Source organism: Marmota monax, unplaced genomic scaffold (genome assembly GCF_021218885.2).
Source record: "Marmota monax isolate L192 unplaced genomic scaffold, Marmota_monax_Labrador192_F-V1.1 WCK01_AAM20220418_F8-fsc00115, whole genome shotgun sequence".
NCBI lineage: Eukaryota > Metazoa > Chordata > Mammalia > Rodentia > Sciuridae > Marmota > Marmota monax.
Genome location: NW_026694419.1, coordinates 4,074,650 through 4,334,930, shown reverse-complemented (window position 1 = coordinate 4,334,930; position 260,281 = coordinate 4,074,650). Strand labels below are relative to the sequence as shown.

At 34.7% G+C, this 260,281-nt stretch overlaps 2 protein-coding genes and 2 long non-coding RNA genes across 8 annotated transcripts; 3 read left to right on the top strand and 1 right to left on the bottom strand.

Annotated features, from left to right (window-relative positions):
- Positions 1 to 49,675: 49,675 nt before the first annotated feature.
- On the top strand, positions 49,676 to 95,205 carry Zc2hc1a (zinc finger C2HC-type containing 1A). 2 transcript variants are annotated; one of them, XM_046468205.2, is made up of 10 exons: positions 49,676 to 49,771; positions 62,568 to 62,644; positions 64,826 to 64,942; positions 68,699 to 68,840; positions 70,844 to 70,992; positions 79,613 to 79,712; positions 80,286 to 80,385; positions 86,179 to 86,295; positions 89,154 to 89,261; positions 92,819 to 95,205. In XM_046468205.2, the coding sequence occupies exons 1-10, from the start codon at positions 49,714 to 49,716 to the stop codon at positions 92,982 to 92,984; spliced, it is 1,134 nt and encodes a 377-aa protein (XP_046324161.1). In that variant the 5' UTR covers positions 49,676 to 49,713; the 3' UTR covers positions 92,985 to 95,205. The 2 variants fall into 2 exon arrangements, with proteins under 2 accessions (XP_046324161.1, XP_046324162.1); XM_046468206.2 differs by lacking the exon at positions 86,179 to 86,295.
- Positions 95,206 to 96,531: 1,326 nt separating this feature from the next.
- Positions 96,532 to 179,218, bottom strand: Il7 (interleukin 7). 3 transcript variants are annotated; one of them, XM_046468207.2, is made up of 7 exons: positions 178,572 to 179,218; positions 172,486 to 172,619; positions 112,224 to 112,304; positions 111,054 to 111,185; positions 97,905 to 97,966; positions 96,848 to 96,932; positions 96,540 to 96,578 (listed from the first exon to the last, which is right to left on the bottom strand). In XM_046468207.2, exons 1-7 carry the CDS (start codon positions 178,579 to 178,581, stop codon positions 96,561 to 96,563), a joined length of 522 nt encoding a protein of 173 aa, XP_046324163.1. In that variant the 5' UTR covers positions 178,582 to 179,218; the 3' UTR covers positions 96,540 to 96,560. The 3 variants fall into 3 exon arrangements, with proteins under 3 accessions (XP_058426700.1, XP_046324163.1, XP_046324165.1); XM_058570717.1 differs by lacking the exon at positions 178,572 to 179,218 and having other exon boundaries at positions 96,532 to 96,578; positions 172,530 to 172,619; XM_046468209.2 differs by lacking the exons at positions 96,540 to 96,578; positions 96,848 to 96,932; positions 97,905 to 97,966 and adding an exon at positions 106,707 to 107,893 and having other exon boundaries at positions 178,572 to 179,145.
- LOC124109548 (uncharacterized) lies at positions 172,044 to 210,771 on the top strand. Of its 2 annotated transcripts, XR_006857005.2 has the most exons (3): positions 172,044 to 178,136; positions 179,336 to 179,379; positions 208,491 to 210,771. It is a non-coding gene; the product is annotated as an uncharacterized LOC124109548 (long non-coding RNA). The 2 variants fall into 2 exon arrangements; XR_006857007.2 differs by lacking the exon at positions 172,044 to 178,136 and having other exon boundaries at positions 179,184 to 179,383.
- An 18,210-nt stretch (positions 210,772 to 228,981) lies between these two features.
- LOC131423173 (uncharacterized) lies at positions 228,982 to 241,819 on the top strand. Its single transcript, XR_009224251.1, has 2 exons — positions 228,982 to 229,582; positions 241,000 to 241,819. It is a non-coding gene; the product is annotated as an uncharacterized LOC131423173 (long non-coding RNA).
- Positions 241,820 to 260,281: the final 18,462 nt, after the last annotated feature.

The following is a 260,281-nucleotide window of genomic DNA, read 5'->3' as shown; positions in this document are numbered from 1 at the left end:
AAAATCAAGATATTTAACAATAATTAAACCAGTCTTTCATATATCTCAAGTAAAAAATTTAAAAAGTATGCCTTGAAGCCCAGCGGCCAAGATCCACCCACACCAACTTGCACAGGAACCAGATCAGTATGCAGTAGCATTCGTTGAGGGACACCAGCAGGGTCTGGAAGCCCAACACCAAGGTGAGGTACAGACAGTCTGCATGGGTATTACAAATGAAGGATACAATAAATCAAATAAAAAACTCAATAGAAAGCATAACCAACAGACTAGATTACTTGGAAGAAAGAACATCACATAATGAAGACAAAGTATACAATCTGGAAAATAAAGTTGATCACACAGTGAAGAAAGTTAGAAACCATGAACAGAACATCCAAGAATTATGGAACAGCATCAAAAGACCAAGTCTAAGAGTTATTGGGATAGAGGAAGGCACACAGTTTCAAACCAAAGGAATGCACAATCTCTTCAATGAGATAATATCAGAAAATTTCCCAAGCATAAAGAATGAAATGGAGAACCAAATACAAGAGGCTTACAGGACACCAAATGTACAAAATTACCACAGATCTACACCAAGTCACATTATAATAAAAATGCCTAGCATACAGAATAAGGATAGAATCTTAAAAGCCACAAGAGATATCAATCAGATCACATATAGGGGGAGACCAATTCATATCTCAGCAGATTTTTCAATCCAGACACTCAAATCAAGGAGATCATGGAACAACATATACTAAGCTCTGAAAGAAAATGGATGCCAACCAAAAATCTTATATCCAGCAAAACTAAGCTTTAGATTTAATGATGAAATGAAAACCTTCCACGATAAACAAAAGTTAAAAGAATTTACAACTAGAAAGCCTGTGATACAGACATCCTCAGCAAAATATTCCAAGAAGAGGAAATGAAAAACAATGATGAAAATCAGCAGAGGGAGGGATTACACTAAAGGAAAATCTAATCAGAGGAGAAACCAAGTTACGTTAAATATCAAAAATAAACAAAAATGCCTGGGAATACAAATCAGGTCTCAATAATAACCCTGAATGTTAATGGCTTAAACTCACCAATCAAAAGATGGGGTGGGGAAAGACCCAACAATATGCTGCCTCCAAGAGACTCTTCTCATAGAAAAAGACATTCACAGATTGAAGGTGAAGGGTTGGGAAAAATCATACCACTCACATAGGCTGCGGAAGCAAGCAGGGGTTTCCATCCTCATATCAAATAAAGTAGACTTCAAACTAAAGCCAATCAAAAAGGATAAAGAAGGATACTACATACTGCTCAAGGGAGCCATACACCAACAAGACCAAACAATTATAAATATATATGCCCCAAACAACTAAGCTATGTTCATCACACAAACTCTTATCAAGTTCAAGAGTCAAATACACCACAACACAATAATTTTGGATGACTTTAACACAACTCTTTCATCACTAGATAGATCTTTCCAACAAAAGCTGAACAAAGAAACTATAGAACTCCTTAATACAATCAATAACAGACTTAACTGACATATATAGAATATGCCATCCTTCAACGAGCAAATACACTTTCTTCTCAGTAGCACACAGATCCTTCTCTAAAACAGACTGTGCCACAAAGCAACTCTTAGCAAATATAAAAAATTAGAGATACTACCCTGCATTCTATCAGATCATAATGGAATGAAATTAGAAACCAATGATAAAGTAAGAGATAAAATCCACTGCAACACCTGCAGACTAATTAATATGCTACTGAATGAACAATGGATTGCAGAAGACATCAAGGAGGAGATTAAAACATTTTAGAGGTGAATAAGAAACACAGATACAACATATGGAAATCTCTGGAACACTATGAAAGCAGTTCTAAGAGGAAAATTCATTGCATGGTGTTCATTCCTTCAAAGAAGAAAAAGTCAACAAATAAATGAGTTAACACTATATCTCAAAACCCTAGAAAAAGGAGAACAAATCAACACCCAAAGCAGCAGAAGATAGGAAATAATTAAAATCAGAGCTGAAATCAATGAAACTGAACCAAAAGAAACAATTGAAAAAATTAACAAAATAAAAAGTTGGTTCTTTTTCTTATTGTTGGTTGTTCAAAACATTACAAATTTCTTGATACATCATATTTCACACTTTGATTCAAGTGGGTTATGAACTCCCATTTTTACCCCATATACAGATTGCAGAATTACACCAGTTACACATCCATTGATTTACATATTGCCATACTAGTGTCTGTTGTGTTCTGTTGCCTTTCCTATCCTCTACTATCCCCCCTCCCCTCCACTCCCCTCCCCTCTTCTCTCTCTACCCCCTCTACTGTCCTTCATTTCTCCCCCTTGTATTATTTTTCCCTTTCCCCTCACTTCCTCTTGTATGTACTTTTGTATAACCCTGGGGGTCTCCTTCCATTTCCATGCAATTTCCCTTTTCTCTCCCTTTCCCTCCCACCTCTCATCCCTGTTTAATGTTAATCTTCTTCTCCTGCTCTTCGTCCCTACTCTGTTCTTAGTTACTCTCCTTATATCAAAGAAGATATTTGGCATTTGTTTTTTAGGGATTGGCTAGCTTCACTTAGCATAATCTGCTCTAGTGCCATCCATTTCCCTGCAAATTCTATGATTTTGTCATTTTTTAATGCAGAGTAATACTCCATTGTGTATAAATGCCACATTTTTTTTATCCATTCGTCTATTGAAGGGCATCTAGTTTGGTTCCACAGTCTTGCTATTGTGAATTGTGCTGCTATGAACATCAATGTAGCAGTGTCCCTGTAGCATGCTCTTTTTAGGTCTTTAGGGAATAGACTGAGAAGGGGAATAGCTGGGTCAAATGGTGGCTCCATTCCCAGCTTTCCAAGAAATCTCCATACTGCTTTCCAAATTGGCTGCACCAATTTGCAGTCCCACCAGCAATGTACAAGTGTACCCTTTTCCCCACATCCTCACAGCACTTCTTGTTGTTTGACTTCATAATGGCTGCCAATCTTACTGGAGTGAGATGGTATCTTAGGGTGGTTTTGATTTGTATTTCTCTGACTGCTAGAGATGGTGAGCATCTTTTCATGTACTTGTTAATTGACTGTATGTCCTCCTCTGAGAAGTGTCTGTTCAGGTCCTTGGCCCATTTGTTGATTGGGTTGTTTGTTTTCTTATTGTCTAATTTTTTGAGTTCTTTGTATACTCTGGATATTAGGGCTCTTTCTGAAGTGTGAGGAATAAAGATTTGTTCCCAGGGTGTAGGCTCCCTATTTACCTCTCTTATTGTCTCTTTTGCTGAGAAAAAACTTTTTAGTTTGAGTAAGTCCCATTTGTTGATTCTAGTTATTAACTTTTGTGCTATGGGTGTCCTATTGAGGAATTTGGAGCCCGACCCCACCGTATGTAGATCGTAGCCAACTTTTTCTTCTATCAGACGGCGTGTCTCTGATTTGATATCAAGCTCCTTGATCCATTTTGAATTAACTTTTGTGCATGGGGAGAGAAAGGGATTCAGTTTCACTTGGTTGCATATGGATTTCCAGTTTTCCCAGCACCATTTGTTGAAGATGCTATCCTTCCTCCATTGCATGCTTTAAGCCCCTTTATCAAATATAAGATAGTTGTAGTTTTGTGGATTGGTTTCTGTGTCCTCTATTCTGTACCATTGGTCCACCCGCCTGTTTTGGTACCAGTACCATGCTGTTTTTGTTACTATTGCTCTGTAGTATAGTTTGAAGTCTGGTATCGCTATACCGCCTGATTCACACTTCCTGCTTAGCATTGTTTCTGCTATTCTGGGTCGTTTATTTTTCCATATGAATTTCATGATTGCTTTCTCTATTTCTACAAGAAATGCCGTTGGGATTTTGATTGGCATTGCATTAAACCTATAGAGAACTTTTGGTAATATCGCCATTTTGATGATGTTAGTTCTGCCTATCCATGAACAGGGTATATTTTTCCATCTTCTAAGATCTTCTTCTATTTCTCTCTTTAGGGTTCTGTAGTTTTCATTGTATAAGTCTTTCACCTCTTTTGTTAGGTTGATTCCCAAGTATTTTATTTTTTGTGAAGATATTGTGAATGGAGTGGTTGTCCTCATTTCCATTTCAGAGGATTTGTCGCTGATATACAGGAATGCTTTTGATTTATGCGTGTTGATTTTATATCCTGCCACTTTGCTGAATTCATTTATTAGCTCTAATAGTTCTTTGTAGACCCTTTTGGGTCTGCTAGGTATAGAATCATGTCACCTGCAAATAGTGATAATTTAAGTTCTTCTTTCCCTATTTTTATGCCTTTAATTTCTTTCGTCTGTCTAAATTGCTCTGGCCAGTGTTTCGAGAACTATGTTGAACAGAAGTGGAGAGAGAGGGCATCCCTGTCTTGTTCCAGATTTTAGAGGGAATGCCTTCAGTTTTTCTCCATTCAGAATGATGCTAGCCTGAGGCTTAGCATAAATTGCTTTTACAATATTGAGGTATGTTCCTGTTATCCCTAGTTTTTCTAGAGTTTTGAACATAAAGGGATGCTATACTTTGTTGAATGCTTTTTCCGCATCTATCGAGATGATCATATGGTTCTTATTTTTAAGTCTATTGATGTGGTGAATAACATTTATTAATTTCCGTATATTGAACCAGCCTTGCATCCCAGGGATGAATCCTACTTGATCATGGTGCACAATTTTTTTTGATATGTTTTTGTTCCAATTCGCCAGAATTTTATTGAGGATTTTTGCATCTAGGTTCATTAGAGACATTGGTCTGTAGTTTTCTTTCTTTGAAGTGTCTTTGTCTGGTTTAGGTATCAGGGTGATGTTGGCCTCGTAGAATGAATTTGGAAGTTCTCCCTCTTTTTCTATTTCCTGAAGTAGCTTGAAAAGTATTGGTATTAGTTCCTCTTTAAAGGTTTTGTAAAACTCTGCTGTATACCCGTCTGGTCCTGGGCTTTTCTTAGTTGGTAGTCTTTTGATGGTTTCTTCTATTTCCACAATTGATATTCGTCTGTTTAGGTTGTCTATATCCTCCTGACTCAATCTGGGCAGATCATATGACTTAAGAAATTTATCTATGCCTTCACTATCTTCTAATGTATTGGAGTATAAGGATTCAAAATAATTTTTGATTATCTTCTGTATTTCTGAAGTGTCTGTTGTGATATTGCCTTTTTCATCCCGTGTTTTAGTAATTTGAGTTCTCTCTCTTCTTCTCTTTGCTAGCATGGCTAAGGGTCTGTCGATTTTGTTTATTTTTTCAAAGAACCAACTTTTAGTTTTGTCAATTTTTTCAATTGTTTCTTTTGTTTCGATTTCATTAATTTCAGCTCTGATTTTAATTATTTCTTGCCTTCTACTTCTTTTGCTGTTGTTTTGCTCTTCTTTTTCTAGGATTTTGAGATGAAGTATGAGATCATTTATTTGTTGGTTTTTTTCTTTTTTTAAGGAATGAACTCCAAGCAATGAATTTTCCTCTTAGAACTGCTTTCAATGTGTCCCATAGATTCCGATATGTTGTGTCTGTGTTTTCATTTATCTCTAAGAATTTTTTAATTTCTTCGTTGATGTCTTCTATAACCCATTGATCATCCAGTAACCTATTGTTCATTCTCCAAGTGATGTATGCTTTTTCCTTCCTTCTTTTATCGTTGATTTTCAGTTTCATTCCATTATGATCAGATAAGATGCATGGTATTATCTCTACTCCTTTATATTGTCTAAGAGTTGCCCTGTGACATAATATATGATCTATTTTTGAGAAGGATCCATGTGCTGCTGAGAAAAAAGTGTAACTGCTTGATGTTGGGTGGTATATTCTATATATGTCAATTAAGTCTAGGTTATTAATTATGTTATTGAGTTCTATAGTTTCCTTATTCAACTTTTGTTTGGAAGATCTGTCCAGTGGCGAGAGAGGTGTGTTGAAGTCTCCCATGATTATTGTATGGTGGTCTATTAGACTCTTGAACTTGAGAAGAGTTTGTTTGATGAACATAGCTGCACCATTGTTTGGGGCATATATATTTATGATTGTTATGTCTTGTTGGTGTATGGTTCCCTTGAGCAGTATGTAGTGTCCCTCTTTATCCCTTTTGATTAACTTTGGCTTGAAATCTATTTTATTTGATATGAGTATGGACACTCCTGCTTGTTTCCGAAGTCCATATGAGTGATATGATTTTTCCCAACCTTTCACCTTCAGCCTATGTATGTCTTTTCCTATCAAATGTGTCTCCTGTAGGCAGCATATTGTTGGGTCTTGTTTTGTGATCCATTCTACTAGCCTGTGTCTCTTAATTGGTGAGTTTAAGCCATTAACATTTAGGGTTATTATTGAGATATGGGTTGTTCTTCCAGCCATATTTGTTTATTTCTGTTACTAAACATGGTTTGTTTTCCTCTTTGATTATTTTTGCCCCCTTTACTGTCCTACCTCCCACTGTTGGTTTTCATTGTTATTTTCCATTTCCTCTTCCTGTAATGTTTTGCTGAGGATGTTTTGAAGAGATGGTTTTCTAGCTGCAAATTCTTTTAACTTTTGTTTATCGTGGAAGGTTTTAATTTCATCTTCCATCCTGAAGCTTAATTTCGCTGGATACACAATTCTTGGTTGGAACCCATTTTCTTTCAGTGTTTGAAATATGTTATTCCAGGATCTTCTAGCTTTCAGAGTCTGTGTTGAAAGATCAGCTGTTATCCTGATTGGCTTACCCCTAAATGTAATCTGCTTCCTTTCTCTTGTAGCTTTTAAAATTCTCTCCTTATTCTGTATGTTGGGCATCTTCATTATAATGTGTCTAGGTGTGGATCTCTTATGATTTTGCACATTCAGCGTCCTGTAGGCTTCTAGGATTTGGGATTCTGTCTCATTCTTCAAGTCTGGGAAGTTTTCTCATATTATTTCATTGAATAGATTGCTCATTCCTTTGGTTTGGAGTTCTGTACCTTCCTGTATCCCAATGACTCTTAAGTTTGGTCTCTTAATGTTATCCCATATTTCTTGGATGTTCTGCTCATGGTTTCTTAACAGTCTTGCTGAGCTGTCTATGTTCTTTTCCAGTTGAAATACTTTGTCTTCATTGTCTGATGTTCTATCTTCTAAGTGTTCGACTCTGCTGGTAGTATTCTCCATTGAGTTTTTAAGTTGGTTTATTGCTTCCTGCATTTCTAGGATTTCTGTTTGTTTGTTTTTTATAACCTCTATCTCCCTGTATAGTTGATCCTTTGCTTCCTGGATTTGTTTGTGTGATTCATTGTCGAAGTGATCTTTCATTGTCTGATTTTGCTGTCTAATGTCTTCCTTGATACTCCAGATCATCTGAAGCATGTATATCCTGAATTCTTTATGTGACATTCCATCTGCTGCAGCTGTTACCTCTTCTAAAGTTGAGTTGACCTGCATTTCTTGTGGTCCTTTCTTTCCTTGTCTTTTCATACTGCTTGCGTTTCTTTCTGCTTGGTGAAACTGTTGTGTTTTTGAAATGTTTTTTTCCCCTATATATTTATATTTGCTCTTGTATAGTTGAAAAGTCTCCCTTGCAGGGTCGGGCGGCGGTCTGCCTACCTTGAATGCGCGGGCGGCGGCTCTGCTCTCTCCTTACTCCAATTGGAGTGTCGTGACTACCACGCCGGCAGGTCACTGTGCCTGTTCCGGGCGCAGGCGGCGGCTCTGTTCTGCCCCTACTCCAATTGGGGTGACGAGTGTACCACGCCGACAGGCCACCGGGCCTGATCCGCTGGTCGGTTGCAGGTCTGCCTACCCTGCAGGCGCGGACGGCGGCTCTGCTCTGCCCCCCCTCCAATTGGTGTGACTTGTCTACCACACCCGCGGACCGCTGAGCCTGTTCCGCGCGCGGGTGAAGGCTCTGTTCTGTTCCTACTCCAATTGGGGTGACATGCCTACCACCCCTGCCGGCCGCTGGGTCTGTTCCACCGGTCGATCGCAGGTCTGCCTACCTTGCAGGCGCGGGCGGTGGCTCTGCCCTGTCCCTCCTATCACGCCTGTGGACCGCTGGGCCTGATCTGCAGGTTGGTCGCAGGTCTGCTCACCCTGCGGGCATGGGTTGCGGTTCCGCTCCGCCCCCACTCCAATTGGGGTCATGTGACCACCACACCGGCGGGGCCTGATCCAGGCGCGGGCGAAGGCTCTGCTCTGCCCCTACTCCAGTTGGGGTGATGTGTGTACCACGCTGGCAGGCCTCTGGGCCTGACCCGCCAGTCTGTCGCAGGTCTGCTTACCTTGCAGGCACGGGCGGCGGCTCTGCCCTGCCCCTCCTACCACGCCCGTGTACCACTGGGTCGCGGGTCTGCCCACCTTGTGGGCGTGGGTGGCGGCTCCACTCCGCCCCCTCTACAATTGGGGTCCCGCGACCACCACGCCAGCGAGCTGCTGGGCCTGCTCCGGGCACGGGCGGCGGCCCGGCTCCTCCCCTCTGGCTCGACGACAAATCGAGAGAGACTCGGGTGTCTGTGCCTCACCCTCCCTACCAGGAGACCAACTGTTTCTGTTGCCGCTGGTATTGATGAAGTTCTCTCCTCCGCCACTTTCTGATGACATCAGATCTCTGCCATGTTGTTATCCTATGCGAATGGCAGCATTTCGTTCCCTTTGCGGGGTAACCAAAGCAACGGGTGATTCCTGACCGGTCCTCAGCAGGACCCGGACCAAGAAGCAGTTTCTGCGGGCTCCTTAGCCCTGGGCCAGGGCAGCTCCAGGAGCCGGAACTCGGCCGCTCCGTGCTCGGTGTATGCTCTGATAAGAGCAGGCTCCAAGAAGCACTCAGGCACTGATCCTGAGTAATCTGTCTGCAAGAAGCAGGCGAATGGCAGCCTGAAATTACCTGTTCTATGGCTGAATGAGCTGCGGTCAGTCGAATACAGGGATGGTGACGTCAGCTCTCCAATATGGTGGCCGCTGGCCTCCTCTGTGGTCTGACCGGTGTGGAGAACCGAATTGGACCGCTTCCTTCCCCCATCTCGAACCCAGAATTCAGCACTGAGTATGGCGCTTGCACGGCTGGCAGAAACTGCAGCGCTGTATCCCTGCGCCGGTGTCTCCTCGTTTCCCAGCGCGCGCTGCAGACTCTAGCCGTGGGGCGATTTGCTGAATAAGCAGTGTTACCCTCCGTGCAACGAATCTCTCGTGTTTGAGTCCCCGTGGCCGATCCTCGTGCAATGGAAATCCTTCCTCCAGGTTCCGGAGCACCCCACTATTGCTGGAAATTCCTAACAAGATAGCCTTTAGCAGTCCTGACTCGTCATACTCCCACACAGTGACGCGGCACACGGGGACAATGCACTCCCCTCGCCGCCATCTTCCGGGTCCTCAAAAAGTTGGTTCTTTGAAAAAATAAATAAAATTGACAGACCATTAGCCATGCTCGTGAAGAGAAGGCAAGAAAAAAAAAACCTCAAATCACTAACATATGTGATAAAAAATGGAAATATCACGCAGACACTACAGAAATACAGAAGATAATTTGAAATTACTTCGAAAACCTGTACTCCAATAAAACAGAAAATATCGAAGACATCGACAAATTTCCAGAGTCATATAATTTGCCCAAATTGATTCAGGATGATGTACACAATTTAAACAGATCAATTTAAAGTGATGAAATAGCAGACACCATCAAAAGTTTACCAACCAAGAAAAGCCCAGGTCTGAAGGCATACACAGCAGAGTTCTACAAGACCTTTAAGGAAGAACTAATACCAATACTCTTCAATTTATTTCAGAAAATAGAAAAAGAGGCAGCACTTCCAAACTCATTCTATGATTCTCAAACCAGGCAAAGACACATCAAAAAAAGAAAACTTCAGACCAATATTCTAATGAACATGGATGCAAAAATTTTCAAGAAAATTCTGTCAAATTGAATACAAATCACATCAAAAAGATAGTGCACCACAATCAAGTGGGATTCATCTCAAGGATGCAAGGTTGATTCAAAACACAGAAATCAACAAATCTAATTCATCATATCAATAGACTTAAAGATAAGAATCATATAATCATCTTAATAGATGTAGAAAAAACATTTGACAAAATACAGAACCCCTTTATGTCCAAAAAAACTAGAAAAGTTAGGGATAATAGGAACATATCTCAACATCATAAAGGCTATCTATGCAAAGCCCCAGGCCAGCATCATTGTAAATGGAGAAAAATTGAAGGCATTCCCTGTAAAAACTGGAATGAGACAGGGATGCCCTCTTTCACCACTTCTATTTAACATAGTTCTTGAAAAACTGGTCAAGCAATTAGACAGACAAAATAAATTAAAGTGATATGTATAGGAAAAGAACTTAAATTAGCACTATTTGTTGACAATATGATTCTATACCTAGAAGACCCAAAAAGCTCCACCAGAAAACTTCTAGAACTAGTAAATAAATTCAGCAAAGTGGCAGGATATAAAATGAACACCCATAAATCAAAGGCATTTCTGTATATCAGGGACAAATCCTCTAAGAAGGAAATAAGGGAAGCTACCCCATTTACATTAACCTCAAAAAAAAAAAGATACTTGGGAATCAACGAAATAGGTGAAAGATCTATACAATGAAAACTACAGAACCCTAAAGAAAGAATTCAAAGAAGACCTTAGAAGATGGAAAGATCTGCCTTGCTCTTGGAGAGGCAGAATTAATATTATCAAAATGACCATACTACCAAAAGCAATATACAGATTTAATGCACTTCCGATCAAAATCCCAATGGCATTCCTCATAGAAATAGAAAAAGCAATCATGAAATTCAGCTGGAAAAATAAGAGACCCAGAATAGCTAAAGCAATCCTTAGCAGGAAGAGTGAAGCAATTGGCATCACTATATCAGACCTTAAACTATACTACAGAGCTATAACTATACTGTTATGGTATTGGCACCAAAACAGACTGGTAGATCAATGGTACAGAATAGAGGATACAGAGACTAACCCACAAAATTACAATTAGACAAAGGTGCCAAAAACATGCATTGGAGAAAAGACAGCCTCTTTAACAAATGGTGCTAGGAAAACTGGAAATCCATATGCAACAAAATGAAATTAAGCCCCTATCTCTCAACATGCACAAAACTCAACTCAAAATGGATCAAGGACTTAGGAATAAAACCTAATTTCTTTCTAATCGAAGAAAAAGTAGGCCCTAATCTCTACCATGTGGGATTAAGCCCTAACTTCCTTAATAAGATTCCTGTGGCACAAAAATTAAAATCAAGAATCAAGAAATGGGATGGACTCAAACTAAAATGTTTCTTCTCAGCAAAAGAAACAATCTGTGAGGCAAATAGAGAGCCTACATCTTGGAAGCAAATCTTTACCCCTCACATATCAGAGCACTAATCTCTAGGGTATATAAAGAACTCAAAAATCTAGACATCAAAACAACGTATAACCCAATCAATGGGCCAAGGACCTGAAGAGACACTTCTCAGAAAATTGTGTACAATTAATCAACAAATACATGGAAAAATGTTCATCATCTATAGCAATTAGAGAGATGCAAATCAAAACCACTCTAAGATTTCATCTCACTCCAGACAGAATGGCAGGTATTATGCACACAAACAACAATAAGTATTGGCAAGGATGTGGGGGAAAAGGCACACTCATACACTGTTGGTGGGACTGTAAATTGGTACAGTATAGAGATTTCTTGGAAAATTGGGAATGGAACCACCATTTGACCCAGCTATCCCACTCCTTGGTCTATACTCAAAGGACTTAAAAACAGCATACTACACGGATACAGCCACATCAATGTTTATAGCAGCACAATTCACAATGGCCAAAATATGGAACCAACCTAGATGCCCTTCAATGGATGAAAGGATAAAAAAAATGTGGCATATATATAAAATGGAATATTACTCAGCAATAAAAGAGAATAAAATCATGGCATTTGCAGCTAAATGGATAGAGTTAGATAAGATAATGCTACTTGAAGTTAGACAATCCCAAAAAACCAAATGCCGAATGTTTTCTTTTATATAGGGAGGTATATCCATAGTGGGATAGGGAGGGGGAGCATAGGAGGAATAGATGAACTCTAGATACGACAGAGGGGTTGGTGGGGAAGGGAGAGGGCATGGGATTATAAATGATGGTGGAATGTGAAGATCATTATTATCCAAAGTACATGTATGAAGACACAAATTGGTGTGAATATACTTTGTATACAACCAGAGATATGAAAAACTGTGCTCTATATGTGTAATAAGAATTGTAATGCATTCCACTGTCATATATAAATAAAAAATAAAAAGACCTTTAATTTTTTCTATATTTCTATATTTTTCCATACTTCTATTTTCTAATTGGTATTTTTGCAAATGTTGATAAATAATATGTAATAGATATCTGCCTCCTGGTGGCCATATGCAGTTTCTAAGAGAAAAATGTATATATACTTTGTATCTCCCAGAACACAATGAAAGAATTTTATTTTAGAAAACTGCTTACTCTGAAAAGCAACAGAAGGTTGGCTTAGTACCGGTAAGGGAAAAAGTCAACAGTGGAAGCCAACAAAATTGGCTTCCAAGGACACTGTAGAGCACAAACGGTTTCCTTGTCACTTAACTACTTTTAAGCCATAAATATACACATATACATTACAAAGAGTTCTCAGGAAAACCAGTTGGGCATAAAAATGTTTGCCTGGGAATTCTAATATATTTATTATAACTAGCTTCCCTTAAGACCCAAAGTCCTAAGGCCATGGTGCAATCTGACTGTATTACCTAAAGGTCACTTTAGTCAATCAGATACAGCCAAAGAAACATATGCTTCTTGGTTTGGCTAAACATCTTTACTTACCAATAGAAGAGACCTTTTGGAAAGTATTAAGTTCCTTTTTGACAGGAATATAGCATTTCTATAAAAACAACAACAACTGTGTGTTAGAAATGAGGATTTGCTATAATAATAATTTGGTGAGGTGATTTTTAGAAAGTATGAATTATCAAAAACTGAATTTATTTTTGAAGTGTTCCCCAGTAGGAAAAAAACAGTAAAATGTTCTGCATGCCATGTAACTAATAAATATGTAAAATATTTATTAGTTTTATGATACAGAAAGAATAAAATAAAAGAAGCACATTTCACTAGACAGTAAAACAGCTAAGATTAATTCATAATTTTTAAATGGTCATATTAATCATCTCAAGATTAACTACTCAAATCACTTTTGACTAGGATATGAGGATTGCATTGCCATGTAGAAAAAATACTTACATTTTATTCCAAACACCTCACAAAATTTTTTTGATTGATGATGGTTTGCAAATGGGAGAAGGTTGTTTTGATATAATTTTAACAAAAATAATAAACATGACAACCAAGTTTACAGAATACAAATCAAAGAACACACTGGTATAAAGATATTAAGTTAGACTATGTCATAATTGTTTCTTCTTTTTTTTGCTATTGTTTTTAGAAGACAGCACAGTTCATTATCATAGAATATCTGCTTTAACAGCTGAAGAAACAATTCACCAGAAAAAATATATTTGATTACCAAGGGTAAATATTTATTCACTCATGACAGCACTCAGTTTGAATTTTAAGTTCCATTTTATCCCTGATTTCCTAATGTTGGTTTTATTTAAATTTTTGCTATGTTTTCATTAGTGCATTATCATTATCTATAATAGTGTGTGTATTGAGAGATATTAATTTATGTTCATAATTTACTCTAATTCATTCTCTGTACTTTCTCTTTCCCTCCCAGTCTCCCCATTCCTGTTCCCCTTCTTCTGGACTTCTGTTTATTGACATGTATACTTTTTGTTCACTGATGCATTAAAATGGACCAAATATACTTTTTGTTCACTGATGCAATAAAATGGACCAAATAATGCTATATGCATATATGAATATATCACAATGAATCCCAAAGGGATTCATATATGCATATAGCATTATTTGGTCCATTTTATTCCCCAGTTTTTCCTTCCTTCACTTATTCTATCCTCCTTGATCCCCTACTTCTTCTCTACCAATATTCCTTATGTTTTTATGAGACTACCCATATTTTTAATTCCCATTTTTCTCTCTAGCTTCCATGTGTGGAAGAAAATGTGATCCGAATTTTCTGAGTCTGGCTTATTTCACTCAGCATGATATTCTCCAGTTCCATTTATTTACCAAGAAATTGCAAATTTCATTCTTCTTTATGACCAAGTAAAACTTTATTATGTATATGTATCATATTTCCTTTATTCATTCATATGTTGATAGGCACTTGGTCTAGTTCCATAATTTAGCTATTGTGAATTATGCTGTTACACACATTGATTTGCCTATATCACTATAGTTGCTGATTTTAGTTCTTTTGGATAAATATCAAGGAGTGGTATAACTGGGTCATATGCTGGTTCCATTCTGAGTCTTTTGAAGAATTCACACCTATTTTCCAAGGTGGTCATACTAATTTGCAGTCCAACCAACTATGTATAAGTGTACCTTTGTCCCCACATGCTCACTTACATTTATTATTATTATTTATATACTTGAAGGTTATCATTCTAATTGGAGCAAGATGAAATATCAGTATAGTTTAGATTTGCATTTCCCTGAATCCTAATGATATAAACATTTTTTACATATATTTCATATATTTGAGAACAATTTACATTTCTTCTTGTGAGAATTGTCTGTTTCATTCATTTTCCAATTTATTGATTGACATGTTTGTTATTTTGTTATTCATTAATTTTTTGGTAAATTTTTTGAGCTCTTTTATATCTTTATGTCTTCTGGATATTAATCCTCTATCAGAAAAGTAACTGGCAAAGATTTTCTTCCATTATCTAGGCTCTCTTTTCAGGCTCTTAATTGTTTCCTTTGCTGTGCAGAATTTTTTTTTTTAATTTTATGGCATCCCACTTATTCTTTGCTGTGTTTCTTATACTCTAGGGATCTTATTAAGAAGTCAGGCCACATGCAGTGGTGAATGCCTGTAATCCAGGGGCTCAGGAGGCCGAGGCAGGAGGATCTCAAGCTCAAAGCCATATTTTATCTCTAAATAAAATACAAAATATAAAACATAAAAAGGGCTGGGATGTCGCTCAGTGGTTAACTGTCCCTGGGTTCCATGCCCAGTAACCCCACAAATAAAGGAAGTCAGTATCTCTGCACCTATATATTAGAGTGTTGATCCCATGTTTTCTTCTAGCAGTTGCAATTTGTGTTCTAATTTCTATGTTCTTCATCCATTTAAGTTGATTTTTGTGCAGGATAACATAGTTTCATTCTTCTACAAAGGGTTATCCAAATTTTCTCAGCATTACTTTGCTAAAAAGGCTATCTTTTATCCATCTCATATTTTTGGACCTTTGTCAAAGATGAGATAACCATAATTATGAGGATTTGTCTCTGTGTTTTCTATTCTATTCCATTGATCTTCATGTCTGTTTTTAGCCAGTACCATGTTGTTTTTATTACTATACCTCTGTAGTATAATTTGATACCTCCAGCCTTGTTCTTTTTTCTCAGGATTGCTTTGGCTATTTTGGATCTTTTATTATTTCATACAAAATTTTGGACTTTATTTTTATTTCTATGAAGAAAGTCATTGTAATATTGATGGTGATTGCATTGTATCTGAAGATTGCTTTTGGTGTTTGGTAATATAGTCATTTTAACAATATTTATTCTGCCTATTTAGTAAGATGGGAAATCTTTCCACCTTCTAATGTCTTCCTCAATTTCTTTCTTCGGTGTTCCATAATTTTCATTGTGGAGGTCTTTCACCTCTTTGGTTAGATTTATTCCCAGGGTTTACTTTATTTTTTCATTGTAGATGGAATTGTTTTCCTGATTTTTTTTAATGAGGTTTATTGCTGATGTACAGAAAATCTATTTTTTTTCCAGTGCTAGAATTGAATCCAGAGTGTCAAACATGCCTGGCAAATGCTTTACCACTGAGTCACATCCTTAGCCCACTATGGATCCTTTCATGCTGCTCTTGTATCCTGCTACTTTACTGAACTTATCAACACTAGAAGTCTTCTGTTGTTTTGGGGACCTTCTAAGTATAGGATTATATCATCTGTAAGCAGCAACAACTTGACTTTTTCATTTTCTACTTGTTATCCCTTTAATTTCCTTCTCTTGCCTAAATTCTCTGGCTAAAATTTCAAGAACTATATTGAATAGGAGTAGTGAAAGCGAACATCCTTGCCTTGTTCCTGATTCCAGAGGAAATGCTTTCAGCTTTTACCTATTCAGTACAATGTTGGTTTTGAGTTTGTCATATATAGCCTTTATAATGTTGAGGTAAATTTCTTGTATCCCTAGTGTCTTCATTTTTTTTTAATAAGAATCATGTTGAATTCTGTTAAAGTTTTTTTCTGCATATTTTGGAATGACTATGTGATTTCTTTCTTTGATTATACGAATACAATGAATTACATTACTGATTTGTGAACAAACCTTGCATCCCTGAAATGAACCCAACTTACTCATTATGTACAATCTTCTTCATGTATTTTGGAATGTGGGTTACTAAAGTTTTATCAAGAATTTTTTCATTTATGTTCATCAGGGATATCAGTCTATAATTTTCTTTCCTTTATGTATTCTTATCTGGCTTTGGTATCAGGATGATAATGGTTTTGTAGGATGAATTTGTAAGTACCCTCCATTTCTCTTTTACAGAATAATTTGAAGATCATTGACATTAATTATTCTTTAAAAGCTAAGAATCCATCTGATCCTGGGCTTTTCTTTGTTGGAAAGTTTTTTATTACTGCTTCAATAGTAACTTGTTATTGGTCAGTTTAGGTTTTCTACATCCTCTTGGTTCAATTTGGGTAAATCATGTTTAGAAGTTTGTTAGTATCTTCTAGGTTTTATTTTCACTATTGTTTTGAGACTATATCAAGGTTCAATTAATAACTGAAAAAACAATGCAGCAGAAGAAATAATATGTTTGACTACCAAAGGTAAATATTTATTTACTTATGACAGCTCTCATAGTATGAATTTTAATTTTTAAAAATATTAATAGAAAATTAATTAAATATACCAAGTAAAAAGTAGTAGAACGAATTAGGCTATTACTCAGTTCCAACACTATCAATCTCCAACATTCTAGGAGGATCTTTTTTTTCAACTATATTTTCATAATTCCTAGCCCAACTGGATTACTTTGAGGAAGGCCCAGACTTAACATCAAATACATATTAAACACTCCAGTAACAGATTCAAATATAAAAATTTTAAAACACAAAAATTACTATATACATAATCTTATCACACCTAAAGAAAATTAGCAATGTCTTATTGTTAAATAGTCATTGGTCAAGTTATTGATTCCCTCACAACTAACGTATAGTTGGTTTGAATCTCCATTCATAATATGTCCACATATTGTAATCATTGATAATTTTGTGACTAATAGAGTGTTTTTTATACAGTTTTATATTTTTTGATTAATAGTCAGAGAGTTCCCATGTACACTTTGAACACAGTTTCCCCTATTATTAATATCTTACATTAGTATGGTAAATTTATTAGAACTGATAAAACCAATAGTGATACATAGTTATTAACTGAAATCCACACATTATTCAGATTTCCTTGTTCTTACCTAATGTCCTTTCTCTGATCTCAGATCTTATTAATGGTGCCATACTACACATAGTCCAGGTTTCCTTAGGCTAACCTTGTGTGTGACAATTTTTCAGACTTTTTTTATTTTTCATGATTTCATTATTTTAATGAAAATGGTCAGGTATTTTCTAATGTCCCTCAACTGAAATTTGTCTGATGTTTTTTTCCTCAAGATTTAACTTGTATTATAGGCTTGGGGGAAGACTCAAAAGTAAAGTGCCATTTTTATGATATTGAGGATGTATGCTATCACCATGACAATCACAATTGATGTTGACCTTGATTACCTGGCAGAAGTCATTTTTGTCAAGTTTTTCCTGTAAAGTTATTCTTTTTATTGTCTCCTTTCCATACTGTAACCATTAGAAAGAAGACATGACCTTCAGCCTACATTGGGTATGGGGGAGTTATGCAACCTTTCTTTTGGGATAGAGTTTCTACATAACTAAATTGAAATTTCTTTACACAAAACCTTTGTCTTTTCAGTTCAATTTATTTATATATTCAGTCATTTTTAGAATTGTAGATAGATAGATATTATGCTTTATGTTATAATGCAGTACTGCTTTATTTATTTATTTTACTCAAATTGCTCCAGTTTTGGTAGTTAGGAACTACTTCAGTTGGATTCTGAGATATTTGACACATCTCAAACCAGTGTAAGATTTTTATTTTTAGTGCTTTCCTACTTTCTGGCACTACTAGATGATTCAGTCCTTTCTTAAAAAGTCCCTGCCCAGTCACAGAACCAGCTATGACTCCCTTATAAAATAATAAGAAGTCCTTATTTTTTAATTGTAGAATGGTGTTAGAAACCAAGATTTGAATATTAGTAGAGCTCATTGTAACTGTGGTCTTATTTCTTTCATGCTCTCTCAGTTGACACAGCTAAGAAATATATGTATGTGTGCTTAGTTATATATAATACATTTCTATGAATGTCTGTTATCATCTATATTTATATTACATTAAATGTAAATTCATATTGTTCTCTAATCCTAATCAATTACTATATGAATCATTCTATTCTCCTTACCAGGTTTAAGTATAAAATTCCATTCCAGCAATGAGAAACCTGGCTTCCACCATCTGCCTCAATTTATTTAATTGTCCCATTCCAATTTCCATGCATAGTTGCATTAGAACTGTTAACCTGCACCTACATGGTACACAAATTTATCAACTAGAGCATAGAGCCTATGTATGCAGTTCCTTTTGCTTTTAGGCTTATAGACTCCATACATTTACAAAGTAACATTTATATCCCTGAAATATTTAAAATTCATCAAATTAACTAAGGAATTGACATCAGTTTAATGCTGTTTTTATTTTCAAGAATGCAATTTATTTTCCTTTATTTAATTCTATGCTTGCACCTTACAGGAGTATTCTACAGTTTTTATCAAATAGGTTTAGGGTATTTATTTTCAAGTTTATGACAAATTCTTAGATTTATTTTTCTACTTTTGTTAGGCTAGTGTTTGTTTTTTTTTTATTTTTGCTTGTATTTTATAGTAAGTAGAATCTTTACTTTGATTAAATTTCCTAACTGGTTTTCTTTACATGTCTAAACCCTACTGAATGAGACACAGTAACTAATAATTGTACTTTTTTTGCATTGATACTTTTCTAATAAATGGTTATACAAAATTCAAGTAAAGAGTTTTAATTCTTCTTTTAAAATTGCTATAAATAAATATTTTCTAATCCTCCATTTTGGGGGTGTTAATTGCAATTTAATGTGAACTACTAATGAAGATAACAGGTTTCTTTGTCTAGCTTATTTTGTTAAAAAAAAATCCTCCACTACCTTGCCATTAAATAAGATATTAGCTTCTCAACCAATGTGTATGTAAAATATCATATAAATGAAGTATCCATCAATTTCTATGTATTTGAGTATTTTTAACATAAATTAGCATTTCATGACTTTCTCTAAGAAGATACCAGTTATACTTTCTTCCATTGGTATTTTTACCTGATAGGTCAATTTACAGTTTTCTAATATTGACTCTTTATTAGTGTCCCATAGTAAATCATGCTTTGTTATAATTTTTAATGTGATGATGTATTCTGTTTGATAAAATTTTATTTAGTGTTTTTATTAATACATACAAATGAGATTGGTATGTTGCAAACTTTTCTTGTATTTCCGTCTAGCCTTGCAAGGATTTTACCAAGTTTTAGAAAATTGAAATTTACCTATGAGTTGGATTTGACAAGTTATTGGGTCTCTTTCAGAGAAACCTGGAGCATCTCTCATTGGAAAAGTGAAAAGTTCCTCCACTGAATTTGAAAAAGCACAGACTGTGTTCCTGGTGTGTGTGTGTGTGGTGGGGGGAGTCCTCATTTTAAAAGACTATAACTCTCATTTACAAATCAAAAGAATAATGGTGTTTCTCATTTTGTAAAATATAAATAAGAATCAAATTGTGATTTAATATTCCATAAAGGTTTCTTTAAAATAAGTTATTTGAGGGCTGGGATTGTGGCTCAGTGGTAGAGCACTCTCCTAGCACGTGCGGGACCGGGTTCGATTCTCAGCACCACATAAAAATAAAGGCATTAGTGCCATCCATTTCTCTGCAAATTCCATGATTTTGTCATTTTTTAGTGCCCTAAAAAACAAATGCCAAATGTCTTCTTTGATATAATGAGAGCAACTAAGAACAGAGCAGGGAGAAAGAGCAGGAGGAAAAGATTAACATTAAACAGAGACATGAGGTGGGAGGGAAAGGGAGAGAAAAGGGATATTGCATGGAAATGGAAGGAGACCCTCATTGTTATACAAAATTACATATAAGAGGTTGTGAGGGGAATGGGAAAATAAACAAGGAGAGAAATGAATTACAGTAGATGGGGTAGAGAGAGAAGATGGGAGGGGAGGGGAGTGGGGATAGTTGAGGATAGGAAAGGTAGCAGAATACAAGAGTCACTAATATGGCATTATGTAAAAATGTGGATGTGTAACCGATGTGATTCTGCAATCTGTATTTGGGGTAAAATGGGAGTTCATAACCCACTTGAATCTAATGTATGAAATATGATATTGTCAAGAGCTTTGTAATGTTTTAAACAACCTATAAAAAAATAAAAAATAAAGACATTGTGGTGTGTCCATCTACAAAAAAAAAAATCTCTCTTTCTCTCTCTCTCTCTCTCTCTCTCTCAAAAAAAAAAGTTATTTGAAAGAGGCAGTCTTACGGGGTCACTGAAATAGTCATCCCTTGTGACCTAAAAGCTTGTCTCTTTGTGAAATTAAATGTTCAAAATGCAACACACTTGAACCACATTACTCAATCTTGCATTAAAAGAAAATATGCCTTCTCAGAGTTAGGATTATCTTTCGACTGCCAGCATTAAGAAGAGAACAGTTTCTGTATTTTTATCTAACATTACAGTTGAAAACAATGGGCAGCGTGCCTTACATATAGACTTATAGAATAAATTCCTCCTGAAATAAATGTGAAGTCAAAAAGAATGCATTTTTGAAGACATTAAATATAGTATTTCTTAGAAAATCTAACCTGAAAAATAATTGAGATATATAAAATTTGAATAAACAAACTATAGTGACAAGCAGCAAGACATTCAGAACCAAGGAGAATTATGGAACTATCAATAGCCCCACCTCTCCATGAATCCAACATTCAAACAACTAAATTCCCTAATTAAAATTTAGAGAACACACTTCTAATTATTGACTACCATTAACCCTAACCCTAGCCCAAATGAATGGAAAGTGTCATATCTCCTAGTTGTTCAATAAGTTTTTATTATTAATCATCAATTATACCACTGTGTTCTACTTGATCTTTTACTGGGCTGCATTTGTGCTCATGGTAGCCAAGGAAAATATAGCCCCAAAGCACTTGATGGCCAAACCACAGTTTCCAAATTCATGGAGAACTAGTGATATGCAGGAACAATTTTAACCTAAGATTTACAAATAATCTATGTTCCAGAGTTTTAATACATATCTCTTGATTGTTCTCAATCATCATGCCTTCCAAGTTGAAGAAAAATAACAGGTAAGCATTATTTCTCTTCTGTTCACCTACCATACTGTACTTATGTCACATAGAAAGGCAGAGAACTAGTAAATCTCACATTTCTGAATACTATTAAGTGCCTTTTGATACCTTGAAATGGACACTATTGTAGTATTGAAATGGCTCTTCTTTTCTAGTGCCAAGGCAAACTCTGATTGATTCCAATAAAATGATCTGAATTTTCAAGCATAGCATGTGTCAGCATTCCAGTCAAGAACAAGCCCAGAAGGGAGTTGTTTCCATTCACCAAAAAAATCCACAGGCTTGAGCTGACTTGTCTTGTATGCTTAAGGAAACCACAAGTGGTGCTATGTTGCTGAGAACCAAAATACTTCCTGCTATTCATAACAGAACTTAAATTTGTCTGCTGGCTGCCCTGCAGTTGTCTTTGCCCATTAAACAGTACACCACATGACCCATTTACATTCCTGTTTGTCTATTAGGACAGTGTATTTGTTTTGGGGATAGAAAGCAGTTTATCTGAAGGCAAAACAGAATTATTATTCTTTCCTAACTTTGGTTGAGAATGACAACATTTATTTCATAAAAATAACAAAAAACAAATGACTGAGAATAGCATAGGGTTTAGTAATGAAACTTTTGTTACAAATGATATAGAGGACATTTCCTCTAGGAAATAAACTATTGTCTATGGTTGCCTTAAAAGGTTTACTATCCAGAGGATAGAGGATAAAATAATATTAAAGTTCTCTGGCAATTAATTTGGCTTCAGTTGTGGTACCCTGTCAAATGTTCTGAAACTGTCATAGGCTAAATATTTTGTAAGTTTTATAGACTAAAATTTGAGTACGTGAATAGCCATCCCCTGAGTTTTGCTGGAAGAACTATGGTTTATGTTCTCCTATTTAGCCCCTAAAACTGTAGAGATAAAATTAGGCTAAAATGAAATATCAGTGATAACTTAAAGAAAATAAGTGTATTACTAGTCAAAAATTTAGAAAATCAGGAACAGGGAAAGAGTCAATATATGTTAGTCTTCTCTGCATCTGGTCTTAGAGCAGCCTTGAGTGTAGATTTTCTTATCCCTTTCATATAGGAGGAGGTAAATATGAAAGAAATTAGTTCATTCTTCCGATGCTATCAACCATGAAAAGCCTATTGTATTTTCAGCCTATTCTTGCAGAAATATTTTTAACCTGCTCAAAAGAAAGTAATTAAACTGTTCCCCTTCTGTTGTGTGAAATAGTTATATGTAAGAATGAGATCATAGATATTCAGTAGCAACTGTTACCACAAGTTCTTCTACTCAATTCCACCACTGTGCCTCCACAACAGACTTGGCTTCATAACAAAGGATCCAAGAAGGACCTCGAAACATGTTCTAACACAACCTCAATAATTTTGCCAACAGAGATTACTATATTTAATTTATGACCTATTTCTCATTCATGAAGTATTCAGATTTTGACAGTCTGAAGCATTTTAGGAGCTTTCTGCTTCCCACTGTCAGCCTGTGTGTTTATTTCTTTGTCCATCTGTGTAAACATCTGTCTTCCAAATTTCAAGTTGCTTTGAAGGAAATAAATGTAATGTCTAATTTTGTGTATATTTTGCTAGGAAATCAATCTCTTTTAACATATTTCTTGGTATGTATTATGTGTATGTAAGTGTGGACATTTAGGTTGTTTCCATATCTTGGATGTTTTGAATAGTACATCAAAAGATGTCTCTTCAACATAATTATTTCATTTTCTTTGTATATACACCCTGTAGTAGGACTGCTGGATCATATAGTAGCTCTATTTTTAACTTTTTGAAGGAACTCCAAGAGTTTTTCCTAACATCCTATAAGTTTATAGTCCCATTAATCATTTATAAGGGTCCCTTTTCTCTATTCTAGCAAGCCCTTGGTAATGTTTTGTTTTTTAATATATATATACTAGTCATTCTAACTGGAGTGAAGTGATATGTCATTGTGGTTTGAATGTACATTTCCATGTTGATTAGTGATGCTAAGCACTTTTTTATTTTTTATTTTTATTTTTTAGGTGTAGATGGACACAACACAATATCTTTATTTTTTTAATGTGGTGCTGAGGATCGAACCTGGACCCCGCCCTTGCTAGGCAAGTGCTCTACTGCTGAGCTACAATCCCAGCCCATGCTTAGCATTTTTTATATGCCATTTTTCATTAGCCCTTTATGTCTTCTTATAGGTCTAATGCCCAATCTTTGTTGGTTTGATTTTTAAATTACTTAACTATTTAAGTTTCTTATATATTCTGGATATCAACCCCTTTTATCAGATGTATAATTTGCAAATACTTTCTCCCATTCTGTAGATTGTCACTTTACTCTGTTGATTGTTTCCTTCACTGTACAAAAGTATTTTAGTCTGATGCCATTCCATTTGTGAATGTTTGTACTGTACTTTTGGACTAATATAAAAAAAAAAACCTGCCCATTCCATCGTGAAGCATTTCCTCTGTTTTCTTCTAGAAGTTTCATTTTTCAAGTCATTTATTTAGGTCTTTAATCCATTTTTTAGTTGATTTTTAAACATGGTGAGAGACAGTAGTTCACTTTTATTCTTCTGCCTGTTAAGTATCCAATTTTCTCTGTACCAGCTATTGAACAGACTGTCCATTCCCCAATATGTGTCCTTACCACCTTTGTCCAATATCAATTGGATATAGATGTGTGAATGTATTTCTAGGCTCTCTGTTCTGTTCTATAGGTCTATGTGTCTGTTTTTATGAAAACCCAGAGAATAGGGATAAAACAATTTTAAAGCTCTTTGGCAACTATTTTGGTTTCAATTCTTGTTCAATGTAACCTGTCAAATATTCTGAAACTGTTATAGACCAAATGTTTTTTCAAGTTTTATGAACTATAAAATTTGAGTTTAAAAAGATCCATACACTGAGTTTTGCTGAAATAACTATGGTTTATATTTGTCCAGCATAAAGTTAGACTAAAATAAAATATCAGTGATAATATTAAGAGAATAAATGTGTTACAAATGGAAAATATGGACACTTAACAATATTGATTCTTCCAATCCATGAACAAAGGACATCTTTCCATTTGTGTGTGTGTGTATATATGTATGTCCCCTTAAATTTCTTTCATTAGTATTTTATATTTTTTATTATGGAGAACTTTCATTTCTTTGGCTAAGTTTTTTCCTAGACATTTTAAAATCATCATCTTCATCATCATCATCATCATCATCATCATCATTACAATAAATAAGACTGTTTTTATTTCAGATAATTCATTACTGGCATACTGGTTATTGATGCTTGTCCACTGATTTAGTATCCAGCATTTTGTTGAATTTGTTTATTTTTTCTAAAAATTTTCTGGCACTCTTTGGAGGTTTATATATTTATAATATCATAAATAGTGACAATTTGACTTCCTCCTTTCCAGTTTGAATGTATTTTCTTTCTTTCTTTTTTTCAGTTCATATTGAAAAATAGCTATCCATTTCGATAAACAGCTTTCTTCTCCTACTATATTACTTTTAGTTACAGTATTTCTCTTTTTTTTTATTGTTTTGTAGTTGTAGATGGACACAATGCCCTCATTTTATGTATGCTTTATGTGGTGCTGAGGATCAAACCCAGTGTCCCACAGGGTCCAGGCAAGCGCTCTATCACTGAGCCACAACCCCAACCCCTACAGTGGTTCTTAATAATTCAAATTGACTTGTCTTAAAAACTTGAGTTTCCTAAAAGTCACCTCATACATAGCATTAACTATAACACTTTTTTTAAATAAAATGAACTTCTTGTTATAAATTTGTTTGTCGAGAGGGAATTTAAATTTTGAATTTAAAAATACAAAATAAAATCCCTTAAGAGATTCAAAAAATTGGGTTTTCAAAGTAATCTAACCACAAGGAAGAAAAAAAGTAGATTTAAGTGGTTTTTTTTTGTTTCTAGCCTTGAAGAGTTGTACTAATCACAGACAGAAATTGGGGAGTCTCAGAAAGGAGACTGTGGAAAATATGATGCATTTAATTTTGTGTATACTACGGTTCACCCAAAATGAGGATGCCTAGAATTCTGTTAACTCAGCAACTATGCTGGCTTTACGATTACACTAATAATCCTGAGAACTGGGCATGTGTCACTGTGAAAACTTTAAAGATTACACTTCTTAAAAGCCTCTGGTACCATAAATTATCAACAGTGGATTTCTACACTAATAATAATGTACAGAAATGTACTTCTAGGATCAATGAACATTTTTATTAATCCCAGGTTCCAGTGTTCTTACTCTAAATGAATAGTAAAACAATACTGACCAGCCCAATGCTGTAACTAATATCTACAAACTTTCCTATCCTTTTTAAAAATTACAGTTGTTAGCAGAATCACACACTATTTCCAACATCTCCCAGATGTCCCCAATATTCTACTCTTCCTTCAAACACCTTTTAAAACAAATCTCTGTTTTATAGAAAGTTCCCATATTTTAGAAAAAAAATATTTTTACTAACCATGAAAATTCTAAATGATGGCAAAGAGAACCAAAATTATCTACTTTTTACCTATCTTTTATAACTAATTTTAGTCATAGATTAAATAGCACAGGGTTAAAAAATCAAGATAAAAATTAAAAAATTTTAAGGAACAGAGCAAATTGTTAAAAACAAAACTATGTTCATAATAATATGAAAATAAATGCATTCTGAAAAATATAAATGCAAATATTATCCTTTGAACACATGGATAAATATTTATTATATTTGCTCCTCAGGAGATACACTTTTTTAAATCTTACATATGAGGACATAAACAGAGAGAGATATATTATTACTATTATTTGCCTCAAATCACATTAGTAAGCAGCCCAAACAGGATTCAAAACCAGATTTTTACTTCATTTCCAAATCCTAAACAGTTATTTCAACCATGTTTGATATCTTTATCAGAATCATGAAAAATTTAAGACACATGAAATTTAAATATATATATAAAATGACACTGAAAATTAATTCATTCATAAAAAACACAAGAAATGGACAAATCCAGAAAATACCAACTCTGATTACATTATTAGAATATAAAGATAACTCCTAAATACGTTGTTAATGAGAAAAATGAAATAAAATAAACATATTTTCACAATCATAAATTTAGAATGAGATTATTACTTTTTTCATGAGTAGGTATTAAATTTTATCTCCTTTATTTAAAGGCAATTTTAAATTAAAAGTTCTGAAAAACCTCTTTTTTAACTCTTCATATCTATTTACTGTGACTTAGTTACATCTTATAATGAGATACAGACTTAAGTGTAATTACTAACAATTACTAACAAAGTTTTTCATATAGGTTATCTTTTGTGTGATTCTCATACTGTTTCTACACTTAATTCTTTATGAAGAACCACTAGGGGGTGATCAAGCATCATTTCCTGTTCTTGTTTTGGTTACTAATATTATGAAGATTATATTAACATTGTGTGTATATTTTAATATAAATTAATTCAATGGTATTCTTAAAAAGTTTCCATTACTAGAATCATTTTAGCAAAACTGAATTCAATACAAATTAATCACAGAAGTATTCTTAAATCCACTTCTTATTTAGCTTTTAAAAAGCATTTAATTAAACATCTTCAATCCTTTTAAAATTTGAATAAATGTCAAATGTGAATTGTAAATTGTTTACTCCACTAGAAGTGTATCCATCAGCACTCTCCATAGAAACAGAACCAAAAGAAGATGTATTTTGGAAGTGTGTAGTTATGCAGACTTAAAATTCTGCACTCTGCCCTCTGCAAACTGGAGACCCAGGAGCATCAGTAGTATAATTCAAGTTCAAAGGCTCAAGAACTAGGGGCACCAGTGCAGAATTCAGAATACAGATGTCTCAGCTCATGCAGTCAGGCAAGAAGGGAAGATTGAAGAATTCCTCCTTTTCGTTCTTCCTTTGCTTTTAAATTTTATTATTTCATTTTTAATTCTACTCAGGCCTTCAATGTGCTGGATGATGCTCACTAACATTGGAGAGGGCAATCTACTGTGTCTACCTACTTAAATGGCAGTAAGAACCTCACTTGTAAACACTTTCACATACATGCCAGAAATAATGCTTAATCTGGCACCCCTTGGCATAGTCAATTTAACACAAAATTAACCACAAGAAATTAACTTTCATTCCCTCTGGCATTATGTATTATAGAAATTAATCACAATTTTAAAAATACAGATTTTCTGAAAACAATGAGTTATCATTTGGCATTTGAATATTATGTGATAATTTAAAAAGTAACTATAATAAGCAAGAGGTCTATTTTGAGAAAATTGATTAGCATTCAGGAAATTTTTGTGTTACTCTTTTTTCCTGAAGTTTATATGATAAATCTTAATAATCACAACTAAACATTATAGTAGTATAATATTATAGTATAATCATAATAAGCATTTTAAAGGAAGTATTTTTAACTCTCAAAGGTCTAAGGCTTATTAAGAAATTTGGGAAACTACAAATTAAATTATCAACTGACATTTCTAAAACAATGACAAGTATATTATAGAGGAAGATTTTATTTTAAAAATGGAATTAATTTTAGTTTTGAAACCAATGACAAAAGAAACAGGAATAATTTTTAAAAACTAACTTGTCAATTCACCCAGCTTTTGGATTGTGAAACAGGCTACTTTAGAAGCAAGTCAGTATCTCCTTATTTCCTTATTTTTTTCAGACACATGTGCTTCTTCTGCAGTCAAGCTACAGAGTTTTGTATCTGAGCTTTATCACTTGCTAATCACTTGACCTTGAGAAAACTAATGTACCTAAGTCACAGTATTCTGGGAGAATTCATAGTTTTGAACTCTATAGATTGCTCAGTGGATTAGGTGAGTTACTACGTATGGTGCACTATGTAGCATACCTGACCAAAAGCTTCTACTCAATGAATATAGAACTATTATTACAGGAAGAGCCTGCATCTTGATGAGTGGGTTGGACAAAATGGATTGTCTTCATAATATTCTACCATTGTCTCACAGGTAGATTAGTTCTACCAATATATATCACTCCCTCTACTGTTAACTTTCAAATTGTCTCTCACAGGTTACTCAGATTATATCACTTCAAGAATTCTGATTGTTTAATTTAATTAAAAAAATATTTGTGGAACCATAAATAATAATTACAATGATTCCAAAGCAATCCTTATGGCATGGCACTCTGCTGGATTCAATGAGGGATTTAAATAAAATATAAAAACAATGGTATCTATCCTCAAGGTGAAAGTAGAGTGAGATTGAATAATCAATTGAAAGGAAAGAAGGGAAAGGGAAAAGGAGAGGAAAAAGGGAGAAGGGAGGTGAGAGAAAAGATGGGAAGGGAGGGGAGGAGAAGAGAGTTACTTTTCCTCACTCAAGCAATTCAAGGAGGACTTGAGATTACAACCATATGCAATATACTATAGCACTACCCATTGTAGCACTCTTGATCTTTTACTGGTTTGACAGTAAGTATTCACAAACCTATTATACATGCAAATGCTTATGGGATTGGCATTCGTGGTGATTGCCACATAGGGATCTTCATGGAGCATGGGGAAGAGACCAAGCACAAGGAGTAAAGGTGATGATTCTGCAGGATGATGTCTTTGGAGTTAGAGATGCTCAATACAATATGAAATCTGTAAAGGGGCAAAAATATTAGACTTTCTCCAGATGAGAGTGGTCAATTTAAATAAAGTCCCAAAAGACAAAATGACCTCAGATGGGTCTGTTCTGTACTAGAATTATGTAAAAACTGATGATGCTACAATTTTCAGCCAGACTTCACAGAATTATAGGCCAAAGTGCTTCTTATTCAGTTGGAACTCCAAAATAATTTTGTAATTTCTTTCTGTTGTTGCTTCTAAAGAACAACATAAGTGGTTGTTATGAAGATGCTTCATTCTGTATAAAGTAAACAAGCAAAAATTCTAACAGAAGCGTAGAATATTCCTTTCCAGTTTTGCTTTTCTAATGTTCATTTGTATAGGATAAATCATTTAAACTTTATTTTAAATCTGCAAATAAATTTTAATCTAAATTTCTTGGCTACATCGGAACTACTAAAATGTCTTTATAAATAAAAATAATAAAAGGAGTGTTTAAAACTCCTACTATTTAGACCTTAATGTCTATTCTATGTTCCCAAATCCAGATCCAATCATGTTTACTTTTTTAATATCTGGTAATAGCAAATGTAAAAACTAGACTTATTATTTCAACATTTACTGCAAAAATACTTCTAAAGCCAGAATCTGAAATCCTCATTTAGGAATTCAGTGACAAATCTTGAAAGAATGAGAGGCAATTGTCATAGAAGTTTTTGAAAAAACAGAACTTCAAGCTAATATTTTTATTTTGCAAGACAGATAAGGAAGTTTACTGAATAACTACAGACTAAAATGAAAAATTTAGGTTATATCTACTTTATTCTGTATCTTTTTATCACAAAATATAAAGTTTATATGTTTATCTCCTGTGAGAAAGTTAAAGTGCCTTCAGAAGATAGTGAAAAATATTTTTTAGAGTTCTAACCAGTTTTCACATGTAACTTTGAGGCAATAACTATGCTATGGGTAGGTACTTTTGGAAGCCTTCACTTAAAATTGAATTATATGTTGTAAAATGTGACAAAGTTGGCCTACCAATCTTGTAAGAATTAACTCAGCATCATTATCTTTATTCTGTAATTTCCCATATAGAATATTTTTTTGCAGAAAGCATTAAGAACTTAGTTCTTCATATCTTATGACATAAATATCTATAAAACACACGACTTTAACAATTCATTTCTAAAAAACAACATAAATATTAGTTTTTCTTTGTTAAAGACATATACTATTAAATATTTGATATTTAGCTTATTTTTCATCTTCTAAGATTTCTCATGCTTGTAAATTATGAAATATATGTTTTTGTTTCAAATTTTGTGTCATTTTTTTGTTTATCCTAGTAGAATTGCCTTCTTTTGATCATTCAAACTAGAAAATATGAAGTTACCTTACTTTTCTAACTTGTTTTCAATCCACTCCTCATGCTTCCCCATAAATTTCACGCACAATTTAGTTTTAGGAGCAAATATCCTGAAGAGTCAGAATACTTCCAAGTATCTGATAAAGAACTGTGATTCACTGTATTTTTTCCTCATGTGGGACAACCTTAACTACTAGAAAGCATGCAGTTGTGATAAATTCTCCATTATTACAGACTTTTGTCCTTAATTTGATAAAACAGGCAGATAAACATTATTCAAAAAATATTTATTAGGCATGCATTATATATGATTGATTAAAGAGTTTTATTATAATTTTACTTCTATATATGAAGTTTTAATAGTTAAATAATATTTTAATGATGTCATTAAGAGTTGAATAAAATACTTCTGCAAGTAGATAATTGCATAAAGACAACATGAAAAATTGCATCTGACCCACTAACACATCTTATGAATTCTTTCTTTAAAAGATATACTGTGCACCTTTTTATTTCTTAACTATCTTAAAAAAGGGTACACTCTGTCTCAGTCTTTTGCATACACATTGTTTTTGGGTGACACTGGATAGTAAGAGAAGTAATTGTAAATTATAATGCCATGCCTATTATATGTCACTTTTGAATTCTCCGATAATATGTCTAAATAAATGCTGCTACAAACTGAATTGTGGCCACCCTTACTCCAACTTCATATATTGAAGACCTAAACACTAATGGGATTCTATTTGGTAACCGGCTGTTTTAGGAGGTAATTAAGGTTAAATGAAGTCACAGAGGTGAGTCCTAATCTACTTGGTTTGGTGGCCTTATAAAAAAGAAGAAAATCTCTCTCACACACTCTCTGCCACGTACAGTGAAAAGGTGGCCTTCTATAATCTAGCAATAAAGACCTCTTCAGAAATTGACCATACTTACACACTTAGCCTGTGCTTCCAGCTTCTAGAATGTGAGAAAATAAATTTCTGTTGTTTAAGTCACCCAGACTATGGCATTTTGTTATGGTAGCTCAAGCTGATAATATAATGCTATGAGTTCAACCAAGCTTTATTATACTTATGCAATAGAATATTGAAAATTAGCCAAATCAATAATAATTAATTTCAGTCTGTTTCAAATTTTTGGCTACTATTTCTCCTGTATAAACTACTTCAGGTAACCCACTGTTAGTTGGAGCAATTGACAAAGGAATATTTGTATATTTGTGTCCAGGAAAATGTTAATATCAATTATTATAAAACCATACTCCTGGACCTACTAACTCTGTTACCAGCAAAAGGACATATCATCGTGTCAGGCTTGAGTCCTTTTAGTATTCTTTTAAACATGCTCCCTGTCTCTACTAGATACCATTGTCTGAAATCATATTTCTTAAAAAATATTTTACTGTGTTCAAAAATCATCAAGGCAAAGACACTTCATCATGCAATCAATTTTAATCTGGAGATCTACCGCTCATGACTTTCTGTATATTGTGTTTAAATAAAATTTCTCACATGAATATGTGCTCAGTAAATAACTCTGTAATTAATTTTTCATCTTCAACATGCTTTACTATTCTTTGCATTTTCATTATCACGCCTGCTTTTTTGCCTTTGTTCCTCTTATGATCTAATCAAAGTACCAGTCATAATCCTACACATCCTGCAAAAACAAAATATAAAATCCATCTCCTAAAAGAAACTATCCCAATTCCAAACCATATGGATGTTTCTCCCTAAAAATATTCTGCCTCTTTTGACATGAATTTTTCATTCTAGCATTGTATGTATTAAGTACAACAGCATGTATTACTAGTATTTTTCTTATCTTATTGCCCTATCTAGACTTTAAATTTCTCTAGAATTTCCACGCTCACTTTCCCATTTTGTTCATTAATTCTTCCCTGGTAACTTAGACCAAATAATCTAACTTTAATATTTACTATTTATATTCTGTAGTTTTCATTTGACCTTTAATTATATACACTGTGCTGCTTATTTGTCACGTGTTATTGTTGTTGTTGTTGTAATTATTATATTCTTCACATGTTCTTGCTCAGTTAACTACATCTGAAGTTCCTTGAGATGACATTCTTTCATTCTTACAATGCACAGAACTGAATTACATAAACAATTTCTATACAAAAAGACACAAAGGTATAGTCTTAGAATAAAGGACCAGAAGTTAAAAATCCTGAATTCTAATATGTGGGTTAGCCAACCAATCACTCACGTTGAGTGGCATTTTAATAAATCTTTCTAGAGGAAAGTTTGGTAGAAGATTGTTAAGATCCCCTGTATTTATTGATTGAAATTGGGTCATGAATTTGCTTCTTGATGCAATGTTCAAATTGACATACTAAGAAATGAAATATCTATTTTAAAAATAAGAAGCCAATGGTATTTGGGAAAGGACAGAGATCACATAAAAACGACAAGTTCTCTCAGAGAATATTCTTGGTTGTGCTTTGTGCTTTCCAGGCATTGGTTATCTACCTAAAGAACCAATAGGATGTTTATATAAACAGAGAGTAAAAAGTTAACTTTAACAAAATGGCTCTTGTGAATTTGAAGGGTTGTAAATTCCAAAATCTGCAGAGTTAGGCCGTCAGGCTGGAGACCTAGGGAAGAGTTGCTGTTTGAGTTGAAAGGAAGTCTGCTGACAGAATTCCTTCTTGCTTGGGGGAGAAGAGTCCTTATTCTATTAAGGCCTTGAAAAGATTGGATGAAGCCCAGGTACAGTACAGAGGGTAATCAGCTTTATTCACAGAATACCAATTTAAATATTAATATCCTCCAAAAAACACTCAAAAAAAAAAAAAAAAAAAAAAAAACCTAGAGCTTGGGTTGTAGCTCAGTGATAGAGCACTTGCCTAGCATGTGTGAGGCACCAGGTTCAATTCTCAGTGCCACATATAAATAAAATAAAGGTCCATCAAAAATTTTTAAAATAATTTTTAAAAATAAGTAACCTAAACAACATTTGACCAAATATCTAGACACATGGTCCTGCCAAAGTTGACACACAAAATTAACTGTCACACATAGATTTGTTATTGAAGGAAATTAAGGGTAATTCAAATGGCTTGCTGTTACTTCATTCCTTGAACATTATTATAGTTTGGATGTGATGTATCCCCAGAGTTCCTGTGTTAACACAGGAGTGTTTGGAGCTACAATGATTAGATTATGAGAGTTGTGATCTAATCAGTTGATCTTAGTTTGAAATGGAGTACCTGGGAGGTAACTGTAGGGAACTAGGGTGTGGCTGGGGGATGTGGATCACTGGGGGTGTTCCCTGAAAAGGCTCATTTTATTGCTGACCCTTCCCCTTTCTCTCTGCTTCCTCACCACCATGAACTAAGTAGCTTTCCTCTGCTGGCCCTTTGGCCATAATGCTCCACTGCACATTAGGGTCAGACTGAGTGAAGTAGCCAACCATGAACTAAACCTCTGGAACTGTGAGCAAAAATAAACTTTTCCTCCTCTAAGTTGTTCTTGTCAGAGCATTTGGTGGCAGCAATGCAAAGTTTACTAACACAAACACTTTATCAGATATTCCTCCATCATCTGAAACTTAAGAAAGTGTAAAACTTGAGCTGGGTTTGTAGCACAGTGGTAGAGCACTTGCCTAGCATGTGTGAGGCACTGGGTTCAATCCTCAGCACCATGTAAAAATAAATAAAATAAAAGTCCATCAACAATGAAAAAATCTAAAAAAAAAAAAGAAAGAAAAAAAAGAAAGTGTGAAACTTGAGTTTCTTCTCTTTTGTCATTCTCAATAGACTAAGCCTTCTCAGTTATAAAAAGCAGTTATGGTAAAGCATATGGGCTCTCAAGGTTAAAAAATTAATTTTCATAATCAAACTCTGCCACTCACTAACTTTAACTCTGAACAAATTACTTGGTCTTATTGAACCTCAGATTTTTCAACACAGAAATAGGAAAAATAATACCTGCCTCATAGGTACACTATAATGACTACATGAGATTTCATGGGAAATGGTATGCATAATATTATATGAACCCTAATCATTGTGTGTTAAATAAAATCTCTCTTTTAAAAATAAAATCTCTCCTAGCCGGGCATGGTGGTACTTGCCTATAATCCCAGCAACTCGGGAGGCTGAGGCAGGAGGATCACAAGTTCTATGCTAGTCTCAGCAACTTAGTAAGGCCCTGACCAACTTAGTGAGCTATCTTGAAATAAAAAATAAAAAGGACTGGCAATATAGTTCAGTGGTAAAGTATCCCTGGGTTCAATCCCCAGTACCAAATAAATCAATATATCAAAACAAAACAAAAATCTCTCCTAAAAAAACTATTTTGAAGAACACACACAATTTATTCACATTTAATCATTTAGTAAATGATATTACTGAATATAATTCATTTAATCTATAAGCATTTCAAAAATAATAATGTCCTTTGAAAAATGTAGAGAATAATTATCAAAAGTATGGAAAGGATAGTTAATAGTTTATATAGTTCTTACCAACTCTGAAAATAGTGCCCTTTCAAAGGAGGGCAATTCTTTGGAGAAGGAATAAGCTATGAATCATTAGACTACATTGATAGGTACACCTTCCAAAGGCAACAACAGCCTACACTAGTAAGAACCACTAATGTTCATAATAGTAACAGAAGCAGTGCAGAAATATAAGATCTGTCCTACTTCCAGAGAATTTTCAAAGAAAAAACAGCCTGACATCCACTATAGTTTTTTATAGTATTCAGATTTTTCTTGAAAATTAATGTTTCTTAAGTTATAAGTAATTTAAGTTTTGTGAATTCAGTTTCTATGAATAATAATATTTTATTGCCTATAATTTCTGTCTTATGAAGACATAAACCTTATTATGATTTGAAAACAGAGAGGAAAGTCATTTCTGTCTGTTGGCTATCTATGAAGTGTTAAGAAATGTACATGTAGGTAGGCTTAAGAAACTATGTCTTTTAGAAACAGCAAGAAAACAATTGAATTCATGCTATTAAAATCAGATGCATATTATACCAAATGCATACTTTTGATATGTATTCTAAGTCATGAGTAAATAAGTACATACAACAATATATTTTCAATGTAAATAATGCAAACTTTTTATGACATGTTTGCAAATGTATGCATTTGTATAAATAGTAAATGGTAGATACTTAACATAGGCATCCACAATAAAAATTAGAGCTTTATATTTTTACTTTTACTTATTTGTTCTTAAGGCAAAACGAAGTAATTAATTATATTAGCAGTTAGCAAATACTTAAAGGGTGAATTCTCATATAGAAATTTCCACTCAAAGATAGTTTTGGAAAATTAATTGTTTTCCTGAAGAAAATAGGTAAATCCAGGTAAAGCTGATGTTCAAAACTTCTCCAGATCAATTCTGGGCCCTAGTACCTATTCAAATTGCTAAGTTACACAGCAACATAAATTATACTAGGAACAACTATAGTTGTTCTAAGACAAAGAGACATAAGCCTTTTAAAACTATGAAGAAGTGCCAGGATATTCATTAGCAATTTATAATAGAATTTTCCTCTTTTTCTTTGTATAAATACCATGACATCAACATCATTAACATTACTTATTTATGATACTTTACAGCATTTCAAAGCAAGCATTAAGGACCCCAGGAAGTTGTACGATAATAAAACTAAAAAGGAAAGACTCTTGATATTTTTTCTTTCTTCCTCCATTTCGCTTTGTCCTCATAGGAAAAGGAGAATCTGTAAAAACTTGACTTTTTTTTTTTTTAGAGAGAGTGGAGAGAGAGAGAGAGAGAGAGAATTTTTCTTTTAATATTTATTTTTTACTTTTTCGGCGGACACAACATCTTTGTTTGTATGTGGTGCTGAGGATCGAACCTGGGCCGCATGCATGCCAGGCAAGCGCGCTACCGCTTGAGCCACATCCCCAGCCCCAAAACTTGACTTTCTTGAAGATAACAGGCAAAACTGGATAAAGATGAAGTTCTTAACTTCTCCAAATCAGTTCTGGGCATTTGTACCTATTCAAATTGTTGAGTTATTCAGTAACACACAAGATACTAGGATATTGTTTGTGGTTGCTGTCAGATTCCTTCTCCTTCTAAATCTGTCTTTTCTGAGGATTGGATTTAGCTGCAAATGAAAACCAATCCCCCTTACCACCTCCCTCCTCTCAAAAGATGCAAAATAATTTATTTCTCTTTATAAATCTAAAGACCATGGTCCAAATGCAAAGATCTGGTCTTCCTCTGGCTTTTAGCTCTCCTACAATTGCGCTCTATTCCTAAAGTCTCCTTTATGATTCAAGACAGCAGCGATTCCAGATCCAGCTATCATGTACAAATCCTAGCCAACAGGAAAGAACCCAAAGGAAGAAGAATGGGAAGAATGGTACACTCTGTTTTTTTAAAAAATACAATTAAAAATTACCCACATAGAATTTGCCATGATAGTTGGACTACCCAGCTGCAAGAAAGGTTAGAGAACATACTCCTTATTGTTTATCAATATGCTCAGCTAAAATATCAGTGATACTATTATGAAAATAATAGCAGAAGGCTATCACAGAACAGTGAGCAGTCTCTGAACAACCTCCTATATCTGTATGTTTCTGTGTCCCCAACAGTTCAGGCCTCCCATGGTCTCATGTTACATTCTGGTAATCTAAGACTAAGCCATTCTTCTCCCACACAAACCTCTCTACACTCCTTCCTCCAACCTGATTCCAAACAAAAGAGCTAATTCTGTTGCAGACATGGGTTGCACCACAAATCTAGTTATTGGATAAATGTGCTTCAAATCAAGGTACAAAATCCTAAACATGAGAATTTAGTCTTTAAAACCAGAAACACATTTTATCTTTTTCCAACCCACTCCCCATTCCAACTGGTTAGTTTTCCAAACAGAGAACAATAAAATAATAAACTACCATTAGTAAAAATTCTCTAGATATTACATACCCTTTTCAACATCATCCTTCTTCCACCCACCATCATTAATCATACATATACATCTTTGGTGGATTCAGCAATGTAAAGAATAACAAAAATTGGCACAGGAATGTATCTTAAAGATTTCAAATGCTGAAGCTGAATTAATTTACTGTCAATGCTTATGATGGGTTAAAAAAACAGAAGCATAAAATTCATGCTTTATTTTCTATTGCTAAACTATACTTGCATTCCTAAAATAAATAAACCTTATTTAAAAATAATGATTGCTTTTTCTATTTCTATGAAGAATTTCATTGGGATTTAAATAGGAATTGCATTAAACCTGTATAATGATTTTGGTGGTATGGCCATTTTGAAAATATTAATTCTGCCTACCAGGAGCACGGGAGACCTTTCATCTTCTGAGGTTTTCTTCAATTTCTTTCTTTAGTGTTCTGTAGTTTTCAATGTAGAGGCCTTTCACCTCTTTTGCTAGATTAATTCCCAGGGTTTTTTTGTTTGTTTGTTTGTTTGTTTTTTGAGGCTATTGTGAATGGAGTAATTTTCCTAATTTGTCTTTCAGTGGATTCATCCCTGATGTATAGGAATGCGTTTGATTTATAGTTGCTGAATTCGTTTATTAGTTCTAGAAGTTTTCTGGTGAATTTTTTGGATCTTCTAGATATAGAATCATATCATCAGCAAATAGTAATAATTTGAGTTCTTCTTCACCTATTTGTATCCCTCTAATTTCTTTCTTTTGTCTAATTGCTCTGGCTAGAGTTTCAAGGATGATGTTGAATAGAAGTGGTAAAAGAGGACATCCTTGTCTTGTTCCAATTTTTAGCAGAAATGCTTTCAATTTTTCTCCATTTAGAATAATGCTGGCCTTGGGTTTTGCATACATAACTTTTACAATGTTGAGGTATATTCCTACTATCCCTAGTTTTTCTAATGTTTTGAACATGAAGGTGAATTTTATCAAATGCTTTTGCTGCATCTATTGAGATGACCATAAGGTTCTTGTTTTTAAGTCTATTAATATGATGAATTACGTTTATTGATTTCTATATGTTCAACCAATCCTGCATCCCTGGGATGAATCCCACTTGATCATGGCACACTATCTTTTTAATATGTTTTTGTATGCGATTTGCCAGAATTTGATTGAGAATATTTGCATCTATGTTCATCAGGGATATTGTTTTGAAGTTTTCTTACCTTGATGTGTCTTTGGTTTTGGTATCAGGGTGATATTAGCTTCACAGAATAAGTTTGGAAGGGTTCCCTCCTTTTCTATTTCATGGAATACTTTGAAGAGTATTGGTGTTAATTCTTCTTCAAAAGTCTCATAGAACTTGGCTGAGAATCCATCTGGTCCTGGGTTTTCTTGGTTGGTAGGCTTTTGATGGCATTTTCTATTTCATTACTTCAAATTGATCTATTTAAACCACATAAGACCTCCTCATTCAGTTCGAGTAGGTCACATGTCTCTAGAAATTTGTTAATGTCTTCGATATTTTCTATTTTATTAGAGTATAAATTTTCAAAATAATTTCTAATTATCTTCTGTATTTTTGATGTGTCCATTGTGATATTTCCTTCTTCATCTTGTATTTTAGTAATTTGAGTTTTCTCTCTTTTTATCTTTGTTAACATGGCCAGGGGTTTATTTATTTTATTTATTTTTTCAAAGAACCAACTTTTTGTTTTGTCAATTTTTTCAATTGTTTCTTTTGTTTCAATTTCATTGATTTCAGCTCTGATTTTAATTATTTCCTGTCTTCTGCTTTTGGTGTTGATTTGTTCTACTTTCTCTAGGGCATTGAGATGTAGTGTTAGGTCATTTATTTGTTGACTTTTTATTCTTTTAATGAATGCACTCAATGCAATAAACTTTCCTCTTAGTACTGCCTTCATAGTGTCCCAGAGATTTTTCATATATTATATCTTAGAGGTATATTCTCATTTACCTCTAAGAATTATTTTATTTCATCCTTGATTTCTTCTAGTATCCATTCATCATTCAATTGTGTATTATTTAGTCTCCACTTATTACAGTAGCTTCTATTTTTTATTTTATCGTTGATTTCTTTTTTCTCTTTTTTTTAAAGAGAGAGAGAGAGAATGTTAATATTTATTTTTTTAGTTTTCGGTGGACACAACATCTTTATTTGTATGTGATGCTGAGGATCAAACCCAGGCCGCACATATGCCAAGCTCTATGGCTTGAGCCACATCCCCAGCCCTTTATTGTTGATTTCTAGTTTCATTCCACTGTGTTTTGATAGAATACAGGTTATTATCTCCGTTTTTTTTTTTTTGTATTTACTAAGAGTTGCTTTGTGGCATAAGATATGGTCTATTTTAGAGAAGGAACCATGTGTTGATGAAAAGAAAGTATATTTGCTCATTGATGGATGAAATATTATATATATGTCTGTTAAGTCTAAATTATTGATTGTATTATTTAGTTCTATAGTTTCCTTATTTAGTTTTGTTTGAAAGTTCTGTTCAGTAGTGAGAAAGGTGTGTTAAAGTTACCCAAGATTATTGTATTATGGTCTATTTGACTCTTGAAATTGAGAAGATTTTGATTTATGTACATAGATGCTCCGTAGTTTGGGGCATAAATATTTATAATAGTTATCTTGCTTATATATACTTCCCTTAAGAAGTATGAAATGTCCTTCTTTGTCTGTTCTTATTAACTTTGGTTTGAAGTCTACTTTATCTGAAATGAGAATGGAAACCCCTGCTTGTTTATGCAATCCATATGAGTGATAAGTTTTTTCCCATACTTTCACCTTCAGCCTGTGGATGTCTTTGCCCATGAGGTGAGTCTCTTGAAGACAGAATATTGTTGGGTCTTGCTTTTTAATCCAATCTTCCAGTCTGTGTCATTTGATTGATGAGTTTAGTCCCTTAACATTCAAGGTTATTATTGAAATATGATTTGTATTTCCTGTCATTTTGATTTATTTCTAGTTTTTTATTTGTATTAACTTTGATGCTTTTCACTTTTTTTTTCACTTCATCCTCATGGAATATTTTGTTGAGAATGCTCTGTAGTGAAGGCTTTCTAGTTGTAAATTATTTTAATTTTTGTTTGTCATGGAATGTTTTAATTTCATCTTCAAATCTCAAACTTAATTTTGTTGGATATAAAATTCTTTGTTGGCATCCATTTTCTTTCAGAGCTTAAAATATATTATTCCAGGGCCTCCTATCTGGGCTGAGAAATAAGTTGAGATCCAAATTGGTTTCCCCCTACAGGTAATTTGATTTTTTTCTCTCACAGCCTTTAAAATTTTATCTTTATTCTCTGTGTCAGTCATTCTCATTATAATGTGTCTTGGTGTGGGTCTGCTATAATTTGGTACATTTGGGGTCATATAAGTCTCTTGTATTTGATTTTCCATACTACTCTTCAGGTTTGGGAAATTTTCTGCTATTCTGTCATTGAAAAGATTGTGCATTTCTTTGGTTTGTATCTCTGTTCCTTCATCTATTCTGATAATTCTTATATTTGGTCTTTTCATGTTATCCCATAATTCTTGGATATTCTGTCCAGTTTCTTACCGTCTTCTACACATGTTTAACTCTACTTTCAAGGTTATATATTTTGTCTTCATTGTCTGCAGTTCTGTCTTCCAAGTGGTCTAATCTGTTGGTGATGCTGTCTATTGAATTTATAATTTGGCTTACTGATTCCTTCATTTTGAGGATTTCTGCTTGTTTGTTTCAGGATCTTTAACTCTTTATTGAAGTGGTCTTTCACTTCCTGTATTTTTTCTCTGATTTCACTCCTTATACTATCCTTTTCTTCTCATATCAATTTAACTATATACAATCTGAACTCCTCCTTGGACATTTCTTCTACTGCGTTATCAGTGGCTTCTATTGTTGAAGCATCTTGGTTTATTTGGGGTGCTTTATTCCCTTGTTTTTTCATATTGTTAGTGTATTTTTCCATCTAAAAGTATGGATCTAAGGCAGGATAATTTCTACCCTGTAGATCTATAGTGTCCCTGAAAGCTTCCAGCACTTCACCTTTACTGGTAAGACCAATATCAGCAGCACCCAATGAACACAATATATAGCATTATACATATTTAATGCAATTCCTACTAAAATCCCAATGACATTCTTCATAGAAATAGAAAAAACAATCATGAAATTTATTTGGAAAAATAAGAGACCCAGAATAGCTAATGCAATCCTTAGCAGGAAAAGGCATCACAATACCAGAACTTAAACTATACTACAGAGTTATAGTAAGAAAAACAGCATGATATTGGCACCAAAACAGACTGTAGACCAATGGTACAGAATAGCGGACACAGAGACAAACCCACATAAGTATGGTTATGTCATATTAGACAAAAGTGCCAAAAACATTCACTGGAGAAAAGATAGCCTATTCAACAAATGGTGCTGGCAAAACTGGAAATCCATGTGTAGCAAAATAAAATTAAACCTCTCTCTCTCACTCTGCACAAAAATCAACTCAAAGTAGATCAAAGACTTAGTCACTAGAACAGAGACCCTGAGCCTAATAGAAGAAAAAACAGGCTCAAATCTTCACCATGTCAGCCTAGGATCTGACTTCCTTCACAAGACTCATAAAGCACAAGAAGTAAAATCAAGAATTAATAAATAGGATGAATTCAAATTAAAAAGCTTTTTCCCAGCAAAGGAAACAATAAAGTGAGGAGAGAGCCTACAGACTGGGAGAAAATATTCACCACATGCACCTCTGATAAAGCATTAATCTCTAGGATATATAAAGAACTCAAAAAATTAACACCAAAAGAAATCTAAATAACTCAGTCAATAAATGGGCTATGGAACTGAACAGACACTTCATAGAAGAAAAAATACAATTGATCAACAAACATATGAAAAAGTGTTCAATACCTCTAGCAATTGGAGAAATGCAAATTAAAACTAATCTAAGATTTCATCTCACTCCTATCAAAATGGCAATCAAGAATACAAACAACAATAAATGTTGGTGAGGATATGGTAAAAAAGGTACACTTATACATTGCTGGTGGGACTGCAAATTAGTGCAACCACTATGAAAAGTTGTATGGAGATTCCTCAGAAAACTGGGAATAGAACTACCATTTGACTCAACTAACCAAGGAATAGCCTTGGTTTATAGCCAAAGGACTTAAAATCAGCATACTATAGTGACACAGCCAAACCAATGTTTATAGCAGCTCAATTCACAATAGCTAGACTATGGAACCAACCTAGGTGTTTCTCAATAGATGGAATGGATAAAGAAAATGTGATTATATATATATATCCCCCCCCCCAATGGAATGTTACTCAGCTTTAAAGAAGAGTAAAGTTATGGCATTTGCCAGTAAATGGTTGGATTTGGAGAACATCATACTAAGCAAAATAAGACAATCCCATAAAACCAAAGGCGGAATGTTTTCTCTCATACGCAGATGCTAATTCACAATATGGTGGGGGGCACTAGAGAAGAATAGCGTTACCTTAGATTAAGTAGAGGGAAGTGATGGTAGGGAAGGGGAGGCGATCTGGGGACAGGAAAGATAGTAGAATGAAGCAGACATTATTACTATATGTACATATGAGACTACATGACCAGTATGATTCTGCAACATGTACACTCAGAAAAATGAGAAATTACATCCCATCTATGTATGATATATCAAAATGCATAAATGCATTCTACTGTCATGTATAACTAGTTAAAACAAATAAAAAAAGTAATGTGACTGAACTTAGTCAATCCTATTTGGGACTTTTGCATATATTATTAGAAGAGAGATGATCCTATATTTTTCACATATTACCTTTATATTGCTTGAACAATATTGCTTTTATTGGTCTTAGAATATTATTTTGAGCTCTTCCTCTTTTGTAATTTTATAAATAACCTGTATATACATAAAATTACTTTAGCCTTCAAAAGTTTGTAAAACTCAGCTGTACATCCTTCCTCGTTTGGGCATTAAAGCAAAGAGAAATATATCATTTCAATTTCATTAACACTTTTCATTCTACTGAAGTTTCTTTTATCTCAATTTTTTATTATATCCAGTTAAATCCATTTCTCCACGTTTTTACGTTTATAAGAACAAAGCTATTCATAATATCATCTTATTTTTAAATCCAATGTATCTGAATTCATTTCCTCTTTTTAGAGAATGTTTTGAAAAACTGAATTAGTATAAAGAGAAAACTAAGATTGTATTCCTAATACATATCATATGTAAATATGACCTCCTGACAGAATAAGAAAACTGATTAGGGAGAATAGAAAGTATAAAGCAGAAAAAGAGTATAGGGAAATTCCCTCATAAGCCACAGGGGAAGAGAAATTTAATAAAAACAAAAATGAATCAGACATAACTTTCCTGTGTTCATATATGAATACACAACCACATCATGTAACTCCACATCATGTACAACCACAAAAATGGGAAGTTAGACTTCATGTATATATGATATGTCAAAATACATCCTACTGTCATGTATAACTAAAAATAATAATAATAAAACTCATTATGCCCCTCCCAAACAATAAATAATCCACAAGAAAAATATACTATATTCCCATTTTGTCCATGGTTTTACTTCCATAGTTCCAGTTACCTGTGGTCAACTAAGTTCTGAAAATATTAAATGAAATATTCTAGAAATAAACAAAGTATAATTTTAAATTGTGTGCTGTATTATATTGCATGATAAAATTTCATTCTATCCTGCTCTGTCCTGACTGGGATGTGAATCTGCCCTTTGTTCAGCATATTCATGATGCATATGCTTCCCATCTCTTAAATACGATTACCTTAGCCTTCAAAAATAAGACATATTGGTTATGAGATCAACTCCCTTGGTATTGTAGTATTTACACTTAAGTAACATTTATTTTTGTCTTGCCTCAAAGAGAAAAAGTAATGAAGATGACAACTTTATTACATTGTATTGTTACATAATTGATCTATTTATTATTATTGTGTTAATCACTGCCAAATTTATAAGTTAAACTTTATCATAGGTATCTACTTATAGGAAAATAATACAGTTAATATAGGGCTAAGTACTTTATGTACTTTCAGGCATCCATTGAGTATCTTGAAATGTATCTGCCATGGATAAAGAGGACTACTATATTGATGGATTTGACAGAATTAAATTACAGAATGACATCACAAGGAAAATTATCAAGTATTTGACAAACTGGAAGAAAATGTTTCATGTAATTGAAATTAACAAGGGGTTACCATCTAGATTATACAGGAATTTACAAATGCACAAGAAAAAGATGACAAGCACAATTTGAGAATATATAAAACTAAGCAATTTATTAAAAGTCAAATATGAATTTGCAAGTCGATGAAGAAAATCTTTGACTCTTAACTCACCAGAAAATATTATAGGTAAGCCAGCCATTAACAAAATATAGGAAGATGTATACTATGCACAATGCTACTGGGAGTACACACTGGTACTGCCATCATAGAGAGCAATCTGGGCATACTTAGTGAAAATAAATATGATCCGGTAATCTATTCCAGGGAGGTATCCCAGAGGAATTTGAGCACAGGTTCATAGAGGGACAGGCACAAAGATGTTCATTGTAGCAGCAAGTTAGAGGCAGCTGGGCCCACTTTGCTACAGAAATGAATAAGTAAAATGCTGTGAATATATACAGTAAGATATCATCCATTGCTCAGAAGCAATAAATTAGTATCATATATAGCAGCATGGGTCAATCTTTGAATGAATGGTAAGAAAGATAACATTAAATTTAAAAGTTAAATTTAAAAATTAAAATTAGTTAAAATACAACAATTAAAACAGAGTGAAGCCTACAGAAAAATGTCTTTATGTAAATTAAAAACAGATGCATATATAAAACAGCATCATATGTTTCAAGGAATCATATATACTCAAAGTTTTCTGTGAACTTGGAATGTAAATGCAATAAAATGGTGCTTATAGCAAGAGGGATGGTAAACATAGTCAAAATGGATGAATGAAAAATAATCAAATTTTTAAAAATTTGACTTAAAATTCGACTGTACATAGACAGTTGAGGTATACAGTTTGTATTAGGATATATAGCTAATTCGATAAACTGTACCTGAGATTAAAAATATATAAATTATATAGTCATTTTGCCTGTCCTCTGTAACTTGGCCTGGAAAAAAAAAGTGTTATACTGAACAAAAATACTCTCCTTGCTTTTCTCAGAACATGCCAAGCTTGCAATATTTTAAGGAGGATTATGCCATTGTCCCTGGATACTTAGAGATCTCTACCTATCCAAGTACATGCTTCAAGATACAGTTTATGCTCTGCTTCTCTACAAAACCTTTTGAATTGTTTCATTCACATAAATGTCTTTTTGAAACTGTTTTTATAAGTTGCTTCATGACATCTAAGACTTAACTACACATACGCCCTCTATTGCTGTGTTATGTCTTTTCCAGGACTTTCTTTGCTAGATGCTAACATCCTAGAGATGAATTTCTTTGAAGCTCCCTGTAAGGTCTAAAACAGTGTTGTGCACACAGGAAGACCTCAACAAATACCTTAATTAATAGATTTTCAGTTGCAATGGAAAATTTATTTGAAATGTTGGTAGCAGAGGATATATAAGTGGGATCATAATGGAACATTGAAAAACTTTATTGCTTTGCAACTGGAAATTAGTTTTGAAAGTATGAGAGAACTGAGGTTCTGTTGGGAACTATAGTTCTTTGGGGGAACTAAAGAAGAATAGAGAATAATCCCAATCACACTATGAATAGAGTAGCTCTCCAATGGTGGAGGGAAATGAAGTTTGCTTTAGATTCTTCGCTATTTCAAGGTTTTCTTTCCTTTTCTTGGTGTTTTCTTGTCTAGGAAACCTTTCACACAGCATATCTCCAGCACTGACAGGCTATGTACCTTTGCTTTTTGACTGTCCTAGGCAATGATAAATAACACTACCTCTGCCCTGAATATGTAAATAATTTTATTTTACTTTAATCTGAAAACTAAAGCTAATAAAAGGCCACTCAAAATGTACTCCCTTAATCTATAAAACTGTTCTACAGCCCATTTTCCTACTTTTAAGGAAAAATATTTTTTGTTTTTGATGAAAATTATCATTACAATATGATTACTAAATATATTAATTAATTTTTGTATATGAAATTGTGGTAATTCCTTTCATTGCCATGGAAGGAAGAAATAGTCTACACAGCAGAGTTGATAAACTGAGCAGTGTTCTCACTGAGATTCTAAATCTCTTTCAGCTGTGCTCTACAAATAATCTGAATGGGAATCAAAGGTTCTCTTTGAAAGGGAACTTGAACTTTGTGCAAAATCCAACAAAAGACTGTAACTTCCAAATAAGGAGATATGTGTCACTTGCTCAGCCCTCTAGAAGGTAAAGAAAAAATGTGTTCCTTTTGACCACCATTCCAGCTTCAGGGAATGGTGGTCAAAAGGAACACAATGCAAAGTGGAAATCATCATGGAGATGAGGTAATAAAAAGATAAGCGTTCAATATCTACTTCAACTACTTCCTATTTTTGTTGTTTGAGCCAAGTCAGTAAGAAAACATTTCTGAAACTTTGCTTTTGGTATGATAAGAATGTGGGAAGATTTTTTTTATATCAACTCACAAGATCACTTGGTGGCTAAAAATAATATGTACATATAATAGCTGCCTGTTAGGAACATAAGAAACTGAGTTTCATACATTCTAGCAATTGACCAGTGATGAATGGACCTGGAGAATAGAAGGTAATCCATAAATACTTGCTGAATTAATGCAATAGAAAAATGGAATACAACATTGAGGAAGTTAAGTCAGAAAAGAACAAGAACGAGACTCACAGGCCAGGCATGTAAGAAGCAGAGGAAGAAATTCACAAAGGAAGAAAGGAAGATGTCCTCTTGATTCAGGAGTCAGTACCAGAGAAAAACTGCAGGACTCAAGGTAGTTGTAGCATAAAAGTGTTGCAAGCCCAATAGAAAAGAACAGCAAGCATGTTTAAGGAATTAAGATGCACAGTAGCAATGAACTACTTAATATAGATTAAACAACCTATGTAAACACTTTGATTTACACATTTGAGGTAGCTATAAGACAAGAAGTGAAGGAAATTGGTATCCCAATGAATGCATTATAGACTTTACACTTAGAGCAATTTAAATTCAGGTTCTACCATTAACTCTGTGACATCTAGAAAATGAAGAATTCAATTCTGAGAAATAAAGATTGTAGTATCTACTTTGTAGGATTGTCTCTTTGACAAGAATATAAAAGGACCCAAAATATGCCTGACATTTCTGTCATTACCATTATTATTGGCATTACTGTAGATTTTCATGTCCAATTAGGTGTGTATCAGTACTTTAAGGTATATATGTCTTGACTGCAATTCAAGAACTTGTAATTTGTAAAGAAACTTTAATTTGTAACTTGTAAAGTAAATGACTTCTTTATTTTTATATTGTCTTCTATGTGTACTTTTTACTCCTTCACGTCCTTTAAAAGCCACACTTCCAACCAAATAAATAAAAAAAATTCTAAATCTGGCCTAGCACCACTGAAGGAGGAAAAGGCACCATTCCATACTCATTCTAGAGTAGTTAGGTTGCCTGCCTATGTGGCTGCCCTCTGGCCAGCTAGGCCCAGGATCTCAGAAGAACAGAAGAGACTGGGCAGTACCAGGGGAAGGACAAGTGGTAATTCAGGCATAGTTGAAGTTTTCTTTTTCTTTTCTGGTATGAGGATTGAACTCAAGGGCATTCTACCACTGAGCTGCATGATCAACCCTTTTTATTTATTTTTTTTAAATTTTGAGACAAGGTGAAGGAAGCTGTGGCTTCCTGATAAGTTGCTGTGGCTGGTCTCAAACTTGCTATTGTTTTGCCTCAGTCCCCAAGTCACTGGGATTACAAGCATGTGCCACTGTGCCCAGTTATGGTTACAGTTTTCCTTACATGATTCCATACAAGAGATAGACTACAACATTCAAGTGGCTTAGAGCACCTTCCCAATGAGACATTCAGGCCTCAAATTTACTTTTTAAAACAATACCCTCATGTAAGTGGTTAGTAGTGAGAATCTTCCTTCCGAAAAAGGTTTATAAGGTGCATACTTTTAATTGTAGACAAAAGCTAGACAAGATGTCAAGATTTTTCAATTACACAGAATAACGAGAGAAATAATGTAAGATTTGTTATTTACAATACAGGATATTGATGACTTGCCTGTATATATATAAGAGTCAACAAACAAAACTGCTTATCAGTACTAAATCCAGTTTCCAAAGAAACTTAGTTCTGGTGAAATGCATTAAGAATGTTAAGCAAGGCCATTAGAATGATTTACATAATTAGGTAGCTAGCTCCCCAGTTTAAACTCCCTGATCAAGCATAGTTTTGATGTTATCTCATTAGTTAGCAAGCCAGCACACCTTTTGGCTCAAGGAAGAAAAAGCATAGGGGTCAGGGTAGGCCAAGAGTAGAGGAAGATGGGGGAGGGCTAGGTTTCACTTCTAATTTTTGGCCCAAGCTTTCATGAAGCCGAGGAAATTGTTTTTACGGAGTTAAGAGCAATCCCAGTCCCACAATCCCAGAGAGAAAACGTGATTTCTCAAGGATAATGTTGTGTTAACTCATGAAGCTGTGTGTGAACATAAAATCTAGGGGTGACCCTGTGGTAAAGTCGTGTGACCTACGACGGGGAAATGGAGAGAGTGCTGCTTACAAGTGTACAGCACCAGGACGTTGGTACGATTTGCTTTTTGCTTATGGAGTTTGCGCACAGCGATAAGCGACAGGACATACTTGCATTGATTGGTGATGGGGAGCCCGTGAGGCGCTGATATACTCTAAAAAAAGGAGATTAAGGTGAGAGGGCAAACGAAGCTGGAGTTGAACAAAGGCGCTGTTGGATCACAGAATACTGCTTCGGCTTCCCAAGAGGGTGGCGGTGAGAGCCGCGAGCCTGAGTGTGGCGAGCTCAGACAGCTGTAGGCACGTCCCAGCCGTTCCTCGCCGCGTCCACGCCCCTCTGGAGCCCCGCCCCCTTGCGCGGACCAATGGTGGGCCGGGATGTTAGCAGGTGGGAGGCGCGGCCGGGTTGCTACAGCCAAAGCTGGGCGGCGGCGGATGCTGCTGAGAGAGTTGCGGGGAGTCGGAGGCGGTGGCGCAATGGAGGGGCTGGAAGGTGAGGAGGTGAAGGGATGCGGGCCGGGAACGAGCATGGACCCGGAGCACTTGGGGGCCCTGGACACCAATCCCATGAAGGCGAAGGCCGTTCAGGAGTGGGGATCCCCGTCGTGCCTGCGGAGGCCCGGGCGGGTAAAGCTGGACAGCCCCCGGCGTCTTGGAACATAGGACTCCCAGGCTGCCCCGCCTCACAAGGTCTTCAGCTGGACTACCCCACCCCTGCCGGAGCTAGCCTTGGCTCAACCTGCACGTCATCCCCTACCGTTTTCTGGTCTTGGGGAACTCCTGAGTTTACTGTAATCGCTGTAATCACAGGGGCACTGGCCAGATTTTATTTTCCTTGCATACTGGTCTCGGTAAATGTCCACGGCCTCCCCACCGCCAAGTCTTTGCTGGTCCCACGGGATTTATCTTTCACTTCCAGCCAGCTCCTGACACTTTCTTGGCCAGTTTCCCCAGATAACCGTTTTTTCCATTTCTACAGCATCTTCCATCAGAGAGGTGCCAGAGCATTATCCTAAGGCAGTGTCTCTGGCCAGCTCTAGAGCCGGGACAATAGATTACCAGAAGTATTTAATGGTTTAGTCACAAGGGCTGTGTAAGGTAGAACCAGTATTGGTTCCTTATCTTTGGGTTTATCCTTGTGCTGTAACCATGACTCCAGATTTTGCTTTGTTCCCAGTTCTTTCACTTTTTCTGTATTCTCTACCCATTTTATCTTGTGTAAGGACAGCAGTCGCTTAAAAACAAAGGAAGGAAAAAAACAGCATTGGCAACAACGGTTTCAAAATAAAATTTTTTAATTGGTAATCCTTCTGATGAAGAAAAGGCTTTCAGATTGAAAGATTCTGTTGTCTTGATTCAGGTCCTTTTTTCTCCTAATTTGCATGGATTCAGGTGAAATTAAGGATAAGCAAAGGCACTGAACCCTTTGTATTGTTATGTGATAGGAAAATACTTGTGTTATGAAGTGAAAAGTGATAACTAGTAACTTCTTAGTAATCTGAAAGCAAATGCAATAACATGAGTATGAGTTTTTTCATGCTTTTCCTGTAGTCTAAAAATCTTATTGAACACCTTTATGATGATAGATAAAGAATTCTGACAGTTCTCCATTTGTGGGCAGCTATAGCTATGACCTATGAAGATCTTGTTTCCTTTCTGAATTTACTTTATGAATTTTCCATAAAATCAGAAATTGTACTGATAGTACTCTTTTCTTTCAGGATAATCTATTTAGTGGACTTCTCTGGAGGCAGCCTATTTTTAAATTATCTTAAAATATGTAGTGATGTCATGACAAAGTGGCTTGGAGCATGGGTTCTGGAGTTCTTATACGATTATTATAATACACATGAAGTGCTTTAATTTGCATATTTTTATTATTTTATTCAACATCTGCAATGATCTTCATCTAATTTTTTTACTTACGTTTTCTAAGCACTCTTCTGCCCTGAAAATGTACCAGAGAATAAAAATAGTCAAGGTCTAGCCCATATTGTAGAACTTACATTATTACAGTTCTGGTAGTACTATTACATTTAAGATATAATGGAGCCTATTATAATATTAAATTACACGGGTCGAGAAATACATTCTAATGAAGTATGGAATGGACATGTTTTATGGACCTAGCTTATGATATATCATGTTAAAAAGTACTTGATATTTTTAGAACAAAATAGGATGAGGTCCTAAACTATAATGCACTTAAATGTAATTAATTAGGTTGAAATATATGAAAATTGCTTTTTGTCTGGCAAAACAGTTGAATTTTGGGTAAGTGGTTTAGCCTAATAAAGCTCTTTTGAGTTTTCTTTTGAAGGGAGGACAGTGCCTTTCTTGCTTAATTCCCCTAACCCCTCCTCCTTTAAAAAAATTAGTTCTTATTAGATCACATTTGCTGAAACTTTAAATCTTAAGCTTGCCATTAATTAATTCATCCACCTATACCTCCATTTAATAAATATTGATACAGTGATAGATGTCTTTTCCCTATATTGGAAATTTAAGTCTACTACTTTGACAGTGTCTGATAAACATTATATTGAATTGTTGCATTATATTGCAGTATCTAGTGTAAAATCTTCAAGTTTGCATAATGTGTTGTAGTGGTATTTGCATGTAAATCATATACCACTTATATTATTTTTTATCTTCTGGGGCTTTTTAAAAAAATGTCAAAGAGATGAGCTATTACACTCAACACTGTGTTTTGAAACCAAATTTAAGTTAATGCTCATATTTTCTATAATTGATAACTGAGCATTTCTGTAAGGTTTGAACAGTTAAAACTCAGTCTTTATTTTCTTTCACCTTAAGGCTGTGAGGTGTATCTAAGAACAATAAAAATAGGTTTAGATTTAGGAGACTTACAGTCTCTTATGTTATCTTCTGTAAAATTAAGAGCAGATAAAATCTAAGCAGATTTTATATTGCATTGTCATTGCCTTCATAATGTCCTCCTTAGTGATGATAACAATTGTGGCAGAGATCAGACTACCCATTACTCTTAGGTTGCCAAAATTATTACATCTTAGTATTGCCTTCTGAAACTTGATTAGAAATGAAATTGTTGTTCTATAGTATTGCCCTTTTTCTAGTTGAAGGTAGCCATTATGTCCCATTAAAGTTTCTGCTTTGTTTTTCCTTAGGATAAATATATACTAGGTCATTGAATAATTCTTCTGTCTCTATTAATTTTTAGCATTCATTATATTTTGGGAACTGAGTTGGATGCCAGATACTTTAATGGCAAATGTAGAGGCTTATATTTGAATCCTTGCTTTGTTTCCTTTTATTTGTATGATTTGGACATTTATTTAATCAAAACCTCAGTTTCCTTAGCTGTAAAAAACTGTTGTTGAGTACTAGACTACCATATTATTAAATACTTAAAGCATTTAGCTATGTCTAGACTGAAGGCTCTTCAGCACAGTTTACTGGATGGATTAAATCAAAGGAGATGTGTTAGATGCTTAAGGATAGTCCAGTATTTCTTGCCATGCTGTATTTCACCACCCAATTGTCACAGATCTTATGACTTTTTTTTTTTTTTGCAAAAAGTTGGGATACAATATACTCTACTGTCATGTATAACTAAAAAGAACACGTATAACTAAAAAAAAAAAAATTGGAGTACAACCATTATGTGAAACTTTTTTAAAAAAATATGCTGGTTTTACTTAAAAAATCATTAATTATTAACTGTCCTTAGTGCAAGATTAGGATATTCAAAATATTCCTGAAAATATATTAAAATATATTAAAATTGAATTGTCCAAACCTGCACACATCATTTCTTCATGACCGTTTGGCAAACATATTTCCAATCTGAGAAAAAAAAGTTAACACATTAGTTGTTATTGATTTTTGCAATATAGTCAAATTAATATACTTGACAAAATTTACTCCAGGGTTACAAAATATGGACTTAGAAAATTTAATTTGTGTCTGAAGATTTTGCACAGCTATCCCTGGTTCAGTTATCTGAGCACTCTCCTCTGCTCCACTCATATAAGATGTGCTTATCTTTAATGCTGCAGCCTTCTCAACACACCACAAATTGACTTTCAAAAATATACTGACCATGTATGTACACTGAAAATTGTAAGCTCTCCTGGCAGCACGAGAAGACAAATGCACATCCATGTGCTACTGTAAATACATTACTGTTCTGTTTACCTTATCATTGAGGTGATGAACAGAATTATACCATGTGACAATTGTTCAATTTTTGGACTGAAAAACAGGGCACATCGATTATGCAGTGGTACCACTTATGCAGAGAAATATAGCAGGTAAAACATGTCATCTATCTCCCTCGTTAATTATGGTAGTACTGGAGGTAAATTTGGATAGACTGAAAAAGAAAGAGGCTGAAATTCTTAGATGTGATGAGGTTTGGAACTGAGGAATTAGTATAACGAATTAAAAGGGAGGACAGATATTTCTTAGGTAGAAAATTGAGATATCATTGCTAGATGTGTAAGGGAAAAGAAATCAAAGATAAAGCAGCTTTCTAGCTTTAAGTAGAAGAGGGGTAATATCTTTAAGAAGAAGATCTAGTTTGCTGGATGAGCTAATGAGTTTGGCTTTAGAGATGTGTTTGTGCAGTACTTGGGGGTATCCTGTGGAAAAGTCTCATAGTTACTTGGAAATATCTATCTATTTGGAGCTTTTGATTTAGTAGTTACTGGCATATGTGACTCAAACGGGTGCAGTAACCCAAGCAAACCATAATTTAACAAAATGAGGGAAGAAACTTGCAAAAAAACTAATGCTTTAAAACTGAGCAGGTCAGGAAATTAGGGTGGGAGAGTCTTTAAAGAATTTTTAAAAATTGTCATGAAAAGAAAATGGGGAAGAAACTAATATTTATGGAGTAGTGATTGTGTCCTAGAAAAAGCCTATGGCACCTGATATTACTAGGAAGTCTGGATACTAACGAGTCCAAACCCTGCTTAGTTTGTAACATCTGGAAATTTGGGGCTTAGGAGAAAGAAACAGAAGCCAAGAGAGGAAGGAATTTAAAGGTTGAAGGGTTTTTATCAACAGTGCCTCATGCTGCAAAAACAGGATAAGGATGCAAAAGCGGGACTCAAATTTAACAATTAGTAAATTAATAGTGAGTGGTTATCTCTGTTTCTTTAAGTCTTTAATTATCCTCATTAACGAAGCTTTCCCTTATCCTACCCATTTCCCAAAGATAGCTTTATGACTCTCCTGTTTTCCCTTATTCTTTTCTTCCTTCATTGTGTTTATCACCACCTGGCATTTTATATATTTATCTATTTTTACCCCCCATCCCCAACCCCCATTAAAATAGTAGAAGCTCCATGAGATTGGAGTCTTTGTTTTCTTTATTCCTGGATTCCTACATTTTAGAACACTTCTTGTCTTGTGTTAAGTGCTCAACAAATACGTACTAAGTCGAGGAAAGAAACTGTTTTAATATAATGGTTAGGATTAAAAGTCGGCCTGCACTAATGCCATCCATTTCCCTGCAAATTCCATGATTTTGTCATTTTTTAGTGCAGAGTAATACTCCATTGTGTATAAATGCCACATTTTTTTTTTATCCATTCATCTATTGAAGGGCATCTGGGTTGGTTCCACAGTCTAGCTATTGTGAATTGTGCTGCTATGAACATCTATGTGGCAGTATCCCTGTAGTACGCTCTTTTAAGGTCTTCAGGGAATAGTCCGAGAAGGGCAATAGATGGGTCAAATGGTGGTTCCATTCCCAGCTTTCCCAGGAATCTCCATACTGCTTTCCAAATTGGCTGCACCAATTTGCAGTCCCACCAGCAATGTACAAGAGTACCCTTTTCCTCACATCCTCTCCAGCACTTGTTGTTGTTTGACTTCTGGAGTGATATGGTACCTTAGGGTGGTTTTGATTTGCATTTCTCTGACTGCTAGAGATGGTGAGCATTTTTTCATGTACTTGTTGATTGATTGTATGTCCTCCTCTGAGAAGTGTCTGTTCAGGTCCTTGGCCCATTTGTTGATTGGGTTATTTGTTATCTTATTGTTTAATTTTTTGAGTTCTTTGTATACTCCGGATATTAGGGCTCTATCTGAAGTGTGAGGAGTAAAAATTTGTTCCCATGATGTAGGCTCCCTATTTACCTCTCTTATTGTTTCTCTTGCTGAGAAAAAACTTTTTAGTTTAAGTAAATCCCATTTGTTGATTCTTGTTATTAACTCTTGTGCTATGGGTGTCCTATTAAGGAATTTGGAGCCTGACCCCACAATATGTAGATCGGAGCCAACTTTTTCTTCTATCAGACGCAGAGTCTCTGATTTGATATCAAGCTCCTTGATCCATTTTGAGTTAACTTTTGTGCATGGTGAGAGAAGGGGATTCAGTTTCATTTTGTTGCATATGGATTTCCAGTTTTCCCAGCACCATTTGTTGAAGATGCTATCCTTCCTCCATTGCATGCTTTTAGCCCCTTTATCAAATATAAGATAGTTGTAACTTTGTGGATTAGTCTCTGTGTCCTCTATTCTGTACCATTGGTCCACCCGCCTGTTTTGGTACCAGTACCATGCTCTTTTTGTTACTATTGCTCTGTAGTATAGTTTGAAATCTGGAGCAGATTATGCTAAGTGAAGCTAGCCAATCCCTAAAAAACAAATGCCAAATGTCTTTTTTGATTTAATGAGAGCAGCTAAGAACAGAGCAGGGAGGAAGAGCAGGAGGAAAAGATTAACATTAAACAGAGACATGAGGTGGGAGGGAAAGGGAGAGAAAAGGGAAATTGCATGGAAATGGAAGGAGACCCTCATTGCTACACAAAATTATGTATAAGAGGTTGTGAGGGGAATGGGAAAAAAACAAGGAGAGAAATGAATCACAGTAGATGGGGTAGAGAGAGAATATGGGAGGGGAGGGGAGGGGGGATAGTAGAGGATAGGAAAGGTAGCAGAATACAACAGTTACTAATATGGCATTATGTAAAAATGTGGATGTGTAACCAATGTGATTCTGAAATCTGTATTTGGGGTTAAAATGGGAGTTCATAATCCACTTGAATCTAATGTATGAAATATGATATGTCAAGAGCTTTGTAATGTTTTGAACAACCAATAAACAAACAAACAAACAAAAAAACACTTCAGTTTCAACATAAAAAAAATAAAGTCTGCCTGCAATATAGATAGGGAGTGAATGAGAAGTAGGCAGGGACTAAACAGAAAATGTCAGTGTCTCAAAAACTGTGCTACTTAGGATTAGTCCTGAATATCTCTTTTAGGAGGAGGGATTCTGGTTAAGTCAGTCTCCTTTTTTCTTCCCTCCACCCCCGCGCCACCCCCATAGATTGAACCAGGAGTCTTGTTAAGAAAGTTGGGGCCTAATCTCACATGATGAAGATTAGGGCCTACTTTTTCTTCTATTAGAAACAGGGTCTCTGGTTATATTCCTGAGTCCTTGCTCCATTTTGAGTTGAGTTTTGTGCATGGTGAGAGATGGGGGTTTAATTTCATTTTGTTGCATATAGATTTCCAGTTTTGCCAGCACCATTTGTTGAAGAGGCTGTCTTTTCTCCAGTGCATGTTCTTGGTACCTTTGTCTAATATAAGATAATTGTAGTTTTGTGGGTTACTCTCTGTGTCCTCTATTCTGTACCATTGGTCTACCAGTCTGTTTTGGTGCCAATACCAAGCTGTTTTTGTTACTATTGCTCTGTAGTATAGTGTCTGGTATAGTGATGCCACCTGATTCACTCTTCCTGGTAAGGATTGCTTTAGCTATTCTGGGTCTCTTACTTTTCAAGATGAACTTCATGATTGCTTTTTCTATTTCTATGAGGAATGTCATTGGAATTTTGATTGGAATTGCATTATATCTGTATAGTGCTTTTGGAAGTATGGTCATTTTGATAATATTAATTCTGCCTATCCAAGAGCAAGGTAGATCTTTCCATCTTCTTAGGTCTTCTTTGATTTCTTTCTTTAGGGTTCTATAATTTTGATTATATAGATCTTTCACCTCTTGCGTTAAGTTGATTCCCAAGTATTTTATTTTATTTTTTTTGAGGCTATTGAGAATGGGGTAGTTTGCCTCATTTCCCTTTCTGAGGACTTTTTACTGATATACAGAAATGCCTTTGATTTATGGGTGTTAATTTCATATCCTGCTACTTTGCTGAATTAATTTACTAGTTCTAGGAGTTTTCTGGTGGAATTTTTTTTTTTTTTTTTGAGAGAGAGAGAGAGAGAATTTTAATATTTATTTTTTAGTTTTCAGCAGACACAACATCTTTGTTTGTATGTGGTGCTGAGGATCGAACCTGGGCCGCACACGTGCCAGGCGACTGCGCTACCACTTGAGTCACATCCCCAGCCCCTCTGGTGGAATTTTTAGGGTCTTCCAGGTATAGAATTATATCATCAGCAAATAGTGCCAATTTGAGTTCTTCTTTTCCTATGTGTATCCCTTTAATTTCTTTTGTCTGTCTACTTGTCCTAGCCTGTGAACTATGTTAAATAGAAGTGGTGAAAGAGGGCATCCCTGTCTCCTACCAGTTTTTACAGGGAATGCCTTCAATTTTTCTCCATTTACAATGATGTTGGCCTGGGACTTAGCATAGATAGCATTTATGAGATTGAGATATGTTCCTGTTATCTCTAGTTTTTCTAGTGTTTGGAGCATAAAAGGGTGCTGTATTTTGTCAAATGCTTTTTTCTGCATCTATTGAGATGATCATATGATTCTTTAAGTCTATTCATGTGATGAATTACATTTGTTGATTTCCATATGTTGAACCAACCTTGTATCTCTGCGATGAATCCCACTTGATTGTTATATAGGATCTTTTTGATATGTTTTTGTATTCGATTTGCCAGAATTTTCTTGAAAATTTTTGCATCTATGTTCATTGGAGATATTGGTCTGAAGTTTTCTTTTTTTGATGTTTCTTTGTCTGGTTTTGGAATCAGGGTGATATTGGCCTCATAGAATGAGTTTGGAAGTGCTGCCTCTTTTTCTATTTCCTGAAATAAATTGAAGAATATTGGTATTAGTTCTTCCTTAAAGGTCTTGTAGAACTCTGCTGTGTATGCCTTCGGACCTGGGCTTTTCTTGGTTGGTAAACTTTTGATGGTGTCTGCTGTTTTGTCATTAAAATTGATCTGTTTAAGTTGTGTATATCATCCTGAATCAATTTGGGCAAATTATATGACTCTAGAAATTTGTCGATGTCTTTGGTATTTTCTATTTTATTGGAGTACAGGTTTTCAAAATAATTTCTAATTATCTTCTGTATTTCTGTAGTGTCTGTTGTGATATTTCCTTTTTCATTACATATGTTAATGATTTGAGTTTTCTCTCTCCTTCTCTTCATTAGCATGGCTAAGGGTCTGTCAGTTTTATTTATTTTTTCAAAGAACCAACTTTTTATTCTGTCAGTTTTTCGATTGTTTCTGTTGTTTCAATTTCATCAATTACAGCTCTGATTCTAATTATTTCCTGTATTCTGCTGCTTTTGGTGTTGATTTGTTCTTCTTTTTCTAGGGCTTTGAGATGTAGTGTTAAGTCATTTATTTGTTGACTTTTTCTTCTTTGAAGGAATGAACTCCATGCAATGAACTTTCCTCTTAGAACTGTTTTCATAGTGTCCCAGAGATTTCCATGTTTTATCTGTGTTCTCATTCACTTCTAAAAACTTTTTGATCTCCTCCTTGATGTCTTCTGCAATTCATTGTTCATTCAGTAGCATATTATTTAGTCTCCAAGTATTGGAGTAGCTTTTTTTTCTTATTTTATGATTGATTTATAATTTCATTCCATTATGATCTGACAGAATGCAGGGTAGTATCTCTACTTTTTTATATGTGCTAAGAGTTGTAGGTAGGCCAGGCAGAGTGTGTCAGCCTTGGAGTCCCTATGGGCAGCCCCTGGTAGCGAGATACCTGAAGCTTTGAGAAAGAAACCAAAGCTACAGTGTACACCCCTGGATTAAGAGATGCTCATAGTGTGGACTGTCTGCTGAGGAAAGCTGCTGGTTGCCATAGAACCAGGCTAAGACAGAGGCCATGAGCACTACAACTAGCAAGGCCAGAGAGATGGGAATTCCCAAGCCCTTTGGAGAGAACGTCTTGTCATACGTGCCCCATGATGCGGGATATGGCATTACAAGACTTAATATTTGCCTGGATGAGTTTTAGTCCCTTCACTTCTTTTGGAATATGTATGCCATTATATATTGGATATACATATCCTACTTTTCACAGCTAAAAGTTTGCCTTGAGACTCAGAAGAGACTTTACTTGGACCTTTGGGCAATGATGGAACTATTAAGATTATGGGGACTCTTGGAAATGGAATAAGTGTAGTTTGCATTGCAAGCTGAACATAAGCTTTTGGGGGTCAGGGTGGATATGTGGTGTCCCACAAAAGTTCCTGTGTTAATGCAGAAATGTTTGAACATGAAATGATTTGATTGTGAGAGCCATAACCTAATTAGTCCATAGTTTTAAATGGACTAACTGGGTAGTATCTGTAAGTAGATGGTTGTGGCTAGAGGAAGTTTGCATTTGGGGGATATGCCCTGCATGGGTTCATATTCCCTGCAGCCCCTTTCCCTTGCTCTCTTTGTTTCCCAGCTTCCATGGTCTTTGTAACTTTCCTGATTTGCCCTTCAGTCATGATAATCTGCCTCTTCCAGGGGCAAGAGCAATGAAACTGGCCGAAACCTTGAGACAAAATAAACTTTTCTTCTTCTAAGTTGTTTTTGTCAGGTATTTAATCTCAGCTACCAAAAGTTGAATAACACATCTACCCATGTGATTAGTCATACATTTCCTCGTAGTTCACATAGTGTGAAGACTTTTCCAACAAGAAGAAAGACAACATGTGCTTTGCTATAGATCCTTTCAGTTTCTCAGTTTTATATATAGAAAAATAGAAATGATTCATCAACATACTTCTAAAGTATTTATTCCATCATTTGCATTGGTTTAATCATTCTCATATTTGAGGAACTTTTTCAAAATATGACACCAGTAAAAAAGATGCCTTGTCATCCATGTAAATTTCTTGCTAATACAGTCGGAAGGTATAAAATTTTGTTAAATGTATGTTACAGGTAGAAGGGGGCCACATATGTCATTTAAGCTAACTTCTTTATTTTGTAAAAAGGGAATCTGACCTTAAGAGAAGTTAAAATCTTACCCAGGGATTCATAGTTCTTAATGACAGCATTGAGTCTTGAAGTTAGATAATATTAAACAAATTCAAGTGTCTTTCTACCACTATCAATTCCTTTAATGAATAATATTAGAACAAACTGTGGCTTTGGACTCCAAGGCCTAACCTATTTATCATGACCTTTTGAGTATACATTTTGTGTTTTCAGTAGATCTTGACATCAACCCATTTGCAAATTCCATATTTCATGAACCATAAGGGTATGCTTTTTGATCAACTAATACAGCAGGAAATTAGAAATTTGTGTATATACTTGTTTTGAATGAAGAATGATTTTTCATAAAGATTTTTCTTTTACTTGAGATAACTGCTCTTAAATGCATTATTTTTTATGCCTTTTAGTGACAGTGATTTTCTTTTCCTTTATGACATTTTAAACGTGCTTGATGACATGTGGAAATTAATTTCAATAATTGGATTTTATAGTATGGTAATATTATGATTTTTATGTTTTTGTATGAAAAATGGAAAATGATTTGTTTTCAGATATATTGAATAAATAAATAGTATTGTGTTAGCTTTATGAGAACAGTGGTTTTGTCATTGCACCCTATGCTACTATTACTTGGTATATTTGGTAACCAGTAGGTACTCAACTAGATACTCAGATTATTTTAATGTGTTGAATTGATTTTTCTCAGTAGTTAAATTTGGGGGCAGGTGTATACTGTTTAAAAAAGCAAATGAAATATATATTTTTAATATGTGTATTGATAAAATTTTAAATCATTGCTTAGTATATAAAGGAATACATGATAACTGTCAGTAAGCTTATAAACTTTGAACATGCCATGTGACTTTGACCATCATTTTTAATGAACCTAAAGGATAGTCTATCTAGTAACCGTTTCAGCCTTCTGGGTTGTTATTGGAATTAAGGGATCCAGATAAATGAGATTGCTCTCCTTAAATAACCTAGCCCTTGGTATTATAGAAGGACAAATCAGGAGAATCTTAGCTTTACTTTTGTAATGTTCACTGCTGAACTGCAGCTATACAGACATGGAGTCCCTCTGAGGTAACAGTCACTTTTTTACTACTAGAATAAGGCAGAATAATACTAGAAAGATAGAACGAAGAAGTTTTTCTTTTGCTATGTTAGAGTGTTTTCTCACCAGTGCATTATTTCACTAGTTTTATATAATCTCACCAAATGCTGTAGAACATATTAAATGGAGTCAAAATTGACATTTCATGATTTTTTAATGTTACTTTTAGAAGAAAATGTTTTTGTTGTTCATATGGTAAAATAATTTTAACAATCAATAAAATATTCAACAGAAAATATTGGGAAAATTTTACAGGTTTGTAAAAATATCACTTTTAGAAAATTACTGGTATGAAAATAAATTTAGGTTTGAAAATTGGCTAGAAAATAAATGACAAGTGGATTCAGTTATGTAGAATCACAAATAATGTAATTTTTTTTAGTTTAATTTTAATTGAATGAAAATTGTAGCTGCTTTATAATTTAATGAATTGTGCTTATGAGGTCAGAAAACCTCAATTGATTGGTCTAGTGAATCTTAATAAGTATTATATGTGTAAAAAATGAAAAATTTGCCTCATAAATGCAGTTTGCATTCTAATTAAGTGATCTTACCTTTGGAGCCTTATACTTTTTGTTTGCTGTTGGTAATTGGAAGAAAATTCTTTTTATTCTAGTTTCTCTATATTATGTCAGGAAGACACTTAACCAGAAAAAACAATGATAATTCTTCATGCCTTGAATATTAATAAGATTGATTTGATTTTTAAAGTTACTAATTTACAATGAAATCAACTCATAAGTAAGAGATGATAAATTAATTTGGTTAAATAATAACAAGAAAACTAGATATTTCTAATATCAGTTTGGTTATTCTTAATCACTCTCATTTACCATGATATTTTTGATCACTAATAATTCTAAGCCTTATGCCATTTTAATTGGTAATTTTGCTTATTTTTAAATGAAACAAAGCATTTTTCAAAAGAACTAACAATTACCTATGAAACTAAGAGAAAACATTGAAATTTGAAGTTTCACAATATGAGCCACAGAAATTATTTATAAAATTCTTTTCTGTTTTAGAAAACGGAAGTGTTGTCCAAGTTGGAGAGTTGTTGCCTTGCAAAATTTGTGGAAGAACATTCTTTCCAGTAGCATTAGTGAGTAGACTGAATCTGTATCTTTTTCCTTTGGGGTTTAATAGATCTGTAATTGTTCAATACTTAAGAATAACTCACATGGGGAGAATTTATGTAGAATGAATTTTGAAGTTTTGTAAAACTTGTTGAGGTGTTTGGGTTCCATTTGTGTCATTCTTCCAGAATACTCTCTTTCCTTCAGAGTTTGGTCTTCTGACTTCTCTGTTAAAGTGTTAATATTATCAGAAGCAAACAGAACAAACACCCCCCTTTTTTTAGTACCACCCCCCCCCCTTTTTTTTTTCATTTTTATGTTGAGATAGGGTCTTGCTAAGTTGCCCAGGTTGGCCTAGAACTTATGATCCTCCTGCCTCAGCCTCCTGAGTCACTGGGATTCCAGGCATGTTCTACCATGCCGGGCTACCAAACATCTCTTAATGTATACAATAATGTATTTATAGATACAAAATGATATAATGTCTAGGTTTTGCTTTAAAATACTTTAGGGGAAAAAAGCAGGGCTACACAAAACAAAAGTGCTAAAATGCTATTAATTGTCAAAGCAGTGAAGAGTAAATTGGAGTTCATTATACTAATCTCTTAACTCTCCTGTGTTTGAAATATTGCAAAGAAAAAAAAGCATAATTTTTATTTTACAATATACAAGTGTACCTAAAATGCATTTTTCATTTTTTAAATAGTTTTGGTTGCAAAAATAGTTTTGTAATCCATACAAATAGAAATTCTTCTAATTGATCTTAATAAAAATTAGCTAAATAAGAAAAAATAAAAATTATGCCTTATATACTTTAAATATTTTAACTTTGAACATAATTATATATTTATTAAAATTTTGATAAATAATATGTTAAAAATAGGGATCTGCTGGCAAAATATACTGTGCATATCCTTGTTTCCATTAATGAGGGATTAATGATAAAAAAAAGTTCATTTGACAGTGGACACCTAAATAATTTGACTTTTTTGTAATCCTTTAGAAATATCTTTCCCACACATGTAGGGATTTTTTTTTTTTTCTCATCAAATCACTGTTTTTCAAAGTATTTTCAAAGCAGTCAGCTGAATTTTCACAGACAAAAATGCCAATTTTCCCTCAGTTATTTATTTATCTAATATTAAATTAAATGATATAGTTATAATAACTACACTTTGTATAATCAGGTTTGGAAATGAACTCCACAGGCACTTGACACATAACAACTAAATTTGTGAGACTAGACATACACGGGTGTAGTAGAAAATTACATGCAAGCCTGTTTTTATTACTTAAGAACTCTTATTCTAATAGCTATAATTATAGTGCTTATTTGTTGAAATTGAAAACAGATCTGTGAAACAGTTGATCACTAATTGTCTACTGAAAGCATAACAGGCTCCTGACTTCAAATAAGCCAGCTCTCAAATTTGCTTTTTTTTTTTCAGATAAAATTTAATGTTTCCAGCTTCTTCAGAGTTTCTTAGAACACAAATGAAAAAAATGCCTGTATTGTAATGTCATCAGTCAATGTGCTTTGTATAGTGAAGGAAGAAATTGTTTTATCTAATTGATTAATTAAAAGCTAGTTAAGAGAAGTTTACTGGTATTTAAAATGAATGAATTGGTAACTATTTTTTAAAAACCCTATAGGAATAGAACACTAGATATCTTAAAAAAAAATCTTAGTGAAGAAAAGTAGAAAGTGTGAATTCTAGAAGGGAAGAAAGAGATAAAAGACCATTTTGTCTTTATTTTTGTGTTAACATTATATTAACATATAACTAATATGTTACTTTTGTTAATCTACATTATTCCTATTACATTAGCTTTTGTTAATCCTAAAATCAATGCATTCTTCTCTATATAGCATTTCTTTTTCTAGTACCCATGTTTAGGTGTGAAGACCTTTGCTTTTCATTCAAGTAGATTTGATTTTATATTCTTTTCCTTACCAGAAAGGTATTATATAACTCTTAGTAAAATTTTACAAAAGTATTTTTCTATAATTTCTTGCTTTAAGAAAGAAAACTTATGCATTTTACATATACATTTTAAAAATTTATAGTTAAGACAAAGCATTATCATTATATGATCTTCAGTTTTTTAGTTAGGCTCAGATTTTTTAAACCGCTCTCAACTTATGTTTTATAATGTTCTCTTCTGTAGGGAAGAAAATAATATGTTGCATGTTTTCATCTTAACAGAAAAAGCATGGACCCATTTGTCAGAAAACTGCCACTAAAAAACGGAAGACTTTTGATTCAAGCAGGCAAAGAGCTGAAGGAACTGATATTCCAACAGTAAAACCTCTTAAACCTAGGGTAACTTTTTAACAGAATTAATCTTACTGTTATGTATATTAACAATTATAATTATCTGTTATTAACAATTATAATTATCTGTTATGCTATGATTAATAAAATTCTATGTATTTAGCTTAAAAATTTTTATTAACTTACATTGTAATTGAAATTTTAACTGTAAAGGGGACATTAAAGTGTCATCTCAAACTTCATCAAATATAGTGAGAAATTTGTAGCATTTGAGAACCAGTTGCTTAGCTATCAGTGGGAAATAATTAAAACAAATGTGTTCCTACATTCTTTTTAAGTCATTGTTAATACTTAAGATATAACTTAAGTTTTGAACTCTTTCTTACCATTAGTATAACCTCTTAAGTTCATATATGGAAAACAAAGCTTTTCTTACAAACATGTTAGCATAATAGAAGTTGATTACTTTGATGAATTGGTTTATGGCCAGTACTTATAATTTATATTATGCTTTCTGGGGATAAGATTTATCAGTTGTTCAGTTGTCCCACATATATCTGTTACCTTATTTTCTTTCTTGGAACCAAAGCAAAGAACCTCTCATGATAGTCTCTTCTTAATATCTGTCATATGTTACATAGCTAAGAATAAATCATTTAAATGCATTGTCACATATAGTTTTAAATGGTCAGTTCATTGAAATGATCTAGGTGAAGTACCTTATTGAGTGGTTTTTGAAACAACAAAAGCAAAAAAAAAAAAAAAACACTGCTTTCAATGCTAATAACTTCTTCCAGGGTATAAGAGGAACACTTCCCTAAAAGAAATTAATCTTAGAATAAAATTATTTCAATATAGGAAAATCAAGTATTTATCTTCATTTTATAGTCTGTAAATATTTATGGTAAGAATGGTGAAATTTGAATAAGGTACAAAAATCAGTATTTGAAGTTTTTCTTAGTAACCTCCCAGATAATATGATTATATTAGTTTAAGTAGATAAACTAGCCCAATCTTTGGATGCAGTATTACTTCATATGTATGGCCACATATCTGGATTTGACTCTGGCTGTGTAACATCTAATGTTATTTTGGGCAAATTATGTATGCTTCCATTTACTATACAATGGTGATAGAAGTAGTATCTGTATTGGGGGTTATTGTGGAGATTAAATAATATTATCCATAGGGAGTTATATTTAATAGTTTTTTTAAAAAGGAAAGTAAAAAACCATTCTTTTGTATTAATTAATTAATTGCCTTGCTCCCAAAAGTGTGGTCCATAGAGCAGTAATATCAGCCATATTTGAAAACTTGTTGGAAATATGGAATCTTTGGTCCACACAGATACTGAATTAGAATTCACTTTTAACAAAATCCTTGTACCCATTAACAAAATCATATACCCATGCAACTTTGAGGACAGTGTTTTAGAAGATTTGAACATTATAATATGATTCTCAATGTTATTTACCTAGATCAAGGAAATCCTACAAAATGATAAGCAGAGTAGGGGCACAACAACTGTATGAACTCTATTTTTGGTAAAACTAAAGGCACAGACTACCAAATACATATAAGTGCTGCCCAAAGCAGTTGAGATCCAGGTTAAGTTTCTGAAAGTCCCATGGATTAGATAGTGAGAATCTCATGCCTTAGAGGGGAAAGATCTCTTCAACTTGAAGGTGATTCCTCAGAGATGAGAGGTCTTGTTAGAAAGAATATATCCCTTTGTTAACTGCAGCCAAGGCAGGAACCAAGATAAAGTGTAGGAAATTGGATAGCCAGGCCCTAGAATGAGCAGGACTGAAGTTGTTCAAAAGCCAAGAATGAGGAAGAGAGAATTGAGCAGGCCCAGTAGCATAGGTTCTTGGAAACTTATGTGGAGAGGCCCAACTTAAACTCAGGTGTGCTTTTTAGAAGTGGTTGTGGGAACTGAGAGAAGCAGAGCTGGCAGCAGTAGCCTTTTGTATACATACTATTTTTGTTTTACACAAGTAGAAGAGTCAGAAAACTGCCACTAAAAAACAGAAGACTTTTGATTCAAGCAGACAAAGAGCTGAAGGAACTGATATTCCAACATTAAAACCTCTTAAACCTAGGGTAACATGGAAACAAACAGAGAGATCTTATTTGTAGTAAGTAGTCTATATTTGGTCTAACAAAGAAAATGGTTGCTGATATGTAGCCTGGAAGTCTACCCTGGGCCTCTCTTCCCCAAAATCTCTTGCAAGTAGTTGTGCCAGGAAAATCTGATGAATTCAAGGATGAGTAATAAGAAACCTGTTTACATTGATACAAAGATACTATGAGAAGAAAAAATACCAAGGAGCAGTCAAACTTACCAATAGATGAGTAGTACTCTTTATGGAGCAGATGAATTTTATGAGTAGACATTTACCTATAAAATAAGAAAGTTTTTATTTAAGATTTTTTTGGTATCTATATCCATAAAAGATGTAGGTCTTTAATTTTCCCTTATATCAAAGTTTTGTGGCTCTCATAAACTAGTTGGAAAGTTGCTTTCTAGGTATTTAAGTAATATGATAAAATCTTTATTTCATGATACATGAGTCAGCATCCTATTTAGTGTAAAGACATTGGTAGTCCATTAAAATTAGGGATGAGATTAAACTGCAGCCAATAGAGTAAGTGCTAACTGATACTGTTAGATAAGAAAAAGAAATTGGATGTATAGAAATTGGAAAAGAGTTACTAGAAGATACAGTATACTAGAAGGTATAATATTGCTGGTTAAAAGAATAACCAGGAAAATATTGCAAAAGATAATAAAATAGGATTACCCTGTTATATCAATATATGTTATAAAGTCTCAATATTTAAAATACTAGTACTAACTTAAGGATAGTTAGAAAAATGGAATGGAAGAGAAAGTTTTGAAATATGCCCAGATTCAAAAGGGTTTAGTTTGTGATTAATATGTTTTCACAGTTCTGTGGGGAAAAAAGTTAAAGGGTGGTTTGATAGCTGCATTGTCTTCTTAAAAGAAAATAATGAATTGAATTCATATATTTCACCATTTACCAGAATAATTACAACTGAATACAATTTTAAAATTTAAATTTTTAAAATGGAAACCATGCATGTTCCAGAAGGAAATATGGGAACATTTTATTTTGCCTTGGTATGTGTTTGGCCCAGGCAAACTTACTATGTTGGTCTTGGTATGTGTTTGGTCCAGGTACTTACTGTGATTGCAGACTATGAAAGAAAAGATTAGTAAATTAAACTACCTTTTAAAAAGTTCTGCATTTTAAAGGATCCATAGCAAAGTCAAAAGACAGGCCAGTTATTGGAGGGAATAATAGCTAAAGAACTACTAGAAATTGTCACACACAGATCCAAGAACCCAACCAATAAACAGGACAAGGAATATAAAAAGATTATAGGATAAATGATACAGATGGTGTTTAGTGAAGTGAAAGAATGTTCAATCTCGGGGCAAGAAAAATCCAATTAAATCCACATTAGAGAGGACAATATTTCACCTTTTAGTCAGTTGAAATCTCAAAAGTTTGTTAAATTTCATTGGAGAGATTATAGGAAAACAGAAAATTGTACTATTGCTTCGAGCATAAATGCATGTTACACCTATAGAGGATGTCTGTCAATTAGAATTATATTTTAAAAGTTGCATACAGTGCAACTGCATACAAAGTTAATTTGGGAAGGAATCTTTTAAGGATTCCTGTTAAGAGAATATGATATTAAATGATTTGGCATTATCTCAAGTTTTATTTATATTTATTAATAGTTTTGATATTGGGTTTTCTTCATTTATAGCCAGAACCACCAAAGAAACCTTCAAATTGGAGAAGAAAACATGAAGAATTCATTGCCACCATAAGAGCAGCTAAAGGCCTCGATCAGGCACTTAAAGAGGGTGGCAAACTTCCTCCTCCTCCTCCACCTTCTTATGATCCTGGTATATATGGAATACTGTTGATATAAATATTCACATGGACAGAAAATAATGATAGAATATTTATACATTTTTAAGTTGTAACAAAACTTGAACCTAAAGCATAATCTCTAAATACTTTGATATTAAATAATGGTCATATCCCAGCCATCTAGGATTATAAAGATAAATCTGTGTGGAGTGTAGGAGTGCATTATCCTTTTATCACAGTACTTGTATTTAAGCATAAAAATTATAGCATGTTTAAAAATTATATGGTAAATTAAATGTTAGTTTTCTAGGAGATAAATTAATCATGTTCATTGTGGGTTGAGATACAGTCATTGAGTGGAATTCAGATAGTTATGTTGACTGGTTCTTTGGTATCTTCTTATCTAGGAAGAAAAAAAGGCCAATATTTGTAAGGTATATATCTCACATAGGAAAACTATGATATAGACTGATTACCTAAATTATGCTTTTAATTTTATTTTCTTCATTGAATAGCTAAAAGTTGCATTGTTCAGGGTTAACAAAATGTAAAACAAGATTTTGGCAAACCCACATGAGATATTATGATCCTAATAGACAATTAGCTATTGGTTATTAGAACAGCCTAAAGTTTATTTTAATGAATAAGTTAGCCACATTAAAATCGAGTTAGTATTCTAGATTGAGGTTTATTTCTTAGGAAAGAGAATGCTGTTCAGCAAATCTAGACATGATCTTTTTTTTAAATATTTTATTGTAGAGAAGAGGTCTGCAAATAAAAAGCCGTAAAGTAAACTTTTTTAGACTTTGTATGCCATAAGGTACCTGTTGGAACTTTAACTCTTTCATTGTTTCAATAAGTCATAGATAATGTATAAATGAACAGGCATAGCTATGTTGTTCCAATGAAATATTATTTACATAAAGAGGCAACAGGCAGGCTGAATTTGGCCCATAGGCTATACTTTGCCAAATACTACTTTAGAGTATTAGTAATTACTTTTAATTGTTTTGACTATTTCTGAGATGCTCCAACTGGGCTTTGAAACACTTCTGTCTTTATTTTCCCCATGAAGTTGAGTTCTCTACTTTGGAGGTATTTGGATATTGCATACATTTTTTTTTTTTTTCTTTTCATGTCTGCATTAGTGAGTGAGGGAGTGTTCTTTGGAATGGTAATGGGATTTAGAAAATTCTCTTTGGCTTGACAAAAACTACTTCTTTGTAATTAGGGGTTTTAGTGTAATTTTTAAAGATCACACTCCCTATCCAAAAGTAAACATGTTGAAATAAGTGAAGATTTTTTTTTTTTTGGCACTAATTTTTTGTTTATTCCCAGTTTTTCATTCAGATGAGGGTCCTTTGAAATGCTTCAAAATTTGGTTATGGGTTAATTTTGACATTCAATATTAAAAGAAATTTTATTTACAGTTACTACATTTTGGAAGAATATTTTGTCTTAGAAATATCCATTGTCTCCTAAATTTGAATTAATTATATTAATTTTAAGTGTTTTAAAATCACTTCTTCCATCTGTTAGGACCTCTAAAAGAAAGTAAAGTTGTTGGAAGTGAATAAAACTATTTTTCGATGGTTTTCTCTAATGGATGTATAAGATTCTATGGATAAATCTATATTTTAAGTGGTATATTAGTATGGTATATTAGTTTTAACTAGTCTACTATATACAGTATATATACAGAATGAAAGCATACGGTATTATAGAAGTAAAGGAGAAATAATATCTTTTCTTCTACTTATTCATTCTTTTGTCCTGAAGATTTATCTTTTGTTCTTTTTTTCTCTTCAGTTCTCCTCAAATTTGATTCAAAGTTAGAAAAAAATTAGAATGAATTCATTGGACTTTTTCTTTATAGTCTTTACTAAGTTTATCAGGCTGGATGTTATATGGAAATGGGAGTTTTTGCTTATCAGATATTAACTATGTTATGCATCTTTAATTATTGTTCATTAAAAACCAATGATTCTTAATATCCCCTTTCAGGTATTCTCTTATTAATCTGTTTCTGTCTTAGATTATATTCAGTGTCCATATTGCCAAAGGAGATTTAATGAAAATGCAGCTGATAGACATATCAATTTCTGTAAAGAACAGGCAGCACGTATTAGTAACAAAGGCAAGTTTTCTGCTGACACCAAAGGAAAACCAACTTCTCGGACACAGGTGAAATGCTCAATTTTAATAATTTCTATCCATCAATGAGAAAATGACACTTTGAGATTCATAGTTTATGTTTATGCTTTATAGGACATTATACTATAATTTTATCACCTGATAAAATAAATGTCTAAGGGATTAAAATGCTTAATTGAAAATAATTGTTAAAATTAATTGATTTGAGAAGTACTTGAGTTGGTAGGTACTTGAAAATGTATCAATTTAAAGAGTAATAAAGTAATAAAATAAATTAAACATAGGATTACCAAATTCAGAGGAAACATAAAAGGTTTGGAAGACTGAGTTAATGGCAATAAAAGTCAAAGTTTGAAAATCATATCAGTACTGAAAAATGTACATGAGGGAAGTGAAACTTGGATTCACATTCTAATTGTTTCTTTGGAACTTCTAGACAAATAACATGCCATTAAGTGATAACCACCTGATGATTATGAAAAACAAATGAAACAATGTATATGAAAGCACATAAACTACTGATATATAAGGTTTTATAGTAAATTAATTTTTATAACACTATTGTTTTTCTTTAAACACTATTACACAAAAATATTGACAATGTTAGACTTGTGAGCATATTTCTGTTTTCACATAGCTTTTTTTTACGAACAAACTTTTTTCTCTTTTGAGAAGCGGTTGCACTGTATTGCCCAGTCTGACCTTGAACTCCTGTGGCCAAAGGATCTTTGCTTTCTCAACCTCCCAAATAACTGATACTACAGATGAGTACCCCTGTATCTGATCTAGCAGGTTTTATTGAGTGTTGTAAATCTGAACAACAAATGGTTGAGTCCATATCTCTTGTTACTTACAAGTAATATGTTAGATTAAAAGACCCCCAATACAATAGGGGCTTCTTTGAGAGAATCTTTGTACTGAGTTCTTAAAATGTTATTGAAAATAGACCATATCATTAATATCATTGTCATTTTGGGGAAAACACCTTTTGTTAAGCTGAGCACAATGGCACATGCCTGTAATCCCCTAGTCCTTTGGAGACTGAGGCAGGAGGATTGCAAATTCGAGGCTAGGTTGGCAAACATTTGATTTTTGACTGTGCAGTACTATATTAGCTAGCTGTGAGTTTTCGTCTCTGACTTGTGTCAAGCTAAGAATGTTCTCCTGTATTTAATGAGGGTTTATTTGTTTTTGTTCTTTAACTGCAAATGTAATTTGAATTTTGTATAATGCTGTTTATCTATCCAAACACTAATGTGGTTTTTCCTGCATTATGTTATGCTTATGATAAATTACACTGATTTTCAAATGTCAAACTTAATTTTCATTCAGTGAGTAAATTCTACTTAGTCAAGAATTATTATTTTTATGTTTTTTAATTTGATATACTAAAATTTTGTTAAAAATTTTTTCATCTATCCTTATGGGGAAGGATAGATGAAATGATCTATAATTTGGCTGGTATTGATTGAGAGTAATACTTGCCTCATCAGAGGTTTGCAGTTATTTCCTATTTTCTGGAAAAGTTTTTGTTATTTTTTTTTCTTACATTTTTTCTTTTGGAGTTCAATAGTGAAGATTTCTAGGCATACAGTTTCCTTTTTTCTGAGATTTTAAATTATTACATAAATTATTTTATTAATTGTAAGGTTGTTTAATGTGGTAGTTCTTGGTTTTCAGTTAGCATTTTGCTTTTTAAAAGCAATTACCTCTTTTATATGTGTAGTTGAATTTATTGACATAAAATTATTAACTTTTTAATGCCTACAAATAACATGCCATTAAGTGGCATGTTATTTATTCCCCTTTTTCATTCCTGAAACTGATATTTTATATTTTCATTTTTCTCTCCAACAAGTAGTTTTGTTTTGTTTACCTCTTTTTCTAGCCTTGCAAGAGGCTTATGAAATTTTATTACATCTTTACAAAGACTGTTTTTCATTGCATTGTTCGAGTGCATCTTACAATTCTTTTTCTCCACATTTTTTAATAGATGCATTATAGTTGGACATACTGATGGGATTTATCACAATACAGAATATAACAATACAATTGACCAGTTTCACTCCCTAACACTTTTTCCCTTCTTCCCAACCTCCTCTGGTGCCTTTTCCCTTTACTGATCTCCCTTTAATTTTCTTGAGATCTGCCCCCTGCTTTTGTTCTCCTTTTTCCTCTTTAGCTTGTACATATGGAAGAAAAACATATAACTCTTAAATTTCTTAATTTGACTTATTTCACTTAACATATGGTCTCTAGTTCTATCTATTCTCTACAAATAACATCATTTCATTTTTCTTTATGGCTGATTAAAACTCCATTGTGTATATATTACCACATTTTTAAAAATTCGTTTGTCTGTTGGTGGACACCTAGACTGCTTTCACAATTTGTGAATTGTGCTGCTGCAAACATGGGTATGCATGAATCACTGTAGTATGATGACTTTAATTCTTCAGGATAAAAATTGAGGAGTGGTATTGCTGAGTTATATGGTGGTTCCATGTCTAGTCTTTTGCAGAACCTCCATACTGATTTCTATTGTTGTACTAAATAGCAGTCCTATCAATAGTGTAAAAGTATTCTTTTTCTCTCCCCATCCTCTCTAGAATTTATTATTAGTGTTCTTAATGTCAGCCATTCTGACTGGTGTAAGATGAAATCTCAATCTAGTTTTGATTTGCATTTTCCTAATTACTAAGGATGGTGAACATTTTTGCATATATTTGTTGGCCATTTGTATTTCTTCTTTGGAGAAGTGTCTGTTTAATTCATTTGTCCATTTATTAACTGGGTTATTTAATTTTTTTGGTGTAAAGTTTTTTGAGTTCTTTATATATTCTAGATTTTAATCCTCTGTTAGAAGATTAACTAGCTACATTTTCTCCCATTCTGTGGATTCTTTCTTCACACTTTTAATTGATTACTTTGCTGTTCAGAAGCTTTTTAATTTGATACCATCCCATTTATCATATTGTGAATCAACTCTTTTGATATTATTTCCTGAGCTTCATGGGTCCTATTAAGAAAGTTGTTGCCTGTGCCTAAAAGTTGAAGTGTTGGTCCTGTGTTTTCTTCTAGGAGTTGCATAGTTTCTGGTCTAATTTCTATGTCTTTGATCCATTTCAAGTTGATTTTTGTGCAGGGTAAGAGATAAAGGTCTAGTCTCACTCTTCTACATATGGATAACCGTTTTCCCAGCACCATTTGATAAAAAGGCTGTCTTTTTCTCCAGTGTATGTTTTTGGCACCTTTATCAAGAATCAGATGACTGTAGATGTGTGGGTTTATCTTTGTATCTTATATTCTGTACCATTAGTCTTTGTGTTTGTTTTTATGCCACTACCATGCAGTTTTTGTTACTCTAACTGTAGAATAGTTTGAAGTCAGGTATTGTAATGTCTCCAGCATTGCTTATTAACCTCAAAATTGCTTTGGATATTCTGGGTCTTTATTCTTCCAAATGAATTTTAGGACTGTTTTTCTAGTTCTGTGATGCCATTGGTATTTTTATGGGGATCATATTGAATCTGTATATTGCTCTTGGTAGTATCACCATTTTAACAATATTAATTTTTCCTATATATGTATGATCATGGGAAGTCTTTCCATCTTCTGAGGTCTTCTTTAAATTCTTTCTCAGTATTTTCATTGTAGAAGTCTTTCACATCCTTGACTTATTCTAAAGGTGTTTTGTTGTTGTTTTATTTGTTTTCTGTTTTTTGAGCCTATTACAGATGGAATTATTTTCCTGATTTCTTTCACAACATGTTTATTATTGATATATAGGAAAGCTATTGATCTTTGTATGTTGATTTTGTTCACTGCTACTTTGCCACATTTGTTTATTAGCTCTAGAAGTCTCTTGTTGGAGTTTTTTGGATCTTCTGGATATAGGATCATATCATCTGCAGATGGTTTGATTTCTTCATTTTCTGTGTTTATCCTTTTATTTCCTTCTCTTGCCTAATTGCTCTGACTAGAATTTCTAGCACTGTATAAAATAGGAGTAGTGAGAGTGAACAGTCTTGTCTTCTTTCAGATTTTAAAGGAATGCTTTCAGTTTTTCCCCATTTACCATGAAATTGGATTTGGGTTTTTTCATTTATAGCCTTCATAATGTTGAGGTAGATTCCTTCTATCCCTAGATTCTTTGGTGTTTTTATCATGAATGGGTATTAAATTTTGTCAAAGGCCTTCTTCATTGCATATGTTGAGATGACCAAGTAATTTTGTTCTTAAATCTTTTTATGTGATGAATTATATTTATTTTATGTATTAAGCCATCCTTGCCTCTGAAATAAAACCAACTTGACTGTGGTGTACACTCTTCTTCATATATTGTTGAACATGATTTGCTACTGTTCAAGTATTTTTGAATCTAAGTTCATCAGGGATATTGGTCTGTAGTTTTCTTTCCTTAATGTGTTCTGTTCTTGTTTTGGTATGAGTGTAATATTGGCTTGATAGAAGGAAGTATTCCATTCATTTCTTTTTTTTTATTTAATTTTATTTTTTTATTGGTTATTCAAAACATTACAAAGTTCTTGACATATCATATTTCATACATTAGATTCAAATGGGTTATGAACTCCCATTTTAACCCCAAATACAGATTTCAGAATCACATTGGTTACACATCCACATTTTTACATAATGCCATATTAGTGAATGTTGTATTCTGCTACCTTTCCTATCCTCAACTAACCCCCCTCTCCTCCCCTCCCATCTTCTCTCTCTACCCCATCTACTGTAATTCATTTCTCTCCTTGTTTTTTTTCCCATTCCCCTCACAACCTCTTATATGTAATTTTGTATAACAATGAGGGTCTCCTTCCATTTCCATGCAATTTCCCTTTTCTCTCCCTTTCCCTCCCACCTCATGTCTCTGTTTAATGTCAATCTTTTCCTCCTGCTCTTCTTCCCTGCTCTGTTCTTAGTTGCTCTCATTATATCAAAGAAGACATTTGGCATTTGATTTTTAGGGATTGGCTAGCTTCACTTAGCAAAATCTGCTCTAATGCCATCCATTTCCCTGCAAATTCCATGATTTTGTCATTTTTTAGTGCTGCGTAATACTCCATTGTGTGTAAATGCCACATTTTTTTTTATCCATTCATCTATTGAAGGGCATCTGGGTTGGTTCCACAGTCTAGCTATTGTGAATTGTGCTGCTATGAACATCGATATGGCAGTATCCCTGTAGTACGCTCTTTTAAGGTCTTCAGGGAATAGTCCGAGAAGGGCAATAGCTGGGTCAAATGGTGGTTCCATTCTCAGCTTTCCCAGGAATCTCCATACTGCTTTCCAAATTGGCCGCACCAATTTGCAGTCCCACCAGCAATGTACAAGAGTACCCTTTCCCCCACATCCTCTCCAGCACTTGTTGTTGTTTGACTTCATAATGGCTGCCAATCTTACTGGAGTGATAGGGTATCTTAGGGTGGTTTTGATTTGCATTTCTCTGACTGCTAGAGAGATGGTGAGCATTTTTTCATGTACTTGTTGATTCATTTCTATTTCATCGAATAATTTGAAGAGTATTGGCATTACTTTAAGGGTTTGGTAGAATTCAACTAAAAATCCATCTTGTTTTTTCTTTGTTGGAAGGCTTTTTATTACTGCTTTTAGCTCATTGCTATAGTTATAGGTTTGTTTAGGTTTTCTATGTCCTCTTGATTCAGTTTTGGCAGATCTTATTTATCCAGATATGAATACATTTCTAGGCTTTCCAATATATACAAATCTCAATATGCTTCTTATTGTTCAGTTTAAAATATTTTCTAATATGTAATTCTGTTACTCATAGTTTATTTCAGAATGAAGCATTTAGTTATGGATAGTTGGGGCTTTTTCTCAATGTTTTATTTTTGTTTAATTCTGTTGTAGTCTGGTAAAACATTAGGCAAAATTTCCACCTTATTGAGATTTGTTTTATTGATGCACATATTCTTTTTTGGTGGATGTTACATGACATCTGGAAAAAAAAATATGTGCTCTGCTCTTGAGTTTTACAAATAAGTGAATTTCTCTTAATATTTATAATTTGTTATATATGTCCCTTTTACCATATGATGTATCCCTTTTCTGTGGCAGCATTCCTTTTGTTCAAATGTGTTTCATCTGGTAAGAATATAGTCATTTACTTAATTATTCATTTTTTGTTCTTTCTTTTCTTTAAATGTCTTTGCATACTCTGTAGACAAGCCTATAATTCATTCTTCTTTTTGTTTTTTTTTTTAATTTAGCTTAGCAACCATAACCTGTTGGTTGAAGTGTTGAGACATTTCTGTTTAATGTAATTATTCTTGATAGGTTGTGCTGAGGTCTGCCATGTTGCATTCTTCAATTTTTGATTCTTCTTTTACTTCTCTGTCTGTTTTGTCTTAATAAGCAACACTTTTTTTTTTGTTGGCTAACTCTGCTTTTTGTTTTTTTAAATTTTCTATAGGAATAGCATAACTTATTCTTATCTATGAATTTTTCCATTTACCTCCTACCATCTTTAGTGCTAGTGTGTTTATATATACATATACACACATATATAGATATGTATGTGTGTATATATACATATATTTAAAATATATGAAAAAAATAATGACTTTATAGACATGATAAGCCTGTCAGTACTCTTGATGTTGTTGTTATGAAATGTTAGACTCATTGTTTTAAAAGTCATCTGCTTTTAGCCAGGCATATTGGTGCTTGCTTGTGATGCCATTGACTTGGGAGGCTGAAGCAAAAGGATGGCAAGTTAGAGACTAGCCTCAGCAACTTAGCAGACCTTGTCTCAAAATAAAAAATAAAAAGGACTGGGGACATATCTCAGTGGTAAATTGCCCTTTGGTTCAATCCCCAATACTAAAAACAAAACAAAGCCCAATCATCTGCTTGTAAAGTAATTGAAAATGTGTAAATATTATATACATATGTACATAATATGTATATACAAATATATATACACACCTATATTAATTTATACATATACTTTGTGTTTTAATTTATACATATACTTTGTGTTTTATATTACACATGTATTTATCTTCCCCAGACATAATCATTCTTGCTTGCAAATCTAAGCTGCTATCTTTTTTTCATTTCCCATCAGTCTGGAAAGGTTTCTTGAGTCAGTATTGCATATCTGTTGGCAATGAATTCTCCATTTTTGGTTATCTGAAACATCATATTTTCCCTTCCTTCTCGGTTGAGATACCCTACTATTTATTTACTACTTATCATATTCATCATGTTCCCCCTTAATTTTATTTTCAGAAACATTTTGAACATAACTATAATAATTATTTTTAAGTCTTTGATTGCTAAATCTGACACCTCTGCCCATGTGGAATTGATTTCTGTTCACTGTCATTTTTTTGTTGAGTACGAGCCATATATATTTTTTTTAATATTTATTTTTCAGTTTTCGGCAGACACAACATCTTTGTTTGTATGTGGTGCTGAGGATCGAACCCTGGCCACACGCACGCCAGGCAAGCGTGCTACCTCTTGAGTCACATTCCCAGCCCGAGTATGAGCCATATTTCCCTGTTCATTTGCTAGAAATATTTTGCTGAAAACTAATTATTGTAGTTAATATACCAAACTGGTTGTTTTTCATTGTTTTTCTCTTCTTAGAAGTGGGAGAGTATCTTATATCTTAGGCAGTTAAACCCAGAGGACACAGTTTTGGGTCCTCTCAGTCTTGTGTTTTTATGTTTGTTTGTTTGTTTTAAATCCTCTTGTAATTATTATCTACAGGAGAGTTATACAGCTACTTTACCCCTTTACACTGAGATTGTAATTTATTACCACATTTTTAATTTCTTGAAGTTTTTTTAGTTTCCTACATTTTATTGTTTCCAATTTCTCATATCCATCATTTATTTAAGTATAATACACATAATTATTTTGTTGTAATATGTGTCTGATAATTGTAGTATCAGGCAGCCTTAAATGTGTTCCTGTCTTCTCCCCCATATTCATGGCATATACTTATTCCTTGTTATTATGTTATTCCATGGTTATTATTGACTATTTTCAACTTGTTACCATTCAGAAAGTATTTATGATGGTTATTATGCCTTCTTATATCTGCCTTCTCACAGAGAAAATTTGTGTTTGTTCCTTCCAGGTATCTAGGAGTACTATGACCCTGGAAATATTTAAATTAAATTATTAGTGTTATTTTCTTGACTAGTCTAATTTGTAAAGCAAATACATGTGATAGCCAAGCAGGTATTATAAATCTCAAATTGATTGGAGTTAGGTTGGCAATTTCTTTTCCTCCCATCTGACTTTCAGTGCTTTTTAAATTACTTTGTACATACATTGTTATACTTTCATGCTCGTTTTTTAGTTTTTCATTAAAGGGTTAGTCCAAATAGACCATTTTTGAGAAATAAACTTTCTATGATTTCAGCAAAAATCTTTGTAAATATGAATATTTTACTTACACCATAAACATTTGAGTTTATAATCAGTGGGATTAAATACACGTATAATGTTGTGCAGCATCACCATTCATCTCCATAGTTTTTTTTCTTGTAAAGCTAAAATTTTAGACTTGAAGAATGTGAACTTTTGAATTACTAGTTTATAATTCATAATCAGAAAATTATGTTAATAGAATATTTTATTTTTATTATTTTAGTATAAGCCACCTGCACTTAAGAAGTCAAATTCTCCTGGAACCACGTCATCAGGATCTTCACGATTACCACAGCCAAGTGGCATTAGCAAAACTGTTGTAGGTAATGAGATCCCATAAAATCACTTAATTTTTAAAAACTGTTTAGAGAAGGAAGTAAAGATTGTGCTCTATTCTGGATTATTAAAATAGTTTTATAATTAAGAGATGTGCATTAGTAATTATTTATGGATACAAATAAATCACCTTTCAATAGCTTATACTTTAGATATTTTATTGGTTTTTATACTTAATATATGTTCAGAATAACTGGCCAGGTTCTTTTTTTGATTCACTGACCACAAGTATTTTTCTCTCATTTCTACCTTGGTTCCTCAGACTTCTCTGATTTGACAATTTTCCTGATTAAAAGAATAATAATAATGGTTTGAAGAACATATTGGCCACTGAAATGTACCTTTATTTTTATGTATATTGTAATCTAGAAATTAGAAATGAATATGTTATTCCCTGGAAATAACATTTTAAAATATCACTTTTAAGAAGAATTTTTTTTATTAATAACTTGACTTATAGCTGTAAAAAACATTACTAAAGAATTGTTTTCCTTGTCAGATACTGTATTCTATGTTAATTTTTTAGAGAATTCTTTAACGGTTGCCTTTTTTGTCATAAGGTACACCTTCAGGTAAAGTGCCTTCAGTTAGCAGCTCTTTGGGAAGCAAACTTCAGTCCTTATCTCCTTCTCATAAAGCTATAGCAACTCCTCAGGCAGGGTAAGTTTACATTCAATAATTTATTCATGGTATGTCTTTAAATGGTATTAAACTTTTATTTTGATTCTTGTAATCAGCCTTTTCATTAAACTTAATTTTCTAAGTTTTTTTTTTAATGTATTGTTAATTAGGATCATACTCATCCTTGTTGAGAACCTAAACTAGTATTTAGAAAATAATCTGATGGTATTTACCATGAGCCTTAAAATGATCATATTTTTGGTTGAATAATTTTATTTCTAGGAATGTACTCTCATGAAATATTTTAAAATGTTTTTTTGAAGGGTTATTTAATGCTTATAACTTGTTAAGCACTATGTGTCAGGCACTGTGCTAGACATTTTGCATGTATTTTTATTAAAACCTCTCCACACCATGAATAACAAAATCAGAAGCATTTTTTTTAAAGCCACAAGCTGTTAAGTGAAACAAGATACAAGTTGAGATCTACTTTAAATATTTGAATATTTATTTATTTGTTTTTATTATGTTCACAATTATAATGTAAAAAAGTGAAATAAAATCACTAGCTTTGATTGAATAGTATGCTTTGAAAATCTATAAAGGGATATTTTACAGCCAGAAAAATATAAATAAATTTTAATAAGATAATTCTGCTATACCAGAGAAAATTATGTGTAAAAATGTAGACAATATATGCTGAAATATCAAATGGGTAATTCTTTTCCTTTTATTTAATCCTTTTTTATGCATTTTTTACACATTGTTACCTAGATGGCTTTAAACCCATTTTGTCCCATATCCCATTTGTGGAACATCTCTAAAAACTTAAAATTGAAAACAAGTAGGCCATTCTTGGATTTTGAAATAATTGTTATGTTGACAGAATTGAATATTTGGGACTTAAAAGGATTAATGAAGTAGCTTAAATCAACTTTTAATAATCCATTTTAATATGGAAAATTTGTTGGTAATGCCAGAGATTTTAATATCAAGTCACCTGATATAAATTTACTTTCCCTTTCATTTTAATAAATGAGAAAATTAGGCTAATAATATAGCCCTATTGTTATATAAAATATAGCCATATTATTTTCAAATATAAGTTATCTGTGGCTCACATTCATTTTGATTTTCTTGTAGGAAATATATATAAGGGTTTTTATCAAGTGAGATTAACTACCTTTTATTTCCCAATTCATACCATATGCAAAATATAAGACCTAAAAGAGTTTAATATAGTTATTATTGTAGGAAAAGAAAAATTTCAACTTGTTAGAGCTGATGAATTGAATATTTTTCTTACTGTTTGTTATACCTCCAAAAAGAAGAAGCAGGCTATCTTTTTGAAAAGATACATAGTAATAGTAGAAGGAATAGTTGAAAAATAAAATAGTAACATATTAACAGCTGAAAAATAAAAGAATCTCATTTTCCATTGGTAAAAAAAAAATTTTTTTCCCTTCTCTACTGAGTTGACTCATTGGTTGGTTAAATGAAGTATACATTCACAATGAATTTTGCAAAGCCTTTTTATTATATCAAATAGAATTGTCTTTTATGTTAGGTTATAGTGTTTGTAATGTTGCTTATGGTTTCATTTACAGTGATTATGAATTTAAGAGGCAGTATTTTCTAGTATTTCATACTGGTAATTTGATCACTTTGCAATATTAACATACTTAATCACTGTTCTTAAGTAGGACATGTAAAGCTAGATAATATTAAAAAAAAGGAGTGCTGATCTTAGAAAACTAGGCTTTTGCTTTCTACTATGCCACTAATTAGGTAGATGTCTTCGAATATATCATTTAACTTTGACAACATTCTGAGTCTACTTAGATCTTAAGGACGTTTCTTAGAATACATGACCAATATTTTCCTAAAGGAAAATGTTTTTACTATAAAGCAGAGATTTTGAACACAATACTTGTGTTCTTCTTATAATGCCATAAAGATTAAAAATGTTGTTGTCTCATATCTCATTAAACTGTGAATCATATCTGTTCGAATTCTCATTGTCCATTTATCTGTTTCTGGACAATATATGCACTACATTAACTAGAATGTTGCTATATGATTACATTAAGTTAGAATCATTCACAACAGTTTAGTGGAAGATACCATGCCTATTGTAGAACTATTGAGGTGAATGATTTGTTTCCCTTGCTAGATTTTAAGCTCCATAATGACAGAGACCACCTTGTGACACATGAGAGATATACATACAAAGGCTAGCAGCATGCTTGCCATGTAGGTATATATTATACTTTTAGTGAAAAGTTTAGAAAATGAATTAATAAATTAAATCACTCATCTGTATGCCTTTTTATACATCATAGCATTATGGTCCTAGTGGAAGTGGAAGAACTACTTGAAATTTTTATGGCAACCATTTTTTTCCATTTAATCAGTTGATTGAAGTTTGAGTGAAAATGAAATTAATATGTCTGGTTAACTATAACATTCAAGAAATGAAGTATCTGTTCATATTAGTAAATGACATCACTTCAATGGCTTGCAGTTGCTTGAAGTCTGTATGTACTCTTTAGTATGGTTCATTTTAATTAGGTAACTAGGGATAATAGTTAGCATGTATTGGAGTGATGAAACAGAAAAATTAGGCTTTGCACTTGAAAAAATTCTCATGTTTGGTGATTAAATTCTAGACATCCTATGGGTCAACTTCAACAGACTTTTTAAGAAGCAAAACATTCCAATGTAAATTTTTTTCCATATTTTAAAAGATAATTATCTTTAATCCTAGGAAATTTTAGAAGTGTAATGAAGCACTAAACTTTTAAATAAATATTGCCACAGCCACATTTGAACTTTACACATTTGAGTGTTGTACAGTTTTGCATTGAGAACTATGTTTCTTTTAAATATCAGTTTAAATGTATATCTCTACTAATAATTTCCAGTAGCTGAAATATCAACTTTAAGAGATTTACTTCTGTTCAGTTACTATGAAAAATGTAAGACTAAAAAATGTAAGATTACTTTGGAGATTAATAGATGAGGTAAAACTATAAATACATATAAGAAATATTTTAACAAAAAAGTTGAATTTGATCATACTTTCTTATGTTAAATTGTAAGAAACAAATATAGTTTTTGTATGAATGGAAGCATGTTTTTTTCATAAGCTAATTTTTCTGATGTGTGTGAATTGAATTGTGGAACAATATTTAGATTTTCATAAAGTTTTCTATCTTACTGATCTAGATTGCAGAACTTGGTTTGTTATGTGGATAAAAATGAGGCTATTGTATTAGGGAGATAACTTTGCGATGGAAATAGAGTACTGATTTGTCTATGAAGGCTTGATGGATTTAAGATTAAAAGTTGATATTTGACACATTTCAAAACTTTGACTACCTCAGAGCATCATAACTATAGAAGTCCACAAAGATATTAAATGTTACTTGGTAAAATATGAATTTAGAAATTTTCTTTTTATTACATCTCACTTTACTATGCTTAGTATAGTCTTAGAAAAGACTTGGTAAATCAGAGTGAGAGATTTATTTCCTAATTGATTTAGTAGTAAACAGGGACCTTTCTTAGTAAATTAGGAATGGATTAATGGCATTGCCAAATATTTCTTAAAATGTCCATTGAGTTGGATGAAGTAACATACTTGTAATCCAGTTACTCAGGAGGCTGAGAGCAGAGGATCACAAATTTGATATCATACTGGCCAACTTAGCAAGCTTCTATCTCAAAAATAAAATTAAGAAAAGGGTTGGGGATAGGGACTGAGGTTGTGGCTCAGCAGTAGAACACTTGCCTAGAACGTGCAAGAGCCTTGGTTCCATCCTCAGTACCACATAAAAATAAATAAATAAAATAAAGGTATTGTGTTCAACTACAACTAAAAAATAACATAAAAAAAAGAAGAAAGAAAAGTATTGGGGATATAGCTCAGTGAAGGTACTAGTTTCAATTTGCAATACTTAGAAAAAAGAAGAAAAAAAGTTCATGAGGATGTGCATATTGTGAAAGCCTGCATTAATATTGTATAAAATTCTGATCACTATTGAGGTGTGGAAATTTTGGCTTTGATACATAACCTAGCCATAGCAGATTATAGCAGAACATAAGTTTAAGTCATTTTAATATAAAAATAACATTACTAACATTGAACCTAGGAAATATTTGAGGTGTGTGTGCTTATGTGTGTATATGTGATAACACATATACACTCACATACACTAAGTTGAATTTTATAACAGAAGTATGTGTGAGAAATCATCAGTGGAACCTGCCTTTCAGTTAGGTTTTTAAAATCTGAAAATATTTATAATTACCCTTAGATTTTTATTAGAGTCTATACATATCCTCTCTTAAATTGAATTTTGTTGATTTACTTTCCTCACCATATTAGAAAATCTGATTTTTTTTTTTTTTTTTTTTTTTTTTTTTTTTTGGTGTTCAGGATAAAACCCAAGACCTTGTTTTTCCTTGGCTAAAATTTTCCAAATTTTAATTTTAGTATCTGTTATCCTGAGAAAGATTTTTTTATACCTTATTCATAAACCACAGGTGCCCTTTTAAAGATAAACCTAACCACATTTGGAACAATAATGTCTTATTAATAATTGTTTAACAATTCAAAGAAAAAGCTAATTAATTCGAATACTAAATAATCTTTTTCATTAAGAAACCAAATTTTAATATCAAACATTTTATAAATTATGTTTAATATATATTTAAAGAAGGCAACTTTTAAATTTTAATTTCAAACTTAAATACCACCACCTGCAGAATATTAATACCAACTTTTATAAAGAAACATTTGCTATGTTTAGGCTACTGAAAACATAAAAATGAATATTATGTGTTCCTCCTCAGAGACCTTTATAATCTAGAAAAATGAATAGATTCTTTTTGGACATTAATAGTTTCTATTTAGTACTATGCCCCCAGAAATTAGCACAGTGTCTGACATCTGACACATTGTCGGTGCTCAGGGTTTATTGAGTTAGTGAATGAATGGGAAAAAAATGGATGAACAAACATCTCTTAAATAGAATGTAATTTGAAGTTAAGCAGTATTATTCAGTAGTCATTTAAGGTAGTTTTAAAAATTTCCTAATTTTATTTGTTGGTGATGGTATATGTGATTCATTTATTTGATTGATTTAAAGCAGGGAAATAACCTATAAACCTGCAGTTTGTACTTTATCCTCTAGATGGAGATCTGTATACCTTTGGCAGGAAAAAAAAAGTTTTACATGGCATGCTTATTTAACATATTATGTATGATTTTTTAAAATTGTGCATCTATTTTTTTCACATAGTTAATACTTTACTGTTTCCTACATAAAGTTCAGAAATAAACTCATTCCATTACCAGAAAGTCAGATACAAAACTATTTAATTCTTATTTTTAGAATAATAAAATGCAGGGAAATCATAGAATAAAATAATAGAGAAGAAAAGAGAAAAGGTTAAATAATTTGTGAATAATAGCGTAGTTCACTTCAAGTTTTACAAAATTTTCATTGAAATATTTGTTGTCTTTCCTGATTGATTCCATTTCCCTGTTACGTGTGAATGTGGCAGTTGTGCATATGTGCATCAAAACTGTCAGGGTGAACTGGATAGTCAGAATTTTGGGATCTAATCATGGATATTGTGTGAACTCTCTTGAGAATTCTTTTTAACATTAGTTGTTATACCCTGGAAGTCAGATAATTAAGGGATGGTAGTGGATTTCTGATGAATCAGAATGTCTTTTTCTAAAAAAAAAAAAAGAAATTCTTTATATAAAGAAACAAAACAGTAGCAATCTCCTTATGGGTACACCTTTATATATTTTAATAGTAAGATGGACAAGTTAGGCCCTCCACTTCGAACTGGAAGACACGTGCAAAGGTTGTATGACAGTGATACAAAATCAGACAGTGCCATCAAAAGACATGAGTTATTACCCATTTACAAGTAAGTATTTGTAACTCAGTTTGGTTAATATTTTTCAGATTTTTAAAAAGCTTTATATAGTAGATTACTGTAACTCTTATCTTCTTAAAAAGAAATCTTAATCATTTTAAGCCAAAAAGTGCTAAATAATCTTCTAGGACTTAAACACTTCATTGTTGTTCAATATTTCTATTCTAACTAACACTGTTTTTAAGGCATGTATTTTACTCCATTAAATATTTATTTTTAAAGGGTTTAATAGAAGTCACCTTCAACAGTTGTTTTTATAGAGTTTATTAGCAGTAAATAATATTTTTGAAAAGAAAAATAAAGGAGAAAATTATGTCATGTAACATTACTAAATTATCTGTTAAGCAGACGCAGAATGATGTTAGCTGGGGGTAGGGCGAAGATCTTAGAAAATAATCAAAGGATTCTTACTCTTTTTGTTATTAGATGGCTGTAAATAACATATAAAACAGGGAAATGATATTACACTGCCAGATTCACTCTTTTGTGTTCTGACATAACTGGAGAGAGAGTGTGGCAAAAACAGTTATTTTTGAAACTCTACAGCAAGAATCTACAGGGTTTACTAATTAAGACTTTTAGACTTCAGTACCAAATCTCATTGGAAATGATGAAGTTAGGGCCCAGTACATTAATTTACTTATTAACATTACAAAATATATTACTAAATAGTTTATTTTAAACCAATATGTATTACACATTCTGCTTATTATATATGTATGATATATAATAATAAATTTAACTAGATATACAGTTGAATAAAGATGGGAGGAATCTTTATCATACTAGTAGCAGTCATGGGTTATTTTTAAGTAGTTAGTGATTGATCCTAGAAGGAAGACTTTGTCCTAAGCCATTTGTCTTTGTGCTACTGTTACTATCTGTACCCTCTGAATCATATCTAAAAAACAAAAACCTACCTATCAGTAAGATGGATTAAAGTATAATTCTACAATGGAACTTACTTTTATTATGTTTGAGCAAGCAAATTCTAGATAATAGATTTTGGGTAATAGTCTTCAGATTGTGGTCTAGAAGAAAAACATTAATATTCAGAACCCACCTCTTAGAGTACATTATTAAAAACAAATGTTAGGTTATTTAATATCACAGCTATTAATGTTGATAATCTTGTATTTCCCTCTAATTGTAAACATTTTAAATGTATGTATATTTAAATGTATGTACTTTCATGGGTGTATTTGTGTTAATGGTATATCTTGGCACACACATATTATAAGAGGTGATAGGATTTCTAACAAGATGTTCTAGAGCTTTAAAAAGGGGAGGAAGTATTCTTCCCAGTCAAATGCCATTCTTTGGCAATGATTTAAGAGATTAAGTTCCTTAAAAGGCACTACAGTCATTCTACAACATCCCTAGATAGACTATAGAAATAAGAGTAGAATGAACCTCATGGATGAACTTGGAAAGACTTTTTGATGAAGTTTAGAGCATCCCATTCACACACCAAGGTGATTCTTTACTTACTCTGAAAAAGTAACTACCCAAAGCAACCACATTGTAGAAGGTAGAATTACATATAATGTATGGGTGTTTGAAAAAAAAAAAGTCAGTTATTACCTATGTGAATTTTGGAAGTAATTAATTTAAAATTTTAGGAGATTCTCTCAACTTTATTATGCAAGTAGAATAGGAACAATTTCAGTCAAAGCTTAAGAATTTCTAATCTAAAGGAATTTTGAAAAATATTCTGCTTGTTCTTATAATGTAACATTGGTTATGTGTGAAATGAAAAAAATTGACTATCTTTAAAGAAGGTAAAGGAACTAATGCTTTATTGAATATTGAATCCTGGCTTTACAGCGTATTAACTGTTTACCTTGGGTAAGTTACTCAAGGATTTTTTGTCTTATTTAACTCATCTATAAAATTAATCCTTATATGTTTCATAGGATTATTAGGATTAAATAAGCATATATATGCAAAAACAACCAAAAAATGTGTTTGGTATGTAGTAAGCATTACTATATAAGTATTAGCTTGTATCAGTGACAATAGCATTAACATTAGTATTAGAATGGTAGTAATAGTATTATCATCATCACAAATGCTAAATGTTTATATATATTTAGGTCTTATAACTTTCCTATAAATGATCATTTTATCAGTGAGTGAACTCAAAGAGGTTGATCATATCTCAAAGCTGGTCAGTAGCAGGATTTGAATCTAGTTTTATCTGATTGAAAGCCTTGTAATGTTATATCATCATTCAACTTTATAATCTTTCTTTGATTTCTGAGGTTTCAAAATGGGAATTCAGTGATGATCCATCCAAGTCTCCCTGGTAGTAGATAGTCCAAGCTGTGTAGTTCTTATGGTTAAATTTCTAAATGGAAAATTATATTAACCTATTTATTTTAGTTGTTCCTTTGAAGACCTTTTATAAGTTGAGTATTATCCTGTAAAGTGATTAGCTAATAGTTCTTATACTTTTAAGTCATGTCTCATGCTTAGGATAATAATAAATTACTTGTTTAATGCATTATTTAACAGTATGCCTAGTTATTTAACAGGAATACATATATGTTTTGAGGCATGTATAACTTTATACTTTCAGAAACCGTTCAAATTTTAAATTTCATGTAAAGCGTGTAAATATTTTAATTGACTTTTATTATCTGGTCAGTGTTATTGAATGAAAATGCCTTGGTTTATCCTTAATATTAACTATAGCTTGTTTTCAGATTTAAAATAATTACATGAACTTTTATCTTTTGAGCTTTTCTGTAGCATCTAATTATCTTTCTAATCATGTAGATAGATAATTTTAAAAATAAATGTCTATATTCAGTACTTTTTCATCATATCATTTCTGTCTCTTCTAGAGCTAACATCAAATCTCGAAATACCACACCACCTAGTTTGGCAAGAAATTCTGCCTCAGGTATACTTACAAACAAAAGAAAAACATATACTGATAGCTCCATAGCCAGGTATGTTTAGCTTTCCCATCCTAAAACCAAAATAAAAATTGAGTATTTGTAATTTTCAAAGTACCATGTAAAAAATAGATAACTGGATATTTATAGATAATCTGATTTTTTCTTTGTTATAAGATTTACTATAGTTTTCAAGTTATACACAAAATAAAAGGTTGGGAATAACATCATTTTTGTAGACTTTGTAAATTCAATTATTGTTTTAATGCTGAGATAATTTTTTCAGTTCTATTGGATTTATTTGGGTTTTTGTATTTCAATTTTAACTACAACATGTTTTTTTTTTTTTTTTTTTTTTTTTACCTCATGAAGTAGAATAATAGACCTGTGGACCTCTGCTATTATCATTTTCAACACATTTAATATTTAAAACTGACCTCTTAGGTGATTATCCATGTACTGCTCTTTCTAATTTCTCATAATATGTACTTAACTTTGGCATTCACTGTTTTTTAACCATATAATTAACTCATCTCAATTGTATATAGGTAGGTAGGTAGGTAGGTAGATAGATATTCCAACTTCTCCTGGAAAGCTTTAAGGCAAAAGCACATAAATCCATGGTGAGATCCAATATTAAAAAAAAAAAAAAATCTTCTAAAACTGAACATGTCCAGCACTCTCCCAGAGATTTTGATATCTTTGGTTTGGAGAGTGGGCATCCTCATTTGCCATATTAAAAGCTTTAAAAGTAAATCTTATACATAATTAAGAGATGAAAAATCATAGAGGAATTGATAAACTGCTGTCTTTCCAGCTAGATTCTTTAATAAGTACTTATTGTCTCTCTAAAGTTTTTGATGTATACTAAATATCAAAGAAATGAGCATGTTTTTTGGGAATCAGTTTAAAAGCCAAGCAAGAACTTTAATTTTGGTTGAAAAAATTTAGAAATTTCAAAGACAACTTAAAAATCTAAATAAATATGTATTTTTCATAAAATAGAAAGTTTAATATCATAAATCTGTCATATAAAGCTGTCTGTACTCCCCCCAACTACAGTGCAATTTGCAAACAAAATTCATGAGTCTTGACAAATTGTTTTCATGATATATATGAAGAACAAAATCCTAAAATTGGCCAAGACAAGTTAAAAATAATAAGGCATGAGTGTGAGTGATGTAGTAACTAAGATAGTTAGTTTGATATCAATTCAATGAAAGACAAATAGAACAAAAAATCTGGGTGGAGTGGTTAGAAAAAAAACATTTCCACAAATGACTAGAAATCATCCATATTTTAGAGATAGCAATGCAGATTTCAGAAGTGGGCATACTGGGAATAATAGACATGTATATGTGGAAAAAATTTTTACACCTAAATCATCTCAGGTATTAAAAAAAAAAATTAGTTGCAAAGCTGGGTTTGTACAGCACTTGCCTAATATGTGCAAGGTCCTGGATTCAATCCTTAACAACACACGCATGCGTGCGCACACACACACACACACACACAAATAATTTATAAATTCATTAAAGTCCTAAATACGGAAAGGAAAGCTATTTGGATTTTAGAATAAGACTCAAGGAAGTATCATTATCATTTGAGTTAGGAAAGGATTTCTTGAATAATTTAGCAAATACTAATTGTTCAGCAAGAGATTGATACGTTTGATCATATTAAAATGGAAAAAAAAAAGTGCTGTAAGACTCCCTGGATAAAGTGAAATAGCATGATGGATTGGGAGAGGATACTTAGCATATACATAAGTAAACAAATTGTAACCCAGGACATATTAGGAATTTCTACAAATAAAATAATGAACCCATATAAATAATACACCTGGTTTTGATGGAGATAGGACAGGGAACCTAGGAAATTCACAGTGAAAAAAAAAAATACAAATGCCAAAGAAATATATAAAAAGATGTCCAATTTCAAAAGAGGTCAGAAAAATGTATATTAAATCAATAGTAGGCTACCATTTCACTCTTGTCAGGTTAGGAAAAATGAAAATATAAGAGTACAAACTGTTGATAAAACCTCATAAAGTGAGAAACCTCATGCTACAAGTGGGAGTTTACATTTTCTGATCAGTATGTAGAGAAATTTGGCAGAAACTACTTAAGGTGAAGTTTTGATATTGTGTTAAATATGTATTACTGTATGAACATTTCCTCAAATGTATGTATCATAGTATTTAAAAGATCTTTTATATTTTGAAGTATTTCTTATGTATTTCACTGACAATAATATTGCTTTATTTTGCCTTGGTACTTTCCTTTGTTTGGTGTTTCATCTTTGAATTCATTAGTATTTTCTTTGCAGTTTAAAGGAATTATGCTGATGCTATTAATTTACTCTCTTAAGAGAATGTGCTTTTAGTATAGAAGATTGTAATTCTATAACCCTGTTTTCCAGTGGGGCTATAATCAAGAAAGAGTAAGAATTATTCAACCACATAGAATGCTCACATTGTGTTCATTTTTCTCTCTTTGATTTTTAGATCCATAGTGGCTTTTCTTGAAAATACAGTAATTTTTTTTTAATCAACCTAACCTGTTTGTATGAAAGAAAGTACCCAAATTGGGGGGAGTATGCTACAGTTCTTCAGTAATTACTTCTGTATATAAAAAAATTATTTTTCTATAGTGTCATTCTTATAATCAGTGATTTAAGAATCCCCTTTCTTAGAAAAACACCTGCCAGGAAGGAAAGTAAAGATGTCCTTATAGAAAACAAATAAATGTTTTTCCAATTAATTAACATTTGATCAATAGAATCTGAATTTTTTCTTCTCTTCTTTTTGGTGATGAAACCCTTTAAATTCAGGCACTTTGCTCTAAATTTTTGTTGGGGTATAGTTCTGCTAAATTATTCAAGAAATCCTTTCCTAACTTAAATGATAATGAGACTTCCTTGTGTCTTGTTCTAAAATTTTAATAACTTTCCTTTCCATATTTAGGCCTTTAGTGAATTTATGACTGTTTTGTTGTTGTTGCTGTTGTTTTTTTTTTTTTTTTTTTTTTTTTTTGTGTGTGTGTGTATGCGTTATATGGTTTATAGATTGAACCTGGGACCTATTTTGCCTTCATTACTATGTCTTGTTAATAAAGCCTACCCTGCTAGTGCATATATAGAAATTTGTTAAGGATTTATTGTATCATAATAATCTAATGTAATTGAATAATAGAATCAAAATAAATAATAAAATATAAGTGACCAAATAGAGAGACCTAGAATCTAACATCATCCTCAGGTCTGGGTTGCTGTTTTTCTCCTTATAAAAATGGTTTTGCAGAAAGGACATTGTAAATCTTCCTTTTCCCATTTTGTGGTCAGTGGCTACATATTGAACAGATGGAAAGTATGGCTCCATTTGGTCATGATCAGTTCTCCTAACAGTGACAATTGTAATGTTAAAGCAAACATATGGAATTAAAATATATACAAGCCTTTTTTCACTTTATCTATAAGAATATTAAAAACGAAATTAAGCAAACTTTTAGTTAGATTTATTGTGTCCTATTTTTCAAGGGTTCTAAGTTGTAACTATTAAATGATGTAAACCTTTATTTTTATTTATTTATTTTCTTTCTCTACTGCTTCAGGCCAGATATAGACTATGCATCTTCATTTAATGGTGGAAACATTAAAGGCATTGAAGGAAATTCATCTGGACACTTACCAAAATTCTGTCATGAGTGTGGGACAAAATATCCTGTAGAATGGGCAAAGTTCTGCTGTGAATGTGGCATTCGAAGAATGATTCTATGAACAGAATCCCAAAAGAAAGAGAGCCAGGTTGACAGTTTTATGATCATTGCTGCTTGAACAGCTAGAGTATATCCTCTAGTTATTTTGTGCAAAAACTATTCAAAATACCTTTTCCAGTAAGTTTTGGAGCATAATTCTTTTGCTGTATAATGTGTGTTTGTATATATTTGTATATATACTGTGTATAATAAATACCTGATACCCCAAGCTGTGCCATTCAAAGAAATACTCATTAACCTTTCAGAAAATTACTTCAATGGAATCATTAACTTAGGTGTTGTTAATGCGCATTCAGTGTACCTCCACAAATGCTCCTTCTCTTGTGGTTGACCCTTCAAACTTTAGAATAATCACAACTTCAAGCAAAAAATCAGAATAAACATTATTGGTGCTATCATAGTAGGATGGACACTTGGAATTTTGTAATTGAAGAAACTTTTCATTATTATTAGTTGATGTGGGGTCATTTTGGTATTGAATTCTCCAACAACTAATATTCCTAAAAAATAAGAGAAAGAAAAAAACGTAAGATCTATTTTTACTCTTAACTTGTGACTTATTAATTATATAATTTAAATATGATTACACATTCTGTGAAAATGTAATTATGCAATTTCCTTTTCAGAAACACAAAACTAAAAATACAAATGCATTTTATTCTATTTATAACTGAATGTTATTTTTGTACTTCTGAATTAGTTCAACATATATTCTTTCTACTTCTAATAGTGTTCCAAATTTCACTTATTTTATTTTTCAGAATTTGTCTGAAGAATAGTTTTAATTTACTGCTATATTTTTGCAGTATTTGAAAGTGTAACTCTTTAATGTAAGATGCCCAAAATTCTTTCTGAAATCTTACATTTTAACCATTTTATTTCTGTGTTTCTGAATTTTTAAGAAAGTAATGGATTTTAAAGTAAACCACCTCATCTAATAAATAATAATTGTGTAATTATTCATTAGTGTTGAGCATGCAGGTAAAAAGTATTTGGATTTCAGTTTCTTATAGTACACTTAGAGGTAGTTATGAGTAGGTTGAGTATCTCCAATTTTTTCTACTCATATTTTCTTCTTTACTGTTTAATGTTACCATTGGTAAAGATACCATTCATATCACAATGAAAAAAAACCACTGAAAATGTATTGTTTTGATGCATAACTGACTTATTATGTAATTAAACATACACAAAATCTGTATTTTCTCTTTAACTTGACTAGCATAGAACTTTTGATCACTGTCACTCTCACTGTTACACAATATTTAGCAATAGCTTTCTTTGATGGCTTGTGCAATTATATTTAGTAATTCTATAGTAATTCCAGTTAAAACCCAAGTGAACTTTCTTTTATTGTAATGGTACAAGCAAATCTTTTATATTTTACGTATTTTCTAGCTTTTATTATTCATATCAACTATAAAGATCAATGTAGAAATATTTTAAAATTTTATTTCTCTGAAATTTATTTAGTTTTTGTTTTGTTTTAGTTGGGGCAGGGGTATGACCTTAGTGGTAACAAGAATTGCCATTTTATATACATTATAGTTTCTTTTCCTGATATTTCATTTCAGTTATTTTATTCAGCCATGTTGATTTAAAAAAATCTTGCTCAAGTAAGTTATAATGAATTTAGAAGACTAATGTACATATTAGTTTTCCATTTCAATGACTTCTGTCCTAATTGTTATAAATCATATGAAGAACTTTCAATTCTTATTTATCTAGGAATGAACACTATTTTCTTTCAAGTATATTTTTGAGACAACCTAATCTTTTTTTTCTGCTCACAGAGGAGTAAATAAATGAGTTTAAATAAATTGGCACATATTTCTCACTGAATTTTGCAGTACTAAAATTATTATAAACAGTAAGTAGGTAAAATAAACTTATGACTTAAGAAATGTTGTGAAAATGTATTTAAGTGCATTTTATATTACTTGCATATTTTACTCTCACATTAATTTGTTGTACGATAGTTCTTAAGCAATCTTCCTATGCATCATTTATTTTTATTTATTTGCACAAGTATTTGCCAATGTGGTAGAATGATAAATGATTGTAAACTTAAATTTAAAATGTAAAAATTGCTTATATATTATTCTGAAAGTTATTAGCTTGAAAAAGTAAGATTACTGTGACTACTGTTGTCTTTTGTTCATTGTTTTTTATTATAAATATCTTCATTTTGAACGAATTCAATAAAGACACAAGCATAAAAATGCTAGTTGTTATTTATTGATGTCTTATCTTTTAGCCAAATGTAGATAGATAGATCAATAGATAGATAGATAGATAGATAGATAGATAGAAACACACTGATATATAAATAAAATATTTGGAATAAAAAATAATTTGTTTAAATGAAGAAGTGCCTCTTCATTGTTTTTAAATGTCATCAGTTTCTTTTAAATTACTTTTATAGAAGTAAAGGTTCTATGGCTTCAAGTATTTTAAATGTTTTGATTATAAAATTTTTAAGGGATAAAATATTTTTTTATATCCTGTAAAATTTAGAAATTGAAAACAATGTTATCAAACTTAGTAGGAAATATGGATATTTCTAGTTAAGTACTAAACATCAATGGCAAAAATCTATTTGTGGTGAATGAGGATTCAGGCCATATTTTATAGTTATTTCTTGTGAAAATGTGATTAGAATTGATTGATTTACTTGGTACTCAGTTTTTCTTTGACTAGAAGTGGACACTTTCACTAGGAGTAGAAGCTTAGAGAGTGAAAATATAGTATGAGAAATGCATAGATGCAATCAGAAGACATTTTGGAAATTTATTTGCATTGAATATAAATGCAAATATTTTATATGATATTTTATATGGTGGGTAAAATTTTAGTACTAAAATAGGTGGGTTTTTTCTAATTGACTATATTGTTGCATATAGCAGTGAAGAATTATTAAAACAAAGTTTGTGATAACCGCATTCATTTTTATTTTTATTTAGAAAAATTTAAGTAGTATTCAGAGTGCCTAGTAAAATATACAATTTTGCTTAGCTTATATATGAATTGCTTTTTTTGCCACTAGAGGGTGCTTTAGGATAATTTAATATCACTAGCTTCCAATTACTTTAAAGACCTTTCAGCAATATAGTTATGTGGTTTTTTTTTTTTTTTTTGACAACATAAAATGACAGAGATTCATAAGAGCAGTTTTTTTTTTTTTTAGCAACTTATATATTTATATCCTAGAAACCTAGTTCAGCTCATTTTGGGCATAGATGATAGTAACTAATAGAAATGTTTAATGTTTATACTTCCAAATATTTTATTAGCCCAATTATGCATCTCAAAGATATCACTCAGGAAAATTACCAAATATTTGAAATATTTCTTTGATGTTTCATGATAGTTGTCTACCAAATTAGTAGGGGATATATATATATATATAGAGAGAGAGAGACCTCTTCCGTCCCACTTCCAGTAATCTAGGCTAACTTAACATTGTCTAACATGAGAGTAGCATGTATTTGATCAGTATATAAGAGGTTATACTAACTAATTTAAGGTACACAAAGCTAAAGCTTTATACTTACAACCTTTAGAAAAGGCTTTGTGTTCATCCTTCTATCAAGTCCTAGAGATCAAGAGAATAAATAAGATATGATTAAGTCCCTGCCTTTAAATTATTGGAGAGGCCAATGTGTAAACCCATAAATTACAATTTAGGATAAAAAGAAAAAAATTTTTTTACATGGAACTTTATCATGAAGGTACCAACAAAGTATTACAGAAGAAGAGGCTTCTTACCACCACAAGTTAATACAGCTGGCTATTTCCTACTTCCTTCTTTTCTTTGAATGCTTAGGAGGAAACCTGATAGAACATAAGGCAAAATTGCATTACCTTTAGGTAGAGAAAAGGCAAGTGACTATGAAAACGATGTGTGTGGTAGGGACCCTTCGATCTGAAAAATATGAACTTCTTCATCCTGAGAATGCAGGAAAAGCCGCATTGAGTAAAAGTTACTGATAATTCTCTCTGATCAATCTCTCTTCTCACGTAACTTAGTCCTCTCATTTCCTTCTTTCTCCTTGTACAAACAATTATTTCTATGCCTATTTTGAATTCTCAGCAGTATGGCTGGGGTAAGAGTACCCAGCAGTGCATAGTACTGTTGAGTATATTCAACAATGGAATGCTGATTTTTCAGTCATCAAATGAGCAGTCTTAAATTATAAAACTAAAAACTGCTATGGGGTATTATCCACTGATAGCATAACTATAAATTGATAATACTTTTTTTAAAGTTGACTAAATTTAAAAGACTTTATGTCTTATAAACTAGTAATTTTACTTCTAATTTTTTTAGGGAAATAATCTGAAGAATAAAAATATTTATGCAAAATGTGGTTAGTAGTTAAAGAAAATTTAGTAAATTAGTCATCTTAAAGCACTTCCAAATAATTTTAAGACTATAACAAGGTAATACTTAATTTTTTTAAATAGTGCATATGTACAAATTACATAAAAACTACCATAAATTAAAGACTTGAATCTATTCAATATATTGTGCTTGTTTCTATGCAAAGAATATTTGATAAGTTATATTTTATTTATACTTTTCAATTTTCTAAATTTAATGAGTATTATGTCTGTGACTAGCATCTTGTGACAATCGTTTGATGAATTTTCTATATTGAATCTTACTGCAAGGGTTTGGTTTTGCATCCTTTTTTGTAATGATAGAGTAGCTGTGTGACTTGGAGACAACTGAACAAATATAGTATATCCACATATATACATAGATGTGGATATATTATATATCTATATATAGATATTGATATGGATATGGATATCCTCATATATATCCTTATATATCTATATATTTATTTATATCCTTTTATATATACATATACATACATATAATCTCCTCATTCGCGGGATTTATTAATTGACTTACATTATGAGAGGCTGAATAGTCCCACAATGGCCATCTGCAGGATAGCTGCTCAGTTCAAGAAGCTGGAAGCATCAGAACAAGAAAGTCAAATAATGGAACCCCAGTTCCTCTCCAGGAAATCCTGTGGAGAGTAGTTTTTGCAAGTCTTCATTCAAAGTCTAGACAATCAGGAGTCTGATATCCTAAGGCAATGGCAGCAGCAAAAAATCACATCCACCAAAAAAGAGTCAAGCATATGTGTATATGCAAGTTTCTCACTTCTATGTTTTGTTCCATCTGGGGCCCCAGACAATTGAATGGTGTTGCTCACCCTCAAGATAGGTCTTCCCCACTGAGTCTACAGACTCACGTGCCAGAAGTCTGGAAACACCCTTATAGACACACCCAGAAATATGCTCTACCAAATTTCCTGGTGTCTCAATCCAGTCAAGTTTTCAACCAGGTTTAACCATCACACTTGAATTCTAAAACCAATAATATAAAGCACATGCTGAACAATCTCCATTTCCTAGTGAGACACTGAGCTTTAAACAACAGTAACAGTTTACCATGATCATCACTGTAATCCCAGTGAAGGGAGGCTCAGGCAGTCTAAGTGTCCCAGACCTTGTTTGAAAATAAAAACATTTTCAAAAGGCCTGAAGATGTGGTCCAGTGGTAAAGTGCGCCTGGGTGCAAGCCTCAGTACCAAGGGGGGAAAAAAGAAGGAAAAAAAACAGCAGAGAATTAAGAATTGGCACTGTTATTTCAAGATGTGGCATATGCCCATGGTAGCATTTTATTCTTGCCCTGTGTTTAATTTGTGCATTGTCTCTGGCTAAACACTCTCCAGACTTGACTGTCTTATTCTGTCAGAGATTCTGTGAATTATTCAGTAACTTTTCACAAATTCTTTTTTGTTTGAACTAATTAACCTGGGATCTGCACTTTGCATGCAAAAACTCTTCACCAATCAAATCTGTAATGTTCTCATGCTTCCCCTTTACAATGCCTTTGGTAATGGTTGAAGTACTTAAAACCATATTCTACAGGAGAACTCTTTAATATAATGAATTACAACACATTCCTGATCCTAATCGTGGCATTAGATTACTCACAAACGGATGGATGGAAGGAAGGAAGGAAGGAAGGAAGGAAGGAAGGAAGGAGAAAGAAAGAAAGAAATGTGCTTTGAGTTTAATGTATGCCTATCTTGCAGGACTAATTTGAGGATTATGAGTAATACGTATTAAATCTTTGCCACAATTTCTAATGCTCAATAGGCTCTCAGTAAATAGGATTAATTATTATGTAACTTTGGATATTGTGCATGTTACACATTGATAAAATATTTATATAATTCCTACCAGACATTTATTTTAGTTCCAGTGAGCAAGCAGTCAAAAAAGCCTGCCCTTTATATTCTAGTGGAAAAAGACTGAAAATAAAGAATATCAATAAAATTTATATTAGATTATGACAATGCTATGTGGGAAATAAGATAGGGGATATTAAAAGAGAGGAAGGAGAATGGAGGCGTGTTATAGTTTTAGATTAGGTGTTCAGGTATGGTGTTGTGAGAAAGTGATATTTTAACTCAAACCTGAATGAGAGGGTGAATTATTGTTTATCTTTTTTTTAATTGCATGCAATTGTTCATTGGATTATTTCCCCTTTTAGTGCCGTCTGTCAGAATATTCAGTATAGTTGAAATGTGCAAGGGAATGAAAAAAAAGAGCATTTCATTCAGAGGGTAAAGTTAGTGCAAAGAATCTGAAGTGGAAAAGGAATAAATTAAGTCAGGTAGCAAGGCAATCAAAGTGTATGCTCTAGAGACCATAATATGACTGGTTTACTCAGAGTAAGAAAGGAGTAAGAAAGCAACATGATCAAGATTAAATATATAATATAAATATAGGTTATTTGGTATTAATTTAGTGAGAAAAAAAGTGAAATAGTTGTCCCTTATTCTTCCCTAGAGTGACCATATATATTGATCAAATTAAGTAGTCTTAGCACTCAGCTTTCTGAAACATAATATACTTTTCCTCTTTGCGTGATTACAACACAAAGGAACAGTTTCCTCACTTAACAGTACCCCACAGTCCATTAATCTGACCTCTGTTGTCACAGTCGTTAGAAATAAACCCTATTTGCTATTAGATCAACTCCTTTGTCAAGGAGGCAAAGTTTAGTCATTCCTCTACTTTCTAAATATGATTCCTGACATTCATAAATAAACTTGGCTTTCATTCTTATTTGTTTATTCAGCAGTGTAAAATAATCTCAATAAAACCCTAACATGTAATGGACAGAGATCCCTCCATGTAAGTATCTTGAGAAAAAGAGTTTTATGTAAATAGCATGTGGATTAGAACTGAGTGTATAATTTTATTGGTTCAACTCTCTTATTCTTCACTCACTTTATACCCTTTTAGCTCCCTTATTCATTCCTTCAGCTTGCCAATGTCCAACTTAATTAAACTTTATAAATTGCTCTCTATTTCAGACTTTTTTGGGTAAAATCCATGTGGGTTTGTGGCTCCAATTCCAGGTACAAAGCACCTGAATAAACACATTTCATTGAGTTATATGACTATTTCTTCAATAGCAAGGCCTTATTGTGTTGCTCAGAGTGGCCTCTCATTCCTGGGCTCATGCAATTCTTCCACCTCAGAAACCCAAGTAGCTGGAACAACAGGTACAAGCCTCCATGCCTGACTGATAACATGCCTATATCTAGAAGACCCAAACAATACGAGAATTCGTTTATCACTAGAGCTGATAAATAAATTCAGAAAAGTAGTAGGATACAAGATCAACATACAAATATTAATAACTTTCCTATATCCAAGAATGAATCTGCTGAGAAAGAAATAAGGAAAACTATCCAATTAACAATACTGTTTCTAAAAGAAAATAAAACACTTGGGAATAAATCTAACCAAGGAGGTGAAAGACCTCCACAATGAAAATTTATAGAACACAAGGAGAGAAATTGAAGAAGAAAGACCTTAGGAAATGGAAAGATCTCCCATGTTCTTGGATAAGCAGAATTAATATTGTCAACATGGCTCTACTACCAAAAGAGTTACACAAACTCATTACAATCCCCATAGAAATAGTAATGATGTTTTTCATAGAACTAGCACAATAACAGACCAATAGTGAGTAAGAAGAGTCCAGCATGGTATTGACATCAAAACAGACATGAAGATCAATGGAATAAAAGACACAGAGACAAATCCACACCCAGTCATCTGATATTCAACAAATGTATCAAAAACATGTTGGGGAAAAGATAGCGTTGTAAAAATGGTGCTGGGAAAACTGATATCCATATATGGAAAAATGAAACTAGACCCTTATCTTTCTAAAAATCAACTTGATGTGAATCAAAGACCTAAGAAATAGAGCAACAACTTTGCAACTGATAGAAGAAAATAGGATCAGCACTCTAATATATTAGTGTAGTCACCAACTTCCTTATCAAGACCCCTAAAGCTAAAGAAATACAACCAAGAATCAAGAAATGGGATGACATCAAATTAAAAAACTGCTACACAGAAACCAGAGAGTGAAGGTAAAGCCTAAAGAATGGGAGGAAATTTTTGCCAGCTGCTCCTCTGACAGGGGATTAATACCTAAAATATATAAAGAACTCCAAAAACTTAGCACAAAAACCCAATCAATAAATGCATAAAAGAACTAAACAGACATTTCTCAGAAGAAGAAATACAAGTGAAAGAATGTTCAACATCTTTAGCCATCAGAGAAATGCAAATCAAAATTATTATATTTTAAGATTTTCCCTCATTCCAATTAGAATTACAATCATTTAGAATACATATAATAAGAAATTCTGGTGAGGATGTGGGGAAAAGTGGTATACTCATACACTGTGAGACTGCAAATTAGTACAACCACTTTGAAAAGCAGTAGGAAGACTCCTTAAAAGACTAGTAATGGAACCACCATATAACCCAGCTATACCTCTTCTTGAAATTTATCCAAAGAGCTAAAAGCACATACTATGGTGATACAGGCACGTCAATATTAATAGCAGTGCAATTCACAATAGCCAAGTTATGAAACCAGACCAGGTGACTGTCAACAGATGAATGGATAAAGAAAAGGTGTTATATATACATACTGGAGTATTAATCAACCATAAAGAAGAATGAAGTTTTCATATTTGCTGGTAAATAGGTGAAACTGGAAAACAACATGCTAAGTAAAACAAGCCAGACTCAAAAAGTCAAACGTTGAACGTTTTCTCTCATATGCTAAAGCTAGATCAAAATAAGAAAGATAAAAAAAAGGCAGTAGGGGGACCCCATTAAAATGAAAGGAGATCAGTAGAGAAAAGGAAGTATATCAAGGGGGGGATGAGGGAAAGAGTAAAAAGAGAGAAAAAGTGGAATAAATTTGACCAAATTATGCTATGTACATATACGAACATACCAGAGTGAACTCCACTTTCATTTATATCTGTAAAGTACCAATTTAAAAAAAAAGGAAACGGAAGACTAATAAAGTAGAGGAAAGGGAACAGGGTAAGGGAGAAGAGAAGGAAAAGAGGAAGTCCTGAGGACTGAAATGGAGCAAAGTATATTCCAGGCATGTATAATTATGTCAAAATGAACCCCACAATTACGTATAACCGTAATGTACTAATAAAAACATTTTTAGAAAATGTATATAGATATTTGGGGGAGGGGTACTGAGAATTGAACTCAGGGGCACTCTACCATTGAGCCACATCTCCAGCCCCATTTTGTATTTTATTCAGAGACAGGGTCTCACTCAGTTGCTTAGCGCCTTGCTTTTGCTGATACTGGCTTTGAACTCAGGATTCTCCTGCCTCAGCCTACTGAGCCTATGGGATTACAGACATGCACCACCATGCCTAACCATTTTTATAAAATATCTAAAACTATGGGAACAGAGACTGGCAATTATCAATGCTCCTACTTATTTTGTTGTCTCTACCTGTAATAGTTACATATATTCTATTATTGATCAAAATTAAGTTTGAGAGAAATTTCACCACAAAATAAAATTTAAAAATCAAAGCAACTTCCACAGATTTTTGAGGACCCAAAGCTTTAAAATCATAGTCTTAAATTACTTATAGCATGTAATACTAACATTGATTTTTTGGGGGGAAGGTACTGGGGAGTCAACCTGGAAGGGCTTAACCACGGAGTGACATCCCCAACCCCTTTTTATATTTTACTTTGATACAGGCCCTTGCTAAGTTGCTGAGGCTGCCTTTAAATTTATGATCCTCCTGCCTCAGCCTCCCGAGCTGCTGGTATTCTAGGCATGCACCACAATGCACATATTATTATATTGATCTTTAAGTAAGTTATATTTTATTGTAAAAATGTATTTTCTGTATTATTTTATGGGTTTTCATAAGAAAATGGCATAACGCACTTCATTCTTGTCATGAGCCATCTGTGGCCTGTGTGTGGACTGTGTTGCACATAGTAGCCTAATGAGGGGATAAGTCTGGCATTGGGAACCTCCTGTGGCACCCCCATAGGTATTGATCACCTGATGCAGATGACTTTCCCTTCAAACTCTGCCAGAGATCCCACACAGCCAGCACCTGTGCCATCACAGGTGTGTGACCTGCCAAGATGTCAGTCAACCTGATGACTGCAAGACAACATGAAGCAAGACTCTGTCCTTGAAATCTTATTCCTGCCTTTGATGTCCCCCAATATAAATAAAGCAATAGTGGGCTCCATTTTGCCAGAGCATAGAAGCTTGATCCATCTGATCAGTCTGCCTGTCCTGCCCCCCTCTTTTGAAACTATTTCCTGTGTTCTGTAGTTTTTCGTTGCTCTATTTTTCTTAACCTTTATTCCACAGCCAGCTAATTTCCACCTCTTGCGTGGGATGTGGGCGAGGATCCTTACTTGTTAGCTACTAGTATGTCTATCTTTGCCCATGAGAAACTGGGTGGAAGACAAAAGGTTGGGTATTCATTCAGGGGAAATAACCTCTGTTAAATTATTTAAATAATGATTGTATTTAAAATACAATACTAAGATGAATCTTTTTAAATAGTAATTCATGCTACATGTGTCAAAGTTCTGTGAGCTAAGGAAACAAATTAACATCTAGAATTATCATGGAAGCCAGAACAATTGAGAAGAAAGAAATTGAGGTGCTCCTTGAAATTTGAGCAGGATCTGCACAGAATTTAGAAAAATTTTCTAAGCAAGTGAGATCTTAAGATAGACATGAAAGTTGTATGTACAGAACACCATAAATTGACCTGATTTAGAGTGCAGGGTGTATGTTTCCAGAGAAATATTTATAGTAGAGTTAAAACGTCCTTCTTAAGGTGATTGTCATGAAAGTATGGTCTACTAGAAAAGAAACTTCCCTAGTGCATGGTAATTCACTGTACTGCCCCATATACAGAATTTTGAGTCATTTTTTTCTGTTCAATTATCACTGTATCAAGGTAGAGAAAGGTTGGTCAATGGGTACTAACTTACAGCTAAATAGGAAAAATAAGTTCCAGTCTGCTAGTATACATTAAGTTGTGCATAGATAGCAGTAATGTACTGCATATTTTCAAAAATTTAGAAGAAAAAATTTAAATATTTTCACCATAAATAAATGATAAATATTTGATGAAATAGATCTGTTTACCTTTATTTGAACATCACACAATATATACATACATTTAATCTTCATATGGTACCTCAGAAGTATGTAGAATTTTCTGTTGATTTAAAAATAATATGATTATCTTAATCCTGAAGTGTATTTCCTTCAATATACTAATGAAAAATCTGTTTTAAAAGATTTTTGACTGAGACCTTTTGTATGAAGTAATATTTATCTTGCTATTTTTTAAAACATTGTATTACTTTTGTGTTGCATCAATGGTTTTTTAAATAAAAGTAAACTTCTTTAATAAAAGAGGAACATCCAGTTAAATTCCTCTCCCACATGAGTTTTGGAAATGCTACATTGATGTTAAACTTCTTTAAAAAGATATACTCATTGTTGGGAGCAGCGACTTAATTATGGGTCCTGAACTGTCCTGTGACAGAGGCGATGATGCCCCTCTGGAGAACTCTCAGTGTGACGCCATTCATTGAGATAGCCCAGTTGCTATGGTGATGCCCTGTTCAATTGGAGGTTCTGTGCCAACCATGAAGCTCTTCAGTTTTTATCCTTGAGGTTTAGATGCCCACTGCTTGGGGAGGTAGAAAGTTATGGGCACAAGCTGATACTCATAATCAGGCTGCTCATACTCATGACCTTGATTCTGCTTGCTTTGAAAAAACTTTCTAACAATAAATCCTTTTGATGTTTAAACATACATATATAGTAAATATGTCACGCTTGCTCATGGTTAGTCTTCCCCCATCAGAGGTTGACTGAAGTACTGTGTCCCGGCTTTTTCTCTATTTGTGTATTTGTTTGTCTTTTCTCAAGCCCTTCACCTCCTAGTTAGGCAACCTGAATAAACAGCTGTGCAGATCATGACAACTAATAGTGTTACAGACCATTGCATATACTTTTATGAATTATGAATCTCTAAGAGAAAATTTATATGACTTTCATCCTCCTTTCTAGTTTTGTTTTGTTTATCCTTTTTAGTAGCATCAATAATGAACATGACTTCTTGGGACAAACTGAGAAAATGCTGATTTAAATCCACCTACATACATATTTCAAAGAAAATGTTCACTGAGATGAGTTTCTATAATTAGAGAATTAGAACTAATAAAAATTAAATATCCGAGATAATTATTAAGGAGCCTTTCACCTATACCTACTTTGCTGATGACTAAGACACAATGAAAAGGGAAATACAACCATAAGTATGGGAAGTTTTTTTCCAACCATTTAGCACAAACTTTTTGCATCTGAATTTTCTCTAAAATAAAAAAAATTAGGAAGAAGATTATAACAACTCTTTTAATAAGTATTTTTTTTTAATATTGCCTCTTATTCGGCCACAATCTGAAATAATTTTTTTTTCAGCACTGTTAGAGAACATTATAAACAGCCTGCAAGATTTTAGAAGTTTACCCCTAGAAAAGTAAATGTCTTTTTCCATACTTGATGGCTTAACAATAACACCAGTTCATCAAGATAGAAGAATACCACATGGTTAGATTTACCATGTTTTATTGTGGCTATAGCCTTCTTAGGGTCATCTGTAAAAGAAAGTTTCGTGAGGAATTCTAACAAGTTTAGTCCAGTCCCTTTTTTGGAGTAAACAGTGATAATTGAACAGAAAAAAAAAAGACTCAAAACTGTATATGGGGCAGTACAGCAAATTATGTACAAGGGACTATACAATTCTCTTCAGCTATTTGTTTTATGGAGCATGAAACTCCTTATAGGCTGGAGAAAATGAGGAGCAAGAAGGTGTGTCATCACACACTGAAGGTGTCACAGGAGAATCTTCTGTACATCCAACAGCCTCAGTCAGCACATAACCAGATGGCAATGAAGCTATAAAAGGTCACAAAGGGTGTGAATTTAGCAAAATGCATAATGTCAGTTGTTTGGGGGCCTTGGCTGCCTGAGGTTTTCATTTCCCTTTATAATTACTTGTAGACTGATTGCAGACTTTTCTAAACAGGATCTAAACAGGATACAAAATGTTTCTTTTAAAAGACTAGAATTTAACATAAAAACTGCTGTTCCTACTTATAGTTTGGGGATCCGTTCTCATGCTGATTCTTAGAAATAAGGTATTAAAGGTCATGCATTCATGAAAGTTGGAGAAGATCAGACAGTTGTGGAGTATTAAAAATTTTCTAGGGATTAAGTAAATCTGACAATGTTAACACAGAGGTTATTTATTATCAAAGGAGAAATGTCATCCAAAGTAAGCACAAAGTAAGAAATTTGCAATACTGAATGAAAATATTTTATATACAGAAATAATGTCAAAATTAAATATATACAATCCATTATTTAAAAGGCTAACATATATTATTCTCTTAAAATATACTCCCTAAATTGGAAACTCTTTAAGACAAGTTTTATTATACATAAATGATAAAAGTATCTCAGCACTAAGTGAATTTCTATTTTTTGAAAATATCCTTTGTTTTCATTTAAGAATATTTGCTATACTGTTATTTTTAAAAATATTTTTAGTTGTAGATGGACACAATACCTTTATTATTTAACTTATTTTATTTTTGTGTGGTGCTGAGGATCAGACTCAGTGTCTCACATGTGCTAGGCAAGCACTCTACCACTGAACCACAAGCCCAGCCCCTGTTATACTGTTATTGAAGGCACTGTGTTATACATTTATATTTAATTACAATCTCTTCAGATCTCTCTTAAGTATCTTGGACTTCTTTATGATGCTGTTTTTCAAGGTATAGAATACTTTTGTTCTCTGAGCATTATCCATATATTGCTGTTAACTTTAACATATCTCCAGTATAGAAGCTGACAATTTCCACTCATAATACAGTACACATATGCACAGTGGGTCATAGAATTGCTTTGATAACAAAACGATTTCAATTTTGAATCTTTATAAACTTTATATACTTCATAGATTTGATGTTTTCTCCTGAAATATTCATACAGGTTTAGAAAGTATTATTGCAGCCAATACCTTACACGATTGTCTTACAAAATCAGTACACTCTCAGTATCAAATGACATATGTCCACATACATATGAAACAGTTTGTTGATTGCAGCATTCAGCTTCCATTGTTTATGTACATCTTCTGGTACTACAATATGGATTTCTCAATCCTTTCGATCATTCTTATCAGAATGCATTCAGTAACTTCTAGGAGGCTTTCTATCCTGAAAAATTGCATTAGCAGATCCATTCTTGAAATATTTTTATGTTTCTATATTGCCACTCCATACTTTTCAGTGTTCTTTATTGCCCATCAAAATTTTATTCCAACAAGTTTTTATCTTTTGTAGTAATGTCTTTAGAAAACATGGGTCATTCTTTTTCTGTTCCTTTAAATTTTTTTCTTCCTAGAGAAATAAATGAAAAGTTTAATTTTATATTTTTGTAAAAGTATATGCTTTAAAATATTCAATCTTTAATTTCCATCGTATTAGGTCATACTGAAAATTTGGTGTAATGTAAAAGGAGAATCTTGCCTGATATTTTAAAAACTACAATCATATCCATAATTGTGATAGTAAATGTAGGAAATTCAAGGTTGTTGTGCTTTCAGATTCAGTTATCATTTTCACAATTGCAATACTGAACAAAATAATACTGTTTAAACTTTCATTAAAAATTTTTAGACTAGTCAATTGAATTTTTAATGTAGAAAAAAATGTATTTTTAGTAGAAGAAATACATAACACTAAAACTATTTAGATTATTTTGGCAAAGACGATCAATAAGAATATGCCTGTTGAACTTATGTCCTATAGTCTACTCCAAAAATCTGGCCATCATTAGAGAATGGCAGATGTCTGCCTCAAAGGTAGGTTTTATTACCTGCTGATACCCTTATAAAAGGGCTACCTGTACAATGCAGAGAAAAATGGAGAAAGAAATACCTTACATGAAGCAGACACAAGGGAGCAGTTCTGTGTGGACTCATTCCTCTGAGCCCTCCAACATGGTAGGTTAATTTTTCATTTAGATAATAACTAGTTGTTGCATATTTTCTAGGCCAGATATTGTACTCAGTCCTTTACATATATTACTTTATCTGCTTAATAATCCTATGAACTTTCTAATTTTACCATATTTCCCAGATGAGAAAATTGAGCCACAAAGAGTATACATAAGCACCAAGGTCACATGTCAAGTAACTATAATGGCTAAATCTTAAGTTCATCTGTACTATTTTTAGTTTAGTCACAAATTCAGATCTCTTTTAATTATATAGTTAGTAACACCAGCACATGCCATTAATTGTTTCAAAGATTAGCAACAGATTTTGAGGATAAACAGGAGGGAAAATTTTTCATACTCTTTTTAGTAAGGTTCTAGGACATGTTTTGAAAGTACAAGTTGAAGTTTACTTAAGTAAGAGGATATAATTGAGTAGTAAAAATACAGTTGCTTTCCATATCCACAGGTTTCACATTCTCAGATTCCATCTGTTTCAAAATAAAAATATATGGGAAAAGAATGCACCTGTACTGGACACATATAGACATTTTTTCCCTGTCATTATTCCCCAAACAATATAGTATAACAAGTATTTACATTGTATTAGGCATTATAAGTAACCTGCAGATGATCTAAAGTATACTGCAAGACATTCATAGGTTATAACAAATGCTGTGTCATTTTATTAAGGGACTTGAGCATCCACAGATTTGATAAGTAAGGGAAGGTACTGAAACCAATTCATCATCAATACTAAGGGACAAGTATACATAGGTATGAAAAAAGGGCAGAAACAAGAAAGTTTGATTTTACCTCTCCATTCCTGAGAACATATCACCTTTCTAAACTTTCCAAATTCTCTTAAAAACTCAGTACTTTTGTATTACCTCTAGCTCATGTATTCATTTCGTTTGTCTAACATTTTCTACTTCTGGTTGAATGCCTAAGTGTTTCCTAACTCACAGGGTATGCAGATTCACTCTGATTCTCTAAGAATTGTATGGAATTTCCATGTTCCCATGTATATATTTGTCAAACAACATAATAACAAGGGAAATGTGAAAGAACCTTTCACTCTCATGAACTAGTATGCTGATTTTTCTTTGTCCCACTCTAGTCAATACATCTTTTAAAAGTTGGCTTTTTTTTTTTTTAGTTGTGGATGGACCTTTATTTTTAATTATTTATGTGTAGTGCTGAGAATCAAACCTCCTTTCTCACACATGCTAGGCAAGCACTCTACCACTGAGCTTACAACTTCAGCCCTAAATTTTTAAAGTTTAATCAGATTTAATTAAGTATTCTGCCTTTTAAATTCAGAAATATTTTCTATACTGCTATATAATTTTCTATAATAATACCTAATATATTTATAGATATAAAAATAGAGAAATATATAAGTATATATAAGTATGATACATATTTTTAATCTATCCTTAAAAAGGTATAATATGGGTATTATAATATATATATATATATATATATATATATATATATATATATATATATATAAAACAAACATTTAATTGTTACTTATTTACAAAGGTGGCTTTTAAAAAACAGCATAAGCAAGCACAGAAAATTGGAAATAAACTTGTCAAATCTGGGACACAAGAGGACACTACCTTCTATCAAGTAGATAAAGCAATAATAAACAAAACTGTCCAAGTTATATAATCTCTATTTCCACCAGTGCCAATAGGGTTCAGAGGTAATCTTACCATTTTACTTTCTATGGGAAACTTCTGGTACTCAAACAAACAAACAAACAAACAAAATTGTTTTTTTATGTCATCAAATGTTTTTAAAAAAAACATTAAGAAATTTAAGAAACCTTGACTTTTTATGTCAGCTAGTAAAATTCCTAAAGAAGGAAATAATAATGGCAGTAATGAATATTATATTACATTTTGAATGCTTTTTAGTACTAAGCACTTAACATGAATTAATGCTATTTAATAGTTCCAACATCCTACAATGTGGATACTATTATTTTTCCATTTTGCAGATGAGGAAATTGTTGCCTAGAAGTGTCTTCCAGACTCTGTTGGTTGTTCTTAGTCCCTAATTCTAAGTGGAAAAGTAAAGGGAAATTATCCTTAGCTTGCATCACAATTTTTAATGCCAAAAATTAAAGAAAAAATTGACAGGCCTATATACCCCCAATTTTAACACATATCTGTCAAACACATGTTAGTTGCTGTTTTACTGACTAGGACTCATATTATTTTGGACATATCTGGATTAAAGTTATTAAGTTTGGGAGATAAAAATTGATCATGCCCCATGCAATTTATCATCCTAATCTCCTTGCAAGTAATTATGGCAATGAAGTATTCTTTTTTAGTCCCCTTTCACAAACTATTAGTTCCCTTGCAACAAATCAATAGGCACTTTCCAAGTGGAGACTTGCTCCCAGAATGAAGTAAATATATCTCAATATTAGGTAGCCATAAGCACTTTCAATTCTATGATATTGAATGGGATGGTGAGAGAATAATAGTATCCAAGCACAGAAGTAATTTATATTTTTGTTCAGACTAAACACTCTCAGCTTACCTTGCTGGGGCAGCTCAACAATTTTAATGTGCCTTCTGAAATTCTTGATAAGTGGAGTTTGAAATCCTCACTCATATTCATTTTAAGAAATTGGTTCAACTTGCGAGTAGCACGATTTAGAAAAGCAGCTTCCTATTATAGGAAAAAGTTACAAGGGCTGTGGTTCAAATAAAATATTAGAAACTGCAGCATTCTTAAGGAGCCTAAAGTCAGAGCAAATTATTAAGTAATACCCCACCTCCACCCCAGCTTTCTCTTCCTGTTAATCACGTGACTGACAAGTACAGGACTGAAACTGTTTAGCTCCTAGGTGACAGCATAAAATGCCCAGAACTTGGTTTAATGATTATCTGACTCTTAAAGTCTCTTTACTCTGTTATATGTGACCTTATCATTTATAGGTGAACGCATTATAAGATTACTCAGTTTTAAACAGAATAACTAAATGAGAAGGCTTCTGGAAGCAGTAATGATGAAAAAGGTATGTGTGTTTTTTTCTTACTGATCCTACTTTCTAACCTTTGAGCTATGTATGAATAGCTAGCTGCTAATAAATAAAAAGGTCCATAGTCATGTGAAACACATTTTTGTAGATATTTAAAGAAATTAAAAAATAAAGAATTTATGGGTATAATATGAGATGCCATGAGATTAGTTTAGATACTGTGAGTTAAAAAAAAAATTAACAAATAGTACAAGAGAGTCTGTAGCAAGAAACGATACAAACTTTTAGAGATTTTGTACATTGTAATATTACACCAAGTAGAGGTGGTATTGATTTAAAGTTAAGCAAATATTGAAGGAAAAAAATTTTCGAAATGTCTACACCTAAGTTATATCCATGACTTATGTTTGTCTATTTGCAAGCAAGCAAACACTTTAAAAAGTCTTTTCCCAAATAAGAAATTTAGAAAAAAGAGATATGTGAATTCAATAGTTTTAATATTTTGAAGGTGAAAAATAGGATGGTATATAAAAAATTATTATCTATTAAGCCCAGGGCTACTTGTAAAATAATAGCATAAAAAGCATAATATAATTTAATTGAATAATGGACTTGTGTGGATAGAACCAAAAGAACATGCTATTAATATAATTGTCTAACAGGGGCACACAAAATTGGAGCTTCTATAAAATCAAGAACGACAAACTCTAAATAATTATCATTACCTTTGAATCACCACATGAATGTCTTTTAAAAAAGTTAGATTCATTGTTTACACAGTCGCTATCAACTTCTATCATTTTTTCCTGTAATAAATAAAATAATATGGTTAAACTGAGGACTTTTCTAATATTTAGTAATTATAAAAATATCCATCTTATATATAATACCTGGTATTTATATGTTATTTTTAAGGAGAATAATTTTTGCCTGGTTTAACTTACTAGGTATGAACAGTAGTTTTCTATAGCTAAAGGATAAACAAGTATTTATGCAATCCTCTCACATATTTAAAGCACTTCTTACATTCAATAGTTTAATTCCAGAATTCACTAACAGAATTTGGCTCATTTAGGGAAATAAACAACCTATTTTAGAGGTCACACTATGTAGAAAAAATACTGTAAAATTTGAAATAAAAAAAATTTGATGAATTTAAGAGGTCACATCCCATTCAATAGCTTGATATTGATCAAACAGGGAAGGGAATTTACATTAGAATGAAGAGAAAAACTTCTTGACACCAGAGTTAAAGTTGAAATCCATTCTACAGCATTTTTAACAAGATAATTTGGTATTGTTGATATAGAATTTTGCTGAGAAATAGTGAGATTGAATATGTGTGTGTTTGTTATAAACGTAGAGTGGAAAAACACTGGCACTTGCTCACTTTTCATTTCTAAGAAATGCAGATTAAGAAGTCAGGATTATCTGAATCAAGGATTTAGATGACATACTTGAAAGAACAAGATTTCAGATTCTCTTATGCACAAGATTGGACTAGCTCTGTCCAGCAAACTAGCAATTCCATGCAAACAGAGCTTCTAGAAGGACTTCATGCAGTCTTAGACTACATGACATCATCAAAGAAAGAGGATAAAGGTACAACAAGGACAGGATTTAGTTGTAGGATTCTGATCTTCATCTGCCCCTCAGAAAAGTGTCCATCACTCTTTTCATGTATAGAAAGCATAATGGTCTCTGTGTTTGTCCTGACTTTAAAATGTATACACTATCTGTTTTACCCACAGGATATCATGTCTGAATACACAATGTTTTTATTTACCCATTCAACACATACTAAAGCCCAATGTGCAGAGTTTTCTACAAAATTCTGGAAAATACAGTCCTGGTTTCTTGTGCCATTTGATAAAAAGGGTGATTCTGCATCTCTCGGGCACATTTACATCACTTCTTTAGAAAAATATACTTTTGAAAATAGAAGATTTATTTCTGTCAAATACAAACATATTGCAAAGATCTCAAGTACAAAAGGTATATTTTTCTTTAACTGTCTTCAAGTTGCCATTATGCACATTCCCGGAAAGGTAGTGAAGAATTAATATTTTCCTGTCAAGCTATTTTCCTATTGATTTTCATTAAATTCCAAGAAGGATAATAAATCATATATAAATTTTTCTTTGGTTAAACATCGAACATTTAATTTTTGCCATGGCATGCTTCAAGAAAGAAAGTAGACCAACATATAGACATTAGTTATGATATTTTCCAAATTCACCAAATATGCCATATAAATGTGCCATATAAATTGTGATAATTTCTTGGCACATTTTAACAAATTGCATGACACATTGTGTGGATATTTGAAAAACATTAGTGCTTAGGCCAATGTTCCATGTAACTAATAAAACTTGTTTTTGGCAGATCTTCAGAAAGGTAATGTTATACCAGTTGATTTGTTGGCCAAATGTTTGATAGAGATGTAAGGGTGTTACTAGAACCTTAAAATATGGACTTATATAAAGGTCACAATTATTATTAATAATTTGACTTTAGCAAAATTTATGAATATATTTAACATAGGTTTGCATGGGTGCCAATTACAAATGCTTTCTAAAACTGTTTTTAATTCAAGTCCTATCAGAGAGCACTTCAGAGTAAGACTGTATAACTGTAGAACAGAATCATAGGTCCTCATCTCTTGATTTAACAAAAAGTAGAATTATTTGACCAGTACCACAATAAGTTTCTTATACATATCTTAATATATGTAAAGATTACTTCAAATTTGTTGTGAATATGGAAAATCAAAGAGAAAGGCCAAGATTACATTGACCGTAAGCTGCATTATTTTCCAGTATCAACTATGATGCCACGTTATTTCTAAAATACATAGTATCTTTTCAGTTTGTAGACTTAGATCTTTGAATTCAGCAGTTTTATCTTTGAAATTTTTTCTATTACATATTTAAGTTTCTTCTATTGTAAAGTATATCTATATCACTTCTTCTTTTATGTATTTATCACTAAAGAATTTTTTTTTTCATTTTGTGTGGTTTTCTTTACCATGTATTACACATGCATGTTTTAATGGTGCATTCATTTCTGGTCTATGTTTTAATGTTCATTTATTTCCCCTGAAATCAAATCTAATATCTTCTCTGACATTGTATTTTTTTTTAATGTTTTTACTTTGTTTCTTAAAGAGTACTGAGAAAAATGTTAGCTGTTTTTCCCCTGCTTTCATGGATAATTAATCTTTTGATGTATATTCTTCCTTTTCCTTTTGCTTGCTTATATATTTGTGTATTCTTTTATTTATTTTGGTAGCATCAGAGTGCTTTATTTTTTGTTTTCTGAAGAGATGCTAAAGCAGAATACTGTTCAGCTAGTATTCGACATCTGTACCCATTTCATGGGAGAATGTATTAGTTTCCCAGGGCTGCTGTAATAAATGACCAAAAATTTGGTGGCTCAAAACAGTAAAAATTTACTCATAATTCTGTAGGTCAGAAATCCAGAATCAGGTTGTCAGTTGAAGGCTCTGGGGAGGATCCACTTTTGTGTGTCTCTTCTATATTCAGACGGCTGACAACATGCTTTGGAGTCCCTTGCCTTAATGATCACACAGTTAATCTCTGTCTCTATATTCACAGTACCCTCTTTGTATGTGTCTAGAATTAGAATCTCCCTATGACTCTATAAAGACAATTGTGAGAGCAGTGGATCATGCAGGTTAATCTCCCTGTGTCAAAATTCTTGACTTCAATTTGTAGATTCCTTTATCTTATAAATTTTCAGGGATCAGAATTCAATATTTTTGGGTGGCTATTAGCATACTAGAGACACAGATGTTCATCTGACCGTTGATGTTGGGTTTGACCAAAAGGTACACTTTTGGTAGTGGATGTTAGCAGACTGTACTGGAACAAACTAGAAATGTACTTGCACTACAGATTTTGGTTCCCTTGCCCTCTTAACTTTTAACATGAAGGTAAGTATCTGGTAGTATTCATATCTATTACTGTATAATTAACTACTACAAAGGTAAAATAAGACAATAAAAATTTGCTATCGTACAGTCTGTAGGTGAGAGATTTGGGAAGCATTTCTGAATCTGGGAGCTTCTGGATCTGCACATTCCATGAGGATGCAGTAAAGATGTAGGCCTTGTGTGTGGTCACCTGGGCTTGAGGAGGACAGGAGGATGCATTTGCAAGACATCTTGTGTGTATGGCTATTAAAGGAGGCCTCAATAGCTCATCACATGAGCCCAGCCATAGACTTTCTTCAGTGTCCTTACAGAATGATGCCTAGTTTTCTCCAAGTGTGCATTGCACAAGAGAGGAAGCAGGAGGCTCTATAGCTTTTGCAACCGAGTCTCACACTGCCATATCTACCTTATTCTATTTGTAGGGGATGAGTCACTAACTCCAGTCCACACTTAGTGGTAAGGAATGAAACTCACCCTTTTAAAAGAAAGCGTGTAAAGGAATTTGGGGGCATATACTAACACAACCACACAGTTACTCCTCCATCTTTTGATCTTTTGACTAGGGATAAAATATGTGGAGATCATCAACTCTAGTCAACCTGAATACCTGTGAATCTGAGATATGTGTGTGTGTGTGTGTGTGTGTGTGTTTTCATATCCTTTTTTGGTTATTTTTTATACAGCAAATGCTGGCAGATACAGAAATCCTGCTTTGGGGATCAATCAGTTGTCCAAAAATAAAGAAGGAAGAGCAAAGGCAATGAACAGGGTCAGATGCTCATTCCTCCCCAATTGCTATATTGTTTGTTATAAGATGGTTCTCTTCTTAATTTTTCCATGTTACTATCTTCAGTAGAGAGATTCAATATAGCTCACAGTGCATCTTCAGCATCACATGTGCTAAGATGACTAAAGTCTATCAATTGCTCATAGCTGATTCTAGTCAGCAGCTACATAACTCATTGTTGCTTCTTTTCCTCCCACATTTCATTTATTTTTGGTGGTCTTTGTAAGGGTTGCAAAGTTTTAATATAGAGAAGAAAGATTCGACCTTAAGTCTTTTGCCGTTTTTTGAACATAAACTTGGCTCCTACATAAAGATTCATCATTTCTGATCATACTTATCACACTACATCCATCGTGCTATTTATTTTAGGGAATCCGTACTCTGTATAAAATTGTAAAAGTTTGCACAATTTTTGGAACACATTCAACTGGAACGAATTTTACCTACCATTTGTTAAGTAGCTTATTGGTTTATAACATTAATTGGTATTTAATTCCTGGTTAAAATGAAATCATTTATTCTTCATTAAAATACTTGTTGAGCATCTACCATGTGCCATTTAGTAGTGGGAATACTATTCATAAAATTATATATGGTTTCTTCTCAAAGTTTGGTGGGAAAGACAAACATTAATCCAGTAACCACAATCACTTCCCAACTTGATACTTTTTGTAAATAAATATGCCACCATGGAAATATATGCAAACAGATTTTTTTACATAGGGACCTCAAAGGAGACTTTTTCTAGAAGAGAACACTTCAACTGGGATGTGAAGCAAGAGTATTCTAGGGGAAAAGGGAATGAGAAAATTCATGATGTATAAACAGTTTGCATGGCTGTCTTTGAACTTAAAAGGAACATAGAGTGTAGGTGGCTCAATATAAGACAGAAAAGGAAAGAAGGGTTGTGTCTGGCAGAGCTAGTGAAGCCTCTGGTTCCTAATTAAAGCTAGAAGGCCTAGAAGAGACCAAGTAATGCACAGTCTTAAAGGCATTTTAAAGGAGTTTTGCTTAAATACCCAAAGCAATAGAGGAATGAGTCTCACACTGCCATATCGACCTTATTCTATTTGTAGGGGATGAAATATACCTTTTCCAAGGATCATATTTATAGCAGTATGCTAGAAAGTATGGATTCAAGAAAGAGTTTCCAGATGGCTCTTTACAAGGTTATTATATAATTTATTCTTGAATAATTTTTTATTGGAGATGGTAATAGGAGAGAATCCAGAGAAAGGTTAATAGATTCAAAAAAACATTTAAGAAGCAAATTTAACATGATTTTTAGATGAAAATTGAGGAAGATTGATATATCAAGGATGACTTTGAGTTTTCTGATGTACATAATAGAATAAACTATGCTGCCATTCACTGAGATAAATAACAGTAAAATAGATGGAATAGATAAAAATATGTGGTTGGTTTTCAACACATGATGTTTTAGCTGATTTCAAAGATCAGAGAGTAGTTACATATATAGATACAAAATTAATCTAGAGTGTTAGAAGAAAAACCAAGAGAATAAATTGTTTGAAGGAGTGGCAATTCATAATATAAATGTCAGCCAGAAGGTCAAATTCAGTTGCGTACAAATTTATCTGCATATGGAAAACAAAACTAAAAAGGAAAAAAAAAAGTCTAAGATAGGATGGCAAAGTAATGATAGAATATGAAATGCAAAATTAAGCCAATATTATACTTATTTTGAGGTAGCATTTATAAACAAGTATTTATAATAAAACATTCAAAGAAAAAGATACTTAGAAGCATATATGGAAATGTGTATGGATATATATGCACATGAACACAAACATCCGGAAGTACCCTTAATGGACTTCTTCTGTTTAGCTGATGCTATCATGATCAATATTCTCTATCTTTCTAAAAAAATGTTGACAACTGCCCACAAAACATAGCACTCTTGACTGGTAGTCTAATTTTCTCAAAATGTGCATGGTATTTTAACTCTAACCATTTCAGTTGTATATTTACTAAGCAAATTCCTTAATACTGTTATGCTTATTATTTAACTATAAAAATATAAAAAATGAAATGTTAGTTATGAAAATAGTTATTTTGAGGACTTCTAGCCTCTAGTCTGGCATGTAAGGAACCTAGAAGTTGCTACTCCATACTAACAGCACAAAGGTGAATCCATTGAAAAATCAGCTCTTCATAGATCACAGTACACATATCACATAAAATATAATATCTGCTTAATATTTCATTTTATGTTCTATTATGACTTTAACCATTCTATTATCACTTTCTTTTTTCTATTTCAGTTTGTTTTTCTTATGCAGATAAATTTTGTTCAAGACTCAATTTGACCTTTTAGTTGGCATTCGCATAATGAACTACCACTCCTTAAAGTAATGAATTCCCTTGATTTTTCCTTCTCCGATTTAACCAAGTAGATGAGCAGTGAGGGCGAACTGCTGCCTCTAAAATTGATAGAAATTGGCAGATACAAAGATGTGGAGATGAGAGTATATATAAATATAGTAAATATACAACTGAAATGGTTGGAGTCAAAATACCATGCACATTTTGAGAAATTGTAATTCCTTCACCAAATTGGAGAAAGAATTACAAATTATGAGCAGAAACCTCCATAGGAATCAGTGTGGGAGTAGAGATATCTAAACTATAATAAATGAATTTCTAGACACACACTATGGAACACCTCTGAGAGAAGTCTCACATTTCATGAGTTCAAGTCCAGTGTTTCTAGCTACAAGATTCTCACAATGAATATCAGAGAAAAAAACAAAACAAAACAAAAACCTTTATGTTTCTGACAGGAGGAGGGGAAAAGGAACTACTATGATATAAGTCAGAGCATTCTGTTCTCTTTACCAATCCCTACTTGGGAGAAACAATTTTTACCAAAGCCTAAACTTTTAGGGCCTTCTCAAAGCCTGACCTTCCTAAAGGAAGGGAAAGACACAACTCCATTTCCCTCTACACTCTCATGTATTGGAATGCCATACTATACCACCCACAGAAATAAAAAACAACTGGTAAAGTTCACAGTCCAGAAAGGAAGCCTGATCAAAAAAAGACCTAATCACAGGCCCAGAGAGATATTCTTACCATGACATCATTATCAGCCTATTTAGCTTTTTCTTTCATCCAGAACATTCATAATCAGATATTGATAAACAATTACAAAGCACATTAAAAGGCAAAAGCCATAGTTTGAAGAGACATAAGAAACATCAGAACCAGACTCAGCTATGACAGTGATGTTTAAATTTTCAGGCCAGGAATTTTAAAACTCTGTAATTAACATGCTAAGGGAGTTAGTGGAAAAAGTCAGATCACAGGCTACTTAAAATTGCCGGAAACTAGGACTCTACAAAGAATGGAAAAGTATTCTTAACTGATATAACAGATGACACTTCTAATAATAGTAACAAGTGTCCAATTATATATATATATGTGTATGTGTGTATAGGTGCTTATGATTTTTATGTATAAGTGAATGACAGCGATAATAGAAATAAGAGGTAGGAATTGGTAAATTTTATTATTTGAATGTCCCTGCACTACCTCTGCAGCAGTACAGTGTTCTTTGAAAGTAGATTTGGGCAAGTTGTATAGATGTATATTACTATTTTAGCCAGCTTTTTCACCTTCGTGACCAAAAGACCTGGTAAGAACAATATAAGAGGAGGAAAAGTTTATTTGTGTCTCATGGTTCCAGAGGTCATAGTCATAGATGGCCAACTCCATTGATCTGAGCCCAAGGTAAGGCAGAACATTATGGTAGAAGAGTGTGGTGGAGGAAAGTGGCTCAGGACATGACAATCAGGAAGAGAGAGAGAGAGAGAGAGAGAGAGAGAGAGAGAGAGAGAGAGAGAGAGAGAGAGAGAGAGAGACTCTGCTTACCAGAGAAAAAATATAAATCCCAAAGTTATGCCCTCAGTGCCCACCTCCTCCAGCCAAACCCTTCGTGCCAACAGTTATTATTCAGTTAATACCTAACAGGGCCCATGAGGGGATTAATGTACAGAGTAAGTTAAGATTCTCCAATCATTTCATCTCTAAACTCTGGTGCACCATCTCACACATGAGCTTTTCAGAGGACACCTAATATCTAAACCATAACAATTATAAATTCTAGGAAAACAACTGAAAGGGGTGAAAAAAGAAATATTATATTTGGTATTATATTATATATAATATTATAATTGGTGTTCCAAGAAAAGAGAAAAAGTAGAATCATAAAATGCTCAATGAAAAGAAACAAACAAAATTATGGAAGATAAAAATAACAGAACAAGGTCAATAAATAGAAAACAGTAACAGATATGGTAGGTATGGATATTAATTCAACTATGTCAATAATCATTAAGAAAATCAATGATCTAAATGCATAAAATAAAGGTCAGATTCTCATATTTGGTAAAAATAAGGCTTAACTGTGTGTTTGAAGAAGCCAATTTTTAAATAGAAAAATGTTTTAATTTCAAATAAAAGGAAGGAGATATACCTTGCTCGTGCCACTAAAGAAAACATAAGTAGCCATATTGATATGCAAAAAAAAAATTCAGAACAAGGAAAGTTATAAGGGATAAATATAGGCATTACATATTGATGAGGGCTCAATACTCGTTAATATAACAATCCTTGATATGTGTGTGCCTAACAACATAGTGCCAAAATCTGTGAGGCAAAAACTGATAAAACTATAAGGAAAATTTGAAGAATTTACTAATATGGTTGGATACCAATGATACCTATCTACCAGAAATGGTCAGATTAGCAGGAAGTAAATCAGTAATGACATAGTTGAATTCCACAGCACCATCAATCAATAGATATAATTGACATCAATAGACTACTTAATCCATCAACAGCATAATACATATTTTTCCTAAACTCACATGGAACATTCATCAAGATGGATCACATTCTGGACCATAGATATACCTTAACGAATTAAAGAATATAAGTTACCTAGTGTATGCTTTCAGACTGCAATGTGATTATAGTAAAAATCAATGATGGAAAGAGCTAGAAAATTCTCAAACACACTGAGATTAAGCAACACATATGTCAAAGAAGAAGCTGGAAGAAAATTGAAAAATTGTGACTAAATGAAATTATGAGTTATCAAAATTTGTAGGATCCAGGGTAATTGATGGCTTAGATAAAATTTGTACTATCAAATGCATATATTAGAATAAATGTCTAAAATCAATAACTTCAACATTTGAATGAGAAAACAATAAAATAAAAACAAATTAAATACAAAGTGTGCAGAGCTAAAGACTGATCAGAAGTCAATCAAGTTAAAAATAGTAAATCAATAGAGAAAATTGAAAAAAGCAAAGACTTTAGCCAAGCTAAGAAAAAAAGAGAATATAAATATTGCTAATATAAAAAATGAAAAGGGGGACATAATTGAGGTCCCATGGAGATTAAAAGTATCATAAAATATTATGAACAAAATTCTATGTCCAAACTTTTCACCTGATGCTACTTGAAAGACTATGCCAAATTTCTCACAAAAAACAAATAGAAAATCTGAATAAGCCTGTTTATTAAAGATATTGAATGAACAATTTCTAATGTTACAAAACAATTTACCAAGCCCAGGTGTGTTCACTGATGAATTCTATCAGAGATTTAAGGGAAAAATTCTTCAATTCTATATAATATCTTTCAGAAGATGGAAGAAGAAAGATACTTTCTAAGTCATTTTATAAGACCAACATTATCCTAATACCAAAACTAGACCAAGATATTACAAGAAAAAAAAAAACTACAGACCAGTATCTCTCATGAACATTGATGAAAAACCCTCAACAAAATATTAGCACATTTAATACAATAAATTACAAGAGTGTCAATTGATATTATGGCAGGTATACAAAGATGATTCAATATTCAAATGTTAATTAATGTTACTGATCATATCCTTAGGTCAATGATTGCATGATCATATTAATATATGTAAAAACAGTTCTTGAAAAAATCCAACCTCCATTCATAATAAAAATATAACAAACAAGAAATAGAAAGTAACTTTCTTAACTAATTTTTAAAAATCTACAAAATCTATACAACTAACACCATATTTAGTGGTATGAAATTCAAAGTTTTCCTGCTAACAAAATATTTACTCTCTCATCACACATTTCAACATATTAAAATGCAATAAGACAAAATAAAAAGAAATAAATATATACAGATATGTATACAAATAAATGTATACAGATATAGTTAACTGATATTCAAAAAAATAATTAGAGGCAATACAATGGAGTAAATGTCATTTTCAGCAAGTAGTTTTGGAACAAGCGAATATCCATGCCCCAAAACAAAAATATACACACAAAGCTTACACTTCTCATAGAAATTAACTCAAAATGAGTTATGCATCTAAATATAAAATTAAAAAACTCTTAGATGATGACCTAAGAGAAAATTAGATTACCCTGTGCATAGTGATGATTTAAAAAACGAACAAACAACAACAACAAAAAACCCCAAAGGCACAATCTATGAACAAAATAATTGATAAATTAGATGTCAAAAACTTCTGCTTTGCAAAAAATAATAAAGAGAATGAGAAGGCAAGTCACAGTCTAGGAGAAAATATTCATAAAAGATACATCAGATTAAGGACCATTATTTTTATCTCAATTCTAAGTGGATCAGGGACCTAGGCATTAGACCAGAGATCGTGCACCTACTGAAGAAAGAGTAGGTCCAACTCTCCATCATGTCAGCTTAGGAACCCACTTCCTCAACAAGACTCCTAAAGCACAAGGAGTAAAATCAAGAAACAATAAACGGGATAGTATCAAACTAAATAACTTCTTCACAGCCAAGGAAACAATCAAGAACGTGGAGAGAGAGCCTACAGAATGGGAGAAAATCTTTGCCACCTGCACCTTAGATACAGCATTAACCTCCAGGTTATACAAAGAACTCAAAACACTTGACACCAAAAACTCCCCCAATAATCCAGTCAATAAATGGGCATAGGAACTGAATGGACACTTCACAAAAAAAAAAAAAGAAAAAGAAATGTGATTGGTCAACAAATATATGAAAAAAAAAAAACATTTAACATCTCTAGCAATTAGAGAAATGCAAATTAAAAGTACACTGAGACTCCATCTCACTCCAGTCAGAATGGCAATTATCAAGAATACAGGGGGCTGGGGATGTGGCTCAAGCGGTAGCACACTCGCCTGGCATGCGTGCGGCCCGGGTTCGATCCTCAGCACCACATACAAACAAAGATGTTGTGTCTGCCGAGAACTAAAATAAATAAATAAATATTAAAAAAAAAAAAAAGAATACAGTAACAATAATTAAGTGTTGTTGAGGATATAGGGAAAAAGGTACACTCCTACGTTGCTGGTGGGACTGCAAATTGGTGTAACCACTATGGAAAGCAGTGTGGAAATACCTCAGAAAACTTAGAATGGAACCACCATTTGACCTAACTATCCCACACCTCAGTTTATACCCAAAGGACTTAAAATCAGCATACTACAGAGATGCAGGCACAAAAATGTTTATAGTCATTCAATTCACAATAGCAAAGCTATGGAACCAACCTAAATGCCCCTTACCACATACACAATGGAATATTACTCAGCCATGAGGAAAATTAAATTATGGCATTTGGATGAAACCAGTCCAAAGAATCAAAGCTGAATGGTTTCTCTGATATGTGGATGCTAGCACACAATAAGTGGGGGTGAAGGATGGGAAGAATAGAAATTTATTGGCATAGACAAAGGAGAATGAAGAGAAGGGAGGGGTGATGGGTTTAGGAAAGACAGTAGAAGGAATGAATTAGACATACTTTCCTATGTTCATATATGAATACATGACCAGAGAAACCCCACATCATGAACAATAAAAAATGCGATCTTAATTAGAATAAGTTATGTCCTATGTATATATAATATTTTGAAATACACTCTCTGTCATATATATCTAAAAAGAACAAATAAAATATTTAAATTAAGAAGAAGAAAAAAACATTATTTGTACACAGAAATCCTAAAAGTCAACAAAATAAGCAACATAGTAAAAATAATGTACCAAAGACTTGTGTAGAGAACTCACTAAGGAAGACAGATGCCTTCAGTCTTTACATTTTCACTAAAGAAAATATTCAGATGACAAAGCATATGAAATGATGCTTAACATCATGTATCATCAGAGAAATACAAACTAAGACAATGAGCTGCTATGGCACACCCATTAAAGAAAGGACAAAATCCAAAATACCACACCAAATATTCTCAAGAATATTAGTCAGTAAGAACTCTCATTCATTGCTGGAGGGAATGAAAAATGCTATATAGCCATTTTAGAAGACACATTGATGATTTCTTAAAATGTTAAGCAAACTCTTACTATACAACCCAGCAACCTTGATCCTTGGTATTTACTCAAAGGATTTGAAAACTTATGCTCACACAATATATGCAAATGGATGCTGATAGTGGTTTTATTCATTGTTTCCAGAATGCAGAAGCAATGAAAATGTCCTTCAATAGACAAATGAACAAATAAACTATAGCACTTCCAGACAATAGAATGTTTTAAGTGCTAAAAGAAGCAGTCTGTCAAACCACAAGAACAGCTGGAGAAAATTTAAATGCATATTACCAAATGAAAGAAGTCAATCTGCAAAGACTACATATTGCTTGATTTTGATTATAGGACATTCTGGAAAAGGAAAAACTATGGGTACAGTAAGAACTCTAGATAGGGAACAGGGTTGGGAGGGAAAGGGAGGAGACAGGGGGTTAGCAAGGATGGTGGAATGTGATGGACATCATTATCCAAAGTACATGTATGAAGACACGAATTGGTGTCAACATACTTTATATACAACCAGAGATATGAAAATTGTGCTGTATATGTGTAATAAGAATTGTAATGTTATTTCACCGTCATTTATTTTTTTAAAAATCAATTAAATTTTTTTAAAAAAGAAAATTAACCACAATAAAAGAAGAACTCCTCACACACCAAAAAAGAGTGAATAAATTGTTAACACTATGGGGTGGGGAGAACATCAGTGGTTGTGAGGGGTTAAAAAGGAGAGAAGGATGAATGGGGGAGTACTGAGGATTTTTAGGGCAAAGAAAATATGCCAAAAAGTACTATCACTTGAAAACATAATTAAAATAAAAACAGAATTTACAACACTAAGAGTGAACCTTGGTGTAAACTATGAACTGTGGGTGATAATGATGTGTAGATTCATCAATTCTAATGAATGTACTACCATGGGAGGGCATATTGCTAGTGGGGGAGTTTGTGGGGACAAGGATGCATGAGAACCATGTATTTTCAGCTCAGTTTTATTTCCTGTGAACCTAAAACTGGTTTTCCAAAGTTAAAAAAAGTTGTTTTTATAAAAATTAAATTGTATTGGAGCAACTTAAAATTACTGAAATAAGTATGGGTGAGACAATAAAAATATTGAGGTAAATCCAAAATACCTAAGAGAAAGTGACATCAAATTATTTTTCAAGTGTCTAAGCATCCTGTAAAAACAGAATCCAGAAATTATAGAGGATGCATTATGAGTATTTATTTTTTTAAGAAATATTATGGGAAACTAATTAGTAAATTTGTATTTGAAAAAAAAGTTATGACCCATATTTTTAGGGAATAGCAAATGAATGTACATTTACTTATTTAATATTTTTTAAAAATGGCAAGTAATATATCTTTTAACTGACATCCTCCAAAACTTTTTCTGTTATTTTAACAATGACCAGTTCCAACCAAGCTAGGAATATGACACAGAATACTTTTTTCTTGTCACATAACCCGAGGTGCTGAAGAATACAATTCCTTCACCTATGTCTTATGTACACACAACACAATATCCTTCTTGCTCACAAAGCCTACTCATGTGTGTATGAGGCATATAGCATATAAAATATAGATATGCATGCAAATGCAGTATTTACAAGGGCATTTTCCTCTCATTTTATTAAAAAATAGAATAATAGTTTTATATATATAAGTATATATATCTTCAACTTGTTTTGTATTATTTTAATTTTGCTCTATATGATTACTCTCATTCTACATAAAACACATTGAGAACAATTTTTCATAACTATGTAATAATACACATTAAGTGTACTCCACCATTTATTTAATACTTCCCACATTGATGAGTAAACAAGTATTCGCTCCTATAAACAATGCTGTAATAGACATCTTTGTATATGCAGTTGTGTATACACACATATTACCTCCTATATTAAGGCCTCTCTAGAATTGTTTTTCAAAAGTGAGATATGCTAAATAAAATGGTGTACCCATTTTTAAAGTGATCACACTTTTACCACACTTCTGCCAGCAAATAATGGATTTCTTTTGTTATGTTCTTGCCAATGCCAGATGCCATCAGTCTTTAACACTTACCAATCTTGATAAGTGAAAAATGATGCCTCATTATAGTTTTAATTGGCATTTCCTTGACAAACTAAAAGATGAGTATCATTTCATGTTAATTGAGAATTTGCATTTCCTTTGCTGTAAATACTCTGTTCTTATTGATGTTTTTATTGCTGTTTGTCTTTAAGTGATCAATTTTTACATTTTATATTTTAAAAAGTTTCAAGGCTTTCCATTTTATTTTAGCTGTATTTATTATATAGCATACTCTGTGGTGTGTGTGTGTGTGTGTGTGTGGTCTTATTTTCAGAGTCTAAAATATGTCAGATATTCGTTATATTTATGTTTTATGATTTTGGTGTGTAAATGTTTTATTTTCCTTTTCCTATAGTGACTTGAACAGATTATAGTTCTTTTAAGCATTTTTTCAAAAGATTATTAATATTGTATTCTCCATCAGTTTATTTGAATACAAATATCTACTAATCGGGTAAACTGACGTCACCTTCCCTGTTTTTGACTGACCGCAGCTCATTCAGCCATAGAACAGGTAATTTCAGGCTGCAATTCGCCTGCGGCTTGCAGACAGATTGCTAGGGTTCAGCGCCTGGGTGCTTATTAGAATCTGATCTTATCGGAGCGAACACCCAGCGCGGGGCGGCCGAGTTCTGGCTCCCGGAACCGTCCCGGAACCGCCCTGGCTCAGGGATGCGGAGCCTGGGGAGGCTGCTTCTTGGACCCTGCTACTATCAGAGCATACACCAAGCACTAAGCAGCCGAATTCCGGCTCCCGGAACTGAGCCTGCGGGGACTGCTTCTTGGAGCTTACACTTATAGGAGCTTACACCTAGCACGGAGCGGCCGAGTTCCGGCTCCCGGAACTGTCCCGGAACCGCCCTGGCTCAGGGCTGCGGAGCCTGCGGAGGCTGCTTCTTGGACCCTGCAGAGCATACACCAAGCACTAAGCAGCCGAATTCCGGCTCCCGGAACTGAGCCCGCGGGGACTGCTTCTTGGAGTTTACACTTATAGGAGCTTACACTGAGCACGGAGCGGCCGAGTTCCAGCTCCCGGAACTTCCCTGGACCGGGGCTAGGAGCCCGCGGAAACTGCGTCTCGGTCCGGGTCCTGCTGAGGGCCGGTCAGGACTCACCCGTTGCTTTGGTTGCCTGGCAGGGGGAACGAAATGCTGCCATTCGCATGGGATACCAAAATGGCAGAGATCTGATGTCAGCAGAAAGCGGCGGAGGAGAGATCTTCATCGATACCAGCGGTGACATAAGCAGTTGGTCTCCTGGTAGGGGGGGTGAGGCACAGTCACCCGAGTCTCCTCAATTTGTCCTCGAGCCAGAGGGGAGGAGCCGGGCCGCCGCCAGCGCCCGGAGCAGGCCCAGTGGCTCGCCAGTGTGGTGACCGCGTGACCCCAATTGGAGAGGGGGCGGAGCGGAGCCGCCAACCACACCCGCCAGGTGGGCAGACCCGCCACCCAGTAGTACATGGGCATGGTAGGAGGGGCAGGGCAGAGCCGCCCTTTGCGCTTGCAAGGTAAACAGACCTGTGACAGCCTGGCGGGTCAGGCCCAGTGGCCTGCCAGTGTGGTACACACGTCACCCCAACTGGAGTAGGGGCAGAGCAGATCCTTCTCCCACGCCCGGATCAGGCCCTGCCGGTGTGGTGGTCACGTGACCCCAATTGGAGTGGGGGGTGGAGTGGAACCGCCACCTGTGCCCGCAGGGTGAGCAGACCAGCAATCAACCTGCAGATCAGGCCCAGGGGTCCGTAGGCGTGGTAGGAGGGGCAGGGCAGATCCGCCACCCGCGCCTCCAAGGTAGGCAGACCTACAACAGACCGGCGGATCAGGCCCAGGAGCCTGCCGGCGTGGTACAAACACCACCCTAATTGGAGTAGTGACAGAGCAGAGTCGCCTCCCGTGCCAGGAACAGGCCCAGGGTCCTGAAGGTGGGGTAGTCACGACACCCCAATTGGAGTAGGGGCAGAGCAGAGCCTCCACCCATGCCCGAAAGGTGGGCAGATCTGCGACCAACCAGTGGGACAGGCCCAGTGGCCTGCCGGTACGACAGACACGTCACCCCATTTGGAGTAGGGGCAGAATAGAGCTGCCGCCCGCGCCTGCAGGGTAGGCAAACCTGCAACCGACCGGCGGATCAGGCCCGGTGGCCTGTCGGCGTGGTACACTCGTCACCCCAATTGGAGTAGGGGCAGAACAGAGCCGCCGCCAGCTCCCAGAACAGGCCCAGTGACCTGCCGGCGTGGTAGCCACGACACCCCAATTGGAATAAGGAGAGAGCAGAGCCGCCGCCCGCACCTGCAGGAAAGATACGCAAGCAGTATGAAAAGACAAGGAAAGAAAGGACCACAAGCAATGCAGGTCAACGCAAATTTAGAAGAGGTAACAGCTGCAGCAGATGGAATGTCAGATAAAGAATTCAGGGTATACATGCTTCAGATGATCTGGAGTATCAAGGAAGACATTAAACAGCAAAATCAGACAATGAAAGATCACTTCAACAACGAATTACGCAAACAAATCCAGGAAGCAAAGGATCAACTATACAGGGAGATAGAGGTTATAAAAAACAAGCAATCAGAAATCCTAGAAATGCAGGAAGCAATAAACCAACTTAAAAACTCAATGGAGAATACTACCAGCAGAGTCGAACACTTAGAAGATAGAACATCAGACAATGAAGACAAAGTATTTCAACTGGAAAAGAACATAGACAGCTCAGCAAGACTGTTAAGAAACCATGAGCAGAACATCCAAGAAATATGGGATAACATTAAGAGACCAAACTTAAGAGTCATTGGGATACAGGAAGGTACAGAGCTCCAAACCAAAGGAATGAGCAGTCTATTCAATGAAATAATATGAGAAAACTTCCCAGACTTGAAGAATGAGACAGAATCCCAAATCCTAGAAGCCTACAGGACGCCGAATGTGCAAAATCATAAGAGATCCACACCTAGACACATTATAATGAAGATGCCCAACATACAGAATAAGGAGAGAATTTTAAAAGCTACAAGAGAAAGGAAGCAGATTACATTTAGGGGTAAGCCAATCAGGATAACAGCTGATCTTTCAACACAGACTCTGAAAGCTAGAAGATCCTGGAATAACATATTTCAAACACTGAAAGAAAATGGGTTCCAACCAAGAATTGTGTATCCAGCGAAATTAAGCTTCAGGATGGAGGATGAAATTAAAACCTTCCACGATAAACAAAAGTTTAAAGAATTCACAGCTAGAAAACCATCTCTTCAAAACATCCTCGCCAAAGCATTACAGGAAGAGGAAATGGAAAATAACAATGAAAACCAACAGTGGGAGGTAGGACAGTAAAGGGGGGGGATAATCAAAGAGGAAAACAAACAATGTTTAGTAACAGAAATAAACAAATATGGCTGGAAGAACAACCCATATCTCAATAATAACCCTAAATGTTAATGGCTTAAACTCACCAATTAAGAGACACAGGCTAGTAGAATGGATCACAAAACAAGACCCAACAATATGCTGCCTACAGGAGACGCATTTGATAGGAAAAGACATACATAGGCTGAAGGTGAAAGGTTGGGAAAAATCATATCACTCATATGGACTTCGGAAACAAGCAGGCGTGTCCATACTCATATCAAATAAAATAGATTTCAAGCCAAAGTTAATCAAAAGAGATATAGAGGGACACTACATACTGCTTAAGGGAACCATACACCAACAAGACATAACAATCATAAATATTTATGCCCCAAACAATGGTGCAGCTATGTTCATCAAACAAACTCTTCTCAAGTTCAAGAGTCTAATAGACCACCACACCATAATCATGGGAGACTTCAACACACCTCTCTCGCCACTGGACAGATCTTCCAAACAAAAGTTGAATAAGGAAACTATAGAACTCAATAACACTATTAATAACCTAGACCTAATTGACATATATAGAGTATACCACCCAACATCAAGCAGTTACACTTTTTTCTCAGCAGCACATGGATCCTTCTCAAAAATAGATCATATATTATGTCACAGGGCAACTCTTAGACAATATAAAGGAGTAGAGATAATACCATGCATCTTATCGGATCATAATGGAATGAAACTGAAAATCAAGGATAAAAGAAGGAAGGAAAAAGCATACATCACTTGGAGAATGAACAATAGGTTACTGAATGATCAATGGGTTATAGAAGACATCAAGGAGGAAATTAAAAAATACTTAGAGATAAATGAAAACACAGACACAACATATCGGAATCTATGGGACACATTGAAAGCAGTTCTAAGAGGAAAATTCATTGCTTGGAGTTCATTCCTTAAAAAAAGAAAAAACCAACAAATAAATGATCTCATACTTCATCTCAAAATCCTTGAAAAAGAAGAGCAAAACAACAGCAAAAGAAGTAGAAGGCAAGAAATAATGAAAATCAGAGCTGAAACTAATGAAATCGAAACAAAAGAAACAATTGAAAAAATTGACAAAACTAAAAGTTGGTTCTTTGAAAAAATAAACAAAATCGACAGACCCTTAGCCATGCTAGCGAAGAGAAGAAGAGAGAGAACTGAAATTACTAGCATACGGGATGAAAAAGGCAATATCACAACAGACACTTCAGAAATACAGAAGATAATCAAAAACTATTTTGAATCCTTATACTCCAATAAATTAGAAGATAGTGAAGGCATAGATAAATTTCTTAAGTCATATTATCTGCCCAGATTGAGTCAGGAGGATATAGAAAACCTAAACCGACCAATATCAATTGAGGAAATAGAAGAAACCATCAAAAGACTACCAACTAAGAAAAGCCCAGGTCCGGATGGGTATACAGCAGAATTTTACAAAACCTTTAAAGAAGAACTAATACCAATACTTTTCAAGCTACTTCAGGAAATAGAAAAAGAGGGAGAACTTCCAAATTCATTCTACGAGGCCAACATCACCCTGATACCTAAACCAGACAAAGACACTTCAAAGAAAGAAAACTACAGACCAATATCTCTAATGAACCTAGATGCAAAAATCCTCAATAAAATTCTGGCGAATCGGATCAAAAACATATCAAAAAAATTGTACACCATGATCAAGTAGGATTCATCCCTGGGATGCAAGGCTGGTTCAATATACGGAAATCAATAAATGTTATTCACCACATCAATAGACTTAAAAATAAGAACCATATGATCATGTCGATAGATGCGGAAAAAGCATTCGACAAAGTACAGCATCCCTTTATGTTCAAAACTCTAGAAAAACTAGGGATAACAGGAACACACCTCAATATTGTAAAAGCAATCTATGCTAAGCCTCAGGCTAGCATCATTCTGAATGGAGAAAAACTGAAGGCATTCCCTCTAAAATCTGGAACAAGACAGGATGCCCTCTCTCTCCACTTCTCTTCAACATAGTTCTCGAAACACTGGCCACAGCAATTAGACAGACGAAAGAAATTAAAGGCATAAAAATAGGGAAAGAAGAACTTAAATTATCACTATTTGCAGATGATATGATTCTATACCTAGCAGACCCAAAAGGCTCTACAAAGAAACTATAAGAGCTAATAAATGAATTCAGCAAAGTGGCAGGATATAAAATCAACACGCATAAATCAAAGGCATTCCTGTATATCAGCGACAAATCCTCTGAAATGGAAATGAGGACAACCACTCCATTCACAATATCTTCACAAAAAATAAAATACTTGGGAATCAACCTAACAAAAGAGGTGAAAGACTTATACAATGAAAACTACAGAACCCTAAAGAGAGAAATAGAAGAAGATCTTAGAAGATGGAAAAATATACCCTGTTCATGGATAGGCAGAACTAACATCATCAAAATGGCGATATTACCAAAGGTTCTGTATAGGTTTAATGCAATGCCAATCAAAATCCCAAAGGCATTTCTTGTAGAAATAGAGAAAGCAATCATGAAATTCATATGGAAAAATAAAAGACCCAGAATAGCAAAAACAATGCTAAGCAGGAAGTGTGAATCAGGCGGTATAGCGATACCAGACTTCAAAATATACTACAGAGCAATAGTAACAAAAACAGCATGGTACTGGTACCAAAACAGGTGGGTGGACCAATGGTACAGAATAGAGGACGCAGAAACCAATCCACAAAACTACAACTATCTTATACTTGATAAAGGGGCTAAAAGCATGCAATGGAGGAAGGATAGCATCTTCAACAAATGGTGCTGGGAAAACTGGAAATCCATATGCAACAAAATGAAACTGAATCCCTTTCTCTCGCCATGCACAAACGTTAATTCAAAATGGATCAAGGAGCTTGATATCAAATCAGAGACGCGCCGTCTGATAGAAGAAAAAGTTGGCTACGATCTACATACTGTGGGGTCGGGCTCCAAATTCCTCAATAGGACACCCATAGCACAAAAGTTAATAAGTAGAATCAACAAATGGGACTTACTCAAACTAAAAAGTTTTTTCTCAGCAAAAGAAACAATAAGAGAGGTAAATAGGGAGCCTACACCCTGGGAACAAATCTTTACTCCTCACACTTCAGATAGAGCCCTAATATCCAGAGTATACAAAGAACTCAAAACATTAGACAATAAGAGAACAAACAACCCAATCAACAAATGGGCCAAGGACCTGAACAGACACTTCTCAGAGGAGGACATACAGTCAATCAACAAGTACATGAAAAAATGCTCAACATCTCTAGCTGTCAGAGAAATGCAAATCAAAACCACCCTAAGATACCATCTCACTCCAGTAAGAGTGGCAGCCATTAGGAAGTCAAACAACAGCAAGTGCTGGTGAGGATGTGGGGAAAAGGGTACACTTGTACATTGCTGGTGGGACTGCAGATTGGTGCAGCCAATTTGGAAAGCAGTATGGAGATTTCTTGGAAAGCTGGGAATGGAGCCACTATTTGACCCAGCTATTCCCCTTCTTGGTCTATTCCCTAAAGACCTAAAAAGAGCATGCTACAGGGACACTGCTACATCGATGTTCATAGCAGCACAGTTCACAATAGCAAGACTGTGGAACCAACCTAGATGCCCTTCAATAGATGAATGTATAAAAAAATGTGGCATTTATACACAATGGAGTATTACTCTGCATTAAAAAATGACAAAATCATAGAATTTGCAGGGAAATGGATGGCATTAGAGCAGATTATGCTAAGTGAAGCTAGCCAATCCCTAAAAAACAAATGCCAAATGTCTTCTTTGATATAAGGAGAGTAACTATGATCAGAATAGGGACGAAGAGCAGGAGAAGAAGATTAACATTTAACAGGGATGAGAGGTGGGAGGGAAAGGGAGAGAGAAGGGAAATTGCATGGTAATGGAAGGAGACCCTCAGGGTTATACAGTGGAAGGGGTAGAGAGAGAGGAGGGGAGGGGAGGGGAGAGGTGGGGAGGGGGGAGGTTGGAGGATGGGAAAGGCAGCGGAGCACAACAGACACTAGTATGGCAATTTGTAAATTAATGGATGTGTAACTGATGTGATTCTGCAATCTGTGTATGGGGTGAAGGTGGGAGTTCATAACCCACTTGAATCAAAGTGTGGAATATGATATGTCAAGAAATTTGTAATGTTTTGAACAACCCACAATAAAAAATTAAAAAAAAATAAAAAAAAACAAATATCTACTAATCATTCTTGTATAAGAGGAGGGATTTACTCCTTTTTTACTTTCAGCCCTTCTATAACCAAGTAATTTGTAGATTATTAATCTTTAGGTAAAACATGTCACTGTAGTCTTTCTGTATTTACAACTCCTATGTAAACATCACCAAATATTTCAGTATTTAATACTGATTGTGTTATATCACCATGTTTTTTCAAACAATTTTTTATTTCTATCTTTTTCAATTGGAATAATCTTAGAGTCAGGGTTTGTGGTTAGTTTTCAGATAAAAATAAAGATCAGATTTAAAAAAAAAAAAGATCTTGGGATCTTATTTTCCTTGGCATAGTGAATAAAATTTGCCTGGGTGTGGGATTATGGACCCACAGTCAGAACTCTTAGTAGTTCTCACAAAACTCAGTAGACATTGGTTAATTAGAGGTAAACATGGGTGAAAATTGATAAGTTGTCTAATTTTATTTTCTTTTGTTGTAACTCTCCTTCAGGAGAGATGTTTTCTTGAAAAAAGAAAAAAATCATCTTGCTATAACTTATTGTTTGCTTTCTCTTATTGTTTTTGAGTAATAATCAATACATGACTATATATATTAAAAATTTCAATTTCAGAATGTTTTCTTTTATTTCATTGGTTATTTTTTTCATCAGAAAAATTTATTAGTCATAGGTTAGTTCTAATGAAGATAAACTCCCCTCAAAGTGCCTGTGATTTCTGAAATTCCCATAGTGTTATCTATTGAATTATCTGTAATAAACTCTGTAGGATCTTATACTTGACCTCCACAACTTCCTGCCAAAAATCTAGAGATGATGACCTTCATGAAATCACCACTTCCCTGAGCAAAGCTGTTTCTCTAGTGAAAACCACTGATAATCACACTCCATTTGTGGAGATGGAGAGACTTTATTATGCCAAAAGATTTTCCTGACTTTTGTCTGATTTGGGAACTTGAAAAAACACATTGTACTGGATGTGTGGTTATCATTCCATATCATATCTATTTCTCCCTCTTTATTCTTTCATTATCATGTGTTCTTTTTTCATGAAAGTTCATCTCATTCGAAGATCTGGGTTGGGTTTTTAAAAAATTTATTACTTTTTTTTAATTTGAGGTTTTATGTTTTTGTTTTGTGAGATGGGGTCTCCTTTTGTTGCCCATACTGGTCACAAACTAGGCTCAAGTGATTCTCCTGCTTAGGGCTCCAGATTAGCTGGGACTACAGACCTGAGCCACCACACCCAGCTTTGGACTTTATCTAAGATGTGGATATTAAGTCAGGAAGAGTTATTCCACTTCTCCGGCCAGAGCAATTTGCTCAACTACCCATGGTCTAAAGTGTCAGAGTTTTGTTCTTCAACTGACATAAGAATTGTTTCACAAGGAATACAACCAGAATATACTTAATTTTAGGTAAGGAAATGATCATTCTACTGGATATTAAAAAAAAAAAAAAAGCAAGAAAACCTGGTTGCTCCTGGCAAGCCATAGCATGAAGCTAAATGACACAAGGAGAAATGCAGAGCCAAAAGAACTCAACTTTAGTTCTGACTGAGTCACAACTGACAGCAATCACCTGTGGGACTTTTGAATTATTACAGGCTAATAAGTGCTCTTCCACATTCTGTTTTCTTCTTGTACGGGAAATCATACCAACCCAAATACTTAAGCATCCCAGAGAAGCAAAGCTTCTTTATCCTGGAGGCTTTCATAACTGATTCCCAGGCTATTATAAAAACTGCCCTTCCCTTTTGGATGCAACCACTGTCACCAGTGAAAATATATGGCTTGCTCCTACCACACATTCATGTGTCTAGGGGGAGTTTGTTCAAAACATCAGATCAGATCTAGTCCTCTTTCAACAGATTTCTAGAGCAATGTATTTCCAGTCCCAAAGAGAGGATTAAGTTTCCTCTCCTGTTTAAAAAAAAAATGTCACTTTCCTATCCCAGGAATTCCTCTTTCTAGAATGACTGACAGTGCAAATAATGCCTAACAGTCATTACCACAACCATTATACTGCACGATCCAGACAGAACAGATTCATAAACAGATGAAGTGGGAAAACTAATGACTGTGAGAACTAGCTTGCAGACACAAGATTGTAAAGCCCATGAGTTTTCAGCTACATTAAGTTTGCCATATCAGTAATGTAAGCATGACTTTTAGTTTCAGTCAACAAAGTTTAGTAGAACAATTGAGGATACAAATTCTAGTAAACAAAAACACCAGGATAACACATTCTTTTCTAAATTCTGAAACCTGCCCCATATGGTACTGTTTGTGATAATTTTTATTTTTTTATTCATGAATGTGTTTACTTTAAAATATTTATTTGATATATATGCATATTTAGATTTTATGCATAAAATGTATAATGATTCATCTTTAGTAATAATCAAGATAAGCTGCTACAAAAAGCAAAAGTATTTTTGACTGCCCTCCAAATACAGTAGAACCCAAGCTTAATCTTAAATAGAACTTAGATTTCTGTATGTGATTAACTGGAAAGACAGGGTAAGGAGGAAATTCCAGAATGGGAAACACAGAGCAAAGGTACTGTGGTACAAAAATGTTGAATCCAGTAATAAATCCAGTTTGTTTGTGGTATTCAAAGTGTAAGGGACTATAGAGAGTGAAATACATCAGAACAGATTATGTTTCTGAAAAGCCCCCAGTTAGGGGTGAATCCTGCATTCAGTAGACAATGTGTAACAACCTCTGGGAAGTTGTTGAACAGGGATTAGGCATCATTTCAACCCTGTTTTATGATGTTAAATCTGTATGTGGGAAGTATTCATAATGTATGTCTGACTATGAAGCTTATAGCTTATCTACTTTGCCCAGAGCAGCAAATTTGGGGCTGGGTAGAGGTGAATTATGGGAGAAATAGAGCATGAGGAGGAGCAAAGGCGGAAGAATCAGAAGCAAGCCTGCTGGAGAGAATTCTAGCTCACTGGAAGGGTACAACTGGTTAAATGAAGTCACTAGCTCCAATTTGACAATATTATTCTTAGGTAAATAGGCATTCTTTAGTTTGGAATGTCCACTGTGAAACAAATTCTAAAGTAAACAACTCCAAATTTATAAATCATGTTCTACCCAAAAAGTAGGGGAAAGAAAAAAACACGTATAGATAATTGTGAGCTTAACTGTGTTTACTTTGCTTAATATTTTAAATGTCCCTATTTATAATACATCATCCTCAGTTAATAATTTTTTGAGAAGGTAACAGATAAAAATTATTTGCAAAGACTATGACAGTAGATACTTATCAAACTTTATATGCCTGTCTCTTCCTCATTTACTGCCCAACATTGCAATTTTAACAAGAAGGAGGGGATTGTGAAGACAGTAGCTGGAAAGTTTTGGCTTTAGAATTATTTCATTGTTATGATCATAAATAAACACTATTTTCTGACATACAAAACACCGAAGATATGTAATATGGTAGTTTAATACTCAAAAGGTGTTTCCTGCTAAGTTTCATTCTCCATTCTAAGGTGAATACATACTACTATTAATTAATTAATTAATTAATTAAAGCTTTGAGTATACAAAAATGTGATCTTGTTAATTTCCCAGTTCATCTTATGACAAGAGTAAGTCAGTAAAACAGTTCTCAAAGCAATTTATTTTACCATGCTTTTCATTTAACTTATAGTCCTAAAATAGCATATTTCATATTGCCTGTCTCTATAGTACAAAAAAAGAGTAGCAAAAATGTTTAAATATTTAAACATTTAACATTGATTGTTAATGCACTATAGAGGACAACAACAATAATAGCAAAGATATCAGTCTAAAAATGATGTTGAAAACAATTATATTCTTAATTATGGTGTTTCTGAATAGCATTACCATAAAGGTGACCCTCCCCCATTTATTTAATTAAAAAATTTTTTTAGTTGTCGATGGACACAACACCTTCATTTCATTTATTTAAATCTATGTGGTGCTGAGGATCGAAACCAGTGCCTCACATGTGCCAGGTAAGAGCTCTACCACTGAGCCACAACCCCAGCTCCCCCATTTTTTTATGTAGAAGAATGAGAAAAGAAAACTTGAGATTGTTAGTTTCTGCTTATGAAAATACCTCTAAAGAATTTCTTTGATGAAGTTTAACTTAAAAAAATAATCTGCCAAATCCATTGGAAATACTAGTGGCGCTGAATAGAGAGCAAAGTAGTTTCTCACAAAAGGGTAATTAATGAGTATTAAATTCATTCTTTGTCTTATGTAAACTTACATATTCATTGGATTCCATTTTCTGGAGGTGAATGTATGTTTTCTTTTTGTGGGAAACCTTCTCCACTTTACCAAAGCACCTTAGAAACCCCTTGTGGTATTTTATTAGTTGTATTAGTTAAGATGTGGTTATGTAAGACTGGGAATAAGAAACGGTGTTCCAGGAACTATATGATTCAACAGTTGGCAGATTTCCCTAGATAGCAATGTTTGTGTAAAATACAGACACTGCATAATTATTGAGAACCTGGCTGCATATCCACCTGCACTTGGTACAGAGCCACAGATTATAAAAGTATGTGTAGTATCCTTCTGTGGGTGTGTAGAAGTGTTATTATAGGATTCATCCAGGGCATCCGTGCACAGGGCCCTCTAAATAACTGGCAAGCACACAGCAGTACATTGGGAAGAACACTGAACTGAAGGTACAAACTGTGTCTGCAATTGGAATTACAGTAATTTTATAACAGGGATAGACTTCAGAGATTACACAACTCAAAAGTTATTATAATAAATTAGGAAAGTGAGGCTCTAAAGTGATGAATAGATTTGTCCAAAGTCTCATAGCTGAAGTGGCAAAGCTCTGACCCAAGCATTTTTTGTTTTCTAGTCCAATGTTCTTTCCGTGGCATTGTGCTGACTTGTGCAACATTTCCCTGGGTTTCCTCAGATGTAAAATGGGAATGCTGGACTAAAGCAGAGGCTTTCACACAAAGTAGTCCATTGTAGTCCTGGGGTTCCTCTAGGCCAACTGAGGGCCACTTGGTAGTAGGCATATTACAATGTAGGATAGTCAGAGTTCAGGACCTCATTGGAGTTCTCTGTAGTATTTTATTAAAAAAGATTCATGACTAAATAAAAATTTGAAAAGTTAATATTAATCCACTTCTAAATTCTATAAATTCAAAATTATCTTGTATATTTGAATTTTATTAGAATTTTAGTTTCACAAGTCCAGCAATTTATAGTCATTTTTATTATAGGTTTTTATTTTCATCTGTTTTTATGGATGTGAGATAGCAAATTTAGAAAGCATTGTTTTCAGATATATTATTTCTAAAATAGATAATATTAAAAGAACTGTCACTTTTTGAAAGCTTACTAAGTTCCAGGAACTGTTCAATGAGACTTACATATAGTAACTCATTTCATCATAATAGTAACTCCCATGAAGTATGGGTACTAACGTTGTCCTCATTCTAGATATAAGGAAACTAAGGTACAGAAAGATGAAGTAATTTACCTAGTGTTACATAGCTAGAAATGGCAGATTCAGGGGGTTCAGTGAGTCATGACACCAATAAGTACACTTTAAATTACTCACTGATAGAATAAAACCTATCTGTAGTCATTGTAGTACACAGAAAACTTACTTTTCTGCATAATAAATTTGTACTCTCATATTTATCCATACCAATGATGATATTTGAATTAATAACAACTACCAATATTAGAAAAACAACTGCAGCACAAATATTATCATGTAATCTACAATTCTTGATCAGTTATCTGTCTGAGATTCACCTTTATAAACACAGAATAAAGAAGCCAGATTAAAAACAATTTACAATGTCTAATCCTAATGTAGGTGTGGCTCATTACTCATATAAGAATTTTAATGAAATAGCTATTAAATCATAGGGGCATTAGACATAATATTGTCTTCCAAGATGAATGCACTGACTTAAGAGAAGCCTGGCCAGATTGAGTAAAACAAGTCCTTTACAATAAAAGTCAAGACTATTCAAAAAGGAATTTTTCATCAAGGGATAAACTGTAATCATGGGGCCTTTGCATATTGCTCCAACTTAGAAAAGCTTCTGCTTCCTATCATGGTGCTAGAGTCATTTGAGTCCCACACTCCTTTTGGGAAATGTCTTTAAAAACTCCATCTATTTAATGAGTATCTACTGCATTTTATTTACTTTTTCCTACTGTAAGAACTATGTTGTTTTATCAATCTTCAAGATCTCCATTGTATTTTCATATAATAAAAAATTACTGATGGAATGACAATGTCAGTAGTCACACACTCCCAAACTTTCAGTGGATGTTGGCTGCCATCTGTAAATTTTACTAATGCTTTCAAAAAGTAACATCAGGGCTCTGGCTGTGGCTCAGTGGTAGAGCACTTGCCTGGCACTGGATTTGATCCTCAGCACCACATAAAAATAAATAAACAAAAAAAGTAACATGCCCTAAGCAACTTAGCAAGACCCTGTCTCAAAATAAAAAATAGAAAGGGCTGGAGATGTGGCTCAGTGGTTAAGCACCTGAAGGTTCAATTCAGTATTATACAAACAAAAAACAACTATGTTAAATTGTGAATGATGAGATAACCTTTCTTTCAGAATGCTTCTTATCTCAGTTTCTTTTATATGAGTTCTGTTAGTTATCTTTCTAAAGTCCAGATCTAATTCTACTGCCAATTAGAAATGATGGTGGATTGTGATGGACATTATTATCCAAAGTACATGTATGAAGACACAAATTGGTGTGAATATACTTTGTATACAACCAGGATATGATAAATTGTGCTCTATATGTGTAATAAGAATTGTAAAGCATTCTGCTGTCATATATAAACTTAAAAATTAATTTAAAAATTATAACATTAAAAAAAGCACCTTCACATAAGGCCTTCCAAGATCAAATCATACCCTGACTTCCAAAACTTCCATACTCTAATCTCTACCTAAGCTCAAGCCATGGGCACCACTGACTTCCGAAATCTAACTACCAAGCCCCTTGGGTCAAACTATTCCCTAAACATTTACAACTACAATTATCATTATTCCATTGTGTTGCAATCCTATATTTTGAGTCTGTGCCTCCTTTAAAACTGTGAACTTCACAGGATTGTGACCAGTGTATAGACTGGTCTTTTTAATATTTGTGTTCAATATTTAACAATTTGCATACTACAAACCACTAACACGTATTTCATAAATACATGCAAAACTGCATTAAAAGTCAAGGTTACAGGTTTTGAGTCAAGTAGTCCTTTCTGATGAAAAAGAATTCTCTTTCATTTTAGTCTTCTAAAACCTACTCATTCTTCAGTGTTCTACTAAAATTGTAATTCTCCCCTTCGTTACTAGAGATACCTAATAAATATTTAATTAACTGAACTATTAAGAAACAGAAGTTGAGATTGTATAGAGGTCTCGAAAAACTGATTGGAAACCTACCAACTTCTATATGTTATCAGAAGATTGTAATTGCTCATCAGTCTTAATGGTTGTATATTATCTTAAAAGTGGCAATCTAATCAGCAATTAACAAATGTGCAAAATGTGATTTTATAATCACAAGTATTTATACGCTTTACTCTCTAACTGCTTTATTATTTGCCTGAATTTTGTATATTGATTTCAACTCTAGGAACCTTGGGTTTTATTAATGAGAAAATGTGAAGATCTCAGTATAACTAGTCTGAATATATTAAAAGATCTGGCAAAATGACATGGGGTGGTCACAGGTAGAAGAAAAATATTTACTATAAAGAGATGGCAAGCAAAGCAATTAATCAAGTTTGGTAGGCCATCCAGAATGATGGAGGGAATGTTTTGTTCTGAGAGCCTAACTAAAAACACTGACTTGTCCAGCAACAATCAGCAAGCCACTGGGTAGGCTGAAAGGGTTTGTGTCAGTAACACACAAGCCATAGCTGTGAGAAGTTACTGATCATTAGGAGTTGGGCTTTTGGGAGTGAATTCAGTCATGAGAGTGGAGATCTCATGAACAGAATTAACACCCTTATAAAAGAGATACCAGAGAGCTCTCTAACTCTCTTTCCGCCTCCGCATGAGGATATATGCAGTCAGCAGTATGCAATTAGGAAGAGGGCTCTCACCAGGATCCAGACATGCTGCCACCCAGCACGAGGGGCAGCTTTATCATTTCTATTGCTTATGAACTACCCAGTCTGTGTTGTCTTGAAATGGCCATCAGAAATAACCGAAGTTTTAACTCATATATACCAACATCTTTACACTATAATTTAAAAATAACCTTTAACTCTTTTTAATGTAAATATATTAAAGTATGTTAATTCATTCAGTCTATCCATATTTTTTTAAGGAGACTAGACTGTTCCAGGTAATATTGTATATGCTGGGATACAGTGAATAACTGAGACAGAGTCTCTGCCCTCACAGATAAAATAATTTCAGATGGCAGTTAAAAATCAAGAGGAAAAGAAAAGAATAAAAATGTATGGCAGGGAGGGAAGAGGCTGCTCTGATTCTAGAAAGACATGAACTTTAGGTTATCAATTAACCTTTCACTGCATTTCTGTATTTTTTTCCATTTGGTTGCATTTTATGTCTAGAATTTCCTTCCTCCCTTCCTCCCTCCCTCCCTCCTTCCCTCCCTCCCTCCCTCTCCTTCCTCTCTCTTTTTGTTCTCCTTTTCCTTCTTCTTCATCCAAAGAAGGTTCATTGTTGTTCTAGTCCCTACGTCCTGACACACATAATTTCCCACCTGTGCACTTCATATTAGAAGAATGACTTGACTGGATATAAAATTCTTGAGATATTTGGTTTCCCTCAGAATTTTGTAAACATTCAATTATATTTTGCAGTTAGGTGTGGAAAATCTGAACCACCTTGATCCTCCCCAAAATGATTTGCCATTTCTACATTTCTCTTGAAATTTAGTTACATCACCAGTATACTAGTTAATGGCAATCATTATATATCATTTTTTTAATATTTCATGATATGTCTTTTTACCTGTTATTTTCTTTTTTTCCAGAAAAATTTCACTTATTATAGGTTATTTTACAGTTCCATTTGATAGGTTCTCTTTTGTAAAAATCATAATACATAAATTGGGTTTTTAAAAAATATTTATTTGTCAGTTTTCGGTAGACACAACATCTTTTTATTTTATTTTTATGTGGTGCTGAGGATCGAACCCAGCGCCCCGCACATGCCAGGCGAGCGCGTTACCACTTGAGCCACATCCCCAGCCCATAAATTGTTTTGTTATTGTCTTTGTATATCTGATTGTTTTGGCAACTACTTTGTGTTTGTTTTATTACATTCATGGTGAATATGAGAGAATTTATTTTACTTTGTTTTGTTTTTTATTATTTATATTACTTCTAATGCATTTGCTTTTTCTGAAGTGAGGAAAGGGTATATGTGGGGATTTTAATGTGTTTCCTTGTTTCTGCAATACTTTCATCTCATTCTGTTCTTGGGCTGTGCTATCTTTCACTGAATCCATATGAACTTTAAAAAACTATGGTGAGAAATCTTAAAGAATATCTTTATTCTGTTTCTTGGAATCTATCCCCTTCCATAGTGGATTGTTTTACATGTTAAGTTTCTTGCATCTTTTTCACTTGGCTGTGGTGTATCTGTGTGGTTGCCATGTTTTTTTCACCTAAAAGTAGAACCACACTGTGCTGTTATTTGACTCCAAATCTTACGGGTTCCTATCTATCAGAATCTCCCTTTGGAAATTTTCAAATTTTTAAAATCTTAAAACAGATGACATTATATGTATTTATTATGTACAACCTAATGTTTTTGGGGAAAATATATATATATATATATATTAGCACTGTGATTAAATCTAGCTACTTAACAACTGTAGTACCTCCCATCATGATTTCTGTGGTGAGAACATTTAACTTTGTATTTTTCCAGACCACAATACATCATCAATAACTTCAGTCATCTTGCTGTAAGAAAAAAAAAAGATCTTTTGAATTTATTCCTCTTATTTAACTGTAATTATGTATCCTTTGGTCAATGGCTCTCAAGCCTCCTCTCTCCTACACTCCCCAGCCTCTGGTAAGCACTATTTTACTCTCTACTTCTATTATATCAACTGTTTGTTTCTCTATATGAGTGAGATTATACATTACTGTGTTTCTATACCTAAGTTATTTTACTTTACGTCCTCTTTAAGTTCATCCAGGCTGTCAGAAATGACAAGATTTCATTCTTTTTTTTAAATTAATGAATAGCATTCCATGTGTATATATACCACATTTTCTTTATTCCATGTATTTGTTAATGGACATTTAGGTTGATTCCATTTCTTGGCTATTGTGAACAGTGCTAAAATAAACATGGGAGTGTAAATATCTCTTCAACATACTGATTTATTTTCCTTTGATATAATGTACTCAGTAATGGAATTTCTGGATCATAGGATAGTTCTATTTTTAATTTTTTTAAATGAAAACTCCACATAGTTTTCAGTAATGACTGTACTAATTTCCATTCCCATCAACAGTCAGTGTGAGGGTTCCCTTTTCTTCACATCCTCACCAGTGCTGTAATTTTTTTTATCTTTTTGAAATTAATTATTGTAACTGGATTCAGGTGACCTCTCAGTGTGGTTTTGACTAGCATTTCCCTGATAATTAGTGATATTGAACAATTTTTTTCTGTACTCATTACTATTTATATGTCTGCTTTTGAGAAACATTTCTTCAAATCTTTTCCCATTTTTTTTTCATTGAGTTATTTGTGTTTTGTTAAGTGAGCAACAGTGTTATGTACTCTGCTTGTTAGAAAGTCTGGGCACACAGGCTATGGAAAAGGGTATGTGGCACTGGTGTGCTGCACTGGGGAGTGGGTAAAGCCATGGGCAATCACATTGCTGGATGAAGACTCTCAGACTTATTTTTAGAGAAGCTTCCATTTCACAGTAAAATTGAGAGGAAGGTACAGAGATTTCCTGCGTACTCCCTGTCCCAATACATGCATAGCCTGCCTTGTTATCTATACTATGCCCTCTTTTGACAATCCATTTCTTGTTAAAGTGAGTCGCGGAGTGTGGTGAACTGACTCCCTTGGTGAGACCAGGGTCACTTTGCTTCTGAATTTCCTTGCAGTTGAGACTGAAGTGTTTGCTTCAGAGAGAGACCATCACTTCTGAGCATCCCCTCACTTCACCTGCCTTTTCCCAGCAGGCATTTCCACGAACTCTGTGCAAAGTGGAATATCAGAGAGCCATTTTTCAGAATGTCGTCCATTTTTGGCACCATCTGTATGAGTTTCCATGGTTGGTATAACAAATTCTTACAAAGTTGGTAGCTTAGAACAAAATTAATTTATTCCTTCACAGTTCTGGAGGTCACACTTCCAAAGTCAAGGTATTGGCAGGGTTGGTTCCTTCTGGAGGCTCCCAGGGGGAGCTCATTCCATGTCTTTCTCCTAGCTTTCAGTGGCTGTAGTAGCATTCACTGGCATTCTTTGGTTTGTAACTTTGTAACTCCAGTCTCTGCCTTTGTCTTCATATGACCCTTTCCTGTGTGTCTTGTTTCTTTTAAGAAAACTAGTTATTAGATCTAGGATCCACTTAATCCAGAATGACGTCAACTAGAGAGGCTTGATTAAATATGCAAAGGCCCTTTTTCCAAATAAGGTGACACTGACAGGTTCCAAGTGGACATAACTTTTGGGGTACCATTGTTCAATCTGTTGTGCTATCTATATCTTTACCTTGGGAGGAGTGATGTTTTAGGAGATAATGTTATTCACATGGGTATTTGGAACATTTTCTTCATTCTGTGGCTGTCACTTTTCAATGACTTTTTAGATAAGGAAGTATCTTTTCTTTAGTTTGAATTTCCATTTTGTACTTCTTTTAGGTTTAAGCTTCAAATATTGACTCATTGTAATATTTCCTTCAAACATCCCAGAAATACATTTTAAATCATGAGTAACAGTGGCACATGTAATTTTAGTATCATCCTTAAAGCAAAGGGGGATGGTAAACCATCATGTCCCTGAATGCCTCTTTTCAAATTCCAAAAACCTAGCTAAGCCAAGGGAACAACGAGAGCAAGCCTGGGATGCAAAGTTCAGGGACATATTATCTTGAAGGACACTTGCTTTCTCTTATGCACACTGGGAACTAGGACAAGTTAGTGTTATCTGTAGAAAGTTACTTTCTTGCATGTGTACCCAGACAGTTGCTTCTTGGAGTATTGATCAGACAAGCAAACTAAGCCAGCTGATACTGACGATGTCACCAGTTCTTGCAATCTAATCTATAAAACCCCTGTAGGCAAAGGGACAGAGGCAGAACTGAGGGCACTATGGAAAGAATATGTGTCACTTGTCTACTGAACTACCATAGAACAAAACACCATGAGGGAAAGGAGGTGACGCAGGGCAAAGCCCGTGAGGAGTGGAGGTGCTCTCTGTCAGCCTGACCCGAACTCTTCTTGGGGCAGTCTTGATCTCTTATAAGTTTTTCCCCAATGAACCAAATATCCCCCATGCCATCTCCAGGCACTTTCTTTGTCCTGCCTGCAATTTACCCCTCTGCCCTATAACCAGGCACCTTTGTACTATTGTGTGACCATGTAATGCAGCACTGTAAGGTCCATTACGAAGTTTAGAATCTGTCTTGTTATCTTTATGTTGTAATCAGATCATACTACTCTATAAATATAAACAGGTATGTCATGCTCCAGCAGATTGAGAGTTCACAAGACTTCAGATCTTCTCGGTTTTTCATTTAGACTAACTTTATCACCAGGTAGACTAGTAGAAATCTCTCATCAGTCTTCTGAATTGCCCAAGAATGTACAGAGTTTATTTAGTTCAAAATGAGGAGGTTTCCTTCCATATAGAGAAAATGGGACTATTTTACCTATCCAGATTTTGCCTTATGTTTTTTCTTTCTGCTGTAGCCACAAAGTATCAACACAGAAATACAGCACAGTGTGGACACATATTCTTGCTGGATTCAGTTATCTGTACAAACTCCAATATGGCATAGACCTGAGTACAAGTTTTATAATTATTAATTCATATTTATATGTAACGCATTCTCTCCAAACAGATTTGTAATGGTAGAGTACTTGGATCAGAAAGGGAGGCTAATCCTAACATTCTTTTCCAGGTTAAATAACCAATTTGAACCTGTTGTTCAGTTCATGAAACCAACCAAGAATCCTTTTCCCCAAGAGGAACTCCTCTCTCTTATCAGTGGATACTAGTTAGGAACAGTTCAGTCTTCCCTAAAGATTCAAGTATTTTGGAAACTCAAAAAATAAGGGTTGGGTTCTTCAATTCATTCTTCATGGAAAACTATCTATGGAAATATAATTACTTCCTCCCTAGCAACTAGCTGTGCATGCCAAGGGATGCTGCATGTGGAGAATTTATATAGCTACAAAATAAATACTGCTTGTTTCCTTTAACTTATTTTGTTTCCTAAAAATATATTCAGTTTATGTTCATTTTTATACATATATTTTAAAAACAAGGTTAGCTTTCCAGAACAGTTTTCCTGTCCTTATAGAAAAAAGTTCAGAATTTATATATAAATTCCTATCCTTATGCCCCCGTTTCCCCTAGTTTTAATGTCTTACATTAGTAAAGTACCTTGGCTACAATTTATAAACCAATACTAGAACACTATTTACTGAAGTTCTTGTTTGTATTAGGGTTCATTCTTTGTGTCATAAAGTTCTATGAGTTTTTACAAATGTATTGTTATTGTTTAGATATGAAGGGTCCCCCCAAAGCCCATGTGTTAGACAGTGAAAAAATTTTCAGAGGTAAAGAAATCAGATTATGAGAGCCCTAATCCAATCAGTGGGTTAGTCCCCTGAACTGGATTAACTGGGCAGTAACTGTAGGCAGTGGGGTGTGGCTGAGGAAGTAGGAGGCAAGCCTTTGGGCTTTATATTTGGTCCCTGGTAAGCAGAGCTCTCTCTGCTTCCTGATTGCCATATTCTGAGGTGCTTTCCCTTCTGCCATGATGTTCTGTTTTACCTTGGTCGCAGAGCAATGGAGTTGGCCATCTACAGTTTGAGACTTCAGAAACTGTGAGTGCCAAATAAACTTTTCCTCCTCTATAATTGTTCTTGTCAGGTCTTTTATGCACAGCGGTGAAAAGCTGACTAAAACGTGTATGAAGTCTTGTATCCACTATGACAGTGTTACAGAGAGAGTTTCACTGACCTGACATTACCCTGTGTTCCACTTATTCGTTTCTTCTTCTTTCCCTCTGAAATCCTAGCAACCACTGCTCGTTTTAGTGTCTCTACAGTTTGCCATTCTAGAATGTCATATAGTTGGAATCACAGTAAGTAGCCCCTTCGGACTAGATACTTTCACACACTATGTATTTAAGATCCATCCATATCCCTTTATGGTTTGATAGCTCATTTCTTTTTATCATTGATTTTACTGCATAGAATGAATATATCAGTTTGCTTATCTGTTCAATTATTGAAAGATGTTTTGGGTCTTTCATTTTTGGAAGTTTTGAGGGAAAAAAAACCTCCTATGAAGGTAACTATGCAAATTTTAATATAGATGTGAGTTTCAAACCCATTTGGGTTGCATGGTTGCTACATTACGTGATTATGTTGAGATGTGTAAGAAACTGCCAAACTGTGTTCCAAATCGGCTGTGTGATTTTGTGTTCCTACCAAAAATGAATGAGAATTCCTGTTGCTTTACATGCCAGGATTTAGTGTTGTCAGTGATTTAGATTGTAGACGTTTTAATAGTTGTGTAGTGTTAGTTCACTGTGTTAGTTTGCAATTCCCTCATGAAATGATAACTGAGCATTTTTTCATAGTATACTTGCTATGTATGTTTCTTTTTTGGTGAAATGTTTGTTCATATCTTCTGCTCAGTTTTATTGCATTTTTTAAGTATTGAGTTTAACAGTTCTTTAGATATGTTGAATACAAATCTTTCATCAAATATTCATTTTACAAATATTTTCTACCAGTTTCTGATTTATCTTTTCACTCTACTCAGTGTCTCAGAGCAGAGTTTTAATTTAATGAATACCAATTTATCATTTTTTTTTAATTTTTGGTGCCAGGAATTGAACTCAGGGGCACTCAACCACTGAGCCACATCCCAGTCCTGTTTTGTACTTTATGTAGAGACAGGGTCTCACTGAATTGTTTAGCGCTTTGCTTTTGCTGAGGTTGGCTTTGAACTCACAATCCTCCTGCCTCACCTCCCCAGCCACTGAGATTACAGGTGTGCGCCACCATATCCAGCAATTGTTTTCTTTAAATGGTTTGTATGATTTGGTATTGTTTTCAAGAAGTCATTATCAAATGAAAGGTCCCTGAAATTTTTTTTTTTACATTATCATCTATTGCAAAGTTTTGCATTTAGGTCTATGATCCATTTGGGGTCCACTTTTACAAAAATTATAAGATCTGTTTTGTATGTGGATATTCAGTAGCAGTGTCACCTACTGAAAGAGTTATCCTTTCATCATTGAATTGCCTTTGCTCCTTTGTCAAAGAAAATGTGTCTATATACACCATGAAGTATTACTCAGACATGAAGAAGAATGAATTTATGGCATTTGCTGGGAAATGATGGAACAGGAGATTATATTGCTACGTGAAATAAACCAGATCTAGAAAGTCAAGGTTTGAACGTTTTCTCTGATATGCTGAAGCTAGACCAAAATCAAAGGGACAAAAGACAAGAAAAAAGTTGGCAGTGATTCCAAATTCCATGAAAATAGAAAAGAGATCAGTGGAATAGGGGAAGGGACCTGAGAAGGAAGGAAGAGGGATGGGAAAAGGAAAGAACAGAAGAATGAATCTGACCAAACTTTCCTGTGAATGTATATATGAATATATCACAGTTAATCTCACTTTTATATGTATCCACAGGGCATGAATTTTAAACATATATAAATAAATAGAAGAAAGATCAGTGCAGTTAGAAAAGGGAACAGGGAAGGGGGAGGGAAGGACAAGGGAAATTACTGGGGTCTAGATTAGAGCAAATTATATTCTATGCTTATATAAGTATGTCAGAATCAGCCATAATATTATGTATAACTACAATGAACTAACAAAACTACAAAAAAAGAAATAAAAAATAGACTAATTTCTCTTGATATTTGATCCTTCTATTCTTTCATCAATTACATAATTATTGTAACTTTATAATAGATTTTAATCTTAGGACTTTATTCTCCTTCAGTATTGTGTTGGTTATTTGAGGTCTTTTTATATTCTGTTTGATACTTTAAAAATCAGATTTTAGAAATCCACAAAATAACTTGAAGATTTTGACTGGAGTTAAACAGAATCTGTAAATCACATTGGAAAGAGTAGGTGTCAATATTTGATCTTCCTTTCCATGAGCATGCAATATCTCCTGTTTTCAATTTCATCTCCAATTTTTATTATCTTTTTCATTCTACTTAGTTTAGTTTTGACTTTCTCTATTTTACTAAGGTGGAAGCAATTATTGATTTTATATTTTTCCTCTTTCCTAACACATGCATTCAGTGTTCTAAGTGCTTTAATTCTTTTGTTCAAAATATTATTAAATTTCATTTGAGAATTTGTATTGGACTCATATATTATTTATAGGTCTGTTGTTTAATCTAAAACTCTTGAAATTTTCATCTATTTTTCTGATTTTATAGATTTCCAGTTTAATTGGTTTGAGACCACACTCTACATGATTTATACATTTTTAAGAATTTAATGTTTATGGCCCAAGATCTAATCAATTTGGTGTGTTTCCCATATGAACTTGTGAAAAATGTGTATTAAAGTAGTCTTGGATGAAATATTTTATAAATGCAATTAGATCATGCTGATTTATGGTTCATTTTAGTTCAACTATGTCCTTACTGATTTTCTGTCTGCTGAATCTGTCAATAACTGACAAAGACTATTGAAGTTTACCACTTTAATGGTGGATTTATTTATTTCTCCATGCAATTTATCAGTGTTTACATTACAGATTTTAATGCTGATATTAGGCACATACACATTAAGGATTCTTATTCCTTATAAGAGAATTGACCATTTTATTATTATGCAATGTCCTGCTTTATCCCTGATACTCTTTACCCTGAGGTCAGCTTGTTTGAAAAAAAATATGGCTACTTCAAATTTGATTAGTATTAACATGGTATATCATTTTCCATTTCTTATTTTTAATCTATATATACCTTAGTATTTGAAGTGAGTTTCTTACAGACAACATCTACTTAGGGTCTTTTTTTTAAAATCCACTCAGATAGTCTCTTTTAATTGGTGTAGTTCCCTTCATTTTTATACCTAAAGTATTCATAAAGCAAAAAGACTCAGCTCTTAAAAGGCAACATACTTTGTGAAATTGCAACTTATGTTCCTGTACTTTATATACAGGAAACATGTATATACTGAGCATAACTTGATGTAATAATAATTTAATTTTTTATTTTAGTCAACTTAAATCTTTTCTCTGTTAATTACAGTTATTTGAACATAGAATATTCAGACATTTTAAAAATTGTATTTTACAAGATTTTGATCTTTCTTTAGCCACTTCTGTTCATAAACCAATTAAATGTAAGACAAAATCCTCACAGGTATTAAGGAAGAGAGATTTCAAGGTACAAGAGAGCTTTTTCTCCCTGTTTTTAAATTTTTTTGTAAGTACATTATAGTTGTACACGATATTGGGGTTCATTTCACATGGAATATAATTGGCTTCACTTCAGTTTCTGGTACTTCTTCTTTCTCTCCTGTCTTCCCTCTATTTATTTTATAGATTTTTTAAAATTTGTGCTTTATAGATATACATAAAGTTGAAATATACTACAGTATATTCATATATACACACAGCATTATTTGGTGAATTTCATTCCACCATTCCTCCCTTTTCTATCTCTCCTTCCTCCCCCTCTGTCCTCTTCTTCTACTCCACTAATCTCTCTTCTATTTTCATGGGCTCCCCCCATTTTTTTTCTTCTTATTTTGGTAGAGCTTCAGCATAGGAGAGAAAATATTCAACCCTTGACTTTGTTGAGTCTGGCTTATTTCACTTATCATGATGTTCTCTAGTTCCATCTATTTACCAGCAAATGCCAAAATTCATTCTTTCTTATGACTGAGTAAAATTTCATTGTGTATATCTGCCACATTTTCTTTATCTAAAGGTGCCTGTCGGCAGTTGCCTAGTCTGGTTACATAACTTGACTATTATATATTATGCTAATAGAAACATTGATGTGCCTGTATCACTATAGTAGGCTTATTCTAGTTTTTGGATAAATACCAAGGATTGGTACATCTGGGTCACATGGTGGTTCCAGTCCTAATCTTTTTTTTTTTTTTAAAGAGAGAGAGAAAATATTAGTTTTTGGCGGACACAACATCTTTGTTTGCATGTGATGCTGAGGATGGAACCTGGGCCGCACGCATGCCAGGCAAGCACGCTATGGCTTGAGCCACATCCCCAGCTCCCATTCCTAATCTTTTAGGGAATCTTCATACTGCTTTCCAAAGTGATTGTACTAATTTGTAGTCCCACCAACAATATATGAGTATAGCTTTTTCCCCCACATCCTACCAGAATTTATTATTATTAGCATTCTCATTACCTTAGAGAATAAAAAAGCAAGGACAGTCTAAAAGTGATGAAGACATTAGTTTATCATTATGAGTGTATGCCGCAATACAATTGGGTAGATATTTCTAGATGTAATTTGAAATAAATGATTCTTGAGTTCATGGGGAAAATGTAAACCTGAGGCTATTTGAACTCATCAGAGAAAAGATGGAAGTTTAATCTGTAATGGCCCTAGAATAGAGAAAAAGCCAGAGTTTAAAATATGGGATGTTTTAAAACGTCTATTATAACCTATCAGTAATTAGATCATATAACAAGACAATCTTTCATGTGACTGTAATTAGACTGTCATTCCTAGAAAATGATCACATCTAGCAGCCATTATATTTTGAAACAGCCTGTGTTTTGGTGACTGAGTTACATAATGCAGTCATATTAGCTAGGCTTAGACCAAATAAAATATAACATCATAAATATTGTAAAATAGCATTATATAGCATTCAAATAAGTTAACATAAAAAACTACCTGACATTTGACTCATAACACATTTTCAAAGAAACATGTTCAAGAAAAAATACTTTCTAGCCTATTTTAAACAGATTCTAGGTCCTTGTTAATTTATGTTAACGATTTTCAATGCTTATAAGATTTGAAAAAAAAAAAACCCTGAAAATACTGTGCTGGGCATTCTGAGAGATTAAAAAAAAAAATCAAACATATAATTTGACCTTACAGATTCTGGTAGGGTAGTATGGAGAAATAAGATACATATTTACATAAGTATGCAAAAATGTACAGAAGTAGGAACCACAGGTTATATTAAAATAAAATTATGAAAGCATAATATAGGATGCAATAAAATTCTTAGAAATAAATATAAGAAGAGATGTATAAGCCTTATAGTCTGAAAAAAAACAAAAGATTGTTAAAAAGAAATTTGAAAGGGCCTACAAAAATGGAAAACATCCTGTGTTCACAGATCATAAGCAGTTTTAAGAATTATTCAGAAGACAATGCTCCCCAAATTGCTTTACAGTTGCAACACCATCCCTACCAGCTTCCCAGCTGACTGCTTTGTAGGAAGCAAATGAGGCAATGAAGGAAAAGAGGGTAGAAAGAGAAAGGAAGAAATTAATGTCATTTTTTTCATTCTCACAACATTTGAACACTAGGAAGGACTTTAGAAATCATCCCTCTTCCATATTTTATAGGAGATTCAAGAGTCCCAAAGAGCTTAAATGAGATATTCAAGATTCAAACAGATTGTAAAATTCACTTGAAATCACAAGGCAACTGAAATAACCAAAACAATCTTGGAAACAAAGAACAAAGCATAAGGATTCACACTTTCTAATTTCAAAACTTTGTGGCTTAATGGAATAGAACTTGGGAATCTAGAAATAAACCTATGTATCTCTGGTCAACTGATGTTTGGGGAAGGTGCCACAAGTATTTAAGGAGGAAGGGATCAGTCATTTCTTTTCAAAATATGGCTTTTGTTTTTTAGCCTTATAAGACAAGTATTTCTGAGTAGATTTCAAATTGGCTCCTTGAATATATCCACTGAAGATACATTATGAAGTCCTCCTTCCCTTTCTTCTTCTCTTCCTCTTGACATAGAGCAATGCACACAGCAGAGTATCAATAAGAAAGGAGGTAAATGAGACAATGAAGGAAGGGAGGGTAGAAAGAAAGAAAAAAATAAAGTAATTGTTTTCATTCTCAAAATATTGGAGCACCAAAAAAGGACCTTAGAAAGAGTCTCCGTTCCATATTTCATAGAAGATAGAAGAGTCCCAAAGAGGTTATATGAGATATTCAAGATTACAGTGATTGTTAGTAACAAAGCTAATAAAAATTTAGGTCTTCTGATCCTTCACTAATGTCACTTACACTATGCTTCAATGTATGTTGTTTCACAGAAAATAATCTAATCGAGGCTATCATTGCAAATATAATACTTACTGTAAAATATTGCTTTACTGATCTTTAATGGATATGTAATCATATATTCTAAAAGAAAATGTATCATTTCAAATAATTCTTAATTGAATTTATGGTTTGGGCAGCTTTTTCTTCTGTATTATTTATACTTTGTTACTGTAGTGGAAATAAATACTGAAAAACTGAAAAACAAAATAAAACAGCTAATACCCACAGTGTGCAATAAATGGTTTTGTAGATCTGATGCAGAAGAATTCAGAAATTAGACTTCAGTCGGAGGCTGTTTGAGTATTTCCTCTACATTTATGAATTCTTTTCATATGAGGAAGGGAAGATGAAATGTTACCTAGTGTGCCTCCAAGACCGTAGAAATTCCTCATAAGTAGGACACTCTGAGGGTGGAGCCCAGCCATCTGTTCTAAGAAGGCTTTTAGTTCATTCAGAAGCATCCTACAGGAGTCTTGGTCCATGACCAGAAACAAATTTTACTTAAATTACTTCAGCTGCTTACTATTGTTTTCAGTCCTGCTCCACAAATTATCTACAAGTTTTCCAGAAAAAGTTATAAGATGAAAATCTTGATGATATCATTATGTTCTTTATCATTCATCATTTATTAAAACTTTTAGAGACCTAGTATAGCAGTGAACACAAAAGATAAAAATTTCCATTCCTATGGTCCTTATATTCAGTATCTTCTCTTTACCCTCCCACCAAACTCCTCCATGACTTTCTGATACCTAAGGAAGTGTTCAAATTCCTTGATATGGTAGGAGTAGCACTGAGAGGTCCAGGCCTCCTCTGAGGTCTTGGTTCTTCTATTCTACAATCCAGTGGCACCCTGCCAGTATACTTCCTAGTTTCATTCCTTCTATCTCCTTCCCCTTTTTTAACACCCATGTGTATTTTAAGATTTAAGAATTGTGTCCACAGTGTAGTTTTATCTGGCCTCTTTCCTAAATGGGAAGACCTCTCTCACCTTGGTGCCCATTTTGTATCCTGTGCTATTCTATCACATAAATGTGATTACATGAAAAAAAAATGTGTATATCAAAAGTGAGAGAAAAAAAGTGAATAACTGGAAAAATTGTCAACAATTATGGAGATATAAAGTAATATATGTTGCACTTACCAAATAATGGGACTAATCAGTAAAAGTCAATGGGAGAATGAAGAAGGATCTTGAGCACTATAAGGGAAAAAATATTCTTAAGCTTCCCTTCTCTTTTCTATATTCTGTCCTTGCTTCTGTCCATGCTACTGGTTGAGCATTGCTTACTTATGGGTAGTGGCTGTGGTTTAATGCTTGCACAGGGACATAACATCACTAGGGTGCTTTATATTGCACTTAAATTATAAAAATTTGCACGAAAGCATATATTAAAAAGTAGGTAATACAGAGAATAAATATGAGAAATTGCATCTATAAACACAACAAGCAAACATAATAGTCAAAACAACCTCAAGAACAACAACAAAAAAGCATTGTTGGAAGAAAATCTTCTGAACTGAAAAAATACAAAACTACAGTGATTAAGTTTGTGTCATAAAGCTAGACTGCATCACAAGGCTAGACATGTAGATCACAGAAATAGAATTAAGAGTCCATAAGTTAACCCAGATATTTAAGTTCAATGATTTTCAACAACAGTGCCAAGAGAATTCAATGTGGAACTTAATTTTTTCAATAAATGATACATGTACAATTGGATAGCCACATGAAAAATCATCTGCTTGGACCACTACATCCCACAAAGTATAAAAATTAACTAAAAATGATCAAAGACTTAAATGTGAGACTAAAACTATAAAACTCTTAGAAAATTAAAAAAAGCAAAGGATCTTTGTGAAGTTGAGTTAGTAAAATTTTTTTGATATGACATCAAATGCATGAAAAATAGAAAGAATATATGAATTGACTGTATAAAAATAAAATAGCTTGTACTTCAAAGGACACTATCATAGAAGTGAAAAGACAGCACATGTGATGAAAGATAATGTTTGAAAATTTAAAATAGCTGATAAGGTTCTCAACTCCAGAATGTATACATAATTCTTACAACTGAAAAATAAAAATAAAATAACTTGGCTTAACACTGAGCAAAGGATTTATGTAAACATCTGGTAATAAGGAACAATAATTAAAGGATGAGTGACATAATTAATCATTAAGGAAAGAAAAATCACTGTCAGATACCACTTACCATCTACAAAAAAATGGCTAGAATAACAAATTCACAACAAGAAGTTGTGGTGAAAATGTTGGTAAATTGTAACCCTAACACACTGGTGGGAAGATTGAAGTGGTGCAGCAACTTTGAAAACAGTTTGATAGTTATTCAAAAGGTTCGACATAAAGGAGCTGAATCCAAAATGGCTGAAGAGAAGTGTCAGGAACTCCAAACAGCAGAGTCAGAAAGGCAGCACAGAAAGAAGAACAAATCATACTGCAAAACCTGGTCCCCTGGCTGTAGTGAAGCTTCACATTTCTGAGAAAAGGTAAAAGGAAAGGTATATGCAATTCCCACAATAGCAGCAGATCAGCAGTTTGGACAGCAGAATTCTACAGTTCTCAGAGGTTTTAAAGCTAGTTTGGGGAGCTAGCTGGGGTCTGAATTACTGCTTTGTATCAGAGAAGCAACTTACATTGCCCTACCCTCTAGTCCTCAGAATCCAAGTTGCTACAACCCACTGCTAGATGCCATTCTGCTTTAGGGGCCAGTAGCCAACTCTCTGATGTCAACAGAAGCCTTAGTCCAGAGCATACCCCATAAAGTGAAGGACAGAACCCTCAGTGTTTTATAGCTACAGGACCTCAGCTACCAGTGTCACAGCCAGGTGCAACTCATACTTGCTCTGAGGGGGATACTCCTATCCACAATCTTCAGCTCCAGGACTAAGACAACCAGCACTACAAACCCTGGAGTCACCTGCACTCATCCTGTGGGACCCATAAAAATCTCCATAGCCCGTTGCTTTGGGACTGCAATTCCTGGTGCCAGATAACTCCAGAATCACCCACACTTGTTTCTTAGAACTGGGGCAATTTGCATCCATGTCCTACAGCTTCAGGACCATTGCTGAAGTCCAAGCATCAACTATACATACCATGTTGGTCCTAGGGAAGACCCAATGTATATATATCCTGCAGCTCCAAGAATATCAAAACTCACAGCGTCAACTGCACTTGCCCTGTGGGACCTAGTATAGGTCTTTTCAACATCCCATGGCATTGGGACTCTGGATGCTGGTGTCAAATTCCTTGAGTCACCTTTGCCTGTCCCATATAATATGGAGAAGTCCTCTTTGTGTTCCACAATTCCAAGACCACGGTTGCCTGTGCCAAAAACACATACCAGGATTAGCTATGTTCATCCTGCTGGATGTGGGAATGTTCGTCTCTATATTCTGTGGCTCTAGGACCACAAACGAAGGAGCCACAACACCCAGCATCAACAATAGTTGCCCTGTGAGACAAAGTTATCTCCATATCCCATGCCACCAGGACCATGGCTGTTGCTATCATAATCACAGAATTATTGACACTTAACTCTGCAGGACTAAGGATGTGCACCTTTGGAAGCCCACATTAACTGCAAAGTCACACAATTATCTTCATGAATAGGTGCAACCTAGACTATTGCATCACTAGTAGACACTGGTGACATTCTCTATACTTGAAAAAAAGTCACATGGAGGCTACATTGTTGAGCTCACCTATGACTAAAGTCAAAATATCTTTTCAGTTGACACCCTATATCTCATGTAAATGAAACATTATTTTCCTACAAAATCTTCTACATAAAATAAAAAGAGGCCAGGCACAGGGGCACATGCCTGTAATCCCAGCAGCTTGAGAGGCTGAGGCAGGAGGATTATGAGTTTAAAGCCAGCCTCAACCAAAGTGAGGTGCTAAGCAACTCAGGGAGACTGTGCCTCTAATAAAATACAAAATAGGGTTGGGGATGTGGCTCAGTGCCCCTGAGTTCAATCCCTGGTACCAAATCAAATAAAACTAAATAAAATAGAAAGAAGTGACTATTCCACCAGATGTGTAGGCATCAACATATGGACCCAAGACACATAAGAAAGCATGGCACCTCTAAGGAAACACAGTTGTTCTCCAGAAATAGATCCAAATTTGCAGTAAATCTATGAAATGCCTGAAAAAGAATTCAAACTAATGATCCTAAGGGAACTCAGTGAGATATATGAAAATATAGAGAGACGATGTAATAGAATGAGAGAAACCATTAATGATATGAATTAGAAATTTAACAAAGATAGAAATCATAAAAATAATCAGAACTCAGGGCTAAAAACTTCAATTAATTAAAAAATACAATTGAGAGTTTCCACATCAGGCCAAACAGAAGAATGAATGTCTGAACTAGAGTATACAGTAGCTTAGACAATTAAAGAAAAAAGATGAATAAGAGAATTGAAAAGAAAACAAAGAATAAAAAGAAAAATAAAACTCCCTTGAATGTAAGTAGATTAAATTTAGCAATCAAAAAACATAAATTGACAGAATTGATAAAAATAGCAAGACCCAACCATATGCTGCCTACAAGAAACTCCCTTCATTAGTATATACACAGATTTAAAATGAAGAGTTAGAAAAAGTTATGCTAGGTAAATAGCAACTAAAAATAAGCAGGAGTAGCTATGCTGATGTTAGGTAAAATAAATTTTATATCAGAAACTGTAAAAAGATTCTAAGACACTCATATATGATAAAAGCTTCAATCCAGCAAAAGACATAACCATTCTAAACATATATGCATCCAACATTGGATCAGCCACTTATATAAAGCAAATATTATGAGATGTAAAGGTACAGGCAGATTTCAATACAGTAATAGTTGGTGATTTCAACACCCATTTTCATCAGTGAACAGATGGTCTAGACAAAATTAACAAAGAACACAGGAGTTTAACCATACTTTAGAGTAATGGATTTAACAGACATTTACAGAACATTTCATTCAATAGCAGCAAAATACATATTCTTTTCATCATCACATGGATTTTCCAGGATAGCCCATATGTTAGGTCACAAGTCAAGTCTCAAGTTTTAAAAATCCAGATCATGTAGTATATTTTCTCAGACCACAAAGGAATAAAACTACAATTCAGTGAAAAGAATAACAGTGAAAAATATGTAAATATATGGAAACTTAACAACATTCCTAAATCAATGAGGAATTTATTACTGTACAAGGGAAAAATTCATAAAACAAATGAAAACACAACACATCAAAAATTTGTGAATCTAGCTAAAGCATCATGAATGCATACATGGAAATTTTTTTTTCAAATATTATAGATATTTTAAATAAACAACCTAGTGACACATCTCAAAGCAAAAAGAAAAGAAAGAAAAAAACAAGAAAAAATAAAACTCCATATTAGCAGGAGGACAGAAATAATGAAGATCAGAGAAGAAATAAATGAAATCAAAACCAAAACACAATACAAAAGATCAATAAAAACGTTGCTTTTTTTAAAGATAACAAATCTTAGTCAGACTAGCTAAGAAAAACAGAGAATATCCAAGTCCATAATATTAGACATGACAAAGGAAATATTAAAAGGGATACCATGGAAACAAAAAATCATAAGAAACTGCTATGAACAATTATATGCTAACAAATTGGCAAACTTAGAAGAAAGTGATAAATTTCTGAACATATACAACCTACCAAGACTGAATCAAGAAGAAATAGATAATCTCAACAGACCAATAATGCATAATGAGATCAAAGCAGTAATTGAAAATCTCCAAACAACAAAACCAGTTGCAATATGACCCAGCAATTCCACTCCTAGGTACAAATTAAAAAAAAAAAAAACTATACCAAAATTTGCATACTAGTATTTACAGTAGCATTACATATTACAGCAAAGAAAAAGAAACAAATGTCCAGCAGCTGATATGTCATATCCATACAAGATAATTTTATTGAGCTATAAAGAGAAATGAATTATAGATACTTGTTATAATATGAATGAAACTTAAAAACATGTTCAAAGAATCCCAATTAAAGAGCTCCATATTGTATGATTCCATTTTTATGAAGTGTCCAGAAAAGAGAAATACATAGACAGAAAGCATATTAATGTCTGCCAGTGGATAATGAGGAGGAATGAAAAATTACCGGTAATGGGTACAGGATTTCTTTTTGGTTGATGAAAATATATTGGAATCAGTAACGATGATTATACAACTTCTGAATATACTAAAAGCCACTGAATTGTGATTTTTTAAAAGGATAAATTTTATCTCAATGCCAAATAATTTTATTAGTGCCTTATGGTTGGTTATATATCATATTGGGATTCTTTTTGACATAATCATACAAGCATGAGATATAATTTATTCCAATTCAGTCTCCTGTACTTCCCTTTACTCTCCCTTGCCCCATTCCCTTTTCTCTGTTCTACTGTTCTTCCTTCTATTTATTTATAGTTTTTAATTTAGAAGTTTATAGATATGAAGAAAAAACTTTAAAAATATTCAATGCACTAACACTGGAAGAAAAATAAATTCAAACAAGAGGTGAATTTTCTATTGCTTTGGCAGGTGGTTTTAAAAATAAAAATAATAAAAACTGACAAGAGTGATGATCTCATATGCAGGATGTATAAGAATTATAAACCGAAGAAGATGGCGGAGAGGGGAGTGCATTGCCCCCGTGTGCCGCGTCACTGTGTGGGAGTATGACGAGTCAGGACTGCTAAAGGCTATCTTGTTAGGAATTTCCAGCAATAGTGGGGTGCTCCGGAACCTGGAGGAAGGATTTCCATCGCACGAGGATCGGCTATGGGGACTCAAACGTGAGAGATTTGTTGCACGGAGGGTAACACTGCTTATTCAGCAAATCGCCCCGCGGCTAGAGTCTGCAGCCAGCGCTGGGAAACGAGGAGACAGCGGTGCAGGGATACAGCGCTGCAGTTTCTGCCAGCCGTGCAAGCGCCATACTCAGTGCTGAATTCTGGGTTTGAGACGGGGGAAGGAAGCGGTCCATCTCGGTTCTCCACACCGGTCAGACCACAGAGGAGGCCAGCGGCCACCATATTGGAGAGCTGACGTCATCATCCCTGTTTTCGACTGACCGCAGCTCATTCAGCCATAGAACAGGTAATTTCAGGCTGCCATTCGCCTGCGGCTTGCCAACAGATTACTCAGGATCAGTGCCTGAGTGCTTCTTGGAGCCTGCTCTTATCAGAGCATACACCGAGCACGGAGCGGCCAAGTTCCGGCTCCCGGAGCGGCCCTGGCCCAGGGAGAAGGAGCCTGCGGAAACTGCTGCTTGGAGCCTGCTCTTATCAGAGCATACACCGAGCATGGAGCGGCCGAGTTCCGGCTCCCAGAGCTGCCCTGGCCCAGGGCTAAGGAGCCCGCGGAAACTGCTTCTTGGTCCGGGTCCTGCTGAGGACCGGTCAGGAATCACCCGTTGCTTTGGTTACCCCGCAAAGGGAACGAAATGCTGCCATTCGCATAGGATACCAACATGGCAGAGATCTGATGTCATCAGAAAGTGGCGGAGGAGAGAACTTCATCAATACCAGCGGCAACAGAATCAGCTGGTCTCCTGGTAGGGAGGGTGAGGCACAGACACCCGAGTCTCTCTCGATTTGTCGTCGAGCCAGAGGGGAGGAGCCGGGCCGCTGCCCGTGCCCGCAGCAGGCCCAGCGGCTCGCCGGTGTGGTGGTCGCGGGACCCCAATTGGAGAGGGGGCGGAGCAGAGCCGCCACCCGCGCCCGCAAGGTGGGCAGACCCGCGACCCAGTGGTACACGGGCGTGGTAGGAGGGGCAGGGCAGAGCCGCCGCCCGCGCCTGCAAGGTAAGCAGACCTGCGACAGACTGGCGGGTCAGGTCCAGAGGCCTCCCAGCGTGGTACACATGTCACCCCAACTGGAGTAGGGGCAGAGCAGAGCCTTCGCCCGCGCCCGTATCAGGCCCCGCTGGTGTGGTGGTCACGTGACCCCAATTGGAGTGGGGGCGGAGCGGAACCCCGTGCCCGCAGGGTGAGCAGACCTGCGACCAACCTGCAGATCAGGCCCAGCGGTCCGCAGGCATGGTAGGAGTGGCAGGGCAGAGCCGCCGTCCGCGCCTGCAAGGTAGGCAGATCTGCGACAGACCGGCGGATCAGGCACAGGAGCCTGCCGGCGTGGTACACATGACACCCCAATTGGAGTAGGGGCAGAGCAGAGTCGCCGCCCGTGCCAGGAACAGGCCCAGCGACCTGCCGGCGTGATAGTCATGACACCCCAATTGGAGTAGGGGCAGAGCAGAGCCGCCACCCGTACCAGAAAGGTGGGCAGACCTGCGACCGACCAGCGGGACAGGCCCAGTGGCCTGCCGGTGCGACAGACGCGTCACCCCATTTGGAGTAGGGGCAGAGCAGAGCCGCGGCCCGTGCCCGCAAGGTAGGCAGACCTGCGACCGACCGGTGGAACAGACCCAGCGGCCGACAGGGGTGGTAGGCACGTCACACCAATTGGAGTAGGAACAGAACAGAGCCTTCGCCCACGCCCGGAACAGGCTCAGCGGTCCGCGGGTGTGGTCGACAAGTCACACCAATTGGGGGGGGGCAGAGCAGAGCCGCCGTCCGCGCCTGCAGGGTAGGCAGACCTGCAACCGACCAGCGGATCAGGCCTGGTGGCCTGTCGGCGTGGTACACTCGTCACCCCAATTGGAGTAGGGGCAGAACAGAGCCGCTGCCCGCGCGCAGAACAGGCCCAGTGACCTGCCAGCGTGGTAGTCACGACACTCCAATTGGAGTAAGGAGAGAGCAGAGCCGCCGCCCGCGCATGCAAGGTAGGCAGACCGCCGCCCGACACTGCAAGGGAGACTTTTCAACTATACAAGAGCAATATAAATATATAGGGGAAAAAAACATTTCAAAACCACAACAGTTTCACCAAGCAGAAAGAAACGCAAGCAGTATGAAAAGACAAGGAAAGAAAGGACCACAAGAAATGCAGGTCAACTCAACTTTAGAAGAGGTAACAGCTGCAGCAGATGGAATGTCACATAAAGAATTCAGGATATACATGCTTCAGATGATCTGGAGTATCAAGGAAGACATTAGACAGCAAAATCAGACAATGAAAGATCACTTCGACAATGAATCACACAAACAAATCCAGGAAGCAAAGGATCAACTATACAGGGAGATAGAGGTTATAAAAAACAAACAAACAGAAATCCTAGAAATGCAGGAAGCAATAAACCAACTTAAAAACTCAATGGAGAATACTACCAGCAGAGTAGAACACTTAGAAGATAGAACATCAGACAATGAAGACAAAGTATTTCAACTGGAAAAGAACATAGACAGCTCAGCAAGACTGTTAAGAAACCATGAGCAGAACATCCAAGAAATATGGGATAACATTAAGAGACCAAACTTAAGAGTCATTGGGATACAGGAAGGTACAGAACTCCAAACCAAAGGAATGAGCAATCTATTCAATGAAATAATATGAGAAAACTTCCCAGACTTGAAGAATGAGACAGAATCCCAAATCCTAGAAGCCTACAGGACGCCGAATGTGCAAAATCATAAGAGATCCACACCTAGACACATTATAATGAAGATGCCCAACATACAGAATAAGGAGAGAATTTTAAAAGCTACAAGAGAAAGGAAGCAGATTACATTTAGGGGTAAGCCAATCAGGATAACAGCTGATCTTTCAACACAGACTCTGAAAGCTAGAAGATCCTGGAATAACATATTTCAAACACTGAAAGAAAATGGGTTCCAACCAAGAATTGTGTATCCAGCGAAATTAAGCTTCAGGATGGAAGATGAAATTAAAACCTTCCACGATAAACAAAAGTTAAAAGAATTTGCAGCTAGAAAACCATCTCTTCAAAACATCCTCGGCAAAACATTACAGGAAGAGGAAATGGAAAATAACAATGAAAACCAACAGTGGGAGGTAGGACAGTAAAGGGGGGGAAAATAATCAAAGAGGAAAACAAACCATGTTTAGTAACAGAAATAAACAAATATGGCTGGAAGAACAACCCATATCTCAATAATAACCCTAAATGTTAATGGCTTAAACTCACCAATTAAGAGACACAGGCTAGTAGAATGGATCACAAAACAAGACCCAACAATATGCTGCCTACAGGAGACGCATTTGATAGGAAAAGACATACATAGGCTGAAGGTGAAAGGTTGGGAAAAATCATATCACTCATATGGACTTCGGAAACAAGCAGGAGTGTCCATACTCATATCAAATAAAATAGATTTCAAGCCAAACTTAATCAAAAGGGATAAAGAGGGACACTACATACTGCTCAAGGGAACCATACACCAACAAGACATAACAATCATAAATATATATGCCCCAAACAATGGTGCAGCTATGTTCATCAAACAAACTCTTCTCAAGTTCAAGAGTCTAATAGACCACCATACAATAATCATGGGAGACTTCAACACACCTCTCTCGCCACTGGACAGATCTTCCAAACAAAAGTTGAATAAGGAAACTATAGAACTCAATAACACAATTAATGACCTAGACTTAATTGACATATATAGAATATACCACCCAACATCAAGCATTTACACTTTTTTCTCAGCAGCACATGGATCCTTCTCAAAAATAGATCATATATTATGTCACAGGGCAACTCTTAGACAATATAAAGGAGTAGAGATAATACCATGCATCTTATCTGATCATAATGGAATGAAACTGAAAATCAACGATAAAAGAAGGAAGAAAAAAGCATACATCACTTGGAGAATGAACAATAGGTTACTGAATGATCAATGGGTTATAGAAGACATCAAGAAGGAAATTAAAAAATTCTTAGAGATAAATGAAAACACAGACACAACATATCGGAATCTATGGGACACATTGAAAGCAGTTCTAAGAGGAAAATTCATTGCTTGGAGTTCATTCCTTAAAAAAAGAAAAAACCAACAAATAAATGATCTCATACTTCATCCCAAAATCCTTGAAAAAGAAGAGCAAAACAACAGCAAAAGAAGTAGAAGGCAAGAAATAATGAAAATCAGAGCTGAAATTAATGAAATCGAAACAAAAGAAACAATTGAAAAAACTTGACAAAACTAAAAGTTGGTTCTTTGAAAAAATAAACAAAATCGACAGACCCTTAGCCATGCTAGTGAAGAGAAAAAGAGAGAGAACTCAAATTACTAGCATACGGGATGAAAAAGGCAATATCACAACAGACACTTCAGAAATACAGAAGATAATCAAAAATTATTTTGAATCCTTATACTCCAAAAAATTAGAAGTTAGTGAAGGCATCCATAAATTTCTTAAGTCATATGATCTGCCCAGATTGAGTCAGGAGGATATAGACAACCTAAACAGACCAATATCAATTGAGGAAATAGAAGAAGCCATCAAAAGACTACCAACTAAGAAAAGCCCAGGACCAGACGGGTATACAGCAGAGTTTTACAAAACCTTTAAAGAGGAACTAATACCAATACTTTTCAAGCTACTTCAGGAAATAGAAAAAGAGGGAGAACTTCCAAATTCATTCTACGAGGCCAACATCACCCTGATACCTAAACCAGACAAAGACACTTCAAAGAAAGAAAACTACAGACCAATATCTCTAATGAACCTAGATGCAAAAATCCTCAATAAAATTCTGGCGAATCGGAACAAAAACATATCAAAAAAATTGTGCACCATGATCAAGTAGGATTCATCCCTGGGATGCAAGGCTGGTTCAATATACGGAAATCAATAAATGTTATTCACCACATCAATAGACTTAAAAATAAGAACCATATGATCATGTCGATAGATGCGGAAAAAGCATTCGACAAAGTACAGCATCCCTTTATGTTCAAAACTCTAGAAAAACTAGGGATAACAGGAACATACCTCAATATTGTAAAAGCAATTTATGCTAAGCCTCAGGCTAGCATCATTCTGAATGGAGAAAAACTGAAGGCATTCCCTCTAAAATCTGGAACAAGACAGGGATGCCCTCTCTCTCCACTTCTGTTCAACATAGTTCTCGAAACACTGGCCAGAGCAATTTAGACAGACGAAAGAAATTAAAGGCATAAAAATAGGGAAAGAAGAACTTAAATTATCACTATTTGCAGGTGACATGATTCTATACCTAGCAGACCCAAAAGGGTCTACAAAGAACTATTAGAGCTAATAAATGAATTCAGCAAAGTGGCAGGATATAAAATCAACACGCATAAATCAAAGGCATTCCTGTATATCAGCGACAAATCCTCTGAAATGGAAATGAGGACAACCACTCCATTCACAATATCTTCACAAAAAATAAAATACTTGGGAATCAACCTAACAAAAGAGGTGAAAGACTTATACAATGAAAACTACAGAACCCTAAAGACAGAAATAGAAGAAGATATTAGAAGATGGAAAAATATACCCTGTTCATGGATAGCAGAACTAACATCATCAAAATGGCGATATTACCAAAAGTTCTGTATAGGTTTAATGCAATGCCAATCAAAATCCCAACGGCATTTCTTGTAGAAATAGAGAAAGCAATCATGAAATTCATATGGAAAAATAAAAGACCCAGAATAGCAAAAACAATGCTAAGCAGGAAGTGTGAATCAGGCGGTATAGCGATACCAGACTTCAAACTATACTACAGAGCAACAGTAACAAAAACAGCATGGTATTGGTACCAAAACAGGCAGGTGGACCAATGGTACAGAATAGAGGACACAGAAACCAATCCACAAAACTACAACTATCTTATATTTGATAAAGGGGCTAAAAGCATGCAGTGGAGGAAGGATAGCATCTTCAACAAATGGTGCTGGGAAAACTGGAAATCCATATGCAACCAAATGAAACTGAATCCCTTTCTCTCGCCATGCAAAAAGTTAATTCAAAATGGATCAAGGAGCTTGATATCAAATCAGAGACGCGCCGTCTGATAGAAGAAAAAGTTGGCTACGATCTACATACTGTGGGGTCGGGCTCCAAATTCCTCAATAGGACACCCATAGCACAAAAGTTAATAACTAGAATCAACAAATGGGACTTACTCAAACTAAAAATTTTTTCTCAGCAAAAGAAACAATAAGAGAGGTCAATAGGGAGCCTATACCCTGGGAACAAATCTTTATTCCTCACACTTCAGATAGAGCCCTAATATCCAGAGTATACAAAGAACTCAAAAAATTAGACAATAAGAAAACAAACAACCCAATCAACAAATGGGCCAAAGACCTGAACAGACACTTCTCAGAGGATGACATACAGTCAATCAACAAGTACATGAAAAAATGCTCACCATCTCTAGCAGTCAGAGAAATGCAAATCAAAACCACCCTAAGATACCATCTCATTCCAGTAAGATTGGCAGCCATTATGAAGTCAAACAACAACAAGTGCTGGCGAGGATGTGGGGAAAAGGGTACACTTGTACATTGCTGGTGGGACTGCAAATTGGTGCAGCCAATTTGGAAAGCAGTATGGAGATTTCTTCGAAAGCTGGGAATGGAGCCACCATTTGACCCAGCTATTCCCCTTCTTGGTCTATTCCCTAAAGACCTAAAAAGAGCATGCTACAGGGACACTGCTATATCGATGTTCATAGCAGCACAATTCACAATAGCAAGACTGTGGAACCAACCTAGATGCCCTTCAATAGACGAATGGATAAAAAAATGTGGCATTTATACACAATGGAGTATTACTCTGCATTAAAAAATGACAAAATCATAGAATTTACAGGGAAATGGATGGCATTAGAGCAGATTATGCTAAGTGAAGCTAGCCAATCTCTAAAAAACAAATGCCAAATATCTTCTTTGATATAAGGAGAGTAACTAAGAACAGAGTAGGGACGAAGAGCAGGAGAAGAAGATTAACATTTAACAGGGATGAGAGGTGGGAGGGAAAGGGAGAGAGAAGGGGAAATTGCATGGAAATGGAAGGAGACCCTCAGGGTTATACAAAAGTACATACAAGAGGAAGTGAGGGGAAAGGGAAAAATAATACAAGGGGGAGAAATGAATGACAGTAGAGGGGGTAGAGAGAGGAGAGGGGAGGGGAGGGGAGGGGAGGGGGGATAGTAGAGGATAGGAAAGGCAGCAGAACACAACAGACACTAGTATGGCAATATGTAAATCAATGGATGTGTAACTGATGTGATTCTGCAATCTGTATATGGGGTAAAAATGGGAGTTCATAACCCACTTGAATCAAAGTGTGAAATATGATATATCAAGAAATTTGTAATGTTTTGAACAACCAACAATAAAAAATTAAAAAAAAATACAAGACTATATATATATATATGTGTGTGTGTGTGTGTGTGTGTGTGTGTGTGTGTGTGTGTGTACACAGGTACAGTGGCACTTGCCTGTAATCCCTGTAATCCTAGTGGCTCAAGAGGTTGAGGCAGGATGATGGCAAGTTCAAAGCCAGTTTTATCATCACAGTGAGGCTCTAAGCAATTCAGTGAGACCCTGTGTCTAAATAAAATATTTTTAGGGGGTTGGGGTTGTGGCTCAGAGGTAGAGCGCTCACCTAATATGCATGAGACACTGGGTTTGATCCTCAGCACCACATAAAAATAAAATAAACATATTGTGTCCACTTATAACTAAAAAATAAATATTTTTTTTTAAAAAAAGGCTGGGAATGTGGCTCAGTGGTTGAGTGCCCCTGGGTTCTATTCTCAGTACTAAAAACAAAATCAGGTATGTGTTAAAGAAAACCATCCAGAATATATATTTAAATAAAATGAATTGTTCTATGAGGGATCTCTGCTCTCACCTTGAATAAAGTTTTTTTTTTATCTGAAAAAAAAAAGAATTATAAACCTATCCATACTTTCCATAAAATAGTTTGGCAACATGTATCAAGAAACCTAAAATGCTGATTCTATTTAATTTAGTCACTCCAATTCTATGAATCTGTACTCCATGCTTGGCAGATCATATAGAGTAAGGTACCTTATCATATATTATGAAACTTTCTTTCCCTCTGCAATAAGTAGAAAGAATGAATCTCATTCTTATCCTGTTCCCTGTTTGGACTTCAGATTAGAGTTAGAATAATTTCCATATTTTTACTACTATAACTCTATTCTATGTCCACTTGAAGAAAATGTTAGCAATTTTATCTAGTTTTTTTACTTCATTTTATATAATTTTTATTTCTGTGTATATCATTATTAATGTACATAGAAGTTACCATGAGGATATTATACTAAATAAACAAATGCTAAATTTGTATGGGAAGGGCAGGCTCAACAAATTTTACTTAAAAGGTATACTATCTAAATATATTGGAGATCAGCTCAGTATGCACCAACATGCACTTTCCCTTCAGTTGAAACTGATCTGTGTTATACCACAATGTATGTCTATTCATTTCCAAATGTGGCTCACAACCAGTATGTTTGAAATAATAGGGTGGTGGTTGCTCTTCCTCCTTTTAAAACTACTATTTGCATTGCAAAAACACAACATCATATTTCAAAAGCCTTAGAATATGAAATAGGTATAATTCTATCAAAATAAATACAGGACCTATATAAAAAAGTACAAAATTCTGATCAAATAAATCAAAGAAAGATATAAACAAATGCAGAGCTGTTATAGGATATGGCTACAAGACTCAGTATTGTTGAGATGTCAGTTCAGATGTGAGTTCATATACATTACCCATAAAGATACATAGATTGAAGTAAGAATCTGAAAAGATGTTCAACATCATATTATTAGGTAACTGTAAATTAAAACAACAATGGCAAAAGTCCCAGACTCTGACAATACCAGATGCTGGCATGGGTGAACAACCTTAGGCTTTTATTCACTTCTGGGAGAATGTGGAATGTTACAGTCACTTTAGAAGGCACTTTGGCAGTTATATACAGAGCTAAGCATAATTTTATAATTGGTTATGGTTTGGCTCTGGAAGGCCCCTCCAAAGTTCCACAGTAATGTCCAGAGATGGGGCTTCTGAGAAGTGATTGAATCTGAGGCTCTCACACTATCAGTTGATTAATCCATTTCATGAATTAATAATTTGAATGGACTACTAGGAGGAGGTGGAACCTATAGGTTGGTGGGGCATGGTTGGAGGAAGTAGATCACTATGGGCATGCCCTTGGGGACTATATCTTGTCCCTGGCCCCCTTCTCTGTCTTCTGTCTCCTCCATCCCTCCCTTCCTTCCTTCCTCTCTTTCTCCCTCCCTCCCCTCCTTCTTTCTCCTCTTCCTAGCCACCAAGAGCTAGGCAGCTTTCCTTTGCCACACCCTTCCACCATGATGTTCAGCCTTGTCTCAGGCCCAAGCCAAAGAAGCCAGCTAAGCATTGACTGAAACATCTGGAACCATGAACCAAAATAAATCTGTCCTCCTCTAAGTTGTTCTTGTCAGGTATTTTGGTCACAGTGAGGAAAAGCTGAGTAACACACCATATGATTCAGCAATCAGACTCCTAGATATTTATCCAAATGAATAGAAAACTAATGTTCTCACCAAACACTGCACATGTATGTTTACAGAAGCCTTTATTTATAATTGCCCAAACTTGGAAGCAACCAGGATACATCCTTCCATCTGTGAATAGATAAACTGTAGCCTATCCATTGAATGGAATATTATTCTACAATAAGAAAATAAATGAGCTACCAAGCCACAAAAAAGCATGGAAGAACTTTTGATGCACATTTCTAAGTAAAGGAATCCAGCCTAAACAGGCTACAGACTGCATGATTCCAACTACATAACGTTCTAGAAAGGGAAAAACTAGAGAGACAGTAAACAGATCAGTGGTTGCCAGGAGTGCAGAGGGAGAAAGGGAAGGATGAGTCAGTGGAGCATAGGCAATTTTTAGAACAGTGAAATGAATTCTATGTGATACAATACTCATGGATACATGATATTATACCTCTACCAAAACCTACAGAACTGAATAAAACAGTGAATCCTAATGTCAGTTATGAGCTTTGATTCAATAATGTATTAATAATAATTCCTCAATTTTAACAAATGTACTACACTAATGCAAAGTGATAATAATAAGGAAAACTGTGCAGAGGGAGAAGTACATGGAAATTCTCTAATTTTTGTTCAAATATTCCATAAATCAAAATCTGTTCTAAAATATAAAATCGATTAATTAAAAACAGTGTTTACAGAAAATAAAAATTAACTTTCAGGATATTATATATAATACATATGTACAAAGTATATATGCATAAATATGCATGTATACATATTCTGATAAAATACACACTTTTTTACACCTTGACTTTTAGATATTGTCCTCTGTTATTCAACCTCTCCTTATGTAATGTGTCTACAAAGACTAACACCATAAAGGTGAGATGGGGAAATGCAGGTAGTAATAATGAATTATGCTTATGAGAAATTTGATCATAAAGGGTAACAAGACTGAAACGGATAGTGAGAGTCTTAGGGTCTAGGAAAGATTTATTTTTAAAGGACATTAAAATATAATGATGGAACTAATAAAATATATAGTTATCGGTACATTACATTTTATTTTAGTAGTTATTTCACTTTTGTCCATAAATATAGATGGATACTTGATTATAAAATGGCATGCCAAAAATATATATGATATTTTCCCAATGAGCAAAAATGTAAGAAAAACAAAAAAAGCACATACCAATTCATTGAAGCTGATCATTAGAACATGCTCAAATTCTTTACCTTCTTTACCTTTAATATCACAATCAGATGAAGTTACTGGTAACAGAGCAAGGATCAAGGGAGGAATTCCAAAGATATACCTAAAAGAAACTAAATTCAACAGTAAATAAGAATGAGCTAAATGTTATGTCATGTTATATTTGATCGTGGTTTTACAATGGGCTTGACCACTTATTTTTAATAATTTTAAATATGTATCTCAGTTCCTGAATAATGGGGGAAGAACTCTATACACTGAAATTATATAGCAACCAAACTAGAACTACATTTTGAAATTTAGGTTTCATTCTTTTTTTTTTTTTTTTTTTTTTGTAGCATGCATTGAACTCAGGGGCACTCAATCACCAAGACACATCGCCAGCCCTATTTTGTATTTTATTTGGAGGCAGGGTTTCTCTGAGTTGCTTAGTGCCTCGCTTTGGCTGAGACTAGCTTTGAACTTGAGGTCCTCCCGCCTCAGCCTCCAAACCATTGGGATTACAGGCGTGTGCCACCACACCGGGCTTCATTCACTTTGTTAACATAGAAATTTCTGTTAGGAAGTGTAGAACAGTGTGATGAGATCAAAGAACACTTCTGAAAGACACTTTAGGGGTAATGATGACTTAGTAAATGTGCATTTATGTTGAACATCCTTGTAAGAGAAGGTATCTGCAGGCAAAGAGGTATGCTACAGTTTTAAAAAGTTACACAATATTGAAATTTTATGATGTATGGCATGTGATTGTTTATGTGAAAACTTGAACATGGTACACTTAAAGGAATATTCATTGACTTCTCCCTGGAGGGCAGCACTGTGGGAGGTTCATCTCCACAACACTACACTGTGATCCTGTTCTTTCTTTTTAGTGATGGAACTTAAAGGGTTTCCCTGCCCCCAATTCTTACAGAATTACACTTGTATTTTGATACTCCCTTTTCTTCTTTTCATTATTTTCTGAATTTATGGACTCAGAGATCCACATTTTATTCAAACACATCTTTTCTCAAATTCTTGCCATGTTAGAAAACCTAAAAAATAAATTTACACCCTGTGAATTCATTATGTCTGTCTGTTTTAGATAAGTCTTCCCCATTAGAAGCAGCTATACAATAAAAAGAAATGAAATTTTTAATGGTGTGATTTGGGGCTGTAAAAATACACAAACTGGAAATTCAGTGATTCCCAGAAACATTAAATTTGATCTATTTCTTCACCAGCCTGCCATAGTGTCTTGTTTGCATTGTTCCATGAACTCTGAGTTATGTTGAGTTTTTGAGAGTTTCACAAAAGAACTTTAATTGTGCTTGTTCAGTGCATGGCATTTCCACGTGTACCTTCCTTAATTAAGAGTTCAATTAACCTTCCTTCCACTCAACGAACTAATATTGTGACAACTGCCTAAAAACTGTTAAGGATATCATAAAATTTCCAATAACTGTATTATGTTATCATCTGTCTTAAAAAATCAGTAACTCTCCCTAATAAATTATGCTTTTAGTGACTGATATTTTTACAAATACAGAAAGTAGACTAGGCAAAAGTTAAGGAATACGCGTAAATCATACGTCTTATCTTCATGTGACATAAAGAAATATAAAGAAATATAATGCAAGAGTGAGACACAAAATCTGTTCATAGATCTAATACTAACTACCTGTATGCACTGTAACTAAGAATACATTTAGGAGACAAGTGATTATGATCCTAGTTACTTTTAATCAAATATCTACCAGATGCTGGTTGCTGGTGCCAGGGACTGTTAGGAGTATTTATATATATTCCTGCAAGTAGCACAGAGGTAGTAGGTGTCAAGTTTGGACATTCACCTAAGTTTACTGTCTTACCAGAATTTGATCAAAAAAAGCCCTAATATTTTGATAACATGTAATTTCAGTGGCCTTCTGCATAAAAACTGCTTCCATGTGATAATATTCAGTTCCACCTTTCTCTTCTTCTATCATTTCTTCCTCCTGAAGATCTTCAAACAGTAATTAATTGCTCATTAATTACTGGCAATTAATCTGACCTGGTATTGGATATGTACAGTTCGTAGAGAAACATACTTTTAATTTCTCTTTTCATTTCCAGGTATCCTAAAGTTATACTTTTGGAGAAATAGACAAAGAAGGAAAAATTATAAGGCACATAATTTAGAATGAACTTTAAGGAGACTATAGTAAAATAATTAAATGCTAGAGTGAAAATGAGATATGTTTATCATTATACTTAAATGTTACTTCAGAGGCCAATATTTTATATATTAAAAATGAGGTGTTTTATTTTCCATAAGCACCGTCTTCTTCACCCCAATTTTCAGTTATAACTACTCCCAAAACTCATATCAACCTACTATTTCATTGGATGGCATTTTATCAATTCTTTCCAATGGTGGTTGGATGGAAAGTTCAGTCTTTGGGATGCTACAACTAATTTCTCAATGCTAAAACATAATTTATCTTGCCTGTAAAGAGTCTTCTGTTACCATAGTTGTTGTGGAAAAGCTAGCCCCACACACTAGGACAATATAAAGCATGAGGCTTTGGAAACACAGAGACCTGGGACTTCTGTCCTCATAGGATAGTGGGTTGTGTTACTGAGTGAATGGCTTCATCTACCTGATTTTTAAATGAAAACATTAGACTAAATGATCTCTTAAATCTTTTTCAGCTCTTAAGCCCCTTCATTCTGTCTTACCTGGCCATTCAAATAGAGAAACTCTTCAGGTTTAAAATTGTTTTCAGGACAATTCTGCAAAACTATCCCAGGCCTGAGACCCACATCTCAATGATTCTCAGCTCTCTCAAGATCTGGTTTGTTTTACAACGGAAATCTTTTCTTCCATATTACATACTTAAGTGATATATGAAGATTGTTTGGCTTGAGGGGACTTTGAACAGTGTCACAATGGGAAAGAGACTCAGCTTTATTTTATTTTGTTTGCATTTGTTTCATACTATATAGGCCTCTGCCCTTCCCCCTCCCCCTGAACTTTTCATTGGATTACAGAAAAGACAAACCCTAAGGAACAATGCAAGGCAAGTGTGGGCTTGTGGAATTGTCTTTAAATCTCCTGAAGGGACTGAAATTGGAGAATTTGTTTTCAGTAGGGAATTTGGTTAAACAGAATGATAGCGGTTTAAGAATTCTTGTTGGTTTTTAATTTAAGCCAAATAATACATTCAATTCTTAGCTGCTCAAGTTATGGGGTCAAAGTGAAGATAAATAAATTGTTTCTACAGCCCTCCAAATCCAGTCTTTTATCAGAATTCAAGAACAATAGTGTTTATTGAATGCCTATTACACAAACCTCTTTTCACTGGGAATATAATTCCAAAATCATTTCATGAAGTACTTAGAAATTATTTACATTTTTCTGGGTGCAGTGGCACAGGCCTGTAATTCAGAAGCTTGGGAGGCTGAGGCAGGAGGATCACAATTTCAAAGCCAGCCTCAGCAAAAGTAAGATGCTAAGCAACTCAGTGAGATCCTGTCTCTGAACAAAATACAAAATAGGGCTGGGATATGGCTCAATGGTCTAGAGCCTCTGAGTTCAATTCTTGGTCCAACCCTCCCAGAAAAAGAAATCATTTACATTTTACAGGTGTAGAATCTAGGGCCCATAGAACGTTTTTCCAATATAGAATGTGCCTAGGAAGAGCCAAGATTCAAATCTGTTTTGTTCAGGTTAAGGAATCTAGAAACTCAGCTTTTAGCTACTGTGGTACCCCACTTCCTATAAAAATGTATACGTGGGTTTAAGAGGAAGGCAAAAGAACTCATTTCCTTTTCTGCAAAAACTTCACCAAGGTAATTTCTGGCCAAGCTCAGAAACTGTATCATATACCCTTATTTCAAAAAAAAACACTAAATATTTGCTTTTATTTGAGTAGGTAATGTGAGTGAGACTAGGAGAAAAAAAGATCTCAACACATAAATATGATTAGACATCTGAGTTGGTCCTACAAAATAATCTTTTCTATTTTTAAGTTATTTAAACACTGATATGGTGCAATTTGTAAATTCTCTTTGTACCTATTCTAATCATTTTGGTTTTCTGCTTTTATTACTATTCCATTGTTTTCAGTCCTCAAATATGAAGAATTCACCCAAATCCAATTGCATAGTTGAGGATCACATAGTGAGTCATCATCTACTTAGAAACTGAGCTGTTTCCATGTTTTCTTTGCAATGCCCTTGGTTCTAATGCAATTACTTCTTTCTGGTTCTCCTCCTCATTCTAACACATCTTGGGGGGTTTCTTATTTTTTTTTCTTGGTACTGAGGTTTGAACCCAGGATTGCTTCACCATTGAGCTACATCTCCAGTCCTTTTTATTTTTATTTTTTTGAGACAGGGCCTCCTTAAGTTGCTTAGGATGGCCTTGAACATGCAGTCCTCCTGCTTCAGCCTTTCAAATGGCTGGAATCACAGGTGGGCATCACCACACTGGGCTTATCTACTTCACCTCTCAAAAGAAAGAGCAAAGAAAGAGATGTAAACGGTATTCCTATGTACAGTCTTGGAGTTTGAACTTCTCATAAAATCACTTGGAACCAAGATGTAGAAAACCACTCAATATAATAATTACATTATAACACATTAGAAGTTTAGAATTTTAATATTTTGTTTGCTATTAGTAGTTTATGATGCATTAATATAGATGTACATCCAAAAATAAAGTTTCCTTACTAAAAGTATACACCCTGAGTTTCTTTTGTCTTTTTATGTCTCTACTTTTGATAAGAGGTAATTCAAGGATTAGAATCAGGAGAGAACCAGAAAGAAGTAATTGCAGGTGAAACCAAGGGCATTGCATAGAAAACACAGATACAGCTCCATTTCTAATTCTACATTTAAACTTCTGGAGCACTTTTCTAACAGATCCATAATTGTCTTTGATATTATTTCATGCTCCTCCTCCCCCCCCCTTTTTTTTGTTACTGAGCTATTTCCCCTAGTTATGTCAATTCTAGGTGTTTTAATATCTATGAGATGGGAAATGAATCTTGATCTAACAGAATAGTCACGGAAGTACACAGAGCATCAAAAGGAAGAGCAGAAAGCTGGCTCCCTATTCTTCCACCTTCTCCCACAGGTCTTCTAGCTTAATGAAGTGCTTATAGTAAAACATGCCAATTTCCCTAAGTAGATCCTCTCCCCTCACATACCTTTCTCCTCTGTTTAATTCCAGTATTTTTAATTTATTTATGTTAGCCCCTTACATTAGCCACATGGCTGCCAAATGGGATCCAACCCACGTTAATTCTGTCCTTCTCCGTTTTAAGTCCTTTTTCGGCGGAAATAAAATCTAGCAGATATCATCAGGGGTTTACAATTTAGAAGGAAATCTATTTAATCCTGCCTCCATCAAGGATCGAGCATATAGGACAAAGCAACATCTGGCTATTTTCAATGCAAATTGCAGGACATGAGTTCCCAGCAAACAGCGCAGGGTACAGCCCCAGATGGAAACTCCCAGCCCCACTGAGGGGGAAAAACGGGGTTTTACGGAGACCTGTCCCTTAGGGCTTAAAAGCGCGTCCCCAGGGAGCTTCGCTTTCAGTTCTCTAGGAAGTTCGGAGCTGCAAGAACCCAGCTACTCACTCGCTGAACCTAGGCTGCCTGTAAGTAACTTCGCGCTGCCTGGAGCACGGGTAGGGCTAGTTTGGCTCAGTGTTCGCCCAGGGCGACGCTGGCTAGGGACAGACAGACTTTCTTTGGAAGTCACTGACTGCCTCTGAGATCTGGCTGTAGGTTGCCCCTGCTGAGCGGCGCGGAGGTTGCAGCGCTTAGTCTCGGACAGAAGGTAAGCCTCGGGACTGCTTTTCACAGCTCGCTAGGGACAGCAAACCCAGATGCAAATGACTACGGACCATTGTACTCAGGAGTGGGTAGCGGCTGACCACGGGAGAGGCAGTGTTCTCTGCAGGTCCAAAGTGCAAGCCGGGCTATTCCCGGACGTGCCTTGGCTCTGGGGGGTGGGGAGAATCGCAGCGCGTCCGGGAGTCCCCAGGCGCGCTTGGCGCGCGAACTTGTGCGCCCGGGAGAAGAGCGCTTACCATGGAACATTGTCTGCGGGAGGTGGGCGTAGTCATGATGACCGCAACTGCAGCAGGAGCACGCTCTCACCCACAATCACTCCCAGGACCATGGTCTTACGCGGAGTTGACACAAGTCCGCGCTGGATAGGCCAGTCTCTGCAGCTGGTTTCTTTCACCCGTGGCGCGCCTGTTGTTTCATCCATCCCAGGAGGGGCGGCACACATCACAGCCTGGCTCTGTGCTTTGCCTTTTCCATAACTTCCGTAGGATCAGCCGGCAGTGTACTTTCAGTTTCTTCTTTCGGCTTGGTCTGTAGGATCGATCTTTAAGTTTATCCTCTGGACGCCTTTACCATCTCCTCACTGTTGGGCGCCCGTGTTCTTCCTTAGCACTTCCCATGCAGCTGGACCAGGACCAGAGGGAGGTGCAAATTTGCCAAGTACCGCAGGAGAAATCAGGTGGCCTTCTGATTCAGAGCGATTCAGGGTAAAAGACTTTTCAGATGACTCTTAGCCGCCTTGGCAACTCTTGGGCCACCGAGAGCTAAAACCATTGGTTGCTAATGTGTTCCCGAAAACCACAAATGTGCAGGGCGAAAGCTGGGCAATTGCAAGCGGACGCCACAGAGGAGGCGTCGCCGCTTCTGCCGCGGATGTGACAAACGTTGCCAAGTCATCTTATAAAAAAAGGAAGTGAAGAATGATTAAGAGGATCACGCCCTCTGCCTCTCCAATCTCTCTAATCAGTTTCTTTCTCTCTCTTTTGTACATGTACATACTCAGGTGGGACCTTAAGGAAAAACAATTCTGCGGCCCCACCTAATCGGGTAGGTAAGTGCTACCTTTAGATAATCAAAACTCAACTAAAGTGGAGGACATGGAAAATTACTATAACTTCCACATGTGTATCTGACATGGATGGCTAATAATTCCAACTATCCATTTTGATTGTGTGTCACTGAGGAGTTAATTTCTTCTTAGACCTGAATTACCTAAGTATTTCCTGCTTTAGTTTTGTTTCTGCTACTATTTTGCAGAAATCCTGCTTAAATGAAGGTGGGTTATGTAAACCAGTAATGTAGGGATAAAGGTTATTGTTTATTTAGCATTTGCTCTGTGCCAAATATTGTGTTAAGCATTTTACATATATTGTCCCATGCAAACCTTTCTATGAGGTAGGATATTTTCTTATTTGCACTTCACATATGTGAATCAGACACTTCTTTAAGTGATATGCCAGTTTACTTAGAGAGAATTAAGACAAAAACAAAAAAAATACAAACCCTGCTATATTCTGGCTCCAAAGTTCATGTTGAGAATCCTTGTGTTAGAAGGAAGACCTTGCAAACAGTACAAGTAAATAGAAATTGATGCTGGGAGGGTGATGACGACATGTGGGCGTGCCCCTGCCCCACAGTGGGGAACTCAGGAGAGGTTTCTGGAGTTGTGACTTCTAAATTGACACTTGAGCAGGAATGAACTTGGATTTGGTAAAGAGCTTCTGTAATAGTGTAGCAAGGAAAAGAGACAAAGAATAAGGAGGGAGATAAAGAAAACAGCAATGAATTAGAGAGTTAGACAACTGACTCAAGCCTGAAACTTGGATCTTTTGATTCCTCTTATCTTTTTTTCCCACAACCAATTTATTGGCAAGTCCTGTCAGTGCCACCTCCAAAATAAACCCTGCCAGATGACTACAAAGGCTGTCCAGGGAATCTTCCAGCTTTCCCTCTCTCCCAAAACCCCTTCTCAGAGAGGCATGATACCTGATTGCACTTCTCACCCTCTGACCACTTCCCACTGTGTACCAGGTCCTCAAGGCCCTGTGTGATGGGATCCTACCACACTCTCTGTTACCCATTTCAACCTCATTATGCTGCAGTCATATAGGCCTTTTCTTCCCTGTGCCCAGGGAAGCTTGCTTCCATTTAAAGCAGTGTGTAAGCACATGGTTGGCATTCAGTATTGCTAATTGACAACATGAGAGAGAATGATGGCATGAAAATTGCTCTGTGGCAATATTGTGCTAAGCATTTTACATATATTGCCCCAAATATGCAAAACTTCCTGTGAGGTAGAACATTTTCTCATTTGGCTTCACAGGGGTGGAATCAGAGACTTCCTTAAGTAAATGTGACAGTTTACCTAGCAGAATTAGGAGAAAAATAGAGAATGTATAGTGAAGGCAGAAAGGAACTAGAAGAAAAGTGGAAGAGACAAGGGAAACAAATGAGACCAGGAGACAGAACAGAATGGGAAAAGCCAACTATTTCTATTTTTTTTTTTTTTGGAACTAAATGAGGAGTAGGGAGTAGGGAGAGATGAAGCTGAAGTGACTGTTGAAGATAAATTCTATAACAAAGCATGCCTGGGTTACTAATTAGTTATTTAAATCTCTGACAGAAGCATGGAGGCATGTAATGACTCATGGCTTGCTCTTTTCCCCCCTTCTTCTGTTTTCAAACATTTCAGGGACAGAATACAAGAGCATCCATCAACAACTTGCACAGGAGGAAATCTGTCTTCCTTTTTGCAATCACCATAAAGCCTGGCAGAATAAGGGCCTTTGCATAAGCAAACTTTGGGGGAAAATATTTAGAGTTCCAGGAGAGATGTAAATTTCTCACTGGACACTGCCTTTTGAAGAGAATATTCTGAAAGCATTTGGGATTTTTATGATTATGTTAATAGATGCACCTTCTAACTACATCAAATTATAGAGAATTCTATCACAAAATCAATATCATTTGTAAAAATTCCCAAAGCCTTAAGTTAGCTATTGTAATTTTGATTAACTGAAAACAATTATTTATCTCACAGACGGGAAAGGATAAAGTTTTTTTTTAAATTGCTAAATTGCTAATGATTTATGATTAAAGAAATGGAGCAGTTATTATTATGCTTGCTCATAGAACCAATGAATTGTGCAAAAAAGCCAAAAAGGAGACAAATATAAATTTTATGAATTATTATCATTAAATTTTAAAAGGGAAGATAATATTCTTATAATAGAAAAATATTGAAATGAAATGATGTCAACCTAAAGAGAAAATTGTTGTAAGTTAACCAATTTCTTTTTAATATTCTACAATCTGCAGTCAAAATGGTCAATTATTTTTAACCTGAAAATATTTTCCTATTAACTGTACTATCTTTGTCCAACTTAATATGACTACTCTTTATAGGCTGGAATCTGAATTCTATATAGTGTACTAACCCTAGATATTTTCTGAAGTTCCTGTGATTTAATTTTCCAACCAAATATTAAACTTGTTTCAAATACACACATGCACGTACACAGGCATGCTCACGCAAAGACAATGTTAGGGACATGGGCTCTATGTAGTTCTGCAGGGTCTTGTGCTTTGAAGGACCCCTCTTTTGTTTACTACTCTGCTGTCACTGTGTTGAAATTCTTAATTATTTTTTAACATTTTCACTTTGCACTGGGTCTCACAAATTTTGTAACTGGCCATGCACTCTACAAATGTTGTTACACATGAATAACGATGTATGTCTTTAAGGTGGCTTCAGTCTGGTGTGAAAAGCAAATGTTAAATTTGTAATTCCAAAAATGAAAAATGTTTGACAAGGAAAAGATGGCATGTTATTTTAAACCAGAGATTTAAGATAATTTTAATCCATTTTGTAGTGAAATAAGGGCCCAGAAAAAGTTAATTGACCTGTTCAATGGAAACAAAGCAACTATAGGAGTGAATAACCTTTAACTCTAGATCTGCTCTGTTTGATTTCCAAGTCTGAGCTTGGGAGAAAATTTTGAATCTTATCAAATGACTACTAGGCATTTATTTACATGGTCATGTTTTTTTCTTGTAGCATTACTGAACAAACCATACATTTAACATAATGCTGAATTTAAATTGCTAATATTGGGATTTTGCGATTCTACTTATAGTCAGGGTATGTTTGTACTTCACATTCAACTTGAATTGGTCTAGTTTTGTCAGATTTTGCTAACTTCATAGTAGGAATTGGAGGATCATTGTTTGTAAAAGTTGCATTAAAGCTTTCTATAAACTATTTTTCTCTGGAAGACTTACTGGAGAATTCAAAAATAAATCATACTTCATTTTATGGAACAAAATTCAGCTATAGGATGAGACTGTCAGTTTTGAGTATTATAAGAGTCAAAATGAAAAGGTTTGTTCTCAAGGCTTAATCAAAATGGCCGTGTCAGAATGTCAGGAACTCTGTTGGAGATGTACATGTCAGCATACTGGTGATGGCCAGAGTCATGGAAATGAATGAAATTACTCAACCTGAATGTTAGAAAAAGAAAACTTGTGCCTGGAGGAATATTGAAATACAGCACCACCGGGTAGATGGGGACAGTGCCTACTGGCAAGTAGTGGCAGAAAAGTCTGAAAGTCAGGAGTCAGCACCCCAGAAGGCAAGGGAGGACAGAATTTCAAAACAGAGTAAGCAGTTAGTGTTTCCAGAAGTCACAGAGAGGTTGAGCAAGATAAATGTTGAAAAGTATGTCTACTAAATTTGGCAGAGCAGAGATTATCCATGGTTCTCATGGCAACAGTTTGAGAAGAGCAGTGTACATAGATTTGTGGGGAGCGAGGGAAGAAGGAAATAAAGTGAGAGGGAACAACTTTTTCAAGATGTATGGTAACAATAAAAGGAAGAGAACAATGGTTTGAAAGGTTAGTAAGGCATAATGGAAGCTTTAGTTATCAAGGAGTACTTGAGAATACTTACTAATTAATTAATAAAAAGGTTTAGTCCAAGTAGGAGAGGATGACTCAAAGAAACCAGAGATGGCTGACTTTCTTTTCTTATATTCTCTTCATTTTTGTTTCCTTTTTAATTTTTTCCCTTAAACTTTATAATTCTAAAGTTCTACCCAATGTCTAATTTTATACTCTTTTAAAGTGATCCTTATGATAATCACTTGTATATTGCTGGAATAATTGTCTAAAAGAGAAATCTAATATTCCCCAAGTTGCCTATCTGAGTGAACAGCAGCTATAGCTTATGTAGTTTGCATTATGTGACCCTTTTGTATGTCAGTAATGTGTTGTTGGCAATCAAAACTTTCTTTTATATGCCAGATTTTAGAGGAACTATGCTCTTAACATTTATAAAAAAAATAAGTAGAGAAGATTACACCTATAACAATTTTCTTCATGCATAGTATTTGAAATAAATGGAAAAACATTTTGCTTAAGTGCATGGACAAATCCCTTTATATTATAAATTCACTATGTGAGAATGTTGGGTTGTTTTGGGGAGACAACAGTGACTGTCTCACTCAACTTAAAATTCTCTGAAGTCAACAGGATGCCTTTCAAGTTACAGACTCTATCCAGGTATGACCTGTGGAAAACAGAAACATCAAATACACAGATCTTGGCATGCTTTCCTTATAGATAATCAGTATCTCAGTGATGTTAACATCAAAGAATATTACAGTACCAATTACTGACTGACATGGATATGGCAAAATTCTAATATTTAATAGAAATTTAGAGTATTTGTTCAATGTGGAAAGTCATCTTTTTTGAATCCCTTTATTGTTAGATTAGAAAATTAGTGCAGTCTTCTTCCCCTTCCAGCAGATTTGTTCCAGCATATTTCCTGTTACCTTGGACTCTTAGTTACATCCATTAACTCATATATATGACATGGAATGATTAGATGTTTTGCAGAAGTAATGAAGTTAACAAACATCAACCTAAGTGGGATGTGGTGGTACATGTCTGTAATCCCAGCTATTCTTGAGGCTAAGGCAGGAGGATCATAAGTTCAATATCAGACTAGGCAATTTAGGGAGACCCTGTCTCAAATTAAAAATAAAAATTTAAAAAGGGACTGGGGTGTAGCTCAGTGGTAGAGTGCCTCTAGTTCAATTCCCAGTACTATAAAAATAAATAAGTAAATAAGTAGATAAATAACAATCTAGAAAGATTTTTGTACCTTCCTGAGTTCCTGGGGTACTGGTTTTGCTCTATGCCAATTATGTTTTAATTAACTAGCATCTGAAAAACCTGGAACTACATTCACATGAGCACAAAAATTGTCAAGAGACTTAAATACTAAGCCATTGAATACGGTGTGTCAGACAATGATTTCTTCAAACAAGGGAGTAGAATGTCATTATTTCTTGAGTAACATGTCCTATTAAATGGTGGCGGTATTCTGTGATTTTTCTTATTCCTTTTACCTTGTCAGCAATTCTCCCTAATTTTTGACCCAGACGTTTTCTTCTCATGTCTCTTTATTAGATTTTTTATGACCAATTAGTTTTTTGATTTTCCTTTGTAAGACATTACTTCAAACAGTGAAATGTGAAATTTTCTATTTCTTCTTATTTGTGTTTTTCAAAATAATACATCATTTTCATTCTCTGAGACCTTTAAACTTTTATCTAGATTGGATAAATAGAATCACTTTGATTCTAATTCTAAACTAACCCAGATTATAACTTTTCAATTCTAAAGTAAATTCCATGAAATTAAGGACCATTTACTAAATACAAATAATGTTTTTACACATTCATCTAATAGGTTTTCTTTTTAAGCTTTTCAGTATATATATTTTTTCTGTTTGTTTTCATGCTCTTTTGGCCTAAAATGACACCTAATCAATAAACAAAACGAAACTGAATATTATTGCATGCACTGTGTATGCATTCAAAAATGATCTAACAATTGGGACTAGAGGTGTTTTGTAGGCATTCTTCAATAACAACAATATTTAAATCAGCAACTTTAAAATCCAAATGCATCCAAACCAAATCAAAACAAAACATCAAAACTGAGGATTTCCAACAGTCACAAAGATCAGTATCCAAGTGCAAAAAAAAAAAAAAGTTTGCAAAGTTCAAAGAAATCTCATAATATTGAATCTATAAAAGCACCAGGAAATATCAATTAATCAGGTCAAATTCAGTTTTGTCCCTGTGCTGCTTTAATCTCTGTAGAAACTACTGTCTTTTTACTTTAGATTTCCCTAAATCTTTGTAGGCTCTTGATACCCTTAATAAACTCTTGTTTCATTGAATCGATTTTTTTTTTTTTTAGTGTGAGGCAAGCACTCTGCCACTGAGCTACATCCCCAGCTATTTTGACTTGAAAGTGACTTAATACAAATTCTTTTTTTTATTTTTCATATAATGTCTTTATTGAATATTAAATTGCAAAAGGAGATAAGATTTATGGCAAATCTGTTCTTGCAAATAGACCTTTTTGGCAGATCATTTTGCTAATTTCCATTGTTTAAGTGCAGCTAAATCACTATACCATATCAGTAAATGGAATTATCTGGAACTTGCTTTTCCATGACAATAAGTTCTGACTCAAACAATATGTATCACCTCCCCTTCAAAAGCTAATGTGTTTTAAGCATGATCCCCAGTACAGCAAGGTCAGAGGTCAGAGCTCCAATCACTGCTTAAAAGCCTCATCTTTGGAACTTACAGCACTGGGGATCATGTTTTCATGAAAGGAGCTTTTTAGGGGACACTTCATATCTAAGCCATAGCAGTCCCCTGTGTGAAATAGGTTGACTGTGTTGAAACTATATTGTAATTGTTTGAACAATTTTATCCTCACAATGTGAGATCATTGAAGGCACAAGTGACTCTCCTATGTGATGTGTTTTGAGCCTAGCACAGTGCTTGTCTTGCATCAGATGTTTGATGTGTGGTTTCAGGATGAGTGGATGGCTTCTTGTGTTATCACATGAGTCATGTGACTAAGTTTTCTGTTTCCTAATGACAGACACCTATCTTGGTGGTTTTATTCTTAAGCCCTGTCCCCAGACATCAGGGACACTCAGTAAGAAAATAACCAGTATCACATTAGAGGAAAACACATTTATGATTCTGGTTTCATCAACTGGTAAAGAAGATACAGATTAATTAGAATACCTCACTCTTCAGAAATTCAAGTTGTGAAATGGCTCCACCTTTTAGATACGTTCAATCTAGTCGTATATTTAAAAAACAAACCCACTGTTAGGATTATATCATTCCTATTCTATATCAACAATGGTTAAGTAGCATAGAGATATGTTCAAAACATAGCTCTAAGTATGTGGGTCACCCTATCATAAGTTGTTTAATATCCACAAACCTCATAAAATCTTGATAGAACAACACCATAAAGATGAGGCTTTCTTTTTTTCTAAAATGGTCTTCAGATGGATCTAATATTAGCCAGACGTGCTTGTGTATGTGTTCTACATTGAGAAATAGATATGCTAAAATAGGACCATGAAGAAGAAGGTAATTTAGTTAAATATAGATAGCCTCTTACATGAAACATTTATATCAACCTTTCCCTTTAAATAATACGATTAAATTGAAAATGTTTAATTTTTATTATAAGATCAGCTTTTAGTTGCTTTGTGTTCCTCTGATACTTCCCCAAAACAAACAAGACATTTCAAATTGAGGAAAGTGACTCTAAATAGTATTCCAGAATTGCTTGGCTTTATTTGCAACATTTGGTTGATGGGAATTATTTAGTAACAGCAATATTTCTGATGACTAATAGTGGTTTCTAGGTGGCATTGTAAATAAAAATTGTAAGTGTCTTAGAGATGGAAGGTTATGTTGCATAAATTGAGTCCATAAAATATGCTTTGTAAACTAGTGTAGGTGTCAGTTTTCTTGTTAATTTTGAAGTTTATTTGTGTTTTGTAATTGTGAATTTAAAATACATTTTCTATAAATTGGATGAACAATAATTTAATGATTTTCATACTACATTAATGGACAAATAAATATTTGTACTTATTTGTAATTCATGTTTAAACTCCTCCATGTTATTCAATATATTTTTAATACTTTAAAGTATACCCTGAATATGAAATATTTCAGTAATGCTGATAGGGTAGAGGGCCACAGAAGGAAACTGTGTTCTAAAACTAACAATTTATGTTGGGCCAGGTACACATTGAACAGCAGTATGAGTATTTGTATATTATGTATCTCACTTATTAATATAAGATGTTATGAATATTTAACAAAGTGTAAATTTTATTTTCTGATTTTTTTTCATTTCAACATTACCTAGGGAGTTTATGTACCTATTTTATAATCATGCTAACATTCCTCAAAATGTTCCTTGGAAAGTTCTCTTACAGTAGGTTTCAAGAGTCTCCTGCACACTATATTTAGAATTATTGTAGTTTAATAAGGTGTTTGATTTTTGAAAACATGGGGAAACAATTTAGAAACAAAAAATAGATTTTGGAATTGGGGAAAAATCATGACTGAATTTGGACAGTTTCCCAAATTCAAATGCCTCCAAAAGCCAGGTAGGTAATACAAACCGAGTGCCTTGAGCCTTCTGGGGACTATAGTGGCTAGAGAGCTCAGTCCTTGTCTAAAGGTCACTAGAATGCAAGATCAGCATCACCCAACTTTCCAGTCTGGCAGGCTAGGCTGAAAATTGGCATATTTCCCAATTGTCAAATGTTGGCTCAGTTCTTTAAGTACTTGATTTGTAATCGCTGCTTTACAATAATCCCTTTTCATAGAGTTTATACCCTGTACAGGTTCTACTTGAACTTTCCATGCATTCAAATTTCTGTGCAGAGAGTGTTTTTCTCACTAGTTTATTTATAGCATATGACAAAGAGTGAGAGCAGAGTACACAGAAATCATATGGTCTCCCCCAAATGAAATAGCATTTGCTCTCTACCTTAAACTCAAATGATTTTCTTTATAGCATTTATCAACATTTGATACACTGTATCTTTACATATTCATTTATTGTCTTTTTTCCTAACACTATGGCACAAATTCTAGAAGAAATTTTAATTGGTGTTTTTATTTTTTTAGTTCCTAGAACATAAATGGGCAAATAACAGACCATTAAAAGTCTATTGAGTGTGGAATGTGAATATTCCACAGATAACCAACTATAGGTGTGAAGTAACCAAAGAGTTATGCATGCTGGAACTGACTCATCCTGGCTTGTGAGAAATGATTTTATGAATATATTCTCAGCTCTGCATGGAGAAATGTCCCATTGGTTGCTAAGGTCATCATAGTGTGATTAATTTCACCAAGGAAATTAGCAAATGATACAAATATTTTATCATGTACAGCATAACACTGGATACAAAAGTTGTGAAATACTGATCAAAAGAAGCCCTTTCTAATATTTAAAGCTTTCCAGTAAAGGGATGACTTGTCTGACAGGGAGTATTTATCCTGGTGAAAGAGTCACTTTTTTGAGACTACACATGGTAAAACTTTTTCAGGCAGTAGAATTGCTGGATCATAGGATATGGTGCTCTTTGAAAATAACCTGCCCCTCTTCCTGTGGCTACTTTGAAGAATTTTCCGACTGTCAATGGTTTTTCTAAAGTTTTACTCTGCTATTTCTTTTCTTTTTTTTAAATATTTATGTTTTAGTTGTAGTTGGACACAATGTCTTTTATTTATTTATTTATTTTTGTGTGGTGCTAAGGATCGAACCCAGGGCCTCCCACGTGCTAGGCATGCACTTTACCACTGAGCCACAGACCCAGCCCTTAGTGTGGTATTTCTAACTGTGGATTTCTTTCTATTTATACTGCTTAAAATTTATAGACCTTCTTAAATCTATGGTTCAATATCTTTAAAAAGTTCAGAAAATCTTAGCTATTATTCTTTAGATATTTTTCTACCACATTCTTTGTGTTCTGTTCCTGGATTTATTTTTCATTGTTCCATCAAAGTCTCCTGTGTGTCCCATATTTCTATTTCTTTGTTTTCGAATACTTCACACTATTTAGTTTCTTCTAATCTTTCGTCCGGTATTATCATTTTTTACCATGTCTAATCAAGTAGTAAAACTATAGACATTTTTTTCAAAGTTACATTTTTTTTGTTTTTGATTTTGATTTGGCTCTTTTATCAAATCTTCTGTTATTTTTAATAGTTTAAAGTATCCTGTTGAAATATTTAAACTTTAAAAAAATTTATTGAATAAAATAAACATGTTTCATCATGTTAAATTTCATTTATGATAAGATTAGAGTATCCAGTGTCTGTGGATGTTTCTTTCTGCTTTTGTTTCTGTTTGGTTTCACTCACGGTTTCTTGTTTCTTTGTATGCCTGGTAGTGTTTGCATGCTAGACATTGATTTTGAAAAATTATTTGTAAAATTAATTAAGAGTTCTAGAATGAAGGGTATCTTCCTCCAGAGAGGAATTTTGTTTGCTTTTTCTGTGTTACTGGAGGCACTTCCAGTCTGAGGCCATCTTAATCTGAATTCATGCTTTAGTATTTCTCAGAATGTCCTGAGGATGGAAAGGAAGCTAAGTTTATACAAGCATTGGTTTATTTGCTTATTTCTTATAATGAAGGTATAGCTTTTTGGTGTCTCTGTTTAAAACAGTGAATAATTAGTCATTTTTGGTAGGATCAGACTTCAACTTTAATTCTATAGGCTCATGAGATCAAAAAAAGTTCAGCTGAACTTCAGAGCTTTTCCTTTGCATTGTTAGCCCTACCACTTTAGCTCTTGTCTTCTCTCTCAATTTTTCCACTTTCTTGTTAGTGTAAAGGTGCTTTGAAGATTTTATTTTTATTTCATTTAATGTTTTTATATTTCTACATTTGGAAGATTTTTGTGGACTCATTTTCTCCATTACCCTAAGTAAGAGATCAATATTTTGAGAATTTCCCTTAATATATTCTTATCCTTATTTTACCCTTATACTTATAAAGAATAGTTTGCTTGGGTATAGAACTCCTTGTGAAAATAATTTTCCTTAGAGATTTTTACCTTAAGGCATTCTCCCAGGTCTTCTAGACTAAATATTCTTCAGAAGTTTAATTCTGATCTTAGTTTCAGATGTGACCATTTCTTGTCAGTGATTCAGTAAAAATTACTAGAATCATCTCTTTATCCCCAGTATTCTGGATTTCAGATAATGTGCTTTTCCATGTGTTTTACTTCATTTGTTATATGTTAGTCTATCAAGTCTGGAGACTTATGTCTTACAATTGTGGCAGACTTTCTTTTATAATTCTTATCCTTAATTTTCTTCCTCTCTGGCCCTTGATCTCCCATTAATCAGATAATGGACTTTCTGAGATAATTTTCTTTCTCATACTTTGTCTTTCATTATCCACTCTTTTTTTGTTTTAATATATGAGAAACATTTTTATTTAATTTTCCTAGCCTTCTACTGAATTCTAAATTACAACGTATATGTTTTTATTTCCAAGAGTTTTTATTCTTTGTTCATTCTTTTATATAGAGCCCTGCTCCTTTTTGGTGGCTATAATGTTTGTTTTTTTATGTTGATAAGATTTAAGTGTTTATTTAAATGACAGATTTAATGTTCATTTTCTGCATGGATTATCTTCATTTATTTGAGTCCTCCCCTTTTAAAAATTGTGTTCTCTATTCCTCTTGTTAAAAGCAGAGAAGGTTCTTCCAGTTGCTATAAGCCTGGGTAACCAGAGGGAGGTATAGAGGTCTAACCTTTAAGTGCTCAGACTTCTCCTTAAACCCCTTAATTTATGCCTTTCACCATTATCCTTCTTCCTCTCTGCTTTCTGTTCCAAAGTTTACTACCTTGGTTCTCCAAAAAATAAAATTTCAGACCCTTGGAAGGGGATGGGAAGATGAATGAAACAGTCTCTGCATATTTCTGTGTGATAGGGCTGTGGGACTGGGCTCAAAATAAGCTACAATATAGTGTCTGGACTTTTAGCTAAACCCTTTACTCCTACCTTCCACAGAACTTGAGAAAAGGCCTTCTATTAAGGAGAACCTATTCTCTTCTAATTTATATCTTCTCTCCAGGTACTCTTCTGCTTACAGTTTCCTTTACTCTGCTAAGTCAGTTACCATGTCCGATATTTCAAAAATTTGTTGACATGTCTCAGGTGTTATGTTTCCTCCTGCTTTCAATATTTTTGTGGAATTTTTGTAATGTTTTTTAAAAGAAATTTTTAAAAATCTAGTTTAGTTGTTGATAGACCTTTATTTTATTTATTTATATATGGTGCTGAGAATCAAACCCAGTGCCTCACATAATGCCAGGCAAGTGTGCTACTGCTGAGCCACAGCCCCAGCCTGAATTTTGTAATTTTTATGTCTATAAATTTTGGGAAATTTTTAGTCAGTCATAGCAGAAATAAATGCATGCTTCTACCTGTCATACTTAAGAAAGCAGGTGAAATTATAGGTTTCTAAATGCTGAGATCTCCCAAACTTTGTCATGTTCTTTTATAGCCACTTTATGCTTATTTTCAGATCCACATTTCCAATTCAATTTCAGTTCTGCTACTACTACTACTACTACCACCACCAACACCACTAGAAATGATTAAAGGAAAACACTTAAATAGCACTTATTAAATGCCTGCCTTCTTTTAAGCACTTGGCATGTTTTCTCATTTAAGCCTTCACCTTCTGAAATAGTGTAATAGTTATCTATTGCCACAATAATGCTGTGTAATAAACCACTCTAAAACTTAAAATATATATAAAAATTGCAAATTACAAAAGTCATTGTGCTGATCTGAGCCAGGTTCAAAAGACATTGACTGGGTTCCCTCCCTGGTCCACTGACTCGTTGGGTGGGAGTGGGGTCTGTAGGATGCTTTGTGTGACCCATCTGTGTATGGTCCATTTTTCAGAAGGCTGTACTGGTTTTACCACATGGTTATAGCAAGGTTCCAAGGAGAAAGAGTGGAAGCACACAATGCCTCTTGAAGCCCAGCCTCAGGTCACCTAACTCATTTCTTACATATTCTTTTTTTTTCAATGTCTATTTTTATTTATTATCTTGCAAGCATATTATACATAAAGGAGTTAATCTGAATGTCCTATGTACAGAAGTCACAGTTCTTACCCTCTAGAACTTTACATACCACTTGAGACATAGCAAAGTTAGAAACTAAAACTGCTCATGAGAAAAAAAAATGTGACTAATCCTTTAAGTAATTTAATTCAAGACTCCCATTTTAACACTGCATGATTTTCACATATAATATTGTTTTAAAGATTCAATAATATGAAAAAAAGAAAACATAAGAATTCAATTCTATTAGAGAAATGGTGGAATAATAAAGAAAGGAAGATGATGAAAGTGGCAAAAGAATATACTGAATTCACGAAGGTAAAAGGTATATGAACATCTTATTGACATATAAGAGTACATAAATCATTATACAATCTCTTCAAAAGTTACTAAGACAATCCAATATCACAACATTACTTTCCCTAAAATTACAGGATGCTGATTTTTATTTTACACTCATACAACTCTTCATACAAGATAGTGCAAATTTTAACATTTTAACCACAACTGGTAATTCTACTCCCCCTCAAGAATTATAATAGGTACTATTTCACATAATTTAAAAGAGGAAAGCTCTGCTCTATTTATTGAATAGTTTTATATCTCTGATAGCCACTATCTGAGTGATTACACTACTGAAATTTAACTTCTAATGTAGTGTAGGCTTCTTTTATCAATAAAAGTACTTCCTGATCTATTTTCCCTCAGTGACTTATAGCTCTGTAATAACTTGAGTAATATTGCTGCCATTATCTTCTATGCTTTTGTATGCCATTTCTCACATATTCTATTGGAAAAAACAAGTCAAAACACGAGCCCAAGTTCAAGGGGGTGGGGGAAAGACTGCTTCTTAATAAGAAATTCTACAAAGTCAATGTACTAAGTATAGGAGTAAAGAACTAGGGCCACTTTTTACATTTCTCCCCAGGATGGGTATTATTTTTAAGATAAGGAGACATTAAGATAAGAAGACATGACTTCAAGGTCATGAACTAATGAAATTGTGGCAGTCCAGTGTCAGCATGTGTTCTTCACTCCTTAGCTGTATCTTTTCCCTCTCTCAATTCAGATATCAAATCAGTTCAAAGAGTGATAGAGGAAAGGCAGAAGATGGTAAAAATGTTTTGAAGTTACTCTACAGAAAGAATAAAAAGATCCACACAAAGAAGGAAAAACCGTGTCACTACCAAAAGATGACACTAACAATCCTACTCCCTTTGTGAAACCAGGCTTGGTCTGCATGTAGCCTGTGCATGTCTGAAAGAGAAGTTCTACTATTGAAGGTGGTTGACTTACTGGAGGCTGCAGCTTGTGGGAACCCGTCTCATCACTTTAACTGGAAGGAGGCCACAGTATAGAAAGAATTTGCTTACATGGATAAGATCTTGGTGGTATGAAAAGCTAAGAAAAGGGCGTTTGCAATTTCTTCTACCAGCTGTAATAATAGCTTTAAATTCTGCAGCTTGGATGAATAAGTTGGTTTGATACTTAGTTTTTATAAGATGTGCACATGATATAATGAGTGAACATAAGAGAGATTCTCAAATGTGTTATGTGGTTCGTATTCTTTATATTTAACATTTTTCCAAAATTCTACTTTCATTATAGTCTGTAATAGCATCTTCCTTGAACCCTCACTTCCCAATTTTTCTACCTTCATTTCTTTACAGCAGCCATAGTAATCTGACAAAATGCATATATGATCATAGTACTCTTTTTGCTTAAACATCTTCAGAAATCTCTGTATGTTCAGAAAATATTATTTCACTATTATTTTGAATATTCATTCTTGGCATTATTAGTGAATTGGAACTTTCATATATTTATTGATCATTTATTTTGTTACTTATGATATTTAGTATTTCTTCAATAAAATGGCTATTCAAAGCCTGCCTATTATTGTATGAGGCTATTCATATTCATGTTCAGTGAGAAACTTCAGAACCTTAAGGATTTTTACCAGATGGCTTCTTTTTATCTTCCTTATAGTTTTCCATTCTTTCTCTTCCAGATAATTACCTTGCAAAATTCCAAATGCCTCATACACTCACAGGTCTTTCTGCCTTTGCTCACCTGATGTTTTTATAAGAAATATCTTAACCCAGTACATTTTTGCTCTCTCCCTGCTCCTTCCCCTCATCCCTTCTCCTTCCATCCTTCATTCCTTACTCTCTCTCTTCCTCCTTCTCTTCCTTTCTTTATTTCTTTTTCTTCCAGTCTTTCTTTATTTTTCTTTCTCTTTCATGTTTGTCAATTTGAGAACTGGGAAGAGAGAGCAATGCTACAATTGGAAAGACATGTGACTAGTGTCAGCCAAAGTGGGAACAAAATGACATGTCATTTCTGTACTAAGGGCAGAGAAAAGATTGTATGACCTTTTGGTCTTCTCTCATACCTCATAGCTGAAAAGGTTGCAGATTCCAATTGGAAAATCTATAACTTGGTAGGATGCTCCCTCAGTTTGGATCCCTATTTGACTTTGAAACAAATTCCTCCACCATTCCTGCGATAAACTTTTAATATGAATAAAAAGTCAATTTTCTTGTATTAAGTTACTGAGATTTGGGGAATGATGTAGTGCCACATCATAACCTAAACTATCATAAAATATTATGTCACTATTATTTTGAATATCCATTCTTGGCATTATTAGTGAATTGGAACTTACATATATTTACTGAGCATTTATTTTGTTACTTATGATATTTAGTATTTCTTCAATAAAATGGCTATTCAAAGGCTGCCTATTTTTGTTTGAGACTATTCATATTGATTTAAGTTATATTAAACCTTTATACCATTGATGATAAAATAATATTTCCAATTTATTAGTTGCCTTTTAATTTTTTGATATATCTCAATACTCAAATGTTTTAAAATAATCTATAAGTGTTAAAAATATTTTGGTTTTCTCATTTTTATAATAAAATGATAGAATGATGTTTCTGTTTTTTTTAAATTTCCTCTTTTTAAAGCATGAAATTCTGCAGTCTATTTTGATTTGTCTGTTTTTGATTGTTTTCTTTTTAATTTTTTGTTTTTTCTAATATACATAACAGCAGGATACATTTTGATTCATTTTACAAAAATGGACCACAAGTTTTCATCTCTCTAGCTGTACATGATGTAGAGTCACACCTTTTGTGCAATCATGCATGTACCTAGGGTAATGACATCCATCTCATTCCACCATCATTCCCACTTCCATGCCCCCTCCCCTCACCTCACTCCCCTCTGCTCAATCCAAAGTTCCTCCATTCTTCCCTTGCCCATCCCACCTCCTCGCATTATGGGATCAGCATCCATATATCAGAAAAAAAAATTGGCCTTTGGTTTTTAGGGATTGGCTTATTTCACTTAGCATGATATTCTCCAACTGTATCCATTTTACCTGCAAATGCCAGAATTTTATTCTCTTTTAATGGTGAGTAGTATTCCATTGTGTATATATACCACAGTTTCTTTATTTATTCATCTATTGAAAAGCATCTAGGTTGGTTCCACAGTTTGGCTATCGTGAATGGAGCTGCTATAAACATTGATGTGGCTGCATCACTGAAGTATGCTGATTTTAAGTCCTTTGGATATAGACAGAGGAGTGGGATAGTTGGGTCAAATGGTGATTCCATTCCAAGTTTTTAAAGGGATCTCCATACTGCTTTCCAGAGTGGTTGCACCAATTTGCAATCCCATATTGTGATTTAACTTGGTGCATGCTGTTTAATAGGGACATAGTAATGAATATGTTCATCTTAAAATTTAACTTGACTCCTCCTCCTAATTAAAAGACAGTTTTAGTGGTGTATTTCTGAATTATTTTTTAATCTGCCTTCTTGGGATATTATTCCACTTGGTTAAGTGAAATAATCTAATAATTTACAATTGTGGAGACTTTCATTATGCTTTGACATAAATGGTACAGTTAGTGAAAATTTCTCACTATGTTTTCAGTTACATGGTACAGGTTCTAATATTTATACTAGGATGTAGTAATGTTCAGTTCTTTCACCAACACATGTAGATGCTCCTCCTTTGCCACAAAGGTCTGATAAGGACCACAAGATCTAAAGAGTCTACAAGACAGATTTTACACATTGTAATCAGAAGTGTGTCTGAGTGGTGATGTCTATGTGTGAATGGAGGGGAAAAAACAGAGAAACAGAGATGCAGGGGGTGGGTTTACTTACCAAATCAATAGTCTTCTGCTTTAATAGAAGGTATTTCTCTTTTGTAAGATAGATCATCCATCCTGCTTTTCCCAAACTCACCTTGAAAGAATTTTTAGTGCTTCTGGGTTGTAATGGTTCTGGAAAGAAGGCATATGGGTCTACCTAGTATCAACAACAAAGAAAGCTGGTAAGAGCAGCCATATTATCAGTTTTCTGTATCTGTAGAAAATACCAAATCCTACAGTGCTAGCTCAAAATCCTTCTAACCATTTGAATTTCCCAGGAAAGCATGGTTGAAACTATACTGGGAATTGGTCAATTGGTTTAATATAAAACCTTTAAGGACAAATTCTTTATGCTTTAAAGATAGGTCTTCTGAATATTGACAGGGTAACATTTCTAAACTTCTCAAGACTTAGAACATTTCTTTAAATAATCTATTTGCATTTCTTTAAATTACATGTTTGAAGATTATTGATTGATTATTTAATGTATGCTAGATATAGTTCCATTGTGATAGTGACTTATAACAGTAATACCCTTGTTGGTATGTCATTTTGGAAATATTTGAGTGAACAAAATACCAAATATTTCTGCCCTTATGGAGCTTCTATTCTAGAAGCTATAAAACATAATAAATAACCCAGTTACATGATGTATAAGACGGCTATGTGTACTATGAAGAAAAGTAAATATATGTACAGGATCTGGAGAATACCTAGAGCATGAGAAGCTTCTATGGTACAGTGCTATGTGAGCAAAGAGAGACCCTTCTGGATAAATGGAGCAAAAAAAAATGTGAGAACATTTTGCATTAAGAAGAGGTATGATTCTGGAATTAACTGAAGGTAGAGACATCGGCATTTGCTAACAGATTGGATAGAGGATTTAGAACAGTAAATGCAAAGGCTCTGAGGTAAAGAGTTTCATCATTCCAGGAATACCAGGAAATCCACTGAAGCTGAAGCCAAAGGATAATCAGGATAAGAACGACAGGAGAGGAGGTCAGACAGGCAATGATGGGGCAAGATGTGCAGGGCTTCATAGGCAATTGTAAAGATTTGAAATCTAAAGTGGAAAACCGTCTATTTAAGGTTGTAAGTTTACAATTAAAAAGGTTTATTCTGGCTGTCTTGTTGAGAACAGGCTGGAGTGTGTTAAGGGTGAAAGTAGGAAAACCAGTTTGGAGAATGTTGTAATAATCCCGGTGAGAGAATTTAGTACTTAGTCCAGGATGCTAACAATGAGGGTGTTAGGGAGAGGTTAGATCCTATATGTAATTTGAAGGTACAGTCATCAGTATTTTTTAACAGATTGGATGTAGCATATGAAGAAAAGAGACACATCAAGGAGAAACTTAAGGTGTTGCGTCTGAGCAGCTACCTAGATGGTAATTCCATTAAGTGAGATGAGGAAGGGAAACAGCAGTTAGAAGAGAATCTCTGCTATGGGGCTGTTAATCTAAAGTGCAGTTGTCATGTTAAATCCTTACATATGTGGATATGGAGTTCAGGGGAGAATAGTAAGTTGCAGACATAAACCCATGACTGGGTGATATTGAAGGTAATGAATCTCTATGGAATCACCTTTGCCAGTGAAGGTAATTAGAGGAAAGTTGCAGTGAGGCATCTGGGTATTGAAAGGTTTGGAAGAAGAGGAAGGGCTAGCAAAAGCAGCAGAGGAGGAGAGTCAATGGGGGAGGGAGAAAATCAGGAGCAAGTCTTGAAAGCCAATTAAGATTCATTTCCACTGCAGCTAGCTGGTGGAACGAAGTGAAAACTGAGAATATGTGAGTCGTTTTAACAACCTGGAGGTCATTGGAGGTTTTATCTATGCAAGGTTCAGTGGAGGGGCAAAGGCAGGAGAAAGAGGAATAGCGGTGTACAAGGGCAGAATCTGAAGGGAGAGATGGGTCCAGAGAGTTGAAGGTGTGTGTTCTTTTTAAAAAACTTAATATGTAAGAAATAACAGCATAGTTGTATGGTAATGGATATGACCCAGAGCAGAGAGGGAACTGAAGTTTCAAGGGAAAGAAGGGACATTTGAAGAGCTGTTTCCTTGGGTAGGCTAGGTTGAAGGCATCCTTGTGATTAATTGGGGGTTGGCTTTAGATGAGAATGTGGGCAGTTTGTCGGTAATAACAGGAAAACAGATCATGTGAGGAAGTTGTTACTGCATATATAATGATGGGAACCCGTGAGGGTGTCTTCTGATGTTTCATTATTTTTTTTTTCCTACAAAGTAGGAAGCACATTTGTCAGCCAAGTGTGACAATAAGCAGATAGAAGAGGCTTGAAGGAAGGAGGAGAGAAACATTCCAGAAAAGAATCATCTAGGAGAATGGATGAGGAATGTGGGATGGGCGTGCAGGAGAGGTGTCCTCATGGCTTGGGGAAGCTGGGCACTCCATGACTAGTCAAAATCACTGCAGTTCTACCCTTAGACTCTCCCTCCTTGCCCCAGTTTCCTGGGAAGTCTAACCAGGATTACTCCCTCACTAAATCGTTTTTTTTTTTTTTTTTTGTGGGGCTGGGGATTGAACCCAGGGCCTTATGAAGGCTAAGCAACCACTTTACCAGCTGAGCTACATCCCCAGCCCCAAACTGTTCTTGTTGTACTTTTGTGATTCACTTAGTATTCTTGTTGCTAATAGTTTGTACTTTGTAACTTAGTCCTTTAACATATTAATAATTAATGTCGACCATTGAAGCAATGTTCAACTAACCTTGCATTTTATAACCAGATTTAAAAGAAGGAACTGTGTTTCTGAATCAAGTTTGTGGATGGGAATTATGGAAACAAGGTTATAAATTAGTCTAGCTATGTGATGAAGAGAGTAATATCTGAACTCGGGCCATGAAAACTTTTAGTCTGGATAGTTTTATGAATGGGCAAGGAGGATATAGATTTTATGAATGTAGAGGAAATGTATCCTTTAGCAGTTCTGTTTGTAGATAGATAGGGAGGACATCAGAGGGCAAAGGGACCCCTGAAAAGAGAAGCATATTCTTATATATCTCCTTAGCCCAAAATACCATCTTATGGCTATTTCAGAAAAGGCTGTACCAGATGAGAAAAGCTATGTGCATTTTCTATGCCCAGCTAGTCTGAATCCCAAAATCACCATTGACAGATTTTGACTCCAAGCAGAAATTCTTACAGTAAGTAGAGAGTCTTTATTAATATTCCATAATATGCCAAATTAAACAAATATCATTAATAGCTAAGAATGACTTTTTTTAGTGTAACAAAGTGTGAAACAGATAAGAAAAGTGAAGAAAAAACAAAAGAACTATACACTCAAAATTAGAAGTTCTTAAAAAAAATAATTAGAAATCCCGAGTTTTAATCAGAGCTGAGCCTATGATGGAAACCTTAAACAAATCCTATAATATGAGCCCCTAGACTTCTTATTTGAATATGCAGGCTTGAGCCACATGTTTTCAAAGGGCTGTTCTAGTACTAACAAATAATTCTATGAAGTATTTATCACTTATTAAAATAGAATGAGAAAATATGTTGATGTTTATCCTAATGTGCTTTATTCTCCATTGCTAAAGAAAATGGATCTTTAGTTATTTATAATAAAATTAATACATTTTAATAAGCAACAGACAACTGAAAAAGAAGAAAAAAACCACATTTAATTTCATCTCTCACAAAAAATGTTTTGATGTACTTAAAACTATTGCATAACACTTATTATTGGAAATGGAATATTTTTATTTTATTTTAATTAGATTTTTGCTGTTGGGAAGCTAGAAATAAAAATATTAATTTCTTAACTGAATATCTTTGCTGAACTCTTATTTTAAATTATTTGTAGTCAATATATTTTTTCTTCCTGCAGAAAACTATTTTATCAGCAAATAAAAATTATTTTATAAATTCTGATCTTTTTAGTTAACTATACTCCGTATTCATAGGAAGCAATTTTCAGCAAAATTTTTGCCTAAAATAATAATAATAATAATAATAGAAAAATTCTCCCTGCTAGTTCAACCTTTCAAAACTCTTATTAAAGTTTTTATAAAGAAGTTCAGAAAATTTTAATGTAGATGTTCTATAGATTTTGGCTATTTATGATGATTACAGAGTTTCCTTTGGTTTATTAGGGAGAAATTATACTATCAAGCCTTCAAGCACTGAGCCATTTTTATATTCTGAGGTTGAGCATAAGTTGGTCATGTAACAGAATTTCAGTAAAGGACTGGATTACAAATGTTTAATTTTTTTACCAATTTTGGTTGAGGTAGGTCTGTGGTTTTATTATTTTTAGGCTATTCTGGTTGGGTTTTTTTGTTTGTTTTAGGGTTATATTAACTTTATGTAAAATAGTGTGAATATTTTCTCCTTCCTGTGAACTTGTAAAAAAAAATCATACTTAAAATCTGGATGAATTCTCAGGTAATATTGTGTGTGTGTATATAATCTTTTATTTATATACATATATGTATGTTTTATGTATAACATATATCACATATATTTTTGATATGTACATATCTTATGTATATATATAGTGTGTGTAGCTTTTCAGTGTTTCACTCTTGATTTGTCTTTAGACAATTTGATTCTATTTATTTATTAATTATTGTTTTACAGTAGAATGCATTATGACATATGATACATAAATGGATCACAACTTCTCATTCCTCTGGCTGTACATGGTGCAGAGTCAGTTCAGTAGTGTAATTATACATGTATAGGGTAATAATGTCAGTCTCATTCTACAGTCCTTCCCATCCCCACAGCCCCATTCTTCCCCAGACTCTCTCTATACAAACCAAAATTCCTTCATTCTTCCTCCCTCACCCCACTATGGATCAGCATCCAGCATCTACTTATCAAAGAAAACATTCAGCCTTTGGTTTTTTGGGATTGGCTTATTTCACTTAGCATGATATTCTCTAGTTCCATCCATTTTCCTACAAATGCCATAATTTCATTCTTCTTTAAGGCTGAGAAATATTCCATTGTGTGCATGTACCACATTTTCTTTATCCATTCTTCTGTTGAAGGGCATCTAGGTTGGTTCCATAGTTTAGCTATTGTGAATTGAGCTGCTATAAACATTGATGTGGCTGCATTACTGTAGTATGATGATTTTAAGTCCTTTGGGTATAGATGGAGGAATGGGATAGTTGGGTCAAATGGTGGTTCCATTCCAAGTTTTCTGAGATATCTCAGTATTATTTTCCATAGTGATTACAGCAATTTGCAGTCCTACCAGCAATGCATATGTGTACCTTTTCCCCCACATCCTCACCAACACTTATTATTGCTTGTTTTCTTGATAATTGCCATTATGACTAGAGTGAGATCAAATCTTAGAGTAGTTCTGATTTGCATTTCTTTAATTTCTAGAGATGAGAACACTTTTCCACGTTTGTTGACCGACAATTTGATTCTTCTTTTTCTAGGAAATGATTCTTTCAAGCAGATTTTCAAATTTATAAGCACAAAATTAGGAACTTTACATATAGTAAATAATTTACCTGGGAACTTGAATGGGAATTCCTTATAAATAATATTCTGTATTATTTTATAGGTTTAGAATACCCTTGAAACTATAGTTTCTCTAAATTTTTCTTCTTTTCCAGGAAGTAAACATTTTTGCAAAGAATGTGCAAAATCTGTGTTTCACATGCTGTGCTTTCTTCCATATTTTTTAAACTTTTTTTTTTTTTGCTTAAACTTACCTTAAGACAAAGACTGTGAAAAACAAATTTTGTTCCCCAAATAGCATAGAATGATTTTCATGGTTCCTCACTTTCTCTTTGGCTGCCATTTTGATTCATTCTTAAAAATGAATTATAAATTCAGTTATGCTGCACCTCAGGCAGGTAGGAAAAGAGCTCTTGTCATGGGAAACTTTATTTTTGCTTTTATTTTCTGTTCATTTGGGCAGGGGAAGAAATGTACCACATTACAATTGTAGAATGCCGTGTGAGTTCCACAGTATGTAAATTGGTGAGGGAAAGGACAGTGTTGTGTGTTATGTCTTGCACTGATGTGGGGAGGAGTACCCCTTTTTTTGTGGATTATTCACCTTTTTAGGTAGATAAGTGAGAGAGAGCTTGGAAAACAGTTTCAGGGCTTTTAGATTGATGGCCTATATTTCCTCCCTGTATTTTGCACAATCACCTTTGCATTTGTGAAAATTGCTCAGCTTTGCTCCTAGAGTATAAAGATATTGGGAGGATTCCTTCCCTACTGCCATATGGAGGAAAAATATTTCATTTTTGAAAATAGTGGAATATTGAACAAACAATAACAATATACTGAGGAGTGGCTACTCATTTTCTGGGTGTTTGTTTATCTTGGGGCTGGGACAGTCTAGGACAGAGCTCATCTTTCCCAAGGCTGCCTGTTCTTCTAGCCTTATTCCCCAATTATTCACTCAGTGAGAGTTGGCAATATTTTCTTTACTTACTTCCCTGAAAATGGCACATTTTCAGGAAAGGAAGTTGCATTTCAACTTTTGATGTTTTTTTCTTCACACTGATTCAAATTTACTGTATTTGGTAGTACTTCCTGCCAAAACTTTGTAATATGTCTTGGCAATATTTACTAGTTTCAGAACTGATAAACATTTCTGATTTTTGCTTCTTTTTGGCTATCTCTTTTTGAATTGCATCTCAGTTTCTATGAGGAGGATTTTATGTTTCTCATAAGAAATGACCCATTTTTTTTCTGTCCTATTAACACAAATGAGCCAAACTATATAGGATGTTGGATTATTTGAACAACGAAACAGCTAACATCTCATGTAGCCATTTTCACCAAAATGTGTTCCTCAGTTCCAATTCATGTTGACCGGAATTGCAAAAGAAAAGGTTTCCATGGTCAAATGCTAGTAAATGAAACTATTAAACATGATTTTTTTTCTTCAGGACTTTTCAGCATCAAAAGAGCATTGTAACTCTGCAAGACAGACATGAAGTGCAGTGTACTCTAGAACTTATTTAGATTTAGTATCTTTATTTATTTATTTTTTTAGAAAGTATCACAAAGGAAAAATAAATTAGTAGAACAGACTCTGGAAAATACTATTTGTGTTACTCAGTTTTACATGGCTGTGACCAAAATATCCAACAAGAACAACATAGAGGAGGGAAAATTTATTTTGGTTCAGATTTAGTTCTTGGTAGGCCAACTCCATTACTCTGGGCCCAAGCTGCAGCACATCATGGTGGGAGGGCATTGTGGAGGAGTAATGCTCCATTCATGGCAGCCAGGAAGCAAAGTGGTCAGGGAATGGGCCACAGGGAAGATGAACCCTTCCAGAGCATAGCCCTCCATGACCTATCTCTTCCAGACAGGACCCACCTGCCTGCTGTTACCATCCAGTTAGTCCATTTGAACTGGGCTAGAGTGATTAGGCTACAGCTCTCTCAATTCAATCCTTTCCACCTCTGAACACTCTTACATCAACCTAGGATCTTTTGAGGGTCACTTCATATACCAACCACATCACTGATATAAAAGCAACATTTCTTAGTTGTAGGTGAAGCAGTTTAAAAGGCAGGACAAGTTTTCTAATGTTAGCCTTGCAAACTCAATCTTAAAAGTGTCTCTCCCTCTCTTCCTCTCTCCTTTTCTGTCTCTTCATTTATGCATCACAGGCTTAGTCCACTATGCAGGAAAGCCATCCATGCAGAAAAGACTTGCTCACACAGTATGCAAAACAGAATATCTTGCTTGAATTATCATTTCTTATATGTTTGAAAATGATAGTTGATATGAGGGAAATAGTATTTTTATCTCCCACCTATAAGAATGTTATGAGAACTGAATAAAGAATGCAGGTAAAGTGCAATAAAAGTCCCATTGCCCTACATTAAAACCTATAGAATGATACCTAAAGCATGCTATTGTAACACACAGTTATTTTTAGATTCATTGTGATGTACATTACAAGTTCACAGTATTTTCAATTTTGTGCTATTATGTAATTTTTAAGAAGAAAAAAATTGTGTATTTATAATAATATTGTTTTATTCATTTGCTTTCTGAAATGTTTTCTTCGGTGGGAGAAAGAAGGAAAAAGTGTTAGTAATCTGTTAGAATTTTTCTGGTAATGGACTCTCTCTGTTATTATTTGGCACATTCATTGATGTGAACAGGTCTCCTGAAGTTCATGTGTTAGAAACTTAATCTCCAATGCAATAGTTTTGAGGGGTGGGATCTTTAAGAAGACATTAAACCAGGAGGGCTGTGCTCTTGTGAATGGATTAATGCCATTTTCTTGGGAGTTTGATTGTCATAGTCAGAGTGGGTTCCCTAGAAAAAGATGAGCCCCCTTCTCTCATATGCAAGAGTGCTTTCTTGATCTTTTCCCCTCTGACATAGGATGATACAGGAAGAATTTCCTCACCGGATGCCACAGTCTTGATATTAGACTTTGCAGCCTTCAGAACTATAAGAAACAAATTTCAAAGAATTGAAATTTGTTTCTTATGGAAGATTCTGTTGAAGAGTCCAAAGAGAACACTGTACGGAAAATCTGAGTCTTCTTAAGAGATTACTTAGGTGGCTGTGACCAGAGTGCTGTCAGAAAGATGAACAGTATAAGGCAACTCTGGTGAGGTCTGAGAAATGAGGAACAGGTGTTGGAAACTAGTAAAGACCATCCTTGCTATAAAGCAGCAAAGAACTTGGATATATTGTGTGCATGCACCAAGACTTTATGGAAAGCAGAATTTAAGAGCAATGAACTAGATTACCTGATGGAAGAAGTTTCTAAGCAGAAGGTTAAAGGAGCTACTGGCTTCTTTTAACTGCATACAGTAAAATGAGAGAAAAGAGAGATGCTTTAAAGACAAAATTAATAACTCAAAGGGAAACGGAATGTAAAAATTTGGAAAATTCATAGCCTGCCTATGTAAAGAATGAAGAAAACAAAAAGGGAGCAAGGACACAGCCAAGTGATGCTTTGATAAAGGGATTAGCATGGCTAGAAGGGAGCCAGGTGCTGTTCATCAAGATAATGGAAGAATGACCCTGAAGGCATTTCAGAGATTCTCAAGCTGCCCTTCCTATCACAGGCCCAGAGCTCTAGGACAGAATAGTTTGGGAGGATGGGCCTTGGGTGCCTTCCATGGGCTTGCTGCCCAGCTCCAGTGCCTCGGGATTCTGCTCTGTATTTTGTTTTTCAGTGCAGCTTGCCCGCCTCAGTTTTGGCAAAAGTGGCCTCAAGTGCACCCTGGGCAACCTTTTTGGAGGGCACAGGTGGTAAGCCTTGGTGGTGTCCGTGTGGTGCTCATTCTGCAGGCATGCAGAGCACAAGAACTGTGGGCACATGGCTTCTTTCACCTCCACTTCGAAGGATTTCACAGACAGTTTGGGAGCCAAGCAGAGACTTCTTGCTACAGGGACATAGCATGGACTTAATAGGATATATTCCTCACACTTGTTCTCGATGTTTTGGAATTCAAAAGAATGGAGTTACCTGCTTAAATGCAGGTATTCCAACTGGAGCTCTGGGATGATGCTGCTGAGGTCTGTTTGGAAGCTAGCAAGTGAGCCAGAGCCAGGTCTGGGGACTCTGACCTTGCTGTTAAAGCTAACTCCACGGAAAGCCGTTAGATGGTGACCTGAGTGACTGGACTATTGAATCCATCTCGTTTTTTAATTCCAGAGGCATACCAAGCAAACAACCCTACAGTCTTAAAGGTGGTGTCTGACACTTTAAATGATTGATTCATTTCAAAGTTGAAGGCCATGTGGTCACTGATTTCTAGAGAGCCAAGTCTTGGTGGAAGGACCCTCATCATAAGGCACAGACATACAAAGTAAGGGACACAGATGTATTTCTCAGAATCCAGAAAAGTCTTCATGTCTTATAGGAAAACTTAATTAGAGGGACAGGTGAGAATCATAGGAGGAATCACTTGGGGGTTTGGATTTTGGCTAGTGTTAAGTCCCTCCTGTCTCTCTTTGCTTTCACTTCTTTTGCCACCATTACCCTTGTGTCTTCGAACAAGCTTTTAGTGAATGCAAGGCATGGTGACATTTCCTCAACAACAGTGGTGGGCAAGAAGGGACAGGACTATGGAAAGGAAGTCAAAGAGTTATAACCCAGAAAGGTGCTATCCTTTGACTATTTACCTTAAGTCTGCAACTTAGGGCTACCCAGATGCATCTAAATATATCAGTGTTTGTGCCTCTCCCCAAATCATTACTAACAGGATCTCTGTGTGGGAGGCCCAGGTACTTTATAAAGCTCCTTGGGTCATTATTCTAAGCAGCTGGGATTGAACTCTAGTGTTGTCTATCAACCTAATCTCCCTCCGTCCTCCTCATCTTGCTCCTCTACCCTTTCTCTTCCTCCTCCTTCTTCAATCCAGTAGGAGACATAATATGAACCATGTCCCTAAGGTTTTGCTCATACTGCTCAGTAGAGCTTTCCAAGGAGAACGGAGCCCCAGGTAATATAACCTTGTGAGACAGATAATCCTTCTTCTCTCTTTGTTGTGTTTGCCCATAACATGGCCTGGACTACACAGAGAACAAAGTGTAAGAAGATACCCTTGTATAAATACCCATGGCCTCAGAGGTGAAGGGCAATGTATTTTTTTCATATGACTTTGTTTGACAATTTCTGAGCATGCTCAGATTCTGAAAGTTGATTCTATAAACCTAAGGTAATGATTTTGTTTTCCTATATTTCCTTCTGAACTTTTCTTCTTAAAGTACAAAAAATCAAAATTTATTTCAATCAAATAAACAGGAAGAGATAATAAATGTGGCTTATTTTCTTTATGGTGTCCCCAAGGATACCATGTGGGAAAAAGAAGCATAAAGAATTTGGGGAAGAATGGAATGATGGGCAGAAGTTCATGGTCTTTTTTTAAAAATATTTATTTATTTTTTTAAATTGCATTGCCATTCTTAATACACCATTATATCATAATTTATCATATCTCTGATTATATATAAGGAATGTTGACACCAAATTCACACCTTCATACATGTATTTTGTATAATGATGAGGGTCTCCTTTCACCATCCATGCTATTCCCCTTCTCCCTCCCTATCCTTCCCACCTCTATTCCCTATCTAGAGGTAATCTTCCTCCCTTGCTCTCCCTCCCAACCCCATTTTGAGTCACCCCCCTTATATCAGAGAAGACATTCGGCATTTGTTTTTTGGGGATTGTCTAACTTCACTTAGCATAATCTTCTCTAATGCCATCCATTTCCCTGCAAATGCCATGATCTTATTCTTTTTTATTGCTGAGTAATATTCCATTGTGTATAAATGCCACATTTTTTAATCCATTCATCCACTGAAGGACATCTAGGTTGGCTCCACAGTTTAGCTATTGTGAATTTTGCTGCTATAAACATTGATGTGGCTGTGAGAGTTCATGATCTTGAATGTTCTGTATATCATCAGCTGAAAAAACTTGAAAAAGAACCCTGATAATAGCAGGAATGTTTGATGCTTCCAAGAATTTTGTCAGATGAGAATTTTCGGGTCCATTCCATATTTCAGAAAACAGGGCTCTCACTTCATTCTCTGTTATCTCTGATAGAAATAATAAGCCATCCCATCTCAGTGGGAAGAAAAGAAAACGTAAGGAAGAGTCAAGAACCAACCAACACTCATTCTTTTATGAGAAATAGGAAAGAGTGATGGAGAAATAAATTCTTTTACCAAAGAAACCTTCAAGTGAGAAAGCAATTCTGTTTGCTTTGAGCTAACAAAGAACAAATTGGTCTAAATAATAAAGTTCTTGAGACAACATATTGGTTATAGTAATGAAAAATGCTATTAGTATCTTTCTTGTTCTTAATGCCACATTTGTTAGTAGTTAGGCATGTTGGAAGTTTTATACTGTTTGGGAATCTCAGAATATTTTTCCAGTTTCTCTTTTGCTTTCTAGAATTTTGTTCATTTTTTAAAATTTTGTGCTTTTAAAAATTATGTGTAATATGTTTTTAACTAATGTTGCCTCTTCTGATTGTTTTGCCAGGTTGTTTTCGATCACATCCTCTATGACTGTGGCAATCAATATGAGTCAGAGTTCATACAATCCCTCTTATCCTCCTCATCACCGTCATCATCATCACTATCATCAGGATGAAATCATGACTACTATATCTTAAAAAATCAAGACTTCCATATTCTATAGAAAATTTCAATGTAAATAATAGCTTTTTATTTGTTAGTTTATTTTTTTGGATTACTAATATAAAAACCATATTTTATTCAGCCACCAGAGGGAGCTCCCAAATCTATGGATTCTAAAAGAAAATAAGGCTGAAATACATTTGGAAAAGTTATATTATGGTTGACAATCAAACATTCAATCAGCTGAAACTCATGGTGTTATTGGCTCATCTGACAGGTCTTCTGTACATTGAGTGCCTAAAATCCTGCCCTTCTATATTGCCACATTATTTTAATGCAGTTCTTAAATAATAGTCTTCTTCTTCTTCTTCTTCTTCTTCTTCTTCTTCTTCTTCTTCTTCTTCTTCTTCTTCTTCTTCTTCTTCTTTTTTTAGTTTTGGATAGTATTGACTAACTTCCTTGTTTTGAATGTATAATTATATGTTATATGTCTCCTACTACTTCTCTTTTTGGTCCCAAATTTTCTTAAATTGTACCTTTACATTGTCAAACTTACAGTACTTTACCGTAAATTTAGTGCTTACTGTGTATCACGCCTTCTCCTTCCTTATTCCTTTGTTTGGATTCTTACTGACTAGATTTCATTGTCAAATTTTATTTTTTATTTATTTTTATTTATTTACTTATTTATTTATTTACCAGGGGTTGAACCCAGGTGCACTTGACCACTGAGCCACGTCCTCAGCCCTTCCTACTTTAGTTTTTTTTTTTTTTTTATTTTGAGACAGGGCCTCCTTAAGTTGCTAAGGTTGGCCTTGAAGCTGCTGGGATTCCAGGTGTGTGCCACCACATCCAGCTAATAGCTAATTATTATTATTATTATTATTATTACTATTATTGTTTTTTAGTTTGTTTTTTTAAAGAAACGTTGTGATCTGGAATCCTTGACGTTTTCACTTTTGGGGATGACTGCTTGTTGCCTCACCTCTGTTTGACAATGAAGCTAGTTATGATATTGTCAGGTCATGTTTCCTCTCCCTCATTTATGATTTGATTTTATTCCAAGAAGAATGGGGTGTTTCAATTTTTTTTTTCTACAAATACTATGTGGGTGTGGGATGGGGAAGGAAATTATCCAACTATTTCCTGAAGGCAGAGCAAGTTCCTACAGACCTGACTCTCCCATTACGATGGGTCCTGGATCTCCCAGAACAAGCCTCCTTTCGGATGCCAAGCATCTTAAAAGTGAGCCTCTCAGCTACATTTCCTTGGAGCTTGCCAGGACTTTCCTCTCCTAGCTTCATTGAAATATAATTGGTATATTAAAAAAGATGCACATTTTATAATTCGGGCATATGCATACATCTGTGACACTATCACCACAATCAAGGAAATACACATATCCATCATCTCTGAAAGTTTACTAGACCCCCAGCACCCCTCCCCACCAGATACACACACGTGTGTGTATGTGTGTGTGTGTGTGTGTTTGTGAGTGTGAAGAATGCTTATCTTAGTGGGACAATTCCTGGGAGGGACAGTGCCTAAAAGAATTTTGCGTTTACTTATTGCCTTTGTACTCTACTTTAAAGTGTCCCAAAGTTTTCTCACACAGACATGTAATAAACCCCATTTTGTAGCTGTGGAAATTGATGAGCACAGAGGTTAAGCAAAGTACCCAAGGCCATGGTGCAGATGAGTGAGAGAACTGGGAGAGGATCCAGGACTCTGAACTGCTGGGTTGACATACCATCTTCCACGGCTTCACAGTGCTGTGATCTGGCCTACTTCTACCCATCACACTCAGTCAGAATCAGCTATTCTAATTCCCATTTTTTATTTGAAATCAATGGTATTTCACCACAGTTACTAGAATATTGTCTCAACAGAAAACTGAATTATAAATAATGAATAGAGGTGAAATAGATTCCTTTAAAGTCAGTGTTGATCTATTCATTCTTCTTCACTTTCTTTAACCTCTTATTTTCTCCAGGCTACTTATAAACATATCCAGGTTGCTAACAAGAAGTTTTAATAAAGATACTGCCTGAATATCAATATTTTGGACAAATAAAAAAGATATTCTATTTGATGTTGGTATAAATGTATTTTAACAAGATATTTATTTCTCTGTTGATAATTAAAAAGCTATTTATAAATAAAGTAAATAAATAAAATCATCATTTTTATTTGTATTATTCCACAAAGTATAGCAATTTTCTAACAAATACAAATATGTATTTAATAGGATGATGGATTCATGTTTTTTGTTGTTGTTGTTTTGTTTTGTTTTTGGTACTGGAGATCAAACTCAGGGGTGCTTTGCCATAAGCTACATTCCCAGTTCTTTTTCTTTTTCAGGAGGCTGAGATAAGAGGATTACAAGTTGGAGGGTCTCAGCATTTTAGCTAGATCCTCAACAACTTGAAACTGTCTCAAAACAAAAAATAAAATGGATTCTAGTTGTTGATGAGTCAAATGAGCTCACTTCCCTTCCTACTGAAGAAATTTAAGTAATGATCTGGTCTCCCAGACACAAAGGGAAGTCAGCAAGCTTCCTACACTGCTGTGATTGACTCCTGGGCTATTGCTGTTTTAATCTGGTTTTTCAAGGCTATGACCAAAAGACCTGACCATCATAATTATAGAAGAAGAATAATTTATTTGAGGGCTCACAGTTTCAGAGGTCTCAGACCATAAACAGCAGACTCCATTCCTCCGGGCTCAAGGTGAGGCAGAACATCATGGTGGTTGAGTGTGGCACATGGAAGTAGCTCATGTGATGATCAGAAAGCAGAGAGAGATCTCCACTTGCAGATACAGATATATATCCCAAAGCCATGCCCCTAATGACCCACCTCCTCTAGCCACTCTCCATCTGCCTTCAGTTACTACTCGATGAATCCCATCAGGTGATTAATTCACTGATTGGGTTAAGGCTCTCATAACCCAATCATTTCTCCTCCAAACCTTCTTGCATTGTCTCACACAGGAGCTTTTGGGGTTCACCTCACATCAAACTGTAACACTGCTTTCCCAGATGCAGTCACAAATGTCAAGGAATGTACCAGAGTAGGGCCCTTGATGCTGTGGCTACCCTAGAAGCATGGGACATCCCAAGCTCTACCCCTGCCTCCCACTCCATCTATTAGTCTACTGGTCCTCCACTGTCCAGCTACCCTTCCTAAGAAAGTCACAGGACTGGTTTGGTACAGGGTCCCTCATCACACACATTCTGTCCCCTGCACTAATAAGGACCAGGACTGCTGCCTCCTCAGCCTACCACAAGGGGCAGACACTGACTGATAAAGTGTTTATAAAGAAACAAATTCCCAGGGAAAAGCAGGCAGATATAAAAATATAAACAAACAAACAAACAAAAAGATTTTAAAAAAATAAAATTTGACATAGCTCCATTGCCACCTTTAATAGCACATCACATGAGACAGGGTTTATTTCCCTCTTTTAAAAATAAACAACTCTTCATTAATGCTGAAAAAGTATGAACTTAAGCTTTAAAATGGGTGTAATTTACATTTTTTTCTAGATAGCATTCACTTTCTTATATTTTGTATTTCAAATTTAATAATTTTATAAATATGTTTCACTCAGATGTCCCAGCTTTGTTATAATTCTCTCAATGAATAATTCATTCCTTAGAAAGCACCCTTTGCAAAGGAAAAAGCATGATGAACATTCATTTTAACTTCCCTTGCCAGTCAATGGTTTTCATCCTTTGCATTTTTCAAAACCTGAGCCAAGGTGCATAAAACATTCTTATTCTTAATGAGCAGAGCTATATGCAAAATTCAAAATTTTCAAGACTGTGGAAAGCATTATGAAGAAATATCATTCCTGCTGATGGCTGAGCACAGTCTTACCTACATAATCCTAACTTCAGTTTTTAGCATGGTAGTGACAAGCAAGAACTTGAGTTCAACTGCCGGGGTCTGAAATTTTGCTTCCCTACTTATGGAATTATCTTGGGCATGTTACATAATTTTTCTGTATCTCAGTTTCCTCATTTATACAGTTATAAAATGGAAATAATAATAGTATTTATCAGTTTGTTAAATAAGATCTAAAAATTTTGCATATTACTAAAAAAATATAACAGTGCACAACACTGTTTGTTTATTTATAAGGATTAAACTCAGGAATGCTCTGTCGCTGAGGTACATTCAAAGCCCTTTTATACTTTTTGAGACAGGGTCTCACTAAGTTGCCAAGGCTGGCTTCAAAATTACAATTCTCCTTTCTTTGTCTCCCGAGTCCCTGGAATTATAGTCATGGATCATCATACCTGGTTGTTAACTTGTTTAAATAAAATAAAGCACATACTTTTTCACTGCATCATTAAGTTCTAGGTCGACACTATATACTTAATTGAGTCATTTCCTCCTGACCTACCCAGAATCTTGCAGTAGAAGTCCTGAGAGTGGGATGCATTGTGGAGCAACTTTCTCATCTACAAAATGGTGACTGTGATTTTCCTTGGAGTTGTGATGTGAAATGGAGGGAAATGGCACATGTGGAGTGCGTAGAAAAGGATCCAATTGGAAATAGGTACTTGCTAATTGCACATGAATAAATATAAATAACAGATCAGCTCAAAAAAAAAAAACCCCACAAAGATTCAAGAAGATAAATAACTACCACAGAAACGAAAAGAATTGTTCAGAGGGTCAGATTGTTTGGGCCTTTTATTTTCAGATTCAAATTAAACTATTTCAACCCACACTTTTTTAAAAGTAAAGGAACTCTTCAGGAAGAATTTCTAAAAAATGTTATCCCTTCTTTGTTTTATAAACATTTCTTGAGTTAGAATTTTAAAATTCAATCTTTTCATAATAATAATAATAATAACTTTCTATTTCTGTTATGGTTTACTTAGATGTACATAAAACAAATGGAGATACTTGTGTGTGTCTTTCTTCTTGTGCAACTCAGTGGTGAAGCAATAACCACTCAGGGCTTTTTTTTTTTGTGAAGATGACTGGGAAGAAAATGAAAAGCATGGGGTCTAATTACAAGTCAGTGATTTATATGCAAAAGGGAGGTAAAATTGTGTGGTGTGTACTAGGCACCGTCTTCATTTTGACAAACTGGATTTTATGAAAACATATCTGGGGATGAGCCTTAAAAAATGTCCCTCAAACACTGTGGAATGGTTGATAGATAATTTTGGAGTATATATTGTGGTGGCCTGAGAGTTTAGTGACACAGATGATTTCAGATCATTTGAGAATTGCATGGTGATGCATAACCATGTTAACTGGGAGCTTAGTGGATGGTGGGAGAGATTGGACTTAGGAATCTGCCCAAACAGAGGGTACGTAAGAGCACTGAGATAGGACAGGCTATCTGGGAAAGTCTCTGGAGTTGGCCACTAGAAGGAACCAAACAGGCCCTGATGTGGGGCAAAATCAATGAGCAAATGGTGCTTGCAGAGAAGGGGGCTGAGGAGTGCCCTATGGGAGACATTTATGTCAGGGCAGTCCCTCTAGAACCAGATAGGCATCATCAGTCTATCATAGGATCTAGAGGACAGGTAAGGACAAGACAGAGCACAGAACTGCTGGGAAAGACATAGTTGTACTAGAACAGAACTCAGTTGATACTGAGTTATAAGAAAATAGGATTGTTTGGGGAACTAGGACATCTTATGTAAACAGGATTTATAAAATTTCCTTGCTTAGAGAAAAGATAGATTTTAAAACCTAGGTTTATGTTGAAGCTATAGGTGACAACTTAACTGTACAACATAATTAAAACAATCTGTGCCAATAACTTATAGTGAATACATTTGTGAATTTCACAGAAGGATTTTATTTACTATCCCTCACAAAGGCACATGCAAACCAAAGTGCAGTTCTGTAAAATTCAAAGCAGGGCCACCGAGAGGAATTATTCCACGGATCTATGTGAGCTGCTCTCTGTCAAGAAGTTTTTGTTTTGTGCTGGTGGTACCAATACTCAAGAGTCTGGGCCACACAACTTTTCTTATGAAGATTAAAGGAAGGAAAGACCCTGGTTGAAATATGTCAGCTTCTACTACCTTCATTGTTTATCCAAAGACAATCAGATGGTTGACCTATTTTTTTGTTCTAATAACCAACCTTATTTAAATGTTGACGTGAGAATTGTTCCTGCATGACTAACTGTCTGGGGGAAAAAACAGAATTGTTTTTCTGAGGAAAAATGCTACCATCTAAAAACCCTATTCTCTGCCAACTATTGGTCATATACTTTAGAAACAGAAAGTTATTTTCTCAGGTGCAAATTCTCAGAAAATATAATGCACACATTCAATTTGGAAGAAAAAAAATCTCTGTTTATGATCTGTTAAAAATACAGGTCATAAAAACAAGAAAATTATGGTATAAAAAGAGATAGTAAGCACTGAAACTATTTGAACATTGTTTTATTTAATCAATAGATATAGTATGTATGAAAATACAAAAACTAATTTTTTAAATGAAAGATAGATAGCATGTGTCAATACCAAATTGGACCTACAAATCCATATTATCCTTTATTAAAACCAACGACTGGGGTGGAGTTGGTAGGTAGACTAAGTAGATCATGCTTATTTTTCATCTTTCATGGGGGAAATCAATAGATGACCCTTCTGCACTGATGTAGAACATTGTAGAGGTACACAATGCAGCATAATTTAAAAATCTTAAATAATGAGTTAAAATCTTAAAATCTTTTTAAATAATGAAGTATAAAAGAGAGTGGCTTCTAAATAACTATAGAACTTGAGCAAGCAAAATACCCATTAAGGAAACACACACAATTAAAAGTAAACAGAAAACCCAAAAGAAATAGCACAAATACAGGGATGTTTATATCCTTGAATATTTCCTGTGCAACCATAAAAGAAACAAAACTTGAACTCATTGTGAAAACATAATGATTAAAATTAGACCACTCCAAAATATCTAAATATCCACTCTATGCAAAAAAATAGCAAAAAGTAAATAATAACAGGATGGATGAAGATAAATTTGGCAAACAACTACTAAATAAAAGAGTAGCACTAATAATATCCACTGACATACAATCCAAACAAATCAAAATTCCAATGATATTCCTCATAGAAATAGTAAAAGCAGTCATGAAATTCATCTGGAAAAATAAGAGACCCAAATAGCTACAACAATCCTTAGTAAGAAGAGTGAAGCAGGCGGCATCACTATATCACACCTTAAACTATACTATAGAGCAATGTTAACAAAAACAGGATGGTATTGGCACCAAAATAGACTGGTAGGTCAATAGTACAGAATAGAGGACACAGAGACTATTCCACATAATTATAGTTATCTTATATTGGACAAAGGTGCCAAAAAACACACATTGGAGAAAAGAGCCTCTTCAACAAATGGTGCTAGGAAAACTGGAAATCCATATGCAACAAAATGAAATTAAACCCTTATCTCTCACCATGCACAAAACTCAACTCAAAGTGGATCAAAGACTTAGGAATTAAACCAGAGACACTATACCTATTAGAAGAAAAAGTAGGCCCCAACTTCCTTAGTAAGATTCCTTTGCTGCAAGAATTAAAATCAAGAGGAGAAGGGGAATAGCTAGGATGGTGAAAGGAGAGGGTCATCATTATACAAAATACAAGTATAAAGATGAGAATTTGGTGTCAACATATCTTATATACAAACAGAGATATGATAAATGGTGGTATAAAGGTGTATTAAGAATTGTATGCAAAAAAATAAGAGATCTCATGTATAATGGCATAATTTGGTGTGAACATACTTTATATACAGAGTTACAAAAAAACTGTGCTGTGAATGGATAATTATGAATGTAATGCACTCCACTATTGTCATGTATGTAAGAAATAAAGAAAAAAAGAAAAAAAAAGAATCAATAAATGGGAGAGATTCACACTAAAAAGCTTCTTCTTGGCAAAAGAAACAATCAGAGAGGTGAATAGAGAGCCTACATCTTGGGAGCAAATTTGAACCACTTGCACATCAGATAGAGCACTAATCCCTAGGGTATATAAAAAACTCAAAAAGCTTCACACTAAAAAACAAATAACCCAATCAATAAATGGGCCGAGGAACTGAACAGACACCTCTCAGAAGATGATATTCAATCAATCAACAAATATATGAAAAAATGTTGAAGATCTCTAGCAATTAGAGATCTTCAAATGCAAATCAAAACTACCCTAAGATTTCATCTCACTCCAGTCCGAGTGGTAGCTATTAAGAACACAAACAATAATAAGTGTTGGTGAGGATGTGGTGGGACTGCAAATTGGTGCAGCCAATATGGAAAGCAGTATGGAGAATTCTTGGAAAACTGACTGGGAATGGAACCACCATTTGACCTGGCCCTCCCACTCCTCGGTCTATACCCAAAAGACTTAAAAAAACAGCTTACTACAGGAACACAGCCACATCCATGTCTATGGCAGCACAATTTACAATAGCTAAACTGTGGAACCAACCTAGATGCCCTTCAGTAGATGAATGGATAATGAAAATGTGGTATATATACACAATGGAATATTATTCAACATTAAAAGAGAATAAAATCATGGCATTTGCAGGTAAACGGATGCAGTTGGAGAAAATAATGCTAAGTGAAGTTAGCCAATCCCAAAAAAAAACAAATGCTGAATGTTTTATCTGATATAAGGAGGCAGATTCATATATCAGAGAGGGAGCATGGGAAGATTAGATGAACTCTAGATAGGGCAAAGGGGTGGGAAGGGAAGGGAAGGGCCATGGGGGTAAAAAAGATGGTGGAATAAGATGGATATCATTACCCTAAGTACATGTAAGAAGACACAAATTGGTGTGAAATACTTTATATACAACCAGAGATATGAAAATTGTGCTTTTTATGTGTAATATGAATTATAATGCATGCTGCTGTCATATATAACAAATTAGAATTTTAGAAAGACAAAGGAAAGACAAAGTATCTGGGCACAATCAAAATATGCAGAACCAAACTCTAAGGAGCAAGTAAAGCAACCCTAAGAGATGCAGAGCAGAAACTGCCAGAGAAAAGAGGGACGAAGTAAAAGCTGTGGCTTCAGACATGTAATTGGTAACCACATTCAATTTCTGATAAATAAATAGATATAAAAATGAATGAGGATCTAGAATACCCTATTTAATAGTTTTATTTACAAAGATGAAAATATAAATTTTTCCTCTAGTAATATTTTATCCTTTTCATTTTCTTTAAAACATTTACTACCGACATGATAAATAAGCCACAAAAGAAACCCCAATAAATTCCCCAAATGGAGAAACTTCAGGTAAATTTTAAAACAAAACTCAAACTTAAATAATAGAACTAACAACTTTTTGAAAATCAAAGATAACTCTCTAAGGAACTCTCGAACCAGAAATGAAGTTCAAATTTTCACAGTTTCTATTTCTGACAATAATGTGGAGTACATGCCCTGAAGAGCCACAGCCCAAGTACATTTCCAGGAGGACAAAATATAATAAATCATTTTTTAATGTGTTCACTATAATGGTAAGGGAATTCTTAAGGGTAAAAAGCAAAGCATTAGAAAGCTGATTGAGAAATAGAACAAAAATTCAAGATTCCTCTGAAGAATTGTTTCAGAAAAAGAGGAAGCTTTCCCAGGAGACCAGGCTTTGACTCAGACAAGGAGATGGGGCTAGGTTGGAAATGAAGCTCCTGAAGGAAGTTGAAAATCAAAAGGGTTAAATATTAGTGAAAGAGAAATGGAGAAAAAAGTAAAACAAAACAAATGACACAGAAAAAAAAAAACTTCTTATGAATAAAAGTAGAAGATATACATATTTGTTTTGGCTTGGACTTCCGGTAGATAAACAAACAAAAATGTTTCCACTGAGAATGTGTGACCATATTGGCTTGGAGTTCAAATTTACACTACTCATGAGAGTTGAGGAAGTATAAGCTGGGAGGTGAACTTCAGTTGATATACAAGCAAGTAAATTGTAGCACGTACAGCAAAAGTCAAGTAAAATGAAACAGAAAGGAAGGATCAAGTCAACAGCATGACTTGAGCTGCCATATTATGTGGGAAGGACAATGTAAATCCTGTGCAGATGAATATGTCCTTCTCCCAGGTCATGTGAATAGTCCACAAAGTCCTCTAAATATAAATTCACTATCAAAATTGAAATGCACTAAGAAGTTAGCCGCAGTGAATGAGAACTGAATGCAGAAAATATGAGAAATAAACTTATATGATACAAGGAATTAAAGGAACTTATAATGAAAAATAAAATCAAGTACATGCTTAACAGGACTTTCAAAAGAGGAGAATGGAGACAAGAGGAACTATTTAAACAGATAAAACCTAAGATTTTCCGTAATTGATGAAAGGTGTGAATCCTTGTCTTCAAGGATAAATGGATCTTGAGCAGATAAAATGAAGATGAAATCAATACCTAAATGCATCATAGTTTCCTAACAGAGTACCCAAGATAAAGAAGTCTTTAAAAAGCCACAGAAAAATGAAAGTACATATGAATAAAGCTGATAGTGAATATCTTAACAATAGAAGCGTGAAGAGAGTGGAGAGATACTTTCAAAGGGCTGAGAAAAAAATAATCTGACATTTTTGCCCAACAACAACAACAACAAAAAAGAGAGTTTATTACCAACTGCATTTAAGGAGCTTAGAAAGAATAATACTTCAGAAAAAATAAAAATTATCAGAGAATATGAGATGCAGTATTAAAGGGAAGAAAAAATAACGTTGCTTGCTATACATGTAAATAAATAAAAATAAGTATACTGCACACATTTATATTGAACACATAAAACTATAATGGCTACATTTTGGAGTAAATAAACAAATTCTTTATAAAATCTTTCACAACAGTGGCATGAAATATGGGACGGAATTGATTAAGTGTTGTAAAATCTCTGTTGTTGCTGGAAAAGAAAGTAAAAGAAAATTTTACTTTTTCGTTTCAATTTTTAAAATTTCAGAATAATTATTAGAAAAACACAAATAAGGTCTACAAATCTGAGAGAATATGAGACAGAAATGAAATAAGAAGAGAAACATTTTGCTATCAACGTGGGCATCAAAGGAAAAAAGAAGCCACAAAGTCAGGACAAATAGTAAGTACAAAATAACAAGGTAAAAAATGTTCCAAATATGTCAATAATTAAAATAAATAGAAATGGAACATAGTCAACTGCAAAAGTTGATTCTCCGCTTACATTAAAAAAAAGTCTGCTATACACAATTTAGACTCAACAACTTAGATACAGAAAGATGGCAAAAAAGGTCCTGAGAATATACCAACCCAAAGAAGTATTATTAATATATTAATATCAACAAATTACATTTTAAAATAAAAGATAGAAATCAAAAGAATCACTACTTAAAAATTAAGTGCTCATGTAAATGGGGTTATTATATTTTTTGGACACTTTCCTGTATGCAATTACAGTAAATATACCTTTGCTTATTGTCTTTTTCATAGTTGATCTTTCTCTTATAAATTATAGAAAATTTTTTTCCTACTCTATATTTAATCATTTATAGTTAAATGCATTGCAAATATTTTGTACTGGTATGTGTCTGTATTTTTGAACAGTTATATTGTCTTTGAGGATTAGTTCAGATTTTTTCTTGAAATTAACCTTGAATGTAGTGCTGAGATCCTGCTAGAAGGACATGGGATCCATATTCATCAAGGTATGGTTTGAAATAGCATGTGATTCGCAAACTTACCAGTTTTTCAAGTGCCCAGTGAAACAAGCATTTGGAGAACTGAGGGACTACTCTGTTTAACTCTCATGGCTACAGTATTGACAAAACACACTGTGGAATAAGATGGTGCTCTTCAGTTCACTGAAGCACTTCAGAAAGAAAATGTCTCAAATCTTTAAACTTTTAAGGGATGGGATTCTCAATCAAATAATATTAGAAGAATATGACAAATTTTAGAGTAAATCTAACATTATCTCTTTGTTTATTCAACTTCTATGATGGTATCTCTGAAGAAGCAGAAGCAAAATTTAATTGTATTGATGACAGAGGGTGAATTGGGAAGGAGTACAATAGATATATTTGGGAATACTTATATGAAGCTTTGAATACTGAACAACAGCATGCTCCAAGAAAATATGTACAAAGTGAGTAGGAAGAAAATAGCCTGTAATTTAAAACTTCAGAATGTGTATGAATGATGAAACTAATTTTGTCACCTACCAGACAATTTGAATTTAATGTATTTGTTTGGCAGGTGAAAGGAGCTCTGGCATTTTCCTGGTTGTTTGGATAAAGCTTAGATTCAGTGGGAGGAAACATCTATTTATTCATTTATTTATTTATCAATCTACCTATCTATTTGTTTATTTTTGTAGTTGTATATGGACTGCAGGCCTTTATTTTGTTTGTTTATTTCTATCGAACCTAGTGTTTCACAAGTGCTAGGCAAGTGCTCTGCCACTGGGCTACAGCCCCAAGTGGAAGGAAACTTAATGAGATTGAGATGCAAGGACATTGTTGGTATAATACAGAGAAAAGAATCCAAAGGCTTAGGAAAATTGGCAAGTTGGAATGGATTTATCATGCATAACACCTTTGCACATTGCTTTTTCTGAGAAGGCCCAAAGGGCTTTTCCTTCACTAAGTCATTGAAATATTATGTAACTGGAGGAAATGTCCTCATCCTTGAAACCGGGGGTTGTCCTTTAAAGGCTAGATGCAATGTTGGAAGAGGCCATGATTGATTTGGACTTTCCATGAAGATAATACAACATTTACTTGACAGAGACTAAGTAGGCATATTGACTGTCATGTACATTAGAGGTTAAAGTTTTGACCCACAGAGATCTTTACCTGGAATAATCAATCTTATGTTCCTAAAATTGAAGTAAATATGTAGTCTACTAAAACATTATTTGACCCATATAACAACAACAACAACATTCCAAGTTGAGGGACAAATTAATGATTTGAGTTACCACAGTGGGAACTCATATCTTCTCCCCTAATTCTTAACCTAGTCAGTTCACAGACCTAGAGCCTACCAATTGAAGGAGAGTATTAGGTTCCCTGCAATACCAGGTGCCCCATACTTTTCAAAAGAGATGTGAAGGTAGCTAGTGGATAATTCTGCATTGGGGAAAAAAATATATATAACCTTTGGGCAACTGACACAAATTCCTAGGGATTCAAAATGCCAATGTGGGGTTTTTTAATAGATAATGGAGTTGTATGTTGTATACTAAATTTAAAACACCCAGTCTCCAATATATTTTCAGACTCAGCTGTGGTTATTCCTTACTTCCTGGATATTAAAAGGAATGGACATATATATCCTCTGGAAGAATCCCTGCATTGAAGTGAAGGTTATTATGGTAGGAAGGATAAGTGGAAATCACTGAAACGTCCTGCCAGCTCAGCTCTTATGGGAAGAATATTGAACCTATCGAACATGGCATTTCTTTGGGGGAATTGTAGAAGTATGTGCCACCATGAAAGACCTCAAAGATTCAGGATAGTAATAGAAATCATGTCCCCATTGAGCACTCTCTCTCTCTCTCTCTCTCTCTCTCTCTCTCTCTCTCTCTCTCTCGTTTATTAGAAGTGAAGGGTCTTTAAAAATAATTGCATTGTTTTAAACTTTATCAGGTGGTAATTTGAATTTCATCTTCTTGGTGAAATTCAGATCTGGAATTTTTTTCTAGGCTCTTTTCCTTAGAAATTGTAAACAGTCATCATTTTGAAATGATGTGCTCCAGGATGAAGTGGGCTCAATGTATGGTAGGAGTGGATTTGAGAAGTGCAAAGCTAAGAATAAAGTGAATAATATTGGTACTCTGCCAAGAGCCCTTCAAATCTTTATTTTTACATCTTATTTTATTTTTAAAATTATTCTTATATGCCAAGGCTTTAGAGTGTGTTAGCCTCTAATCACCTGAATTTGTGACGTTTGTTTTTTTAATAACTGTCTTTAGGTTACTGGTGCTTATGTTGTCTTAATAAACAGAGTAACTGGAAATGTATATTTACTGGATCTATCCACTTACCACTGACTGACATATGAAGGTATGAAAGTCCTAGCTTCTTTTCCATGAGTCTTAGCTTACATTTCACAGTTCTTTGTGAGATTGGTTAGAAGCTACTATTTGCGTGGCTTAGTCTAAGATTGTGACTTTGTTTGGCTTGGAGTCTTTCTTCCCTGGTTTTCCCTGGGTACTCTCCCTTAATAAATTACTTGTGCATGATTCCTTGCCTCAGTACTTGCTTTGGGAGGAAACAACCTGATACATCAGCAATGCCATGTTAGAAATATATGTTGGAACAATGATTTTATTCATAATGAATGGCAGCAAAACTTGTGAAATATGTGTAAATAACAATATACAGTAATCTATAATATGTCAATGAGCAATATTAAAAGAAGGCTTGAAAGTGGAGAGATAGGCCATGTATTATGTAGGAAGATTAAATATCACATAAATATTTTCTCTTAAATTTGTATAATAATTTAGAAGTGATTCCAAAGTGATTCTATAAAATCTGTAAGAATTAGAGGTGAATAGTTACTACTCACCATGCTGACATTATCATGTTAAAATTTTGCTGACACTATGATATTAATTTTACTTCTAATAAATTTGATTTGCTGTTTTTAAAAATATACTTATGTCTAAAGGTATTATTTACAAAGATTATAGTAAAATAACTTCAGAGAAATCTCTTTACCAAAAATATGAAGAGAATTATGGTCTATTTATTAACTGTAATAAGAGTAAACATTTATTTAACATTCCATATGTGCACATTGATTCTAGCCACATATCCACATATAAATTCTCAAAACAACCCTGAGAATTGTGTACAGAGTTAAAAGGAAGGGCTAAATAACTTACTAAAAGACTCATATGCAGAAATTGGTAGTGTTGGGATTTAAAGCCAGGTATTTTTTTTTCCACAGATTGTGCTGTTAGCCACTTTGCTATGCATATAAATATATGTAAATATTATAGGTAAATATATAATATTGCTATATACATATATATTGCTAACTATATTTTACAAAATATAAAATATTAGGACTCAACACAAACAGATAACCTTGTCATCATATGGAAGATATACATCTTTACCAGAAAAATGTTTCAAAATTGTTTTAAGCAATAGCAAAGACTGAAAATATTGGCTGTTCAAAGTAATTGCCCAAGGAACAGCACTCACATGGATGTCTGAACTGAATCCAGTTGGGCCTGTTTCTGTCATCTTCTCAGGATCACGTACTCTACCAGTTATCTCTGTTTCTTCACTGCCATTCCTCCTCAACCTGTGTTTTAAGAACTGGAATGAGTTAGTCTTTGTTATCCTTCACCTTCCATTTTATCTTCTACAATTTTTAACAGCTTTCAACAGAGATTTATTGATTTATTAAAACTTGGGTCAAATATCAGATTGTAGTGTTTTACTGAAAAATCTCTCTGCTGCTTTCACTCAGATGCAGAATTAGAACTACTGTAAGATATTTCCGTCTCTTCTGTTAGTCTATATGATACATTGTCATTGTGGGTAGTTGAATGAACTACAGAATCATCATAGATATTTAACCTGTTTCTAACATTTAGACCATCAATTGCTGAAATGAAATGAGTATTCATACAATAACCTGTTTAGACTCAGTTATAAAATTTTAACTCCTTTCTGGATAACTTTTTCAAAATACAGTACTGAAAAGAAAAGTACATTTTTATTTCAGACATATACCATCTGGGTATGGTGCTGCATGCTTGCAGTCCCAGCTACTTGGGAGGCTGATGCAAATGGATTGCAACTTCAAGAGCATCCTGGGCACTTTAGCAGGACCCTTTTAAAAATAAAAATTAAAACGGCTCAGGATATAGCTTAGTGGTAGAGCACTTGCCTAGTTTGTGAAAGATGTTGGATTTAATGCCCAGTACTGTAAATAATATTTTATGTTAAACATATTTTGATATCAGATTTTACTCATTTGTTGATCATTATTATTATTTATTATCCTTTTTATCCTAATCATCAAAAAATTAAATTAAACATTGGCATTCTTGCTGAAAATAATGAAACAATGATTTTAGTTATATCAATTGACCATAAAAATTGTACTTAAAAGTACACATTATAGTCCTCTACATATATGATGCTATAGTTATATAAGTGCATTTCAATATCAATTATTTTCTTCCATTTAACTCATGAAAAATAAATCCACAGCTAATAGTTACTAAATCTGTTTTTTAAAAAAATTTTTTTTTAAAGCACACTGACTTTGTTATACTCGGTGAGTAGAAAGACCAGAGATTAACCAACCTGTATCAGTTCTCCTTATCTGGTCACTTTAATCTTCAAGCCAGATTTGCTGAAAAGTGAGAAAGGATGGAGTTAAATACAGCAACAGAAATAAGTATGCTTTTCATTTGGTGTGGTGGGAGGATTACCAATGAGTGTGATGATTTTGTATCTCTACTGATGAAAAATGACTGACTGGTAAGGAGTGAGCATTCTGGCAGAAAACAGGAAGCAGACACATAATTCACAAACCAGACAGTGAGAGAGAAGCCCCTGAATAAAAATAAGCATGGACGTATGTGTGGATGACAGAGCACAGGGGTGGAGGCTGCTCCCCCTGTAGGAAGGGCAATGGCATCCAGGCTCTGAGCACATTTCATCAGCAGGTACTACTACAGAGCTACAGAAAAAGTTATGATTTTTTTTCAGGAAAGAATAATTAGTAGAGACACTTTAAAATGAGAAAATATAGCTTCACTTTCTTCTCATACATATTTAATAAAATTTGTACCTAGCCTGGCATTCAATATACATAAGCTTTAGAGAACCCATTTAGTCTGTCTGCATTTGTATACCACTGGGCATACACAGAAACTGAGGTCCATAAAATCTATTTGGCCTTACAAGGTTCTGAAGTTCAGTAGTATCAAAGCTGAGACAAATGCCAACACTTTTTAGATATCAGGTTATGTTCACCTGTTTGCATTTTAAATATTAATATTCTCCTCAACTTCTTAATACAAATTAGATATGTATCAAGTACAGCATGTACTTAAAATACTTACTTTTAACTCTAAACATTTATTGCATGCCCATTATGTGCAGGCAGAATATTAGGAAATACAAAGTTGAAAGAGACACTATCTCTGCACTGAAGAAGAGCTTATAAATTAAGAGACTCTAATATAGAACTACAGCCAATCTGCTAATGGTGTGTTTCCAACACTATCTGATCGTAAGATTTACTTATGATGCTTTAAAAATTCAGACTCATATTCCTGTGTCTTGGAGATATGTGTGTGTGTGTGTGTGTGTGTGTGTGTGTGTGTGTGAGAGAGAGAGAGAGAGAGAGAGAGAGAGAGAGAGAGAGAGAGAAAGAGAGAGAGAGATGCACAGAGACACACACATTTAGATGTGGTATAAGGCTTTTAAAATTACTTAATAGACTTTTCAGGTGATTTTTATGATCAAGCAGTTTGGAGAGATATTATTGTATCTCTACTGATGAGATACAGATGGCTTGGTGGCAGATTGCTTGCCTCGTGGGTGTGAGGCACTGGGTTCGATCCTTAGCACCACATAAAAATGAATACATAAAATAAAGGTATTGTGTACATCTACAGCTAAAAAAAAATATTTAAAAAAACCAAACAAACAAATTCCTCTGCACATTGTAATCTCCTGGGGGAACTTCAAAAATTACAAGTGCCCTGTTTCACTCAACCCAACCCCCACTCCAGAGACTGTGACTTGTTCTGTGATATGGCAGTGGAGTCTCTGAGTGACTGTCACTTGATTCTAAGATACAAACCAGTTTGGGAACTACTTTACTCTGCTTGTGGGGATGCGGTGCACAAGCAAAGTGCCATGATGTAAATGTCACCCAAGAAACATTTACTCTAATACGTATTGAAAACCTACCATGTCACAAGCATTTTTGGAATGTTATCTATTTTAATCTTCAAAATAAACCTATTGGATTAACACAATTATGACCTGTATTTTATAGGCGAGAATATGATGTTTAGAAAATTATAACTCAGCCTCATAAGGTTTGAAAGAGGCTGAGCAGGTATTTGAAACTAGAGCTGCCTGTCTGGAACTTGAGCCTTTGTCACTTCGTCTGACTGACTTTCAGATACAGTCAGAAGGATAGAAACATTTATGATGGATAGAAATTGGGGTGAAAGGCATTCCAGAAGGAGACACCAGTGTTAGCAAAGGAAGACCTATGGCAAGAGAAGTGGGAAAGTTTAGCTTTAGATAACAGAGGCTTTGAATGCACTCACTGTTTTTGTAACCATCAGAAAATTGATTCATTCACTCACTTGATTGCTACTTTATTATGACAAGTATTCTATATATAAATGTTCAAAAATAGCCATCTTTAGTTTGCAAATCACAGGTTAAATATTTACCTAGACTTTAGAGGTTAAACTTGTTTCAATTTTTATTTTGCTTGCTTCTGTTAATGTATTACCTCAAATTATAAAAGACACATTGAAGCCCAGGCCATAATTGGACAGAGTGCTGAGAAGTGCAGAACAATAATTTTCTGTATGCCTTTAAAAGACCAGGGATAATGTTTGTCTTTCCCAGCAAGTGGGACTCCAGAGATTTCTAGCCAAGACAAATGGTACAAGCATTTATGTCCTCCCCACCTACAAAAATGCTTTACATCTACAAGAACATTGTATTCAGTCTCTTATTTCAATGCAATTTAGGTTCTTCTTATTATTAAAGAGAAAAAGCAGTTGGGTACTTGCTGTCTAAAAATGGCTAATCTCTCTCACAGGAAGGAAATGTAATCTTGGGACCTGCAGACAAAAGCCATCATTAGAAAATGGACATTCTGGGACTTTGAAGAAGGGATCCTAATATCTCTGAATCTTGAAACTTTGAGAGGAGTTTCTTGAACACTAAAACATATTTTCTCTGCTGACTGTGAACTTACTGTTATTTATATTAGTTATATGATTAGCGGCTCTGTATTTTATCAGTATCAATGAGAAATCACAAAAGTGTGTGAAACAACAAAGGGACTCTGTAAAATGTTTTTGCCCATTATTTATTGCATGAAAAGGAAAAAAAATGTTCATAGTATGATTTTAATGTTTGGTATTATATTCTTTAGAATTTAGGAATTGGGGAATTCAATCATTGTTTATTCATCACACATGTTTTAAACATCTATAATGTCGCAGGCAGTGCAAGTATGTGGTAAGGACTCAGAGCAAGCAAAATGAAACATTCTCTGACCTCACTGATCTCACAATTTGTGGGGGAAATAATTGAATAATAATAATACACAAATATAGCTGATAAGTGTTGGATGTCAGTTATTATGTTATGTAATAAATCCAACAGTGTGCCCATTAAGGAATTTTCAATTTAGAGGGGGAATATATTTCAATGAAACAGTTTCACACTGCTCTGTTAAAATGAGAGAGAGAGAGAGAGAGAGAGAGAGAGAGAGAGAGAGAGAGAGAGAGAGAGAGAGAGACTATATTTAGGATAATGTATATAAAGAGAGGTATGTATCTTCCAGATGTGGAAATGACACCAGCCCAGGTTTAGAGGCATGAAAGTCCATGTTCAGACTATAGTGAATAGTTTGAAATAGCAGATTGTAGGAGGTTTGAATTAGAATATAAGGCATAAAAATAAAAGATAGTTACAGGCCAGAATTTAAAAGACATGGAATATCATGCCAAGAAGTCTGGGATTTATTCTTGAGGTATTTGCAAACTACGCAACATTTCAAGTAGAGAATATTGAGATCAGATCTTCCTTTTAGAACTATAACCCGGGTAGGGATACAGGGGAAATATTGAAATTGATTGGAGAGGGGAGTAAGAAGACAAGACTGGAGGTACATGCACTAGTTAGGCAGCTGCGTACTGATACAGGTGGGAAATAAAGAAGGTGATCTCATTATGGAGAGGTGCTCATTTAAAAAAAAACATTTTCAAAAGTAATGTAGAAAAGAATCATAATTTGGAAGAGAGTGAGGATGAAAGGGAAGCAAATAAAATGACTCACAGTTTCCTACTATATAAATCAAGGATGAGTTTGTCATAACTTCAAAATTTGGCCCTGGAGCTCTGATAAGAAAACCATTGGTTAAATAACTATTAAAAAAGATACAGAGAAAAAAAGTTAATCTATGCACTGTGTAATATTTAAACTATCAAATCTCTATGTTCTAATATGGCATATAAAGCATCATTAAACATAAGGGTCTGTACAGGGTAAGCCAAATTACCTATCTACATAAGGCAAGGACTTATCATTTGCGCACTTTGTCTAGCATAGAGAAAGTATCTCTGCAGAGAAGCCATCATCGAAGAGATGTGACAAAACAATGGCCTTTTAAACTCTCTGTTAGTATCTCTACCAGATATTTGGTTCAATTCTTTAGTAGGGAAGAGTAATGGGAAACCATTAGAAGAACTATATTTTGTAATGCTAGATATAGATCATGTTGTAACCTGTATTAGTGAACTTAGTTAATACTAAATTTATTTATTGTTTATAAAAGACTGCAAGGAGTTTGCTCATTCTAAGGATATATATTAGATTTGTTTTTTTTTAAGATTGATTGAAAAAAATTCAACTTATTTCCTTAACCCAACAAGTACAGTGGAATGTAGTTATAATAAAAATCTCCTTAGAAAAGGCCATATTTCTATGTTATTGGGAATCTGGTTAAATTTAACTTAACAACCAATTAAACTGCATTTATTTACCTAAGGCTTTGCAAACGCATAGCAGGAAACTATTTTCCAAGTTCAAGTTTCACTGTGGATTTCAAGGGAGTTTCCACAAAGCAATTTCCCACAAAAATCTCTCAGCCAAGTTCTATAATGTCAAGTGTAACAGACTCAATAATTGAATCTTTATCCAGCATGGAGATGAGATGGCTTCTGATCTAGTATTACACCAGCTAGAACATGTCACAGGTCAGTAAGAGCAGTTAAATTAGATGGAATGCATGCTGTGTGTGTAGTGTGTGTGTGTGTGTGTGTGTGCGCACGCTTATACGTGCACTAGCTTTATGATGCTGAAATACAACCTATAGTGTTCACCAAGTTATCATAAATAGCTACAAGCTGGAGTTAATGGGGAGTGATATTTCTATCTCAAATGTGTTATGGTATACTTTGTTGTAATGTAATGCAACAGGATATTTTCAAGTTCCTTTGATAGCAATCACTGGTTTATTAAACTTTCACTATGTAAAATAGAGAGGTTTTTAAGAAATAAGAGAAGAGCAATCATGGCAGAGCTGATGAAAATAACTAAACTTAAAAGTGGTGCTATGAACAGTTTGTCTTGCCACTGTGAGTTGAAAATGTCCTATTTCTTTTCACCTCTTTAACTGTGAAAGTAATAATGCTTAAAAGGACTTCATTATGAATTTATTAAATTAATACATTTGTATTAAAATACTAGGAATTGAATAGATGCAATGTTGTCAGTTTTTCATAGAAGAACCTAAAAGTCTCTTAAGACTGTCAAATTCTTTAGGGACTTTTTAAATATAATGTTTTAATTCATTCTCAAAAGTCTTACAACCAAGTTTTTGGTAGTTGAGGCTGGATTATTGACTTGGAGGAAAAGAAATACAGGCACCCTGGGGGAGCTCACAAATCTCTGACCTTTGCCTTGCTTATTCCATGGCTACCAGATTCTCCTTAAGTGTTTGGGACAGAACTCTTTATACTTTTAATGAATTCTTCTCTTAGGTCTCTCCTTCAATCAGTTCCTTTCTTCTTTTTTTTTCTGTATATGTTTCTTAAACTGGTTTAAACTTTATTTCTGTTTCTCAGGATAACAATACAAATCTTCATTAAAAGGGAGGCAGTTTACCCTATTAGTGATTATCAATTAAAAAATTCTCTTTGAATCCCATATACAAAAAATATGGAGAGTCCCTCTGATGGAAGGAGCTGGGTGTTTTCCCAGGGGCTCTCTTCCAGTTTCTGCTATGTTCCTTGCCATCACCACCACATGAGCACCCTGCCACCCAGGGGTTCTTTCTGGAACCCTGGGACTTTCTAAACCATAGCTTGAAAATCATGCTGGTGTCTCCTGGAGTTCACAATAGTGGGGCGTGTCTTTTTGTATTCCTCCCTCTGTAGCCAAAGAAATCCATGGATTTCATTAGAAAGTGAATGAATTTGAGAAAATAACTTTCTCTCTAGAGATAATCCTTAACAAAAGTATAGCCCCCAGACCTGGGTTATCTCCCAAGTAGTACAATGTGTGCTTAGCTGTGCAGATCCCTGGGTTCAATCCCCCCAGCACAGAAAAAGAAGGCAGAACAGGGACAATGAATTCCGAAGTAGATAAGAACATGCCTTGACATGAACTGTAGTTAGAAACCCAGGAGCACAATTTCTCCAAATTCCCTAAGAGACCAGGGATTTCAAATTTCTGACTGTTCATATTCATTCAAATTTTCAAGCGTTATTTTTCATTTTCAGTAACGTCGAGTGTGATAAATGAAGGAAAGTGGATTTGCATTATAAATAGTTGAGAGATGAACCGTTGTTTGAAAGCATGTGAAGGGAATTATTATTATCTGAACATCATATGCTAACAATTATTAGGATCTTTATCTTATTTTTTGTGGAGCAAGTTAATGTAAGTAAACTGAATGTGTGAGTATAATGTACTGAGACTTAGAACATGCAGGGGAAACATAAGAAAGACTAAAATGATCCCATTAATGAGGCCTAGTTTTCATTCCAAAATTTCAAACATTAGCATTAAATTAAAATCCTGTGCCTGAACGAAGTATGCATGTGGGGTTGCATATAAAGGGGTTTTTAGAGTCTGGATGTGGTACAGGTAAGGGTATATTAGTGAGACATAATCAGTGTTTTAGAAAAACCTCCTCATCCTTCAGGTGATCCTGATTTGCTATGGGCACTAATTTTCAAGAGCAATGTGCCACAGTGTTTTACCTTTAATTGGTTATTCTCTCTTGATTTAAAAAAAAAAATACTAGTCAGGAATCAGGAGGTCTGAACTTCTTTTAACAATCAAAGCCAACCTCATGGGCCTTAGATTTTTTTTTCTTTTTTTTTTTTTTACTCTATGAAACAGAGTCTAAGCTGTAGTATCTTGTAGTTCTGTCAATTTGGGAAAGTATATGCTGCAAGTCAATTTCTGCTCAGAGATGACACGTTTTATGACCCCAGGTGGCTCTCCTCACGTGGAACACACAGTAGCCCAGAGCTGATGAGTCAATATTTTAATCAATCCTATCTTATTTTCATTCAAATTAATTAGCATCATGGCTAGATTTTACTAAGCATACCAAATTTAATTTACAGACACATAAATCACTGACAGATTCCTCTGGCATTTCTATATGAGAGATACTAACCTTCTCAATGGCTTTCTTGAATATCATTTCCATTTTGAAAAATGAATTAGCCAAGAACCAGAACGAAACCTAAAAACAAACTGTTAAGTAGTGAGGAAGAGAATATTAATCCGTGCTTTTCCTAGACTAGGAAATATTTTCTTGCTTTTTTTTTTTTTTGCCTGTGAATCCTTTTTCATCTGAAGGCAAAAGTGAATAAACAAAGAGCTAAAGGGAAATTACAGGATACCAGACCATCTTACAACGGAGGTCTTCTCTTCAGTTTCTATCTTGCTTTAAATGGCATCCTTCCTTGATTAATTTATAGCAGATGCCAATTGCTTGTAATCCTATTTTTTGTTTGCTTTTAATTGACACATAATAATTGTGCTGATTGCTGGGGTTCACTGTGATATTTTGATAAATGTATACATGTGAAATAATCAAATCAGGATATTTAGCATATCTATCACCTCACACATTTATCATCTCTTTATGGTGAGAATAGTCCTTTCTTCTAGCTATCCTGAAATATTCAAAACAATATTGTTTTAATTCTCCCCAGAGATTTGTCACAATCCTGAGTTTTTAGATTAATCATTTTTTATATCTATATCTCCAGTAAAATAAGCTTCATGACTAAGCCTATGTTACTCTCTTCAATATCCTCAATATTTAGAATAGTTAACAAAGATGCAGTCATTTGTTAATGAATAAATGCTAACAGTCCTCTGCCTGCCTCAAGAGAGAAGTAGCGGAATGCAGTGATCAAGAGGAAGTTCACCAGAGACTTACCACTCTGTTTTGAATTCAAGTTGGATTAGGTACAATTTGTAGGACCTAATATAAAATTAAAATCTAAGGCATTTTGTTTAAAATTTATTAAGCGTTTTGTGATAGCAACCATTGAGTATTAAATCAAGTGAGGGCCCTTCCAAATGTGGGGTCTTTCAACATAACTGCACAGGTTGTTTGTTCAAGAGTACCTGTTAAGTAGCAGAGGCTTAATAAATTGTGTTGAATAAGAAAAAAGAAAAAAATTCTTATCACCTTGAGACCATCTGCATGTAAAGGACATGGCATACTGAAGCATAAGTGATTTAGGTGATTTAGCTTCTTTCAATTGTCAAAAGATATGAATGCAGATTGCATTACATGTCTTTAATTCAGAGTATCATAAAAACAGAAAAGGAATTAATTGAGAATAATTAAAGTCACAATTCTTTAACAAAGTTTTATTTATTTAAGACAATTAATTTTACTATGCAGACACACATAGTAACAAATTTTATAATGATATTAGATAACACGCAATAAGGTGATGTTAATTTCTAATTCCTTCCTTATAAAGAACTAGTGGATCTATTTTTGTCAGATGAGATTAAAGAAAATATTTGTTTGGTCTCATTTTGCCTTTTAAAAATTATTTTATCTTTTCCACATTCAGACCCATTTTTAGAGTAGCTATGTTCTCGAATAAAAGGTCTTTCTTATTTTAAATTACCAAGTACAGCAAAATTCCATGATGACAGCACATACATTTATGAAATCTAAAATTTTCTCATGTTTGTTTTAGACTTAAAAATGTACAGATTCAGTACATTCAACCCATCAACAATTTTGTTGAGCTTCTACTATGTGGCCGGTGATACTGTAGTTGCATAAGGTACAGCAGAACAATGAGCCAAAACCTTTGTTCCTAGCAGTTTCCATTCTAGTGGGAAGAGTGCCCAAATACCAATGCAGAACTGCTATATAATATGTCAGGGATAAGAAATGCCATGGAGAAATTTTTGCAAGGAACAGGAAGAGAAGGGCAAGGCAGGCTACTGTAGGTAAAGGTGGAGATAGAAGTCCTCTCTGATAAGGTGGCAAAGGAGCAAAGGTTAGAGGAGAGAACAATCCATGTGAGAGATGCTCCTGAAGGGTAGTCCAAGGCCTGGCGAGGGGGAAATGTGCTTAGATTGTTAAAGGGCCATGGAGGAAATCAGAGGAGGGATTTTACCCTGAGTCATTCAGGAAACAATGGAATGCTTTCAGCAGGGTAGGATACGATGAACTAATCTTTTAAAAGAAACAAGTCTCACCACTGAGTGGAGAACTGACACTAAGGAGCAAAGGTAGAAGGAAGAAGGTGAGCAAGATAACTACTATCATGGTCCAGGCCAGATGCAGTGGGAACTGTAGCCAGGATTGCGGTGTGATGTAAAATTAATGACTCAATTCTGCACATACTGCATCTTGATATTAGAATCATCAAAATTGGTCCATGAGGGTAACTTGCTATTGGATCCCTCTTTCACTTGCAAGAGTTCTGTTTCTATTCTTCACATTTGAATAAATCCTACTCCTTTCCAAAAGCAAACAAATAAATAAAGGCTGATTGGTTGGATGTAAGGAGGAACTGTGTGAAATGTAAAGAGGAACTAGGGATCTTTCCAAGGATTGTCATCTAAGCATCTGGATGAATGAAATTTGTCATTAATAATAAATAATTCTAGGTAAATCCATGAAAGGAGTGGTTTTTATATTTTTAAATATTTGGTGTGTGTGCATGGTTCCTTAGAAAACGAAGTGCTCACTTTAAAAATGTTAATTTTAAAATGCTGAATTTCAAAAGAGTTTAAAAGTTGAAGTTTTCAAAAGATTTTAAAAAGTTGGAGGCTCCCTGTATGATCCAGAGGAAATTCCTGCCCTTTATTTATTGCTTAGCATTCCCTCCTGTCTTTTTATATTATTACTGCACAATGATGCATCAAAAAACAATGTTTATTTTGCATATTTTTAAACTTTATATAAGGACATCATACTAGATAGATAGTATTGCATTGTTTTCTCCCTTAACATTATATGATATAAAATTTATCCAGGTTATATATGTATTTATTTAATTAATTTCAGCGACCAGATGGCATACCATTGAATGACTAATGTTAATACCTTCTCCTTATGATATTTAAGCAGTATTTTTTTTTCTATCATAAAAACTGCTGCAAGGGGCTGGGGATGTGGCACAAGCAGTAGCGTGCTCGCCTGGTATGCCCATGGCACTGGGTTCGATCCTCAGTACCACATACAAATAAAGATGTTGTGTCCGCCAAAAACTAAAAAATAAATATTTAAAAATTCTCTCTCTTTCTCTCTCTCTCTCTCAAAAAAAAACCTGCTGCAATTATTATTGCATATATATTCTTGTATACATGTGCTAGAGTTTCTTTAGGATAAATTACAAGATTGAAGGATCGTCATCTTCAGCTAGATCTAATCAAATTGCCCTCACATGTGCTGTATCAATTCATTCTACCATTAGCCTCCATGGTGATTATCCATACCTTTATCCAGGTGATTTTAATATTATCAGATATTATTTTCTCTTGCCATTTTGATGAATGGAAAAATGCTACTCATTATGTTACCTTCAATTTCTTTGATTTACAATGGTTGTGTATTTTTCATATTCATTTACATATAAATTCCATGAGTATGTAATTTTTACAAATTCTCTGTTCCTATTATTTTGCTGAATTTATATATTAGATCACTTAGAGTTTATTATCAGTCTTTGAGAACTTCGGCTGTCTTGCAATTTCTATCTCTCTCTTTCTCTATTACACACACATGCACACATTTTTTTTTTAGATGCTAATTCTTGATTGGGTCGGTTTTTCACAAATAATATCCCAGAGTCTATTATCTCTTTTATTTATTTTGTATATCTTTGTTGTGAAGATCTGCAGTTAACTTAAACACTTATGAAAATGATTTAAATTGTATAATGTATAGTGATTTTATACAATAAGAATTCCAGCCCAACATGGTGGCACATACCTGTAATCACAGTGGCTCAGGAGGCTAGGGCAGGAGGATTGTGAGTTCACATGTAGCCTCAGCAACTTAGGGAGGCCCTAAGCAACTCAGTAAGACCACGTCTCTAACACAATATTTTATAAAAGGCTGGGGATGTGGTTCAGTGGTTAAGTGTCCCTAGGTTCAATCCCTAGTAGAAAAAAAAAAAAAGAATTACAGAGTACTTGTGTTAAACATTTTGTCAATTCAGTGGCTTCAGTAATCATTACAGATGCAGGGTTTTTCCATCTTTCTGATGAACCATGTTTCACATTTCTCTTCTGTCTTTTGACTTATTGCTCTCTTTGTCACTGGGTGGCTACCACACAGGCATTCACATAGAAACATGGAAAAAACTAGTAGAAAAGTTACTGGCATGATCTTTAGGAGCAAACAAATCTGAGGAAGAACATCACATTTCCACTCTATCTCGATGGTTACCCTGAAATCAATGACAAACAAGGCTCCATATGGTAAAAATCAGTGATTGTCTTAGGCTTTTTGGAATTGACCCCTGCACTGGGTGGGAATGGTGTTCTTTTACTGGGAAATAGGAATCTGCTCACCATCAGACTTCTGTTAGCAAAAAAGAATAGATCTCTACTTTGCAAACAAAGCAAATAGATCCTAAGGTCTATTAATAGTTTGTGAATATTGTAAACATAATACCCAGTCAACTGCATTTTCTATGCATTTATTACTGATTTATATTGAATTAATGATTGTTGATATTTTTATAAGCAACTGTTGAATTTTCTTATGAGCTCAAATAACAGATTAATGTAAAACTTTTATGAATTTTTTTTTAATTTAAGGGTGATTTTGTATTTTTATTGTCATTTTTTATTCTCCTTACTTTCCTTGTCTTGGCTAGAGGTTTTGATATAGTGTTGAATATTATTAACAACAGTGACAACATCTTTGTCTTGTTTCTTAACATCATGGAAATTAATTTTTTCTGAAAAGATTCACATACCAGAACTAATATTAATGTGTGGACATTTCTAAGAACATATATCAGCTATGAATATTACATAAAAGTTATAACAGTTGTACATAAAATAAATGGAATATTTTGTAAAGCCTTAAGTTTTTCACTTTAAAAAGTTTTCAAGCAATGGATTTCCAAGTTCTTTTTTTTTTTAATTTATTTTTTTACATACATGACAATAGTTGAATGTGTTACACTCATTATTACCCATTTACAGCAAAATTGTTCAAAACTCTGTATATAAAGTTTGTTCATGCCAAATTATGCTATTATACTTGTACTTTTTTGCATTACAATTATTAATACACATATATACCTCAACTTTTCATATCTCTTTTTGTATATAAGGTATGCTGACACAAGCTTCAAATCTTCTTACATATATTTTGTATAATGATGACCATCACATTCCTCCATCCTTGCTATTCCCCTTCCCCCTCCCTTTCCCTCCCACCCCTCTTCCCTATCTAGAAATAATCATCCTCCCATGCTTTCCCTCCCTATCCCACTTTGAGTCTCCCCACTCCCCTTATATCAGAGAAAATATTCGGCATTTGTTTTTTGGGGATTGGCTAACTTCACTCAGCATAATCTTTTCTAACACCATACATTCCAAGTTCTTAATAAGTATATTTGTAAGAATAATTCAAGATTATTTCAAAGATATAATCTCAGCCCTGGGTTGTACTCAGAGAATTTGATATTTATTCTAGTCCCAATACTAATAAACAGGGATGTATTTGTTGACAGTTTTATTCATTCATTTTCTTCACTCAACAAACATTTTTTTTAAAAATCAGCAATTCTGTGCTGATTAGGAATATATACATACATACACACATATTCTTTGTGGGAAGATAAATGTATTTTAGTTAGTTACAGAATTGCAAAGTAAATGCTATAAGTAGCTAAATACTAAGTGCCAGGGAAAGTAAATGGAAAAATACACCCACAAGAAAAATTTAAGGACACAGAGAATGTGAATCAGTGGGTAGATCCATTATAGAAAGAGTACACATACAATTAATATCAGCTGCAGAGTCAAGAGTTGCAAGCTTCAGCAGAGGGGGAATGGCATTCCTGTTCTTCAGCAAAAGCTCGAAGTTTCTTAGTTCCATCCAATTCCTGAGGAAAACAAAAGCCTTTGTGTGTCTTATTCTAATAACTATTTTTCTTCCTCTGCTTGTTCTGTGTTTTCTTTCCTAGAACAAGATTTCTAAATTGGATGATGTTTTTGAGACAATGTCTGAGAATATAGCAGAAAGAAAAAATAGGATGGGAGAGTGGATGGGAAGAGATATTGTACTGCTTTTCTCCTTTTTCTGTGTGGATTGTTTTTTTTTAGCCTGGAGACCCAATACTTCTGTAATAATAGATTCTGTCTTAGTAGGTAATTAATGCTGTTCCATTCTAAGTCACTGCATTCAAATCCGTGTACAAATGTTTTATTCTGGAAACCCACAATCAACCATGAATTCTGCGGCAGCAGAGTACAGCCTTGAGTATCCCATATTTTCTATTCATAGTGTGCCCCATTCACAAAAGAGGAGGAAAGGTTCAGACATGACCCTGCACTTAAAATTAAAACCCAGCTAGGGTTACTTTCTGAAGATTTCTCTTCTTGTGACTCCAGGTCCATCTGGACAGAAAGATAAAGCTTTGCATAGATCATGTAAATGACATACAAGGATTTCATTCCCGAATTGTCTAAAAAGCTTTTAAGGAGTTGTAAATGCTCAGTGTTATCCAAAGTTTGTCATTACCCTGTGACTCCTTAGAGAGTTAAATTACAATCTGAGAACCTGAAGAAGCCAGTGTTAAATTAGCACCTTTGTTTGTTTTACTTCTGTGCTGTCAAAAAGAAGATTAATGTGCAGTTTTTCTGCACTCCATATAGCTTTTCTTACAGGAATGTCGCATCTAAATCAAAATTCCATTTAGAGGCAGTGACACTCGCTAGTGTGGGTCGTGATCTTTTTACCTTTCCTCAGGTTTCCCCCCTTAATTTTTTTTTTTGCTAGTAAGCAAACATTTACTTCTGTTTAACCCTTCTTCTACACCTTTGATGCCAAATACTATAATCTGAATCTCACTGAATAAGGTGGGAAAAGGAAAAAAAAAATAGTTCCACAAAGGTGGAAGCTGAGAGAAAACACATGTAGGGTCATTTTACAAATGGAATCACTAAAAAGCAGTGCTTCTTGCTGGGTAATAGCACAAAACCTTTAAATCACAGAAATTAGAGACAGGAGACTTGCCAGGTCACCTGCTCCACCTCCTGCAGTAGCTTTATGTATTTCATGTGAAATGACATGAGTAGTGAAGCATTTACAGCAACCCTGGGGAGATTTGACTTCTCAGTAATACATCTCCCTGTTGAGAAAACGTCCCAGGGTTCAGTCCAGCTTTTCTTTTGCCGAATTTTACGTGGTTGGGCTTTGCTATATGCTTTAAAATGCAATCACCCTTTCGTTTGCTCCCCCATCTTTAAAACCTACAATCTTGTAATCCTACAACATTATTTTTGTCTTCCTATGTGATTATTTGAGCCAAACTATGCAAATTTGCATCTTAAAATACTATGTCATAAATTAGTCCCCTTTGCTAATGCTTTTCTAAAAGCTTATTCACTGCATCCCTGTTCCTTCTGACCAGAAGCTGTGTTTCTTGTCATTTCACTCTGTGTGCATGCATGAGCTCAGTTCTTACAGAGATTGAAAGTGGTCCTCAAGCCAGTGACAGGACATCACAAGTCCATTAAGATTCAGATAACTCCTACAGCCATGATTTTCCCCCTAAAGCCATGAGTTACCAAGACATCATAAAATTTAGTATCCCACAAATCTAAATGTTTCCTGGTGTGTCTGGCAGTCCATGTGTATATCTGAAGAAACACAGACATTTAATAATTCTTGCTCTGGGCAAAGTCCTAGCAAAGTTGTAACTGTTTCTTTTTTGAATGTTATTCTGTCCACATGCATCTCAAAATGACAAGCATTCTACTACTTCCCAGAGGATAAAATTCCACATTTTGCAGTTACAAAACCCTCACTACTTTTGAAGTTACAAAAAACCTCATCATAAATCAGAAATGCAGAGGAAATCGCCACTCAGGTTTCTGGGCTGAGCAAAAGCCAGTTGAATCTTAAAGATAGAATTCCAAGATACTCTACCTCAGAAGGTAGAGGGCTTTTGTTACCATTCCTCCTAACCTACCACCAGCAGGACCAACACAACCTCCCTGGCCTCGAATATATTGCTCTCTGCTTACCATCTTGACCCAGCTGGGGCAGGCAGTCTTTCCCATGATACTCCAAGGATAAGGCTACAACATTTAGTCAGCACTGTTGCAAAGGCATTTGGGCAACCACAGGGACATGCATAGAGAGAATCTGGCATGCATGGAATTATAGTTCAGATGATTGGAATTCTATGTCTATCCCATTTTAGTTTTTGGCCTATTTCCACTCACAGATTTTTTTTCTCCACCCAGAAGCTCAAGGTCTAACATCTTAAGTCTCAAACTTAAGACTCATTTTAACCTAAGAAGAATAATGCTGAAAGTGATGAGTTATGTATCCTACACCTAAAGACTTTGCTGAAAGCAGGAGCTAGGATTGTCCAGGCTATGCCAGTTAAACAATAGTAAACTTTTATAATTTTTTTTTCTCTCAGAAGGAATCAGAATACTTTTGGGCCAAAAATTCCCCTTGAAAAACACAGAACCCCATAATCCCAATAAACTTGTCTTAGCTTGAACTATCATAGGATAAGGGAGAATGAGAAAGGAATGTCAGAGAAGCAATGGCTGGTAGGAGAGATAGAGAAGGAGAGAGAATTATATGTACAGTGCTTACCATGCAAGAAAGTACTTTATGCACATTATCTCATTTACTCATTTCCTAAATGATTTCCAGGTAGGTAAATGGAAAACAGGTCTGGCTGACTCCCCCCCCCATCTCATATGCTTCCATCCACCCACACTGCTCTATTTTTCAAAGACATGAGGATTAATGAGACAATAATGTTGGTAAAGTGTTCTAATTTCCTTTGAGAAAAAGAGCTATAAAATTTTATTGTTATTGTTACTCTTATTATTGAAACTCAATGAATGCTTTAGTAGTGTCATTGATGTAACTAATATTACTCTCATTTATTTCATTTAGGGAAATAAAGTCTAAAAATAAGAACAAGCAGATGTATTGGGTTTTGGATTCAGCTGATTAACCAGTGCAGCTTTGCAGATGGGAACCTTCAGAACTGATTCTACAACCAAGGTCACAGATCATCTTGGGGATAGAAATGCAGACTAGGATCCAGTAGATATTCCTTCTATTGCTTGACTCACCTAAGGAGAGAAAAGGGTAAATTAAGATGAAAAGTCAGAAATACTCCGTGTTCTCAGTCTGCAGTTGTTAAAGAGACAATGTAATAAAAATTCTTCCACTTGTTTATGGAAATAATGGACTCAAGTCAGATAATTTGCTTCTCTAGGAGGGCAGACATATCCTCCCTTTCTATGAAAGGGAGTTAATTGTTTTACTAATAAAAATCAAAATTATGTAAAGGACAGGAAGGCATTGCAGAAGGACATGGCGTCATGCACATGTGCAGGTACAAACAAGAAGCCTGACATAAGCAGTTACAGTTTTGTCATTTTAAAAAGTCTAATAGACAATAATTCAGTTTTTTTCCCCCGGTAGCTACATTTATACTCAAATAATCACCAGCTTGGACTGTAATTGAAGATTGGAAGAATGAGAATTCAACCTCAATTTTTATGCGGCAATTATATGTTTAGCTTTCATTTACCTAAGCTTGAATTTTATTGTGTTCAGATTTTTTTTCCCATATGTACTACCCCTTTACCCATTAATGGAATTCTGCACTTTCTTCAGTCTGGCTCTCTGATTGTAACAGAAAAGAATGTCCATATGACTCATCCTCTTCAATTTTGGAGAATAAACTGAGGCCCGGAGTAAACAACTACCCTAGTTTCACAGTTATTTAGCAATGCTGGGAAATTTTATATGAGTCCAATTCCACTACAATATCCTTTTATTTCATCAACTCCTGATTTGTATAGATGAATCTTTTTGCTAATCTGTTTTACCTAGAATTCTCTAACCTTTCCACTGAAAATCAATGCAAAAAGAGGACAAGAAATTCCTTGCTTGACTGTCACTCAGGATGAGAAAATGATAGTGCCTAAGAGCTACTGGAGTATCTTTTCTGTGCCCTTGGAAATGGTACTAATATGTAAAAGCAGAACAAACATCAATGTGTATTACATTGAAGTGCATATATGTCTAGGATAAAATTCTCATTGGTTGATGCAAAATCTGATACAGCAAATTATTTTGCCATTGTAATCTGGAAAGCTGTGTTCTGCTACTAACCTTCAAATCCCTTCTTTTCCTTGCCCTATCTTGATTTGCAGCTAAAACTGTCCAGCACTGAGAGTTGGAGTCAAGGGAGGGGAAATACAGGAAGTGGACAGGAGGAAGGGAAAATAGACATTAGCAAATGACGTTAAGCTAGAAATAAATTGCACTTTCTTGCACTCATATTACTTACATTTTATTTTTTGATGATCTTACTTCTTAAGTGGAAAAAGAAACAACAATATTCTCATTATCATCTCCTTTTAACACTCTCAGCCAACTTCCTGGGAATGTTGGTATCTTTAATCAAAAGTACTTCTGTAATTGAAAAGAAAAGGAAGAAAATCTTTTTGTTTTATAATTTAGAGTCATATTTAATTTAGATGGGGGAGCATTTACTTTGCCAAATTAAAATTTGATACAATATCCGATATTTAGTTTAAGTTAAGAATACTGTTAAGAGGATTAATTCCTTTGGTTATGGGTTTAATTATGTTTTTCTAAGTACTTACAACTGGTCACTCTTTGTGGGAAGGAGAGACAGTCCCTGCAATAAAAGTGTTTACTATGGTATAATAGAAGAGGCCTACAATGACACTTATCATGTTGCACTATTTTTATTATTATTTATTATAAAAATAGTGCAACATGATAAGTGTCATTAAGAGATAGGAACCAACCCTGTGGAATCTTGGAAGGGAGCATGACAAACTTCCTGCGAGAAGCAGCAAAGTCTTACCACTGTGTTAGCACATGAGTTGCCTCTTAAAGGATAACTAAGTCTGCCCCAAAATCATAGGTGGAAAAAAGCTTCCAAGCTTGTATAAAGACTTGCAGGCAAGGGGAAATTGCCACATGTGCTGAGCAATTCGAAGTTCAGTATGGCAGAAGCATTGAGGAAAGTGGAAAAACATGATATAGAATGATACCAGAGTCTAAAATATCTTGCCTATCATTCTGTGAAGCTTGGATTTTATTCTATGCCCATCAGGTAATCAGCAGAGGTTTTCAATCTGGAAAGTAATATGTTTTATTTATTTATTTTTTCTTTTTAAGAAATGAAACCTAGAGATACTATCTATAAGGGTCTTGTCAGAAAACAGTTAAGAAATACTTTCAATAGCCCAAGTGAGATTTTGTCTTAGTTCAGATTGCTGTACTGATACATCCTAGGCTAGGTGTCTCATTAAAAAAAAAAAAAAAAAAAAAAAAAAACAGAAATGCATTTCTCATAGTCCTGGAGGCTGGGAGTCTGAGATCAGTGTGCAACATGGTAGGATTCTAGTGAGGGTCCTCTTCAGGTCTCAAATGGTCTTCTCCTTGTCTCCTCACATGTTGGAGAGAAGAAAAGCTAGCTCTCTGGTGTCTACTCACCAATGCCATCCCTGAGGGCTCTACCCTCATGATCTTTATCTCCTAAAAGCCCCACCTCTTAACACCATCACTTTGGCATTAGGGTTTCAACACATGAATTTGGGGAGCACACAAACATTCAGTTTATTGTGATGTACTGAGCACTCTCAATGACAGTGGTGATAGGACAGAGGTCTTCAAAATAGACTAAATGGATGACTGGGGAGGGAGTTGACAGTGTATTTGAGGTCCTCGTAGTAGTAAGTGATTAAATTAAGAACACAGGGTACAGGTGAGATTTTCATTCATTCAAAACCCCTTCCATTAAGTGTCTTTCATATATCAAAAGCTGTGTAGGAGCCTGGAATAAGATGAATAAGAAATAATTCCTACAATTAAGTTGAAGCTATACAATAATAAAATTTAATGTGCCAGTGAACAAATGAAATGGGTGGTTTATAACAAAGGAAGTTATAGTTTGTTAAGCCAAATAATCAAACAAGAGTTTGGAAAATAGTATGGAGGAGGGAGTGGACACAGTAGATCATTGAAACTCCAATTCTTACAATGCATCCAAAGGAATAAAATGGCCCAGGGAACTGGGGCGATCATTCACAGTGCCTTTTACCTGCATTCCAACTCCATTCTGTCATAATTTAACAATAAAACCCATATTTTACTTTTATTCACTCACCCATGTATTCATTCATCTTTTCAATAAATGTTATAAGCTCATGCTAAGTACTATGCATACAAGATGCATGCATGTGCAAATATGTTAGTGTGTGTCTGGGGGAATGGCAGAGAATGGAAGAGGACATAGGTGAGAGGATGAAGACTGACATGGGAAGTTGGAGAATGCAAAAAAGAATTGCCCATTCCCTAAGCTATGTGTAGTACAATGGGGCTAGTGTGTGTGTGTGTGTGTGTGTGTGTGTGTGTGTTGGGGGGTATCCACAGGAGTATCATTGGCAGAAAATGGGAAAACTCCAGTCATATCTTAGGATAGAGGAGTAGTTTTGTATTAGATTTTATTTATAAAAATTTAAATACTGTATATTGACATTAAACTGTAAGATTAGTGCCAGCAAGAGTAATAATATCCTATATTTCCTCTCTGAAAATATGCCTCAACTTCACATTTATGAATATGGGGCACACATCCCACAAAGAAATAATTTTATTAGTATGTTAGCATTTTTAAGCTAACATCTTAATCTTTTATATCTTTTCATTTATTTTTTATTGATAAGAGTTGTCTACCGTGCATGGAGATGGCATTGATGAATATGACTTCCTGTGCAAAGGTGTGGGTAGAGATCATTTGAGGAATAACAGATTTCTGCTGGGATCTTCTTCACCCAGCTCATATGGTACCTTCTAAGCCAATTTACTGCCATACACTGAAGAAATGGTCTAGACTGCAATGAAAATAGCTCTTTGAACTCTGTATGGCAGTCATTTTTTCAGAAAGAAGAATTGAAAAAATAAAGAAAAAAATGTCACAGGAAATTGCAATGAATGGAAATCAGGGAAAGGCTAAAAAAGAAGGGAGAGAAGGCAGGAAGGGCTGGCAATACCGAATGAGAACCTCTATTGTAATTGGCTTAGGTGTGGTGCGACATATTTGAATGATTGGAGATTTATTTCTTTTTTCTCTGGTTTTCCTACTGTGAAACACTGTATAAGAAATGTTAATCTGTTGCATAGCAAAACTTAAGATACCAAACATCATGTATTGTTTTATTTTCCTGTGACATCCCTTGTTCCATAAAGACAGAAAACATCGGTGCTCGTTACTTGATTTTGGACCATCAGTGCAAAACAGCAGTAAATCAATACAGAAGGTCCAGCTTCTAATGTAAAATCTGTTTTTGTGTGGTTGCAAAATGAGAAGTTTCCCTGAGAAACATAGGGAAGAAAAGCTGACATGCTGTTTAATGGGGGTCATCTCAGAAGCTGCCAGTCTCAGGCCCTTGCCCTCTTTGGAGATGGGAAGGGTGCTGTCTCAAGGTGCACCCAGACTTCATAACTTCTCACAGAGTTTGACTTGTGTCACTGTGATTTGGAGCACACAGAAACAGGTAGTTGACTTCTAGCAAAACTGGTTTGTTGGGAGCCAGGCTCCACTGCATCAATTCAGAATGATGGAGGATGAGGATGTCCTAAGATGATCTCACATCTAGAGGGCTTTCTGCCACAAAAGAACTACTTCAGAATGAGCCTGGGAATAAATTTCTAGACACAGATGTTGAAGGCAATGGAGCTAATGCAAGTTTCCAGCCAGATGGAAGGAGCCATTTTCAGCTCCAAAAAAAATATAATCAGAGGTCCCTATTGAGATGGGTATTTCTAAGGAATCCATAAAAGTATCTTAGGAGAGAAAGAGTCAGAAGATCAGATTTAAATCTGGTAGTCTTAACACTTTACTGCCCAAACATCCCTGTGCTACCCCAGTGACTCATTCTGAAAGGGCCAGAAAGGAGAGCAAGTAGGATTGAAACAGCAAGTCAGTACCTTCCACCTGAGGAGTGAAGGTGCTTCTAATTGGCCGCAAGTTGACAGTTACTATTGGATTTTCGATGATCATGTTAATAATTTTGTATTTCTCAGTAGCTAGTATTAACAGGAGAGGTAAGAAAAAGTAAAATTGTCTTCTGTTAGTATCCTTGGCAAGTCCACGTATAAGACAATAATTCAGGATTCTCTTACTATATCTGTAAGTACATTATTTTACAACTAAAAGAGTGTTACAATGCAAAGTTCTCTCAAATTCTCTCTCTATATATATATGAAAAAAGAGATAAGAGTTTTAATGTTAGATGTCTTAATATGCTTATCTGTGACAATATTCTCATATGTAAAAACATAATCATTCTGTTTTACTGAGTTGCTTTAATTTTTAAATTTAGGTTATGTTTTCTCATTAATGTACTCAAATATGTTTGTGAGTTTTATTTTTTATAAGGTATTATTAATTAAAATCATCCTCTAGTCCCTCTATGTGTTCTCTTTATCCATGAATCTACTATACTGGTGTTTTGTAAAATTGGACCACATTTCTTCTTTATACTCTGTTTCTATGTGTATCATTTTTTATTTATTTGAGCTCCTAATTATCAAATATGATGGGAACTTAGGCTTTACCTGGGCATTTTCAAAATGATGAAAATGGTGTGTGTGTGTGTGTGTGTGTGTGTGTGAGTATGTTTATTAAAACATATTAATCTCTAAATTACTGGCATCCACCTCTCCATCTCCATCCATCTCTTCCCTCACCCCACCCCCATGGACTCAACCCTTTTGGTATTCAGCATCATCTCCAAAAGGATAATGAGTCACTAGGACAGTTGTGCTTTCCTCAGGTTTTTTTTTCCTTACTAGTAATTTTTACCAGATTCTTCAAAGAAGCTGATATAATCTGTCTTCCTCTCACCTCATCAGTTCTTTGTATCTCATCTAAGTTATTACTGTAAATCCTAATGCACATTCTCATCTCCAGGCTTTCACACTCCAATCTATGCTGCTGTCTGTGAAATTTCTAAAATGCACATCTGGTCATGTCATTTCCAGGTTTAAAATCCTCATATTATTCCATATGATCTACAGGGGATGATTTTCAACTTCCAATTTAGTTTGACATTTGAGGCTGTTTATAATGTGAACATAATTTGCCTTACTAATGGCATCTCTTATTCTCCATGTTCTGTACAGAGTGTTTTTCCCCCCATAGCAAATCAAGTAGATTCACATCTCTCAGCTTGTCCTTCTACAGGGTAACCTTTGGCTTTCTTCTCTAGTTATCAAATTTCTTCCTTCACATTCTGCTCAAATATCAACTATCGAATACCTCTCTGTGCAGCTTTCTATACTATTCTAACCAAAATTAATAACCCATGTTGTGCTTTCATACTCCCTCATTTCTCATTTTTCTTTAGTTCATAAACTGAACGAGGACTGAAGTCTTCTTGTCTTATTAACCCCTTATGGGTGAAGTGAATACTCTGGATTAGTCATTAAAATGTATTATTTAATAGTTATTAAAATTCACCTTGCACCAGACATGGAGGGCTTTATATATATTTATTTTGTTTAATACCAACAACACTACACTGTGATTTCTTTGAAGGAAGAAATTGCTCAGTGTGGATACCCAGTTTCTAAACCATGTCTGGTCCCAGCAGATGCTCAAGAACTCTGTTTTGACTGATGGAACGAATTAATGAATGAATAGCTCTATGAGGGACGAGGGACGGACTATCACAATTCACATGAGAGATACTGAATTAGTGAAGTGATTTGTATGATTATTACATATCATATGTGGTAATTAAAATCATGTCAGCTAATACCATAGCCAATGCTTTTTAAATAAGAATGCAACACTGTTCTCTCCAATTGGGCTGAGAAACAACTGTTACTTTAGAAGGAGCCTTTGGGAAAGTGGCAACAAAGAATTCAGTTTGTGTGCAAAGCAAAATAAACAAACACCAACAACCATAGTAGTCAACACCACCACCAATAGCTCTTTAGTTTGCAATAAGATTTAAGTGCAGAAAGGATTGTTAAGGAATTTAATTAATACTTGAAGAAACTAAAAATTAGAAGAGTGAGTGGGATTTCAGACACCCCCACCAACCATAACCCAGAATATGTGATCAGGGTTTGCCTGAGCTTCTTGATGGAAACAGTTGTAGTTATTCCCATTACAATGAAAATTATTTAATTGTATTTTACACATATGCAATAAATACATAAAAGACATATTTAATTATGTTTTCACACTTTGACTCTATTATATCCTTTACATACTAATGGTTTGAAGTGGACTTGTAGAAACATTGCTTAAAAATATCACCCTAAAAGAATAGAACCCATCTTACATTATGAAAGGTATTTAAAGTTTCCAGATCTGATTGTTGAAAAAAAATGACTTATTTTAATTTTGTTAAATGTTGTAGAAGTTCTAGTTGATCATTGCTCTCAGGGAAAATCTGCGGTAATTAGGAGATAATCAACTTGTTCCATTGTGAAATTGCTGAAAGATTTTGAGAGGGGCCAGTTATGTGATTCTTCTTTAAACTCACCTATACTCTCAATGGAGTAGTATGGTGATTAATAAAATCCATCCAGGTCCAGGCTGTATCAGTTCAAATCATGGCTCACCTGCTCAGTAGCTACAGTGTCCTGAGAAAGCGCCTGAACCTCCCTGGGCCTCGGTTTACTCATTCATATAGACATAAGAGTAAAAGCTCATAGGGCTGTTGTGTGGATTCGATAAATAAGAATGCAAAGGATTTAGGATTGTGCCTGTCATCTGAAATAAGTTAATAAGGTTAATTATTATTATTTGTGAAGGGTGAAATTCAAGGCAGAAATAGAATAAAATGCAGTTGTAAATCTCAATGCCTGCTTTTTTCTATTCAGATTTGTGTAAATATTAATAAGCATAATAATTCTATGAGCAAGGTACCATGGAAGGCAGAGGGCATGCAAAAACAAATAAGAAATGGGCCTTGTTCTCAAATAACAAGCCGAACAGATGCAACAACCTGTGATAACATGAGCACTTAAAGCAGGTGGGTTTGGAATTGTTTATAAAATTCCCCATGAAATTCTAACCACTGACATGAAAATAGCATTCTCTTAATTTTGATAGCATTGAAATCTCTTTCCTTTTCTGTTCACAGCAGGCAGTGCAATGGAAAGAACAAGCACTTATACTGGCTATTGGCATTGTTCCCCATTTAATTTACATTTCCAGAAAGAGGGGGCCCTTACCAGCTGTCTGAATAATTCTGAAAGTACTTATGAAATAATCCTAAACTGAAATCAGAATTTCCATCAATTCATAGCAAAAGATTGTTCCTGAAAACTTCCAGCAAACCAGATTGGTAAGCAGATCACATATTCTACTCCATGGCATTAAACTTGCCTTTGAAACTCTGAAACATTGATATGCACCCTGCACTCTCATTTGAAAATCCTGTGATTTAATGCTTTACGTTTCTGACAAGATATCAACCTGATGAAAACCACTCCAGTGACCTCAGTAGTGTTCAATCAGACTGGGCTTCTTGATAGTGACTTTTGGAGTCCCTCAAAAGAGTGGTTTTCTCCTACTTGACAGCACAGCGATAGAATTGGGTGCTTCATATCGAAGCCAGGGGGTTTTAGTTGTGTAGTGTGCTCTGTAGTGGGGCAGCCTGAGAACCTGTAGTTTGAACATGAATGAGGAACTTGGAACTGTAGTATTGCCTGTGACATTTCAAAAATGATAGATTACACCAACTACATTTCTCTCATCATATTTAAGATAGTGTATGCCTTTCTTTGTGGAGGGGGAACTAAATGTTTTTTTTCCGATCCTCCTCCATCACTGAAATTTTAATTATTTCAGCCTTCTATGATGTTGTGTTTTTATACAGTATAATAACTGTGCATTTTTTGTGAGTGTGTAACCTGATTTCTTTGCAGAGTAGGGATGCAGGAAATATTAAAGGAAAATGTGTGTAAGGACATTCTATATCCTCCTTCAAAATTAATATAATTATCTATAAATTTTTCATAAAAATCCATTCAGCAGAGCAGGGAGAAGTCTCACATATCATATTTAGCTACTGCTGAGGATATGTGAAAAGCTTTTTCTTAGACACACTGTCATTTCTATGAATGCCAGGCTTCCATACATGACATGCTTGAAAAACTCACTTCAATTTGGATAGTAGCTAAGAGCTTGTCACGTGCTAAGTCACTGGAACTATTTCCTACTCAGTCTTGTGGTAAAGAAAACAGCAAGCTATCTCCAAGATTTCTTTTATTTTCCTCCTCACCTCCCATTAGCAAAACACCATTTTCTGTCACACACACAAAAAGGTTTTTTTTTTGAGTATTGTGTTCTGTCATGAAACTTTATTGTGTATCATTCTATTCCTATTATTAGAGGCTTCTTCTGACTTGTTCCTTAGTAGCAGCTTCTTATTACAGCATGACTATGTATAGCTTATTTTTTTTGAGAAAGCATGAAATTACTGCATTAATATTTATTTTTAGAGACAAACAAGATACCAAGGAGAGGCTGAGCCAGCATTATAGGTAGATAATGTGCAGAAGCTCTGTGCCTGCCATTAAGCTCTGTGTAAGTTTGATGTTTCTTTATGATGGCCTCAGGGAAATGCTGGCCTGAAGAGAAGGTGAGCATTTTTTCTACCAGGAGATGTTAAATAAATAAAGGGCCAGTATTGATCCTGGGTTAGTGTTGCTGACAGTTGTAAATTGTTTTGCCCTCAATTAACCATGGTCAGTGGGGAAACAACTATTTCTGAGTCACAGGGAATTATATACGATTATGTTTGATTTCCCACGAAACAATAGACAGCTTGTGTTTTAGGAATATCTCCTTGATATTAGGTCTCCAACTGTGTTTCAAATTCCTTCAATATCTTTAGTGACTACCCTGAAAACTTCTATTGACTCATTTGCACATAATCAAGTCCTGGCTCTTAGAGAAAGGAGAAATAGCATAGATGGGCAGACATTGGTGACAGATGACATTCATAGACCTTATAAGCAGTTGCAGAAGGGGATTTTGAAGATGGATCTTCAGTTGCTTGGGCAATAGATATTCTAACCTAGTGGCTTAAATCTGGAAGGATTGATGTCACCAATCAGGGACAGGGAAGATACTTTCCCAGGGACACTGTAGGTGTCTGACAACTAACTTCTTGAGGTGTTATATCTGGTTACATGGGGACAGTGATGTCAGTGGTATTCTCACGAGGCTATTCTGAGGCCTGATTTTAGTGGTCCCCTGATCTTTAAGTTTCCTTTAGTTCCTAACACATATCAAATAGGAAACTTCACCCAATCACATGCATTCTGGAAGCCAGCCAATAATATGCCTATAACACATTCATTTTATGTTAAAGGAATATTGCAAAAGGTCAAACAGATCTACTCAAACAATTCATGGTGGTTCTTTTCTTTCTTTCTTTTTTTCTTTTTTTAAATGTCTAATTTGTCACAGCCTTATCCTTCCATTAAATTAAGTGCTCTCTCTCTCTCTCTCTCTCTCTCTCTCTTTAAAAAATTAGAAAAAATGAAACTTAGAAAGTAGAATGTCTGTTTTTATTACCAGGTTCATCAAGTTTAAAATTACATATTGCAGTAATAGTCCTTGGTATAAACATTTCTATGTGGTTACTCTTAATTTACGTCTTCTCAACCATACACCAGTTGTGCCAGGGCAGTGGGGTTAAGTTGCAGAGAGGCCAAAGAAATTGCCTGGGGACTGCATGGGAGATATATGGTTTACTGGGAAAGCTTACAAGAGATCAGGACTGCTCCGAGAAAAGTTCAGTGGCGACAAGCTGACAGTACCTCCATCCCTCACTGTGGTCTGCCAGGCTGTGCTTCTTCTCTCTCACAGTGTTTTATGTCCAGTGGCTGCTGGATGCATGACTGACATGTATCATTCCCAGAGTGCCCTCAGCTCCACCCCTATCCCCATCCAGAGAGGGGTTTTATGTTAGGTTGCAAAAGCAAAGACATCAACAGGGTTAGCTTGCTTAGTTTGCTTGTCTAATCAATACCCCAAGGAGCAACTTTCCTGGTACACTTCAAGAAAGTAGCTTTCTGCAGATAACACTGACTTACCAAGTTCCCAGTGTGCATAAGAGAAAGTCAATGTCCTTTAAGACAACATGTATCTGGATTTTCCTGCCCAGTCACGGTCTCATCGTTCCCTTAACGCTGTGAGGATTTGGGGACAGAAAGGAGACATTCAGAGACATGCTAATTTACTGTCCCTTTTGTTTTAGGGACGACTCATATATTCTTTACTTAAGTGGAAACAATCTACAGATTGGTAGACCACTAATCCAATGATTATTACTCTGGAAAGAGGGTGAGATTTGAGTCTGTGTTAAAATATCCTTCTAAATATTTAATGAGCATGAAAGATGTAAAGGAATCACGAGGAGGAAGTTAATGGTCAAGAGAGGAAGACAGATAGTTGAAGAACCTTAGGCCAGACATTTATGCATAGAAGATTGTCTTGGTCCTTCAGAAGATGACCATAAATAAGTTAAAAGTTCTGTTTTAATATAAATTGTAAGACTTTGGGAAATAAACAAGGGTTTTGCATCCTTCCAATAGGTGGAAAGGAAAGTATTCTCCCCAGCTTTGCCCCATAAAATTCTTCAAAGCTTTGGCACTTTGAAGACTTGAATACAGAGTGGAGGTTCTTACAAAAGGCAGAGGTCCTGTGGGTATGGCAGTGCCCAAGAGAAGAGAGAAGAAATGAATGATGCTCCTCCTGAGTTGGGAATGCCAGCTGAACTAGTGTCTGTCAGCTAGTGAGACACCAAGCCAGGTAACGAGTTTAAGAGGAAGAGGAGAAAAGGAATAATGTACCCCAGTGGGTCTAACCAGACCTATTTATTTATTAACCATTTTAGACACCAATTGGACATTAAAAAGTAAATTGGTGGGATGAGGAGAAATTTGTTCTAGTTTTTCACCCCACATTTTTAGTTTTGATGCTTCACAAAAACTGTGTTTCCTTTTTCAAGTATTGTATTAGAAGACTGACAGGTATTATTAAAAAGAAGTCTTTGAATATTGTGGATCCAACTGTTAATAAATACTCAACATCTTATGCAGAGAATAGGAAGATTAGGAAGCAGTACCATGGGGTCACCCACCCCTGCTTCATTTGGCTGTGATGTCATAAAGAAAATTGTATGCAAAAAATATAGATACATACATAGATACAATGATATTTTTGTCTCTCTATAGCCTAGGTAATCACAGTCAAACCTGGTTTGCTGATTGAAACATACATGTGCTAAAATATACAGCATTCTGGGGGTATGCTGATGAGCTAGTGGTAGGGCTTACAGGAATCAATTTTCATTAGGAATTTTGTTACTGCTTTTGCTTCTGAAAAGATATTATATGAGAAAAAAAAAGATGGAGGAAAGGAGTTAATGGCGCCATTTCAGAAGTTTCAGATATTGATCCATTTTGTTCCTGTCCAAGCTGAGTGGTGAGAGGAGAAACAAAATGATGGTGAAGAAGCCATTTTTGAGGGTTCCTGGGGGAACACGTATGGTACACTACACTGTGCAGTCTATGTTGTTCTATATTTCTTATTTCCTAAAGTTATCACATTACTAAATTAAATTTAATTAATTAATTTTTGAGGTGCTAGGGATTGAACACAGGAAGTTGTTCTTTCTGGATAAGTGCTGTACCTCTGAACTATATCTCCACACCTATACTCCTAATCCGAAACCCACCAGGAATAAGTGCAGAGATACAGCACCTCTTATGATCTAAGCTAGTCACTGCCTTCTGGTCACAACATGAGAAGTCCTATTGTATTCATTCTATTTGTCTAAAGCAGCTTTGTGGTCTTTTGAAAACCTGCAAGTTTAAAGGTATATGTTGGTCTTCCTTCCCCCATTTTGTTGCTAGATAAAAAAATAATAATAAAAGAATAAGTCCAGAATAATAGGTATATTTTATAGAAAATAAGTACTATTGGTAGGTAGCCTCTAAACATGTAAAAAGACACCAATTTTAAAGCAATAACCTAATAAAATAGTCAGCACTTCACACAGGAGAAATTTAGAGGTAAATTGCTGCAAAGGTGGCATGCTGTGCTAGAAGTGAGGTGCGCTGCTCCAGGTGCTTGACTTAAATGGTAAATAACTTTTACAGTAGTCCCCACTCCCTCTTTTTCTGGTTATAATCAAGGAATTCAAAATTGTGCTTCAATGCAGAATGATATTGATCATCTTAATATTAATTTTCTTTTTTTTTAAATTTTTTATTGTTGGTTGTTCAAAACATTACATGTTTCTTGATATATCATATTTCACACTTTGATTCACGTGGGTTATGAACTCCCATTTTTACCCCATATACAGATTGCAGAATCACATCTGTTACACATCCATTGATTTACATATTGCCATACTAGTGTCTGTTGTGTTCTGCTGCCTTTCCCATCCTCTACTATCCCCCCCTCTCCTCCCCTCCCCTCCCCTCTTCTCTCTCTACCCCCTCTACTGTCATTCATTTCTCCCCCTTGTATTATTTTTCCCTTTCCCCTCACTTCCTCTTGTATGTACTTTTGTATAACCCTGAGGGTCTCCTTCCATTTCCATGCAATTTCCCTTCTCTCTCCCTTTCCCTCCCACCTCTCATCCCTGTTTAATGTTAATCTTCTCCTCCTGCTCTTCGTCCCTACTCTGTTATTAGTTACTCCCCTTAAATCAAAGAAGACATTTGGCATTTGTTTTTTAGGGATTGGCTAGCTTCACTTAGCATAATCTGCTCTAATGCCATCCATTTCCCTGCAAATTCTATGATTTTGTCATTTTTTAATGCAGAGTAATACTCCATTGTGTATAAATGCCACATTTTTTTTATCCATTCATCTACTGAAGGGCATCTAGGTTGGTTCCACAGTCTTGCTATTGTGAATTGTGCTGCTATGAACATCAATGTAGCAGTGTCCCTGTAGCATGCTCTTTTTAGGTCTTTAGGGAATAGACCGAGAAGGGGAATAGCTGGGTCAAATGGTGGCTCCATTCCCAGCTTTCCAAGAAATCTCCATACTGCTTTCCAAATTGGCTGCACCAATTTGCAGTCCCACCAGCAATGTACAAGTGTACCCTTTTCCCCATATCCTCGCCAGCACTTGTTGTTGTTTGACTTCATAATGGCTGCCAATCTAACTAGAGTGAGATGGTATCTTAGGGTGGTTTTGATTTGCATTTCTCTGACTGCTAGAGATGGTGAGCATTTTTTCATGTACTTGTTGATTGATTGTATGTCCCCCTCTGAGAAGTGTCTGTTCAGGTCCTTGGCCCATTTGTTGATTGGGTTGTTTGTTTTCTTATTGTCTAATTTTTTGAGTTCTTTGTATACTCTGGTAGGGCTCTATCTGAAGTGTGAGGAGTAAAGATTTGTTCCCAGGATGTAGGCTCTCTATTTACCTCTCTTATTGTTTCTTTTGCTGAGAAAAAACTTTTTAGTTTGAGTAAGTCCCATTTGTTGATTCTAGTTATTAACTTTTGTGCTATGGGTGTCCTATTGAGGAATTTGGAGCCCGACCCCACAGTATGTAGATCGTAGCCAACTTTTTCTTCTATCAGACGGCGTGTCTCTGATTTGATATCAAGCTCCTTGATCCATTTTGAATTAACTTTTGTGCATGGCGAGAGAAAGGGATTCAGTTTCATTTTGTTGCATATGGATTTCCAGTTTTCCCAGCACCATTTGTTGAAGATGCTATCCTTCCTCCATTGCATGCTTTTAGCCCCTTTATCAAATATAAGGTAGTTGTAGTTTTGTGGATTGGTTTCTTTGTCCTCTATTCTGTACCATTGGTCCACCCACCTGTTCTGGTACCAGTACCATGCTGTTTTTGTTACTATTGCTCTGTAGTATAGTTTGAAGTCTGGTATCGCTATACCGCCTGATTCACACTTCCTGCTTAGCATTGTTTTTGCTATTCTGGGTCGTTTACTTTTCCATATGAATTTCATGATTGCTTTCTCTATTTCTACAAGAAATGCTGTTGGGATTTTGATTGGCATTGCATTAAACCTATAGAGAACTTTTGGTAATATCGCCATTTTGATGATGTTAGTTCTGCCTATCCATGAACAGGGTATATTTTTCCATCTTCTAAGATCTTCTTCTATTTCTGTCTTTAGGGTTCTGTAGTTTTCATTGTATAAGTCTTTCACCTCTTTTGTTAGGTTGATTCCCAAGTATTTTATTTTTTTTGAAGATATTGTGAATGGAGTAGTTGTCCTCATTTCCATTTCAGAGGATTTGTCACTGATATACAGGAATGCCTTTGATTTATGCGTGTTGATTTTATATCCTGCCACTTTGCTGAATTCATTTATTAGCTCTAATAGTTCTTTGTAGACCCTTTTGGATCTGCTAGTTATAGAATCATGTCATCTGCAAATAGTCATAATTTAAGTTCTTCTTTTCCTATTTTGATGCCTTTAATTTCTTTCGTCTAATTGCTCTGGCCAGTGTTTTGAGAACTATGTTGAACAGAAGTGGTGAGAGAGGGAATTCCTGTCTTGTTCCAGATTTTAGAGGGAATGCCTTCAGTTTTTCTCCATTCAGAATGATGCTAGCCTGAGGCTTAGCATAGATTGCTTTTACAATATTGAGGTATGTTCCTGTTATCCCTAGTTTTTCTAGAGTTTTGAACATAAAGGGATGCTGTACTTTGTTGAATGCTTTTTCCGCATCTATCGAGATGATCATATGGTTCTTATTTTTAAGTCTATTGATGTGGTGAATAACAATTATTGATTTCCGTATATTGAACCAGCCTTGCATCCCAGGGATGAATCCTACTTGATCATGGTGCACAATTTTTTTGATATGTTTTTGTATCCAATTCGCCAGAATTTTATTGAGGATTTTTGCATCTAGGTTCATTAGAGATATTGGTCTGAAGTTTTCTTTCTTTGAAGTGTCTTTGTCTGGTTTAGGTATCAGGGTGATGTTGGCCTCGTAGAATGAATTTGGAAGTTCTCCCTCTTTTTCTATTTCCTGAAGTAGCTTGAAAAGTATTGGTATTAGTTCCTCTTTAAAGGTTTTGTAAAACTCTGCTGTATACCCATCCGGTCCTGGGATTTTCTTAGTTGGTAGTCTTTTGATGGCTTCTTCTATTTCCTCAATTGATATTGGTCTGTTTAGGTTGTCTATATCCTCCTGACTCAATCTGGGCAGATCATATGACTTAAGAAATTTATGGATGCCTTCACTAACTTCTAATTTTTTGGAGTATAAGGATTCAAAATAATTTTTGATTATCTTCTGTATTTCTGAAGTGTCTGTTGTGATATTGCCTTTTTCATCCCGTATGCTAGTAATTTGAGTTCTCTCTCTTTTTCTCTTCACTAGCATGGCTAAGGGTCTGTCGATTTTGTTTATTTTTTCAAAGAACCAACTTTTAGTTTTGTCAATTTTTTCAATTGTTTCTTTTGTTTCGATTTCATTAATTTCAGCTCTGATTTTCATTATTTCTTGCCTTCTACTTCTTTTGCTGTTGTTTTGCTCTTCTTTTTCAAGGATTTTGGGATGAAGTATGAGATCATTTATTTGTTGGTTTTTTCTTTTTTTAAGGAATGAACTCCAAGCAATGAATTTTCCTCTTAGAACTGCTTTCAATGTGTCCCATAGATTCCGATATGTTGTGTCTGTGTTTTCATTTATCTCTAAGAATTTTTTAATTTCCTTCTTGATGTCTTCTATAACCCATTGATCATTCAGTAACCTATTGTTCATTCTCCAAGTGATGTATGCTTTTTCCTTCCTTCTTTTATCGTTGATTTTCAGTTTCATTCCATTATGATCAGATAAGATGCATGGTATTATCTCTACTCCTTTATATTGTCTAAGAGTTGCCCTGTGACATAATATATGATCTATTTTTGAGAAGGATCCATGTGCTGCTGAGAAAAAAGTGTAACTGCTTGATGTTGGGTGGTATATTCTATATATGTCAATTAAGTCTAGGTCATTAATTGTGTTATTGAGTTCTATAGTTTCCTTATTCAACTTTTGTTTGGAAGACCTGTCCAGTGGCGAGAGAGGTGTGTTGAAGTCTCCCATGATTATTGTATGGTGGTCCATTAGACTCTTGAACTTGAGAAGAGTTTGTTTGATGAACATAGCTGCACCATTGTTTGGGGCATATATATTTATGATTGTTATGTCTTGTTGGTGTATGGTTCCCTTGAGCAGTATGTAGTGTCCCTCTTTATCCCTTTTGATTAACTTTAGCTTGAAATCTATTTTATTTGATATGAGTATGGACACTCCTGCTTGTTTCCGAAGTCCATATGAGTGATATGATTTTTCCCAACCTTTCACCTTCAGCCTATGTATGTCTTTTCCTATCAAATGCGTCTCCTGTAGGCAGCATATTGTTGGGTCTTGTTTTGTGATCCATTCTACTAGCCTGTGTCTCTTAATTGGTGAGTTTAAGCCATTAACATTTAGGGTTATTATTGAGATATGGGTTGTTCTTCCAGCCATATTTGTTTATTTCTGTTACTAAACATGGTTTGTTTTCCTCTTTGATTATTTCCCCCCCTTTACTGTCCTACCTCCCACTGTTGGTTTTCATTGTTATTTTCCATTTCCTCTTCCTGTAATGTTTTGCCGAGGATGTTTTGAAGAGATGGTTTTCTAGCTGCAAATTCTTTTGACTTTTGTTTATCGTGGAAGGTTTTAATTTCATCTTCCATCCTGAAGCTTAATTTCGCTGGATACACAATTCTTGGTTGGAACCCATTTTCTTTCAGTGTTTGAAATATGTTATTCCAGGATCTTCTAGCTTTCAGAGTCTGTGTTGAAAGATCAGCTGTTATCCTGATTGGCTTACCCCTAAATGTAATCTGCTTCCTTTCTCTTGTAGCTTTTAAAATTCTCTCCTTATTCTGTATGTTGGGCATCTTCATTATAATGTGTCTAGGTGTGGATCTCTTATGATTTTGCACATTCGGCGTCCTGTAGGCTTCTAGGATTTGGGATTCTGTCTCATTCTTCAAGTCTGGGAAGTTTTCTCATATTATTTCATTGAATAGATTGCTCATTCCTTTGGTTTGGAGTTCTATACCTTCCTGTATCCCAATGATTCTTAAGTTTGGTCTCTTACTGTTATCCCATATTTCTTGGATGTTCTGCTCATGGTTTCTTAACAGTCTTGCTGAGCTGTCTATGTTCTTTTCCAGTTGAAATACTTTGTCTTCATTGTCTGATGTTCTATCTTCTAAGTGTTCTACTCTGCTGGTAGTATTCTCCATTGAGTTTTTAAGTTGGTTTATTGCTTCCTGCATTTCTAGGATTTCTGCTTGTTTGTTTTTTATAACCTCTATCTCCCTGTATAGTTGATCCTTTGCTTCCTGGATTTGTTTGTGTAATTCATTGTTGAAGTGATCTTTCATTGTCTGATTTTGCTGTCTAATGTCTTCCTTGATACTCCAGATCATCTGAAGCATGTATATCCTGAATTCTTTATGTGACATTCCATCTGCTGCAGCTGTTACCTCTTCTAAAGTTGAGTTGACCTGCATTGCTTGTGGTCCTTTCTTTCCTTGTCTTTTCATACTGCTTGCATTTCTTTCTGCTTGGTGAAACTGTTGTGTTTTTGAAAATTTTTTTTCCCCTATATATTTATATTGCTCTTGTATAGTTGAAAAGTCTCCCTTGCAGGGTCGGGTGGCGGTCTGCCTACCTTGCAGGCGCGGGCGGCGGCTCTGCTCTGCCCTTACTCCAATTGGGGTGACGTGTCTACCACGCCGGTGGGTCGCTGGGCTTATTCCGGGCCCGGGAGGCGGCTCTGCTCTGCCCTTACTCCAATTGAGGTGTCGTGACTACCACGCCGGCAGGTCACTGGGCCTGTTCCAGGCGGGTGCAGCGGCTCTGCTCTGCCCCTACTCCAATTGGGGTGACGAGTCTGCCACGCCGGCAGGCCACCGGGCCTGATCCGCCGGTTGGTTGCAGGTCTGCCTACCCTGCAGGGGTGGGTGGCGGCTCTGCTCTGCCCCCCCTCCAATTGGTGTGACTTGTCTACCATACCTGCAGACCGCTGGGCCTGTTCCGGGCGGGTGCGGCGGCTCTGCTCTGCCCCTACTCCAATTGGGGTGACGTGCCTAAC

Bases quoted from the DNA above. Each gene is read 5' to 3' on its own strand.
- Zc2hc1a (XM_046468205.2), top strand. From the start codon at position 49,714: ATGCTGCTGAGAGAGTTGCGGGGAGTCGGAGGCGGTGGCGCAATGGAG. The intron at 49,772-62,567 runs GTGAGGAGGTGA...TTTCTGTTTTAG, and splicing joins CGCAATGGAGGGGCTGGAAG to AAAACGGAAGTGTTGTCCAA. The intron at 62,645-64,825 runs GTGAGTAGACTG...TCATCTTAACAG, and splicing joins CATTCTTTCCAGTAGCATTA to AAAAAGCATGGACCCATTTG.
- Il7 (XM_046468207.2), bottom strand. The intron at 111,186-112,223 runs GTAATGATAATT...TTCCTATAATAG, and splicing joins ATTCATGTGGTGATTCAAAG to GAAGCTGCTTTTCTAAATCG. The intron at 96,933-97,904 runs GTAAGTCAATTA...CTGCATTCTCAG, and splicing joins ACTATTCAGCCTCTCATAAT to GATGAAGAAGTTCATATTTT.